Raw genomic sequence first — 243,517 nt, 5'->3', positions numbered from 1 at the left:
CCAGCTGCCGCTCCCACTTGAGGGCCGAAAAGTAGCAAGCACGAATACAGATAGCCACTGCGATTACAAAAGGTGGACGAAAACGAAGAGGACGTGAGCGCTCCATTTCGAGAACCATATTTATTATTATTCTTATAATTTTGAAATCAAAACTCTCATCCCTTTTCTGTTCATGAGGAAGAATTCACCGGTGTTGCGCTCCCACGTGCTTTTCCTTTTTATTAACTGCGTTCAGGTGAATAGCCACCCGATTCTTGGCCGATCCCCCAGTGTGGGTATGTGCCATCTTCTGATAGGCTAACAACAACAACATCGAGAACCATCTCCTTGCGGAACCTACGCCGCCCTGAAACCTGAGAACGCAGCATGCCAGCCACGTGACTTCCTGATCGTGTATAAAACACCCGCTGCAAGGGCCGCGCGCCCTTGCAGCGATATATCTGATATATACGATACCTGAATTAATATCTGCCGCGGGTCCTTGGACCCAAGAGATTAAACCTATTTTAGAAATATGGCGGAGTGCTGGGCTCTAAGCACTTTGGCACGGGTCGGCTCGGTATTGTACTGCCTCCGGGATCGGCCCGGGGCGTAATAGCGCGCGCTTTTTGTTCTATATTTGCTCTCCTATACTTTAACTCTCCTACTTTCCGCACGGGGAAGCGAGCGTGGTTCGGCTTGAGCCAGTAGGCAGACCCGTGCGCTTTCCTTTTCTTTCTTGCTATCAGCAACAACAGTACCAGTAACCGCGCGCCCTTGCACCGAGCGTGGTTAGGCTTGAGCCAATGCATTTCCTTTTCTTTCTTCCTGTCAGCAACCTTCGTTGCCATTAATTTTATTTTCGTCCAGGAAACATTTACCCGAAAAACACTCTGTGCTCCCCCATTCTTGGCCAATCCCACTATGTGGGCATATGCCATAGCATGAGGATAAGAAGAAGAAGAAGAAAAAGCCGCAGCAGCTGCGTGGGTATGTGCGATGCTTACTAAGGAGAAGAAGAAGCAGCCGCAGCAGCCGCAGCGGCTGCTGCGGCTGCTTTGGTTTGCGGCTGATTTGGTTGCTTGCTGACGTGTTCTTGCTGGTGCTTGGCTTCGAGCTCAACTGTGGTTCCCTGGTGGTGCCTACGTGGTCATCTCTGGTGAGGCCGTTCTCTGTGGGGGATTTGGCCAGGTCTCAGGTTAGGTCTGTAGGCCAGGTTAATGTGCATTTGAGGGTGCGTTTGGCTCAGGTATGTCGCTGACCTCCCCGGGTGGAGGGACGGCAACCTGGTTTGCCAGCTTGCCCACCCAAAGCTTGCCGCTAGAAAATTTTCGTAAAAATGGAATTGACATCATCCCTGTGGCTTTCGTGCCGATCGGTGAGGGAACGATCAAGATGAAAAGCCCCAAGGTCCTTCAGCAGGAGCTAAGATCTCTCACTACCCACTACCTCCAGATCTCTGAGGTGCGACCGTTCGGCCGGAGAGGCATTGTTTGCAGGTCCGCTGACATTGATTGTGTCACAGACCTGCTCCAGTGCAAAATATTTCAGTCCTTAGCGGTTAAAGCCTTCATCCCGGAACAGCTCGCATGTTCCAAAGGTATTGTTCGTGGCGTGGACCCAGCATCTTCCCCGCAGGATATACTGAAGGAGTTTCAGGATGCAGGTGTGGGGGTTCTTTCTGTCTACCGGTGCAGTAGAGAATTCAATGGTGTGCGTGTTGCGACAGAGTCAGTTATCACTACGTTTGCTGGTTCCTCCTGTCCTTCTGAACTCAAGGTTTGGCCGATAGTGTATCGTGTGGACCCTCTGCAGCCCCGTCCTCTTCAGTGCAACAACTGTTGGCGTTTCGGTCACAGTGGTAAAGCGTGTAAGTCGGCGACCCGCTGCCGGGTTTGTGGAGAAGGGCATTCAGATGACAGCTGCGCCTCTGATCAGCCCCAGTGTTGCCTATGCAAGGGCAACCACTCAGCTGATGATGTCAACTGCTCGAAACGAGCCGACGAACAAAGCCTGCTCGATATCATTCAAGCGAAACGATGTTCGAGAGCAGATGCTTATGCACTTCTGGATCGGAGGGGTAATACATATGCCAGCCGTGCGCGAAGCTCTGTTGCTGATATACCGTCAAGTTTGACTACTTCAATAGTGTCCTCAGTAGAACAGGCTCTTTCTGTGGTGGTCGAGCGAATGCTGGGCAGTTTCACCGAGGCTCTATCTCAACTTGTTGCTGGCCAATCTCTGCCTACTGAATCACATGTTTCGGCGGCTACGCCGGCATCACTCCCGAGTGCTGCTAGTAAGAATCATTCCATGTCGCCTCCTACCGTGCCCCAAGTACCGCCTGCCAACAGCGCTCCTGACAGTGTCGCTCACGTAGATCCTTGTAGTATGGACGTTGAAATGCTCACCACTTCCCAGAAGCGTCGAGCTTCTTCTTCACCCTCGAAGTCAGCTGTTCCGCAAGTCAAAGCAAAGAAAGGACCCCCCAAATTAATTCCCCAGACTGATGTGCTGAAGGAGGCTGTTGATGCCTCTTTAACCAGTCGATAATCATGGCGGGTCTAAAAGTTATGCAGTGGAATTGTCGCTCCGTACTTTCTTCTTTACCGGATCTTGAATTACTTCTTCATAAACATAATCCAGATATTGTGATTTTACAAGAAACGTGGCTCTCACCACTTAAATCATTCACATTTAAAAAATTTCGTGTTTTCAGGGTAGATCGCGTTAATGGCAGGGGTGGTGGGTTAATAACTATGATCTCTACGAAAATATGTCACCGGGCATCAATCTCGCAGACAGTTATGCGCCCTGACTGTGAGTTGTTGGCGGTTGAAATCTCCCTTCCACAGTGCGCCAAATTCACTATTGCTAACGTCTACTTCCCAATCGGTGTTCACAGGACAGACTGTTTGGACACCTTACTGAGCGGCGCAAACAGCACAGTCATCGCAGGAGATTTTAATTCGCACCACAGTGCCTGGGATAGTCGCTCTGACTCCTGCGGCCAGCTTCTGTGGTCCTGGATGTCAATGAATGCAGTGCGCTGCTGTAATTCCGGAGCAGTAACCTTTATGCGTGGAGGATCCCGTTCAATCATAGATTTAACATTAGCATCTCGTGGGGTTGGCGTATCTGCATGGTCAACTGAAGAATCAGGTACATCTAGTGACCACTTTCCAATAACCTTTTCTATTATATCCTCGCCTATCAGAAAAGGTGGTGCAACCATAAAAATTTCTAAACCACATTATGTACAAAAAATTGATATCTGCCTCACTCCCCTCCATAGTTAGCTCAGGTCGAGCACAAAGAGCTCAGCGGACAATTACCTTTCTGCAAGATGCTGCTGAGAGTTCTGTATTCTCGGTGTGCACTACTGCTCCTGCCAGACAGCCGTCTCCTTGGTGGACGGAGGAGTGCGAGAAAGCTTATCGTCGTAGAAAAGCAGCCTGGAAAAGCCTTTCCTATAATCAGAGCCCAGCTAATTGGATAAATTATAAGTTCTTCTCTGCATGTTTCAAACGAACTGTTAAAAAGGCAAAGGAGGATTATAATCAAAATTTAAACACGTATCTCTCAAAACCCCAGAATAAGAAGGCTCTCTATAGATTCATGGCGCGGAATAACAGCTCTCCGGCCTCCAATCGCATAAGGTCAATGGTAATGTCTCCGCAGGAGGCTAAGCAAAACCTTGAACGCATCGCGCAGGGGCTGGCCTTACGTTTCCAGGTACAGAAAGCAGAACCTTTGCACACTCTCACCCCCAGCTCGGACTATCCTGAGGTCGACGTGTCGGAGCTCCTGCAAATTGTTTCCTCGATGCACTCTGCTGCTCCGGGATCTGACGGGATTACTGTGGGCATGTTAAAGATTTTAGCGCACGACTTTCCAACTCACCTTCTAGATATTGTAAATGCGTCATTGGAAACCTCTTGGATTCCTCACAGTTGGAAAATTGCGAAAATAATTTTACTTTTAAAAAATGCAGACAATGGATTTCAATTAGACAATATTCGGCCGATTGCTTTAACCTCAAATTTAGTAAAGCTAATAGAAAGAGTAGTACACAGTCGCCTCACAAAGCATGTTCATCATATTAACGGCCTCAGCCCCGCACAGATTGGCTTTCGTCGCGGTTGTTCCATATGGTCCGCGCATGTGGATCTCGAGAGCCGAATACGACTCTCAATGCGCCAGAGAGAAGTTTCGGCCTTGGTGACGCTTGACGTTGCGAAGGCCTATGACAGCGTGGAGCACACAGTCCTCATTAACAAGCTTGCTCAACTACAACCACCGCATTACCTCTACGCCTGGATTTGTGAATTTCTAAAAGATAGATTTTTCTTCTGTACAGACGGATCTTTTTGTTCTAATACCTATGGTCAATCAAGAGGTGTGCCGCAAGGCTCTGTTCTTTCTCCGCTGCTTTTCAACATATTAGTTCGGGACATCCCCATTCATCCTAACGTTACAGTTTATGTATACGCAGATGATATAGCTTTTTTCGCATCAGCAAATGATATTCATGTGCTCTACGGGTATTTGCAGGCATATCTGAATGCTCTTGAAGTCTGGTTGGACCAAATCAATTTATCACTTAATGTCAGCAAATGCGGCGTGCTGGTATTTCCACCCGACGCTCCTATGTACATCTCGCTAGCCTACCGCTCCACTCCAATTCCGCAGGTGGAGTCGGTTAAATACCTAGGTGTTACTTATGACCAAAATTTGGACTGGCGACACCATATTAAGAATAATGTTATTAAAGGGGAACGTGCACTGGGCCGTTTGACCCGAGTTGGCAATAAAAAGTTTGGCATGCGTCGTGACACGCTACTGTTGCTCTATAAGGCTTATATGAGACCGATTCTGGAATTTGGTTGCCCCTTGTTCTCTGGTAGCGCGAACTACAAGCTGCAGCCATTAGCCTTACTGGAAAGACGTGCCCTACGGCTATGCCTCGGGCTCCCAAAATCAGCGTCCAACGCTGTCCTTTATCTGGAAGCGCGTATCCCCAACCTCTATTCCCGCTTCCAACTTCTAACAGTGCGTACTTTCCTCAAGTCTTTTGACCCGGCCCCAGGCGTTAGTGTTCCAATTTTTGTATCCCAACCACACCTTTTTTTGACTAATCACTGGCCACGTTATCAGCTTCCGCAAGTTAGGTTCACGCAGAATCTGTTAGCTCCGCTTCAGGTTGATCTGATCTCCTTGCAACGAGTTGCTGACACGCAGGCTGATCCCGTCTTCTATTACGACTTTATTTTCCCGTCCCATGCGAAGCATATGCCCGCACATACCCTAAATGGTCTTCTTTCTGAACACCTACAGAATTTTCCACATCATACTGTTCTCTCCACTGATGCCTCCGGCAGCTGTGAGAAGGCGGCGATTGGCATATATTCGCAGGATCTAGATTGGAGCTACTCCGTTCGTATCCCTGATTATACTCCTATATTCTTCGCAGAGTTTTTGGCCATTGGTTTGGCTCTTCTCAAAATTCCCAGACATGTCGCACGGGTTCTTATTCTCACAGACTGCCTTTCAGTTATTGTCTCTCTCCAAAATTCGGAAAAATCTTTCTTGACTCGTTCACTTAGGTTTTTTGTTCCGAGCACAGTGCGCGAGATCCGTTTGGTCTGGGTACCTGGGCATTCAGGCGTCTATTTTAACGAGGTGGCTGATTTATTGGCAAGGTCAGCTCTGAGCGCACCTGTAATATATCCCGTCCCTCACCTCATTCTGTTAGCAGCTTCACGTTTCCAGCGGTTCCAACATATTTCAGTCACTTTGAGTGATCCGTTGCTGAATACCGTGGACTTTCAACACCTAAAGTACCCATGGAATATCCGGTGGTGTAAGTCAAGGCTTTGTGAAGTGTCCATGACGCTCCTGCGATGTAGAATCCCTCACTTAAACTTGTACTTATGCAGGTGCGGGTTCGCTGCGACAAACCTTTGTGTATCATGTGGGCAAGTTGAATCAATCGATCATTTTCTCCTCTCTTGCCGGCGGTTCGCGGTTCAGAGAAAGCAATATCTGGAGGTTCCTCTTTCGAGACTTGGACTGCCTCTGTCTCTTACAGTTCTTCTATCGTTCGGTGCGAGTGCCAAGGGATTCCCGTTAAGCAGTGTATGCGGCTACCTTCACGATTACATAAGTGCAACTAATCGATTATCCTGTTAGCTATACACAAAATTCTTTCGCATGTCCAAAAAGGCTAGATTGATTCTATTCCGGATGACTCATACCTCTTGAATTCATTTTATTTTTCCCAATTTTTTTTTTCTTGATTCAGTCTTCTGACGTTTCCTTCCCCGCGCAAATGCTTCATTGGCATTCTACCCTATACCTTGGCCAATCCCCCCACGTGGGTATGTGCCATATTACTTGAGGAGAAGAAGAAGAAGAAGAAGAAGAAGCCGCAGCGAAAGCCTCTGACGAACAGCAGGAAGGAAGGCTTTGGAAGTGTTGGACGGTGCTGACGTGTTCTTGCTGGTGCTTGGCTTCGAGTTCACCTGTGGTGTCCTGGTGGTGCCTACGTGGTCATCTCTGGTGAGGCCGTTCTGTGTGGGGGATTTGGCCAGGTCTCAGGTTAGGTCTGTAGGCCAGGTTAATGTGCATTTGAGGGTGCGTTTGGCTCAGGTATGTCGCTGACCTCCCCGGGTGGAGGGACGGCAACCTGGTTTGCCAGCTTGCCCACCCAAAGCTTGCCGCTAGAAAATTTTCGTAAAAATGGAATTGACATCATCCCTGTGGCTCTCGTGCCGATCGGTGAGGGAACGATCAAGATGAAAAGCCCCAAGGTCCTTCAGCAGGAGCTAAGATCTCTCACTACCCACTACCTCCAGATCTCTGAGGTGCGACCGTTCGGCCGGAGAGGCATTGTTTGCAGGTCCGCTGACATTGATTGTGTCACAGACCTGCTCCAGTGCAAAATATTTCAGTCCTTAGCGGTTAAAGCCTTCATCCCGGAACAGCTCGCATGTTCCAAAGGTATTGTTCGTGGCGTGGACCCAGCATCTTCCCCGCAGGATATACTGGAGGAGTTTCAGGATGCAGGTGTGGGGGTTCTTTCTGTCTACCGGTGCAGTAGAGAATTCAATGGTGTGCGTGTTGCGACAGAGTCAGTTATCACTACGTTTGCTGGTTCCTCCTGTCCTTCTGAACTCAAGGTTTGGCCGATAGTGTATCGTGTGGACCCTCTGCAGCCCCGTCCTCTTCAGTGCAACAACTGTTGGCGTTTCGGTCACAGTGGTAAAGCGTGTAAGTCGGCGACCCGCTGCCGGGTTTGTGGAGAAGGGCATTCAGATGACAGCTGCGCCTCTGATCAGCCCCAGTGTTGCCTATGCAAGGGCAACCACTCAGCTGATGATGTCAACTGCTCGAAACGAGCCGACGAACAAAGCCTGCTCGATATCATTCAAGCGAAACGATGTTCGAGAGCAGATGCTTATGCACTTCTGGATCGGAGGGATAATACATATGCCAGCCGTGCGCGAAGCTATGTTGCTGATATACCGTCAAGTTTGACTACTTCAATAGTGTCTTCAGTAGAACAGGCTCTTTCTGTGGTGGTCGAGCGAATGCTGGGCAGTTTCACCGAGGCTCTATCTCAACTTGTTGCTGACCAATCTCTGCCTACTGAATCACATGTTTCGGCGGCTACGCCGGCATTACTCCCGAGTACTGCTAGTAAGAGTCATTCCATGTCGCCTCCTACCGTGCCCCAAGTACCGCCTGCCAACAGCGCTCCTGACAGTGTCGCTCACGTAGATCCTTGTAGCATGGACGTTGAAATGCTCACCACTTCCCAGAAGCGTCGAGCTTCTTCCTCACCCTCGAAGTCAGCTGTTCCGCAAGTCAAAGCAAAGAAAGGACCCCCCAAATTAATTCCCCAGACTGATGTGCTGAAGGAGGCTGTTGATGCCTCTTTAACCAGTCGATAAACATGGCGGGTCTAAAAGTTATGCAGTGGAATTGTCGCTCCGTACTTTCTTCTTTACCGGATCTTGAATTACTTGTTCATAAACATAATCCAGATATTGTGATTTTACAAGAAACGTGGCTCTCTCCACTTAAATCATTCACATTTAAAAAATTTCGTGTCTTCAGGGTAGATCGCGTTAATGGCAGGGGTGGTGGGTTAATAACTATGATCTCTACGAAAATATGTCACCGGGCATCAATCTCGCAGACAGTTATGCGCCCTGACTGTGAGTTGTTGGCGGTTGAAATCTCCCTTCCACAGTGCGCCAAAGTCACTATTGCTAACGTCTACTTCCCAATCGGTGTTCACAGGACAGACTGTTTGGACACCTTACTGAGCGGCGCAAACAGCACAGTCATCGCAGGAGATTTTAATTCGCACCACTGTGCCTGGGATAGTCGCTCTGACTCCTGCGGCCAGCTTCTGTGGTCCTGGATGTCAATGAATGCAGTGCGCTGCTGTAATTCCGGAGCAGTAACCTTTATGCGTGGAGGATCCCGTTCGGTCATAGATTTAACATTAGCATATCGTGGGGTTCGCGTATCTGCATGGTCAACTGAAGAATCAGGTACATCTAGTGACCACTTTCCAATAACCTTTTCTATTATATCCTCGCCTATCAGAAAAGGTGGTGCAACCATGAAATTTCTAAACCACATCATGTACAAAAAATTGATATCTGCCTCACTCCCCTCCAAAGTTAGCTCAGGTCGAGCACAAAGAGCTCAGCGGACAATTACCTTTCTGCAAGATGCTGCTGAGAGTTCTGTATTCTCGGTGTGCACTACTGCTCCTGCCAGACAGCCGTCTCCTTGGTGGACGGAGGAGTGTGAGAAAGCTTATCGTCGTAGAAAAGCAGCCTGGAAAAGCCTTTCCTATAATCAGAGCCCAGCTAATTGGATAAATTATAAGTTCTTCTCTGCATGTTTCAAAAGAACTGTTAAAAAGGCAAAGGAGGATTATAATCAAAATTTAAACACGTATCTCTCAAAACCCCAGAATAAGAAGGCTCTCTATAGATTCATGGCGCAGAATAACAGCTCTCCGGCCTCCAATCGCATAAGGTCAATGGTAATGTCTCCGCAGGAGGCTAAGCAAAACCTTGAACGCATCGCGCAGGGGCTGGCCTTACGTTTCCAGGTACAAAAAGCAGAACCTTTGCACACTCTCACCCCCAGCTCGGACTATCCTGAGGTCGACGTGTCGGAGCTCCTGCAAATTGTTTCCTCGATGCACTCTGCTGCTCCGGGATCTGACGGGATTACTGTGGGCATGTTAAAGATTTTAGCGCACGACTTTCCAACTCACCTTCTAGATATTGTAAATGCGTCTTTGGAAACCTCTTGGATTCCTCACAGTTGGAAAATTGCGAAAATAATTTTACTTTTAAAAAATGCAGACAATGGATTTCAATTAGACAATATTCGGCCGATTGCTTTAACCTCAAATTTAGTAAAGCTAATAGAAAGAGTAGTACACAGTCGCCTCACAAAGCATGTTCATCACATTAACGGCCTCAGCCCCGCACAGATTGGCTTTCGTCGCGGTTGTTCCATATGGTCCGCGCATGTGGATCTCGAGAGCCGAATACGACTCTCAATGCGCCAGAGAGCAGTTTCGGCCTTGGTGACGCTTGACGTTGCGAAGGCCTATGACAGCGTGGAGCACAGTCCTCATTAACAAGCTTGCTCAACTACAACCACCGCATTACCTCTACGCCTGGATTTGTGAATTTCTAAAAGATAGATTTTTCTTCTGTACAGACGGATCTTTTTGTTCTAATACCTATGGTCAATCAAGAGGTGTGCCGCAAGGCTCTGTTCTTTCTCCGCTGCTTTTCAACATATTAGTTCGGGACATCCCCATTCATCCTAACGTTACAGTTTATGTATACGCAGATGATATAGCTTTTTTCGCATCAGCAAATGATATTCATGTGCTCTACGGGTATTTGCAGGCATATCTGAATGCTCTTGAAGTCTGGTTGGACCAAATCAATTTATCACTTAATGTCAGCAAATGCGGCGTGCTGGTATTTCCACCCGACGCTCCTATGTACATCTCGCTAGCCTACCGCTCCACTCCAATTCCGCAGGTGGAGTCGGTTAAATACCTAGGTGTTACTTATGACCAAAATTTGGACTGGCGACACCATATTAAGAATAATGTTATTAAAGGGGAACGTGCACTGGGCCGTTTGACCCGAGTTGGCAATAAAAAGTTTGGCATGCGTCGTGACACGCTACTGTTGCTCTATAAGGCTTATATGAGACCGATTCTGGAATTTGGTTGCCCCTTGTTCTCTGGTAGCGCGAACTACAAGCTGCAGCCATTAGCCTTACTGGAAAGACGTGCCCTACGGCTATGCCTCGGGCTCCCAAAATCAGCTTCCAACGCTGTCCTTTATCTGGAAGCGCGTATCCCCAACCTCTATTCCCGCTTCCAACTTCTAACAGTGCGTACTTTCCTCAAGTCTTTTGACCCGGCCCCAGGCGTTAGTATTCCAATTTTTGTATCCCAACCACACCTTTTTATGACTAATCACTGGCCACGTTATCAGCTTCCGCAAGTTAGGTTCACGCAGAATCTGTTAGCTCCGCTTCAGGTTGATCTGATCTCCTTGCAACGAGTTGCTGACACGCAGGCTGATCCCGTCTTCTATTACGACTTTATTTTCCCGTCCCATGCGAAGCATATGCCCGCACATACCCTAAATGGTCTTCTTTCTGAACACCTACAGAATTTTCCACATCATACTGTTCTCTCCACTGATGCCTCCGGCAGCTGTGAGAAGGCGGCGATTGGCATATATTCGCAGGATCTAGATTGGAGCTACTCCGTTCGTATCCCTGATTATACTCCTATATTCTTCGCAGAGTTTTTGGCCATTGGTTTGGCTCTTCTCAAAATTCCCAGACATGTCGCACGGGTTCTTATTCTCACAGACTGCCTTTCAGTTATTGTCTCTCTCCAAAATTCGGAAAAATCTTTCTTGACTCGTTCACTTAGGTTTTTTGTTCCGAGCACAGTGCGCGAGATCCGTTTGGTCTGGGTACCTGGGCATTCAGGCGTCTATTTTAACGAGGTGGCTGATTTATTGGCAAGGTCAGCTCTCAGCGCACCTGTAATATATCCCGTCCCTCACCTCATTCTGTTAGCAGCTTCACGTTTCCAGCGGTTTCAACATATTTCAGCCACTTTGAGTGATCCGTTGCTGAATACCGTGGACTTTCAACACCTAAAGTACCCATGGAATATCCGGTGGTGTAAGTCAAGGCTTTGTGAAGTGTCCATGACGCTCCTGCGATGTAGAATACCTCACTTAAACTTGTACTTATGCAGGTGCGAGTTCGCTGCGACAAACCTTTGTGTATCATGTGGGCAAGTTGAATCAATCGATCATTTTCTCCTCTCTTGCCGGCGGTTCGCGGTTCAGAGAAAGCAATATCTGGAGGTTCCTCTTTCGAGACTAGGACTGCCTCTGTCTCTTACAGTTCTTCTATCGTTCGGTGCGAGTGCCAAGGGATTCCCGTTAAGCAGTGTATGCGGCTACCTTCACGATTACATAAGTGCAACTAATCGATTATCTTGTTAGCTATACACAAAATTCTTTCGCATGTCCAAAAAAGGCTAGAGTGATTCTATTCCGGATGACTCATACCTCTTGAATTCATTTTATTTTTCCCAATTTTTTTTTATCTTGATTCAGTCTTCTGACGTTTCCTTCCCCGCGCAAATGCTTCATTGGCATTCTACCCTATACCTTGGCCAATCCCCCCACGTGGGTATGTGCCATATTACTTGAGGAGAAGAAGAAGAAGAAGAAGAAGAAGCCGCAGCAGCCGCAGCAGGAAGAAGAAGAAGAAGACGTGCTGACGTGTTCTTGCTGGCCGCTGCTGTTTTCTGCATCTTCTGGTGGTTCCGGCTTGTTCATCCTTGGTGAGCCCGTACTACGTTGGGGGGTTTTGGTCAAGGCTTAGTTTAAGACGCAGTTCATGTGAACCTGAGAGCGCGTTTTGCTGAGAGACGTCGTTGACCTCCCCAGGTGGAGGGTCGGCAGCTTGGTTTGCCAGCTTGCCAGCCCAAAGCCTGCCACTTGAGTCCTTCCACAAAAATGGCATTGATGCGGTTCCCGTGGCTATCGTCCCAATCGGTGATTGTGTGATCAAAATGAAAACCCCCAAACTAATTCAACAGGAGCTAAGATCATTGACTGCCCAATACCTGCATATCTCTGATGTGCGTCCATTTGGCCGTCGAGGAATTGTGTGCAAGTCCTCGGACATCGCTTGTGTTGCAGACTTGCTTAAGTGCACAATTTTCAGCTCGCTGCCGGTGAAAGCATTCATTCCCGAACAGCTTGCATGTGTCAAGGGTATCGTAAGAGGTGTCGACCCAGCATCATCCCCGCAAGAAATTCTACAGGAATTTCAGAATGCAGGCGTTGGGGTCCTTTCAGTCTACCGCTGCAGTAGAGAGGTAAACGGCTCGCGCGTTGCTACTGAGTCGGTAATAACAACTTTTGCTGGCTCTTACTGCCCTGCTGAACTAAAAATCTGGCCGATTGTATACCGTGTGGACCCTCTAGCACACCGCCCTCTTCAATGCACCAACTGTTGGCGGTTCATGCATAGCGGCAAAGCATGCAAGTCGGAGACCCGCTGCCGTTTATGTGGACAAGGTCATTCTGCTGATAACTGCACCTCAGAGCAGCCTCATTGTTGCCTCTGCAGCAAGATTCACTCAGCGGATGATGCCAACTGCGCAAAACGTAGTGAAGAGCGTAGCTTGTTGGACATTATCAAAGAGAAGCGGTGCTCAAGAGCCGACGTTTACGCTGTTCTTAACAGGAAAAAGATTCATATGCTAGTCGTGTGCGCGTTTCTGTTGGGGACATTGAGTCCAACTTAACTGCCTCAATTGTGATCCAGAGTAGAAAAAGGTCTTAATAATGTGGTTGAGCGAATGCTAAACACTTTCTCTGAGGCATTGGCTCAGTTTGTTGCAGTTCAGTCTGCGTCATAATCAACACCCGTCCTGGCAGCAACGTCTGCATCTGTTTCAGCTTCTGCAGCTAGTGCTAGCCGCTTTACATCACCTTCTGATGCTCCCCAGGTCCCACCTCACATCTCTGTTCCTAGCAGTGAATGTAGCAGTGACATCTGCACAACTGATGTCGAAATGTCGTGCCCTACGCAGAAGCGACGTGCTTCCTCATCACCATCTAATTCTAGTTCTCCACAGATGAAAGCTAAAAAGGGACCACCCAAACTTCATCCCCATGTTTATATCCTTAAAGAGGCGGTTTCGGCCTCTTCAATTGGTCAATAATTATGGCAGGTATCCAAGTGTTACGATGGAATTGCCGTTCTGTCTTGTCTTCTCTTCCAGATCTAGACATACGTATTCACAAGCATAAGCCTGATATTGTACTTTTACAAGAAACGTGGTTGTCACCGTATAAATCATTTTCAATGAGAAACTTTCGAGTTTTCAGGTCAGATCGAAATGCTGGCAGGGGAGGTGGACTGGTAACCATGCTATCTAAAAATTTATGTCATCACGCATCTATCTCTAAGAAAATTCTTCTCCCTGTCTGTGAGCTTTTAGCGATCAAAATTTCATTTCCGCATTGTGCTGATATTACAATTGCTAATGTCTATTTTCCTTTAGGTGTACACAGGACAGACTGTTTAGACAGCTTGGTGGCTGGCACAAACAGTGCAGTCATCGCAGGATATTTTAATTCTCACCATAGTGACTGGGGAAGTCGCACTTATTCCTGCGGCCTGCTTCTCTGGTCGTGGCTGTCTGCAAATGCTGTACGCTGCTGCAATTTTTGAGAAATAACCTTCATGCGAGGGGTTGCTCGCTCAGCCATTGACTTAACATTATCAGCAGGTAGGCTAGATGTGACTGTTTGGTCGACAGAGGATTCGGGTACGTCTAGTGATCACTTTCCTATAACTTTCACTATCCGGTTATCTCCTCTTAAAACTAGTTGTGTAACCCATAAATTTGTCAACCACAAAATTTATAAAAATCTGATGTCCGCCTCACTTGCTTCTATAGTTAATACAAGCCGGGATGACAGAGCTCAGCAGGCGGTTTCATTTTTGCAAAATGCAATAGACCACTCAATATTCGCTGTGCCCGCAGCAGCCTCTAATAAACAGCCGTCTCCTTGGTGGACAGAAGAATGTGAGAAGGCCTATCGTCGCTGAAAAGCGGCCTGGAAGAGGCTGTCCTGCAACCAGAGTCCAGCTAATTAGTTAAATTACAAATTCTTCTCTGCATCTTTCAAAAGAACAATTGCAAAAGCCAAGGAGGAGTACAACCAAAATTTAAACAAATATATTTCAAATCCTCGTCATCGGAAAGCCCTGTATAGAATCATGGAACGTAACAAGAGTTCTGCCGTCCCTCTTCTCACTAGTTCAACAGTGTTATCACCACAAAAGGCTCAAGAGAGCCTGGAGTGTATTGCTCAGGGATTGGCGTTTCGCTTCCAGACGCAGAGAAACGTCCCTTTGTGCACAATTTCACCCTTTTCGGATTATACCGAGGTTGACGCATCAGAGCTCCTCTCAGTCATGGCAATGTTGCATCCTGCAGCTCCTGGACCAGATGGTGTCACTGTTGGTATGATTAAAATTTTAGCCGAGAGTTTACAAGCGCCCTCTTAGATATCGTCAATGCTTCTCTGGAAAATTCATGGATTCCAAGCATTTGGAAGGCGGCGTAAATTATTTTATTAATGAAAGATGTAGGAAAAGGATACGTCTTAGATAATATTAGGCGAATTGCGCTGACTTCAAATTTAGTCAAATTATTAGAAAGAATAGTGCACAGTCGCCTCACAAAACATGTTCATGACATCAACGGTCTCAGCTCAGCTCAGATTGGCTTTCGTCGTGGATGCTGTATATGGTCCGCGCATGTGGATCTAGAGAGCAGAATCCGGCTCTCGCTACGCAGAAGAGAAGTTTCAGCTTTGGTCAATCTTGATGTAGCAAAGGCCTATGACAGTGTAGAGCATAGTATTTTACTTAACAGACTTGCTCAGTTACATCCTCCAACCTAAATTTATGCGTGAATATCTGAATTTCTGAAGGACAGATTCTTTTACTGCGCCGAGGGAACCCTATGTTCAAATACATATTATCAAACAAGAGGTGTGCCGCAAGGATCGGTGCTATCCCCTCTGCTTTTTAATATTTTGGTCAGTGGCATCCCCATTCGTCCTGATATAACAGTTTTTATGTATGCAGATGACATAGCTTTTTTCGCCTCGGCTAGGGATATCCATTCCCTTTACCACATTCTGCAGGGATATTTGGATGCTCTTGGAGTATGGTTGCAGAGTATTAATTTATCCCTGAATGCTGACAAATGCGGAGTTTTGGTATTTCCTCCAGACAGGCCTTTGCACATTTCATTAGTCCATCGCTCTCTCCAGATTCCACAAGTGAAATCCGTAAAATATCTGGGTGTTACTTATCACCCAGCATTAGATTGGAGCCCTCATATAAGAACAATGCGTTTCAAGGAGAACGCGCTCTAAGCCGGTTGACAAGGATTTTCAATAAACAGTTTGGGATGCGCCGCGGCACATTATTGTTACTATACAAAGCTTACGTAAGACCTATACTTGAATTTGGTTGCATTCTGTTCTCTGGTAGCGCAAGCTACAAGATTCAACCCTTAATCTTACTGGAAAGGTGCGCTCTCCGCCTCTGCCATGGTCTCCCAAAATTAGTTTAAAACGCCCTGCTTTATCTGGAAGCCCGTATCCCTGATCTAACTTCCCGTTTTCAAATACTCACGGTGCGAACTTTCCTCAGTTCGATGGACCCAGTGTCTGATGTCAGTACTCCTATTTTTGTGTCTCAGCCGGCCTTATTCTTTTCTCATCATTGGCCACGGTATCAAATGCCACAAATTATGTCAACGCAGAACCTTTTAACACGATTGGTGTTGATCTCAGTTCTTTGCCGTGGATTGATGACACGCCGGCAGCAGTGGAATTCCATTCCGACCACATCTTCCCATCTCATGCGAAACACATGCCCGCAAACATTTTAAATAGCATTCTCTGGGATCACATAGAGGAACACCCCCATCATACGGTGCTTGCTACCGATGCTTCCGTCAACTGCCAAAAAGCTGCAGTTGGCATCTTTTCGCAGGATTTGGCATGGAGCTATTCTGTCCGCATCCCAGATTATATTACTATATTCTTTGCGGAATTTTTGGCTCTTGGAATGGCGCTTCACAAAATTCCATGCCATGTGTCTCATGTTATTATTCTCGCTGATTGTTTGTAGGTGTTAGTCTCCCTTGACACTTCAGAAGAAGATTTTTTGCGCCGTATCCTGCGATTTTTTGTCCCATGCACCTTGAAGGTGGTCCGTTTTGTCTGGGTCCCTGGCCATGCTGGTATTCATTCAAATGAGGTGGCTGATTACTTAGCAAGGTAGGCTCTTGATGGGTCGGTGACATATCCCGTCCCGAATTTCAGCCTGCTGGCGATTTCCAGGTTTCAGCGGTTCCTACATATATCAGCCAGGTTACGAGATCCCTTACTAAATACCACTGACTATAAGCACTTAGCATATAATTGGAACGTCCGTTCGTGTAAGTCCAGGCTGTGTGAGGTAACAATGACGCGGTTGCGGTGCAGGATTCCAAGTTTGAATTTATATCTACGCAGGTGTGGGTTGACACCGATGAACCTATGTGACGCATGTGGGAAAGTTGAATCTTTAGACCATTTTCTCCTCTACTGCCCAAAGTTCGCACTTCAGAGAAAGATTTACCTGGAGGTCCCTCTCTCCAGGTTAGGGCTCCCTTTATTTTTGCCAGTATTATTTTCGTTTCGAGCGACCGTCAAGGGATTTGCATTGGGTTCTATTTGAGGGTTTCTCCATGATTACATAATTGCAACTGGTAGTTTGATGTGCTAAATCTTTTAAAGTTTACGAGCTCTTCACCAAAATGCTGTCTGTTATTTAACTGTCTATATTGTTCTGTTGTTTTTATTCATTGATTTTTCAAAATTCACGATTGGTGCTACAATTTTGTCGTCATCTTTCATGGAAGCTTCTTTGTTTATTCTACTACACCTTGGCCAATCCCCCCGCGTGGGTACGTGCCATATACCTGGTGTGAAGAAGCAGAAGAAAAAGAAGCCATGCTTACTAAGCAGAAGAAGAAGATGAAGAAGCAGCAGCCGCGCGCCCGCAGTCAACGACGAGCGCGATCTGTAGCTTAGCTTACGCTGAACTTCAGCCGCTGACTCGGACCGGTACAAGGCTCACCCGACCGGTAAGATAACACTTAATTTCGGCATTGTGCCCAATCCGTTTTGAAGAGACATGTGTCATGCTTTACTTCTTGGCATGCGCCGTTCTTCGTTTCACTTGCTCAGTGAAATGGCTTGAATGTGCCAACGCCTGCTTTCGCCCCTTTTTTTATGCTAATGTCGGAACGAAAGGGAATATTTGCGCAGCACCTCGACTGCAACTCGGCTAAGAATGGCGTATATAACTACGTAGGATACTTGTACAGGATTTTCGGTGCTTAATGTTACTGTGCTTCGTTGTTTTGGTATAGCTGCACTGTGCTCCTTCGACTATTGTCTTCCTTACTGCGCAGTTCTGCCATCGCAACCCAGGGAGCCGGCGCCAAGACGTCCAAGGCACCGAAAGCCAAGTCGCGCTCTGCCCGTGCGGGCTTGCAATTCCCGGTGGGACGAATTCACCGGCTGCTGCGCAAGGGAAACTACGCGGAGCGGGGGGAGCCGCAGCCCCCGTCTACTTGGCCGCGGTGCTCGAGTACCTCACTGCGGAAGTGCTGGAGCTCGCCGGCAAAGCGGCGCGAGACAACAAGACTCTGGTCACGCCGCGTCACATCCAGCTAGCCGTGCGCACCGACAAGGAGCTGTGGAAGCTGCTGTCCGGTGTCACCATATCTGAGGGCGGCGTGCTGCCCCACATACCGGCAGAGCTTCTCCCGAAGGAGTCCGGTGGCTCCGGACTACGCGGAGCGGGTGGGAGCCGCAGCCCCCGTCTGCATGGCCGCGGTGCTCGAGTACCTCACTGCGGAAGTGCTGGAGCTCGCCGGCAAAGCGGCGCGAGACAACAAGACTCGGGTCACGCCGCGTCACATCCAGCTAGCCGTGCGCACCGACAAGGAGCTGAGGAAGCTGCTTTCCAGTGTCACCATATCTGAGGGCGGCGTGCTGCCCCACATACCGGCAGAGCTTCTCCCGAAGGAGTCCGGTGGCTCCGGACTACGCGGAGCGGGTGGGAGCCGCAGCCCCCGTCTGCATGGCCGCGGTGCTCGAGTACCTCACTGCGGAAGTGCTGGAGCTCGCCGGCAAAGCGGCGCGAGACAACAAGACTCGGGTCACGCCGCGTCACATCCAGCTAGCCGTGCGCACCGACAAGGAGCTGAGGAAGCTGCTCTCCAGTGTCACCATATCTGAGGGCGGCGTGTTGCCCCACATACCGGCAGAGCTTCTCCCGAAGGAGTCCGGTGGCTCCGGACTACGCTGAGCGGGTGGGAGCCGCAGCCCCCGTCTGCATGGCCGCGGTGCTCGAGTACCTCACTGCGGAAGTGCTGGAGCTTGCCGGCAAAGCGGCGCGAGACAACAAGACTCGGGTCACGCCGCGTCACATCCAGCTAGCCGTGCGCACCGACAAGGAGCTGAGGAAGCTGCTCTCCAGTGTCACAATATCTGAGGGCGGCGTGCTGCCCCACATACCGGCAGAGCTTCTCCCGAAGGAGTCCGGTGGCTCCGGACTACGCTGAGCGGGTGGGAGCCGCAGCCCCCGTCTGCATGGCCGCGGTGCTCGAGTACCTCACTGCGGAAGTGCTGGAGCTCGCCGGCAAAGCGGCGCGAGACAACAACAAGACTCGGGTCACGCCGCGTCACATCCAGCTAGCCGTGCGCACCGACAAGGAGCTGTGGAAGCTGCTCTCCGGTGTCACCATATCTGAGGGCGGCGTGCTGCCCCACATACCGGCAGAGCTTCTCCCGAAGGAGTCCGGTGGCTCCGGACTACGCTGAGCGGGTGGGAGCCGCAGCCCCCGTCTGCATGGCCGCGGTGCTCGAGTACCTCACTGCGGAAGTGCTGGAGCTCGCCGGCAAAGCGGCGCGAGACAACAACAAGATTCGGGTCACGCCGCGTCACATCCAGCTAGCCGTGCGCACTGACAAGGAGCTGAGGAAGCTGCTCTCCAGTGTCACCATATCTGAGGGCGGCGTGCTGCCCTACATACCGGCAGAGCTTCTCCCGAAGGAGTCCGGTGGCTCCGGACTACGCGGAGCGGGTGGGAGCCGCAGCCCCCGTCTGCATGGCCGCGGTGCTCGAGTACCTCACTGCGGAAGTGCTGGAGCTCGCCGGCAAAGCGGCGCGAGACAACAACAAGACTCGGGTCACGCCGCGTCACATCCAGCTAGCCGTGCGCACCGACAAGGAGCTGTGGAAGCTGCTCTCCGGTGTCACCATATCTGAGGGCGGCGTGCTGCCCCACATACCGGCAGAGCTTCTCCCGAAGGAGTCCGGTGGCTCCGGACTACGCGGAGCGGGTGGGAGCCGCAGCCCCCGTCTGCATGGCCGCGGTGCTCGAGTACCTCACTGCGGAAGTGCTGGAGCTCGCCGTTAAAGCGGCGCGAGACAACAAGACTCGGGTCACGCCGCGTCACATCCAGCTAGCCGTGCGCACCGACAAGGAGCTGAGGAAGCTGCTCTCCGGTGTCACCATATCTGAGGGCGGCGTGCTGCCCCACATACCGGCAGAGCTTCTCCCGAAGGAGTCCGGTGGCTCCGGACTACGCTGAGCGGGTGGGAGCCGCAGCCCCCGTCTGCATGGCCGCGGTGCTCGAGTACCTCACTGCGGAAGTGCTGGAGCTCGCCGTTAAAGCGGCGCGAGACAACAAGACTCGGGTCACGCCGCGTCACATCCAGCTAGCCGTGCGCACCGACAAGGAGCTGAGGAAGCTGCTCTCCAGTGTCACCATATCTGAGGGCGGCGTGCTGCCCCACATACCGGCAGAGCTTCTCCCGAAGGAGTCCGGTGGCTCCGGACTACGCGGAGCGGGTGGGAGCCGCAGCCCCCGTCTGCATGGCCGCGGTGCTCGAGTACCTCACTGCGGAAGTGCTGGAGCTCGCCGGCAAAGCGGCGCGAGACAACAACAAGACTCGGGTCACGCCGCGTCACATCCAGCTAGCCGTGCGCACCGACAAGGAGCTGAGGAAGCTGCTCTCCAGTGTCACCATATCTGAGGGCGGCGTGCTGCCCCACATACCGGCAGAGCTTCTCCCGAAGGAGTCCGGTGGCTCCGGACTACGCTGAGGGGGTGGGAGCCGCAGCCCCCGTCTGCATGGCCGCGGTGCTCGAGTACCTCACTGCGGAAGTGCTGGAGCTCGCCGGCAAAGCGGCGTGAGACAACAACAAGACTCTGGTCACGCCGCGTCACATCCAGCTAGCCGTGCGCACCGACAAGGAGCTGTGGAAGCTGCTGTCCGGTGTCACCATATCTGAGGGCGGCGTGCTGCCCCACATACCGGCAGAGCTTCTCCCGAAGGAGTCCGGTGGCTCCGGACTGCGCTGAGCGGGTGGGAGCCGCAGCCCCCGTCTGCATGGCCGCGGTGCTCGAGTACCTCACTGCGGAAGTGCTGGAGCTCGCCGGCAAAGCGGCGCGAGACAACAAGACTCGGGTCACGCCGCGTCACATCCAGCTAGCCGTGCGCACCGACAAGGAGCTGTGGAAGCTGCTGTCCGGTGTCACCATATCTGAGGGCGGCGTGCTGCCCCACATACCGGCAGAGCTTCTCCCGAAGGAGTCCGGTGGCTCCGGACTACGCTGAGCGGGTGGGAGCCGCAGCCCCCGTCTGCATGGCCGCGGTGCTCGAGTACCTCACTGCGGAAGTGCTGGAGCTCGCCGGCAAAGCGGTGGGAGACAACAAGACTCGGGTCACGCCGCGTCACATCCAGCTAGCCGTGCGCACCGACAAGGAGCTGAGGAAGCTGCTCTCCAGTGTCACCATATCTGAGGGCGGCGTGCTGCCCCACATACCGGCAGAGCTTCTCCCGAAGGAGTCCGGTGGCTCCGGACTACGCGGAGCGGGTGGGAGCCGCAGCCCCCGTCTGCATGGCCGCGGTGCTCGAGTACCTCACTGCGGAAGTGCTGGAGCTCGCCGGCAAAGCGGCGCGAGACAACAACAAGACTCGGGTCACGCCGCGTCACATCCAGCTAGCCGTGCGCACCGACAAGGAGCTGAGGAAGCTGCTCTCCAGTGTCACCATATCTGAGGGCGGCGTGCTGCCCCACATACCGGCAGAGCTTCTCCCGAAGGAGTCCGGTGGCTCCTGACTACGCGGAGCTGGAGGGAGCCGCAGCCCCCGTCTGCATGGCCGCGGTGCTCGAGTACCTCACTGCGGAAGTGCTGGAGCTCGCCGGCAAAGCGGCGCGAGACAACAACAAGACTCGGGTCACGCCCCGTCACATCCAGCTAGCCGTGCGCACCGACAAGGAGCTGAGTAAGCTGCTCTCCAGTGTCACCATATCTGAGGGCGGCGTGCTGCCCCACATACCGGCAGAGCTTCTCCCGAAGGAGTCCGGTGGCTCCGGACTACGCGGAGCGGGTGGGAGCCGCAGCCCCCGTCTGCATGGCCGCGGTGCTCGAGTACCTCACTGCGGAAGTGCTGGAGCTCGCCGGCAAAGCGGCGCGAGACAACAACAAGACTCTGGTCACGCCGCGTCACATCCAGCTAGCCGTGCGCACCGACAAGGAGCTGTGGAAGCTGCTGTCTGGTGTCACCATATCTGAGGGCGGCGTGCTGCCCCACATACCGGCAGAGCTTCTCCCGAAGGAGTCCGGTGGCTCCGGACTACGCTGAGCGGGTGGGAGCCGCAGCCCCCGTCTGCATGGCCGCAGTGCTCGAGTACCTCACTGCGGAAGTGCTGGAGCTCGCCGGCAAAGCGGCGCGAGACAACAAGACTCGAGTCACGCCGCGTCACATCCAGCTAGCCGAGCGCACCGACAAGGAGCTGAAGAAGCTGCTCTCCAGTGTCACCATATCTGAGGGCGGCGTGCTGCCCCACATACCGGCAGAGCTTCTCCCGAAGGAGTCCGGTGGCTCCGGACTACGCTGAGGGGGTGGGAGCCGCAGCCCCCGTCTGCATGGCCGCGGTGCTCGAGTACCTCACTGCGGAAGTGCTGGAGCTCGCCGGCAAAGCGGCGCGAGACAACAACAAGACTCTGGTCACGCCGCGTCACATCCAGCTAGCCGTGCGCACCGACAAGGAGCTGTGGAAGCTGCTGTCCGGTGTCACCATATCTGAGGGCGGCGTGCTGCCCCACATACCGGCAGAGCTTCTCCCGAAGGAGTCCGGTGGCTCCGGACTACGCTGAGCGGGTGGGAGCCGCAGCCCCCGTCTGCATGGCCGCGGTGCTCGAGTACCTCACTGCGGAAGTGCTGGAGCTCGCCGGCAAAGCGGCGCGAGACAACAAGACTCGGGTCACGCCGCGTCACATCCAGCTAGCCGTGCGCACCGACAAGGAGCTGTGGAAGCTGCTGTCCGGTGTCACCATATCTGAGGGCGGCGTGCTGCCCCACATACCGGCAGAGCTTCTCCCGAAGGAGTCCGGTGGCTCCGGACTACGCTGAGCGAGTGGGAGCCGCAGCCCCCGTCTGCATTGCCGCGGTGCTCGAGTACCTCACTGCGGAAGTGCTGGAGCTCGCCGGCAAAGCGGTGGGAGACAACAAGACTCGGGTCACGCCGCGTCACATCCAGCTAGCCGTGCGCACCGACAAGGAGCTGAGGAAGCTGCTCTCCAGTGTCACCATATCTGAGGGCGGCGTGCTGCCCCACATACCGGCAGAGCTTCTCCCGAAGGAGTCCGGTGGCTCCGGACTACGCGGAGCGGGTGGGAGCCGCAGCCCCCGTCTGCATGGCCGCGGTGCTCGAGTACCTCACTGCGGAAGTGCTGGAGCTCGCCGGCAAAGCGGCGCGAGACAACAACAAGACTCTGGTCACGCCGCGTCACATCCAGCTAGCCGTGCGCACCGACAAGGAGCTGTGGAAGCTGCTGTCTGGTGTCACCATATCTGAGGGCGGCGTGCTGCCCCACATACCGGCAGAGCTTCTCCCGAAGGAGTCCGGTGGCTCCGGACTACGCTGAGCGGGTGGGAGCCGCAGCCCCCGTCTGCATGGCCGCGGTGCTCGAGTACCTCACTGCGGAAGTGCTGGAGCTCGCCGGCAAAGCGGCGCGAGACAACAAGACTCGGGTCACGCCGCGTCACATCCAGCTAGCCGTGCGCACCGACAAGGAGCTGAAGAAGCTGCTCTCCAGTGTCACCATATCTGAGGGCGGCGTGCTGCCCCACATACCGGCAGAGCTTCTCCCGAAGGAGTCCGGTGGCTCCGGACTACGCTGAGGGGGTGGGAGCCGCAGCCCCCGTCTGCATGGCCGCGGTGCTCGAGTACCTCACTGCGGAAGTGCTGGAGCTCGCCGGCAAAGCGGCGCGAGACAACAACAAGACTCTGGTCACGCCGCGTCACATCCAGCTAGCCGTGCGCACCGACAAGGAGCTGTGGAAGCTGCTGTCCGGTGTCACCATAACTGAGGGCGGCGTGCTGCCCCACATACCGGCAGAGCTTCTCCCGAAGGAGTCCGGTGGCTCCGGACTACGCTGAGCGGGTGGGAGCCGCAGCCCCCGTCTGCATGGCCGCGGTGCTCGAGTACCTCACTGCGGAAGTGCTGGAGCTCGCCGGCAAAGCGGTGCGAGACAACAAGACTCGGGTCACGCCGCGTCACATCCAGCTAGCCGTGCGCACCGACAAGGAGCTGAGGAAGCTGCTCTCCAGTGTCACCATATCTGAGGGCGGCGTGCTGCCCCACATACCGGCAGAGCTTCTCCCGAAGGATTCCGGTGGCTCCGGACTACGCGGAGCGGGTGGGAGCCGCAGCCCCCGTCTGCATGGCCGCGGTGCTCGAGTACCTCACTGCGGAAGTGATGGAGCTCGCCGGCAAAGCGGCGCGAGACAACAACAAGACTCGGGTCACGCCGCGTCACATCCAGCTAGCCGTGCGCACCGACAAGGAGCTGAGGAAGCTGCTCTCCAGTGTCACCATATCTGAGGGCGGCGTGCTGCCCCACATACCGGCAGAGCTTCTCCCGAAGGAGTCCGGTGGCTCCGGACTACGCGGAGCTGGAGGGAGCCGCAGCCCCCGTCTGCATGGCCGCGGTGCTCGAGTACTTCACTGCGGAAGTGCTGGAGCTCGCCGGCAAAGCGGCGCGAGACAACAACAAGACTCTGGTCACGCCGCGTCACATCCAGCTAGCCGTGCGCACCGACAAGGAGCTGTGGAAGCTGCTGTCTGGTGTCACCATATCTGAGGGCGGCGTGCTGCCCCACATACCGGCAGAGCTTCTCCCGAAAGAGTCCGGTGGCCCCGGACTACGCTGAGCGGGTGGGAGCCGCAGCCCCCGTCTGCATGGCCGCGGTGCTCGAGTACCTCACTGCGGAAGTGCTGGAGCTCGCCGGCAAAGCGGCGCGAGACAACAAGACTCGGGTCACGCCGCGTCAAATCCAGCTAGCCGTGCGCACCGACAAGGAGCTGAAGAAGCTGCTCTCCAGTGTCACCATATCTGAGGGCGGCGTGCTGCCCCACATACCGGCAGAGCTTCTCCCGAAGGAGTCCGGTGGCTCCGGACTACGCTGAGGGGGTGGGAGCCGCAGCCCCCGTCTGCATGGCCGCGGTGCTCGAGTACCTCACTGCGGAAGTGCTGGAGCTCGCCGGCAAAGCGGCGCGAGACAACAACAAGACTCTGGTCACGCCGCGTCACATCCAGCTAGCCGTGCGCACCGACAAGGAGCTGTGGAAGCTGCTGTCCGGTGTCACCATATCTGAGGGCGGCGTGCTGCCCCACATACCGGCAGAGCTTCTCCCGAAGGAGTCCGGTGGCTCCGGACTACGCTGAGCGGGTGGGAGCCGCAGCCCCCGTCTGCATGGCCGCGGTGCTCGAGTACCTCACTGCGGAAGTGCTGGAGCTCGCCGGCAAAGCGGCGCGAGACAACAAGACTCGGGTCACGCCGCGTCACATCCAGCTAGCCGTGCGCACCGACAAGGAGCTGTGGAAGCTGCTGTCCGGTGTCACCATATCTGAGGGCGGCGTGCTGCCCCACATACCGGCAGAGCTTCTCCCGAAGGAGTCCGGTGGCTCCGGACTACGCTGAGCGGGTGGGAGCCGCAGCCCCCGTCTGCATGGCCGCGGTGCTCGAGTACCTCACTGCGGAAGTGCTGGAGCTCGCCGGCAAAGCGGCGCGAGACAACAACAAGACTCTGGTCACGCCGCGTCACATCCAGCTAGCCGTGCGCACCGACAAGGAGCTGAGGAAGCTGCTCTCCAGTGTCACCATATCTGAGGGCGGCGTGCTGCCCCACATACCGGCAGAGCTTCTCCCGAAGGATTCCGGTGGCTCCGGACTACGCGGAGCGGGTGGGAGCCGCAGCCCCCGTCTGCATGGCCGCGGTGCTCGAGTACCTCACTGCGGAAGTGCTGGAGCTCGCCGGCAAAGCGGCGCGAGACAACAACAAGACTCTGGTCACGCCGCGTCACATCCAGCTAGCCGTGCGCACCGACAAGGAGCTGTGGAAGCTGCTGTCCGGTGTCACCATATCTGAGGGCGGCGTGCTGCCCCACATACCGGCAGAGCTTCTCCCGAAGGAGTCCGGTGGCTCCGGACTACGCTGAGCGGGTGGGAGCCGCAGCCCCGTCTGCATGGCCGCGGTGCTCGAGTACCTCACAGCGGAAGTGCTGGAGCTCGCCGGCAAAGCGGCGCGAGACAACAAGACTCGGGTCACGCCGCGTCACATCCAGCTAGCCGTGCGCACCGACAAGGAGCTGTGGAAGCTGCTGTCCGGTGTCACCATATCTGAGGGCGGCGTGCTGCCCCACATACCGGCAGAGCTTCTCCCGAAGGAGTCCGGTGGCTCCGGACTACGCTGAGCGGGTGGGAGCCGCAGCCCCCGTCTGCATGGCCGCGGTGCTCGAGTACCTCACTGCGGAAGTGCTGGAGCTCGCCGGCAAAGCGGTGCGAGACAACAAGACTCGGGTCACGCCGCGTCACATCCAGCTAGCCGTGCGCACCGACAAGGAGCTGAGGAAGCTGCTCTCCAGTGTCACCATATCTGAGGGCGGCGTGCTGCCCCACATACCGGCAGAGCTTCTCCCGAAGGAGTCCGGTGGCTCCGGACTACGCGGAGCGGGTGGGAGCCGCAGCCCCCGTCTGCATGGCCGCGGTGCTCGAGTACCTCACTGCGGAAGTGATGGAGCTCGCCGGCAAAGCGGTGCGAGACAACAACAAGACTCGGGTCACGCCGCGTCACATCCAGCTAGCCGTGCGCACCGACAAGGAGATGAGGAAGCTGCTCTCCAGTGTCACCATATCTGAGGGCGGCGTGCTGCCCCACATACCGGCAGAGCTTCTCCCGAAGGAGTCCGGTGGCTCCGGACTACGCGGAGCTGGAGGGAGCCGCAGCCCCCGTCTGCATGGCCGCGGTGCTCGAGTACCTCACTGCGGAAGTGCTGGAGCTCGCCGGCAAAGCGGCGCGAGACAACAACAAGACTCTGGTCACGCCGCGTCACATCCAGCTAGCCGTGCGCACCGACAAGGAGCTGTGGAAGCTGCTGTCTGGTGTCACCATATCTGAGGGCGGCGTGCTGCCCCACATACCGGCAGAGCTTCTCCCGAAGGAGTCCGGTGGCTCCGGACTACGCTGAGCGGGTGGGAGCCGCAGCCCCCGTCTGCATGGCCGCGGTGCTCGAGTACCTCACTGCGGAAGTGCTGGAGCTCGCCGGCAAAGCGGCGCGAGACAACAAGACTCGGGTCACGCCGCGTCACATCCAGCTAGCCGTGCGCACCGACAAGGAGCTGAAGAAGCTGCTCTCCAGTGTCACCATATCTGAGGGCGGCGTGCTGCCCCACATACCGGCAGAGCTTCTCCCGAAGGAGTCCGGTGGCTCCAGACTACGCTGAGGGGGTGGGAGCCGCAGCCCCCGTCTGCATGGCCGCGGTGCTCGAGTACCTCACTGCGGAAGTGCTGGAGCTCGCCGGCAAAGCGGCGCGAGACAACAACAAGACTCTGGTCACGCCGCGTCACATCCAGCTAGCCGTGCGCACCGACAAGGAGCTGTGGGAGCTGCTGTCCGGTGTCACCATATCTGAGGGCGGCGTGCTGCCCCACATACCGGCAGAGCTTCTCCCGAAGGAGTCCGGTGGCTCCGGACTACGCTGAGCGGGTGGGAGCCGCAGCCCCCGTCTGCATGGCCGCGGTGCTCGAGTACCTCACTGCGGAAGTGCTGGAGCTCGCCGGCAAAGCGGCGCGAGACAACAAGACTCGGGTCACGCCGCGTCACATCCAGCTAGCCGTGCGCACCGACAAGGAGCTGTGGAAGCTGCTGTCCGGTGTCACCATATCTGAGGGCGGCGTGCTGCCCCACATACCGGCAGAGCTTCTCCCGAAGGAGTCCGGTGGCTCCGGACTACGCGGAGCGGGTGGGAGCCGCAGCCCCCGTCTGCATGGCCGCGGTGCTCGAGTACCTCACTGCGGAAGTGCTGGAGCTCGCCGGCAAAGCGGCGTGAGACAACAACAAGACTCGGGTCACGCCGCGTCACATCCAGCTAGCCGTGCGCACCGACAAGGAGCTGAGGAAGCTGCTCTCCAGTGTCACCATATCTGAGGGCGGCGTGCTGCCCCACATACCGGCAGAGCTTCTCCCGAAGGAGTCCGGTGGCTCCGGACTACGCGGAGCGGGTGGGAGCCGCAGCCCCCGTCTGCATGGCCGCGGTGCTCGAGTACCTCACTGCGGAAGTGCTGGAGCTCGCCGGCAAAGCGGCGTGAGACAACAACAAGACTCGGGTCACGCCGCGTCACATCCAGCTAGCCGTGCGCACCGACAAGGAGCTGAGGAAGCTGCTCTCCAGTGTCACCATATCTGAGGGCGGCGTGCTGCCCCACATACCGGCAGAGCTTCTCCCGAAGGAGTCCGGTGGCTCCGGACTACGCGGAGCTGGAGGGAGCCGCAGCCCCCGTCTGCATGGCCGCGGTGCTCGAGTACCTCACTGCGGAAGTGCTGGAGCTCGCCGGCAAAGCGGCGCGAGACAACAACAAGACTCGGGTCACGCCCCGTCACATCCAGCTAGCCGTGCGCACCGACAAGGAGCTGAGGAAGCTGCTCTCCAGTGTCACCATATCTGAGGGCGGCGTGCTGCCCCACATACCGGCAGAGCTTCTCCCGAAGGAGTCCGGTGGCTCCGGACTACGCTGAGCGGGTGGGAGCCGCAGCCCCCGGCTGCATGGCCGCGGTGCTCGAGTACCTCACTGCGGAAGTGCTGGAGCTCGCCGGCAAAGCGGCGCGAGACAACAAGACTCGGGTCACGCCGCGTCACATCCAGCTAGCCGTGCGCACCGACAAGGAGCTGAGGAAGCTGCGGTCCGGTGTCACCATATCTGAGGGCGGCGTGCTGCCCCACATACCGGCAGAGCTTCTCCCGAAGGAGTCCGGTGGCTCCAGACTACGCTGAGCGGGTGGGAGCCGCAGCCCCCGTCTGCATGGCCGCGGTGCTCGAGTACCTCACTGCGGATGTGCTGGAGGTCGCCGGCAAAGCGGCGCGAGACAACAAGACTCGGGTCACGCCGCGTCACATCCAGCTAGCCGTGCGCACCGACAAGGAGCTGTGGAAGCTGCTGTCCGGTGTCACCATATCTGAGGGCGGCGTGCTGCCCCACATACCGGCAGAGCTTCTCCCGAAGGAGTCCGGTGGCTCCGGACTACGCTGAGCGGGTGGGAGCCGCAGCCCCCGTCTGCATGGCCGCGGTGCTCGAGTACCTCACTGCGGAAGTGCTGGAGCTCGCCGGCAAAGCGGCGCGAGACAACAAGACTCGGGTCACGCCGCGTCACATCCAGCTAGCCGTGCGCACCGACAAGGAGCTGTGGAAGCTGCTGTCCGGTGTCACCATATCTGAGGGCGGCGTGCTGCCCCACATACCGGCAGAGCTTCTCCCGAAGGAGTCCGGTGGCTCCGGACTACGCTGAGCGGATGGGAGCCGCAGACCCCGTCTGCATGGCCGCGGTGCTCGAGTACCTCACTGCGGAAGTGCTGGAGCTCGCCGGCAAAGCGGTGGGAGACAACAAGACTCGGGTCACGCCGCGTCACATCCAGCTAGCCGTGCGCACCGACAAGGAGCTGAGGAAGCTGCTCTCCAGTGTCACCATATCTGAGGGCGGCGTGCTGCCCCACATACCGGCAGAGCTTCTCCCGAAGGAGTCCGGTGGCTCCGGACTACGCGGAGCGGGAGGGAGCCGCAGCCCCCGTCTGCATGGCCGCGGTGCTCGAGTACCTCACTGCGGAAGTGCTGAAGCTCGCCGGCAAAGCGGCGTGAGACAACAACAAGACTCGGGTCACGCCGCGTCACATCCAGCTAGCCGTGCGCACCGACAAGGAGCTGAGGAAGCTGCTCTCCAGTGTCACCATATCTGAGGGCGGCGTGCTGCCCCACATACCGGCAGAGCTTCTCCCGAAGGAGTCCGGTGGCTCCGGACTACGCGGAGCTGGAGGGAGCCGCAGCCCCCGTCTGCATGGCCGCGGTGCTCGAGTACCTCACTGCGGAAGTGCTGGAGCTCGCCGGCAAAGCGGCGCGAGACAACAACAAGACTCGGGTCACGCCCCGTCACATCCAGCTAGCCGTGCGCACCGACAAGGAGCTGAGGAAGCTGCTCTCCAGTGTCACCATATCTGAGGGCGGCGTGCTGCCCCACATACCGGCAGAGCTTCTCCCGAAGGAGTCCGGTGGCTCCGGACTACGCTGAGCGGGTGGGAGCCGCAGCCCCCGGCTGCATGGCCGCGGTGCTCGAGTACCTCACTGCGGAAGTGCTGGAGCTCGCCGGCAAAGCGGCGCGAGACAACAAGACTCGGGTCACGCCGCGTCACATCCAGCTAGCCGTGCGCACCGACAAGGAGCTGAGGAAGCTGCTGTCCGGTGTCACCATATCTGAGGGCGGCGTGCTGCCCCACATACCGGCAGAGCTTCTCCCGAAGGAGTCCGGTGGCTCCAGACTACGCTGAGCGGGTGGGAGCCGCAGCCCCCGTCTGCATGGCCGCGGTGCTCGAGTACCTCACTGCGGAAGTGCTGGAGCTCGCCGGCAAAGCGGCGCGAGACAACAACAAGACTCGGGTCACGCCGCGTCACATCCAGCTAGCCGTGCGCACCGACAAGGAGCTGAGGAAGCTGCTCTCCAGTGTCACCATATCTGAGGGCGGCGTGCTGCCCCACATACCGGCAGAGCTTCTCCCGAAGGAGTCAGGTGGCTCCGGACTACGCTGAGCGGGTGGGAGCCGCAACCCCCGTCTGCATGGCCGCGGTGCTCGAGTACCTCACTGCGGAAGTGCTGGAGCTCGCCGGCAAAGCGGCGCGAGACAACAAGCCTCGGGTCACGCCGCGTCACATCCAGCTAGCCGTGCGCACCGACAAGGAGATGAGGAAGCTGCTCTCCAGTGTCACCATATCTGAGGGCGGCGTGCTGCCCCACATACCGGCAGAGCTTCTCCCGAAGGAGTCCGGTGGCTCCGGACTACGCGGAGCGGGTGGGAGCCGCAGCCCCCGTCTGCATGGCCGCGGTGCACGAGTACCTCACTGCGGAAGTGCTGGAGCTCGCCGGCAAAGCGGCGCGAGACAACAAGACTCGGGTCACGCCGCGTCACATCCAGCTAGCCGTGCGCACCGACAAGGAGCTGAGGAAGCTGCTGTCCGGTGTCACCATATCTGAGGGCGGCGTGCTGCCCCACATACCGGCAGAGCTTCTCCCGAAGGAGTCCGGTGGCTCCAGACTACGCTGAGCGGGTGGGAGCCGCAGCCCCCGTCTGCATGGCCGCGGTGCTCGAGTACCTCACTGCGGAAGTGCTGGAGCTCGCCGGCAAAGCGGCGCGAGACAACAACAAGACTCGGGTCACGCCGCGTCACATCCAGCTAGCCGTGCGCACCGACAAGGAGCTGAGGAAGCTGCTCTCCAGTGTCACCATATCTGAGGGCGGCGTGCTGCCCCACATACCGGCAGAGCTTCTCCCGAAGGAGTCAGGTGGCTCCGGACTACGCTGAGCGGGTGGGAGCCGCAACCCCCGTCTGCATGGCCGCGGTGCTCGAGTACCTCACTGCGGAAGTGCTGGAGCTCGCCGGCAAAGCGGCGCGAGACAACAAGCCTCGGGTCACGCCGCGTCACATCCAGCTAGCCGTGCGCACCGACAAGGAGATGAGGAAGCTGCTCTCCAGTGTCACCATATCTGAGGGCGGCGTGCTGCCCCACATACCGGCAGAGCTTCTCCCGAAGGAGTCCGGTGGCTCCGGACTACGCGGAGCGGGTGGGAGCCGCAGCCCCCGTCTGCATGGCCGCGGTGCACGAGTACCTCACTGCGGAAGTGCTGGAGCTCGCCGGCAAAGCGGCGCGAGACAACAACAAGACTCGGGTCACGCCGCGTCACATCCAGCTAGCCGTGCGCACCGACAAGGAGCTGAGGAAGCTGCTCTCCAGTGTCACCATATCTGAGGGCGGCGTGCTGCCCCACATACCGGCAGAGCTTCTCCCGAAGGAGTCCGGCGGCTCCGGACTACGCTGTGCAGGTGGGAGCCGCAGCCCCCGTCTGCATGGCCGCGGTGCTCGAGTACCTCACTGCGGAAGTGCTGGAGCTCGCCGGCAAAGCGGCGCGAGACAACAAGCCTCGGGTCACGCCGCGTCACATCCAGCTAGCCGTGCGCACCGACAAGGAGATGAGGAAGCTGCTCTCCAGTGTCACCATATCTGAGGGCGGCGTGCTGCCCCACATACCGGCAGAGCTTCTCCCGAAGGAGTCAGGTGGCTCCGGACTACGCTGAGCGGGTGGGAGCCGCAGCCCCCGTCTGCATGGCCGCGGTGCTCGAGTACCTCACTGCGGAAGTGCTGGAGCTCGCCGGCAAAGCGGCGCGAGACAACAACAAGACTCGGGTCACGCCGCGTCACATCCAGCTAGCCGTGCGCACCGACAAGGAGCTGAGGAAGCTGCTCTCCAGTGTCACCATATCTGAGGGCGGCATGCTGCCCCACATACCGGCAGAGCTTCTCCCGAAGGAGTCAGGTGGCTCCGGACTACGCTGAGCGGGTGGGAGCCGCAGCCCCCGTCTGCATGGCCGCGTGCTCGAGTACCTCACTGCGGAAGTGCTGGAGCTCGCCGGCAAAGCGGCGCGAGACAACAACAAGACTCTGGTCACGCCGCGTCACATCCAGCTAGCCGTGCGCACCGACAAGGAGCTGTGGAAGCTGCTGTCTGGTGTCACCATATCTGAGGGCGGCGTGCTGCCCCACATATCGGCAGAGCTTCTCCCGAAGGAGTCCGGTGGCTCCGGACTACGCTGAGCGGGTGGGAGCCGCAGCCCCCGTCTGCATGGCCGCGGTGCTCGAGTACCTCACTGCGGAAGTGCTGGAGCTCGCCGGCAAAGCGGCGCGAGACAACAAGACTCGGGTCACGCCGCGTCACATCCAGCTAGCCGTGCGCACCGACAAGGAGCTGAAGAAGCTGCTCTCCAGTGTCACCATATCTGAGGGCGGCGTGCTGCCCCACATACCGGCAGAGCTTCTCCCGAAGGAGTCCGGTGGCTCCGGACTACGCTGAGGGGGTGGGAGCCGCAGCCCCCGTCTGCATGGCCGCGGTGCTCGAGTACCTCACTGCGGAAGTGCTGGAGCTCGCCGGCAAAGCGGCGCGAGACAACAACAAGACTCTGGTCACGCCGCGTCACATCCAGCTAGCCGTGCGCACCGACAAGGAGCTGTGGAAGCTGCTGTCCGGTGTCACCATATCTGAGGGCGGCGTGCTGCCCCACATACCGGCAGAGCTTCTCCCGAAGGAGTCCGGTGGCTCCGGACTACGCGGAGCGGGTGGGAGCCGCAGCCCCCGTCTGCATGGCCGCGGTGCTCGAGTACCTCACTGCGGAAGTGCTGGAGCTCGCCGGCAAAGCGGCGCGAGACAACAACAAGACTCGGGTCACGCCGCGTCACATCCAGCTAGCCGTGCGCACCGACAAGGAGCTGAGGAAGCTGCTCTCCAGTGTCACCATATCTGAGGGCGGCGTGCTGCCCCACATACCGGCAGAGCTTCTCCCGAAGGAGTCCGGCGGCTCCGGACTACGCTGAGCAGGTGGGAGCCGCAGCCCCCGTCTGCATGGCCGCGGTGCGCGAGTACCTCACTGCGGAAGTGCTGGAGCTCGCCGGCAAAGCGGCGCGAGACAACAAGCCTCGGGTCACGCCGCGTCACATCCAGCTAGCCGTGCGCACCGACAAGGAGATGAGGAAGCTGCTCTCCAGTGTCACCATATCTGAGGGCGGCGTGCTGCCCCACATACCGGCAGAGCTTCTCCCGAAGGAGTCAGGTGGATCCGGACTACGCTTAGCGGGTGGGAGCCGCAGCCCCCGTCTGCATGGCCGCGGTGCTCGAGTACCTCACTGCGGAAGTGCTGGAGCTCGCCGGCAAAGCGGCGCGAGACAACAACAAGACTCGGGTCACGCCGCGCCACATCCAGCTAGCCGTGCGCACCGACAAGGAGCTGAGGAAGCTGCTCTCCAGTGTCACCATATCTGAGGGCGGCGTGCTGCCCCACATACCGGCAGAGCTTCTCCCGAAGGTGTCCGGTGGCTCCGGACTACGCTGAGCGGGTGGGAGCCGCAGCCCCCGTCTGCATGGCCGCGGTGCTCGAGTACCTCACTGCGGAAGTGCTGGAGCTCGCCGGCAAAGCGGCGCGAGACAACAAGACTCGGGTCACGCCGCGTCACATCCAGCTAGCCGTGCGCACCGACAAGGAGCTGTGGAAGCTGCTGTCCGGTGTAACCATATCTGAGGGCGGCGTGCTGCCCCACATACCGGCAGAGCTTCTCCCGAAGGAGTCCGGTGGCTCCGGACTACGCTGAGCGGGTGGGAGCCGCAGCCCCCGTCTGCATGGCCGCGGTGCTCGAGTACCTCACTGCGGAAGTGCTGGAGCTCGCCGGCAAAGCGGCGCGAGACAACAAGACTCGGGTCACGCCGCGTCACATCCAGCTAGCCGTGCGCACCGACAAGGAGCTGAGGAAGCTGCTCTCCAGTGTCACCATATCTGAGGGCGGCGTGCTGCCCCACATACCGGCAGAGCTTCTCCCGAAGGGGTCCGGTGGCTCCGGACTGCGCTGAGCGGGTGGGAGCCGCAGCCCCCGTCTGCATGGCCGCGGTGCTCGAGTACCTCACTGCGGAAGTGCTGGAGCTCGCCGGCAAAGCGGCGCGAGACAACAAGACTCTGGTCACGCCGCGTCACATCCAGCTAGCCGTGCGCACCGACAAGGAGCTGTGGAAGCTGCTGTCCGGTGTCACCATATCTGAGGGCGGCGTGCTGCCCCACATACCGGCAGAGCTTCTCCCGAAGGAGTCCGGTGGCTCCGGATTACGCTGAGCGGTTGGGAGCCGCAGCCCCCGTCTGCATGGCCGCGGTGCTCGAGTACCTCAATGCGGAAGTGCTGGAGCTCGCCGGCAAAGCGGCGCGAGACAACAAGACTCGGGTCACGCCGCGTCACATCCAGCTAGCCGTGCGCACCGACAAGGAGCTGAGGAAGCTGCTCTCCAGTGTCACCATATCTGAGGGCGGCGTGCTGCCCCACATACCGGCAGAGCTTCTCCCGAAGGAGTCCGGTGGCTCCGGACTACGCGGAGCGGGTGGGAGCCGCAGCCCCCGTCTGCATGGCCGCGGTGCTCGAGTACCTCACTGCGGAAGTGCTGGAGCTCGCCGGCAAAGCGGCGCGAGACAACAACAAGACTCGGGTCACGCCGCGTCACATCCAGCTAGCCGTGCGCACCGACAAGGAGCTGAGGAAGCTGCTCTCCAGTGTCACCATATCTGAGGGCGGCGTGCTGCCCCACATACCGGCAGAGCTTCTCCCGAAGGAGTCCGGCGGCTCCGGACTACGCTGAGCAGGTGGGAGCCGCAGCCCCCGTCTGCATGGCCGCGGTGCTCGAGTACCTCACTGCGGAAGTGCTGGAGCTCGCCGGCAAAGCGGCGCGAGACAACAAGCCTCGGGTCACGCCGCGTCACATCCAGCTAGCCGTGCGCACCGACAAGGAGATGAGGAAGCTGCTCTCCAGTGTCACCATATCTGAGGGCGGCGTGCTGCCCCACATACCGGCAGAGCTTCTCCCGAAGGAGTCAGGTGGCTCCGGACTACGCTGAGCGGGTGGGAGCCGCAGCCCCCGTCTGCATGGCCGCGGTGCTCGAGTACATCACTGCGGAAGTGCTGGAGCTCGCCGGCAAAGCGGCGCGAGACAACAACAAGACTCGGGTCACGCCGCGTCACATCCAGCTAGCCGTGCGCACCGACAAGGAGCTGAGGAAGCTGCTCTCCATTTTCACCATATCTGAGGGCGGCGTGCTGCCCCACATACCGGCAGAGCTTCTCCCGAAGGAGTCCGGCGGCTCCGGACTACGCTGAGCAGGTGGGAGCCGCAGCCCCCGTCTGCATGGCCGCGGTGCTCGAGTACCTCACTGCGGAAGTGCTGGAGCTCGCCGGCAAAGCGGCGCGAGACAACAAGCCTCGGGTCACGCCGCGTCACATCCAGCTAGCCGTGCGCACCGACAAGGAGATGAGGAAGCTGCTCTCCAGTGTCACCATATCTGAGGGCGGCGTGCTGCCCCACATACCGGCAGAGCTTCTCCCGAAGGAGTCAGGTGGCTCCGGACTACGCTGAGCGGGTGGGAGCCGCAGCCCCCGTCTGCATGGCCGCGGTGCTCGAGTACCTCACTGCGGAAGTGCTGGAGCTCGCCGGCAAAGCGGCGCGAGACAACAACAAGACTCGGGTCACGCCGCGCCACATCCAGCTAGCCGTGCGCACCGACAAGGAGCTGAGGAAGCTGCTCTCCAGTGTCACCATATCTGAGGGCGGCGTGCTGCCCCACATACCGGCAGAGCTTCTCCCGAAGGTGTCCGGTGGCTCCGGACTACGCTGAGCGGGTGGGAGCCGCAGCCCCCGTCTGCATGGCCGCGGTGCTCGAGTACCTCACTGCGGAAGTGCTGGAGCTCGCCGGCAAAGCGGCGCGAGACAACAAGACTCGGGTCACGCCGCGTCACATCCAGCTAGCCGTGCGCACCGACAAGGAGCTGTGGAAGCTGCTGTCCGGTGTAACCATATCTGAGGGCGGCGTGCTGCCCCACATACCGGCAGAGCTTCTCCCGAAGGAGTCCGGTGGCTCCGGACTACGCTGAGCGGGTGGGAGCCGCAGCCCCCGTCTGCATGGCCGCGGTGCTCGAGTACCTCACTGCGGAAGTGCTGGAGCTCGCCGGCAAAGCGGCGCGAGACAACAACAAGACTCGGGTCACGCCGCGTCACATCCAGCTAGCCGTGCGCACCGACAAGGAGCTGAGGAAGCTGCTCTCCAGTGTCACCATATCTGAGGGCGGCGTGCTGCCCCACATACCGGCAGAGCTTCTCCCGAAGGAGTCCGGTGGCTCCGGACTACGCGGAGCAGGTGGGAGCCGCAGCCCCCGTCTGCATGGCCGCGGTGCTCGAGTACCTCACTGCGGAAGTGCTGGAGCTCGCCGGCAAAGCGGCGCGAGACAACAACAAGACTCGGGTCACGCCGCGTCACATCCAGCTAGCCGTGCGCACCGACAAGGAGCTGAGGAAGCTGCTCTCCAGTGTCACCATATCTGAGGGCGGCGTGCTGCCCCACATACCGGCAGAGCTTCTCCCGAAGGAGTCAGGTGGCTCCGGACTACGCTGAGCGGGTGGGAGCCGCAGCCCCCGTCTGCATGGCCGCGGTGCTCGAGTACCTCACTGCGGAAGTGCTGGAGCTCGCCGGCAAAGCGGCGCGAGACAACAAGCCTCGGGTCACGCCGCGTCACATCCAGCTAGCCGTGCGCACCGACAAGGAGATGAGGAAGCTGCTCTCCAGTGTCACCATATCTGAGGGCGGCGTGCTGCCCCACATACCGGCAGAGCTTCTCCCGAAGGAGTCAGGTGGCTCCGGACTACGCTGAGCGGGTGGGAGCCGCAGCCCCCGTATGCATGGCCGCGGTGCTCGAGTACCTCACTGCGGAAGTGCTGGAGCTCGCCGGCAAAGCGGCGCGAGACAACAACAAGACTCGGGTCACGCCGCGTCACATCCAGCTAGCCGTGCGCACCGACAAGGAGCTGTGGAAGCTGCTGTCCGGTGTAACCATATCTGAGGGCGGCGTGCTGCCCCACATACCGGCAGAGCTTCTCCCGAAGGAGTCCGGTGGCTCCGGACTACGCTGAGCGGGTGGGAGCCGCAGCCCCCGTCTGCATGGCCGCGGTGCTCGAGTACCTCACTGCGGAAGTGCTGGAGCTCGCCGGCAAAGCGGCGCGAGACAACAAGACTCGGGTCACGCCGCGTCACATCCAGCTAGCCGTGCGCACCGACAAGGAGCTGAGGAAGCTGCTCTCCAGTGTCACCATATCTGAGGGCGGCATGCTGCCCCACATACCGGCAGAGCTTCTCCCGAAGGGGTCCGGTGGCTCCGGACTACGCTGAGCGGGTGGGAGCCGCAGCCCCCGTCTGCATGGCCGCGGTGCTCGAGTACCTCACTGCGGAAGTGCTGGAGCTCGCCGGCAAAGCGGCGCGAGACAACAAGACTCTGGTCACGCCGCGTCACATCCAGCTAGCCGTGCGCACCGACAAGGAGCTGAGGAAGCTGCTCTCCAGTGTCACCATATCTGAGGGCGGCGTGCTGCCCCACATACCGGCAGAGCTTCTCCCGAAGGAGTCCGGTGGCTCCGGACTACGCGGAGCGGGTGGGAGCCGCAGCCCCCGTCTGCATGGCCGCGGTGCTCGAGTACCTCACTGCGGAAGTGCTGGAGCTCGCCGGCAAAGCGGCGCGAGACAACAACAAGACTCGGGTCACGCCGCGTCACATCCAGCTAGCCGTGCGCACAGACAAGGAGCTGAGGAAGCTGCTCTCCAGTGTCACCATATCTGAGGGCGGCGTGCTGCCCCACATACCGGCAGAGCTTCTCCCGAAGGAGTCCGGTGGCTCCGGATTACGCTGAGCGGGTGGGAGCCGCAGCCCCCGTCTGCATGGCCGCGGTGCTCGAGTACCTCACTGCGGAAGTGCTGGAGCTCGCCGGCAAAGCGGCGCGAGACAACAAGACTCGGGTCACGCCGCGTCACATCCAGCTAGCCGTGCGCACCGACAAGGAGCTGAGGAAGCTGCTCTCCAGTGTCACCATATCTGAGGGCGGCGTGCTGCCCCACATACCGGCAGAGCTTCTCCCGAAGGAGTCCGGTGGCTCCGGACTACGCTGAGCGGGTGGGAGCCGCAGCCCCCGTCTGCATGGCCGCGGTGCTCGAGTACCTCACTGCGGAAGTGCTGGAGCTCGCCGGCAAAGCGGCGCGAGACAACAACAAGATTCGGGTCACGCCACGTCACATCCAGCTAGCCGTGCGCACCGACAAGGAGCTGAGGAAGCTGCTCTCCAGTGTCACCATATCTGAGGACGGCGTGCTGCCCCACATACCGGCAGAGCTTCTCCCGAAGGAGTCCGGTGGCTCCGGACTACGCGGAGCGGGTGGGAGCCGCAGCCCCCGTCTGCATGGCCGCGGTGCTCGAGTACCTCACTGCGGAAGTGCTGGAGCTCGCCGGCAAAGCGGCGCGAGACAACAACAAGACTCTGGTCACGCCGCGTCATATCCAGCTAGCCGTGCGCACCGACAAGGAGCTGTGGAAGCTGCTGTCCGGTGTCACCATATCTGAGGGCGGCGTGCGGCCCCACATACCGGCAGAGCTTCTCCCGAAGGAGTCCGGTGGCTCCGGACTACGCTGAGCGGGTGGGAGCCGCAGCCCCCGTCTGCATGGCCGCGGTGCTCGAGTACCTCACTGCGGAAGTGCTGGAGCTCGCCGGCAAAGCGGCGCGAGACAACAAGACTCGGGTCACGCCGCGTTACATCCAGCTAGCCGTGAGCACCGACAAGGAGCTGAGGAAGCTGCTCTCCAGTGTCACCATATCTGAGGGCGGCGTGCTGCCCCACATACCGGCAGAGCTTCTCCCGAAGGAGTCCGGTGGCTCCGAACTACGCTGAGCGGGTGGGAGCCGCAGCCCCCGTCTGCATGGCCGCGGTGCTCGAGTACCTCTCTGCGGAAGTGCTGGAGCTCGCCGGCAAAGCGGCGCGAGACAACAACAAGACTCTGGTCACGCCGCGTCACATCCAGCTAGCCGTGCGCACCGACAAGGAGCTGTGGAAGCTGCTGTCCGGTGTCACCATATCTGAGGGCGGCGTGCTGCCCCACATACCGGCAGAGCTTCTCCCGAAGGAGTCCGGTGGCTCCGGACTACGCTGAGCGGGTGGGAGCCGCAGCCCCCGTCTGCATGGCCGCGGTGCTCGAGTACCTCACTGCGGAAGTGCTGGAGCTCGCCGGCAAAGCGGCGCGAGACAACAACAAGACTCTGGTCACGCCGCGTCACATCCAGCTAGCCGTGCGCACCGACAAGGAGCTGTGGAAGCTGCTGTCCGGTGTCACCATATCTGAGGGCGGCGTGCTGCCCCACATACCGGCAGAGCTTCTCCCGAAGGAGTCCGGTGGCTCCGGATTACGCTGAGCGGGTGGGAGCCGCAGCCCCCGTCTGCATGGCCGCGGTGCTCGAGTACCTCTCTGCGGAAGTGCTGGAGCTCGCCGGCAAAGCGGCGCGAGACAACAACAAGACTCTGGTCACGCCGCGTCACATCCAGCTAGCCGTGCGCACCGACAAGGAGCTGTGGAAGCTGCTGTCCGGTGTCACCATATCTGAGGGCGGCGTGCTGCCCCACATACCGGCAGAGCTTCTCCCGAAGGAGTCCGGTGGCTCCGGACTACGCTGAGCGGGTGGGAGCCGCAGCCCCCGTCTGCATGGCCGCGGTGCTCGAGTACCTCACTGCGGAAGTGCTGGAGCTCGCCGGCAAAGCGGCGTGAGACAACAAGACTCGGGTAACGCCGCGTCACATCCAGCTAGCCGTGCGCACCGACAAGGAGCTGCTGAAGCTGCTGTCCGGTGTCACCATATCTGAGGGCGGCGTGCTGCCCCACATACCGGCAGAGCTTCTCCCGAAGGAGTCCGGTGGCTCCGGACTACGCTGAGCGGGTGGGAGCCGCAGCCCCCGTCTGCATGGCCGCGGTGCTCGAGTACCTCACTGCGGAAGTGCTGGAGCTCGCCGGCAAAGCGGCGCGAGACAACAAGACTCGGGTCACGCCGCGTCACATCCAGCTAGCCGTGCGCACCGACAAGGAACTGAGGAAGCTGCTCTCCAGTGTCACCATATCTGTGGGCGGCGTGCTGCCCCACATACCGGCAGATCTTCTCCCGAAGGAGTCCGGTGGCTCCGGACTACGCTGAGCGGGTGGGAGCCGCAGCCCCCGTCTGCATGGCCGCGGTGCTCGAGTACCTCACTGCGGAAGTGCTGGAGCTCGCCGGTAAAGCGGCGCGAGACAACAACAAGACGCGGGTCACGCCGCGTCACATCCAGCTAGCCGTGCGCACCTACAGGGAGCTGAGGAGGCTGCTCTCCTGTGTCACCATATCTGAGGGCGGCGTGCTGCCCCACATACCGGCAGAGCTTCTCCCGAAGGAGTCCGGTGGCTCCGGACTACGCTGAGCGGGTGGGAGCCGCAGCCCCCGTCTGCATGGCCGCGGTGCTCGAGTACCTCACTGCGGAAGTGCTGGAGCTCGCCGGCAAAGCGGCGCGAGACAACAACAAGACTCGGGTCACGCCGCGTCACATCCAGCTAGCCGTGCGCACCGACAAGGAGCTGTGGAAGCTGCTCTCCGGTGTCACCATATCTGAGGGCGGCGTGCTGCCCCACATACCGGCAGAGCTTCTCCCGAAGGAGTCCGGTGGCTCCGGACTACGCTGAGCGGGTGGGAGCCGCAGCCCCCGTCTGCATGGCCGCGGTGCTCGAGTACCTCACTGCGGAAGTGCTGGAGCTCGCCGGCAAAGCGGCGCGAGACAACAAGACTCGGGTCATCCCGCGTCACATCCAGCTAGCCGTGCGCACCAACAAGGAGCTGAGGAAGCTGCTCTCCAGTGTCACCATATCTGAGGGCGGCGTGCTGCCCCACATACCGGCGGAGCTTCTCCCGAAGGAGTCCGGTGGCTCCGGACTACGCGGAGCGGGTGGGAGCCGCAGCTCCCGTCTGCATGGCCGCGGTGCTCGAGTACCTCACTGCGGAAGTGCTGGAGCTCGCCGGCAAAGCGGCGCGAGACAACAAGACTCGGGTCACGCCGCGTCACATCCAGCTAGCCGTGCGCACCAACAAGGAGCTGTGGAAGCTGCTGTCCGGTGTCACCATATCTGAGGGTGGCGTGCTGCCCCACATGCCGGCAGAGCTTCTCCCTAAGGAGTCCGGTGGCTCCGGACTACGCGGAGCGGGTGGGAGCAGGAGCCCCCGTCGGCATGGCCGCGGTGCTCAAGTACCTGACTGCGGGAGTGCTGGAGTTCGCCTGCAAAGCGGCGCGAGACAACAAGACTCGCGTCACGCCACGTCACATCCAGCTAGCCGTGCGCACCGACAAGGAGCTGTGGAAGCTGCTCTCCGGTGTCACCATATCTGAGGGCTGCCCCACATACCGGCAGAGCTCCTCCCGAAGAAGTCCGGTGGCTCCGGACTACGCGGAGCGGGAGGGAGCCGCAGCCCCCGTCTGCATGGCCGCGGTGCTCGAGTACCTCACTGCGGAAGTGCTGGAGCTCGCCGGCAAAGCGGCGCGAGACAACAAGACTCGGGTCACGCCGCGTCACATCCAGCTAGCCGTGCGCACCAACAAGGAGCTGTGGAAGCTGCTGTCCGGTGTCACCATATCTGAGGGTGGCGTGCTGCCCCACATACCGGCAGAGCTTCTCCCTAAGGAGTCCGGTGGCTCCGGACTACGCGGAGCGGGTGGGAGCAGGAGCCCCCGTCGGCATGGCCGCGGTGCTCAAGTACCTGACTGCGGGAGTGCTGGAGTTCGCCTGCAAAGCGGCGCGAGACAACAAGACTCGCGTCACGCCGCGTCACATCCAGCTAGCCGTGCGCACCGACAAGGAGCTGTGGAAGCTGCTCTCCGGGGTCACCATATCTGAGGGCTGCCCCACATACCGGCAGAGCTCCTCCCGAAGAAGTCCGGTGGCTCCGGACTACGCGGAGCGGGAGGGAGCCGCAGCCCCCGTCTGCATGGCCGCGGTGCTCGAGTACCTCACTGCGGAAATGGTGGAGCTCACCGGCAAAGCGGCGCGAGACAACAACAAGACTCGGGTCACGCCGCGTCACATCCAGCTAGCCGTGCGCACCGACAAGGAGCTGAGGAAGCTGCTCTCCGGTGTCACCATATCTGAGGGCGGCGTGCTGCCCCACATACCGACAGAGCTTCTCCCAAAGAAGCCCGGTGGCTCCGGACTACGCGGAGCGGGTGGGAGCCGCAGCCCCCGTCTGCATGGCCGCGGTGCTCGAGTACCTGACTGCGGGAGTGCTGGAGCTCGCCGGCAAAGCGGCGCGAGACAATAAGACTCGGGTCACGCCGCGTCACATCCAGCTAGCCGTGCGCACCGACAAGGAGCTGTGGAAGCTGCTCTCCGGTGTCACCATATCTGAGGGCGGCGTGCTGCCCCACGTACCGGCAGAGCTCCTCCCGAAGAAGTCCGTTGGCTCCGGACTACGCGGAGCGGGAGGGAGCCGCAGCCCCCGTCTGCATGGCCGCGGTGCTCGAGTACCTCACTGCGGAAATGCTGGAGCTCACCGGCAAAGCGGCGCGAGACAACAACAAGACTCGGGTCACGCCGCGTCACATCCAGCTAGCCGTGCGCACCAACAAGGAGCTGTGGAAGCTGCTGTCCGGTGTCACCATATCTGAGGGTGGCGTGCTGCCCCACATACCGGCAGAGCTTCTCCCTAAGGAGTCCGGTGGCTCCGGACTACGCGGAGCGGGTGGGAGCAGGAGCCCCCGTCGGCATGGCCGCGGTGCTCAAGTACCTGACTGCGGGAGTGCTGGAGTTCGCCTGCAAAGCGGCGCGAGACAACAAGACTCGCGTCACGCCGCGTCACATCCAGCTAGCCGTGCGCACCGACAAGGAGCTGTGGAAGCTGCTCTCCGGTGTCACCATATCTGAGGGCTGCCCCACATACCGGCAGAGCTCCTCCCGAAGAAGTCCGGTGGCTCCGGACTACGCGGAGCGGGAGGGAGCCGCAGCCCCCGTCTGCATGGCCGCGGTGCTCGAGTACCTCACTGCGGAAATGCTGGAGCTCACCGGCAAAGCGGCGCGAGACAACAACAAGACTCGGGTCACGCCGCGTCACATCCAGCTAGCCGTGCGCACCGACAAGGAGCTGAGGAAGCTGCTCTCCGGTGTCACCATATCTGAGGGCGGCGTGCTGCCCCACATACCGACAGAGCTTCTCCCAAAGAAGCCCGGTGGCTCCGGACTACGCGGAGCGGGTGGGAGCCGCAGCCCCCGTCTGCATGGCCGCGGTGCTCGAGTACCTGACTGCAGGAGTGCTGGAGCTCGCCGGCAAAGCGGCGCGAGACAATAAGACTCGGGTCACGCCGCGTCACATCCAGCTAGCCGTGCGCACCGACAAGGAGCTGTGGAAGCTGCTCTCCGGTGTCACCATATCTGAGGGCGGCGTGCTGCCCCACATACCGGCAGAGCTCCTCCCAAAGAAGCCCGGTGGCTCCGGACTACGCGGAGCGGGTGGGAGCAGGAGCCCCCGTCTGCATGGCCGCGGTGCTCGAGTACCCCACTGCGGGAGTGCTGGAGCTCGCCGGCAAAGCGGCGCGAGACAACAAGACTCGGGTCACGCCGCGTCACATCCAGCTAGCCGTGCGCACCGACAAGGAGCTGAGGAAGCTGCTATGCGGTGTCACTATATCTGAGGGCGGCGTGCTGCCCCACATACCGGCAGAGCTTCTCCCGAAGAAGTCCGGTGGCTCTGAACCCTCGCAGGGTGGCCGCGAAGGTGAACCAAGAGCCGGGAGCCAAGACTACCGATTTATTTGAGCACATTTTTCAGTCTAACGGCTCTCAATAAAGTAACTTGGTTGTTGTCACATGTAATAGGGAGTCTGAAATAAAACTATGAAGGAAATAGGTTTGAAGAAGACAAAGAGGATAGGGATAAGGCTGACGTGGATTAACCGGAGACTAAAGAAGATGAAGAGGAAGCATTCGGTGAGGTGGAGAGATGATTGATGGAGAAGAGAAGAACAAGAGGAAAACGACAAGGCTTACGTGGACTAGCGTCAATGCTATTAAAAGGGCGAGGGAGAGCGAGGCACGGGGAACAACGGAGAAGCGGATGCTCCGGTGGGTCAGGGCCGCTTCGGCTGGGAGAGCGATGCCGGCTACTGCTCAAGTGAGCTCGCGTTCTACGGCTTCGCATTGTGGACTACGTATTAATGGAGGCAAAACGCTAAGGCGCCCCTTGTGCTGTGCGATGTCAGTGGAGGTTAAAGATCCCCAGGTGGTCGAAATTATTCGGGATCCCTCCACTGCGGCACCTCTTTCTTGCTTTCTTCTTTCACTCCCTCCTTTATCCCTTCCCTTACGGCGCGGTTCAGGTGTGAGCCGACGTGTGAGACAGATACTGCGCCATTTCTTTTCCCCAAAAAACCAATTAATATTATTAGGCTATCATTTATCATCATCATTTATCATCACGGGTTTAACCGTAGGATTTATAACCCGACGGTTTAAATATTTCGAACCCGTTGCGATACCAGGTTTCGGTTATCATAACAACATCTAAATTTGATCCGAGAGATTTTAGGAACACATAGATTTCATTATCTTTATTTTGAGCCGATTTTGCGTTAATCTGTACTATGAAACAGAAGTTTTTTTTGTTTAATAAAGCTGCAAATTCATGGGGCGATAAGGAACAGTTTTTTATCCTGCTTTTAGGCCACGCACCGGTTTTGTGGCCGTGTATGCTACTGCATCTTAGCAAAGTCACTTGGTCCTCGAACGTGAAGTGCCCCCCATGATTCGTCCTTTTTCGCAAATGTCTTTCCATCTCTGACTGAAGCGAACTTCCACTTCATCTCACGTTTTTTGGCGATTGTTGTACCGAGCAGTCTTTTCGTGCTGGACAAATGATGCTCAATTATATATATCGGCTGAGGATCTTCGTTGCCTAGGTCAGCAATGAAAACACGTTTCTTTCGAGCCTTTTCAAGAAGGGCGTTGCGCTTTGAGCGACTTTAGAATTGAACAACAATGTTGTAGCATTAATTATCTGTTGTGGCAACCGTGTGGCAGATTTCCACTTCATTTTGGCAAGCTGGCTCACTTACGGCGTCTCCTATTGTAGCAAGAATCTGTGGTAGGCTTTCGCCCGGCAAACTTGGAATCCCTTTGATTTCAACATTTCGGTTTCTTGAACACTCTTCGAGCATTGTGATTCTTTGCTCATTTTCGCAAGCCTGCTTCTTTAGCAGCGCGCATTCTGGCGAGAGAGAGTTATTTGTTTCCTTCAGCTCAGCATTTTCTTCCTCTACTTGCTTGAAACTAGAAGTCATCTCTACAAAATTCTTCTTCAAGAAATCAAGAGTTCTTTTCATTTTGCGGTGCTCTTTACGAAGCATTCTCTCAAGAGAATGGCGTATCTCGGCTAAGTCTTGCCGTAAACCCCTTGTCAACGTTTCCACATCCGTACGAGAAATAAACATTGTAAATTGCCTCTGGTGAACTAACAATGAAAAAACAATCGCAGCATGAAAACAGAGGGAACATTAAACAACAAATGTGGCAGCAGCAGCAATGTAAAAGGTTGCTAAGAATTTCTCTAAAGTAATGCAGAAGTGAAAGCGAACCTGCAAGTAGTAGACAGGTAGGCGCTAGCCGTGAGTTCGCCTGCCGGTGCTGCTTCCAAGGGGTCACCGCAGTGGTGAACGGCCTTTTAAAGCGTTGTTCCTGGTGGGGAGTGTTTTTCCTTGAGGTGACGTCACGATGAAGTGCCGGTACGCAGTCGATGAGCCGTGTCAGTGACGCAGCTCGAAAGTAGGCGCGCATGTACACAGTCGGTGTGATCTGCAAGTAGTAGACAGGTAGGCGTTAGCCGTGCGTTCACCTGCCGCTGCTGCTGCCAAGTCAACTATGTTGACCCCGTGTACTGTATGATGTCAGTGCACGTTAAAGAACCCACGTGGTGAAAATTTCCGAAGCCCTTCACTACAGCCTCCCTCATAGCCTGTGTCGCTTTGGCACGTTAAACCCCGTAATACCAAACCACACCAATCAACTACTTTTACACATTCGTGCTCTAGTGACCGGCAGGTATAGTCCTTGTCAAAAATATACAGCACAAGTGGTTTGCTTCCAAGCCGTGTCGCGGAGATCTGTAGCACATTTGACAGTGCTAATTTAGGGAGGGTTGAGGACGCAAGGTCCTCCTGTCTTCATGAGATTTTGGTCCCTGACTATGTAAGAGAAGCCACGTTGCAGGGCTCAGAGGCAGACCCCTTGGGCTGCATGCTTTTGGCAAAGACTGTGAATCACTTCTGTTGCAATATTTTCTTTAAATAGAAGGCTTCTCTCAATGTTCGACGCTGTTTATGCGTTTGGGTGTTTAGGGATCGTTAGGGTATGGTAGTGCGAGAGCGAACATCGATACCATACGGTAAGGGGAGAGAGTGCGTCCGTCATCAGCGGCGCCACTGATGCCACGCTCCCCAATTTCCTGGCTTTTCCACCTCACTGCATACAATCGAAGAGGGAGCCGCTGTAATTTACCCAGCTAGATTTTGGTTCTACTTCAGGTCCTGCAAACTGCGAGAGACAGGTGGTGCCCCGATTCTGGTGTTGTTGTAGCGATAGCTACATTACGATAGCATTACGAGCCTTCGGCTTGGCGGCGCCTTAGCGGTGGCGGCGCCGCCACGCTGTCACATGGTTGGTCACGTGGTGCGGAGCAGCTGCCGGCGGCGCGGCGCCGTGGCTGATCACTTGTTTCGTAACGTGGTTGGTCACGTGACCAAGTTTCATTTGGGCAGTCGTACCTATCGCGTCACTCCAGGTTTAATCAGAGCTAAACCACCGCCAATTTTGTGCTTCTACGCCTTATCATGCCCGTGCCTGATTGACTGAGCCGCTGAGAAATTGATTTGCGTAGCCAAATTGCTTTTTAAATCACGAACAAAGTCGCACTCCTATTGACTTGTGGGGATGGAAATTTTTATGAGGCGTTTGAAATATAATTAAGGAGGACAGGACTGGAAAATAACCTTCATGACGACGTAACTTACGATGTGATAACACGAAAGCAGTGAAGGTACGCTAGCCATCTTATTCTACATGTTTCTTTGTGACTGCTCGCCGGTTTCTACGCGGTGCAGTGTACGGGAACCAGTGATCCTTATCTTCCGCCAGTGAAGATAAGCGCACGCCTGCAATCGATTGCAAGACAACTACATTAGCTTGTCCATTGCTCTACCTGTACGCTAATTATTAAGTGGAAAAACATATTAAATATATCATTAAAGTCTTCAATTGCAAATCTCTGCCCTTCCCAACCCGCAGTGGAACTCTAGATACAAGAAAACATGAGCCATCGGCTTAACTTGATATGTGTCTGTGAGGCCAGAATGTTTGACATGTGTAGCGCACCAAATATTCGGCGCCATGTTAAGGTCTCTGTTTGTACCCTTCCCCTTAAAATCATTTTAGCGCAGTCACACTATTTAAATCTTTCCTTTCGGTCATAAAACTCCAAATCACTACCTGCTTGTTACGGTTTTGTTTTTTGTCGGTTCAGTCTAAATTTTCTACTCTATTACAGGGGGAGTTAGCGCGTAGTATTTGTGCGACAATGAATCTTACCTGCAGCACCGAACACAGAGCACAGCTGCTGAGGCTTGCCATCTACTTAAACTGCTATTCTCAGCAGGCACGGGGTCTGTTTAAATGACAATTTAGCTAGCCCTTCTTCAGTGGTGAAGTTCTATTGATAGGTCTATTCTACTGAATAGTCGAAATTGCCGAAGCCCTTCACTACAGCGTCCTTCATAGCCTCAGTCGCTTTGTTATGTTAAAGCCCATAAACTAAAAATTATTACCCAAAGAAATGAAAAATGAAGACTGAAAACAGGGGGGTTCGAAGGGGTCAAAATGCTCAGAATGAAAAGCCAATGATTGATGATGCTAACAAAGAAATTAAATATCGGTAATTGATCGATTAGTTTTTTGAAGCAATTCAAAAAATGAAAAATGCGTTCAAAGGTGTTAAACTGCTCCGAATGCAAAGCCTAACCCAGCAAGCTTTCGCGTCTTAAATGTCCTCTCCAATTTTTTTTTCGTCCTTTCATTTCTCTCTCCTCGGCGGACCCCCTCAATTTCCTTCCACTTTATTCTTTCTTTCTTCGCCGTTTAGATCGATGACACAAAGCTGCAACCAGCTTCATTTACACGACTAGGTACGGCGGTCTCCCCAATCGAGACCAACAACCGAGCGTCCTTGCTTTTCATATACCCGTGTATGACAAGAACGTTCAGGTATAATGGTTTTTTATGCTCACGTACGGTGCAGTGGCGTGAGCGCAATCTGCTTCGAATGCAGACGCACTGCTTCGGCCAGCCACTGTCCACAACGAAGTAATCCATAATCGGCTGACATGTTTTTCCACACCATCTAAGAACGAAATGCTTTGTCTTGGCGCACCTGCGGTACATGCATCGCAAGTCCTCCTCACCGGCATGGTTAAAAAAAAAGTCACGAAGTACGCTTCGGCAACTACGAAGATAATGTTGAATCTCGACTTTCAGTGCGATATCTATCTTGCAACGGTGTCGAAAATCGGTTGAAAGGAACACAGTATCCCCGCTGCACCTGAGTCCAGAACAATACCTCTTCCCTTTTGCATAAATAGTAGAAAGGCAGCGAAAACCAGCGCAGCCCTTCTGCGAGTTCAGAAGCAGCCTCAGGGCAACGCACTGTCTTGACGATGCGCAACCACGCTTTCATCGTAGTATTCTTCGTTATTGTGGCTGCGGCCCCATACGTAGCTGGTAAGTACCGCTAATATACCGAGTGTTTCAGCTAAGATGCCCTGCAGCTTTTAAAAACTAGCTGTTTAAGCTATAAGAGTGCTTTTTTCGGCAAAGCATTGTCAGTGGTGTAAACGGTCAGAATGCAGCTAAGACGTGCTAACTTTTGGAAGGTTAGGTAACATTGAAGTTTTAACTTTTTAACAATTGTAGTCAGTTTTCTTATTTATATAGAGGCGTGTGGAGCACCGTCATTAATATCGATATCGGAGTTTAGAATTTTAAAAACGAAGATACCCTCGGCGCTGTGGCCCAACAAATTTTAGCTATTTCGACGAGTTTTGGGGCACTGGAGGAATTGGTTTGCCTGCAAGCTTTTTTAAAGCCCATCTATTTTGGCGCGATGTAGCCAGAATTTGTTGGGCCCCAGCAATGAGGAACTGAGCTCTCGAAATTCTTGATTGTACTAAACTTGCGCTACACGCCTCTCAGTAACTAAGGGGTTAACAGAAATAGTTTGAATCTTACTTACGCAGTCTACTAGTTAGCACATCTTAGAAATATTCTGACGCGCTACACAACTGACAGTAATATGCCGAAAAAAGCTCTCTTCTGACTCGAAAAGACCTTTTTCAAAAATTGCAGATCTTACTCGAGACACCCGGTATATCTGGCCTCTTTTTAAATTTTCCAGTCTGAATATCCCATAAATGTTTAATGAAAGCCAATTCGTTTACCAAGGTGAAGCACGAAGCGTTAATTCCCTTTGTGGAAACGGAAAAATTTTATAAAAATCAATACAACCTTTCTTTACCGCAGCATTGAAGCACGACAATCTTTCAAAACAGGACTCTAGAAACCGCAGTCACATATATTCTTTGTATAAAGTGTACGTGGAGTTACTAAGCGAGAGCGAAGTGATATTAGTCATGGTGACAACATTTTTCTTCCTAGCTACGTCGAAGTTCATGAAGTTAGGTATATTATTTTGTGCAATTTTATTTTAAGGGTTCGCTAGCTAGCATAAAAAGCAATCGATCCTAGTTCCAATATTATGAATATGAAAATCTTCTCAAAACAAACAAAATGCATATGACTTTTGCACACTCTTAATAAAAGTTCGTATTTGCCATGCGCATAATTTTCTCCATGAAGTCTGAAAGTGTCATGTGCAAATGAAGTAGCGGTTTCCAGCTGGAAACAAGTTCTATTCAAGAAGCTAATTTCTTCCTTGAATCTCTTACTCCCGAAAGGTAACCTGTAGGGGTCCCGGAACGTTTTCGTGAGACTGCTAGGCTACGATTTCCTTACATGTTTCTTTGCAGGAAGGCGCCCGACCTGTCATGACAACGAGGTTATGGTCAAAGGCGGAAGGTTAAGCTACGACCAATTCTGTAAGCCATGGATGACACTTCTGTGGCATCTCCACAAGCCTCGCATGTGTCTTTGCAAACAAGGATTTGTACGGAACGCTTGGGGAGAATGCATTAGGAAAGAAGACTGCCTCAAGTGTCTGCGTCATCCGAATGCCGACTACAACCCTTGCTCTTCGGCCTGCCCCGTGACTTGCGGCAAGCCAGTCCCACAGGTCTGCACGTTACAGTGTGCAGTGGGCTGCGCATGCGCTCCAGGTTTCGTGCGGTGAGTGTATGCAGTGCACTATCCTTAATTAAAACTCGCTTAACTCGAACTTCCGGCTTATACGAATAGACTCTACAGTCGTGTGGACATGCATTTTATTCAAAATGCTCTCGTAAACTGTCTTCGGCTTCCTCCGAGAATTGAACATTGAAACTCGACTTACTAGCCCCGCCGCGGTGGCTCAGTGGTTAGGGCGCTCGGCTACTGATCCGGAGTTCCCGGGTTCGAACCCGACCGCAGCGGCTGCGTTTTAATGGAGGCAAAACGCTAAGGCGCCCGAGTGCTGTGCGATGTCAGTGCACGTTAAAGATCCCCAGGAGGCCGAAATTATTACGGAGCCCTCCACTACGGCACCTCTCTCTTCCTTTACTCTTTTACTCCCTCCTTTATCCCTTCCCTTACGGTGCGGTTCAGGTGTCCAATTATATATGAGACAGATACTGCGCCAATTCCTTTCCCCAAAAACCAATTATAATTATATAAACTCGACTTACTGATATACCAGTTGCATGGACACTTTCAGCTGTTCGTGACTCGTATGCGTGAACAGAAAGTCCGTCAGCATCGATTAAACCGGACCTTGCCTGAAGCTGAGTTGCCTCTCAATCACACAGTCGAATCCAAAAACTGAATGGATCTATAGTTATATTTTCTATGGTTCAATTTTAAGCGGACATTTCATGTTAAATCGATATCATTAGATGCCCCATGAGGCCAAAATGCAGCGTCTGCCATAAATTTGATCTATTGGCTGGAGGGAATATGATGTCACCATACAGAGCACTCCCAATGACTGGAGAGCAGTGACGTCACACGGCCGGAAGTCACGCCCTTTCCGGTGAAGGCATCAACCGCAGCTAATGCTATCGCAGTGCCCACACAATGAAATTAGGCGTCTCTGCGAGCTTTATTTTTACTGAATTGCAAGCTGGACACTGCACAGGGTCAAGGTACTCTGGCAAGGCCTAGCCATGAATTCTCCAGTGGCGAACCGCGTATTTGAGCATCTACGTGCATTCGTTAAGTGCAGCTAGTAATACTGGTTGATAATAGCCAAGAGAGAAATCTTTCCCACGATTTCGTAACGTTTAAAAACGAAACAACTTGCTAAACGTGAACACAGAGATCAGCACATTCTCAAGTCACCTGTCGACCTGGAACCGCCTACTCAGTTTAACTGAAATCCCTATAGGAGTCCATGAAGAGCTTCGAATGGGCCTAGTTGGTTTGTAATCTTCGACATTGTTATTGCGCTACTCAAGTTATTGCGCCCTGTCTGTATGTGTCGTTGTTGACTGTGTAAATCTCGACTAGCGCAATAACAATCTCAAAGGTTCCTATAGGAGGTCACCGGCATTTGTCACTGTCATGCACTAACCAATAGTAAACGTTGGTCTCAACAGTTGTTGAAGTAAAGCGCCGCCTAAAACACGAGTGTAACCGAAAGGTTACTAGCACGCCATGCCTAAGCTCGAGCTATGGCACTATGGCAATTTCATAACATTCGGCATTAGGACATGTCTTGAATACCCTTAGCAAGCAAGCCCCTCTTGGCGGGCTTTTATAAAGACAGGTGCATAAAAAAGGCTTATTCCTTAGAGTTTCGTGTTTTTGACCTCAGTAACCAAAAGCTGTTTGGTGTCATGGCACCAGGTTTCATCACGTGGACAACGAAAATCGATTTCCGTCCCGCAAATCAGCGGTTCCTGTGTGACGTAATAACAACGCGTAATGGCGTCATGTGGCCAATGTACAGCAAAGCAACAACTGCCGTTACTTTATGAGCAATTAAATTGTTTTGCATCTGCGCTACCGTACAGTACGGCTACAATTTCGCAAAATCTTTTCAAATCCTCTACGCGAGACTCCCGCCATGGTATTTGTTAGAAGTGCCCAAGAAAGTGCGCGAAAATTAAAGTTAGAAGCCGAGACAATCGAGACAAACAAACAAATAAACGAGAAAAGTGAAACAAAATGCTTCTATAATACAACGCGGTTATCAAAAGCATTGAGACCAACGCAACGAGTGATCAGTGATTTTAATAGCGATAAGCGAATGCGGCTCAGCTAGGGCTATACAGCGAGTTTCACCTATGACGTTACACAATCTGTAAAAATTGGCTTTTTAGTTATAAGAGCGCTTTCCTCGGCATAGCATTGCAAGCGGTGTGGTACAACTTTGTACGTCAAAATACAGCTAAGATGTGCTACCTAGCAGGCTGCTTAACTAATATCAAATAGTTAACTTTTTAACTATTACTGTCAGGAGCTTTAATTATTGAGAGGCGTGTAGCCCACCGTAAGTAATATCCAGATCTGTTTTTAACTTTTCTAAAACGCGGTTACCGTCGGCGCTGTGGCCCAGCAAATTTTGGCTACATCAGGCCAAAATACACGCGCTTTCGAGAAGCTCCCAACCAAAGCAACCTCTCTAGTGCACTTAAGTCGTAGAGATATTCAAAATTCTTTGCACCACAGTGCCGAGAGCAATCGCGTTTTCTAAATTCTGCACGTAACTCGTCGACATAGAAAACATTTGTTGGGCCACAATGGTGAGGGCAACCGCGTTTTCAAAATTCTAAAAACGAATATGGATATAAATTTCGGTGGGCTACACGCCTGTCAGTTATTAACGAGCCTAACAGTAATAGTTTGAAATGTTAACTATTCTATAATAGTTAACCAGCCTGCTAGTTAGCACGTATTAGCTCTATTCTGATGTACTACACCGCTGACATGCTATTCCGAGAAAAGCACTGTTCTAACTCAATGAGGGTGTATTTTAAAATATTGTTGTAAAATCTTAGTTGAAACACCCTGCAAATAGCAGCCTATGATGTGCTTTATTGCCATCATCTTCTTCTTAATATAGGTTCGCCCATGGCCGGAAAAATGATTCTTTCCTCCGTTAACATGTCACTACCGCCCCCTGATTCGTATTGCCTCTCCTTGGGTCATCTCGGTTGCCATGTGTTTTATGCCCTTTTTTTCAGTTATGTTAGAGGCTTGTTGTACTAGATTAGTTACTTGTTTTGGTTCTGTTTTACTCTTGCTATTTGTTGTTTTTCATTTAAAATGCTCACCAACTAAATGTATCTTTTTCAGTTATTTATAGTGACCTTGTAATGCCCTATTGCAACAATCCCAGATGAAATTAGCACCATGCATAAATAAGTAAATAAGCAAATAAGCAGACTAGATAGTTTTGGGCTTTATACGCTGCTTGCACACGATCAGCCCATTTTCTGCTTTCGGTTTGAGCTTAAGTAAAATCGACTCATTTTTCTTCAATAATCCACTTTGCTCTTTATTCCTTTCGTTTTCTTTTACTCAAAGAACTTTCCTCTCCACAAGTCTAAATATTTAATTTAGTGCAAGATTCTGTGTTTTCCTCAGCCTCCAGCTTTGAGCCCGGACGAACATCCCTTATCTGCATCAGCGCCCTTGAAACGCTCCCCCATACAGCATCCCCTCTTCAGCACCTTTAGGTTTTGTGGCCAGCCCCAAGGAGAAAAAAAAAGAGAGTAGATCAAAAATACTATCTCTTTTCGAAGAAAAGAAGTTGTGTATTTAAAATCGCGTCCCTTATTCCAGAAGAAAGTTATTTTATGATCTTCGTACTATTTGTCAGTGTAGGTAGGCAGCGCGCAAAGTATGATATGGTCAATCGTGACTCATCTCTCTTCCTTTCCTCTCATTAAATTCCTCTCTCTCTCTCTCTGTGACTCTCGCTATTCTTTCAGCAATCCATACAGCCGCAAGCTGTCGTGCATCCCTGCCAGCTACTGTGCCCCGCGGTGCCCCCGCTACTCAAGCTTCAGAGTGTGTACCTCCAGCTGTAATCCGGAATGCCACAAGCGGAGGCCCAGCCACTGCGAGACGCGCTGCTCAAACGGAGAGTGCGTGTGCTGGCCCGGATTCGCTAAGACATTCTACAAAGGCAATGAATATTGCATACCGATTAATCAATGCCCAAGGAGAGCGGAATGAACCTGAAATAAATATTATTTTCATCGTGCTTAACCTTTTCGTCGCCGAAACAAAACAGCTTCATTACACTGACACCTGTGCTTGCTGAAGTAAAAGCTTCGGATTTGAAGGTAATGTATGGAGTAGAATTGAAGTAATGCAACCAAGTTGTCTCTAAATGCGATTTTACAAATCATCGAAGCTCTACGTTGCCAATGCTTAGGGCTCAATTCGTCAAGTTCTGGAATGACACGAAAAACTCCCCAGTTAGTGGCTGTTCGCCCAAATGGGCAGACCCCCAGGGGATTACTATAGTTCCCTTCCCGGCGTCGACAGAATGAAGGACGATAAATCTATAGCTGCCTGTGACGTGCACTGCACGGGGTGACATAACAACGGCTATTATCTCTGACTCCCTCCCTACGGAGTGACCCTGTCTTGGCCTAATATCAACATTCAACAATTAGAGGTTGAAACATCCGCGGTCCGCTTTGTCGCACGAAATGAGACGTTTATACAAGACGCAGTTAGAAAAATCTGCAGTAACTCCTATAAAGTGACAACGAAAAAGCCTGATAAAGTCACCCAGCTGCGCACCATCAATGACTCTGGGATAAGGTGCGGCTGCAATCTCCACAGCAGTCGTCGGGACAAATGTGCGAGGCGCCCAAATTGGAAATTGGAGAACTAGTACTGCAAGGGCGCTTGCCTCAGTAGGAAAAAGTTCAGCAATGTCGCTCTCCCGGAGAGGAGAATGGTTTGACATAAAGCCTATGTTCATTATAAGAAAGGGAGAAACTTCACTTTGTTAACGAAAACAGATTAACTCTTAAAAATAACCGCTGCTTGGAACCCCAAGACTAGATGGCCTGCTGGTTCAGCTAACAATTGCTAGGAACTCCAAAGGGTAGGCAGGAGATTTCACAATAAAGGCGCGGTACCGTCATGCACTGTGACAGTTTACGGGTTGGTGCAGAGTCACTAGAGGTGCAGCATAGCGGGAGGAAGAATTAGTTTTAATCAGTGTAAAGATGCACCGGTATGTCACAAGTTTAGGACTGGGGTAAAGGAATATGGGCTCGTGATGAAGATGGCAAGCCGTCTGACCGGTGACCCAGAGCAGCCGCACCTACCCAAACAGCACAGGTAATTAGCCCAATATTAAAAAAATGATTGTTTCACATTGGTTAATTGTAGGACCAACATTTCGCAATTAATTTGCAATGTTGGGCCGATTATCTGTGCTGCTTGGGTAGTGTTCGCCGCCCCTACTTCAAGCTTTCGTTGTGTGCCTTGTACTGTCTCAGCGCACACTTTAAAGTTTTTACGAGGATTCTATTAGGTCACCTACATCGGCAACAGCTGTGTATCGAGGCACATATCCATAATGCACGTGGACGAAATTTTGGTTTCGAAGACAAAGCAGCCAATGTTTCATTTTCCAGCGAACGGAAAAAATTTATTTAGATGCCTTAATATTATGGAGGTTTCTCATAAAGTAGATCCCAGTTCAATCGCAACAATAAATTATGCAGGTAGATATCTTCCTCCGGCCTGCGTGAACAGGTCGTCTAAGTCTAATGGCTTACCGTTCCTAAGGTGGTCCGCATTTTGTCATGCTTGAGGAATTTATGCTAAACACTTGTCAATACTTTCCAAAGCCTCTTGAAAGGAAATTTTAAAATGTTCGCTTGTGAAGTGGCGGAACCAACGCCTGTCAAGCGGGAAGGGTTGGCATTTTTAAAACGGTATTTACTGCCTCAGGGCGTAAAAGGGGATCATCATATGAATGAAATTGATTTTCAGGTCTTAAGGAGTTCAAAGGAGACCGATGATACGGCCCCAGCGCCTAAACAGCATTGGACGGAGTACTGTACGGATGGACGCACGCTTAGACAAGTTATGTATTCTCGTCGGTCTCGACGCAGGGCGACTCACAGCAGGTGGTGAGAGAGATAGAGAGAAACAGAAGAAACTAAAAGCGGGGAGGTTAACTATGCCACACCCATTATGCTACCTACACGAGGTGATAGGTACAAACGGAGAGAAAGCAAAGGAAACGGAAAATTTATCAGTTTCTACGTGGTCACAGGCCATTGCTATGAGTGTACACATGGCGCAGGCTGAAAGTTTACAGCCTTGAACTCAACCCTCGAGTGCTTTAAGAAATTCAATAGCGCGTTCACACCCTCCCTCTGAGAGGAAGGTTTAATCCAAGACGCTAGAATCGGGACTTGGGTACGGGGACCAGTGCACAAGCGGTGGAGTGTTGCAGCGAGAAGGACACGTTCGCGCTCATACCAAGGGCAGTCACTAAGTAGATGCCCCCAGTCATCTCATCGCACACGCCATTCTCACGCCCTTGACAGTCTGCCATTGGGATTAGGTGGCACTAGAAACTTTGTAAACGCCATACCCAACCGCAGGAGACACAACAGTGCAGCATCGCACCGGGAGAGACCGGAGAGTACAGTCAACTGGTGGTGAATGTTGGCTGGGACTTTCAGAATAGGTACACATGACACAAGGAGCGGAGAAACAAGTGCCGTAAAGGAGGCCCGTGCCGAATGAAGCCCAGAGTGAGGGCAACTACGAACCAGGTACTCTGAACGGCAGCATCCTCTGAAAAAGCTAAGACCTTAGGAAAGGGATGCGGCTCACTTAGGCACTAGAGCAACTTTGTGATACCGCACACTGGCGGCCATGTGCACTGCGAAGCCTGCTGTAACCGCTACGTATGGAGGACGGTAACAGTGTTGCGTACCACGAAGCGTTCGAAGATTTTGCTGAGAACTGCTCTCACCACGCATTGATATGCGTTTTATTAAGTCGCGTTCGATCTGCGTGCCTTAGCAGTGAGATCGTTTATTGTTGAATGTGCCTGTGAAGAAACAGCACGCCGTGAAGCTGCCTGCTCCATAACGACGACAACAAAGTGACCTCATAGCAATAAGGCCTATTCTGTTTTTATTGCGACTGTATGCCTGCTGGCATAAAGTATTACTGGCAAATGTAGATACACACTGGACTCTCGAATAAAGTCTAGTAACATCCACTGGTGGGGCCCAAAAATCTATTCTTCTACATCCGGTGGACGACCTAGGCGCGGTTCGCACAAGGGCAACTGTTTCTGCCGGTTAGCACGCAAAGAGGGGCCAGTACAAAACAAGCGGTTAGTGTTCGCCTCGCAGACAGGAGCGGGACAGAAGGGGCAGGAGTCCCCGAAAGAGGCATGATACTGTGCCAGCCATGACCAAGTTATCGCTGCGGTGAAGGCAACACGGAGGCGTAACCTTCGAAGCAAGAGCTCTTCCCAGCGCGCAAGGATGCCAGGGAGGTCCGTACCACACGGTGGGAGAACTGCTCGCCCGGTGCGCTGGAGGTTTACTTTTTCTTGAAGGAGCATTGTCTCCGGGGAGGTTGGCCGGGCCGCTTGAAGGGGCCGTGGAGGAGCTGATTCGTCACTTACTCCACCCACCAAAGCTTGTTTCGGGTGGGCATCTCCACGAATCCCCGTACACAAAACGTAAGGAAGAATTTTTCAGTTATATCTTGAATTAGCTGCGCCAATAAGCCGGTGCTTAAAACACGCCGTAGACTACGAATGGCGCCTGAGGAGTGTGTGAGGATGTCAAGGTTGCTTCTAGATGGCGAGAGTGGACAGAAGGTGCTTAATGCTTCCCGATTGGCCAACAGCTCTTCCTGTATCTATGACCAGGTAGTGCAGCAAGCGTATCACCATGTTGCAATTTGTGGTAGTAATTCAGGGGTGGAAACAGCCGGGGTCAAGTCATCTGCACTCACACTAGCGTCGATATATACTACGTGTCGCCATAGTCAGGTTTCAATCGTATACAAGACGCTATCTGTCTCCATACTAGACTCACCCAGGTGGCCAACGGATCGCGAGTGTAGGCGAGTCATAGGCCGATTATCTGTAACTAGCTGGCAAACCTACGGTGGTGGTGACAGGTTGGAAACGAAAGGCAACACGGAGCCGTCATTCATATACTTTGCGAGAGCTGCGGTTTCAGGGATATGGCGGCTTTTTGTGCACCGTGCTTGGCGACAACGGTGCATCAGTTCTTCAAGAGTGTTTATTTGCGCCTCGGCCCAGAGAGTGTGAATTTGACTAATTTGTGGGAGGCCCGTGATAACATGCATTGCTGCTCGATTGATAGATTCCAAACGATCCCACTCGATCTGCACGTGTCATGTGCTGGAATTGGGCTTGGTAAATCAATCTTGCGTGTAGCACGAATGGCTGATGGGATTGAATAAGGTGACGACTAGAATTCTATTTCTGTTCAGATAAAGGCTGATAAGGGGGGGGGGGCTGCTAAACGCATGAGGGCCACGTGCGTTCGCGATGGGAAGTAGAGCCGGCTTTCGGAGCGACAACGTGAGTCATGCAAAAGAACAACGCCACTGATCTGTAATTGTCAGTGCAAGTTGTATACATGTGGCCTGAGTTTGGAGACATGGATGGACAGACCAGACTGTAATGTCATCCGCAGAAATGAGTGCGTGTAGATCAGCAATGTCGCTCAAGCGACATGCCAAGGGTTGCAGACAAATGTTGAAAATTAATAATGTGGGGAAGTCAGTGATCTGTGAAGATGTAGAAAAGAGTGTAGCCTACGGAAGTAGAACAAACATATGCTCAATGAGCTGGCTCTAACCTAGAATGGCAGCTACAAATGGCAGAAATCAAGCCTCACGGGGCAGAGACGCTAAGAAAGCATTCGCACACACTCATACACATGCGTAATCAAAAAGATTCGCAGGATATAGCTGACATCAGCTTCAAGAAGCAACGAAAGAAATGCCTTCGTCACCTGCGATCTAAAGCTGGAACTCTTCAAAGAAGCAAGGACATTGGTGAAATCGAGGCATGAATTGTTCCACAATTTGGGCGTAATCTTCTATGCCTCCTGTGTTGTATAAAATGGGGAATAGGCCACCTAACATAATATGTAAAAAATTTTGACTTTGGCCGATATTACACAATGTCGTGCTGCCCAGCCAAAATGAGGTTAGCGCTTCACGCGTCATTCTGCAGTGAATGTTATAACTGAACGCCGAGCTTGCATATGTTTTCTATGCGTCTGGGCGCTCCGAAAGAGAGGCTCGGCCGTCTGCAGCTGCATTCGGCTGCACGCTATTGTTGAAGCAATCGGTCGTTGTGTAACAAAGAGCTGTTCCAAGGAAGCCTACCGTCTGTTGGTTCATTGTAAGCCGCCGGTCCCCATTGTTCCCGAATGTGACTCAGAATACATTCGAAATCTTCGAAAAAACTAAGCCTGTCTTCAGTGCTAGGGAACAACTCTTTCGTGCTGAGCAGAAAAAAAAGAATTAATGTTGTTTGCCTGATTTGGCTAACCGCAGGATTTCTTTTGATGTCGGCGATATCAGATCAAGTCGAAAGTTTTTTGACAGAATTGAAGCCGGTGGGATGCGCTGCAGTGTGCTAGCTCTCGCTGTCATCTGCGTTGCCATCGTGAGCGCCAAAAGAACACGTAAGTGCAGACCGTTTCCACCTTTCTTTAAAATTCATTGTTACAGGATGTCGTAATGATTTTCAATTTCTTAGTAAGATTCGCTTCATCTCTCAAGTGACTGCGCCTAAAAAGAGAAGCACGACAGCAGTGGAAACATTAAAGAAAAACAAATTCGACCTGCTGTCCTCTGCGGGTAGCCAATGAAAACGAGAACGTTTCGGTATTTGCTGCGGAACGGGAAGGAAGTGAATGTCACAGTGCCACGACTATGGGGCTCCAGAATTTAATTTGCATATTAAAAAATAGATACGTCAACTTCAGTCTTGGAAGTGCATGGCTAATACTCTACTTCAAAAAAAAGAGATAAGAGCGCTGGTAGCCATGTGGTCCAAGAGGTTTGCATAATTTTATAAGGCGAATGCGCAGGGAACTCTTCTGGAAGTATCAGTCGCTATTTATTGTTTATTTGCCTTGAGCCATGCTAGAAAAACTCCGGGCTCTGTCACTGTTTCTAAACAACCTTGTAATCAAGCTTAGACTACACACATTTGAAAAACCATTTCGTGCAGATTGTAAGGCTCGTTAAAATTATTCTGGAGTGAGATGGTGACGTTTTTTCATGTGAAAAAACTTCTAAAAAACATCCGAGAGCTTGTGGGGGCAAAACATCCACTGAACTCGCGAGTGGATGATTTACGCAAGCATGTTCACTACTCCTGGTAAGCAGGGTTTGTCGACAATATTATATGGCGGTTTCATTTTGATTCTATATCGTTTTTCTTTTCATCGCACTCCGTGGTTGGCTGAAGGAAAGCCACGTCCTGCGCGTCTTCATTGTGATTGGCTTAAGCCCCCCCAATAGCGCTGCGTGATGATGCTGTAATAAACCATAGAGAGCGAAGCAAAAGAAAAAAAAAGACAAAGCACTCGAAACAGGTTTCTTGTTTTGAGTGTCCCATTGAAGACTTTCAAAAATTATAAAATAACGCAGGCTGCAAAAAGAAAATCTTTTCACAAGCTACGAAATTGAAAATATTAATTAATCTTCTAACTAGCACATCGTCGTGGTTACAGCCAATGGAAAGTTTGAAGCCGCAGACAGGGCGATGCCATATCAAATTATGCATCAAAGCAAAATCATGCACTCTTCATTTCCTTCGTTGGTTTTAGAAAAACGGTCCCTCAGTCAGTCGCGACGATTCTTTTTCTTGAAGTGAATGAAGTGATGAATAGAAAAAAAGAAGTGAATGTGACGTACATTAACGCTGGTAGTTTGAAATGGGCGTTGTGAGCACTGTAAACACGTAGCCATCAGACGTTGCGTTTGCGCCGAACCACAACAAGACTCAGGGGCTCAGTGTCCGTTTGTGCAAGAAAAAAAAATAAAACACCGGTGGTGGGGCTTTAGAGAATGATTTTCTTCCTCTTCTGAAACTGACCTGGCATCGGCTTGTCTTTCACTACGGACTCGGCATTGCAACTAACCACGAAATGTTTAAATAAACGGTTCTTGATTGGTGCCCCATCATTGCCCTAGAAAAACACACAGGCGCACGAATATGCATCAAGAACACTTCCCGATACAAGCCGCCGCGGTGGCTCAGTGGTTATGGCGCTCGGCTGCTGACCCGAAAGACGCGGGATCGATGCCGGCCGCGGTGGTCGAATTTCGATGGAGGCGAAAGGCTAGAGGCACGTGTACTGTGCGATATCAGTGCACGTTAAAGAACCCCAGGTGGTCGAAATTTCCGGAGACCTTAACTACGACGTCTCTCATAGCCTGAGTCGTTTTGGGACGTTAAAACCCACATAAACTAAACTAAACTTCCCGATACAAATGTAAAGTGTGTATTAGGATGCTGCTCAGACAACTACAAGGTAAGCTGTTCAAATGATTGTATAGGTCAAGTTTCAAATTTTCCAAATAGATTGGCGTTGACGTTAACCCTGTGTTCCGGTGTTCCTGTGTAAAAAGAGCAAGCTGGGCTAGCCGGTACGGTTCCATGACCTAAGAAATACACAGCACTGCAAACAACGAAGTTCTGCGGATGTCGATGTACAGACTGCGCTGTCTAGGTCACATCTACTTCCTTCGTTCTATTTTGGGTGGTTTATTTGTTTTTATATTTATGCTGTTTTCTGCCATTGTTGCTTTTAGCGCCATAAATAATTTAAACAAGTGAAACTTACAGTTCCTTCTCACAGAGAAACTTGGGAATCAAGCCATGCTGTTTCGCAGTTCGTAGTCGTATTCGCTGTTGGCTGCACCGATACTCGCAGTTATGAAAAACTTGTGCTTGGTATCCAAAAGCAACTTTCATGTGGGAAGATAAGATCACTTAGCTTACCGATCGTAATACGTGAATTTCGCCACATTGGTCAATTTCGCATGATGAGATAATTTATACATGACACGTACAACACCTCATTACCCTGACTTACAAGGCGCAGCCAAAAGCAATGAAACCGATTATTATTGCCGCTTTATCATGTGCAATAAAAGCACTCAGGGACCGTCCAGCCATGCTTACAAGCTGTTGTTCTCGCCAAATGAAGAAAAAGAGAAAAAGCTTGCCTCGCTGCTCAGGCTTTTCATGATCTGGCCGAGCAAATATTTTCGCTAAAATTGCATAATTTCACCTGTATTAGCCGAACTTTAATTGTAGAAACCATCGAAGAGTAGTTCTGCAGGTTTCTGTCATGCTCACTGCTCCTTTAAACATGCTCAGAGCCGATAGTCATCAGCGCACTGCCGCTGTGCAGAGCATTGAAGCTTGATATGCCACTCATTGTGAAGACGATGCCCGAAAACTTCAATAAACGCTGAAGTAGGAACACTCTTGATCTATCAGACGCTGAAACCTTCGATAGCAAGGATATTGCTTAAGAAAACATTAGTGAACGTGGTGATTTCCTGCAATCGCGGACATGTCATAGCAGCGAGTGTCTGAAAATTAAACAGTTTTGACTTCAAAATTAACATTGTTGGAAGCATATATGAGAGTATAATCAACGTTCTCACATATAAAATGAGGGTAATACAAAATTATGGTTATTTCGTGCGTGATAGTGAAATTGGCGGATTGGGTTATACGTATACGTTCGTCTGATGAGCACAGAAATGATCCAGGATGGCCAGACAAGCGACCCATGCTGTTGGTTGAGCTGACTGATTGTATTAAATTAAGTATAATCGAGAACATAACCTTAATTGCTTGTAAAATACATTAATTCGTGACGTAAAAAGAAGAACTGAAAGCCCAAAAAATGAAAGTGCCGTCATTGCGTAAGTATTTATCCTTAACTATGCATTTGGTCCACTATAGGTGTGTATTTACGAAGCCTTCTGCTCGATCGCAGGTAAGCCCGTAAACTGCGGTCTCTGGGAAGAAGCCGTGAGGGGGAAACTCAGGAAGGACCGTTTCTGCAAGCCACATCTCACACGGCCATCGCTGGTGAAGCAGCTCCGGCGATGCGTTTGCAAGCCTGGCTTTGTTCGCAACGCCTGGAATGGGTGCATCTTGCAGAGGGACTGCGACAGGTGCAAGCGTCACCGACACATGGACTACAATGCGTGCGAGTCTGCTTGCCCTCTGACGTGCGGCAAACCAGTCGCGACGTTTTGCACTGCGCAGTGCGTCAGCATTTGCACCTGCCCTCCTGGATACGTGGCGTGAGTAGAACCTACTTAAAAAGGGGTTGTAAAACTGGTTGGTACATTGCTTGAGAGGAGTCAGAGAAAAACACATGAAGGACGAGCACAACGCTGACGCTATAAATAACTTTATTGACGGGAAAGACAACATATATAGGGACGACATTACAATTTCTTTGTGTTCTTATTTTGATCTTCATTCTTATCGTACATAATTTAGTGCTCTTAGAACCTATAGCCTCACTTACATCAACCCCAAAGCGGCGGGTCGAGTCAGGGGATCAAGTTGAACAAGATCAGAACACAGCCGACGACTGCGTGTTTATATGAAATCGTTTTAACGAGTCGAGACCGGTTCAACTGCAGCGACACCAAGCGTCGAGCAGGTAACGGGAGATGGCAGTGGGAGCCCCAGGATCTCGGAACGACACCGCTGTCTCCTGAAAAGGAGGTTCGCATTTATCATCCCCCTTCTTACTAACCCTACTCTTCGACTCGATCCGGTCTACATGCCGTCTGCTGTTGGGGTAGATCGAGTAAACGTCGGCCTGCAGCGGAGTTAACTGGACCCGCTCCCTCGACTCCCGGACCCGACTCTGCGGTGTTTACATGAACCCAGTAACCAGTTTTGAACTCCTAAACTCAACCCCGTCATGTACCTGCGGTTTTTCCGGAAGTGAATTTTTTTCTCGACACCAGAAGTTGTAGATGTGGAAGTCCGTAACACAAGGCTATGCATGTAAGGCACAAGTCGCAGGTTCTTAGGAATATGACATGGTATGATTTATGGCTTATGGGGGTTTAACGTCCCAAAGCGACTCACACCATGATAGACGCCGTAGTGAAGGGCTCTGGAAATTTCGACCACCTGCGGTTGTTCAACGTGCACTGACATCGCACAGTACACGGGCCTGTAGAATTTCGTCTCCATCGAAATTCGACAACCGCGGCCGAGATCGAACCCGTGTCTTTCGGGTCAGCAGCCGAGTGCCATAACCACTGATCCACCGCGGCGGCTTTATGACATGGTATGATAACATGTATGGTACGGTACGATACGGTACGGAACGTGAGATTTAACGGCGTTCCAAGGTGACACATGCATTCCTATCAAGAGGGAAGGCTCTGAATTTTACTGCTGTCGGAAGGCGGCCGTAGCTGCCGGGATACATTCCAGCAACCTTTTGGGATCAACTCAAGGAATACGGTTGAAAAGCAAGTTGCTGCTAACGTTCACTTCCGAGCGACATCTCTTACAGTAAAACCTCTGCGTAGTTATGATGTGGCATTAACAGCGCTGTACAATGCGGTGACCTAGCATTCCTTCGTTCATCCGGTGGACAGTGAAATAAGTATCTCCTTGGTCCGGGGGGACATAAATGCTATGCGGAATGATGAGAAGCTCGTCTTGTGGAGGTAAAGCATGTGGTCACTGTACCAGAGTACTAAAGTGACCTAAGTGACCTCGGTAAAAGACAAGATCGCGTGCCATGCGGGACAATTGTTCGCACCTCTCCCTGGCTCGGATACGTGCAAAAACTTACCAAGGATTTTGGTACAGAACAGAGAAGCCGTAGTTGAAGCACACCTGTTTTACAAACTTGAGAACCTTCCTTGAAATGAAGTAATGGGCTGCCAGAAACTACCGGCGTGAATAGATCATTATATGCGCATAATGACGTATTCACTATCCTGCACTTGGGAGCCCACCAAGCAGCATGCGAGTGATTGCAGACGTTTATAACCGGCTGGTGTTCCCTGTGCCTGCAACTCGGATAAAACAAGCGTTCATTTTATGTGCTCTGCACAAAACTGGTGCCGGAAAACTGGACTTCGAAGTGACAAAATTTCGAATGACGGACTGCAGTTTGCCGCTGCGTTGCCTTCGGGTGCCCAGTGAGCGCTATGGTAGAAATAAAGTGCGCCACTAGCTCACAAGTTGCTCTTAAGAGCGAGATGGTAGAACTCAACCTGTACCTGATTTCCTGACACTGCAGTTGTAGCTTACGCTTGGGTTTTAGGCGATTGTGAGGCATCGCCAGTCCTGCAGCACATTACGCAAGATATCGCGGAACGTAGAAAGATTAGTTTCCGCTATTCGCTTGTACATTCATATCCTGCATTGTCTGTCCTCACATAACGACAAAGGGTTGGTAACCTACAGAAAGGCTTGATGACAAGTTGCGGACAACACAGCGACCTAGAGAAAGGAATATGTTAAACGAAGGGTGAACAGAATGCACGAGAGCAGGTTGCATTAGGGAACAAACGCGAGTCAATAAAAAAAATTGCAATGGCTTAGCTCCGCTATGCCAGGATATACGTGGCGGGAGGTACGTTTTCCTGGCTGAGCTTGTTGTTGGCACTGTATGTTTAACAATGACAGACATGTCCGCTTTAAATGTCCGCGTCACAGATGCACTTTCGGAAACTCGAATGGTGTGATCAGTCACACGAAGGGTCTTCACATCCTCTTCCGTTGCTTGCCGTTGACTGACGCCTTCCATAGACTCATCTCGGCGGCTATGTGGCGTCTATTACGCTCGGCAGTCTGGCGTCTCCATTTGGCAAGGCACTCCTCTTTCTGTTCGGGCGTCTCCATTGCCCCCTTCGCTTTCTGACGCTCATTGTCTCTTTGTTGAGTAGCCAACCGCCAGGCGACAACCTCAGGATCGGAAGAGATAATGTTATCTTGCCTATACCGCTGTTTAGCAGCGGCTGGACTCTCATTCTGTGCATCCATATCAAGCGTTGCGATACAGCAGCTGATTACATCTCCGCTTTTTATACGCAATGCTTCGTATGCGACGACGCGCGGTTCGGGTGATGAACGCGGTGTGACGTCATACCAAACGGCGGCGGCGGCGAGCCGTGCGGTGTGACATCTTGCTAGATGGCGCCGCGAGCGCACAAAGCACAGTAACCGTCTCACATATCTCGGTGGACACCCGAACCGTGCCGCAAGGGAAAGGATAAAGGAGGGAGGGAAACGACAAATCGCGCGGCGCACCCACTCCTCCTCGCCGGTTGCCATGGCAACGGCGCATGCGCACAACTCATGGTAGCGCATGCGCACAACTGGCGTCTCGCCTGTACCGCGGAATGCTCGACTGGTAGCCTAGCGTAGCTCCCGCTACAAATTCGCAGCAGAAATGAAGGTCAAGTTATGCGGAGAAAAGATAACCAGCCATGGTCCCTTAGAGCAACGGAGTGGATTCCAAGGAAACGCAAATGTTGCAAGAGGTGCCAGAGTATCAGACAGGCAGATAATATTAGGAAGTGGGTGAGATAAGGTGCAATAAGAAATGGTGGCCGGAAATCTCTGAATTGTCCATACCCAACAATAGTAGACTAAAGCATTTTTGAGCACGGAATAGTTAACGCAATGTGTCCTGTATTGCAGGATTTCACTATAAAAATCATTAGAGGCCCGTGTACTGTGCGATGTCACTGCACGTAAAGAGCCCCAGGTGGTCGTAATTTCCGGAGCCCTTCACTACGGCGTCCCTCATAGCCTGAGTTGCTTTGGGACGTTAAACCCCCATAAACCTATAAAAATCATTATATTCGCAGACATCCCATCGGCAGGCTTACACTTTGTTGTTATTAACGTTTTTCCTATCGTCAAAAGTGTTCCCCTCTGATTTTATATGGCTTTCTTAACTGCACGATGCGAGCGATTGAAAAACTTCAAAAGATCTTGCTACGCACCGGAAGAATGAACAATTACGTTCAATATTTCTGTAAAGGTACCTCATAATTTTCTCATATTCAAAATTTCTGTCCAAGAACGATCGACATCTGCGTGCTCACGGTCGTAGGTGTGAAGGTTTTTCTGGGGCTCACAAACACTGTTTATATTCATTTTCTTTGCAGCCATCCAAAGCGGAAGGACACGTGCGTAGCAGCCCGCAAGTGTCCTCCGAAGTGTCCCCGCCACTCCCGCTTTCAGCTCTGCGTCTCCAACTGTCAGCACTGGTGTGGGATGCGCCGGCCGAAAAAGTGTTCCACAGAGTGCCACAGTGGTGACTGCGTCTGCAACCGTAAATACGCCAAGACGATGCAGAACGGCCAAGTTGTGTGTGTTCCTGAGAAGAAATGCCCCAAGCCGACTCAAGTGACGCAGAAGTAACAATAAAGCTGTCCTCGGGGCACTCCTTAAACTGCCTTTACTTAAAATGCGTATTAAACTGTCTTCGTTCTCCGCGAATTTCGTTGTGAATAATAATAATAATTGGTTTTGGGGGGAAAGGAAATGGCGCAGTATCTGTCTCATATATCGTTGGACACCTGAACCGCGCCGTAAGGGAAGGATAAAGGAGGGAGTGAAAGAAGAAAGGAAGAGAGAGGTGCCGTAGTGGAGGGCTCCTGAATAATTTCGACCACCTGGGGGTCTTAAACGTGCACAGACATCGCACAGCACACGGGCGCCTTAGCGTTTTTGCTCCTTAAAAACGCAGCCGCCGCGGTCGGGTTCGAACCAGGGAACTCCGGATCAGTAGTCGAGCGCCCTAACCACTGAGCCACCGCGGCGGGGCAATTTCGTTGTGCCATGAAGAACTTTTCCCCCTCCATCGAAAGGATCACCATAGTACCCCATATAAAAATGGTCTATAGACAGTCTACAGACTTGTTATGGACTCTATTGCCTTCTTATAAATATTTCTTTTTGACTAGTCCACAGACCTTTTATATACAAAAGTCTACTAAAAGTGTATGGCACTAAATTTATAGATTGTCTATAGACTGTTTATACAATTTGTATTGCCGATAGACTATTCATGGTCCGTAGACAAGTCTACTAAAAGTGCATGGCTACAAATCTATTGATTGTCTATAGACTGTCTATAGAATTTGTACTGCCTGTAGACTGCTCACTAGGGTTGGTCTGTATAGAGTCTATAGACTTTATAGACCGAAGTTTATGTACAGTCTATGGGCTGTAATAATAATTGGGTTTTGGTGGAAACAAATTTTTGTAAGGGCCGGTTCGCTGGTTTGTGAGTTCTACGAAATGGGTGGATATATACTGCGACGTGCTTGAAATAAGTGACGCGTGATTATGAAGAAAATTAAAACAAATCGTGTGTACCGGTATTGGTCCGTGCATTTTTCACCATCCACACTCTGAACAGAAAGGAGTAGATAGGGAGTAAGCTGTCCTCTAGCGCAGACCCTTTCATAAAAGCGTGCGTGCTAGCTGACAGCGTACTCCCTTATTACTCCCACACAGGCGTGTTCCTATGCCTCACTAACTAAGCGTCATAAACGCTACAATTTTCAGGTACTAAGCAACAAAAAAAAAACTTGTCGAACCGCTGACTAGAAGTACATATAAGTGTTTATTTGTGTTCATAACAGTCTCATTGAAACATGACTTTTGATGTGCGTTAAAAATAATGACGTGCTGGTTTTGCTCTAGGAAATGTGCGATCTACTTTTGTTGCAATGGCCTTTGACCATTTAGCGATTCTCTTCGGTCACACAGAGTTTATGGATTATGTAAGTTCTATTTCGAACTATATAGAGAGTTTGAAATAAGGAACACATGACAAGATGAGTCACAACGTTCGCGCATGGTTGGCCGAGAATCATTCATTCATTTTGACCTGGAATCAAGGGCCGTACTGAGCGGTTTTCTTTGTTCTTTGTGTCTAACTTCTTCCAGCCAGCCTCATATCCCCAGTACATTATCCGTACGTGGTCGGCAGCCATTCCGGACTGCATCAGTTGAATGAAATGTGGGAGAGCGGCCTCCAGAAACGTTGCGAGTTTGATGAAACTACTATAATTTTCTTCTAGTTATCATCAAATCGCCTACAATTTAAATGTGCATGTTATAATTTTCCTGCTCTAATGAAGAACTGGCATCCTTTGTCCGTTTTTTTTTTATGATTCTGGGCTGCTTGCGTGTGTACTTGTCTGAAACACTCCTTTCCTTGCCAATTGTTTCTTTCAACTCGCACAATTCACCACCAGGAGCACTCAAGGACGTAAACCAAAAAGTATCAAAATGAACCAAGTACATATGCACCAAACACACACATATATATATATATATATATATATATATATATATATATATATATATATATAGCAGACAAGGTAAAGGAAATGAGGGGTCCGTTTGACAAACTTACGAAGGGAGCCAACAGTCACCGAAACCAGGGTGCATATGAGAACATTATTTTTTTATTTTTTTTTTATGTGTTGTGCTTATCACTGTGATAATATTACTTAGATTAATAAATCGCTTAAAGAAAATTACTTATAAAGCAGCAGAAAAAACAACCATGCCGCTGGTGGGATCCGAACCGAGGTCCGGATCCGAGGTCGTGGGTGACTCCTGGAGTGGACTGTGTGGATTGATTGTGTGCATAGATGCTGACTGTGGGAGAGAATGTGTGCTATTACAAGAGACTGTGCACATAGCGGGGTTGATGCGACAGGCTTTAGGACAATATTAATATCGAAGGGACGCTACGGTGGAGCAACTGCCGGCAGATAAACCAAGGCTAACCCCACCTGTAGCATTCAACACCACAACTCAACTAGGGGCCTCCCACATCGGTGGAAAATAAACTTCTTTTTCTTCTTCCCCTGAGTCGGAGCCAAGATGGGGTCGCCCAGGCGCAGAGCACTCTCTCAGCCAGGCGTCACCTATTCAGCGCGTGGCAGCGTGCTTGGCTTCGCTGGGTGCAAAATGTGCCAGCACACCGTATGGACATCTCACGCGCCCGACATGTTATTGTGCATATAAAATACTTGTATATAATACCTCCCTCCCTTTATTCTTTTTGCCTGTCCCCTCACCTCTTTCATTTCATTTCTCCAGTGTGCCTGCTATCCCTTTATTTCCGCTGCCACAGCTCAGGTGGTGGCGGTGTAAAATATTTATTTCTACTGTTTACAAGCCTGGACACATTTCTTATTGTGTAAACAGTTTGTATATATTACTTCTCCCCCTATCCTCTCTTCCTGTCCGCTCAACTCTTTCAATTCATTTCTCCATTCTGCCTGCTATTCTTTATTTCCGATGCCCCAGCTCAAGTGCTTCAGTAACGATGGCAGATGCCGGGGCTAGCAAAAATCTTTTCCTTCCTTTTTACTACTATTTAAATAAAAAACCACTACCACTACCACTGTTTATAAGAGAGGTATTGCTTGGACCGGGCCTGAAGGGCCCGACCCTCACAACCACTAGGAGGGGTCCCTTTTCTGGGACCCCTGTTGCGTCCATGGTGGCTTGGGCTCTTGTCAGCAGGGCTGGTTGGTCCCGGAGAGTTGAGCAGCCGAGCAGGGAAGCCTACCAGTCCTCTCGGGTGGGGTGGGGTGGGGTGGGAAAGCACGATTGGCAGGGCATGCCCACACCATGAGGTATGTGTCCGCAAACACTTCTCCACAGTGTGGACACTCGCCCGAAAAGGCCGAATTGAAATGTTTAAGCACTGCCAGGCACAGTACTTTGCTGGTGAAGAGACGAAGAAACAAGGTGCTTCCCGAAGCTATGGCAGATGCCAGGGCTGGAGAAATCTTTTCCTTCATTTTTAAAGTTATTTTAATTATTTCAGTAAACTATTATTACTACTACTACTCCTACTCCTACTATTACTACAGCTGCTGCGGCCGCTACTACTACTACTACTACCACTACTACTACCACTACCACCACCACTACCACCACCACTACTACTCTACAACTACTAGTACTCCTACTACTACTACTACCCCTACTACTACTACTATATTTACTACTACTACTAGCACTGCTACTACTACCACTACTACTACCACTAACACCACCACTACCACCACTACCACCACCACTACTACTCTACTACTACTAGTACTCCTACTACTACTACTACCCCTACTACTACTACTACTATTACTACTACTACTACTAGTACTACTACTACTACCACTACAACCATCACTACCACCGCTACCACTACAACTACTACTAGTACTCCTACTGCTACTACTACAACCCCTACTACTACTACTACTATTATTATTACTACTACTACTAGTACTACTACTACTACCACTACTACTACCACTACCACCATCACTACCACCACTACCACCACTACTACTACTACTACTCTTCCTACTACTACTACTGCTATTACTACTACTACTACTACCACTACCACCATCACTATCTTCACTACCACTACCACTACTACTACTACTACGAATACTACTACTCCTACTACTACTACTACTACTACTCCTACTACTACTACTACTAATGCTATTACTACTACTACTACTACTACTGCTACTGCTACTAGCACACCGGCTGTTGCCATCTCAATGAAAGAGCACAACTATCTGCTTTCGCATAATCGCTGTACCGACAAAATGTCGTCATTCTCTGAGTGATATAGTTGATCGACTTGTCACCATGTTTTCTGTTTTTTTCTGCCATTCTGGAGCATGTATGGCTGTAGCGTACTGAATGAACTTCTGTTGTCAATTGAGCGCAGTGTTTGTTCCTTCGTCTGCTCTTGGCCTTGTGCGGGGCGCTGCTTCACTTGACACTTGACGGCTCATTGTCGCGGCTATGCCCGGAAGCGACGCCATTTGTCCCTCCTGTAGCGCGCTTCACCTTGACTACAGTCACAGTGCGCAGCTCCAATTTGAGAATGTGTGCCGGTTTTCGTTCACAACAAACCACGCAGACGAACTGTCTTGTAGGGAAAACTATTGGAAGGCAACTCAGCCGCGCAAAAACTAATGCTTCCGCATTCCCGCAAAGTAAGCAGTCTTAAGTGTCTACCGAACTTGTGTATTTGGCTGGCTCATCACAAGCGTAAAATGTCGATAAACATGCTTTTACAAATGCTAGCGTTCTTTTCCCTCTCAACCGCAATGTCTACGTCACGTGTTGCTGTTAGAAAGTAAATGAAATTAAAATACTTGTGCCGAGATGTCGTGAACCGGAGATGATTTAAGCAAGCATACGTGCTACCCTACTTCGCTGCTGCCACGTGATTGCTTACAAGTAGCGCTTACAAACAGCGTACCGAAATAAATGCGTGAGTTTTTCATTTCATCCCGAACGTGCCACGAATAACCGCAGATACCACCAGGGCGTGCTAGGAATCTAAACGGATACCACCGCGTCACACACAAGAAAAGATACTGAGTGTGCAAATAACCATGTGCATAAAAACAACTTTAAACATTTGAAAACAGTCGTCTCACTGCCTCAGTGCGCTTCGCTGCGCTACTCGCAGACTGTTATAATGCAAAAGTACGAAAATTCCGCGCTGTCCTTGACAAATTACGCATATTTGGGGCAAGTCCTGCCCTGCCTACAAGGTGCGCAAAGGACGAAAATACCTCTCCCCCTATCCTCTCTTCCTGACCCCTCACCTTTTTCATTTAATTTCTCCATTCTGCCTGCTATCCTTTATTTCCGCTGCCACAGCTCAGGTGCTTCAGTACCGATGGCAGATGCCGGGGCAAGCAAAAATCTTTTCCTTCCTTTTTACTATCACTTTAATAAAAAAAACCACTACCATGGGAATTTTTATGCGTTGCATATTGCAATCACTCAGTTCAGCCCTTGGGCGCGGCCGGGCAGCCACCATTGACCTTTAGCGCAACCACGTGACGTGACGTCACGAAAGCCGGAGGAAAAGCTGGGCCCCAACTCGCGCGGTCGCGCGCGGCCGCAGCCACCACCTGACACCCGCTCCTCCCGCTAGGGGCGCTGCGCCGGCGCGTGACGTCACGGAGGAAAAGCTGGGCCACAACTCGCGCGGACGCGCGCGGCCGCAGCCACCACCAGACTCCCGCTCCTCCCGCTAGGGGCGCTGCGCCGGCGCGTGACGTCACGGAGGAAAAGCTGAGCCCCAACTGGCGCGGTCGCGCGCGGCCGCAGCCACCACCGGACTCCCGCTCCTCCCGCTAGGGGCGCTGCGCTATGATTGACGTCACGGCATATGAATAAAAGGGCTGCGCTCCTTCGCCGGGACAGTCTTATACTCCAGTCACACGGGCATTTCGAGGGCCCTCGAACCGATAGTCTATCGACTCAAAGGCGATCGAGCGCTGCTACACGGGCAGTTTCAATGGCGATCGAGTCAATAGCCTATCGAGTCAACGGAGCAGCACGGAACTCCATCGAGATATGCAACGCATTCTTGGCTTAACCAAGCTAAGCCTGGCCATTTTTTTTACGCGCCGCGGTGTCTTTGTGGTTAGAGCGCTCGGATACTGATACGGAGTATCCAGGTTCGAACCCTACCGCGGCTTAATAATAATAATAATTGGTTTTGGGGGATAGGATATAGCGCAGTAACTGTCCCATATATCGGCGGACACCTGAACCGCGCCGTAAGGAAAGGGATAAAGGAGGGAGTGAAAGAAGAAAGGAAGAAGTGCCGTAGTGGAGGGCTCCGGAACAATTTCGACCACCTGGGGATTTTTAAGGTGCACTGGCATAGCACAGCACACGGGCGCCTTAGCGTTTTCCTCCTAAAAAACGCAGCCGCCGCGGTCGGGTTCGAACCCGGGAACTCCGGATCAGTAGCCGAGCACTGAGCCACCGCGGCGGGTAATCCTACCGCGGCTTCAGCGTTTCAATTATGCGAAACCCAAAGCGCCCGGGTGCTGTGGCATGTCAGTACAGTAGAAAGGTCCCGGGGTGGTCGAAATTATACCGGAGCCCCCCACTACGGCACCTCTTTCTTCCTTTCTTTCACTCCTTCCTTTACCCCTTCCCTTATGGCGCGGTTCAGGTGTGGCCGAGATGTGAGACAAATACTACGCAATTTCCTTTCCCCTAAAACCAATTTAAACTATTAAGGACATGCTCAGTGGCTGTCGCACTTCTCAGTAGACACCCGAAACGTGCCGCTTTGGATTGAAGCAATAAGTGAGAGAAAAAAAATATGCTGCGGTTAGACTACTGCTTAACCTCATTAGAGAGCGAAAGCTGTGGCCGCCGCGGTGGCTGAGTGGTTATGGCGCTTGGCTGCTGGTCCGAAAGACGCGGGCTCGATCCCGGCCGCGGCGGTCGAATTTCAGTGGAGGCGAAATTCTAGAGGCCCGTGTACTGTGCGACGTCTGTGCACGTTAAAGAACCCCAGGTGGTCGAAATTTCCGGAGCCCTTCACTACGGCGTCTCTAATAGCCCGAGTCGTTTTGGGACGTTACACCCCCTTAAACCAAACCAAACCAAACCGAAAGCTGTGGTATATCGGGCAAGTAGACGCGGCTTGGCGTCTGTAACGTTGAGTGCGTTCTGCACACTGGATAGGCAACACGCTTGCGCTGCCAGGTGGCGGTTAAATTAATGGTTGATCGCGAGAGGTTGGTAACCAAATGAACGCTGCGGCTTATTGCTGCAGAGCCGCGTGTCTGCCACAAGGTTGTCAGCGCTAATCCATGCAAGCCACATCTCTCTCTCTCGCTCACCACAGTTAAAGTGTACTAGTGCACTTTAGCACTTTATCGATTCTCGAAGCTCGATTGAGGAGTCCACTGATCCAGGGAGCAAGTTATGCGCCCTTCCTTTCCTGAAAAATAATCGAATTCTTGAACGAAGGCCGTCGCCCTACAGAAAGAGGGGAAAATATAAGAAAAACTGGTTTTTTTGGAAAGGAAATGGCTCAGTATCTGTCTCACATCGCGGCGGACACCTGAATTGTCCAGTAAAAGAAGGGATTGTGCAGGAAGTAAAAGAAGATAGGAAGAAAGGGGCCGTAGTGGAGGGCTCTGGAATAATTTCGACCACCTGGGGATCTTTAATGTGTACTGACATCGCACAGCACACGGGCGCCTTAATATTTACTAATAATATTAATTTGTTTTTTGGGGAAAAATGGCGCAGTATCTGTCTCATATCGTTGGACACCTGAACCACGCCGTCAGGGAAGGGATAAAGGAGGGAGTGAAAGAAGAGAGGAAGAAAGAGGTGCCGTAGTGGAGGACTCCGCAATAATTTTCACCACCTGGGGATCTTTAACGTGCACTGACATCGCACAGCACACGGGCGCCTTAGCGTTTTGCCTCCATACAAACGCAGCTGCCACGGTCGAGTTCGAACCCGGGAACTACCCGCCGCGGTGGCTCAGTGGTTAGGGCGCTCGACAACTGATCCGGAGTTCCCGGGTTCGAACCCGACCGCGGAGGCTCGTTTTTATAGAGGAAAAACGCTAAGCGCCCGTGTGCTGTGCGATGTCAGTGCACGTTAAAGATCCCCAGGTGGTCGAAATTATTCCGGAGCCCTCCACTACATCACCTATTTATTCCTTTCTTCTTTCACTCCCTCCTTTATCTCTTCCCGTACGGCGCGGTTCAGGTGTACAACGATATATGAGACAGATACTGCGCCATTTCCTTTCCCCAAAAAACCAATAATTATTTAACCCGGGAACTCCGGATCAGTAGCCAAGCACCTAACCACTGAGCCACCACGGCGGGTCCCTTTACATTTCGCCTCCATCGAAATGCCGCCGAGCGCTCTGTTTCGGTGGCGGCGGCTGAGTGACGTCATAGCTGCCACGTGGTTTCTCCTCGGTTCAAGGTCAAGAAGGTCAAATAGAGCGCCATTTCTTGGCGTAGTGAACTTCCACTTCAAAAATGTTTCGCGCTTTAGCATTCCGAAGCTTGAAATAATGTACGAAAGCATGCTTCAAAAGGGAAAGCTTTTACTTTCGTCAGAGCGATTTCGCCGTCGCCGCACGTTTGACCTTGAACGTCCTTGCTGCGCCGCTGCCATTCCAACGCATCACGTGACTTAGCCGCACCGCCGAGCGGAGTCTACGCCGTCGCTGCACCGGGGCTCCACAGCCGCACAGGGGATGCTTCCTGACCACGTGATCTAGCCGAGTTTCAGCTGGATAAAAAAAAAATTACGTGCAGTTTAACTACTGCTGAACCTGGTTAGAGAGCGAAATCTGTGGTGTATTGGGCAAGTAGACGCCCTCTGGCGTCTGTAACGTTGAGTGCATTCCGCACACTGGATAAGCAGCGCGCCCACCCTGGCAGGTGGCAGTTATTGGCTAATCGCGAGAGGTAGGCGCATTCCTGGCTAACTTTGTAGGTAGACACTTGAACCGCGCTGTGAGAAAAACGTGTTACGCGTAACGTACTACACCTGCCACGTTACAGGGCTGCTGTTGTATACCCTCTAAATGGCTTGTGCATAGCTATTACAGCTTGCGCTGGAAGAAAATGGCCCTAGTGCAGGGCTCAGGAATAATTTTCGATACCCTGGGGATGTTAACGCCCGTTAACATGGCACAGCAAACGTACGAGTTTTGCGTATCGCCTACATTGAAACAAGAGTGCCAGGGCTGGGATAAAACCCTTGTTTTGGACTGAGTAGCCAACTTCCCTAAAGGCTTAGCCAGTTCGAAAAGGCGTCGCCACGAAAAACATGATGGTTTATTTTTTATGAGGTTTAACGTCCCAGAGCGACTCAGGTTATCGGGACCACACAGTGAAGGGCACGAGAAATTTCGACCACCTAGCGTTTTTTAATGTGCATGGACTTCGCTCACTACACGGGACTCTGGAAATTCGCCTTCATCGAAATTCGACTGCCGCGGCCTGTATCGAACTCTCGTCTGCCGGCTTAGTAGCTAACCGCCATTCAGCCGAAAGACGCGTGTTCGATCCCGGCCGCGGCAGTCGAATTTCAATGGAGGCGAAATTCGAGAGGCCCGTGCAGTGTGCGATGTCAGTGCACATTAAGGAACCCCATGTGGTCGAAATTATTCCCAGAGCCCCATTTTAAGGAACATGCAAATAGAATAAGCATAAGCAGCAAGAAATAATTGTACAGGCCAAACAAGAGAACACAGATTGAGCATATCGTGCTTCAGCAGCAAATGCACGGAGAAGCATAGAAACATGCAGGCCACTACTGTGCGTATATCTTCTGAAGTTTCGCATGCTTCTAGCCATTGTATTCCAGTCAATTTTCCGCAGCTTATACAGCTCTGGGCAAGTGAAAGCTCGCCCGGCGATGACAAGGCCTCGAGTGACATGTGTTTGTTTGGAACTGGAGTGACTCACAGATGTACAATGCTTTCCCCTGTAAAGCTTTGCACAGGTATGAGCGAAGACCACAACGCAAGAAGGGAGATGCATCGCACTGCGATTTTGCTGACTGCTGTCTGCGTTGTGGTAACATGCGGCCAAAAACCACGTAAGTACACCATTAATTTTTTAGCAAACGCCATCTTGTGAGGTACCCTAAGCTAATATACACTGTTGAGTTTTTTAGCGACATAGACCATGTTTATTCAAAAGAGCACTAATGCGCCTTTCATTCACCAAGTAGTTGAAAAATATGGCTGATTTGGTTTTAAGTGCTTAACGTTCCACACTGGCTCAGGCTTTGAGGGACGCCGCGGAGGAGGGCTCGGGCTCGGGAGGGCTCGGGTACACTTCGCCTCCATCAAAATGCTGCCGCCGCGGTCGTGATCGGGCCCGCGTCTTCAGGCTCAGCAGCCCGGCATCATAACCACTGAGCCACCGCGGCGGCTTATGAAAAAAAGGACAGATCTGCCAGTGTCTCAAGCTTCCACCAGGCACATAGATGTTATAAAAGTTTTCGCAAAATGCCAGCAGCTACATGCAAGAACGTTCTGTAAAGGTAATGTAAGGACCAAAGGTCTTGCAGACGACCTAAGGTAGCAGGTATGATATTGAAATTAAGTCCACCGTGCACTTTAGTCACATCGTCAGCGGAGACAGAACTTACGCTACAAAGTTTTCTCATAGAAATATATCTTTATCTTCTGGAAAACATTCCAGAAATGGGCACCAAGGGAGTAGTAGTCAGGAGTGCAAGGCACCGTATTTATACGTTCTCACTTAACGTGCACAAGTTGTTGCTACTTGAATGTTGCAAAGCAGAATACCAAACGAAGCTTCAACTCAGGCCCCAACGCATCTGAAACTTATTTCCTTCTTTCAAATTTTTTACCGCAGAATTCCTACTCGAAGAGTAATCATTTGCACATAGTGAGGCGTGAGGACGCCAATCACAGAGGCCCAATATATTTCTTACATGCAGTGTTTAATAAACTCGTATCTTGCCTGCCAGTTACTGGACAAGATCAACGAAGCCCTGGCATAATTTAGAGCTGAAAATATAGCTGCCAAGTGTTGCGTTTGTTTTTTCTCCTTCTTTATTTATCGGTGCCTGCACGCACCCTTATCGCTGCCCTTGAGGCTCGAGACAATGTGAGGTCGCTGAAAACGTCTTGATCAAGGGCGGCTTTTACCACAGTGTTCTCATCATCGTCACCAGCCTGACTACACCCACGGCAGGAAACAGGCCTCCCCCATAACTCTCCAATTAACCCTGTCATGTGCCTGCTGCAGCCACCCTATCTCCGCAGACTACTTAATCTCATGCACCCAGCTAACTTTTTCCATTCCCTCTTACTCTCGCCTTTTCTTGGAATCCAGACCGTTACCCTTAACGACCATCGGTTATCTTGCCTTCGCTTCACATGCCCCGCCGAAGCCCATTTCTTCCTCTTGATTTCTACCAGGATGTCCTTGAACTGCCTGTGTTCCTTTACCCACTCTGCTCTTTTGTCCCTTAACGTTACACCTTTCATTTTTCTTTCCATAGCTCGCTGCGTTGTCTTCAACGTCGACCTCCCGGTGTTCTACGTGGCTGTAAATGTTTCAGGCGTTTTACCTCGAAAGTTGCCTATTGTTTTTAACACTTTCCATACAAATGAAATGTGTTAAATGGTATTGGAAGAAAAATTGCTCCTAGTCTCTCATATGGAACACACTTCGATAGCGAACATGTAAAACTTAGCATTAATCATCCCATGTACGCGGACCGGGACGATAGCCCTGACGCTTCTCCCCGACGAGCAGACGCCACACCTGTCCACAAAGCTAGCCGTCGCCTGCGAGGCCTGCAACCCGAATTTGAGCCACTCACGATTCCTGCTCGGGCCATGACTTCCGCCACTGGCAGCCAGACAGGTCAGTCCTTCGGCAGTGCCCCGCCGTTCGTCTTTCTTGCACCTCGGTCGCCACCATCCTTCCACGGCGACCGGTTCGAGGATGTAGAAGATTGGTTGGCCGGTTTTGACCGTGTGGCCGCGTTCAACCAATGGGACGACGAGCGAAAGCTGCTGAACGTGTACTTCGCACTGCAAGACTCGGCGAAAACGTGGTTCGAGAACCACGAGGCGTCCTTCTCTAACTGGGCAGCTTTTCGCCGCGAGGTGCTCGCCACGTTCAGTTCGAGCGAGCGAAAGGAGAATGCCGAGCTTGCCCTTCGCTCCAGGTCACAGCAGTCCAACGAGAGCGTGGCCATGTTTATTGAGGACATGACCCGCCTCTTCAATCGGGCCGACCCAGCCATGCCCGAAGCTACAAAGGTGAGGCACCTTATGCGTGGGGTAAAGGAGCAGCTGTTCGCTGGCCTCATGCGCGACCCTCCGAGAACTGTCGCCGCCTTTGCCAAGGAAGCGACGACCATAGAACGTTCCTTGCAGGAACGGAGTGCCCAATACGGCCGTCAGGCAAATGTAGCGGCCGCTCAGTACTGCACGTCCTTGCCAGGCCCCGGGGATGAGGCGCTGCGAGCGCTTGTGCGGAGCATTGTCCGCGAAGAACTGCGACACCTCCACTTGAGTGCTCCGTCAGAAAGCGTACCTTCGACAGGCGATGTTCTCCGTGACGAAATCCGGCGAGCGGTGCAGCCACCCCCAGCACCCCTTTCGGAGCCGCACGTAATGTCCTACAGCGATGCCCTGCGCCGACCTGCCCCGGCGCCGCAAGCGTTTCGCCCCGTTGCCGAACCACCACCACCCCATCGTTACGTGCGTCCCATCGAGCAGCAGCAGGACCCGTGCCCTCCATTCCGCAAAGCGTACGTGTGGCGAACGTCCAACGATCGTCCGCTCTGCTACCACTGCGGGGAGCCCGGCCATGTTCTGCGGAATTGCCCGTACCGGCGGATGGGTCTGAGAAGATTCCCACCGGACGCGCCTCGACCACGCTATGGTGAAAGACCGCGGGACATAGAGGAGTACCTGAACTCTCAAGTGCCGCCCCCGACCTCACAGCGGCGACAGTCGCGATCGCCATCCCCGAGGCGCTTTGCTACGCCCAGTCGGCCCTCAACCTCCGGTCAGTTCGGAGGCACGTCCCCTCGGCGGGAAAACTGAAGACGGCGTCCTCCGGGGGTAGGGCCGCCGCCGCTGCACGAAGTCAACAGCCTCCACCCGACGATTGGACACGACGGCCCGAGCGTCAACGACCCGATCCGACGACCCCACCGACGTGCTGCGAACGATTAGTTTCCGCTGAAATTTTAGTAACCGTCGACAGTTATGAACTGACCGCACTCGTCGATACCGGCGCTGATTTTTCTGTGATGAGCAGGGAGCTAGCCATGACACTCCGTAAGGTTCTGACGCCTTGGTGTGGACCCGTAATCCGCACTGCCGGTGGCCATGTCATGACACCAATCGGCGTCTGCACTTGCCGCATCCAAATCCGTGGTCTTACTTTCACCGGCTCCTTTGCCGTGTTAGCTGACTGTTCAAAGGACCTCATACTGGGCATGGATTTCCTTCACGAGTATGGTGCGATCATAAACCTTCAGGAACTCATGGTATCTTTTTCCGCCCAGCGAGCCGTTAACACAACCACCGAGCCCTGTAATGTTGCGCATATGTGACGACCACATAACAATCCCTCCGCGAGCCAGCAAGTTCGTCACAGTCGAGTGTACTGACAGCACCGGCGCTCTTGGCATTGCTGAAGCGAACATGTCCCTGCTACTCGCTCGGCAAGTTTGTGTCGCCCGAGGCCTAGTAGACCTTGCCAATGGTCGTACCGAAATCTTAGTCACGAACTTTACTCGTGAACCGCAACATTTGACGAAGTCAGAAGTCGTCGCTTATTTTGACGAGCTTGGAGAGTGTACGAGGCAGTGCTCTTTATCCACCACGTCAGACCTCGCCGACGCGACGGCTACAGCCATTCCGACTGACGTGTACCCAGCACCTCCACCAAAAATGTCACCGGCGAAAATACAGAGAACCAAACTGTTCACTCGGGCGAGGTTTGCCAACACCGCCGCGCTCGTTCTGGACAAAGAAGACGTTCGGCCACGCGCTCGGGAACACAGTTCGACCTCCAGGTGGCGCCGGCAGAAAGTCAGCAGCGTGGCAATATTATTCATAGGCAAGTTGTTTTTACTTGATATTTAATATGCACATTAGTTTTCTGGTTCCTTCAAACTGGGGAACATGAAAAAAACGGTCCTTGCGCCACACACAAAAATTTATTATTCCTCGTATGTACACTAATCACGGAAAAAAAAACTCGCATATTTTATATACCTTCAGAACTTCAAAAAATTTGAAATCGATAAAACACTCATCTTTGTTCGAAAAATCAAACAATTCACACAGGCATTTGTACAGTCAAATGAATGAAACCGAGTGCTTTTCCTTTGCTTTCCAATATATAAAATAATCACCGGTAAAGTTTCGTTTCATGTGTAGTGTTGAAGAGATAGCTTATCTGTAGAAGTTCCTTCTCCCGTTTTTTATGTATAATGTAAAGGTATAATCTTGTTCATATATTCCGTGTAGCTGTTTCTTAATACATTGTTTCGAGCCTCGCTGCTTCGCGACATGGAAATGTTCTACTTCATAATCTGCATTTCTGTTTTGAGTGTTGTGTGCTTCTAATATTATGTTTATTTTGCGCACGGCCAGCCCTGATTCAATAATGTCGGAAGCAAAGAAAACCGATGCTTGGCGGCGCTGCAGGCGGCCAGGAGAGTTTCGGTTTGTTATCGCGCTTCGCACCTATGAACTTTACGTGCCCCGTGGTCTTGTTTTTGACGCACCTCGATTTACCAGCGCCGAACAGCAGAGGAACTCCAACTGCCGCCTCAAGTGCTAGTTAACCTTTGAAAGAGCCTATTAAGGCTAGTCAGGTTATCGCTACAGTCGATGAAAAGCTATGATGGCACGATGGTCGGTGATCGTACAAGGCAGCATTTGTGTCCTCGCATGCTCGCCCGGCGAAACGTTCCTGGTTGTGCCAGTCAACTTCAAACTACTTAACGGAAATCGTTTATTAAGGACGAGAGACAAGATACAAGGCAGTTAAGAAAAAGAGATTTGGAACCTGCCGAGACCCTGACTGCGCTCTCCTTCAACTCGTTTGTTTGCGGCTCCATTCAATAGCTTCGGCAATTGGGCGGAGCTGTTCTATTCGAGCTCTCAGCTAATTTAATCCATTCACAGTACACATCTGAAGGTACATGCCAGTGAGCGAGAGAGCCCGATCCGGTGGACCCCGTTCCTACGGAAACGCGAGGAACCCGTTGAAGCGTCGTGCGTCGGCTTTACTTTCAAGACCCAACTTAAAACGCGAGCGCCCTTGAGTGCTTATTTGTTTTGTCTTGTTTGTTTTTTTGTGGCAAAAAAAGTTGCCCTTGCAACCGTGGGAAACCTCCTCGACGCCGCCTGCTGCACTGTGCCACGGCGCCGTTCAAGGAATCACAATCCATTGGCCCAAAGCCTCGGACAGCCTCCGATGAGCGCGACGCGCCGACCGTGTCATCGCCCCTCGCGACTCCCCGAACTTGGTTTAGGGATATTTATTTAGCAACGACTGCTCACGGCGGAATATAGAAACGACCCGCCGGCGCCTAACCTAACCGTGCTCCTCAAAAGCATCGCACGCTCTGTGGAGCTGAGGTCACTGAAATGCAGGCCGGAGTTTTTGCGAGAAATTCGTTGTCGAGATCACGGGTTCGGGATGAATCGTAACGCTGGGAAGACACCGGTGCAAACTTAAGCTAAGCGACGGTATAGCGACCCCCGATAGATGCCTTTAACGTGCGGTGGCGGTAGCTTTCATTTCGGCTGCTGCTAGACCGCACAGCTAGCCACCAGAAATCAGGGAGTCTGCGTTTACGTCACGTTTCACGTTACTCCGTCCTGTGACGTCATAAGAGAACACTGTGACGTCATAAGAGGGCGCCGAGTTTCAATCGGAGCGACGGGAAAACTTTGTCATCTTCGAATCCAAATTTCTTTGAAATAAATGCATCTTTCGCTCCTGGACCAGCGGCAACAAAGCCATGAAATGTCGTACTACCTGATTTTACTAAGAAAAAAGAATTGATAGAGTTCTCCTCACTCTCCGTTTAATGCTTAAGCGGGCTGCTTATTATCATGTACACTTGCCTGCAAATAAATCGCTATTTATTTTACTGTGACTCTTACTTCCTGTATCACGTGGGATACAGGAAGTAAGATATGAATAATGTTCATTTTTTATTGCGGAACTACCTAAAGTGTTCTGATAATTCCAGAAGCGGCCTTTTTCGAGATTACTCTCTACGCAAGAACAAAGTGTCCGCTGCTAGGAATACAGGAGGCCTGCTGAAAGATAAATCATTTAAACATAAAGCCCATTGGCGAAATAGCCAGAAACTTCTTCGTCCTTAATGCTGAATTGCAGCTAACGGAGGAGGTATGAATGTTGAATTTGATTTACAGCATCTGTCTTGGAATTTGAGGGAAGCTTTGTCGTCTTTGGACATCCATAACTCATCGCAACTAGCGGAATTTAGCTCATTTGTAATCACACTTCCTTTAGTAAATCACCTACCTTTATACATATCTGTAATGTGGAGATGATTAGTGATGAAATACTGCAAGCTCATATGTATTACTTGAAATTTTCGATGCCTGCGCATTACAGGGTTAAACTGACGGCAGCCGAAAGGGACAGTTATTTCGAACTTTGGCGACCCCTGAGTATATTTGCTGCCATCCTCAACGCCGTGTTGCATAGACTTCCACGCAGATATTCCCCATCAGCAGATCAACTCCAGCTTTTTTCCTGTCATTTGCGTCGGTGTCTGTGCTGTCAGGCCACACACATGACAAAGTTTATTTGCAGGTGTCATAAGACCGATGATCATATTTGCTTTATAGTTTTGCTGCTGCAAACTTAAAGTGCACTAGGAAATTTGATCTCCTCTACTGAAATATTCTATATGACGAGTTCCATAATTCCATACGTTTCCATGAGAAATTTTATGCAGTAAGTAGAGCATATGGAGTCGTTATGGAGCCATTAGTAAGCACGTATTAGGACTTACGAAAACCATATGACGTTACGTACACTGTATGAAAGTCGTATGGAAATTATATGGAACGGTTATGGACAACGTAAAGACAAGATATAGATTTCCATATATTTCTCCATACCTTACCGACTCCATATTTCCCCAGTTCTATAGGAGCGGATTATATAGAACGTTTCACTAGGGTCAATAGTCAAATTTACTGTCTGCATGCGCATAATTTCATATCAAGGAGACGTTCCGCAAGCATGTGGCAATTGAGTCAGTATAGGTTTTAGTAACTAATTTTAATCATGCAGCCGTCTTGACGAATGTCATCAGCCGTGCAATCATAGTGCGTGAAGTGTTTCAAGGGGGCCAGGGGAGGTGGGCAACAGGTGTGCAACTTGAATGCATTTATTTCCAACAATGATCTATTTCAACGGAGAAGCACAGCGCCAATGGGGACGATGGACGAAGAGCGCAGGACGAAAGCTCGAAATTGTGGAAGCGTTTTTCGTCCGAAATGAAACTCGCATGTGTGCCAGCCAGCAGTCCACTACAGTGTCCGATACGGAGATTGGTTTCACTGATAACTCCTCATGTGTAACATGTCGGAGAAAAGAACATTCTGGGTGATTCTTGTATCTTATGTTGATTGCCTCGTATGCTTGCCGGATATTGCTGGAATTTGAGGTAATATAAAATATGCGCTGCTTTCTCCAGAACAAAATCTTACTTCTGAGACAGCGCTTATAGTTTGTAGTTCGCCTACAGAACACACGCCTAACCGCTACAACACATACAGAATCAAGCCATACGCAATATTACATTCAGTAACTATTTATGCAATGCTGCACCTTACTGCAGGCCCATAACATCCTAGGAGTCTGATCCATTGTTCATAATTACATTGGCATTCTCATCTTTAAGTTTGCGAAAGATTCACTTACTATTCCGAAAATTAATAGTATCTAGTTTCCTCCACAGTTTCACTCACTGCTCATGCCAAAACAATTTCCTACCACCGAAGCCTAAATCTAACAACGGTAATTTCACAGCAAATTTCTCTGCCCAATTTTCTTGTATTCCTTGCCACTTTGTAATCACCTAGCAATTATACTTTCAAGCGTAGTTCTCGTAGTTTTCTTCAATCACGGTAAACATTCTTTTTTAATTGTTAGAGCATACAGAGCACTCACTAGCGCTGTTTTCGATGTGTGCGTGCGTGCGTATGTGTGTGTATGTGTGTGTGTATGTATGTATGTATGTATGTATGTATGTATGTATGTATGTATGTATGTATGTATGTATGTATGTATGTATGTATGTATGTATGTATGTATGTATGTATGTATGTATGTATGTATGTATGTATGTATGTATGTATGTATGTATGTATGTATGTATGTGTATGTATGTATGTATGTATGTATGTATGTATGTATGTATGTATGTATGTATGTATGTATGTATGTATGTATGTATGTATGTATGTATGTATGTATGTATGTACGTGTACGTGTGTGTGTGTGCGCGTGTGTGTGTGTGTGTGTGCGTGTGTGTGTGTGTGTGTGTGTGTGTGTGTGTGTGTGTGTGTGTGTGTGTGTGTGTGTGTGTGTGTGTGTGTGTGTGTGTGTGTGTGTGTGTGTGTGTGTGTGTGTGTGTGTGTGTGTGTGTGTGTGTGTGTGTGTGTGTGTGTTCATTTGCCCATATTATGCTCACTTTATATTTGCATTTCTGCATGTTTTAATAATTACTTTATGTAATAAGTTTCAGTTTTATACGTTGTTTTTGTATGTAACCATTTTTGCACATTTTTAATGTGTAAGCCCTGATTGTTCGTTTAAAATTAACTCTTTCTGATTCTGATTTTATTTTCTTTCTTCGTGCAACATGTGATCGCGCTGTTTTTCCTTCGAAATGAACCTTATCCAAACAGCCCATCTATCTATTCTTACTTATAGCAATTTGGATTATTTGATAGAATGATACTCATAGAGTGGGTACCAAAAGAAACCGTAAGAGAAGGTGGCCACCAGTTAGTGATCGTGCCGAACTCAGGAAATTTACAGAGGATCGCAACTATGGATTTTGCATAGATCGACTAATTGAGCTGTTCGGGCAATACTTCTGCCCATTAATAAAATAACCTCAACTGTAGCGGGTTTCGCACTAGACGTGCTGATTTCGTTGACACCTATCATTTGCTTGCAGGCCTGTCATCAAAATGCAATGGCTGGGAGATTCGTGTCCGTGGATCGCCGCGACCCGATAACTTTTGCAAACCTCGTCTGACTCCCCGTTCGGAGCTGGAAAAGCGTCGTTCGTGCGTTTGCAAGTCAGGCCACATCCGCAATGCCTGGGGCCAGTGCATCACCGTGCAGCAGTGCAACCAGTGCAAGCGCCGCACGAATCAAGACTTCAACTACTGCGATTCGGCATGTCCGTGGACCTGCAACAGACCGATCCCCACAGCTTGCACTCGTCAGTGCGTCGTTGGATGCGCCTGCCCTCCAGGCTACGTGAGGTGAGAGCAGAAGGCTATAGTGCAGAACAGTCTGTGCACTACCTCGCAGGCACTGCGTGAGGCTCTGCATTTTGGATAAGTCAGCATCATAACCATCATAATCATCGCTAGCCTAACTAGGTGCATTACTGCAGAGAGGCCCGTCACACTGAACCCGCAGGAGTGGGAGTTAAAGGTGAAATTAAAGATATCCGGGAGTCCGCATAGTTCGCAGGACCGCGGGGAAAAGAACAAGACAGGGTATAATTTAATGCCTATCTTCTCCCTATGTCAGTTCCTCTGGACACTGGGCACATGAAATTGAAGGCCACATCTTGACCCGCCAAAGCGCACCAAGTATGGAATGGGTTAGACCGCATTAACATCGACCGAAGCACCTATCCTGGTCTACGGTCCTCATACTAATGTTTAACAGCGGCAGTTGTTAAGCGCCTATTCGTGGGTTTCTCGTAGTAGTAGTAGTAGTAGTAGTAGTAGTAGTAGTAGTAGTAGTAGTAGTAGTAGTAGTAGTAGTAGTTGTTGTTGTTGTTGTAGTATAGTAGTAGTAGCAGTAGCAGCAGTTGTCGCTGTAACTAGTGCGTGCGTAGCCATGGGAAGCACTCAGTAGATGGTTGCCGTGGAATCAGGAGGAGGGTTACCATGGAAGTAGGAGGGTACGGAGACGGCGTAGGAAGGTGTGATTGAAGAGTTGATTGATTGACTGACTGATTGATTGATTGATTGAAACGACTTTAATTTCCATTAGAAAAAGGTGCTTCCCCCCCTCCCCCGGCACGCAGGCCTGGGATTGTTGACCGGAGGGTGGTTAGCACGGGAACCGTCCGGAAGGATGTTACCATGGAACAAGGAGATTGTGTCAAGAGCGGAGTAATCCCCAACCGTACAAGTTTCCGGAGACGGCACATGGCATAAAGACAGCATAGAAAATCTTAACGAGGGGGTGGTTACCTTGAAAGGAGGAATTTGTGGAGAGAGTGTAAGGGGTAAGTGGGTAGTGCTTGCCATGAGAACCGCCTGGAGGGTAGGTACTCTGTAATGAGAACGAGGAAGGAAGAGGGTATGGCGAGAGCGTACGTATTCCTAACCGGAGGGCTGTTACCACGGGAACCACCCGGAAAGGTTTTGCCGTAGGACTACGGAGAGTATGATGAGAACGGAGTATTGATACTGTGAAACGCTTCGCCCGAGGAAAGGATCCCCGGGGGTGCTGCACGCCTACAACAGCGGACTGGAGAGGACAGCCAGACGATAAACAATATGCGTGGACAACTACAAAGACAGCATTAGAACTATACAGATGTGAAGTTGCTATCATATTCACTACCTCACCATATTGCAACATTCAAGTACCTAACAGCTGCCTCTGAATTCCGCGCTAGCTTTGGTAACTATCCTGTCAGTTTTTGATGCCCAAATATGCCAATCGCCTTGATCCGTCTGTATGCTGTCGGCCTTAGTTCCTTCGAAGATGTGCTGCAACTGCTGGCGAATCCCTCGCCCAGTGCACAGGTAAATGCACCATGTTTTTTCCTTCACGACAAAAGCTAACGCAACACACACAGACGAAGAAACAGAAAAGGGACGGGAATACGCTTAGAATCGGCAGTTGGTTTTGAGAGTGTGTTCCAGCCTATTCTCGGCGTGTGCAGCGCTATTTTTGTTCTTAAACTATAAACTATGAAAAAGCTCCACTTTCTGCTTTGAATGCAACGACTACAATCGGAATGGCCTAAGTTCTATCTTGGATAAATTACAGGCAACCTTTTATGCGTTGCATATTACAATAACTCAGTTCAGCCCTTGGGCGCGGCCGGGCAGCCACCATTGACCTTTAGCGCAACCACGTAGCGTGACGTCACGACAGCCGGAGGAAAAGCTGGGCCCCAACTCGCGCGGTCGCGCGCGGCCGCAGCCACCACCTGACTCCCGCTCCTCCCGCTAGGGGCGCTGCGCCGGCGCGTGACGTCACGGAGGAAAAGCTGGGCCCCAACTGGCGCGGTCGCGCGCGGCCGCAGCCACCACCTGACTCCCGCTCCTCCTGCTAGGGGCGCTGCGCCGGCGCGTGACGTCACGGAGGAAAAGCTGGGCCCCAACTGGCGCGGTCGCGCGCGGCCGCAGCCACCACCTGACTCCCGCTCCTCCCGCTAGGGGCGCTGCGCCGGCGCGTGACGTCACGGAGGAAAAGCTGGGCCCCAACTGGCGCGGTCGCGCGCGGCCGCAGCCACCACCTGACTCCCGCTCCTCCTGCTAGGGGCGCTGCGCTATGATTGACGTCACGGCATATGTATAAAAGAGCTGCGGTCCTTCGCCGGGACAGTCTTATACCCCTGTCACACGGGCATTTCGAGGGCCCTCGAACCGATAGTCTATCGACTCAAAGGCGATCGAGCGCTGCTACACGGGCAGTTTCTATGGCGATCGAGTCAATAGCCTATCGTATCAACGGAGCAGCAAGGAACTCCATCGACATATGCAACGCATTCTTGGCTTAACCAAGCTAAGCCTGGCCATTTTTTTCTTCTTTGTTACGCGATGAATCATGATGAACCGCTTTCAGACGAAATTCAGCTAAGGCTGTGCTTGTCGAATTCTCCATGAAGTATATTATTACTTCGTACGTAACGCGCTCAGATTAGTCTGTTGCGTATGTAAAGAGTGGCCTGCGTTGTCGCCGCCCTTTGAATGCCTTTGTAGGTTTGAAAAGTTTCCCGGTAATTCTCCATAATTTCCGGTGTTTTATTCCGGCAATGATGCGTCTATGTGTGGAAAAGAAATTTTAAGTGGCTTAACTTGGCTAATCCTGGATTTCAGCGAAAAGCAAGGACGCTTGTTAAGCGTCTGAGGCTCGTCCATGGCAGCTCCGCTACACGCTCGCGGCAGCCATTCTATATATACCAACACGAACACGTGGCTATGACGTGTGTCAAATGATTTTACCACACTCCCATCGGGTGTCATCATGTGGCTTCACATCACCCCACCAGATGTTCTTAAGGTCAAAGGTCAACCCAAAGGTCACCCAACGACAGAGGTCAACTAAAAGCAATAGGTCACTCAGGGGTCAAGGGTTCGACATCATAATTGTACCATATAAGGTTACACAATGCGAACGTGGTTGGGCTGAAGGTCGTTCAAGGTCATTCTCCGTTCTACACCATGACTGCTTTACCTGCGTAGTGAGGCTTTTCGCTTCAAAAACCGGAAATTTGTGGCTGAAGTAGATTTCTCTCTTGCCGCGAGGTTTCGTATGTAAGTGAGGATTACCTAAAGTCACTTCCCAGACAATGCAGCGGAGACTGTGAGACCATTCCGTCGATAGCATGCACTGTTGGAAGAGCGGTGGACAGTAGAGGTTATCTTACTGCGGACATCCACTGGTCGCTTGTTCAAATCCGGCTCAGCGGAGTTCTTGTTTTCTTAGTTACGGAATATGTCTACGTTTCAATTTTCGCCATTCTACTGCCAAAAAATATGCGAAATTGTCGTATATCGCTCGGTGGCCAAGAGTTGCTCTGAATACTTGGAGAAATCGGAGAGATTGGTTTTGAAGATAGGAAATGGCGCAGGAGTTGTCTGACATCTCGGTGGACACCTGAACAGAATATCGCGCTCCGTGGACACTCGGGCAGCCCTGAAACACGCTGTCGCGAAGCACAAATGGCAGCCTGAAGGCCGCCTGCAATGATGCTGCGTAATTTTATTTTAGGCTTTCGTATCAAGAAAAATTTTCACCACGACCACCACTCTTAAAGGTGAAGCTTAAGCGTGCTGCAATTTTTAAGAGCGTTAGCTCTTACTTATCACGCTTCTCGATTTTGCGGGGTCTGCTACCACCTCCCTTCGGCGTGAAATTTTCTGTCCGAGGAATTCAAGATGGCGGCCCCATAGTAAATCGATATAGCAATCTGATTGGTGACATCATTAGTATATGGAATTGGTGATTGATTGGTGACATCACTGATATATTCAAGATGGCCGCCAATTGACGACGTCACCGATAAATCGAAGATGGCGGTTGCCATAGGTTAAGCTCATTCATATCCTAGTAAACCAAACAGCTAACGCTCGTTTCATCACCTTCTTCCGGACGGTGGCGGCATATTTTTTTTTTCTTAAAAATATCATTTGCCTCCCGGCTGCCTTCTCCACAAATAATGCGATCCTCGTAAGGGGATTGTACGAACACTCAGCACTCTTCGGCTACAAAATTCTGAACGTTGATAAAGGCGACGCACGGTAAATTGGGATGCCATGTTGTGCTTTCAGGCGTTCATCAAAGCGCAGGTTTAGTGCCGAACTTGGCGTTGGTATTGCCGGTTTGTTGAAGCGAAGTTAGAAAAGGCCTCCTGCCCGGACCTCATTAATGGGATGGCACAAGATTTTTATTTCGGCTTTTTGAGATAAAGCACCGTGGTGAAGATTTCAAATCGCGTTCACGGTATTCTTGCTTTCACGGTATTCTTGCTCAGGAGTTTTCACTAATAATAATAATAATTGGTTTTGGGGGAAAGGAAATGGCGCAGTATCTGTCTCATATATCGTTGGACACCTGAACCGCGCCATAAGGGAAGGGATAAAGGAGGGAGTGAAAGAAGAAAGAAAGAAGAGGTGCCGTAGTGGAGGGCTCGGGAATAATTTCAACCACCTGGGGATCTTTAACGTGCACTGACATCGCACAGCACACGGGCGCCTTAGCGTTTTTCCTCCATTAAAACGCAGCCGCCGCGGTCGGGTTCGAACCCGGGAACTCCGGATCAGTAGTCGAGCGCCCTAACCACTGAGCCACCACGGAGTTTTCACTAGTGTTGAAAACGGGCAACGCTTATGGGTGAACCCACCGCGGTGGTTCAGTGGTTAGAGCGTTCGGCTACTGATCCGGAGTTCCCTGGTTCCAACCCGACCGCGGCGGCTGCGTTTCGATAGAGGCAAAAAAAAGTAGTGGTGGTAATACTTGTAGTAATAGTATTAGTCAGTAGTAGTATTTGCATTTCTCTCTTAGCCGCAAACAACGAGGTGCTTTTTTTTCCTGGAATGGCGCAATGCTCTCCTCTCACCCGTTCGCGAGGCTGACAAGAGACCACAACCTCTTCACGAGTTGTTTAGTGCATGAGAACCCAAGAGACCTTTTCTGCTTACAATATATAAGAAAGTCCGTAACCAGCTATGTTTGAACTCTGTAGTTCAAAACCGTCAGCTAACTGGCGAAGCCCTCCTCAAGACGTCTCATGAAATTGATGGCCCTCTTTGCGGTACATATCATTGTTTGCACGACGTTCTGCACTCACTTCTAGACAGGAATTACAACGATCAAACACCGCTATTTGTTCGCTGGAACATTATTTCTATACCAATTCAAAGTAGAAAAAAATTGTGTAGGTAACATTGGTCGCCTAGGGGCCAGACAAAAAAAACGGTCTCAGTATCGGCCCCCTGCCCACTCCCTATAGACACGACTCAAAATCCCTGTATGTACTTGGAACACTTAATTATCAATTTTAAAGAATAGCATTATCATGAAACTACGTTGCTAATACAGCGGTAACACAAAAAGAAAACATAAATACCGCCAGATACACACATTTATAAATAATGACTTCTATTGAATTAGCAAAATACAGAAAACAAAATTACCAATATAAAAGACAAATTCATAAAGAGCATTAAGTTGTGCCTGTAATTAGCACACCCAAAAAATTTACCGAAGTTCCGTTGACAGATGCGGTCTATGTTTGTCTTAAATAGTTGCACTGAACCATTTTTTTTATATAATGATGTTCATGACGTCATCGACATTGTGGCTTTTGTTTCTTCTTTCTCTTCATCAAGGGACCCTAGGCGCAGGGGCGAGACGTGCATATCGGCCAAGAAGTGTCCTCCGAAATGCCCGGCGAACTCTCGCTTCGACCTCTGCGTCTCCACGTGCGCACCGAAGTGCGGTAGACCGAAGCCTAAGAGATGCGTTACCCGTTGCTACAGAGGGCGCTGCGTTTGCAGAAAAGGCTTCGCCGAACTCGAGCGCAACGGCAGGACGATCTGCGTGCCCAGGAAGATGTGTCCGAAACCGCGTTAATCGCTGTCGTTAAAGCTTTAATAACACAAAATGGCTGATTGCAAACACGTTGCGAAGCTAAAACGTACAGTCGGGGTCAAAAGTCTGTAGACCACGAGTTCCTGAATCGAAGCCGATAGATAGACCTGTTATTAGCCAGTGGTTGGAGACCACACTCGCGGAGATGAAAGTCAAAAATTTTGTTCTTTCATCTCCATAAGTCTGGCCTCCAGCCACAGGACAATTATAGAGCTATCGGCTTCGCTAGAGAAACACGTGGTCCACAGACTTTTGTTCCTGACAGTACCTGCCGTTACCGAGCTGTATCGACGACTTACAAAGTACGTCTACGAACTTGGTCCTTACTAGTCTGCCTAGGAATCGAAACCGAATAACACAAGTCTTCGCAGTTGATTGAGCACACGGAGGCAACATTGAAACGTTGGAAACACGGCAAAGACCTCCCATATTTAGGGGAAAGCGGGGAAAAACGAGCAGTGTTACCTTTTCATCAGCACCAGCATAAGCCTGACTATGCCCACTGCAGGGAAAAGGCCTCGCCCATTCCTCTCCAATTCATCTCTAAACATCTCGTTAGATTATTTCAACTCGTACCATTCCCTCACATAATCTTCACTTCACTTTATTACTTTAGTGACCCTCGTTAGAGGGTGTTACATAAGGGGTGGGGCATGCAGAAATAAAACACAGAATACAGAAATTTTTTAAGCAAGTTATAAAAAGAAAAGACTATCATTGTGTAAGTGCATCAGAAATTTGTTCAAGAAGCACAGACGGGCAGGTTATGAAACCAAGGCAGTTTCATAACAATACCCACATTGTGGGAAATAAATTCAGAACAAGCATCTTCAGCAAGAAATAACTGTACAGACCAACTGCAAAAAATACGGCGAGTAGCAACCAGCAGCAACTCAGCAACGAATGCAAGGGAACCATAGAAAAGCGCATGCCCCTATTGTGTCGACATCCTGACCCTTGGCATACTTCGAGCCATTGTATTCTGAAAATACTTCAGCAGCTTCTCTTGCTCTGTAGCCAAAGCAAGCTTACTCGGAGGTCTACAATGCTTTCTTTTGCAAGGTGTTGCACTGGCGTGAGTGATCGGTCAGCACAGTTCTTATGGCGACCACACCGCTGGAACAAAAATGGATCGCATTGCAATTTTTTTTGGCTTTATTCTGCGTTGTGGTTGCATCCGGACAAAAAGGACATGAGTGCTGCTTTCACTTTTTGCGTTATTCCATGTTCTGAAGTACGCCGACAATGTATTTGGTGACACACCGTATTTGTCTTTGTTAACAATGCATATGTTTTTATTTCATTAACCAAGTGGTTGACCGAAGGAAAATGTTTCAGTGTAGAACTGGATCCCCCTCCAGGCGCATGTTAAAAAAGATGCCTCAAAATTGGAACTCTACTAAAGGAACTGCTTCAGAATCAGCACAAAGTGTGTGACAAAACACGAAAAAGTGGAACAAATCTTCGATAAGAGAGCAGTGAACCTAAATTACACAAAGCACTTAGATTTCATGTGAAACCGCGCTTTACTCGACAGGTACACCACCAGTCATTTTTTTTTTTAGAAATCAGCTTAAGGCTGATTTTATCATAAAAAAGGGCCTTGGAGTGAATGTGTTTAGCCAGTGCAGACAGCTATAGCCTCCGTATGAAAATTGGTGTGAATTTTTTTAAGAGGTTGTTTTCAGTGAATAGCTAATGGCTTTAGTCCACTACAACTTTCTTATGTATTGTTCAGCTTAGTCTCAGAATAGGTACGAAAAGGGTGTTATGAAAGTGAGAAACAAGAACCCAGTAAATAATCAAGCATAGCTACAGGCATTGACCGCTGCTTTAACGAAATCAGTGTACTCATGAAGCGCTCATCACGCTACCGTCGCCCTGCTCCAAGACTGGTGACAGCGCCCAGTGACAGCGCATCGAGGCTTTGCGCGCGTTCGAACCACGTTGGCCGAAGGGTACACCCTTTAGCAGGCTGCGGGGTCGTTCGAAACTGGGCTTGTCCAGCCAGGGGCGCCGCGTGGTTTACAGACCTTTTCCCAAGTGAGCACCCCTAAAGAAAGCCGGGCGCCGGGCCGGGGGACGCTTGTACTCATTTTTACCGATGGGTGTCCGGCGGTGGGTTTCGAACCAACCACCTCCATAGCCGAGACGGGCGCCCAACCCACTGGGCCACGGCTGTGAACATAACGATTTCTATGTAGAAATCATACATTGTATGAAAAAACGGTGCTCGCAAACTCTTTCCCTTTAAGAAACGCTTTTGTCCAGAATTGTAAGGTATGAACATTTCATTTTGCTGAATTGCCAAACATTTTTTAGCGCAATCTGTCTTTCCGGAGAGTTTGTGGGAGTAATGAGCGATAAACAGAACACATCTGCACCACGAAAACGGACTAATCATCAGTTATTTTTCTGAAAAAAAGTAAAAACCCACATGTTCAATATTTTACTGCCTAAAATAATAATTGCCCCAATTTCAATTGAAAAGGCTCAATCTTCACCTCTTCACACGGATTAAAAAAACAACTCACAGACGATCAAATCGGTTCATGAGTGCAGGCTCTAAGCAACACGTGGACGTCGTGTGCACATAATCTCTACGCGCTTCGGATCGAAATTAATGATCCGGAGTTCCCGGGTTCGAACCCGACCGCGGCGGCTGCGTTTTTATGGAGGCAAAACGCTAAGACGCCCGTGTGCTGTGCGATGTCAGTGCACGTTAAAGATCCCCAGGTGGTCGAAATTGTTCCGGAGCCCTCCACTATGGCACCTCTTTCTTCCTTTCTTGTATCAGTCTCTCATTTATCACTTCCCTTACAGCGCGGTTCAGGTGTCCAACGATATATGAGACGGATACTGCGCCATTTCCTTTCCCCAAAAAACCCAATTATTATCAATATTTGTTTTTTTGGGGGGAAATGAACTGGCGTAGTATCTGTCTCATATATCGTTGGGCACCTGAGCCGTGCCGTAAGGGAAGGGATAAAGGAGGGAGTGAAAGAAGAAAGGAAGGAAGATGCCCTAGTGGTGGGCTCCGGGATAATTTCGGCCATCTGGGGAAACCCGCCGCGGTGGCTCAGTGGTTAGAGTGCTCGACTACTAATCCGGAGTTCCCGGGTTCGAACCCGACCGCGGCGGCTGCGTTTTTATGGAGGAAAAACGCTAAGGCGCCCGTGTGCTGTGTGATGTCAGTACACGTTAAAGATCCCCAGGTGGTCGAAATTATTCCGGAGCCCTCTACTACGGCACCTTTCTTCCTTTCTTCTTTCACTCCCTCCTTTATCCCTTCCGTTACGGCGCGGTTCAGGTGTCCAACGATATATGAGACAGATACTGCGCCATTTCCGTTCCCCCAAAACCAATTATTATTATTATTATTATCATCTGGGGATCTTTAACGTGATCTGACATCGCACAGCACACGGGCGCTTTAGCGTTTCGCCTCCATCGAAACGCTGCCGCCTCTTCAAACCGACGCAAGACCTGTGCAGTGGCGGTGTCTCGAAGTGTTTATTTGGAGTTGTTTGTTTTTGTTGCAAGCGTTTTGTAATTTCTGCTGCGAGTTATTTTCCTGTGCGTGCGCAAGTTTCACAGCATAGCGACAAGTGTCTGCGCTGTGAAAGTGATTATGGTCGGTGCTAGTTCTTTCCCGTCAAGTCAGCGATAAGTTAACCTGCGAAAAACTCGCGACGCACGCCGTTTTCCGAATACTGAAATAAACTTGGAACTGTCCAGCTGGTCGCGTCCGTTGCGATGGCTGCAGTGATCGCGACCGAGGCGAGCCGACGGCATTGTTTCTGCTACATAGCAAACTGCTGTGTGTGCGACTTGACACGATTTTGGCTTCACGGCCGTCGTAGGGTTTTCTGTTGCGACAATAGCAGCAAGATTGTGTGTTTGTTTTTGTCTTTTTTTTGTTTGTGGGATAGAGTGTTTTGGTAATACTGAAAAGGCTGCCGGGAGTCGCAACCCATCGGACCAATGGTTTTGCGCCGCCTTTTTGAGACAATGGGTTCGTGAAGTCAATTTGATCTTCATTTTTGTTTTGTTTACTTTAGGGAGCGGGTTATATACCTTACGGAAATAGGAGGGAGGTCCATACACTTGTTAACTAATCATGTTAATAGTTTAACATGATTGGACGCTATCGCATGTGGGCCGGGCCTTTAGGTCGGTAAAACCAGGGCCCGGAGCCCTAGAAGGTTGTTCTGGGCTACGGTCTGATGTAATGCATCTTCAGCTATGCCGAGTAGGGGCCACCCCTAATGTAAGCCAGCTGCACCTTTTTGTTGTTTAACTTTTCTGCCGCTTAATTTGTCTCTTGTGCATCAACTTGTGTGCAATCTAAATATTTGTATGTAGAACAGTCAAGTCATACTCCCTTTATACCTGCATCTTAATTCGCCGAAAATCTTCTCTGACGAGCACGCTTGGTTCGAAGAAGCCTTCAGTCAGTCAAACAATCAAAACCGTCTCTGGCGGTGGGCGCCACCGGTGCGAAGAAGATAAAGAACCAAGTAGGCCTGCAGGACGCGACACCTTTACTAGGCATGATAGTGACCCATTTTTTGACATTCCTTGCGATCCCTATAGCCCATTTATTTGGTTCATTGAAGTATAACACTGCTTTGATTCGATAGACAGTTTTATTAGTACTCTAGCTAACGTATACTTAAATAGTCTACAATATGTGATGATTTTACGGTAACCCATTTAAAGAAATAGTTTTATGTTAGCGTTATTCATTGTTTCTGCCGCACTTAATGTCGCAAGACATTAACTGTGTAATCTTGCAAACTCTTCCAGTCCATCACTCAAAAAATGTGTGTCTGATTCAGACTTGGCTTTTTTTTAATTTTTCTCTTGTATTCCTCTCAAAAGTTTCATGAATGTGCGCTCTTTAGATAATTATTTGCTTGTTTTATCCTCAAGCCACTAGGCATTAAAGAAGGGAGTAGAGGTGGTGAATTTAACAATAAAAGCAACAGACACATAAAAGCGCAATACATAAAAGGCAGTCATATAGTAAAACAGTGATGACTAATGCTGCTCAAAAATGATGGGTGCCTTCAATGCCAGCAGTCAATGCGGTGTGGTGGTTCCAATCCTTAGAGGTTCCGGGAATGAAGTCACCGCATGTGCTTTGCCTTAACGGCGCGATTCCAAATAATTTTGTGTGGTCCAGTTGTGGTGATATGTACAAAGATGGTGGAATGAGCACGGTACAAATTATAGGGCACTAATCAAAGATTGGATGTAACAAAAAAGACGATCCGCAAAAATTTTGACGATTAGCCAATGAAGGTATAGGCTTAACATGCGTTCCACTTATGATGTGCTAAGATTACGATTAGAGTTATGCAAAATGAATTGGAGTTACTCTCAAGAACTTCGACAGCGTAAGTTAGGTCAGCACAGTTGAGCTACTACATGGCTGCATCAGCTTCTGCTTTAACGTTTACAAGTTTCATGTGCAAGATGAGATTAGCTGTGCTAAGGGCAGTAGAAAAATTACGAAGAGAATAACCGAGCGTGCTATTAACATTGAAAATTATGTTACTAATGTGAAGGAACCAAGTAAGACAAGAAGAGGTATCAACGCCGAGATAGAGTAGGAAGCTATAGATCGAATAGCTCTTTTGTTAAGGTCTACAGGCTGGGACTGGGAGAACGTCTAACGACACGTAACACTTTCCATTTAGAGCACATTTCTTGGCGCCACTATATCAGAGACATTTTCCATGATTACTAGCACTGGTACAAGCATTTATAAAGGATTCCTTACGACTTTAGCTGCCTTGTCCTAAACGTTACTGAGATTGCTGTGCCTGTCTCTTAATGCGCTGATCTGTTTTCTCCCGTGTTTCGTCCCTTCTATAAAGAAATCACACTTGTCGAGCTTCGTAATGTTATGTATGCTTACGTCACTCGCTTAACTGATTCTAAATTCGAGATTCTTCTCATGTTTGCTCATCGGGATTTTCATTCCATGAAAAACTTTGAAGTCTGGCTGTTTAGCTTCCTTACATGCTGCTTCAATTTCGCACTTAGTGGCTAAATTCTTACGGTTATCTTCCATTGACTTTACTCTTGAAGTGTACTCCTGTAGATCCTGAAGTGCAGCAAAATTTACCGCACTCCAAACTCTTTTTTGGTATGATTTCTCAGTACTAATGTACCGCACTACGTGCTAAACTGGAATAGAGTTTCAGATCTCGCAATCTTGTGCTCGCCACGTTTCATCTTCGTGGAGAGGCACACGTTCAGCACGAGTCCTCACAGGTTGCACATTTCATATATGCGACTGCGTGTTCTTCTTCAGAACCTTGCTCTTGCTACTGTCTTCTTTTTCGCTCACTTTTGTCCCCTCCCCACGTGCTAGGGTCGCAACCGGCCATTGCCGGCTTAACATCCGGCCTTCCCTTCCTTGATTCAATCTCTCTCGCTTTTGGACTCCCCCTTGTAGTCCTATAACTCTTTGCACATAACGGCTATTGCATAGTTTCGGTGCAGCCATTCTCACAGTTTTCATCTATGATTGCCGTGGTCTGACCCATAGTTTCTTACTGCCTTCATTTTCGTACATTTCCACTAAACATTGAAATCGTTGATCAGCACGTCACGTCATTCACTTGTCACGCAGTGCTCACGAGAATACTTTGTCTCATCACAGTGGCTTGTGTCGATGCATGCGGCCAATAACTTCTCTTTATGTCTGCCAGTAAAGTTGGTTAGAAGGTAAAAACGAAACGCGACTGGTTTTCACACTCCAAATGCCTCGTCAGTGATTCTAGGCTGGCAAAGCTCTATTTCCACCTGGAATGTGGTAGCTAACAAAATAGTACTGCTATGCTGGAATCATTAAAATAGGCTATGGTATTAGGATTTGCCAGGTTAATTTGCCGATCAGGATCTGCCCGGATTTAGACTGCGTACACCGTTGCATGCACCTGACATGTGGTTGCAGCTTTAGTTAGTTCCTGCACTGCCACTTGTGAATAAGAATTTAAGGTCAAGTGATAAGCATGAAGGAAGTGGTGAAGATGTACTGCACAAGTGCAGCCAACTATTGCACGACGACAGTGCTATGTTTTAAACAGAATTCCAACAGTCCTTCTTCCCTCAGTGGTTATTTTTACGTAGTGACCGCTAAACTATTGCACCCTCACTTCTCTGCGTCTTCATTCTCTGGGCTGAAGCAGTGCAGTAGGCCTGTTTTGTTTCTGATTTTATAAAGTATCATTTTTGTCACCATGCGGTGAATAACTTCAGCACAAGTGGCATTCAAGCGCATGCGCATTTACTTTTATCTCTACAGCATGGATGGCACTGATTTGTTACAGCTCACGGCAGTAAATTGAAATGCTTTATTGAGTGTAACGTGATTGTTATCGGGTCACGTTTCAAAATTCGCATACTCACAATTACTCATGTTCGCATAAGTACATAAAGGCACTGCACGAAGTCAAAGACCACAACGCATTCAATAGGTCCCTTTTTATTGAGTTCAAAATAATGAGCCTTCGTAGTGTGGTGCAGGGGTATGGCGGCCTGGTGCTTTGTGGCGTAAGCATGCTAAGATTATTTCCATGCAATGCAGAAAAAAAAGAGCCTTTGAAGTGTGATTTAAGCCTGCTCGCCTAGCAATCTGAAAGACCTAGGTTCGATTTCCCGAATCTCCGCAAATTTTTTTATTGTGTTACAACGCCGACGACAACGCGAACAACGCCGACGCCGAATTTTCTGCGACACGAGCTCCCTCACTTTGTCGCGTTAAAACAGTAAGGAACTTTAAGAAGATTCGACTAGTGGAGGCTTGTATTTAGTCGTCATGGCCATGTCGCCGTACCTTTAGATGGCCTTATTTTTAATTAGCATACATTAATAAGAATTTTAGTGTTTACTTTGAAGCAAAATGTTCGTAGAAAACATTGCACAGTATGAAAAGAAACTTTGATGTGTTGTTGCTGCGGTCCTCAATATAAAGACACATGCACACAAAGGGGATTGGCTATGACCAGGCCGTGATCATTTCGGTCGTTTTCGCCAATAGAACTTTTTTCGTTGCTTTTTGAGCTTAAGATAAAGATGACAAAATATAAAAATCCTTCCGCGTGAGCTTCCCTGAGAAAGAGTTGTCCTGTTTAGGAAAGATGTTATTTGTACTGTCTAACGTTGTCCCGTATTAGCTGTAGGATCATTTGTCAAGCAAATAGATGAGGCAAAGCTTTTTTGTGTAACGACAGCAGTTGTCGGTGGCCCCTTCGTAGATTACGACTTTGATTAACTTAGTTCCTTCGTTTGGGGCTGATTTACGGATACTAACGAAGAAAAAGGGAAGCCTGCAGTAATGTGACAGTAATAGACCTCGCATGCCTATTTAGAGCTTAATATGCGGAGCGTACTTAATACTTTAAGAAATTGGACTTATGTCATCGTTTGTAAAACTGTCCTACAGCTCTTACACGGAACATATTCCGTCATGTGAAGGGTAAAAAATATTGCATATTTTTATCTGTAACAAACGAGTGAGTCATGTTTATGCAAGATGTCCAGGTGGTGATGGCGACTGCCTACAGCCCCGCAATAGTCGAATCATCGTATATCAGGCAGGCTTCTTTAACGTCTTGATGTAACATAGTTGCGACTCTCTCATTATATGTGTTCTGACTTCCTGTCTTTCACGGTGTAATCAATTTAAGACAGAGTTTATTCAGCCACATCGTACGAGTAGGCGATGGGCGTTATTTGCACGTGCTGCAGTCCGACATAACTCAAGAACAAAGCAACGGATGACGCTCAGAAGAGGCCCTCCAACTAAAGGCTGTCGATTGGTTGTCGTGACGTCGCTTTTAATTCACTTGAACCATAGTTAACCATCTTCCATCTCAAAGCCTTTGTGGCGCCATGCTTGTAGGTGCAAGGGCGTTAAGTAGAAGGCGATGACAGTAGGTGGACGCCATTGTCTGGTGGGAATCGTTTAAGGCCATCATTCAACGCCTAGTTTTTAAGTTGTATCCGACTATACATTTCAGCAGGCACTATAGATGTTAATTTTTCCTTGGGATGAATCTCAGCTTGTATTTAGCCTTATTGGGCAGACGGTCTATTGCATCTCCGGGATCTATAGTGACGCCTTCTTCTGGCAGCACTAGGAAGTGCTGGAGTATGCAGGTGATATACAGAAACAAAACCATGATGGCCTGCGTCTCAGCTGGACACTTCCGTTTTCCTGAAAGAATAAGAAGAGAACCTCAATACAAAACTTATTACTAGTATACTCGCGAAGACCGCTACACACAAAACTTCCATTCCTAAAGAAATGGTTGTCACCCCTATAACTATTGTGCGTAATAACTGTTTACTACATCTGTTTCTATCCAAAAGACAATTCATGGGTTGCAAGATATCACCTCTAGTTGACAACGCCAGGAACTTCTCTTAGCAGCATTCACTACCTCTAGGAACGTGAACAGAAACTACCCTCAGACACATCTACTATGTAGCCTAAAATTTTTAAAGGGTGGTGACAGTCTTGTCTATTTTGGGACAAAATTATCTGCCGTAAACGTTTCGTCTCTTTCAGTAATAAATGCATATAGTTTAACAGCTCGTCTCCTAGAAAAGGAAGTACAAATTTGGACGCAGCAGTAGCCTTAAAAATAGTTTATACCGAGAGCGATTTATATCGATAACACTCGGCACGTACGTACATTGGAGGAAAGAGTAGACAAATGAGCGGGCTTGAATATACCAAAATTCTAAACTCCAGAGCCAAGCTCGTATGAAACAAAGCCGCCTCAGCACATGATCACAGCGAATTAAATACATCCTTGTGTAGAAAACATAGAAGTTCCTCCCGGATTGTCGCATTTTCCTCAAAAATATCGTCATTTTATATACAAGCTACGGTAATCATTGACACCTAAGCACGTCGCTCTAAATCAAATTTTAATAAGCGGACGAGTCCTCGATACTTTCCAAAACCGAATAAAACAATAGTATAACGTATATTTACATCACATATATGGCGCGAAGAGGAGTAATGATAATCTGAACAGATTTGATTCAACGCAACTGCTATCTGATTAAGATTACAAAAGTTTTTCTGAGCATAATATTTTACGTGTACCAGAAATGAGAAATAATTATAGAAAACACGCGCTTTATTCTCCGTCGTGTCATTATAGAATTGGTTTTATACTTTCTTTAATTCTCTACGTTCTATAATTTTACAAATATTTAACTGTGACTCCTGATTCTGCGGAACATTGATTTATGCCTCCCAAATAATATATCTTGGTATGCTTTTGATTGTGATTTATCTTCTAATTCTCGCCTTAACCACGTCTGTCAGAAATTAAGTGTTGTTTTCTGTATGCTGTTCAATATTAGGTACTACACGTCATTTCCTGCGTGAAAAACGATCATACACTCCTTGGGTTACGGTGTTTTCAAAAATGGTATAACAGTTATAATGTGTAACGATATAGCAGATATGGTACAATGGGCACAGTGCACTTCGATGGCCAAAAAGATTCAACATCATCTTGCGCTCAATCTTTAAAACAGCACTTATGATTTACAACTTTCAAAAGAGTGTGCTGTTTTTAGTTTCGTAAGGCTCCCAGACTTTAATCATCTCCAATTCGAAGCAGTACTGCTAGAATATTTTTGTTCAATTGTGTATAAAGTTGAGTATATAAAGTTGAGTATATAGCTGAAAGATAAGTATATAATTCCGCGCAGTTTCACTAGTTATTGTTAAAGAACTGGTGCTGTCTATGTGCCATTATTCTTAAAAGCGCTCCGGTCAAATGCATTCTTTCCAAATACAAATTATAAACCAAAGAAACAGTAGCGTTCATCTGTTTTCACCTTGGCTTTCAATTGTGTGCTTGAAATTTCTGCTATGCAGCAATTCCTCGCCTCTGTCGTCTCGTCGGCCCTTTAATGGCCACTTTTTCTTGTGATTTTAACCCCTACAGGTGTTCACATACTGCTGGTGTTCTTGTGGTTTCATGCATCCTGCTCTTTCCTAACTGACTGTTAACACTGCTAGCATATTTTTGTGTTTCTGATACCCGCCGCGGTGGCGTAGTTAGGGCGCTCGGCTACTGATCTGGAGTTACTGGGTAGGAACCCGACCGCGACGGCTGCGTTTTTATGGAGGAAAAACGCTAAGGCGTCCGTGTGCTGTGCGATGTCAGTGCACTTTGAAGATCCCCAGATGGTCGAAATTATTCCAGAGCCCTCCACTACGGCCCCTCTTTCTTCCTATCTTCTATCGCTCCATCCTTTATCCCTTCCCTTACGGCGCGGTTCAGGTGTCCAACGATATATGAGAGAGATACTGCGCCATTTCTTTTCCCCCAAAACCAATTATCATTATTATGACCTAATTTTTTGCACTCTTTTCTCATTTAATTATTTCTCCTTCGTTATATAAACAGAGAGCTGCACGTGAATTTTCGCAATCTGCAGGCGCTGCCCCAGTAACCCCAATAATGGTAAGGCTGGTTTGAACTTGTAAACTGTTTTCCTTGGTTCAAAATAAACTGAATGACTGGTGGATTGTCCGCAGTTATCAAACCTTCTCATACTCAGACGTTCTTTCAGCAGTGTTTGAAAAATCCACCGTTGCATTTAACTAAAAGTTAAGAATTCTCTATTTTATTTTCTTCGTAATATTTTCTTTTAGTTTGCTCCTAAATTTTTTTCGCGTTCCCTTAATTTTCAGGCACCTTGACTCATGTATTTCTTTCATTTGTTTTTCCTTTTGTTATGACTGCCCTTTCCCATTTATGTCCTAGGCACAGATCTTGGCATACAACTGCAATGCACCGATGTGTTTATGAAATACAATTCCCATAGTCTTGTAGATTTTATATGTCAAGCTTTGTTATTTTCTGTGCTTTAACTATATCTTTATGACGATGCATAATGTATGAAATTATTCCTGTCAGCTTCGGAACTGGGGGTCCTTCTGACAGCCTGGCTTCAGAACCTCGTGCTGTACTGTTTATTTGCTGTGTAATCTATAACGAACTGTAAAAAAACTTCTAACCTCTACATGAAATTGGTGGCCAGGATTTTGTGGAAGGGTCCAACATTGATGTTATCTTGGTTTTGTGCGCATCAGCCGCATCAGCTTGCCGTAACTGGCACACGCATATTACTACATGTACAGGATGATCCACTCCTGGAGTGAACGCGCAAATGTGCGGCCGCGCTCTTCGGAGCGCACACGCATTCGACACGGCTGCACATCGAGGCCAAGCGGGACAGGCACATAAGAACACGGAGGTAGTGCTTCGCGTGATCTGTCACTTCGCTTTTACGCATGGCCAGAACCGACACACTGGTGCTCCAAAGAGCCTAGCCACTTACCGGCGTGTTCACCTTAAGAGTTAATCACCTTCTACAAAACAAGTGCATGAAATCAAGCAGAAATGATATGTACAGTACTGCGGGTGTTATTACTCATTATGCTTCTGAGACACCTTAGCGTAAAAACGTACACATTTACTACTTTTGTTCCTTGCCAGCTAGTAACGTGGTAGTTTCACGGCAGTAACGGCAAGGAAGAAGTAGCAACAGAACAAGGTTACATGTATTGCCCCTTTTTTTCTCCTAAAGCGTATAACACAATTTTGAGTGCTAAAAATTGGCATATGGTAGGAAACGATTTGGAGCTCTACTACAACGTGTTTCACGCCACACAGGTTTCTTCTCTCTGGAAACGAATCGTGAGATAAAAAAATTACGGAAAGCAATGCAACAATAACTACAGAAATAATTCCAGTAACAACCTGATCGTTTCTGTCAATGAGGTAGCAGTTATATCAACATCATCATCATCACGCCTAAACTGAGCAACTAGCAGTCACATTTTAGAGGCAGCCAAATGGTTAAAAAGTTGTGTACCTAAATTTCGGTGCGAGTTTGTGACGCTCAGGTGATCGACATCGTAGCCAAAAGTAACAGGCCAAGGCCTCTCGTGTTTCGAAGCTTGCCGCTCTGCATGGGGGCGCCAGCTTATTAGGTGGCGCCCCAATTCAGAGCGGCACCATTTGGTACATAAAAGGAAGGGTCTTGACAGCTATAGCTTCATAGCTGGCTAGCTATCAGTATATCTCCTGCTACTTTGAAAAATATGCTCACCCCAGACAATATTTTTTAAACACAGGTTTTTCGAGTCAGATGAACTTTTCTTCAGTGCAGTATTGTCACCAGAAATGGCCATCAGAAAACACTTTCGACGTGTTAATTTTCAAGGTAACTAAACAAGCTTAATATCTTTTTAATTAACAGTTATGGTCATCATTTACTGGAGACCTTTAGTTCGGCATTAGTGACATCCATGCCAATTTGCAGATTTTCCGAAAGGCAAATCTCCTCGGAGCTGCACAGCAAAGCATTAGCCTGTTTTCGTGCACCCAACCGAAACTCATGAAGAAAGGACAGCGTGCAGCCACACCTACCGTCGTACGTATCCCCACGATAGGCGTCTCACGTGCTCTTTCTCGTAACAGGGGCCACACCATACCCAATCCGGCCGTGTACCGTCAGCTGGAGGGTGCACGTCAAACGCGCTGGTAGGTATGACCACATTTGCTCATACTATCTTTGGTTTCCCTTCGGCGTGGGGAAAAACGTCACATTCACTGCTCTAGCTCCGTCGAAAATCGCGTTTTTCGAAAATCTTGGAACTAGTACGAGTTAGAACAATGCGAAGTAATGAGAGCTTTGATAATAGAGGCTCCTAAACTAAGCTATAAGGTTTCATATAACTATAAGGTTTCATATAGTAACTTAGTAATTAACATTTTTATGCTTTTTTATGGTCGCATTACGTGACAAAACTTCGCTGAAAAAATGCTCTTAAAATTAAAAAACCTGTTGACGCATAAGCTTCGCCTTTACGAGAACGCGATAGCATTACTGGGTCCCGTTCGCATTGCCTACACAACACTCATACAACGACCTCAGTCCTTTCTAGCACAGTGATAATTAGAGATAAACACATCAATGTATCGCTCCAGAACAGTTAACTAAGACAAAAGCCCAAAACGCAACCATTGGATCCACGTGTGATCCACATTGAACCGAGGAGCTTTCGAAGCGTACGGATAGCGTGCCCGTCTGGCATCCCGAAGGACCTGTCTTTCGATTCTCACAGGCAGTCATATTCGCACAATTTCATTTTCAGTTCAGTTACTTTCCTTTGATGACAGGAGGCTTCCTGACAAATTTTGCATCAAACCTAACTTTGTTTGACCGATTCCTGAATTTTGTGAGTTATTTGCTTCCACGGGGATTTTTAGCTCATGCCCAACTACGCCGACCACTACGGCAGCTTTTAGGAACCGTTAACGCTACCGAGTAAAAAGTCTGTTCTTAAAGTTACTAAGAGTCTTATGTGAATAACTCTGCATTTTTTCTTCTCAACTGCTTTATTTGTTTTATCAGTAATTAGTGGCGCCAAAAAACACACAACGCAAGAGAAGACAGCGGAACAAAATGCGTGCCTACGCGGGAGGGGCTTTTTAAAAATTCTGCCTTTATTAGCTCCTTTATATATTTGCAGTCGACATCTACCAACTCGCCCAACAAGGAGTTCTCTTATGCGCTCTCCGAGTTTTTCCAGGTCATCCCATTCAGTCGCACAATGCAACTTCTCGCAGCTGCGCATTCTAAGGGGCACAGTCTTAAAGATCAAGTTCGCTACCTTTACACCCTCTCGATAACCCCCCCCCCCCCCCACTCTCTCCACCCCCTGCTCGTATTCCTTGCTGCTGAGCTGGCGTATTCCTCATCACAGCTTTGCCGGTCGACGCGTTGATCTATTTAGTAACCTTCTTGCCTACAGAAGATTTTAATCTTCAGGCACCGCATCCTAACACCCTTCCCACATCCTACCTCTCTCCCCTTAACCAGGGGTTGATCCATGGAGTCATAGCTCTATTTTCATTGTGCGCTTAGCGATATGCTCTATTTAACCTTCTTCAATGACGACCGCTTTTCCCGGACGAAGACAAAACATCTTGACTAAATGTTGGCAAATTACCCAGAGGTTTCGCCTTCCCGTGTTCACCTTGTGTTGTATATTTGCAAGAGAGTTGGCGGCGTGGATTAAAATAGACGATAGCTAAAACGCCGTCATGTGCTGACAGTTATAGCACAGGATGCAAATGTCACGGGGTCAACAGGTGGAAATTATCACTCAGCGCTTTCTTCGTTCAAGTACGTACCCAAAGAAAACGGTATAAGGCGCTTGGGTTTCTCGAGAATTGCTGAGCCGTCGTCGTTGATGAATCGGCTGGGGTCGAATTTTTCAGGATTTGGCCACACGTTGGGATCATTGTGAACTGCCCAGTTGTTTGCCATGACTGTGATTCCAGCAGGAAAGAAGAAGCCGTCGCACACAAAATCCACTTCGGCCCTGCACGAGAAGAAAGCGAGGAATTTTAGGCAGATTCCGTTTAATGCGAAAGAAAGCTAAGAATTAAGGACCACCAATAGAACCGTGCTTCAAACTTCATTTTGGACTCTTGTGACTATATCTGCACATGAGAACCAGAAGTGCGCGTCATTTGTCGACAATGTATATTTTTTAAGTTACACGTGCTATTGAAGAGGAGAATGCTATATCATTGCACAAAACTGATAGAAATACGTGCTTTGTTAGGGCGTTACATTCGCGTTATACAACGTCTGCGAGTCGCTCATGGAAGTTGAAGTACTATTTATGCGATTTCGTGGAGAATTAAACCACCATTACCTCAAACAAGTTCCCAAACTAAAAATGTGCTGAATATGAAATGAAACAAAACAAAATAAAAGATTTCTATTATATAATTTAATAAATGTTTTGGGGGAGTCAAGAATTCATATTCTGGCTTAATTTTATTGGTATAGTGACACCTTTGGAGAAACACGGGTTGCCTATTGTTTTGCACGGACTCCGCTACTGACCCATCTACTCTGAACTCAAGAGATATATCTTCTCAGAGTTCACAAGGCTGCCAATGACCAAATGGCTGAAGCCGTCTGCGATTTTATTACGCGGATAGCTGTGGAACGAATTCCGCATCGATTAATTTTGATAATAAATATATTTCATTAAATAAATGCGGTACTTCATCATCCTATTCATAAGTTAGAAGTCAGCTTCTTTATTCATTTTATAAAACATTCAAGCCATCCGCATCAAGAATAACGTCAGTCGATTTATGTAAACAATAATTTGGGCACACAGCTTCGTGTTAAAAATACATTTTAGGATCTTTTCCTCACTAAATCTACCCACCAGCTCGCGACAGTGTTTTGTGCGAGCGATCACTTCTTTGGATAAGCGTAATTTTCACATAAACTTCTGTCTGTTGCGCACTTCCGGAAACAAAATTAAAGCTTCAGAAAGATCACAAAGAAGTTATTCTGTCATTTCTAAAGGTTGAGGATCTTAACTGCTAATTTAATTTCGTAGAGATGCATCCTTACACTGTATGTCTGAATCCACTTGCCTCGATCTTGCTCCAAAATGTATTATATTTCTGGCTTAAACGGATTTAAATAACTTATAATAAGGCACAACAAGGGTTGCCTATTTTAAGAACCCTTAGTTTGTAGTTGCGCAGCACACCAATACTTTTCTATAAAAACTAATCACAGCGACCTTCAAGTACACAGCTACACTGTATACTGAAGTGCAATAGATAGGGAGGTGTAGCGCTATACGAAGTCTAACGCGTACGTCTAAAGTATACGTTCTAATGTATATGACGTAAACAATAGCGTAAACAGTCTAACACATACAAAGCCTTAAAACTAAAACTAAGCTTAATTATTTTAGAAGGAAGCCATTTGTTTTAACACACTTGTTACAATCTACATGCTCCGATCTTGTTCCTAAATGGACTATACGTCTCATTTAAACATATCTGAGTCAAGTATAACAAGACAAAACAAATGTTACCTATTTTAAGCACCCTTCCTCTATAGTGCCGCCACACACCAAAATACTAATCTCTCAAAATTTAATTATAGTGATCTTCAAGTACAGCTGCACTGTGCTGAAGCGCTATAAATATTCTATTGTATACGAAGCTTCGCAACTACAATAAGTTAGTCCAGAATGTATTTCGTTTTTAAGGTCACCTTAAATCTGGAACAGTTGATCTTGTCAAGAAAAAATTTCTTTATGCCTCAGCTCTTCAAATTGTTTGAACATACTGTGGCCAAAGTGGCTAACGCAATAGGGGCATAACCATACCTAAAAATTACAGTGAAAAAAATGATTAAAGCTGCCGTTTCCGAAGGAGTAAGTAATCCGAGAGCACGCAAACTTTTTAGCCTATTCAAATTGTTAGAACTCAACTGGTGAGTTATTAAAATCAGAAATTTAGAGCAGAAGCTTTCAACGGAAGTCTCACTTGCTAAATCAGTAATAAAAAAATTACCACTGGTGATCTGGCTACCACTGGTTAACAAGAGGTTCGGCGAGAGGTCTAAAGCTATTTGTACTTCACGATACATTGTGGTAAAGAAGATGAGAGTCAGTTTTCCACACAGGGCTTTTTCGTCTAGGTCTGCTCTCCAGTCCGCCGGTCTTGAGTGCAGCGACGCCATGATCTTATCCTGGGTCGGTGCGTTGCGCAGAAACTGTCGCAGATGAACCGTGTACCATTTCTCCCCTTTCGCCATACCTTTCCTCCTCCTTGCACGTTAAGAGCGCTTCGGATGGTTGCCGTGGTACGCCTTTTAGAATCTTGCCTTTACCTCCTCCTCTCGCCGTGCCCTCCATTCACGGAAACAATCCTTCTCCTTCTAGGGCATTTGTATACCATCCGCTTGGTTCACATGGCAACCACGTACCAGTTGTACCTTCTCTTGCTCTCGGCTTACCGTCCTTCTACGGTAATGACCCTCTGGTTGGGAAATTCTCCCCTCTCGCCACGCAGTCCTCCGTTCATGGTAACCGCATTCCGGACGGTTACCATTGTTACTATCCTCTGGCTACGTCTTCCTAGACTCTCGCGATAAAGCCTCCTTCTACGGTAACCCTTCTCGTCCTTCAGGGTCATTACCTTCCGTATGGTTTCCGTGGCAACCGCCTACCGGTTGCACCTTCTTAGGCTCTCGCCATGCCCTGCCCCTTCTAGAGGTAACCCTCCTCCGGTTGGGGATTTTTCCGCACCCCCGACACCCAATTCTTTCTATGGTAAGCACTCTTCGGATGATTCTTGTGGTGACCATGATCGCATGCGCCTTGTTTTTTTTTCCCCTTTGCTCTATACAAGTTTTATTACAGCGCTTTCATTCCCGTATGCGTGTATAACAGTATGTCTGCAGATATATAAATCACTGTGCTTACAATACTGCAATGTCATACCTAGGCCACTGAATGCATCCTTACTGGTGTTTAACTCCCTTATATAAAAGGCTTGGGGTTTCGGTTAAAACCGAATAAAAAAAAAGCTGTTCCGGATTTCGTTTTCGAAATTCGGTTTTAACCGGAAACGCTGAGCATTCTCGGCGCGGTAGGCATAGCTAGCTAACTGTTGAATAAAAGTGACATCCAAAGTAGAAAACAGTAATTAGGGAAGCCAGGGCCGTGAGCAAATGGCGGTATTGCTGGGTTAGCATCGTCCGTTTTGAGGTAATGCTCAGCTTTCTTACATACCTCTGGAGACTAGGAAGCACCGCCTGCCCGGCGACTGCAAGCTAAGTACACTGTTTGTTCACTATCGTCACCTGCTTAGAGCAGTGAGTCAAGTTGGTTTTACTGCAGCATGTAGGACACTGATTAGAAACTGGCCATGGGCACCACGAAAAAGTATCTTGTTCTGGCTAACGCGACGATTCAGCCGTATTTCCATCGCTGCCATAAACACGTAGACATCGGGCTGCCTCGCGCTTTCCTTCAACTCGGCGCGACAACACAATGATTATATGACAACCTAGTCATCACAACTCAACCTCCACACGCGCTCTTTGGTTGCTCACTGTTTATTTAAGTTTTGTTACTTTTTGATGACAATAGCAATTCCATCTAAAAGCACGGCTTCCAGTACTACGATGTCTATGTCATTTACTGGTAGATAAACTTCGCGCTGTCAAAAACGACAAAATAGACTAAGTGGCTTGGCCACACAGAATTGGCACAATAAATCACAGAAAAAGTCCGTTACTCATTCATCGAACCTAACATTCACCAAAACAAAATGGTACTTGTGTTCTACAATACACGCCGAAAAATATCCACCGAATCTAAAAAAAAAAAACGAAAAGTCACACTTGTTCTTATATTGCACTATATACTGACACTTACCTTTTCAAGGTAAATAGAAGCTTTTTGCGCTTAGTAATGCCAGTGTCGGCGGACGTAAAGAAAAAATTTTAAAAACGGGCGAATCATGTCGACTATTAAAGCGATTATTTTTATTTATTTATTGATACTGTCAGCTCTGTATGGGGCTTTTACAGGAGTGGAAAATAACAAAAGTGAATAACAAGTAGCGCATCCTAATGCGTTTATTTGTAATAATAATAAAACAGGCAGTTAACGACACTTGTGGTTAGAAACGAAATATTTGCAGTTGGCACATAATAAATTAAAATATTACACAGCAGGTATACAAAGCTGAATGAACTTGCAAATGAAAGAAACTCATTGGCTGGAAAAAAAAACGAGAGTGCCTGTGATGCTTGTCGTGAATTTTCAACACTCCTGCATTGTACAACACTGTCAGGTAGAGAATTCTACGCAATAATCCCTCTTGGAAAAAAACTGTGCTTAAAACCATTGGTGTGAAAAGATGGGGCTGGAATAAACATAAATCGGGGATGCCGTGATGTCTCGATATAACGAATTTCTAGAAATTCCAATCTGTCCATACTAATTTGGTTATGGATAATTTGTTACAAGTATTTTAGCCTATCAAGCTTTGTACGCGACTCTAACGTATGAAGACCAGCTTGTTGAGCAGAGATCGAAGGTGAGTTGAAGTTGCCGATAACCATTTTCGAGAACCGTGCTGGACACAAGATAATCAATTATATTTCTGAAGGTATGGTTGCAAGTGGTTAGATAATATGTGCTCTAGTAACTTCGAGCACGTACTTATGAGTTATATGGGACGGTAATTGGCTACATCTGCTGTAATGCCATTTTTAATTATCGGGATAACTTATTCCAGCTTCCACCTCGCAGGAAACGAATTATTACTGACTGAAGACTGAAAAATAAGAACAAGGTATTTTGAGTTTTATTCTGCGTATCGGTAGAGAAATACATTTGGGATACCATCTGCCACTGGGCTTTTCTTTATCTTAATGTTAAGCAGCAGCTTCAGTACACCTTGTTCGGTGATTACTACATTATTAATGGCTGGCCGACCTTCAGGAGACGTGAAATTCGGAGCGAGATGATCATTGCTAGTGTAAACTGTAGAAAAATGTGTGTTAAATGCCCGAGCAGATGGTTGGTTGTTTCCTCCCCATACACTCTGGTAGTTAACTTTTTAACTATTGCAGATAGGCATTTAGTTACAGTTAGAGATTTGTAGCGGGTCGTTAATAATAACCAAATCAGTTTTTAGATTTGAGAAAATGCTACTAGACTTGGCGCTGTGGCTCGACGCTGTGGTTATTTGCAGTAGTTTCTTACACTGGAGGTGTCGCTTTGCCTGCATGCTTCTAGAAACCGCAAGCATTTTCTCACGACGCAGACAGATTTAGTTCAACCGTGCGGTGAGAGTAATCGAGTTTTAGAAAATCTGAAAACTGATATGGCTATTACAAATGGTTAGCTACAAATCTATAATTGTAATGAGGTGCCTATCGGTAATAGTTAATAATAATTGGTTTTGGGGGGAGGGAAATGACGCAGTATCTGTCTCATATATCGTTGGACACCTGAACCGCGCCGTAAGGGGAGGGATAAAGGAGGGAGTGAAAGAAGAAGGGAAGAGAGAGGTGCCGTATTGGAGGCCTCCGGAATAATTTCGACCAACTGGGGATCTTTAACGTGCACTCTACTACTGAAATCGCACAGCACACATTAAAGATCCCCAGGTGGTCGAAATTATTCCGGAGCCCTCCCCTATGGCAGCTCACTCTTCTTTTCTTCTTTCACTCCCTCCTTTATCCCTTAAAAAGTGAAGTATTGTAATTTAGTTAATCACTTTACTAATCCGCGTGATCGGCCTGTTTTTGGTTGTCCACCAACACTTGTATTACTATGCGGCAGAAAGCTTCTGAAAACCTAGAAAACGCATTTTTTTTTAATTAGGACCTTCTAAAAAACGCCCGCAATACACAATGCACGTCATTAGCGAAGTCAGCAGTCCGTAAACAAATCCTGCGCATTGGCACTCGAATATTCCAGATCTGCTTTCCATTACCTCCTCGGAGCGCTGAGGGGTGTGATGCTCTTCCAGCGCAGCATCTCCCACAAAACGCCCATCGTGAGCGGCATCTTGCGCCGGTCTTCCCAGACGGGGCGCCTGTCCGGACCAATCACGAGGTCGATCTCGGCCTGCACCTCGGCCTGGAGGGTGTCCGCATGCAGGGCAAAGTGGAGCATGTGCCAGTGCATGAACGTCGGAACGCCCGCCGACCCGGCCTGGAAGAAGCCTATTGCGGTGCTCATCAGGTTTTCCACTGCGTGGAAAAGAAGCGAGACGGCTTTGATCAAAGCGATCGCTTTCACGAGAAAATTGAAATATTGCTTAAAGCGGCTTGTCACAAAGTTTATAAATTAGGAAAGAAAGTTGACGCGTCTGAAGTTTAAGGCGGCATTATGGCAGCTCAGTACTGGGCAAGGCGACGTTATAACTCGCCCGTATTCGGCTGATATGGACACAAAGCTCTTCCTGGAATAACGATCATTAAGGAGCCAAAGCGCGTACACATTTACGAGTGGAACAATTAGCTACAAGGCAAAAAAAAAGTATCTCCTTTACCAGAGTCGATAGTGCATAAATTGCCGCATGAGTCGCTTGGGCGGTTGATAATCCCATCAGTCTGAAAGTCTGAAAGGTGTTCGGAATTTTATGCAATCTCGGGCCGCGATATCGCCAAAATAAATTGAGAATAAGCGTTGAGAGCGATTCATTTTTCTAGTTTTCCGGTTTACATGGTTTATTACGGATAAGTGAAACGAGAATTTATGTGAATATAATGAGACAGATACACCGGTTGATCAATAGCATTGTTTTACCGGGTAATCGTCAGTTTCTGCTGAAGCAACATGCTCTAGGGATAGCAATTTTTTTTATTATTATAATTTTGTGCTGAATGCTACAACATTACTCTCAAGCATGTGAGATGTCTCTGAGATTAGTTCTTTTATTTCGGCCAGAATAACGCTCATAGGTATGTCAGCGTTGCCAACCAAGTTTTCTTATGCCGCCCACTTCAATATACAGTAATCGCGATTGGAGTCAACGTTCTAGCTACTCAATCACGATCCGCGTATGTCATAGAGGTGAATTCCGCAATTAAAGCGTGTATGCTTCCATTTCTTAAGGCCGCTGTATTTTTACGTGAATATCTTCATGCTTAAGTGTCTTAGAGAGATTCGGTTTGTAGCCAACAACTGTGTGTGATTGGGGGGGGGGGGGGCAGAAATAGCGTGCAGTAGAATATTTCCCGCAGCCAGTCTGCTGCCTATGCGAGTGAGCTCTCTTGACCATTAGTCGTCGATGCGGGATATAAACATCCCAGCTTAGCTTAATCGCTACGCGATAGTACAGACAACAAAGATCGTTAGGGTTTAAGGCACACTAGGCCTTAAGATTTCGTAACGTAGTACGAAGCGAGAACTTTCCACATCTACTCTTGAGGCCAGTTGTTCTGACCTCATTTTCAGATACTGAGCTAACTGTTGGACTTACCATCCGTTTCACGCCAAGGCAAAACCGTAAATGGAGCGAGCTGCCATGGGAAAATGGCATTCCTACCCGGCAACCTGCTCTCTTTGAGCGGCCACATGCTCTCTTCCTCTCCTGGCTCTTGTCCGGCGTTCGCGAGGGATCTTGCAATTGTTCTTGGATGACTACTTCAACGAACTGGTTTAAGCTCTACACGAAAGGCAGGTAATGCTCATAGATAACCTGTGTCCGCATTTAATCACCACATACATATGCTGCAATCCTCCAACTGCGTGTGATTGCTAGTGAAATAATTAAAACTGCGTGGGTGGACCAGCAGTAGCCTCTGTTAAAACGTCTGCATGGTATACTGAATAAACCCACATACAATTTGATGCGGTGGGGCAGGCATATGCAACGAGTTCTGCGGGTTCTGGTGGGGCTTACCCCTCTTTTTCAAAAGCAATGGCAGGCGTACATTTGTTGTGTTCTGCGCAGAACAGCGTCCGGGCATGATGGGAGAGACAGGTGCGTGAGCAAAATTTGCACCCAAACTAGTTAATACCAAGTGCGCTTCTAGCTGCCTGGATGCAACGGTCAGCCCTCAGCAAGGAAGACCACACTCCGTATGGAGAATAAAGGAGACTGGAGCGTGGGGAGGGAAGAACGAGGGCTAAATGACTCAAAATGACTGTCATATCAAACACTCATTTAAAAACGGCATTGACAGCAACAATTACCGCCATGTCATACAATATTCTCCTCCCCAAAGCTGTGAAACACGTGAGAGAAGGATCAATTCGCAGAAGTTTTCAGAAAAAGTAGCAGTATAGTCACAAACAGTTTCAACCATAAAAAGCTGACCTCATTTTATAGAGAAAGCTGCTATAGCTTTTGTACAGCGATGTAGACCTGCATTATGCCGTGGAATCTACAGCTTAAGTTGTAAGACCTAGTTACTTAATATTTCATTCATTTATTTCATTAGGGTATTTCAATTAGTAAAATTCAATTTTAAGCCGGCAGTCGCAGGCAGGTGGCGACCAGATGCCTCGGCTGAAGGATGGCAAAATGGAGATGGGGAATTTTTCTCTCGACGTTTAGATGAGAAGAGGATGAGGACAAGTGTCAGAGGGAAGAAAAAGAGGGGTGCATTTGATTTGTGGCCAGATCATATTTAGATGATTCGCATGAGCATGGCTAGGCTTTGTCTTACGACTGACGATATGCACTCCAGGGCAAAGTAGAGGTCCAAGTGGCTCATTCAAAGCAGTAACAACTTTCGCTGATTAATGCGCTAAGCCAGTAAACGTAGCTGTGCAAATTTGGTAATGAAATATAAACTGTCTATTTTCGCTATCCATGAAAAACGTTTAAGGCCGCAAAATTTCAAGCAGTTCACAATACTGGACTGATATTGTGTGACCAAGCTTGCAGTTCTGCGCGCGGTATACATTCATAGCCGCATCTAAATCATATATAATTTTATTTTAACACTTGTTTCGGTTCAAAACCTTGATTCAGATATAAATGAAGGTGCAGTGCACACTTTCTCTCTTTTGAAAAACACATGCATAGATCCGGTACTTGAAAAAAAACGCACCGCTCTAATAGCTACCCCCGAGGAGATCCGCTCAATGGCAAAATTCATGACACAAAATCAATCACTCACCAGTGAAATGTGAATTGGGGTCATTTTTATGCGCGGCCATTTCTTCAAGGTAGGCGTCAATAAGAGTTCTCGACGTTTTGGTGCCAAAAGATTCCCGATCAAAGATTTCGTTTCTGTGAAGACAAAATGAGAGAAATAATATTTTAGCAATGCTTGCTTGGAAAGCGACCATAATGTTAAAACTTGTAGGAGGTGTAATTTTTAAGGCTAAAGCCTTTATGGCTCATTGTCCGTCCGTCCGTGAAGTCTGTCACACTATAGCTGTCACTGATTAAGAAAAAAATCCTTGTGCACGGTGGGATGCAAACCACCATCCTTCCGTTCCACAGCCGAGCGTGCTAACCACTACGCTACTTCCACACATCAGTGACACAAGCAGCAAAACCGGGCTAAAGGCTGTCGCCTCACAGCACTTCAGGTTAACAAAGTGCCGCCCTGTATTTTTTCCTCGTACTTTTTTCTTCGATTAAGATTGTATTATCTTATGTTTCGGTACATCATTTTCTAAAATTATTGAATCCTTACAAAATAACTCGTCATTAGAAACTACTTTTCGCTCAGAGAGGAAATTTCATAAATAGAACCAATGCCTATTGTATCATTCCTTTTTGTTGGGCCAAAAATGATTTTTGCTACAGCTGTTGGGGGCTGTGGGTGGCCTGACGCCTCAACGGAAGTAGAACACGGAGCAAAACCGAAACGATATTTGGCGAAATTTTCAGTCGGCTCCCTGGTGCCTATGTGCTGCTCTGCCACCAGGGCACCTCATGCGCCAGAACAGCGTCTTCCTTGTCGCGTGGTGGGCGTAGCGAACGCCGGTGCGAAAAAGCCTACCCTCTGCCCTGCGAAACAAGCGGTGAGTACATATTTCTAGTTGGACTTGAGGAGCGAGGCGACAGAGCAGCGTTAGTTTCCGTCATTACGCAACGCACTCCAACAAGCAACAAATCGTGAACCCAAAAGCACAGGCCGCGTTTCACCATCCATGAGCACAGCCATTAACCAGGGGCCGTATTCAATTGCCTGTCAGTTTTCTAATTTCCATTTGGTCCCTTGTCCATTGCTCACTAAGATATAGGCATGGCTTTCAGTGGCCTGTGGGAAGCGAGCCGCCTACTGGGTGGTTGGCAACCGAATATCACCACTGGCTGCCACTGGCCGCATATGGTGCACCGCAGCGCTCTGCAAACGGCAGGCGACCTGACCTGACCTAGGCTCTCACTGCCTGCGATATCAGCCAATCGTGAGGGCCGGTATCCAAATAACCAATGGCCGGATCGCTTCCCACAGGCGATAGGAAGCCGCGGGTATATCTGAGTGATCAATGACAGAGGAGCAAATGGATGCGAAAGAATAAATATTAAAAAACGGACAGCTTATAGAATACGACCCTAAGTCTCATTTACTCTATCTATCAGCGCTGGACGGTCTCCAGCTGTACCAGCTGACGAGATAGATGTACGGAGTTAAGGTTAGGTTTACATTAGAAAGCTTTCAGGCCGGTGTCGGGTCACGGGCGCGTACGCTTCTGCATCGTTTCTGCATTTGAATGATGTCGCCGTCCGAACTGCTTAAGCTGGAAATTGAGCCAGATCACAGGAAAACTATGCGAAGCGTCTAGTCGAATGAGATCGCTTTTCGGGTTACATGCTAGACTAGAAGGCCGCTTGACTGCATGGACAACGCCAGGAAAATGCGGCTGCTGAAGAACATTGCAAGGCTTCCGGAGAAGGCGAGCGCCTAGCTAAAGGACGCAGAAAAGAAGGCGATTGCTTTGGTGTTGCAAGAGGGAAAGACCATTATGCCTGCATTTACTCTTGATTGGGGCAGAAGTTGTTGTTGTTAGCCTATCAAAAGAAAAACATCGTTATCTGTATCGTCATCGTTTCTTGCGTCTAAATGTGTAAAATGCAATAAACAACAGTGAATCCGATGAACATAAAATATGCGCAAAATATAGCAGAAAGCAGTTTTCATGTATAAAGCAGCAAAGACAAGAAACAAAGACATTTGTGAAGCTCGGCAGCAGGAGGAAGAGTAACGGGCACATTGAAGCAGATGAACCACAAGAACGGCAAGGGAAATGCTTATAGGTAGTAAATATCGGAGAACTGTTTTCAGGGACACCATTAATTTCGACCACGTAGGGCTCTTTTTACCACGCACTGCTATTACACAGTACTCAGACGTCTTTTGTTTCGCCTCCATCAAAAACATGGCAACCGCTGCCAGGATTGAACCCGCGTCCTCAATCTCAGCAGCTGTCCGCCCTGAACCCTGAGCTACCCCAGCGGAGGGAATGCAAACATGCAAACGGTAGATCGAACATTGATTGAAAGTAAAGAGACGGGGAATTAGTTACGTGTCTATAAGATCTCCAAAAATACTCTTTTTTTATACGTGGTAGGCACGTAGAATACTTTCGTATTTAAAGCGGTTGACTGGCCTCAGAGTGTTTCTTGTTTTCCTCATTCAGTTTTGTTTTATCGGCGTGCTTGTTTTGCGCAATTCCTCCGCACATCAGTAATCATAAATGGAGCGGATAGTAGCCAAGGACGATGGGCAATGATTTTCAGTATGCCTCAGCTTGTATACTTGTTCCACGCGCCAGAACACTTCTGAATATTCTGCTACATCGGCACACTCTCCCTCATCATTTATTCTCTTATCCACGATATCGCCACGAATCTTTTAACGGCTTGTTCGCACTCAAAGCCACCGGCACTGGGCTTTATCATTTTGATTGTGACGCGAGAGGCGACCAGACTTATCTAGAATGATCGCAGCCTGGCGGGACTCCTGCCGCTTTGTTCAAGATTGTTGCAGTTTCTTTGGCGCGTTATCTCGATGGTTCCTTGCTAGTTTTAAACTGAATGCGGTCCAGAGCGGCGGCCACTCAGTTCGACGTTAGGACTGACGCTTGGGCGAGTTGGTATGCCATGTTCACGAAGAGCAGTGCGAATTAGACAAATCAATGTGTGCCTTCCTTCAGTCCTTGTCAAATTAGCGTTGTTCTTCTAGTGAATCTGTTCGACGACCACACAGCGCGCTTGTTACGAACGCCGCAGCCGAGTCATTTAGTTCTTTGTGGGCACGCGTCTGCCAATAAATTGTCTATTTTTGAAGCTCATTTCACTGCTTGCCTGACTGGCGGACTACCGGACTGCCGCCACCACTACGTGACAATATCTTTCCGAAGGCCACTACCGAGATTTGAGGAAGCTAGTTTGAAATGAACTCACCTCGTAAAGTCGCCCAATGCCCGGAAGTACTTCTGGATGTTTTGCCTTCCGGGGAAAGCTATGCTGCTCAGCAATGGCCCTTTCAAGAAACTGACGGGTGTGATTCGCTGGGTCTTGTTGACGGCGACTGAGAGATTCCGCAGAGTGTCGTCCAGCCACTTGCGCTTCGGGTGGTCGAAAGGATAACTCTCGCCAAAGACTGGTGCGACAGTGTTGTTTGAAACACTAGGCAAGATAAGCTTCTCAACGGCAATCGGTTGGCCTGCTGACTCAGATATGCGGGCGATTAGCCGGTGACATTCATCCTGGATCGAATGAAGAGAAAAACCACGTTAAACATCAGCTGTCTCGGCATCTCCGCCTAAAATTTCATCATCATCATCATCATCATCATCAGCCTTACAACACCCACTGCAGGGCATAGGCCTCTCCCATGTCTCTTCAATTAACCTTGTCCTTTGCCAGCTGCATCCGCCGTTTGCCTGCAAACTTCTTTATATCATCCGCCCACCTAACCTTCTGCCGCCCCCTGCTACGCTTACTTTCTCTTGGAATCCACTCGGTTACCCTTAAGGACCAGCGGTTATCTTGCCTTCGCATTACATGCCCTGCCCAAGCCCATTTCTTTCTCTTGATTTCGACTAGGATGTCATTAACCCGTGTTTGATCCCCCACCAACTCTGCCCGCTTCCGGTCTCTTAACGTTACACCTATCATTATCTTTCCATGGCTCGCTGCGTTGTCCTTAACTTAAGCTGAACTCTTTTCGTTACTAAAATTTACGAAACACTAATGCTATTTACTTAAGTGACTTTTTTTGCAAGCTTGCGTGAAGGCATTTTGCACGAGCCTCGTACGATGTGGTATCGAGTAAACCATGTTTGTCGGCAGTGTTTCAGGGCGCGCACGGTAATTTACCCGCGACGCTAATCAAAAGCAATACGTCAGAAATAAAAAGCGCACTATCGCTGCACTGCAGGTAAAACATTACAGCGGATTTGAACGAAGCAAAGAATAGATGCAGTTTTATATGAAAATTAGAAGATCTCCGCCTCAATACGCACATATATCCGACACGGCTTCCAGAATATTGGGAGGTTAGTTTAAACAAGACGAACTACGGTGACTCCTTGTTGCGTTATTTACTTCCGGAAACACTAAATAACTTCCACGAAATGGGTGCTGATGTGGTAACCTTCTCGGAAGAGAGATTCATAAACTTTTTGTGCGTGTAAAATGTAGACGGAAATAGTTTAAAAGATTTTTGTTATTTTCTCTCCTCACTTTTTTGCCAGTGCAGGCTTTTACAAATTAATGTAATCAGTGTTTGCGGCTCGCAAGTGTTTTTGTTTTCTCTCATTCAGTTATCGGCGTCCACAAAAATGTGAAAATCTATTATTGCATAAATCTAAGCCGTTTTTTCATATAATACTTTTCATTTTGTATTTTTCTGTCCTTGTATTTGATGGGGGATGGGAACTCGTCAAGCTCCTTAGAACAGCGGCTTTTTTTCTCATCCCACCATGTTCATGGCGAGCATGAGATAAATATTTGATTTGAAATGCGAAGTTTGGGCACTAGCAAGTCGAGTCTCATTTCGCTTTTGGCGCAAGCCTTGGATTCCTAGGTAGTAACAATCATCATCAGCCAACTACGCCCACTCCAAGACAAAAGCTTCTCCCATTTCTCTAAATTAACCCTCTCCTGTCCTAGCTGAGGCCACCCTATCCCCGCAAACTACTTAAACTCACCCGCCCACCTAACTTCTGCCGCCCTCTGCTATGTTTCCCTTGCCCTGAAATCCAGTCTGTCGCATGCCCTAAAGGACCATCTGCTATGCTGCCTTCACATTGCATGCCCTACCCAGGTCCATTTCTTCCTCTTCACTTCGACCAGGATGTCGTTAACCCGTCTTCAATGCCTGACCCACTCTGCGCCCTTGCTGTCTCTTAACGTTACACCTATCATTTTTCTTTCCATACCTCACTGTGCTGTCCTTGAGCCTGCGTTGTTCATGGTCAGGCGGCAGTGAAAGATCGGCGAAATCGGTGCTTGGGCACCTTACTAGTAGCGCACTATGTGCTCTGTGTGTTCCAGGCGTGTTGACTACATGCTCTAGGTGTGTTCGGGATCCATTGCGCACGGATGGAGGCTGATGAAGACGACGCCATGCGATGCACGGCGCAAGTTAGTGGCAATTAAACACGAAGGGTAATTGGTTGCTGGTGCTGCTGTAACCATTTCTTTTACCATGAAGAGAGAATAAGTGGCGGTAGCCCAGTGCTCTCGTACAGTGGCCAGCGGAGCTGATCTGTTCGCGCCGCCGCGTGTTTAGATCTAAACTCAGGCGAGGCGCAGTCGTGGTCATATTTAAATTTTTGCTTATTTTATTTCTGCAGGTGCAGCTGGCCTCAGACAACTAGAAATCGGATTTTTTTCGATATTAGAAGGGTTTGTGCTAGAGTTCTAAACTTTTCGGTTGAGAAGTGTGGAGAGTGTCGTGAGATAGTGCTCCGGTGGCAATGGCAGCATTATTCCTGCAGTGTTTTCGGGAGTGAGGACGAAGCGTTTTTAGTCCATAATATGTGCAACAGGAATTTAATAATAATAATAATTGGTTTTGGGGGAAATGAAATGGCGCAGTATCTGTCTCATATATCGGCGGACACCTGAACCGCGCCGTAAGGGAAAGAATAAAGGAGGGAGTGACAGAAGATAGGAAGAAAGAGGTGCCGTAGTGGAGGGCTCCGAAATAATTTCGACCACCTGGGGATCTTTGGGCAACAGGAATTTCTGTTCATGAATTCCAATGATGTCTCTTATCCCCAGCTCTCTAATGGTGTGACGAACTCAAGTGCTCGCAATCAGCATCGACCAGAGAACGCGCCAGAAACCGCCACGCTGCTGACCGCAGTATTGCTTGTTTCTTTCGTGCAAACAACTTGGAGGCGTTAGATGCTCAAATTTGTTTCAAGAAGTTCTCGTCAGATTGGCCGGGAAACTGAGGTTGTGTGTTCCTTTAATTTCATTCTCCGGGCAATAAGATGCTATCTTTTATTTGCTGCTTGCATAAACGTGATAACGTCCTCGAGTTTCGCAAGTTATAAATGGGTCAAAAATAACGGCTTTTATACCCACGTTTCTCAGCACCGTAGTCATCGTCTCACACATAAAAAAAACTAGCACCATTCTCGAACAGTATCCTGTCAGGATAGCATAGGTGCTCATTGCGTTGAAATTTCCTTCTAATGTGTCTTTACTTTCCTCTCCCTTGCCCCGCCCCCCTCCCCATGAAAAATTACGAATTTCGAATCGTGGCTCGGAAGTTAATCAAACAAAAATATCAGCAGGGCTGCCTGAGCAACATTGGGTGGATCTTCTTCAGCGCTTGGTGTCGGACTTGCTCATTAAATACGGCCTATGAGTACGGCAACACAAGGGACAGCACCCGGAGCATCCAATGGCGTTTCCTTACCACAATGTCTCCATCGATGGACGGCTTTGCGAAGCCGATGTCTCGGAGCGCTCGGATGCAGAATCGTCGATTCTGGACCCACGCGTCACCTTCCAGGGACATGGGATCTGCGCGAGTTGCGAACAACACGCCGTGCACAAAATGTGGCTACAATACGCGAATATCTTGTCCGTAGTAGTGCACAGAATGTGGCGCCAATACGCGAATATCTTGTCAGTAGTAGTGCACAGAATGTGGCTCCAATACGCGAATATCTTGTCCGTAGTAGCGCTACAGGCCGGGATAACTATGAAAATCAAGCTGGCTTTGTGGGTTCACTGCGGAATTTGCTTTCTTGCAAAGAGAAGGGCGATTAGGGACCTTAGTTCCAAGAACATTACTTGTATTACGTGGTGTACAGCCAACAGAAATATGTGAGGATTATAAACAGCAAAGAAACGTTCAGTGCGCTCTCTGTGTCTTCATCACGCGTTGTTGTCGTCCCTTAGTGAAAACTAATACGCTTGGAATATACTTCGGGATATTTATAATGTATTTTAACATAATTTGTATTCGTGAATGCAATAAATATATGCCTGAAATATGTTCCTGAAATTTTATGCTTGGTATCCTAAATATATATTTTTGAAATATACCAAAAATAAGTTACTTAGAGCATGCTTCAATGACGTTTCAAATACGTGAAAAAATATAAATGCTGTTTTAGCATCTTGTAAGTATATTAAACGTGTACTTTCGTAAACATGAAATTAATTCGTCTGAATTATACTCCGAATTAAACAAACGGGCAGTCCTTTTAATCCTATCTGAAGCGCACTTTTAGCTGCCGTGGAAAAATCTAGTACTCCAAATCTAGTACTCCAAATGACCTTTGCATGCTGACTATGTATTGCAAGTGTCCTAGTACACTTCAATTCTAACGAATGAGCTGTCCGCGTATACGTATTTGCAGCACACTTAAAGCTGCTGTTGAACAGTTAGTGCTCGAAATCGCGTTTCGGGAAATGACATGTTGGCAATGCATTTAAACTCTACTTTCGTAAATACGAAATTAATTTTTGCAAAGTATACTCAATTCTAACACACTTGCAGCACATTTGCAGCACACTTCAAGCTGCTGTGGAAAAACCTAGCCCTGGAAATCACGTTTCCGGAACAGTGTAAACTCTCCGCTTTCTTTCGTCCATTTATTTATGTTAACTTCTAGCAGAAAGGCAATCACCAGTTATTTAATTTACGTGTGTACAGCGTAGAAGCATTATACTGGAAATGACGCTATGCGCGCCTGCGGGCCCGAACACGCCAGCGAAAAGGACCCCGGCTGGCAAGGCCGACCGGCTCCCATTAGCGCCCATGTATTTGTTGGTTGACAGTTCGACTCCTGACCAATGCCTGACGCAAGTTACGACTAAGAATTCGGTTCTAGATAGACCGGAGATTCGAACGCGACCACTCCGACGTTTGTGCGACAATTTGGGGGCTCAAAGTCTTTGCGCAAATAGCGCCTCACCGCGCAAGATAATGTGTCTCCTGTAAAGGGGTATGTATAAGCCAAGCCAAGAATCACAGTTGTCGGAGCAGTTCCCGTTTGATGATGTCACTTTCCGTCGGCATTTCCTTGCGTGGCGTCATCATTCCCGTTCAGGTCCCGTCACGTGACCTTCCATTGTCATAGACTTCTTGATGACAACGCGTTTCCTCTGAGATTGTCTGTCTCCTTATGCTTATAGCCAGTTCAGTCATTACTTCGGATGCTGACAACATTGATCAGTATGATCAGGTGAATACGACTAGTATACGTTTTTTCAGCCAAGCCATAGTTATTATTTTAATTCATTAATTGTATATTTTAGTCTATATTTCTTGTAATGCAATTTATTTTATGTATATTTTAGTGTATTTTAAATGTTTTTATTGTATATATTAATATACTTGTAATGTAGTAATTGTATACTTTAGTATATTTTTAATGCAGATTAAATATACTACGCGAACAGAAAATGTATTTTTGATGCATTTCTTAGAGTGATCAAAGTATTACTCCTAGCGTACTTAGGAAGCATTCGTAATGCAATTTAAGCATAGAAACAAAAAAGGCTAAATAAATATGGAATTAATAATTGCGTTCGAAATGCGTTTTTAGCACACCCGTTTTTTACTAAAGGATTACTGTTTTCCGCGCATTCTCAAGCCTATAAATTAACTGGTTTATAAGAAATTTGTTCAACTGCAGGAAGGTTTGCTTTTCTTCATGTCCGTGCAGTGATGTGCTTTAAAAGTAGCCGCGGCCTACAGAGTGCTGTAACGCCGCCATAATAATTAAGCCCTGCCCGTAATTTCACCTGCCGGTGTACGCTGTATTTCTGCGCTCATGTAGCCAAAATCAGGACAGACCTCAAACTGGCGTCAAAAAACCTTGGCAAATCTGGACCTTCCCCGTCATGGCATTGCCCTGCTAAAATGTTCTATTAAGGCACGGGCATCTTGTTCAAAACAACTGATCTAAGGCTCACTCAGACTGATGGCTAAGTACAAAAACAACTCTGCTGTCAGCAACTGCAAAAACCACGAGTTTCGTCTCTCTTGTTATTATGATGGTAGTAATTGGGGGGGGGGGGGGGGGGGGGGTATAATCCACAAACATAGAATAGCGTGCAAGAAAATTAAATAAGCAGATATTGTAATTTCCGCGCAAGCTTAGGATTAATTATAAAATTTATTCTTTATACTAATAAGATTGGGTTGAAAAAAGACTCATTACGGTAGCCTGTGTCCTATTGGCTTAAATTTACAATTTATCAACGACGTTGGTGTGGTGATTCTCAGCATACCCAAAATTTTGTACAAAACATTTTTGAACGGGGAAGAATTCATAAGGGCAGTTTTTTCATATATTGTAATATTTCACTATAACCATCAATATATCCGCATATCTCCCATCATCAGGACTGCATTTTTGAGCCATTAACGTTTTTGCTATCGCCAAAAGCGTTCCCCACTGGTTTTCTACGGAGTCTTAACTGCTCGATGGGAGCGATGGAAAAAAAATTTTAAGAAATATTTTGGCATTTATGCAAAAACAATGGACCATCATGTTATATATTTATGTACCAGAACTTTATTTTTCCGATTTTCAAAATTTTTGCCCATGAATATTGGCCAAGTTTTCAATTCACCACAGTATTTCAATTTCTGCTCACGCATATTTGTCACTATTTAGGAATATCTGCAATGTGTATTGTTCCTTAGCATGCAGATTTCAGTTTCATTGTTTCAATAGCAAGGAAAGTGACCTACATTTACAGTGAGGTTCATTAGATTTCCAATACTGAACAAATAAAGCTAAACACAAAAAAAGTTTTTAACTATATAGCAAGACTCTAATGCTGATTAACGATAACTAATGGGCAGTCATGATCCTCCTTCTCAACCACGAGCTAAGGCTTCTTTACAAGCTGATTGTGCACGTGAGTATTTGGTAGCCTCCAATAATACAGAGGGATGCACATAGTCCCGCCTAAATTTCCATGCTCTCAGGGTACTTGGGCACTTGGTATCAGTAGCCATCTTAAATCCGGCATACACTGTTTTGACCAGCAGTGACGTGAGGTCTTTACACAGGTACTGCAGGAGGAATTTCAGTCTTGAAGTATGAATTACTTACAGCCGACAGAGAGTCCATAGAGACGCCAAGCTTTCGAACGGTACAGCAGCTCATCTCTCGAAAACAGCCTCTCTATGGCATCGTAGTCGTTTACAATAACGAGCTCTGTGAATCCCACTTTGACCCTGCAATGAAAAATAGGTGAAGTTGCCTCTTTATATGCTCTTTTCTAATAATTTCGCTTGTTTTGCATCAAACATGCGGATGACAGCATTTGCATTCGCGTCTACATTTCTTCCTGAGCTTTAACGAATGTTCCCCTTCCGTACACTCGTACGTGTAAAGGCATATCTAATTTAGTGTGCGTTTGAAATTATGTGGCTGATGCTCAAAAAAGCAGCGAAAACTACATTGTAACTGCGGCTGATAAGGAGAGAATGGGCGGCCCTTTGGCGAGATGAGATCAGGAAAGCATTATGCAGTAAAAGGAGCGAGGCGCTGGTTCATGTAGGTTGGTTGAAACTGAGTATTGAGCGCAGTACGATGTTGACCCAACAGGTGGGTGTCGTTGGCCACCCGAAGCGGTGATAATTGCAAGCGGACAGGAGGAAAAGCCCAGCTCTACCAGAAAAGAAGCATATAATGGAGAGGAGTTTTATTAAATAAAATATGCTTTAAACTCAGTGTCATTCATTGCCGATTCATTTTCTATATTGCATTGTATTTTCTTTCATGTAATAGTCATATTAGGAGCGTCTGAGGAGTACAAAAATAAACTACTGTCCTCGGTCCCCTACCTGTTTAATATAAATAAATGACATCACTTCAAACACATAATAACACACATAATAAATTCTAGTGCACAACACGGTTAATTTGTTTGAATTTGTTTGTTTGAATGAGCAAAAAGCGTGGCTTATTTCATTTCATCACCGACATAGTTCCCCATAGCTTGACCGTAAGCAATTGGCGCCGTAATTCGTCCCTTACCGGCAGACAGGATTTCTACGACACATTTGTCAGACTCAGGTGAAAGCTGAACACTTTCCGAGGTTCAGATGTGCCTTTAGAAAGCAGGAAGAGGTTTTTTAGACCGGAGATCTACGTCCAGCACACCTGATCCTTAGAATCCTTAATATTCGAATATCCATGGTGCTGTTGGTCTGCAATTCATGAACCCTTGCTGCAATCAAAAATAACGAGAACGGTATGTACTTACCTTATCATTTTTATGGCATTGAAACCTTCCCAGCATACAAAATGTTATCAAGATGGCTTAAAATTATATCTCCAAGGATCGGTGTTTTCGATTATTTGCGCCAGCAGCGTTTTGAAATGCTGCGGCCGGTCCGAGTCTGTCCATGCGCTCATCCACATACCCACTGTTTTGGCGCCAGACAATAGTACAAATATTTTATGTCAAACGGACAGTTTGCATGTTTTTCTCAACTCTAGCTTTCAAGAATTACAAAACTTCTCCCGAAATTTTTTTTTTTAGAAATTTTAAATCTACGAGTGAAGTGTTTCGCTAATCTGTTGACAGCTGATCCGGATCATGAGAGGTATATAACTGGAAGGATAAGAATCGGGTGGAGCGCATATGGCAGGTTCTCAGGTCATGAATAGCTGGTTACCACTATCCCTCAAGAGAAACGTGTACAACAGCTGTATCTTACCGGTACTTACGTACGGGGCAGAAACGTGGAGGCTAGCGAAAAGAGTTCAGCTTATGTTAAGGACAACTTAGCGAGCCATTGAAAGAAAAATGATAGGTGTACCGTTAAGAGACCGGAAGTGGGCAGAGTTGAGGGAACAAACGCGTGTTAATGACGTCCTAGTCGAAATCAAGAGGAAGAAGTGGGTTTGGGCAGGGCATGTACTGCGAAGGCAAGATAACCGCTGGTCCTTAAGGGCAACGGAGTGGATTCCATGAGAAGGCAAGCGTAACCGGGGGCGGCAGAAGATTAGGTGGACGGATGACATTAGGACGTTTGCGGGCATATGGTGGGCGCAGCTTGCACAGGACAGGGTTAATTGGAAAGACATGGGAGAGGCCTTTGCCCTGCAGTGGGTGTAGTCAGGCTGATGACGATGATGATGAAATCCCAGCGGCTAACCACATATCTCAAAGCACCGGTCGTCTACTTGAAATTGCCCTCCCACCGTCGCATGCAGTGCTACATTTCCTGGTTCCTTTTTTTTCGAGAAGCTGCAAACTGGAACGGCCTACCCTGTGACATCGTGGGCATTGCTTAAATCGATTTAAACGCTTAACCGATATTTCTTAATGCTAAATATTTATTGAGACTTTTCCTTAATAAGTGCAAACCCTAACCCTTATGTAGTGTCTAATCAAATAGGACGCCTTTAATAAAGCAAAAGTGAACTAATCTTGAGTGCATTGTATGGGATGTGATATTGTTATGTGTAATTAGCGTGGCACATACCGATTCCCAGCGCCGCGCGAGGAACGAAGTTAGATGAAGTTTTTCGTTATTATTGCGCTCCATAAATATGCAGCTGCAGAGCTTATTGTGACAAGCGCTCCTTCAGGAATCCTGACGTGCGTTTGCTTGAACGGCCACGCACCTTTGTGTTGTAGAGATAGTCCACCTCTTTTTTACAGCGGTTGCTCTGAAGCGTTTGATGTGCATCTTTAAGGCTCTTGATGTGTACCACGTTGCTTGTGTTTGTGATGCAAGTAAAAATATCACGCACGTTTCTGTTTCCTGTATTGCTGGGAGTTATTACGAATGAATAAGCAATGCTGAGAAGGCTTACAATATATCTGTACACATGATGAGTATAAAATGAGGCAAGCATTGTAGTGATGTTTTACCGCATTGTGTCCTAGGTGGGACCTGTTAGGAGAATAAACGAAGTTCTCTGGGCACTGTCGACTTTTGCACCGTTAGCTTTTTTTTCTAGTTATGAGGTTTGCGAGACCTCCTGCTACAGAATTATTTCCTCACCTGAACGTATGACCGTAGCTTTTGGCCCATTCCATTGCCGTGGTAGCGAAAAAATGTTGGTGGTGGTATTCGGTATGGCCAATCAGAGGAGTAGCTGGCGGAACAGGCGGTAGCTTGGCATCCTTTGGAATGCGCTTTTTTCTGAGCTGAGACAAGCGGATGACGTATAGTACCAAGATAAGCACGGCTGTCAACGTCAGGCTGAGCCAGTCCATTTCTGAAAATAAGGAAGAGCGCAAAAATTTAAAAGACAATGTTAACAAATTTTCGTCCCAAAACAGCTAGTGCAAACATAGCAGTTCGTTTTGCTTTCTACTGCATGTATGCGAGTTCCTAAAAGTGTGTTTTGAGTTTCTGACTAATAAAGTTGCCAGAATCAAGATCAGTAGAAGTGCATGAAAAGGGCTAATACTTTAATATGTCATAAATAACACTCTCTACATTTCAAACTTCAAAAAGCTAAATTCTGCATAGGAAGTGTCCGAATAGCTGCAGTGTGACCGTTGCCCTAAGAGTTGAAGTGTGACCTTGGAGGCAGAAGTATGGAGGCTAACGAAAATGGTTCAACTTAAATTGAGGACAACAAAGCGAGCTGTGGCGAGGAAAATGATAGGTGTAACGTTAAGAGTCAGGGAGAGAGCAAAATGTTTCAGGGAAAAAATAGGTTAATGATGTTCTAGGCGAAATCAAGGAGACGGATTGGGTTTGCGCAGGGCATGTAGAGTGGAGTCAAGGCAACCGATGGTCGTTAAGGGCAATGGTCCGGATCCTAAAAGAAGTTAGGCGTATCAAGAGGTGGGAGCGAGTGCTGAGAGGATCAAATTAATAAGTTTGGAGGGGGATAAGGTGGCTGTGGCTGCCACAGGACAAGGTCATTTGGAGAGACATTGGAGAGGCCTTCAGAGGGGCTCAGTAGGGCACAGTCGGGTGACCTCTACGATCCGGTTAAGCCCTCTCCATCGGTACAAATTACTATGAAAAACTATAACATCAGTTCTTGCTGGGGAGTGACAAGTTGCACAACGAAGTTGCATATTTTCTGTCCTAATGTGGACCTCTATTCTCCTTCCCATTTGACTTTATTTTTCTTGTTCTGCTTTCTTTGTTTTCGTCTCAAGCCTTGACGCTCGAGCAATGCGACACTAATCAGAGTGTCGCTCGGTGATTAAAGTATCACAGAAGCCTCTCTCGTCTAACTGTCGCAGCAATACCTTTTGAAACACTATATACGTATTAATGCGAAAACATTATACTGGTCATCGGCAACGAAACCCGATAACCAGAACAGGTCAAGTCCCAAAACACAAACCAAACTCAAATAAAAATCTCACGTGAAAGAGAGGGAAATAGAACACAGGACATTCAGACCGCTGGGCGAATACGCCACAGGGCCACAGGGGCTTTGGCTTCTTGGCGACCAAAGCAGAACCTAGTATATGCGTTGCTTAACAACTCTATTCTAATGAGTAGGCGTATAAATAGGAATGAGCGAAGCAAATAAAATAAACTTTCCCTCCGTAATTTTTAAGTTTCGCAGGTTGAAATTTAGGCGGTTGACATTCCTCACGTAGTACATAATATTAAAAACACCTTTCGTCTTTTGTCTCACTATGATAAAGGGAAACAATACTGGTTCCTTTTAAGAGCGTTAGCTCTTACTATTTACGTTAGTCAAGGACGCGTCTGTCTGCAATGAAGGTCAAATTGACGAAAACAGTTACCACATGACCACACCATATTATATAGCAACAGTGGGCCCGTAACGCCTCAACTGATACCTACACCTTCGATCCGCTAAACGGGGTCTCCCAGCAAAATTTAGCCAGGGTTTAAAAATATGCCGCGGCACTCTAAGACGACGCGCCCAGATGCATCCTGTTGGCTGTTGTGTGGAGCAAGTCATATGTTTTTTATTGTGCTTAATTGCATGGTTAATTGAAAATAATTTGCCGAATTCGCAAGCAATGAAGATAGGCGAAAAATTCCAATGCGAAAGTTGCAAAACGGCCCGCAAAATGTCCGATGGAACAGCTTTTAACTTTCAATCTTTTACGTATTAACTTTTATTTTCGCTCACTGCAGATGCCCTTGAAATGCAAACAAAAATATCACGTGGTATGCCCGCTTGAGCGCCGCGATTACCGTGCTCTCAAACGTTCCGCGTAGAACCGAACAGATGATTTTTCCCGGTATGCTGCCACTGAACCTGTGACAGGGCTGTGAGGCAGGCACTGGCTGTGCGATTTACCCCAGCGCACGTGATGAGGGCTGCGTCTGCTTACCCCTATCGTTAAACGCCGTGGGGGAAGCATACCGCTGGCGTATCTGCACAGCCAGCTGCTGCGTCGCTTCCCTGTCGGTTTTTAAGCAGCAGCACCAGGGAATAAATGATCTGTTCGTTCCTACGCCAAACGTTTGAGAGCACTGCAATCGCGGCTCGCAAGCTGGCATGTCACGTGGTATCTTTTTGCATTTCGCAGGCATCTGCAGCCAGAGAAAAAGGCTAATACGTAATAGATTAAATGTTAGAAACCGTTCAATCGGACGTACTGTCGACCGTTATACGACTTTCTGACTTGAATTATGCAGCTATCTTTCATTGCTTGCGAAGTTGGTTAATTAATCTCGACTAATTATGCGATTAACCACAATAAAAACATATTGACTTGTTCCATACAATAGCAAGTAAGATACATCTTATCGGGTCCTCTTAGAGTGCCGTGTCATATTTTTAAACATTTACTAAGTTTAGCTGGGACGTCATGTCTATGTGCCAGTAAAGCGGGCGTCGAAGCGGGACCACACCGGGACCACCATCTGCATAAAATTTCAGGGCCACCCGTTTTACGCAGAATGTTCAAACTAGTGTCAAATGACTTGACAGGTTACTTAGAATAAATTTAGTAATTTAGATGAAGCTCAAAGAATGTGTGGGATTCGCACCGATGACCTTTCGGCCACAAACCGTGCATTCGGAGGACATTCATACGGCCATCACGGCCGAACCGTTTTGTCTCAGCGGGCTCCGGATTGCATCAAAGATTTCGTTGTGGTGTGATACACACGTTCAAAAAAATTATTGCCTGATATAACGAGGAAATATACCGCATATAGCGAAGGTGGCTGTAAATCGTAATAGTACTACAAACTCCATTACGTAGATGGTGCTGATTGTGGCATAGAAGGAATGTTTCCGAAAAAGAAACATCCGTGGATGTTTGGGTTTGGTCTTTCCCACGTTTACTGAGCACACCTAGGTAAACATTTGAAGCTCCCATGGCTAACGTTCTTAAATCGAGCTAAGGGTAGACAGCTGGGCTAGTTGGTTTGCATTATTATGGAACATGTTACCAGCGCAAGAAACAAGGACGAAGGGAGAAGAAAGACAACACGAACACCGGACTTCAACTGATATTTATTGCCACCTTGCGGGACTTTTATATGCAGAGAAGCACCACTACCGCCACCGACCGTTCACAGCTATCAACACACGTCGGTCCACAAATGACGAAAGCATCTAAACTAAACAAAGGCAAATCAACCAACTGCGTACAAAAGCACATCGCAGGCTTTTTTGTTTTCTTTTTTCCTCATTTACCTGCCTGAACCTACAATAACATTTGCCTGCAAATAATCAATTAACTTTTTTCCGAGCGCGACAGATGGGGAACTGACACACTTATCTTTTTCATTCAATATACATAGGGCTTCGAAAATTTCCCGGCTTCGCTGCGTGCCGAACCAGCGCAGAACACGTGTAACCCTCAAAAACGCTTTGCATGCCAGCTTGTGCAAGCAACGATGAATGTGGGCAGCTAAATGGCCCCCGCCACTTACCGAATCGATATTCCGACGATGCTCCAGCAAGCGCTCGTTAAGACAGCGCCCTGTTTGGCCGATGTAACTTCTCCCGCAGGCGAGGGGAATTCTGTATACCACGCCAACCTCACATTTAACAAGTGCTTTGGTGTACTTTATTCTGCACGCTGGCCTCCTCTTGTCGTCATTTACGCGGCGTTCTCCCCCTGTCCTCTATTCCTGTCCCCTCACCTCTTTCATTTCATTTCTCCATTCTGCCTGCTGTCTTTTATTTCCGCTGCCCCAGCTCAGGTGCTTCAGTATCGATGGCAGATGCCGGGGCTAGCAAAAATCTTTTCCTTCCTTTTTACTATTATTTTTAATAAAACCACTACCACCACCACATCCGCCCCAGTTTTTACGGGGCCGAAAACACCACACGTGCTCCGCACTTGTCGCCGACCTTTTTCATACGATGAGAGAACTGATGCCAGTATGGCGCCACAATAGGCCGCTGTTGGGGGCGTGACTTTTCTTCCAGCCTGCGCTGACCACCAGACATTAGCTCATGAATCAGCCTTTCGACTACAGAGGCTACCATTCCTTTCGGGAAATCGGCCTTCTCCAGAAGCCTTAACTGGGCACCAACGCTGTCACGAACTTGATGTTCGCAAGACTTGTTCAGAGCAGAGCGGATGTAGTTTTTTGCAATAGCTCTTTTTACGAGCTTGGAATGGGCCGAATGATAGTTGTGTTTTTTCGACCGTGGATTATACTGCCAGCACACGTGCGTTTCACGAAAAATAAGGCACACATCAACGTATTGGGTGCTACTATACTGCGGGAGTTCGTGCGTAAACCTCAGGCCAAAGGCGTTGCTGACAAAAACGTCAAGGATTTTGCCCACCCCGATCCATATATCCTGAGCCTGAGAAGCGTCCATTACCACGAGGTGGTCATCAACGTACCTAAATACTTTCCGCACGCAGGCGTTGTAATGGGACGCCTCAATGCGCTTGTCAAAAGTATATAAAAATGTCACTTAAAAGAGGTGCGGGGCAAGAGCCTATGCACAGTCCTTCTTTTTGAATTAATTGATGATTGTTAAAAGTAACGATGGTGGATGAAAGGTAAAACCGTAAAAGCTCTAAAAAAATTGTCGGTAGACAACCCCGTGATGTTCTGGAAGCCTACAGCCCCTGCGTCTTCAATAAAATCTCTAACAGCGCGGAAAAGCTCAGGATGAGGTACTGAGTAGAACAAATCCTCCACATCAATTGAAAAAGCATAGCTTGTTTGACATGACGTTTCAGACATAGCGAAATAATCAATGACACCATTCGAGTTCTTTACACGAAAAGGATCCTGTACAGGAAGAGCACTAAGGTGCTTCTGCCGGAATTGAGACAACGCGCCCAGCCAGGAGCCCTTCTCAGTGACAATAGTTCTGAACGGCATAGATTCTTTGTGGGTCTTGGCAGTGAAGAATGCGCTCAGTGAATCTACGTCAGCAGCGTCGATGCTTTTTCTCAATTTAACCAGGTTTAGCTCCTGACATAATAATAATAATAATTGGTTTTTGAAGAAAGAAAATGGCGCAGTATCTTTCTCATATATCGTTGGACACCTGAACCGCGCCTTAAGGGAAGGGATAAGAGAGGGAGTGAAAGAAGAAAGGAAGAATTAGGTGCCGTAGTGGAGGGCTCCGGAATAATTTCGACCACCTGGGGATCTTTAACGTGCACTGACATCGCACAGCACACGGGCGCCTTAGCGTTTTTCCTCCATAAAAACGCAGCAGCCGCGGTCGGGTTCGAACCCGGGAACTCCGGATCAGTAGTCGAGCGCCCTAACCACTGAGTCACCGCGGCGGGTTCCTCACATAAGGCGATAGCCTTTTTCTTCACCTTGCCTAGGGACAGAGACTTCGGTACAAAGTTTTTTGTCATAGCCGCGCTTGCCTTCTGTCGGAAGATGGCTTCAGCCATCACGGCGAAACAGCCCCCCTTATCTCCCACTAATAGTGAAAGATCCTTGCTCTTCAGGTAATTTGCAGTGGAAATAATTTCAAATTTGGGGGCCAAAAGCCCGCCGCTTTTCCGAAGGCACTCAACGGCTTCAGCGATACAGCGTTCCTGGTCCTCTGGGCTGGCTGCAGCCGCCACATCACTGACTATCGAGAGCATTTGTACAGGTTCTTCTTTAAGCTGAACGCAAATCTTTAGACCGCAGCTTAGCACAGCTTTCACGTTTTCAGGAAAATTGCACTCACCAATACAGGTCACTTGGTTTGGCGCAGTGTGCTGACGTCGCGCATGCACTTTCTTCAAGGCACTATCTACCACTTCAAGACGTTATCTACCGACAATTTTTTAGAGCTTTTACGGTTTTACCTTTCATCCACCATCGTTACTTTTAACAATCGCCAATTCATTAAAAAAAAAGGAGTTTGCATAGGCTCTTGCCTCGCACCTCTTTTAAGTGACATATTTTCATCTGCTTTTGAGAGGCGCATTGAGGTGTCCCTTTACAACGCCTGCGTGCAGAAAGTTTTTAGGTACGTTGGCGACTACCTTGCCCGGAGGTAGAGATATCGGGCTAAGAGGTGCGCCGCCTCGTTGCCTGGAACTCACGTGTGAGCTGGTTCCCATATGAGGCTAATTTTCCTATGCATTTTCCTACCAACTAGTATTCGCACCGCTTCTGGTGCTACTCTGCCCCTTCCATAATTGTAGATGGCTGTTTTGCTGTCGCTTATTATGTAACTTGCCTTGGTGCCTACGCAAGCAAGCGCTATTGCTACTTCTTCCGCTACCTCTGAATTGCGGCTGCGTATTGTTGCTGACGAGATTGCTTTGCCTTGGCCATCTACTACCGAGGCTACTGCTGCTGCCAGTTTGCCGCTCACCGCATCTGTGTACGCCACTGTCTCGCTGTTTACTTCGCTGAAGCGTTTGAGTAGTGCTTCAGCTCTTTTTTCCCTCCTTTCCTTATTGAAGGTGGGATGCATGTTCTTGGGAAGCGGTTCAACCCTCAGCTGTTCCCTGATTTTTCTTGGAATATCCTGTTTCTTTTGCATGCCTCTGTCCGTCTGCAGTCCCACCATGCTTAGAATGGCCGTGCCTGTGTATGTTTGGCTGAGTCTTTCCTGCTGGGCGGTCCTTACTGCTTCGGCTATTTCTTTCCATGTAATATGGATTTCCATTGCTAGGAGTCTTTCGGTGGAGGTGCTTATGGGTATTCCGAGTGCTCGTTTGTAGCATCTCCTGATTATTGAGTCCAATTTATCTCTTTCTGAGGCCCGGATGTTTAGATATGGTGTAGCGTAGCTGAGTCGGCTGATGACGTACGCTTGTACCAGCTTAACTAGGCTCCTTTCCTTTAGCCCTCTTCCCTTGAGGGCAATTCTTCTGAATATCCCAGTCATCTGTGCTGCGTAGCCTTCCAATTTCTTTACGGTTTCGTCGTTGTATCCGTTACTTTGAATATAAAGACCTAATATTCTTATTTTGTCTACTTTGGGTACTGGTTGGTTTCCGACCATGATGTTGAGATCGCTGTCTTTTTTCAGCCTTAATGATTGGGGGTTGTACATTGAGAGTTCTGATTTTTCTGGTGAGCAGGCAAGCCCCCTAGCTGCAACGTACTCTACCACTGTATCTGCAGCCGTTTGCAGCTTGTTCTCTATTTCTGCGTCACTACCTTGGTTTATCCAGACGTTTATGTCGTCAACATACATGCTGAAATTTAGGTTTTTTATTCTCCCAAAGTTAGCTGAGAGACCCCTCATTGCCATATCGAAGAGGAGTGGGGAGAGTAACGATCTTTGTGGGGCACCTCTGTTTCCTAGCTCTTTTTCTTCCGATTCCAAATCTTGGTATCTTATCTTTGCCGTCCTGTCTGTCAGGAAGTTCTTTATATTAGAGAAGCCTGGGAGACCCTTCTACAAAGCGCGGACCCCGCCATGCAGAGGAAAGCCATCCATCTGGCGGTAGAGGCCGCGAAGAGCCAGCAACTCTTTGCCTGCATCTAGTCGCGGAGGCCCCGACCCCTGCCCCTAGGCCTGCGCGCCAGGGGTAGGGAGTAGGGGGTCTCCATTTCTGATGGAAATAAACGTTTTTGGAATGGAATGGAATGGTAACGTTCTGACGCCGCTGCTGCTACTCACGCACCTGGGGCGCACGCAACCTGTGAGCAAGAGTTTAAGAGAAACTTCTCTGAGTCACGTTTCGGGCCCCGAGACGCGCTTGTAGTCTTCTGAACTTGACAATTTATTTGGCAATACGCAGCACGGGTCATAGACGCTGTAGAATTTTTTATTTCAGTAAGGTCATGACAGAGGCTCATGGTTTGCGGCGACTAGGTGTTGTGAGGTGAGAAAGTAGGTGTCAATTTTTTATGAAGAACGGACTTTAACTTGGCAATAATTTATAAATTGTCGACTCTCGACAAAGCAGACAGCGGAATAAGAAGAGGTGCTCGTTATGACATAAATAACGGAAGAAAAACAGTCACCAAACCAAGGAGCATACATGATGTCTTACTTTAAACCTTGTGTTTTTTGTAAATGGGAGAATAATAAAAGCAGAAGAAAAAACAACGATCTGCCGCCAGTGGGATCCGAACCAACGGCCTCTAAGTTTCGCGTCCGGTGCTCTACCAACAGAGCTACGGCGACGGCTGTGCAATCTTCTTCTTTCGGGACTATTTCGTGTGTAGTGTAAGCGAACTCTGAGATTGTTCACCATCGCCGCCCTAGTTCAAAACAAACAGCGCTGTTCGAGAGCTCTAGGCAAGTGTGTGGATTGCTGTACTCTTAGTGGCGGTAGGTTAGGCGTTACGCGATATTGACGGAAAGAGCACTGTCCCTATCTGCGAATAGATACAGATAGACTTTTGAGAGCGTTAGCTCTTAATCATCACGTTATTCGATTTCCTGGGGTCTGCAACCACCCCCCTTCGGCGTGGAATTTTCTGTCTAAGTCTTTTCTAAGTATTTTCTAAGTTAGAATTAAATTCTAACATTGAATTCAAGATGGCGGCCCAATTGTAAATCGATATAGCAACCCAATTGGTGATCGATTGGTGACGTCATTAGCATATCGAATTGTAGATTTATTGGCGACGTCACTTATAAATCCAAGATGACAAATTCGTATTTCTATTGGTGTACCTAACTTTAATCTCATTCATATCAATTCCAGTAAACCAAACAGGTAACGCTCGTTACTTCAACGTCTTCCAGATGATGAGTAATCGTGTCGTGGTATTTTGCGACACCAGAGAAATAGTTTTTTGCGTTTCTATCTTGGCCGCTGAAAAGACCTATTTCCTGTCCTATAAGCTCACTTGACGATTAAAAATTATAAAATGTCTTTTTTATGGCGCATGTCTCTCGCAAGGCTACCATCCGGACCCGTAGCCATCTTTTCGTTCCCAAATTAATGCTCAAATTCACAATAATGCGCGATGCAGAGTGTATCCCCTGCTGGCATCGTAGCTTCAAGGAATCGTTACCGTAGCTACAATTACTATCTCTGCATAGTCATCTGCTCCTGTAGAAGGTTCATAAAGTATAGCGACAACCCCGAGATCGCACAATTCGCGAGAGAGAAGAAAATTAGATGCTTACCCGCGCCTGTACGGCTGCTAAAGCACTTCCTGTATACAGGAAGCTACCAAAGCGAGGAAAAAGCGTACAAGCGCGGCTGGCAACTGCAAGTGCACTTATGTCCGGTCCCGTGGCCTTCAGAACATTTGAAAACATCCGCTGCAATGAGTCCGCTCAGTGGTTAGCAAAAGCACATTGAAATATGTAGTTTGGAAGGAAGAGTGAAAATGGAACACAGCTGGCCCTAACAAAAGAGGAAATCTTTTTCCTCATAGCATTTATTTACCCATGATGACTTATCAGAATTAATCACAACTGCAACGTCAGGTGTACTGTTAATAAGAACGATTCATAAAGTGATGAGTTTATTTATCAAGTTTTCTCATGAACGAAAGCATAGTTTTTGAGCAAAACTCATAATGTATGATGACATCAAAGCAGCATTTTTTACATGCGCCCCATAGATATATATTTTATTTCCTCATGCTGTTGTGATTAATGACCTACCCAAGTGCATGTCCTGTAATGTCCGTCTTTTTGCCAATGATTGCATTATGTACAGTGCCACATATAACCCTGCTGGCAATGAAGAGCTCCACAGCGATCTGTCGAAAAACGAGGAGTGGTGCGGAAATCGTGGAATCTTGGAATGAGTATTAATGTCAACAAAAAGTCTTGCTTACCTTCCACACACGCCAGTATTATCCTTCGTACAACGGCTTTCTGAACAGGATGGTGATCTATTTGGCATCCTGTTTATAATATTTAGGTATACGCATCTCCAGCGATTGTAAATGGTTACCTCACATTACAAATGTTACTAAGTAGGCTAACCCCATCCCTGGCTTCCTTCGACGTTACCTACGTTATCCGCATTCTCACGTAAAACAACCTGCATACGCAGTCCTAGTCAGGTCCAAACTGCAGTACGCCTCCGCTTTATGGGAACTGCGTCATCATAACCCAATCGCCAATACTCAAAACAGTGCACTTAGATTTTTCTTCTAGGAATATTCTCATGAACGAAGCGTAAAATCTAAAAGTTAAAACCGACCTTCCACTCTTACAAGAGCGCGCCGCAAAATATCTAAACTCTGTTTCATTAATTCTAATATGAGTTATCACGTAGTGCAGCAACCATAACTTCAACTCACAGGCCCTATAGCCACTTCAGCTGAACCACGGCCGTTTATCCGCCATATGCTAGAACGATCCATCTTAAGTCGTTTTGTCTAAGAACAGCAATCAATTGGAGAAATCTGCCCGCAGACGTCATCCATCAATATAATCCAGTCAGTATACAACAGCCATCGACCATCTTTTCTGTTAACCTTGTTTTATCCACCCCTTTGTAAAATTCCGCACCCCTGTCGTCTTTGAGGTAATCAAAATAAAGAAATGAATCAGAAACACGAGGGCAAATTTTCATCAGTGATACATCAGAACCTCCGCTCTGAGCTCATCTGAAATGCCTGAATCTTGTGATGCTAAAATAAATGACTATAAATCAGAAAATATTTACACATTTTTGTAAGTTGCAACCCTTTCCATTTTTTGGCTTTAGCGCGTTAACGTTTTTTTCAACGACCTAGCGTACCTGTTGCGCCGTCAACTTAAAGAGGACAGCGGCAAAGTCTTCGAGAAAGCCTTTCAAAACTAAGGGTGCATTGCATTGCAATGGGACGACACTAGCACACGACAGAACGTCGCTACACATCGAACGTACGGAGCTTCGTCTGCTCAGCTCTCTCTCGTCCCGTTGCGGCAGCGTCGCCAACTATGCTCTTTATTATGACGCACGTAACCGCGCTCTAAGCCCAAGTTATACGTTGGGGGGGAGCGTAAGGAACAGTGGAAGTCTTCACCAGGCTGTCGACTTTGCAGTGACCACTTTACCGAATTATGTTTCGACGGAACCGGAGCGAGGGCGGGTCTACAACCTCCTGAGGTGTCGACGGTGTTTTTCTGGCTCACATTAGAGCCTCCAAAGAGTATAGTACTGCGTTTTCCACGGAGTGTATCACTAGTAGTTTCTTACTCTACCAAAATTATGGTTCAATGGGCCTTTATTCATGATGTGTGGTGCAATTGATTTCTAACACCGCTTGCCACTCGCGCTGCATCACTCGTCTTTCTTGTCAGTCGTTTCTCTTGCCTGTGCAGCTAAAACGTGGCTTTGCTCTGGAGTTAGCTATTTTAAACACGTCTGGAAGTTAAACACCCTAAACTGATAAATACCACCATGAGTTCTATAACGAGCGGCTCGTCGAGTGTCAGATTTCCGCGCCAGCTTACGCCTTTTCTTTCCCACACGAAAATTCGGTTTCAAGGTGACCTAGCCTTAATCATTCCACTCCTGCTCCTTTACGCTCCGAAAAGACGAACTAGTTAAGAACGTAGCGTTTTATACACGTACCCTTTTGCCGCTGCAGTGTGAGATCTGCAAGCCTGCTCTCTTCGGTTTCTCTGAAATTATACGGTTCTCCAAACAGTGCTCACATTTCTCGTGTTCAGCTTGCTTATCCCTTTGATATAACAGCTGACATTACACAAGAATAACGGGAAAAACTGAGAATGAAAGGGCGAAAGACGCGAAATTTTGCCTTGAAATACGCAGCAGACGCCAAACGTTTCGGACAGGCCGTCCAACTTCCGGTCGCTTCACTAGCGCCCGCTTCCGAAAGGAAGAGAGCGGCATCCAACCACCTTTAAAGCGGTTGGATACGCGAAGTTTTCACGGGTAAGCGGATACCAGCCACGAAGATGTGGGTCGAGAAGCTGAAATTCTACGAAAGTTGCCAGAGGCGCTCGGCCTTACGACAAGGAGGGGATGGCAGGATACGGTCCCGATGAGATGCAAGATGGAAGTCATCAACAGGCAGATGCGGAAGAAAAGCATGCCCTGGATCCAACTTCGCTTCAGTGAATTGGGGCGCATTCCAAGAATGGGCTGCGAAAAGCCAGCACAGGCAGCTGTTGGGCCGGAAGGATGACATCGAGCATTGGAAGATGAGCCCAGGCCAAGGTAAAGGCTTTGCAAGACCCGCAGCACTGGAAAGAGAAGGTGTCGTGGCAGTTAACAAACGAAGAAGCGGTTTGGACTTGGGAAAATGCAGATATAGCGTATGGAAAGTAGCAGCGGCCGTTGCATCAGCCACTGGCCGGCCGGACATAAAAACTGAGATCAAAGTCAGGCTAAGTTTGGCGCAGGATATCATTGTTGTAGGTTCACTGAATATAGAAGCGGCTCGCCAAATTCTCGGAGTACAAGCGGTAATGTTAGACAGGTGCAAATATCATACCTGCGCGTACGTCAAAGCCCCAGAGGACGCGTGCAATGAAGCACTGAGGCGCATTATTCCAGAGGAAAGTGAAGAAGACATCCGATGAAATATCAGAGTATAAGGGAAGCAAATCCGGTCTCTAAGGAAATTTGGAAAAATGGCCGAAGTGGCGGTCACTTTCTCGGGAAGTGGAGTTCTATTTTATGTCTTCTACAAAGGAGGGGAAATGTCCTGCTACGGTTTCAAGAAAACGGCCCGGCCTGCTACGGGTGTGGAGAGGTGGGTCACAGGGACGACGTTTGCCCCAAGCCGAATATAACGATATGTGAACTGTGCGGGACACGGAATCCTGTGGAGGGACATTAACGTGTGGTGCGCTGTTTAGTGTGTAATGGTGAACACAAGACAGACTCGAAGCTTTTCGAGCAGGAATTCAAGACTCCATACATTATTAAGAAGAGTGAGGCGGAGAAAATGCGTGACCTCGGAGTTGCAAAGGACATGAAGTCAAGGCCCATGACAAGGTTCGAGGCAGGCGCAGCCGGCGGCCTAAGATCAAGCAGCCGCTTACGGTCGGTATGCTAGGCGTCAACCGAAAGAAGCACAGGCGAATCGATGGAGCGATGCAAGGAGAAGACCACCGAAAAAAGAGCGGAAAAGGTGAGCTGGGCAGCGCGAGTTGCTTCGGGTCCTCAGTTATTTGGAAACAATACTGAATGTACAGAAGTGAAAAAAGAGCCGGAAGAGCTTAGGATAGAAAATCGGAAACTTAAGGAGGAAATGAAAAATTTAAAAAGAACTGTGAAAATCGATAATGCGGGGCCTCTCCCCGAAAGCTTCGAACGCAAAAAAAACCGGGGTTCCCGAAAATAGCCTCAAATAAATAAAGGATATGATCATGAAAATGAAACCAGAGTTTAGAAAGGAACGTTTACAGATGCGTTCTAGCCTGGAGGAAATGCAACTCACCATGCACCAGTTCAATCTCAACCAAAATCAGCTCCAAGAGGCGGAAGGCATGGAGCAAAATGAAATATCGGTCCTTAAGAATATGATGCACCGGAAAAATAAGGAAACAACAACGTTGGGCAAAAGGACATCGGTAAAGAATTAGACTGCCAATAGAATATAGGCGATCATGACGATCAGTGTCCCGAAACAGATGGACAGACATAATCAAAAGAACAAATTAATAATTCGGCAAAGGAAATACACATGATTTAAAAAGAACAGGCCACACTACAGGAATATGCAAATAGCGTTGATGTCAAACCGCGCTAATAGCTCTGCACGGGACCAATGCGCACGCAAAGCTAATTGAATACAAGACCTTTCATGTTCACCCAAGCACGTGGTGCAAAAAATACACGGCCTAAACTGTTGATCTGGAAGTGGAGGGGGTAAAATATACTTGCGTACAAGTGTTACCCCTTCGCAGAGAAAAAAAGAGAACTTGGATCGCAAATATCTACAGCAGGCCGAAGGTTACAAGGGGAAGGTTAGAGAAATTTACTAGAAACGCCAAAATTGCGGCTAATGGAGGTCCACTGCTAATTGAAGGGGACTTAAACGCCGCAAGCTGCCAATGGGGCGACATGTATGAGATTGCGAAGTGAAAACACTTAGCAGATGCAATCACGAATGAGGCGCCAACGATTTTAACGGACCAAGCGAACCTACTAGAGTGGGCAATAGTTTTTTAAGGACCCTACTCCTGATTTAAATCTAGGTACCAATCCAGGACATGCAGCCTGGGAGAATTTGAAGGAGAACATAGGATAATATTAATAATGATAATTTGTTTTTGGGCAAAGGAAATGGCGCAGTATATGTCTCATATATCGTTGGACACCTGAACCGCGCCGTAAGAGAACGGATAAAGGGGGAGTGAAAGAAGAAAGGAAGAAAGAGGTGCCGTAGTGGAGGGCTCCGGAATAATTTCGACCACCTGGGGATCTTGGGCACTGACACCGCACAGCACATGGGCGCCTTTGCGTTTCGTCAGTGCACTTTAAAGATACCCAGGTGGTCGATATTATTCCGGCGCCCTCTACTACGGCACCTCTTTCTCTCTTGCATTTTGATAAAGGCGAAATGCTTGAGGCTCGTGTACTGTGCGTTGTCACTAAGGAACCCCAAGAGGTCGAAATCTCAGAAGCCCTTCTCTACGGCGTCCTCACAGCAAGTCCCTTTTGCTCGTTAAACCGACATAAATCAACCATAAACAAATCTTGCTTCTTTCACCCACACACTCCTCCTTTCTCTTACGGCGCCGTTCGGGTGCCCACCGAGATGCGAGACAATAACTGCAACATTTCCTTCCCTCAAAAATCAATTTCAATTTTTTCCAGTGCGCGCCATCGTAAACTTGTCGCCATAAAAACGTCCTCTATATTACAACCTTAACGCGTTCACTGCTGCCGTTGTACCTTTCGAATTGCTTCTTCTAAACTTCTTGTGCAAGGCTATTAATCATTTCGCTGTAAGCACAACACCACAGAACATGGACAACCATTGAAAGAAAGGTTTATGCTGACTACTGTCTTACAAAGAAAAACTGCAATGAATAGGGGGTAAAACAACTTGTGGCAAAGGAGCTATGCTTTTATCATTTTCAAGTGCGTTCGGTATCACCCGTATGCACCCGCACTAACATTATAGAGGTCTAGGCCTAGACAAGCCACGTGTGCGGCCCTTCGCGCATGCAGTCTTCAACCAGGGACGTTTCAAGAAAGTTGAACGGTGTTTTCGCTCATGCGGCTACGAGTATTGCAATGCCGCTTCCGCGACTGCCCAATTGGGCCAAGGCTACAGCAGCAAAGAAAACTGCCGTGAAAAAATATACAGAAAAGTCTGTATGCATGCGCCGTTGCATGCGCCTGACGTGTGGTCGTAGCTTTAGTTAGTTCCTGCACTGCCACTTGTGAATAAGAATTTAAGGTTAAGTGATAAGCATGAAGTAACTGGTGAAGATGTACTGCACGAGGGCAGCCAGCTATTGCTCAACGACAGGGCCATGTTCTAAACAGAATTCCATCATTCCTTCTTCCCGCTGTGGTTATTTTTATGTGGTGACCGCTAAACTACTGCACCCTCACTTCTCGGCGTCTTCATTCTCTGGGCTGAAGCAGTGCAGTAGGCATGTTTTGTTTTTGATTTTATAAAGTATCATTTTTGTCACCATGCGGTGAATAACCTCAGCACAAGTGGTATTCGGGCTAAGTGCTTTTCTCACCCGGGGTGAATGTTCTACATCCACACCAACGGTTTGTCCTCAAGATGTAGAATACAGAGTACAGGTAACGAAGATAACCACATCAAATTACGCAAGTGAAAAGTGAAAGCACAGCCAGTTTAATTGAAGCAAACAAGTGCATTCTACGCTGGTGCGAATGTGACACAAAAGGTGTAAATGTTTGGTTCGGATTATGGAAGTTTAACGTCCCAAAGGGACTTGGGCTATGAAGGACGCAGTAGTGAAGGGCTCCGGAAATTTCGACTACCTGGAGTTCTTTGACGTGCACTGACATCGCATTGTACACGGGCCTCTAGAATTACGCCTACATCTAAAATCGCCCCCCGCGACTGGGATTGAACCCACGTCTTTCGGGTCAGCAGTCGAGCGCCATAACCGCTGTGTCACTGCGGTGGCGTCCAAAAAAGTAGCAGATGTCATGCTCTTTTCACTTATTAGCCATCTAATGAGTAGATGTGTGGAACAACGTGCTCTCCTGGAAATGTTTACATGCGACCTACCAACAAAATTAGTGCGGAGTAAGTATCTAAGCACACTTTTTGTTGTACAAGATGCCGAAGCCTTCTTGGCACTGAACACACATAAAAAAAAACTGGAGTATGCTTAAGCTTCGCCTTTAAGAGTGGAACGCGACAGCGTGTTGCAGCGCTGCCAGGGAGTCCACGAAACGTCACCTCCAGTTCGGCGTGACGCCTTGCTCATTGGACAAATCGCTCGGAGTCTGTATGAGGTCTCTCAGAACAGCCCATCCGCCGCCCGAAGAGATCACGATCGGGCTGCAGTGACGCTTCTCCCTGAATAGGCCGTTGTGGGTCTGCGTTGTGATTATGAATTAAAAGGATGAGAAAGGCGCAGTAACTGTCTCACATATCTGTGGACACCTCAACCACGGTGTGAGGGAAAGGAGTAAGCTTGGACAGAAAGAAAAGACAGAGAGGCCGTTATGGAGGTCTGCGTCTCCGTTGGCGTCGCATTCGTAGAACACAACAGCACACAGACGCGTAGATAAATCACAGGCGCTCGGGCAGTACGGGTTACATGACATCGCAATAGTTGACACCCGCACAAAACATGACGCACACAGGTCCGCTCGCTGCTACCTGTCCGTCTGAAGCACGAGGAGGTCGCGAAGGGTTGCACCCAGGCTGTAGTCCGCAGGGGCGAAACCGTCTTTTTATCACCGGGCTCCGCATTCGGACCAGTTGATGTCTTCAAAGGTTTCCTCTGCTAGTCCTCCAAATTCAAATCCACAAGCGCTGTGCGGTGCCAGTGCACGTTAAAAACCCCAGGTCACCGAAATGACCGAAGTCCTCCATTACGGCGTCCCTCATAGCCTGAGTTGCTTTGGATCGTACAACTCCGTAAACACTAAGTCAAACTGAACACGGTCATAACACCACCTATCGTACCTCAGCGCAAGCAATGCGCATTTACATTATCTCTACAGCATTGATGACACTGATTTGCTACAGCTAATGGCAGTGAATTGAAATGCTTTATTGAGTATAACGTGATTGTTATCAGGTCACGTTTCAAAATTCGCATACTCATAATTACTCATGTTCGCATAAGTACATAAAGAAACTTCCCGAAGTGAAATACCACAACGCATTCAATAGGTGTCCTTTTATTGAGTTCGAAATAATGAGCCTTCGTAGTGTGGTGCAGCGGTATGGAGGCCTGGTGCTTTGTGGCGTAATCATGCTAAGATTAATTTCATGCAATGCAGAAAACAAAGAGCCTTCGAAGTGTGATTTGCGCCTGCTCGCCTAGCAATCTGAAAGACCTAGGTTCAATCTCCCGTATCTCCGCAAGTTTTTTTTTTATTGTGTTACAACGCCGACGACAACGCGAATAACGCCGACGCCGATTTTTTTGCGTCACGAGCTTCCTTACTCTGTCGCCTTTAAATGGCAAGAGGCTTTAGGAAGATTCGACTAGTGGAGGTTTGTATTTAGTCGTCTTGGCCACGTCGCCGTATCTTTAAATGACCTTATTTGTAATTAGCGTACAATAATAAGCGTTTTAGTGTTTACTTTGAAGCAAAATGTTCGTAGAAAACATTGCACAGTATGAAAAAACAACAACTTTGATTTGTTGTTGGTGCAGTCCTCAATTTAAAGACACAAGCCCACAAGGAGGATTGGCTATGACCACGCCGTGATCATTTCAATCGTTTTCGTTGCTTTCTGAGCTTAAAACAAAGATAACAAGATACAAAAATTCTTCCGCTTGAGCTTCCCTCAGAAAGAGTTGTCCTGTTTAGGAAATATGTTATTTTTACAGTCTAACGTTGTCCCGCCTTATCTGTAGCACCAGTTGTCAAGCAAATAGATGAGGCAAAGCTTTTTTGTGTAACGACAACATTTGTCAGTGACCCCTTCGTAAATTACGGCTTTGCGTAGCTTAGTTCCATCGTTTGGGGTTGATTTAGGGATACTAACGAAGAAAAGGGGAAACCTGCAGCAATGTGACAATTATAGACCTCCACATGCCTATTTAAAGCTTAATATGAGAGGGCGTACTTATTACTTTAAGAAATTGGACTTCTCTCATCGTTTGTCAAATTGTCCTACAGCTCTTACACGAAACATTTTCGGTCACGTGAAGGGTAAAAAATATTGCATATTTTTCTTTGTAACTACCCAGTGAGTCATGTTTATGCAAGATGTCCAGTTGGTGATAGCGACTGCCTACAGCCCTGCAATGGTCGAATCTTCGTAGATCAGGCAGGCTTCTTTAACGTCTTGTTGTAACATAGTTGAAACTCTCATTATATGTGTTCTGACTTCCTGTCTTTCCGGGTGTGATCAATTCAAGACTGAGTTTATTCAGCCACATCGTACGATTAGGCGATGGGCGTTATTTGCACGTGCTGCAGTCCGACATAACTCAAGAACAAAGCAACGGATGACGCTCAGAACAGGCCCTCCAACCAATGGCTGTCGACTGGTTGTCGTGACGTCACTTTTAATTCACTTGAACCGTAGTTGATCATCTTCCATCTCAAAGCCTTTGTGGCGCCATGCTCGTAGGTTCAAGGGCGTTTAGTACAAGGTGATGACAGTAGGTGGACGCCATTGTCTGGTGTGAATCGTTTAAGGGCCATTCAACGCCTGATTCTTAAGTTTTATCCGACTATATTTAAGTGATGCATTACTGACATTTCAGAAGCTACTATAGATGTTAATTTTTCCTTGGGATGAATCTCAGCTTGTATTTAGCCTTATTGGGCAGACGGTCTATTGCATCTCCGGGATCTATAGTGACGCCTTCTTCTGGCAGCACTCGGAAGTGCTGGAGTATGCAGGTAATATACAGAAACAAAACCATGATGGCCTGCGTCTCAGCTGGACACTTCCGTTTTCCTGAAAGAATAAGAAGATAACCTCAATACAAAACTTATTACTAGTATATTCGCGAAGACTGCTACACACAAAACTTCCATTCCTAAAGAAATGGTTGTCACCCCTATAACTATTGTGCCTAGTAACTGTTTACTTCATCTGTTTCTATCCAAAAGACAATTCCTATGTTGCAAGATATCACCTCTAGTTGGCAACGCCAGGAACTTCCCTTTGCATCATTCACTACCTCTAGGAACGTGCAACAGAAACTACCTTCAGACACATCTACTATGCCGCCTAAAATTTTTTAAAGGGTGGTGATAGTCTTGTCTATTTGGGGACACAATTGTCTGCCGTAAACGTTTCGTCTCTTTCAAAAATACAAGCATATGGTTTAACAGCTCGTCCCCTATCAAAAGAAGTACAAATTTGGACGCAGCAGTAGCCGTAAAAATAGTTCATACCGAGACTGATTTATATCGATAATACTTGACACGTACGTACATTGGAGGAAAGAGTAGAGAAATTAGCGGGCTTGAATATACCAAAATTCGAAACAACAGAGCCAAGCCCGTATGAAACAAAGCCGCCTCAGCACATGATCCCAGCTAATTAAATACATCATTGTGTAGAAAACATAGAAGTTACTCACGGATTGTCGCATTTTCCACAAAAATATCGTCATTTTGTATACAAGCTACGGTAATCACTAACACCTAAACACGTCGCTCTAAATCAAATTTTTAGAAGCGGACGAGTCTCCGGTACTTTCCAAAACCAAATTAAACAATGGTATAACGTATATTTATATCCCATATATGGCGCGAAGAGGAGTAATGATAATCTGAACAGATTTGATTCAACGCAACTGCTATCCAATCAAGATTACAAAAGTTTTTCGGAGCATAATAGTTTGCTTGTACCAGAAATGAGCAATAATTATAGAAAACACGCACATTATTCTCCGTCATGTAATTATAGAATTGGTTTTATACTTTCTATAATTCTCTACGTTCTATATTTTACAAATATCTAACGGTGACCCTTGATTCTGCGGAACATTTAACGGTGGCCCCTGATTCTGCAGAACAGTTAACTAAGAAAGAGGCCACAACGCAACCATTGGGTCCACGTCTCACAGGCAGTCATATTCGCGCAATTTATTTTTAAGTTCAGTGACTTTCCTTTGATGACAGGAGGCTTCCTGGCAAATTTTGCATCAAACCTAACTTTGTTTGACCGATTCCTGAATTTTATGAATTATTTGCTTCCACGGGGATTTTTAGCTCATGCCCAACTACGCCGACCACTACGGCAGCTTTTCGGGACCGTTAACGCTACCGAGTAAAAAGGCTGTTCTTAAAGTTACTAAAAGTATTACGTGAATGTCTCTGTATTTTTTCTGCTCAACTGCTTTATTTGTCTTATCAGTATTTAATGGCGCCGAAAAACACACAACGCAAGAGAAGACAGCGGAACAAAACACGTGCCTACGCGGGAGGGGCTTTTTAAAAATCCTGCCTTTATTACCCCCTTTATATATTTGCAGTTGACATCTACCAACTCGCCCAACAAGGAGTTCTCTTATGCGCTTTCCGAGTTTTTCCAGGTCAAGCCATCCAGTCGTACCATGCAACTTTTCGCAGCTGCGCCGCCTCAGGGGCACAGTCTTAAAGATCAAGTTCGCTACCTTTACACCCTCCCGACAACCCCACACCACCCCCTGCTCGTATTCCTTGCTGCTGAGCTGGCGTATTCCTCATCACAGCTTTGCCGGTCGACGCGTTGATCTATTTAGTAACCTTCTTGCCTACAGAAGATTTTCATCTTCAGGCACCGCATCCTAACACCCTTCCCACATCCTACCTCTCTCCCCTTAACCGGGGTTGATCCATGGAGTCATAGCTCTATTTTCGTTGCGCGCTTAGCGATATGCTCTATTTAACCTCCTTCAATGATGAACGCTTTTCCCGGGCGAAGACAAAACATCTTGACTAAATGGTGGCAAAGTACCCAGAGGTTTCCCCTTCCCGTGTTCACTTTGTGTTGTATATTTCCAAGAGAGTTCACGGCCTGAATTAAAATAGAGGATACCTAAAATGCTGTCATGTGCTGACAGTTATATCGCAGGATGCAAATGTCACGGGGTCAACAGCTGGAAATTATCACTCAGCGCTTTCTTCGTTCAAGTACCTACCCAAAGAAAACGGTATAAGACGCTTGGGTTTCTCGAGAATTGCTGAGCCGTCGTCGTTGATGAATCGGCTGGGGTCGAATTTTTCAGGATTTGGCCACACCTTGGGATCATTGTGAACTGCCCAGTAGTTTGCCATGACTGTGATTCCAGCAGGAAAGAAGAATCCGTCGCACACAAAATCCACTTCAGCCCTGCAAGAGAAGAAAGCGAGGCATTTTAGGCAGATTCCGTTTAATGCGAAAGAAAGCTAAGAATTAAGGACTGCCAATAGAACCGTGCTTCAAACTTCATTTTGGACTCTTGTGACTATATCTGCACATGAGAACAAGAAGTGCGCGTCACTTGTCGACAATGTATATTTTTTAAGTTACACGTGCTATTGAAGAAGAGAATGCTATATCTTTGCACGAAACTGATACAAATACGTGTTTTGTTAGGGCGTTGCATTCGCGTTCTCCAACGTCTGTGAGTCGCGCATAGAAGTGGAAGTGCTATTTATACGATTTCGTGGAGAATTAAGCCACCGTTACCTCAAACATGTTCCCAAACTAAAAATGTGCTGAATATAAAATGGGACAAAATAAAATAAAAGGTTTTTAATATTTAACTTAAAAAATGTTTTGGGAGAGTCAAGAACTCAAATTCTTGCTTAATTTTCTTGGTATAATGACACCTTTGGAGAAAGATGGGTTGTCTATTGTTTTGCGCGGCCTCCGCTACTGTCCCTTCTACTCTGAACTCAAGAGATAATCTTCTCAAAGTTCATAAGGCTGCCAGTGCCCAAATGGCTGAAGTCGTCTACGATCTTGTTAAGTGGAGAGCTGTGGAACGAATTCCGCATCGATTAATTTTGATATTATATATTTTCACTAAATAAGTGCGGTACTACTTCATCCTATTCCTAAGTTAGAAGTCAGCTTCTTTATTCATTTTATAAAATATTCAAGCCATCCGCATCAAGAATAACGTAAGTCGATTTATGTACACAATAAATTGGGCGAACAGCTTCGTGTTAAATGTACATTTTAGGCTCTTTTCCTGACAAAATCAACCCACCAGCTCGCGACAGTGTTTTGTGCGAGCGATCACTTCTTTGGATAAGCGCAATTTTCACATGAACTTCTGTCTGTTGCGCACATCCGGAAACAAAATTAAACACTCAGAAAGATCAGAAAGAGGTTATTCTGTCATCTATAAAGGTTAAGGATCTTAACTGGTAATTTGATTTCATAGAGATGCGTCCTTACACGGCATGTCGGAATCCACTTGCCCCGATCTTGCTCCGAAATGTATTATATTTCTTGGTTAAAAAGATTTAAATAACTAATATTAAGGTACGTATAACAAGGGTTGCCTATTTTAAGCACCCCTAGTCTGTAGTTCCACAGCACACCATGATAATTTTTTATAAAATTAATCACAGCGACCTTTAAGTATACAGCTGCACTGTATACTGAAGTGCTATAAACAGGGAGGTATAGCGCTTTACGAAGTCTAACATGTACGTCTAACATATACGTTCTAACGTATACGTTCTAAAGTGTATGACGTAAACAGTCTAACACATCGGAAGGCTTACAACAAAACTTAATTATTCCAGAAGGAAGCGATTCGTTTTAACCCACTTGTCCCGATCTACTTGCTCCGATTTTGTTCCTAAATGTAGTGTATGTCTCATTTAAACATATTTTGAGTTAAGTATAACAAGTCAGAACAAATGTTGCCTATTTTAAGCACCCTTCATCTGTAGTGCCGCCGCACACCAAAGTACTAATCTCTGAAAATTTAATTATAGCGATCTTCAAGTACAGCTGCACTGTACAGAAGTGCTGTAAAAATTCTAATGTATACGAATTTTCGCAACTGCAATAAGTTAGTCTAGAATGTCGTTCGTTTTTGAGATCACCCTAAATCTGGAACAGTTGATCATGTTAAGAACAAATTTATTGATGCCTCAGCTCTTTTAATTGTATGAATATACTGTGGCCAAAGTGGCTAACGCAATAGGGGCATAACCGTACCCAAAAATTAGAGTGAAAAAAATGATTAAAGCTGCCGTTCCCGGAGGAGTAAGTAATCCGAGAGCACGCACACTTTTTAGCCTATTCAAGTTGTTAGAACTCAACTGATGAGTTATTAAAATCATTAATTTAGAGCAGAAGCTTTCAACGGAAGTCCCACTTGCGAAATCAGTAATAAAAAAATTACCACTGGCAATCTGGCTACCACTGGTTAACAAGATGTTCGGGGAGAGCTCTAAAGCTATTTGTACTTCACGATACATTGTGGTAAAGAAGATGAGAGTCAGTCTTCCACACATGGGGCTTTTTCGTCTAGGTCTGCTCTCCAGTCACCGGTCTTGAGTGAAGCGACGCCCACGATCTTGTCCTGGGTCGGCGCGTTGCGCAGCAACTGTCGCAGATGAACTGTGTTCCATTTTTAAAGAACGCTTCGATGGTTGCCGTGGTACGCCTTTTAGAGTCTTGCCTTTACCTCCTCCTCTCGCCGTGCCCTCCATTCACGGAAACAATCCTTCTCCTTCTAGGGCATTTGTATACCATCCGCTTGGTTCACATGGCAACCACGTACCAGTTGTACCTTCTCTTGCTCTCGGCTTACCGTCCTTCTACGGTAATGACCCTCTGGTTGGGAAATTCTCCCCTCTCGCCACGCAGTCCTCCGTTCATGGTAACCGCATTCCGGACGGTTACCGTTGTTACTATCCTCTGGCTGCGTCTTCCTAGACTCTCGCGATAAAGCCTCCTTCTACGGTAACCCTTCTCGTCCTTCAGGGTCATTACCTTCCGGATGCTTTCCGTGGCAACCGCCTACCGGTGCGCCTTCTTACACTCTCGCCATGCCCTGCTCCTTCTAGAGTAACCCTCCTCCGGTTGGGGATTTTTACGCACCCCTCATACCCAATTTTTTCCATGGTAAGCACTCTTCGCGTGGCTCTTGTGGTGACCATGATCGCATACGCCTTGTTTTTTTTTTTTTGCTCTGCTCTATACAAGTTTTATTACAGCGCTTTCATTCCCGTATGCGTGTATAACAGTACGTCTGCAGATTATAAAGCACTGTGCTTACAATACTACAATGTTATAGCTAGGCCACTGAATGCACATTACTGGTGTTTAACTCCCTTATATAAAAGGCTTGGGTTTTCGGTTAAAACCGAATAAAAAAATAAAGGTGTTCCGAATTCCGTTTTCGGAATTCGGTTTTAACCGAAAACGCTGAGCATTCTCGGCGCGGTAGGCACAGCTAGCTAACTGTTGAATAAAAGTGACATCCAAAGTAAAAAAACAGCAATTAGGGAAGCCAGGGTCATGATCAAATGGCGGTATTGCTGGGTTAGCATCGTCCGTTTTGAGGTAATGCTCAGCTTCCATGCATACCTCTGGAGACTAGGAAGCACCGCCTGCCCGGCGACTGCAAGCTAAGTGCACTGTTTTTTCACTATCATCACCTGCTTAGAGCAGTGAGTCAAGTTGTTTTTGCTGCAGCATGTAGGACACTGATTAGAAACTGGCCATGGGTGTCACTAAAAAGTATCTTGTTCTGGCTACCGCGACGATTCAGCCGTAATTCCATCGCTGCCATAAACACGTAGACCTCGGGCTGCCCCGCGCTTTCCTTCAACCCAGCGCGACAACACAATGATTACATGACAACGTAGTCATCACAAGTCAACTTCCACACGCGTTCTTTGTTTGCTCACTGTTTATTTAACTTTTGTTACTTTTTGATGACAATAGTAAATCCATCTAAAAGCACGGCTTCCAGTACTACGATGTCTAAGCCAATTACTGGTAGATAAACTTCGCGCTGTCAAAAACGACAAGATAGACTAAGTGACGTGGCCACACAACATTGACATAATAAATCACCGAAAAAGTCAGTTACTTATTCATCGAACCTAACATTCAACAAAACACAATGGTACTTGCGTTCATACATACCCGCCGAAAAATGTCCACCGAATCTAAAAAAAACGAAAAGTCACACTTGTTCTTACATTGCACTGTATACTGACCCCTACCTTTTCAAGGTAAATAGAAGCTTTTTGTGGCTTAGTAATGCCAGTGTCGGTGGGCGTCGAAAAAAATTTTAAAAAACGGGGCGAATCATGTTGACTATTAAAGCGATTATTTTTATTTATTTATTGATACTGTCAGCTCTGTACGGGGATTTTACAGGAGTGCAATAAATAATAAAAGTGAATAACAAGTAGCACGTCCTAATGCATTTATTTGCAATAATAATAAAGCAGGCAGTTTACAACACTTGTGGTTAGAAACGAAATATTTGCAATTGGCACATAATAAATTAAAATATTACATAGCAGGTATACAACGCTGAATGAACTTGCAAATGAAAGAAATTCATTGGGTGGAAAAAAAACAAGAGTGTCTGTGATGCTTGTCGTGAATTTTTGACAGACGTGCATTGTACAACAGTATCACGTAGAGAATTCCACGCAAGAAGCCCTCTTGGAAAAAAACTGCACTTAAAACAACCGGTGTGAAAAGATGGGGCTGGAAAAAACATAGAACGAGGATGCCGTGATGTCTCGTAAGAACGAATTTTTAAAAACTGCGATCTGTCGATACTAATTTGGTTATGAATAATCTGTTACAAGTATTTTAGCCTATCAAGCTTTGTACGCGACTCTAACTTATGAAGACCAGCTTGTGAGCAGTGATCGAAGGTAAGGTAAGAAGCCGGTATTCCTTAAATATGAACCTGACAGCAAGATGCTGGACCTTGTCAATCTTTGAGCAAATATTTTTCGTGTATGTGTCCCAGGCAAGCTTCTCCTTTTTCTATGACTGGTCTCATCAATGTTTTATATCCCAGACATTTAAGGGATAGCATGGTGTATGTTTCGCTTAAGGCTCCAGATTGCATTTCGAGCACACAAAATCTATGTGAGTGTTAAACCGAAGATTGGGGGGGGGGGGGGGGGTAACTATGGGACCTAAGTACATATGCTGCGTTGTGTCTTGAATTACTTCATTGTCTATGTTGTAGGAAAAACTCGATGCACTTTTTTTCAGTTATTGTCATTAAGAGTGCCTCCTTCGCCGAAGGTTTAGGGCCATTTGCCATTCAACGCACTATTTTTCTTTTTGCAAATTTGAGTTTTTTTTTTACCTGGTCGCTTTGCGTTTTGATAAGGTTATAAATTATGCGGTCATCTCCAAAAAGCCTTATTGGTACATCAATATTTTCAGAGAGATCATTAAGAAAAATAAGAAATAACAGTGGGAACAGAACACTTCTGTGTGCTACTCCTGAGGCAATGCCTGAAAGGGTAGATTTGCTTTTTCCTATTTGAACATACTGCTCACGACAATGTCAATATGAGATGAACCAATTTGTGATGGACTCGTTCCTAAATGTTTCCTTCATTTTTGTTCATAATTTAGGGTGTGACACCTTCTCAAAGGCTTTTGCTAAATCCATAATATTAATATCGGTCTGGCCACATGAATCAATTATTTTAGAAAGGTCAAGTACTAATTCAATCAGCAGAGAAGTCGCCGATAACCATATTCGAAAATCGTGCTCGACACTAGATAATAAATTATATTTCTGAAGGTGTTTTGATAATATGTGCTCTAGTGACTTCGAGCACGTACTTATGAGTGATAGGGGACGGTAATTAGCTACATCAGTTGTAATGTCATTTTTAAATATCGGGATAACTTATTCTAGCTCGCACTCCGCAGGAAACGAATTATTACTGACCGAAGACTGAAAAATAAGAATAAGGTTTTTTGAGTTCCATTCTGCATATCAGAAATACAGTTGGAATACCATCTGCCACTCTTCTTTTCTTTATCGTAATGTTAAGTAGGAGCTTCAGTACACCTTGTTCGGTGATTACTACATTATTTATGGCTGGTCGATCTTCAGGAGACGTGAAATTCGGAGCGAGACCATCATCGCTAGTGTAGACTGTAGAAAAATGTGCAATAAATGCTCGAGCAGATGGTTGGTTGTTCCCTCCCGATACACTCTGGTAGTTAACTTATCAACTATTACCGATAGGAATTTAGTTACAGTTAGAGATTTCTAGCGGGTCGTTAATGATAGCCAAATTAGTTGTTAGAATTTCTAAAATGCTACTAGACTTGGCGCTGTGGCTCGACGCTGTGGTTATTTGCAGTAGTTTCTTACACTGGGAGGTGTCGCTTTGCCTGCATGCGTTTCGAAATCGCAAGCATATCCTCACGACGCAGACAAATTTAGTTCAACCGTGCGGTGAGAGTAATCGAGTTTTAGAAATTCTGAAAACTGATATGGCTATTACAAATGGTTAGCTACAAATCTGTAGTTGTAATGAGGTGCCTATCGGTAATAGTTAATAATAATTGGTCTTGGGGGGAGGGAAATGACGCAGTATCTGTCTCATATATTGTTGGACACCGGAACCGCGCCGTAAGGGAAGGGATAAACGAGGGAGTGAAAGAAGAAGGGAAGAGAGAGGTGCCGTAGTCGAGGGCTCCGGAATAATTTCGACCACCTGGGGATCTTTAACGTGCACTGACATCCCACAGCACATGCTAAAGATCCCCAGGTGGTCGAAATTATTCCGGAGCCCTCCACTACAGCAGCTCTCTCTTCCTTTCTTCTTGCATTCCCTCCTTTATTCCTTAAAAAGTGAAGTATTGTAATTTAGTTAATCACTTTACTAATCCGCGTGATCGGGTTGTTTTTGGGTGTCCACCAACACTTGTATTACTGTGCGGCAGAAAGCTTCTGAAAACCTAGAAAACTCATTTTTTTAATTAGGACCTTCTAAAAAAACGCCCGAAATACATAATGCACGTGATTAGCGAAGTCAGCAATCCATAAAACAAATCCTGCGCATTGGCACTCGAATATTCAAGATCTGCTTTCCATTACCTCCTCGGAACGCTGAGGGGTGTGATGCTCTTCCAGCGCAGCATCTCCCACAGAACGCCCATCGTGAGCGGCATCTTGCGCCGGTCTTCCCAGACGGGGCGCCTGTCCGGACCAATCACGCGGTCGATCTCGGCCTGCACCTCGGCCTGGAGGGTGTCCGCATGCAGGGCAAAGTGGAGCATGTGCCAGTGCATGAACGTCGGAACGCCCGCCGACCCGGCCTGGAAGAAGCCTATTGCGGTGCTCATCAGGTTTTCCACTGCGTGGAAAAGAAGCGAGACGGCTTTGATCAAAGCGATCGCTTTCACGAGAAAAATGAAATATTGCTTAAAGCGGCTTGTCACAAAGTTTATAAATTAGGAAAGAAAGTTGACGCGGCTGGAGTTCGAGGCGGCATTATGGCAGCTCAGTACTGGGCAAGGCGACGTTATAAATGGCCCGTATTCAGCTGATATGGCCACATAGCTCGTCCGAGAATAACGATCATTGAGGAGCCAGGGCGCGTACACCTTTACGAGTGGAATAATGAGCGTAGTAAAGGCAAAAAAAATAAGTATCTCGTTTACCAGAGTCGATACCGCATAATTTGCCGCATGAGTCGCTTGGGTGGTTGACAATCCTATCAGTCTGAAAGGTTTGCGGGTTTTTATGCATTTTTGGGCCGCGATATAGCCGAAATGAAGTGAGAATAAGCATTGCAAGCGATTCATTTTTCTAGTCTTCCGGTTTACATGGTTTATTAGCGGTAAAGTTAAACGAGAATTTATGCGAATATAATGAGACAGATAACCGGTTGATCAATATCATTGTTTTACCGTGTTATCGTCAGTTTCTGCGGTTCTCATAGGTGTGTGCTCTAGGGATCGCAATTTTTTATCAATATAATTTTGTGCTGAATGCTACAACATTACTCTCATGGCATGTGAGATGTGTCTCTGAGATTAGTTCGTTCATTTGGGCCGGGGTAACGCTCATAGGTGTGTCAGCATTGCCAACCAAGTTTTCTTCTGCCGCCCACTTCAATATACTGTAATCGCGATTGGAGTCAACGTTCTAGCTACTCAATCACGATCCGAGTATGTCATAGAGGTAAATTCCGCAATTCAAGAGTGTACGCTTCCATTTCTTAAGGCCGCTGTATTTTTACGTGAATATCCTCATGCCTAAGTATTCTAGAGGGATTCCGTTTGTAGCCAACAACTGGGGGGGGGGGGGGGGGGGGGCAGAAATAGCGTGCAGTAGAATATATCAGGCAGCCAGTCTGCTGCCTGTGCGAGTGAGCTCTCTTATCCATTAGTCGTCGATGCGGGAAATAAACATCCCAGCTTAGCTTAATCGCTATGTGATAATACAGACAACAAACATCGTTAGGGTTTAAGGCACACTAGGCCTTAGAATTTCGTAACATAGTACGAAGAGAGAACTTTCCACAGCGACTCTTGAGACCAGTTGTTCTGTCCTCATTTTCAGATACTGAGCTAACTGTTTGACTTACCATCAGTTTCACGCCGAGGCAAAACCGTGAATGAAGCAAGCCGCCGTGGGAAAATGACATTCTACCCGGCCACCTGGTCTGTTTGAGCAGCCACTTGCTTTCTTCCCCTCCTGGCTCTTGTCCGGAGTTTGCGAGGGACTTTGCAATTGTTTTTGGACGACTACTTCAACGAACTAGTTTAAGCTCTACACGAAAGGCAGTTAATGCTCACAGATAACCTGTGTCCACATTTAATCACCACATACATATGCTGCTATCCTCTAACTGCGTGTGATCGATTGCTAGCGAAATAATTAAAAACTGCGTGGGTGGACCAGCTGTAGCCTCTGTTAAAACGTCTGCATGGTTTACTGGATAAATCCACAATTTGATGCGGTGGGGAAGGCATATGTAACGAGTTCTGCGGGTTCTGGTGGAGCTTAACCCTCTATTTGAAAGCTATGAGAGGCTTACATTTTTTGTGTTCTGCGCAAAACAGCGTCCGGGCATCATAGGAGACACAGGTGCGCGAGCAAAATTTGCACCCTAACTAGTTAATACCAAGTGCTCTTCTAGCTACCTGGATGCAATGGTCAGCCTTCAGCATGGAAGACCACACTCCATATGGAGAAGAAAGGAGACTGGAGCGCGGGAAGGGAAGAACGAGGGCTAAATGACTCCAATTGACTGTCATGTCAAGAACTCATTAAAAACGGCATTGGCAGCAATAATTACCGCATATGTCATACAATATTCTCCTCCCCAAAGCTGTGAAACAGGTGAGAGAGAGATTAATTCGCAGAAGTTTTTAGAAAAGATAACGCAACGTCACTAGTAGTCAGAAACAGTTTCAACCATAAAGAGCTGACCTCATTTTATAGCGAAAGCTTCTATAGCCTTCGTATAGCGATGTAGACCTGCATTGTACCGTGGAATCTACAGCGTCAGTCGTAAGACCTAGTTACTTAATTATTCATTCATTTATTTAATTAGGGTATTTCAATTAGCAAATTTCAATTTCCAACTGGAAGTCGCGGGCAGGTGGCGACCAGATGCCTCGGCTGGCGGATGGCAAAATGGAGATGGGGAATTATTGTCTTGACGTTTAGGTGAGAAGAAGATGAGGACAAGTGTGAGAGGGAAGAAAAAGAGGGCTGGATATGATTGGTGGCCAGATGAGATTTAGATGATTCGCATGAGCACGGCTAGGCTTTGTCGTACGGCTGACGATATGCACTCCAGGGCAAAGTAGAGGTCCAAGTGGCTCAATCAAAGCAATGACAGCTTTCGCTGTTTAATGCGCTAAGCCAGTAAACCTAGCGGTACAAATTTGGTAATGAAATAAAAACTGTCTATTTTCGCTATTTATGAAAAACGTTTAAGGCCGCAAAATTTCAAGCAGTTCACAATACTGGACAGATATTGTGTGACCAAGTTTGCAGTTATGCGCGCGGTATATATTCATATCCGCATCTAAATCATATATAATTTTATTTTAACACTTGTTTCTGTTCAAAATCTTGATTCAGGTATAAATGAAGGCGCAGTGCACACTTTCTCTCGTTTGAAAAACACATGCATAGATCCAGTGCTTGAAAAAAAAACGCACCGCTCTAATAGCTGCCCCTGAGGAGATCCACACAATGGCGAAATTCATGACACAAAAGCAATCACTCACCAGTGAAATGTGAATTGGGGTCATTTTTATGCGCGGCCATTTCTTCAAGGTAGGCGTCAATAAGAGTTCTCGACGTTTTCGTGCCACAAGATTCCCGATCAAATATTTCGTTTCTGTGAAGACAAATTGAGCGAAATCATTTTTTAGCACTGCTCGCTTGGAGTGTGACCAAAATGTTAAAACTTGTAGTAGGGGCAATTTTTAAGGCTAACGCCTTTATGGCTCATTGTCCGTCCGTCCGTCTGCGAAGTCTGTCACACTATAGCTCTTACTGCTTAGGAAAAAAATTCTTGTGCGCGTTGGGATGCAAACCACCATCCTTCCGTTCCGCAGCCGAGCGTGCTAACCACTACGCTACTTCCACACATCAGTGACGCAAGCAGCAAAACCGCGCTAAAGGCTGTCGCCTCACAGCACTTTAGGTTAACAAAGTGCCGCCCTGTATTTTTTCCTCGTACTTTTTTCTTCGATTAAGATTCTATTCTCTTATGTTTCGGTACATCATTTTCTAAAATTATTGAATTCTTACAAAATAACTAGTCATTAGAAACTACTTTTCGCTCAGAGAGGAAATTTCATAAATAGAACCAATGCCTATTGTATCATTCCTTTTTGTAGGGCCAAAAATGATTTTTGCTACAGCTGTTGGGGGCTGTGGGTGGCCTGACGCCTCAACAGAAGGAGAACACGGAGCAAAGCCGAAACGATATTTGGCGAAATTTTCTGTCGGCCCCCTGGTGCCTATGTGCTACTCTGCCACCAGGGCACCTCTTGCGCCAGAACAGCGTCTTCCTTGTCGCGTGGTGGGCGTAGCCAACGCGCGGTGCAAAAAAGCCAACCCTCTGCCCTATGAAAGGAGCGGCGAGTCCATATTTATAGTTGGACTTGATGAGCCAGGCGACAGAGCAGCGTTAGTTTCCGTCATTACGCAACGCACTCCAACAAGCAACAAATCGTGAACCCAAAATCACAGGCCGCGTTTCACCATCCATGAGCACGGCCATTAACCAGGGGCCGTATTCAATTGCCTGTCCGTTTTCTATTTTCCATTTGGTTCCCTGTTCATCGCTCACTCAGATATATGCATGGCTTTCAGTGGTTTGTGGGAAGCGAGCCGCCTATTGGGTGGTTGGCGACCGGATATCACCACTGGCTGCCACTGGCCGCATTTGGTGCACCGCAGCACTCTGCAAACGGCAGGCGACCTGACCTGACCATTAGGCTCTCACTGCCTGCGATATCAGCCAATCGTGAGGGCCGGTATCCAACCAACCAATGGCCGGATCACTTCCCACAGGCGATAGAAAGCCGCGGGTATATCTGAGTGATCAATGACAGAGGACCAAATGGATGCGAAAGAATAAATATTAAAAAATGGACAGCTTATAGAATACGACCCTAGGTCTAATAGCATACGACCCTAGGTCTAGGTCTAATAGCTGACGAGATCGATGTACTGAGTAAAGGTTACGTTTAGATTAGAAAGCTTTAAGGCTGGTGTCGTGTCACGGGCGCGTACGCTTCTGCATCGTTTCTGCAGTTGAATGAGGTCGCCGTCAGAACTGCTTAAGCTGGCAATGGAGCCAGATCACAGGAGAGCTATTGGAAGCGTCTAGTCGAATTAGATCGCTTTGCGGGTTATATGAACGACTAGAAGGCCGCTTGACTGCACAGACAACTCCAGGATAATGCGGCTGCTGATGAAGATTGCAAGGCTTTCGCAGAAGGCGAGCGCCTAGCTAAAGGACCTAGAAAAGAAGGCGACTGCTTTGGTGCTGCAAGAAGGAAAAACCATTTCATGCCTGCATTTACTCTTGATTGGGGCAGAAGTTGTTGTTGTTAGCCTATCAAAAGAAAAACATCGTTATCTGTATCGTCATCGTTTCTTGCGTCTAAATGTGTAAAATGCAATACACAACAGTGAATCCGATGAACATAAAATATGCGCAAAAGATAGCAGAAAGCAGTTTTCATTTATAAAGCAGCAAAGACAAGAAACAAAGACATTTGTGAAGCTCGGCAGCAGGAGGAAGAGTAACGGGTACATTGCAGCAGATGAACCACAAGAACGGCAAGGGAAATGCTTATAGGTAGTAAATATCGGAGAATGGTTTTCAGGGAGACCATAAATTTCGACCACCTAGGGCTCTTTTTACCACGCATTGCCATTACACAATATTCAGACGTCTTTTGTTTCGCCTCCATCAAAAACATGGCAACCGCAGCCAGGATTGAACCCGCGTCCTCAATCTCAGCAGCTGTCCGCCCTGAACCCTGAGCTACCCCAGCGGAGGGGATGCAAACATGCGAACAGTAGACCGAACATTGATTGAAAGAAAGTAAAGAGACGGGGAATTAGTTACGTGTCTATAAGATCTTCAAGAATACTTTTTTTTATGCGTGGTAGGCACGTAGAATACTTTATTTAAAGCGATTGACTGGCCTCTGAGTGTTTCTTGTTTTCCTCATTCAGTTTTGTTTTATCGGCGTGCTTGTTTTGAGCAATTCCTTCGCACATCAGTAATCATAAATGGAGCGGATAGTAGCCAAGGACGATGGGCAATGATTTTCAGTATGCCTCAGCTTGTATACTTGTTCCACGCGCCAGAACACTTCTGAATATTCTGCTGCATCGGCACACTCTCCCTCACCATTTATTCTCTTATCCACGATATCGCCACGAATCTTTTAACGGCTTGTTCGCACTCAAAGCTACCGGCACTAGGCTTTATCATTTTGATTGTGACGCGAGAGGCGACCAGACTTATCTAGAGTGATCGCAGTCTGGCAGGACTCCTGCCACTTTGTTCAAGATTGTTGCAGTTTCTTTGGAGCCTTATCTCGATGGTTCCTTGCTAGTTTTAAACTGAACGCGGTCCAGAGCGGCGGCCACTCAGTTCGACGTTAGGACTGACGCTTGGGCGAGTTGGTATGCCATGTTCACGAAGAGCAGTGCGAATTAGACAAATCAATGTGTGCCTTCCTTCAGTCCTTGTCAAATTAGCGTTGTTCTTCTAGTGAATCTGTTCGACGACCACACAGCGCGCTTGTTACTAACACCGCAGCCGAGTCATTCAGTTCTTTGTGGGCACGCGTCTGCCAATAAACTGTCTATTTTTGAAGCTCATTTCACTGCTTGCCTGACTGGCGGAATACCGGACTGCCGCCACCACTATGTGACAATATCTTTCCGAAGGCCACTACCGAGATTTGAGGAAGCTATTTTGAAATGAACTCACCTCGTAAAGTCGCCCAATGCCCGGAAGTACTTCTGGATGTTTTGCCTTCCGGGGAAAGCTATGCTGCTCAGCAATGGCCCTTTCAAGAAACTGACGGGTGTGATTCGCCGGGTCATGTTGACGGCGACTGAGAGATTCCGCAGAGTGTCGTCCAGCCACTTGCGCTTCGGGTGGTCGAAGGGATAACTCTCGCCAAAGACTGGTGCGACAGTGTTGTTTGAAACACTAGGCAAGATAAGCTTCTCAACGGCAATCGGTTGGCCTGCTGACTCAGATATGCGGGCGATTAGCCGGTGACATTCATCCTGGATCGAATGAAGAGAAAAACCACGTTAAACATCAGCTGTCTCGGCATCTCCGCCTAAAATTTCATCATCATCATCATCATCATCACCATCATCATCAGCCTTACTACACCCACTGCAGGGCATAGGCCTCTCCCATGTCTCTCCAATTAACCTTGTCCTTTGCCAGCTGCATCCGCCGTTTGCCTGCAAACTTCTTTATATCATCCGCCCACCTAACCTTCTGCCGCCCCCTGCTACGCTTACTTTCTCTTGGAATCCACTCGGTTACCCTTAAGGACCAGCGGTTATCTTGCCTTCGCATTACATGCCCTGCCCAAGCCCATTTCTTTCTCTTGATTCCGACTAGGATGTCATTCACCCGTGTTTGATCCCCCACCAACTCTGCCCGCTTCCGGACTCTTAACGTTACACCTATCATTATCTTTCCATGGCTCGCTGCGTTGTCCTTAACTTAAGCTGAACTCTTTTCGTTACTAAAATTTACGAAACACTAATGCTATTTACTTAAGTGACTTTTTTTGCAAGCTTGCGTGAAGGCATTTTGCACGAGCCTCGTACGATGTGGTATCGAGTAAACCATGTTTGTCGGCAGTGTTTCAGGGCGCGCACGGTAATTTACCCGCGACGCTAATCAAAAGCAATACGTCAGAAATAAAAAGCGCACTATCGCTGCACTGCAGGTAAAACATTACAGCGGATTTGAACGAAGCAAAGAATAGATGCAGTTTTATATGAAAATTAGAAGAGCTCCGCCTCAATACGCACATATATCCGACACGGCTTCCAGAAAATTGGAAGGTTAGTTTAAACAAGACGAACTACGGTGACTCCTCGTTGCGTTATTTACTTCCGGAAACACTAAATAACTTCCACGAAATGGGTGCTGATGTGGTAACCCTCTCGGAAGAGAGATTCACAAGCTTTTTGTGCGTGTAAAATGTTGACGGAAATAGTTTAAAAGATTTTTGTTATTTTCTCTCCTCGCTTTTTTGCCAGTGCAGGCTTTTACAAATTAATGTAATCAGTGTTTGCGGCTGGCAAGTGTTTTTGTTTTCTCTCATTCAGTTATCGGCGTCCACAAAAATGTGAAAATCTATTATTACATAAATCTAAGCCGTTTTTTCATATAATACTTTTCATTTTGTATTTTTCTGTCCTTGTATTTGATGGGGGATGGGAACTCGTCAAGCTCCTTAGAACAGCGGCTTTTTTTCTCATCCCACCATGTTCATGGTGAGCATGAGATAAAGATTTGATTTGAAATGCGAAGTTTGGGCACTAGCAAGTCGAGTCTCATTTCGCTTTGGGCGCAAGCCTTGGATTCCTAGGTAGTAACAATCATCATCAGCCAACTACGCCCACTCCAAGACAAAAGCTTCTCCCATTTCTCTAAATTAACCCTCTCCTGTCCTAGCTGCAGCCACCCTATCCCCGCAAACTACTTAAACTCACCCGCCCACCTAACTTCTGCCGCCCTCTGCTATGTTTCCCTTGCCCTCAAATCCAGTCTGTCGCATGCCCTCAAGGACCATCTGCTATTCTGCCTTCACATTACATGCCCTACCCTGGTCCATTTCTCTCTCTTCATTTCGACCAGGATGTCGTTAACCCGTCTTTAATAGTTTAGTTTATGGGGTTTAACGTACCAAAGCGACTCAGGCTATGAGAGACGCCGTAGTTAAGGGCTCCGGAAATTTCGACCACCTGGGGTTCTTTAACGTGCACTGACATCGCACAGCACACGGGCCTCTAGAATTTCGCCTCCATCAAAATTCGACCGTCTTCAATGCCTGACCCACTCTGCGCCCTTCCTGTCTCTTAATGTCGCACCTATCATTTTTCTTTCCATGCCTCGCTGCGCTGTCCTTGAGCCTGCGCTGTCCACGCTCAGGCGCCAGTCAAAGATCGGCGAAATCGGTGCTTGGGCACCTTACTGGTGGTGCACTATGTGTTCTGTGTGTTCCAGGCGTGTTGCCTACATGCTCTAGGTGTGTTCGGGACTCATTTCGCACGGATGGAGGCTGATGAAGACGACGACATGCGATGCACGGCGCAAGATAGTGGCAATTAAACACGAAGGGTAATTGGTTGCTGGTGCTGCTGTAACCATTTCTTTTACCATGAAGAGAGAATAAGTGGCGGCAGCACAGCGCTCTCGTACAATGGCCAGCGGAGCTGATCTGTTCGCGCCGCCGCGTGTTCTAAACTCAGGCGAGGCGCAGTCGTGGCCAGATTTATATTTTTGATTATTTTATTTCTGCGGGTCCAGCTTGCTTCAGACACCAGAAATCGGATTTTTTTTTTCGAGATTAGAAGGCTTTGTGCTAGAGTTCTAAACTTTTCCGATGAGAAGTGTGTGGAGTGTAGTGAGATAGTGTTCAGGTGGCAATGGCAGCATTATTCCTGCAGTGTTTACAGGAGTGAGGACGAAGCATTTTGAATCTATAATCTGTGCAGCAAGAATTTCTGGCTCATGAATTCCGATGATGTCTCTTATCCCCAGCTCTCTAACGGTGTAACGAACTCAAGTGCTCGCAATCAGCATCGACCAGAGAACGCGCCAGAAACCGCCACTTTGGTGACCGCAGTAGTGCTTGTTTCTTTCGTGCAAACAGCTTGGAGGCGTTAGATGCTCAAATTTGTTTCAAGAGGTTCTCGTCAGATTGGCCGGGAAACTGAGGTTGTGTGTTCCTTTAATTTCATTCTCCGGGCAATAAGATGTTATCTTTTAATTGCTGCTTGCATAAACGTGATAAATATTTACTCATTGGTCCCCGAGTTTCGCAAGTTATAAATGGGTCAAAAATAACGGCTTTTATGCCCACGTTTCTCAGCACCGTAGTCACCGTCTCACACATAAAAAAAAAAGCTAGCGCCATTGTCGAACAGTATTCTGTCAGGCTAGCATAGGTGCTCATTGCGTTGCAATTTCCTTCTATTGTGTCTTCACCTTCCTCTCTCTTGTCCCGCCCCTCCCCCCCCCCCTCCCCGTGTAAAGTTACGAATTTCAAATCGGGGCTCGGAAGTTAATCAAACAAAAATATCAGCAGGGCTGCCTGAGCAACATTGGGTGGATCTTCTTCAGCGCTTGGTGTCGGACGTGCTCATTAAATACGTCCTATGAGTATGACAACCCAAGGAACAGCACCCGGAGCATCCAGTGGCGTTTCCTTACCACAATGTCTCCATCGATGGACGGCTTTGCGAAGCCGATGTCTCGGAGCGCTCGGATGCAGAATCGTCGATTCTGGACCCACGCGTCACCTTCCAGGGACATGGGATCTGCGCGAGTGGCGAACAACACGCCGTGCACAGAATGTGGCTCCAATACACGAATATATTGTCCGTAGTAGCGCTACAGGCAGGGATAACTATGAAAATCAAGCTGGCTTTGTGGATTCACTGCGGAATTTGCTTTCTTGCAAAGAGAAGGGCGATTAGAGACCTTAGTTCCTAGAACATTACTTATATTAAGCTGTGTACAGCCAACAGAAATATATGAGGAATATGAACAGCAAGGAAACGTTCAGTGCGCTCTCTGTGTCTTCATCACGCGTTGTTGTCATCCCTTAGTGAAAACTAATACGCTTGGAATATACTTCGGGATATTTATAATGTATTTTAACCATAATTTGTATTCGTGAATGAACTAAAAATATACCTGAAATAGGTTCCTGAAGTTTTATGCTTGGTATCCTAAATATATATTTTTAAAATTTTCCAAAAATACGTCACTTAAAGCATTATTCAATGACGTTTCAAATACGTGGAAAAATATGAATGCCGTTTTAGCATCTTGTAAGTATATTAAAAGTGTACTTTCGTAAACATGAAATTAATTCGTCTGAAGTAAACGTCGCCTAAAGCATGTGTCGAGCACGTTTCAAAAACCTGAAGAAGATATGAACGCGGTTTTAGCACCTTTTCAGTGTATTAAATGTGTACTTTCGTAAATATGAAATTAATTTGTCTGAATTATACTCCAATTTGAACAAACGGGCAGTCCTTTTAATCCTATCTGAAGCACACTTTTAGCTGCCATGGAAAAAACCTAGTACTCGAAATCTCGTTTCGGGCAATGACCTTTGCATGCTCACTATGTATTGAAAGTGTCCAAAGTACACTTCAATTCTAACGAATGAGCTTTCCGCGTAAACGTATTTGCAGCACACTTCAAGCTGCTGTTGAACAGTTAGTGCTGGAAATTGCGTTTCGGGAAATGACATGTTGGCAATGCATTTAAAGTGTACTTTCGTAAGTACGAAATTAATTCTTGCATAGTCTACTTCAATTCTAACAAATGAGTAGTCAGCGTCAGCATATTTGCAGCACAGTTCAAGCTGCCATGAAACAACCTAGTCCTCGAAATCACGTTTCCGGGAACAGTGCAAACTCTTCGTTTTCTGTCGTCCATTTATTTATGTTAACTTCTAGCAGAAATGCAATCACCACTTATTTAAATTACGTGTGGACAGCGTGATAGCATTATACCGGCAAAGACGCCATGCGCGCCTCCGGGCCCGAACACGCCAGCGAAAAAGACCCCGACTGGCAAGGCCGACCGGCTCCCATTAGCGCCCGTGTATTTGTTGGTTGACAGTTCGACTCCTGACCAATGCCTGACGCAAGTTACGACTACGAATTACAATTTGGGGGCTCAAAGTCTTTGCGCAAATAGCGCCTCACCGCGCAAGATAATGTGTCTCCTGTAAAGGGGTATGTATAAGCCAAGCCAAGAATAACAGTTGTCGGAGCAGCTCCTGTTTGATGATGTCACTTTCCGTCGGCATTTCCTTGCGTGGCGTCATCATTCCCGTTCAGGGACCGTCACGTGACCTTCCATTGTCATAGACTTCTTGATGACGTGTTTTCTGTGAGATTGTCTGTCTCCTTATGCTTATAGCCAGTTCAGTCATTACTTCGGATGCTGACAACATTGATCAGTATGATCCGGTGAATCCGACTAGTATACGTTTTTTCAGCCAAGCCATAGTTATTATTTTAATTCATTAATTGTATATTTTAGTCTATATTTCTTGTAATGTAATTTATTTGATGTATATTTTTAGTGTATTTTAAATGCATTTATTTAATATATTAATATACTTGTAATTTATTAATTGTATACTTTAATATATTTTTAATGCAGATTAAATATACTACGCGAACAGAAAATGTATTTTTGATGCATTTCTTAGAGTGATCAAAGTATTACTCCTAGCATACTTAGCAAGCATTCGTAATGCAATTTTAGCATAGGAACAAAAACTGCTAAATAAATATGGAATTAATAATTGCGTTCGAAATGCGTTTTTAGCACACCCGTTTTTTACTAAGGAATTACTGTTTTCCGCGCATTCTCAAGTCCATAAATTAAATGATTTTTAAGAAATTTGTTCAACTGCAGGCAGGTTTGCTTTTCTGCATGTCCGTGCAGTGATGTGCTTTAAAGGTAGCCGTGGCCTACAGAGTGCTGTAACGCCGCCATAATAATTAAGCCCTGCCCGTGGTTTCACCTGCCAGTGTACGCTGTATTTGTGCGCTCATGTAGCCAAAATCAGGGCAGACCTCAAACTGGCGTCAAAAAACCTTGGCAAATCTGGACCTTCCCCGTCATGGCATTGCCCTGCTAAAATGTTCTATTAAGGCACGGGCATCTTGTTCAAAACAACTGATCTAAGGCTCACTCAGACTGATGGCTAAGTACAAAAACACTCAATTTTGCTGTCAGCAACTGCAAAGTGCAATAAGTTCCAGTGATTATCTTTCCATGTTTTGCCACTCTGCAGATACGTTGCATTTGTAGGATACAGTGATGTAATCGACGCCGAAAAACCAAAAGTTTCGTCTCTCTTGTCTATATATGATGATAGAATTAGGGGGGGGGGGTGTATAATCCACGAACATAGAATACTGTGCAAGAAAATTAAATAAGCAGGTATTGTAATTTCTGCGCAAGCTTTGAATTAATTATAAAATTTATTCCTTATACTAATAAGACTGGGTTAAAAAAGACTCATTACGGTAGCCTGTGTCCTATTAGCTTTAATTTAAAATTTATCAACGACTTCGGTGTGGTGATTCTCAGCATACTCAAAATTCTGGACAAAAACATTTTTGAACGGGGAAGAATTTATGAGGGCAGTTTTCTCATATATTGTAATATTTCACTATAAGCATTACTATATCCGCATATCTCCCGTCGTCAGGCTTGCATTTTTCAGCTATTAACGTTTTTGCTATCGCCAAAAGCGTTCCCCACTGGTTTTCCATGGGAGTCTTAACTGCTTGATAGGAGCGATGGAAATGGAAAAAAATTTAAAAGAAATATTTTGGCACTTATAGAAAAAATGCACCGTCATGTTCAATATTTATGTACCAGTATGTTAGTTTTCCTATTTTCAAAATTTTTGTTCAAGAATATTGGCCATGTTTCGAATTCACCACAGTATTTCAATTTCTGCTTACGCACATTTGTCACTATTAATTAATATCTGCAATGTGTATTGTTTCTTAGCATGCAGATTTCAACTTCTTTGTTCCAATAGCAAGGAAAGTGACCTACATTTAGAGTGAGGTTCATTACAATTCAAATACTAAAGATATAAAGCAAATACAAAAAAGGACTTAACTATATAGCAAGACACTAATGCTGGTTAAAAATAACTAATGGAATTCATGATCCTGCTTCTCAACCACGAGCTCAGGTTTCTTTACAATAGGATTGTGCACGTGAGTATTTGGTAGCCTCCAATAATACAGAGGGATGCACATAGTCTCGCCTAAATTTCCACGCCCTCATGGTACTTGGAACTTCATAGCAGTAGGCATCTTAAATCCGGCATACACTGTTTTGACCAGCAGTGACGTGAGGTCTTTACACAGGTACTGCAGGAGGGATTTCAGTTTTGAAGTATGAATTACTTACAGCCGACAGAGAGTCCATAGAGACGCCAAGCTTTCGAACGGTACAGCAGCTCATCTCTCGCAAACAGCCTCTCTATGGCATCGTAGTCGTTTACAATAACGAGCTCTGTGAATCCCACTTTGACCCTGCAATAAAAAATAGGTGAAGTTGCCTCTTTATATGCTCTTTTCTAATAATTTCGCTTGTTTTGCATCAAACATGCGATGACAGCATTTGCATTCGCGTCTACATTTCTTCCTGAGCTTTAAAGAATGTTCCCCTTCCGTACACTCGTACGTGTAAAGGCACATCTAATTTAGTGTGCGTTTAAAATTATGTGGCTGATGCTCAAAAAAGCAGCGAAAACTACATTGTAACTGCGGCTGATAAGGATAGAATGGGCGGCCCTTTGGCGAGATGAGATCAGGAAAGCATTATGCAGTAAAAGGAGCGAGGCGCTGGTTCATGTAGGTTGGTTGAAACTGAGTATTGAGCGCAGTACGATGTTGACCCAACAGGTGGGTGTCGTTGGCCACCCGAAGCGGTGATAATTGCAAGCGGACAGGAGGAAAAGCCCAGCTCTACCAGAAAAGAAGCATATAATGGAGAGGAGTTTTATTAAATAAAATATGCTTTAAACTCAGTGTCATTCATTGCCGATTCATTTTCTATATTGCATTGTATTTTCTTTCATGTAATAGTCATATTAGGAGCGTCTGAGGAGTACAAAAATAAACTACTGTCCTCGGTCCCCTACCTGTTTAATATAAATAAATGACATCACTTCAAACACATAATAACACACATAATAAATTCTAGTGCACAACACGGTTAATTTGTTTGAATTTGTTTGTTTGAATGAGCAAAAAGCGTGGCTTATTTCATTTCATCACCGACATAGTTCCCCATAGCTTGACCGTAAGCAATTGGCGCCGTAATTCGTCCCTTACCGGCAGACAGGATTTCTACGACACATTTGTCAGACTCAGGTGAAAGCTGAACACTTTCCGAGGTTCAGATGTGCCTTTAGAAAGCAGGAAGAGGTTTTTTAGACCGGAGATCTACGTCCAGCACACCTGATCCTTAGAATCCTTAATATTCGAATATCCATGGTGCTGTTGGTCTGCAATTCATGAACCCTTGCTGCAATCAAAAATAACGAGAACGGTATGTACTTACCTTATCATTTTTATGGCATTGAAACCTTCCCAGCATACAAAATGTTATCAAGATGGCTTAAAATTATATCTCCAAGGATCGGTGTTTTCGATTATTTGCGCCAGCAGCGTTTTGAAATGCTGCGGCCGGTCCGAGTCTGTCCATGCGCTCATCCACATACCCACTGTTTTGGCGCCAGACAATAGTACAAATATTTTATGTCAAACGGACAGTTTGCATGTTTTTCTCAACTCTAGCTTTCAAGAATTACAAAACTTCTCCCGAAATTTTTTTTTTTAGAAATTTTAAATCTACGAGTGAAGTGTTTCGCTAATCTGTTGACAGCTGATCCGGATCATGAGAGGTATATAACTGGAAGGATAAGAATCGGGTGGAGCGCATATGGCAGGTTCTCAGGTCATGAATAGCTGGTTACCACTATCCCTCAAGAGAAACGTGTACAACAGCTGTATCTTACCGGTACTTACGTACGGGGCAGAAACGTGGAGGCTAGCGAAAAGAGTTCAGCTTATGTTAAGGACAACTTAGCGAGCCATTGAAAGAAAAATGATAGGTGTACCGTTAAGAGACCGGAAGTGGGCAGAGTTGAGGGAACAAACGCGTGTTAATGACGTCCTAGTCGAAATCAAGAGGAAGAAGTGGGTTTGGGCAGGGCATGTACTGCGAAGGCAAGATAACCGCTGGTCCTTAAGGGCAACGGAGTGGATTCCATGAGAAGGCAAGCGTAACCGGGGGCGGCAGAAGATTAGGTGGACGGATGACATTAGGACGTTTGCGGGCATATGGTGGGCGCAGCTTGCACAGGACAGGGTTAATTGGAAAGACATGGGAGAGGCCTTTGCCCTGCAGTGGGTGTAGTCAGGCTGATGACGATGATGATGAAATCCCAGCGGCTAACCACATATCTCAAAGCACCGGTCGTCTACTTGAAATTGCCCTCCCACCGTCGCATGCAGTGCTACATTTCCTGGTTCCTTTTTTTTCGAGAAGCTGCAAACTGGAACGGCCTACCCTGTGACATCGTGGGCATTGCTTAAATCGATTTAAACGCTTAACCGATATTTCTTAATGCTAAATATTTATTGAGACTTTTCCTTAATAAGTGCAAACCCTAACCCTTATGTAGTGTCTAATCAAATAGGACGCCTTTAATAAAGCAAAAGTGAACTAATCTTGAGTGCATTGTATGGGATGTGATATTGTTATGTGTAATTAGCGTGGCACATACCGATTCCCAGCGCCGCGCGAGGAACGAAGTTAGATGAAGTTTTTCGTTATTATTGCGCTCCATAAATATGCAGCTGCAGAGCTTATTGTGACAAGCGCTCCTTCAGGAATCCTGACGTGCGTTTGCTTGAACGGCCACGCACCTTTGTGTTGTAGAGATAGTCCACCTCTTTTTTACAGCGGTTGCTCTGAAGCGTTTGATGTGCATCTTTAAGGCTCTTGATGTGTACCACGTTGCTTGTGTTTGTGATGCAAGTAAAAATATCACGCACGTTTCTGTTTCCTGTATTGCTGGGAGTTATTACGAATGAATAAGCAATGCTGAGAAGGCTTACAATATATCTGTACACATGATGAGTATAAAATGAGGCAAGCATTGTAGTGATGTTTTACCGCATTGTGTCCTAGGTGGGACCTGTTAGGAGAATAAACGAAGTTCTCTGGGCACTGTCGACTTTTGCACCGTTAGCTTTTTTTTCTAGTTATGAGGTTTGCGAGACCTCCTGCTACAGAATTATTTCCTCACCTGAACGTATGACCGTAGCTTTTGGCCCATTCCATTGCCGTGGTAGCGAAAAAATGTTGGTGGTGGTATTCGGTATGGCCAATCAGAGGAGTAGCTGGCGGAACAGGCGGTAGCTTGGCATCCTTTGGAATGCGCTTTTTTCTGAGCTGAGACAAGCGGATGACGTATAGTACCAAGATAAGCACGGCTGTCAACGTCAGGCTGAGCCAGTCCATTTCTGAAAATAAGGAAGAGCGCAAAAATTTAAAAGACAATGTTAACAAATTTTCGTCCCAAAACAGCTAGTGCAAACATAGCAGTTCGTTTTGCTTTCTACTGCATGTATGCGAGTTCCTAAAAGTGTGTTTTGAGTTTCTGACTAATAAAGTTGCCAGAATCAAGATCAGTAGAAGTGCATGAAAAGGGCTAATACTTTAATATGTCATAAATAACACTCTCTACATTTCAAACTTCAAAAAGCTAAATTCTGCATAGGAAGTGTCCGAATAGCTGCAGTGTGACCGTTGCCCTAAGAGTTGAAGTGTGACCTTGGAGGCAGAAGTATGGAGGCTAACGAAAATGGTTCAACTTAAATTGAGGACAACAAAGCGAGCTGTGGCGAGGAAAATGATAGGTGTAACGTTAAGAGTCAGGGAGAGAGCAAAATGTTTCAGGGAAAAAATAGGTTAATGATGTTCTAGGCGAAATCAAGGAGACGGATTGGGTTTGCGCAGGGCATGTAGAGTGGAGTCAAGGCAACCGATGGTCGTTAAGGGCAATGGTCCGGATCCTAAAAGAAGTTAGGCGTATCAAGAGGTGGGAGCGAGTGCTGAGAGGATCAAATTAATAAGTTTGGAGGGGGATAAGGTGGCTGTGGCTGCCACAGGACAAGGTCATTTGGAGAGACATTGGAGAGGCCTTCAGAGGGGCTCAGTAGGGCACAGTCGGGTGACCTCTACGATCCGGTTAAGCCCTCTCCATCGGTACAAATTACTATGAAAAACTATAACATCAGTTCTTGCTGGGGAGTGACAAGTTGCACAACGAAGTTGCATATTTTCTGTCCTAATGTGGACCTCTATTCTCCTTCCCATTTGACTTTATTTTTCTTGTTCTGCTTTCTTTGTTTTCGTCTCAAGCCTTGACGCTCGAGCAATGCGACACTAATCAGAGTGTCGCTCGGTGATTAAAGTATCACAGAAGCCTCTCTCGTCTAACTGTCGCAGCAATACCTTTTGAAACACTATATACGTATTAATGCGAAAACATTATACTGGTCATCGGCAACGAAACCCGATAACCAGAACAGGTCAAGTCCCAAAACACAAACCAAACTCAAATAAAAATCTCACGTGAAAGAGAGGGAAATAGAACACAGGACATTCAGACCGCTGGGCGAATACGCCACAGGGCCACAGGGGCTTTGGCTTCTTGGCGACCAAAGCAGAACCTAGTATATGCGTTGCTTAACAACTCTATTCTAATGAGTAGGCGTATAAATAGGAATGAGCGAAGCAAATAAAATAAACTTTCCCTCCGTAATTTTTAAGTTTCGCAGGTTGAAATTTAGGCGGTTGACATTCCTCACGTAGTACATAATATTAAAAACACCTTTCGTCTTTTGTCTCACTATGATAAAGGGAAACAATACTGGTTCCTTTTAAGAGCGTTAGCTCTTACTATTTACGTTAGTCAAGGACGCGTCTGTCTGCAATGAAGGTCAAATTGACGAAAACAGTTACCACATGACCACACCATATTATATAGCAACAGTGGGCCCGTAACGCCTCAACTGATACCTACACCTTCGATCCGCTAAACGGGGTCTCCCAGCAAAATTTAGCCAGGGTTTAAAAATATGCCGCGGCACTCTAAGACGACGCGCCCAGATGCATCCTGTTGGCTGTTGTGTGGAGCAAGTCATATGTTTTTTATTGTGCTTAATTGCATGGTTAATTGAAAATAATTTGCCGAATTCGCAAGCAATGAAGATAGGCGAAAAATTCCAATGCGAAAGTTGCAAAACGGCCCGCAAAATGTCCGATGGAACAGCTTTTAACTTTCAATCTTTTACGTATTAACTTTTATTTTCGCTCACTGCAGATGCCCTTGAAATGCAAACAAAAATATCACGTGGTATGCCCGCTTGAGCGCCGCGATTACCGTGCTCTCAAACGTTCCGCGTAGAACCGAACAGATGATTTTTCCCGGTATGCTGCCACTGAACCTGTGACAGGGCTGTGAGGCAGGCACTGGCTGTGCGATTTACCCCAGCGCACGTGATGAGGGCTGCGTCTGCTTACCCCTATCGTTAAACGCCGTGGGGGAAGCATACCGCTGGCGTATCTGCACAGCCAGCTGCTGCGTCGCTTCCCTGTCGGTTTTTAAGCAGCAGCACCAGGGAATAAATGATCTGTTCGTTCCTACGCCAAACGTTTGAGAGCACTGCAATCGCGGCTCGCAAGCTGGCATGTCACGTGGTATCTTTTTGCATTTCGCAGGCATCTGCAGCCAGAGAAAAAGGCTAATACGTAATAGATTAAATGTTAGAAACCGTTCAATCGGACGTACTGTCGACCGTTATACGACTTTCTGACTTGAATTATGCAGCTATCTTTCATTGCTTGCGAAGTTGGTTAATTAATCTCGACTAATTATGCGATTAACCACAATAAAAACATATTGACTTGTTCCATACAATAGCAAGTAAGATACATCTTATCGGGTCCTCTTAGAGTGCCGTGTCATATTTTTAAACATTTACTAAGTTTAGCTGGGACGTCATGTCTATGTGCCAGTAAAGCGGGCGTCGAAGCGGGACCACACCGGGACCACCATCTGCATAAAATTTCAGGGCCACCCGTTTTACGCAGAATGTTCAAACTAGTGTCAAATGACTTGACAGGTTACTTAGAATAAATTTAGTAATTTAGATGAAGCTCAAAGAATGTGTGGGATTCGCACCGATGACCTTTCGGCCACAAACCGTGCATTCGGAGGACATTCATACGGCCATCACGGCCGAACCGTTTTGTCTCAGCGGGCTCCGGATTGCATCAAAGATTTCGTTGTGGTGTGATACACACGTTCAAAAAAATTATTGCCTGATATAACGAGGAAATATACCGCATATAGCGAAGGTGGCTGTAAATCGTAATAGTACTACAAACTCCATTACGTAGATGGTGCTGATTGTGGCATAGAAGGAATGTTTCCGAAAAAGAAACATCCGTGGATGTTTGGGTTTGGTCTTTCCCACGTTTACTGAGCACACCTAGGTAAACATTTGAAGCTCCCATGGCTAACGTTCTTAAATCGAGCTAAGGGTAGACAGCTGGGCTAGTTGGTTTGCATTATTATGGAACATGTTACCAGCGCAAGAAACAAGGACGAAGGGAGAAGAAAGACAACACGAACACCGGACTTCAACTGATATTTATTGCCACCTTGCGGGACTTTTATATGCAGAGAAGCACCACTACCGCCACCGACCGTTCACAGCTATCAACACACGTCGGTCCACAAATGACGAAAGCATCTAAACTAAACAAAGGCAAATCAACCAACTGCGTACAAAAGCACATCGCAGGCTTTTTTGTTTTCTTTTTTCCTCATTTACCTGCCTGAACCTACAATAACATTTGCCTGCAAATAATCAATTAACTTTTTTCCGAGCGCGACAGATGGGGAACTGACACACTTATCTTTTTCATTCAATATACATAGGGCTTCGAAAATTTCCCGGCTTCGCTGCGTGCCGAACCAGCGCAGAACACGTGTAACCCTCAAAAACGCTTTGCATGCCAGCTTGTGCAAGCAACGATGAATGTGGGCAGCTAAATGGCCCCCGCCACTTACCGAATCGATATTCCGACGATGCTCCAGCAAGCGCTCGTTAAGACAGCGCCCTGTTTGGCCGATGTAACTTCTCCCGCAGGCGAGGGGAATTCTGTATACCACGCCAACCTCACATTTAACAAGTGCTTTGGTGTACTTTATTCTGCACGCTGGCCTCCTCTTGTCGTCATTTACGCGGCGTTCTCCCCCTGTCCTCTATTCCTGTCCCCTCACCTCTTTCATTTCATTTCTCCATTCTGCCTGCTGTCTTTTATTTCCGCTGCCCCAGCTCAGGTGCTTCAGTATCGATGGCAGATGCCGGGGCTAGCAAAAATCTTTTCCTTCCTTTTTACTATTATTTTTAATAAAACCACTACCACCACCACATCCGCCCCAGTTTTTACGGGGCCGAAAACACCACACGTGCTCCGCACTTGTCGCCGACCTTTTTCATACGATGAGAGAACTGATGCCAGTATGGCGCCACAATAGGCCGCTGTTGGGGGCGTGACTTTTCTTCCAGCCTGCGCTGACCACCAGACATTAGCTCATGAATCAGCCTTTCGACTACAGAGGCTACCATTCCTTTCGGGAAATCGGCCTTCTCCAGAAGCCTTAACTGGGCACCAACGCTGTCACGAACTTGATGTTCGCAAGACTTGTTCAGAGCAGAGCGGATGTAGTTTTTTGCAATAGCTCTTTTTACGAGCTTGGAATGGGCCGAATGATAGTTGTGTTTTTTCGACCGTGGATTATACTGCCAGCACACGTGCGTTTCACGAAAAATAAGGCACACATCAACGTATTGGGTGCTACTATACTGCGGGAGTTCGTGCGTAAACCTCAGGCCAAAGGCGTTGCTGACAAAAACGTCAAGGATTTTGCCCACCCCGATCCATATATCCTGAGCCTGAGAAGCGTCCATTACCACGAGGTGGTCATCAACGTACCTAAATACTTTCCGCACGCAGGCGTTGTAATGGGACGCCTCAATGCGCTTGTCAAAAGTATATAAAAATGTCACTTAAAAGAGGTGCGGGGCAAGAGCCTATGCACAGTCCTTCTTTTTGAATTAATTGATGATTGTTAAAAGTAACGATGGTGGATGAAAGGTAAAACCGTAAAAGCTCTAAAAAAATTGTCGGTAGACAACCCCGTGATGTTCTGGAAGCCTACAGCCCCTGCGTCTTCAATAAAATCTCTAACAGCGCGGAAAAGCTCAGGATGAGGTACTGAGTAGAACAAATCCTCCACATCAATTGAAAAAGCATAGCTTGTTTGACATGACGTTTCAGACATAGCGAAATAATCAATGACACCATTCGAGTTCTTTACACGAAAAGGATCCTGTACAGGAAGAGCACTAAGGTGCTTCTGCCGGAATTGAGACAACGCGCCCAGCCAGGAGCCCTTCTCAGTGACAATAGTTCTGAACGGCATAGATTCTTTGTGGGTCTTGGCAGTGAAGAATGCGCTCAGTGAATCTACGTCAGCAGCGTCGATGCTTTTTCTCAATTTAACCAGGTTTAGCTCCTGACATAATAATAATAATAATTGGTTTTTGAAGAAAGAAAATGGCGCAGTATCTTTCTCATATATCGTTGGACACCTGAACCGCGCCTTAAGGGAAGGGATAAGAGAGGGAGTGAAAGAAGAAAGGAAGAATTAGGTGCCGTAGTGGAGGGCTCCGGAATAATTTCGACCACCTGGGGATCTTTAACGTGCACTGACATCGCACAGCACACGGGCGCCTTAGCGTTTTTCCTCCATAAAAACGCAGCAGCCGCGGTCGGGTTCGAACCCGGGAACTCCGGATCAGTAGTCGAGCGCCCTAACCACTGAGTCACCGCGGCGGGTTCCTCACATAAGGCGATAGCCTTTTTCTTCACCTTGCCTAGGGACAGAGACTTCGGTACAAAGTTTTTTGTCATAGCCGCGCTTGCCTTCTGTCGGAAGATGGCTTCAGCCATCACGGCGAAACAGCCCCCCTTATCTCCCACTAATAGTGAAAGATCCTTGCTCTTCAGGTAATTTGCAGTGGAAATAATTTCAAATTTGGGGGCCAAAAGCCCGCCGCTTTTCCGAAGGCACTCAACGGCTTCAGCGATACAGCGTTCCTGGTCCTCTGGGCTGGCTGCAGCCGCCACATCACTGACTATCGAGAGCATTTGTACAGGTTCTTCTTTAAGCTGAACGCAAATCTTTAGACCGCAGCTTAGCACAGCTTTCACGTTTTCAGGAAAATTGCACTCACCAATACAGGTCACTTGGTTTGGCGCAGTGTGCTGACGTCGCGCATGCACTTTCTTCAAGGCACTATCTACCACTTCAAGACGTTATCTACCGACAATTTTTTAGAGCTTTTACGGTTTTACCTTTCATCCACCATCGTTACTTTTAACAATCGCCAATTCATTAAAAAAAAAGGAGTTTGCATAGGCTCTTGCCTCGCACCTCTTTTAAGTGACATATTTTCATCTGCTTTTGAGAGGCGCATTGAGGTGTCCCTTTACAACGCCTGCGTGCAGAAAGTTTTTAGGTACGTTGGCGACTACCTTGCCCGGAGGTAGAGATATCGGGCTAAGAGGTGCGCCGCCTCGTTGCCTGGAACTCACGTGTGAGCTGGTTCCCATATGAGGCTAATTTTCCTATGCATTTTCCTACCAACTAGTATTCGCACCGCTTCTGGTGCTACTCTGCCCCTTCCATAATTGTAGATGGCTGTTTTGCTGTCGCTTATTATGTAACTTGCCTTGGTGCCTACGCAAGCAAGCGCTATTGCTACTTCTTCCGCTACCTCTGAATTGCGGCTGCGTATTGTTGCTGACGAGATTGCTTTGCCTTGGCCATCTACTACCGAGGCTACTGCTGCTGCCAGTTTGCCGCTCACCGCATCTGTGTACGCCACTGTCTCGCTGTTTACTTCGCTGAAGCGTTTGAGTAGTGCTTCAGCTCTTTTTTCCCTCCTTTCCTTATTGAAGGTGGGATGCATGTTCTTGGGAAGCGGTTCAACCCTCAGCTGTTCCCTGATTTTTCTTGGAATATCCTGTTTCTTTTGCATGCCTCTGTCCGTCTGCAGTCCCACCATGCTTAGAATGGCCGTGCCTGTGTATGTTTGGCTGAGTCTTTCCTGCTGGGCGGTCCTTACTGCTTCGGCTATTTCTTTCCATGTAATATGGATTTCCATTGCTAGGAGTCTTTCGGTGGAGGTGCTTATGGGTATTCCGAGTGCTCGTTTGTAGCATCTCCTGATTATTGAGTCCAATTTATCTCTTTCTGAGGCCCGGATGTTTAGATATGGTGTAGCGTAGCTGAGTCGGCTGATGACGTACGCTTGTACCAGCTTAACTAGGCTCCTTTCCTTTAGCCCTCTTCCCTTGAGGGCAATTCTTCTGAATATCCCAGTCATCTGTGCTGCGTAGCCTTCCAATTTCTTTACGGTTTCGTCGTTGTATCCGTTACTTTGAATATAAAGACCTAATATTCTTATTTTGTCTACTTTGGGTACTGGTTGGTTTCCGACCATGATGTTGAGATCGCTGTCTTTTTTCAGCCTTAATGATTGGGGGTTGTACATTGAGAGTTCTGATTTTTCTGGTGAGCAGGCAAGCCCCCTAGCTGCAACGTACTCTACCACTGTATCTGCAGCCGTTTGCAGCTTGTTCTCTATTTCTGCGTCACTACCTTGGTTTATCCAGACGTTTATGTCGTCAACATACATGCTGAAATTTAGGTTTTTTATTCTCCCAAAGTTAGCTGAGAGACCCCTCATTGCCATATCGAAGAGGAGTGGGGAGAGTAACGATCTTTGTGGGGCACCTCTGTTTCCTAGCTCTTTTTCTTCCGATTCCAAATCTTGGTATCTTATCTTTGCCGTCCTGTCTGTCAGGAAGTTCTTTATATTAGAGAAGCCTGGGAGACCCTTCTACAAAGCGCGGACCCCGCCATGCAGAGGAAAGCCATCCATCTGGCGGTAGAGGCCGCGAAGAGCCAGCAACTCTTTGCCTGCATCTAGTCGCGGAGGCCCCGACCCCTGCCCCTAGGCCTGCGCGCCAGGGGTAGGGAGTAGGGGGTCTCCATTTCTGATGGAAATAAACGTTTTTGGAATGGAATGGAATGGTAACGTTCTGACGCCGCTGCTGCTACTCACGCACCTGGGGCGCACGCAACCTGTGAGCAAGAGTTTAAGAGAAACTTCTCTGAGTCACGTTTCGGGCCCCGAGACGCGCTTGTAGTCTTCTGAACTTGACAATTTATTTGGCAATACGCAGCACGGGTCATAGACGCTGTAGAATTTTTTATTTCAGTAAGGTCATGACAGAGGCTCATGGTTTGCGGCGACTAGGTGTTGTGAGGTGAGAAAGTAGGTGTCAATTTTTTATGAAGAACGGACTTTAACTTGGCAATAATTTATAAATTGTCGACTCTCGACAAAGCAGACAGCGGAATAAGAAGAGGTGCTCGTTATGACATAAATAACGGAAGAAAAACAGTCACCAAACCAAGGAGCATACATGATGTCTTACTTTAAACCTTGTGTTTTTTGTAAATGGGAGAATAATAAAAGCAGAAGAAAAAACAACGATCTGCCGCCAGTGGGATCCGAACCAACGGCCTCTAAGTTTCGCGTCCGGTGCTCTACCAACAGAGCTACGGCGACGGCTGTGCAATCTTCTTCTTTCGGGACTATTTCGTGTGTAGTGTAAGCGAACTCTGAGATTGTTCACCATCGCCGCCCTAGTTCAAAACAAACAGCGCTGTTCGAGAGCTCTAGGCAAGTGTGTGGATTGCTGTACTCTTAGTGGCGGTAGGTTAGGCGTTACGCGATATTGACGGAAAGAGCACTGTCCCTATCTGCGAATAGATACAGATAGACTTTTGAGAGCGTTAGCTCTTAATCATCACGTTATTCGATTTCCTGGGGTCTGCAACCACCCCCCTTCGGCGTGGAATTTTCTGTCTAAGTCTTTTCTAAGTATTTTCTAAGTTAGAATTAAATTCTAACATTGAATTCAAGATGGCGGCCCAATTGTAAATCGATATAGCAACCCAATTGGTGATCGATTGGTGACGTCATTAGCATATCGAATTGTAGATTTATTGGCGACGTCACTTATAAATCCAAGATGACAAATTCGTATTTCTATTGGTGTACCTAACTTTAATCTCATTCATATCAATTCCAGTAAACCAAACAGGTAACGCTCGTTACTTCAACGTCTTCCAGATGATGAGTAATCGTGTCGTGGTATTTTGCGACACCAGAGAAATAGTTTTTTGCGTTTCTATCTTGGCCGCTGAAAAGACCTATTTCCTGTCCTATAAGCTCACTTGACGATTAAAAATTATAAAATGTCTTTTTTATGGCGCATGTCTCTCGCAAGGCTACCATCCGGACCCGTAGCCATCTTTTCGTTCCCAAATTAATGCTCAAATTCACAATAATGCGCGATGCAGAGTGTATCCCCTGCTGGCATCGTAGCTTCAAGGAATCGTTACCGTAGCTACAATTACTATCTCTGCATAGTCATCTGCTCCTGTAGAAGGTTCATAAAGTATAGCGACAACCCCGAGATCGCACAATTCGCGAGAGAGAAGAAAATTAGATGCTTACCCGCGCCTGTACGGCTGCTAAAGCACTTCCTGTATACAGGAAGCTACCAAAGCGAGGAAAAAGCGTACAAGCGCGGCTGGCAACTGCAAGTGCACTTATGTCCGGTCCCGTGGCCTTCAGAACATTTGAAAACATCCGCTGCAATGAGTCCGCTCAGTGGTTAGCAAAAGCACATTGAAATATGTAGTTTGGAAGGAAGAGTGAAAATGGAACACAGCTGGCCCTAACAAAAGAGGAAATCTTTTTCCTCATAGCATTTATTTACCCATGATGACTTATCAGAATTAATCACAACTGCAACGTCAGGTGTACTGTTAATAAGAACGATTCATAAAGTGATGAGTTTATTTATCAAGTTTTCTCATGAACGAAAGCATAGTTTTTGAGCAAAACTCATAATGTATGATGACATCAAAGCAGCATTTTTTACATGCGCCCCATAGATATATATTTTATTTCCTCATGCTGTTGTGATTAATGACCTACCCAAGTGCATGTCCTGTAATGTCCGTCTTTTTGCCAATGATTGCATTATGTACAGTGCCACATATAACCCTGCTGGCAATGAAGAGCTCCACAGCGATCTGTCGAAAAACGAGGAGTGGTGCGGAAATCGTGGAATCTTGGAATGAGTATTAATGTCAACAAAAAGTCTTGCTTACCTTCCACACACGCCAGTATTATCCTTCGTACAACGGCTTTCTGAACAGGATGGTGATCTATTTGGCATCCTGTTTATAATATTTAGGTATACGCATCTCCAGCGATTGTAAATGGTTACCTCACATTACAAATGTTACTAAGTAGGCTAACCCCATCCCTGGCTTCCTTCGACGTTACCTACGTTATCCGCATTCTCACGTAAAACAACCTGCATACGCAGTCCTAGTCAGGTCCAAACTGCAGTACGCCTCCGCTTTATGGGAACTGCGTCATCATAACCCAATCGCCAATACTCAAAACAGTGCACTTAGATTTTTCTTCTAGGAATATTCTCATGAACGAAGCGTAAAATCTAAAAGTTAAAACCGACCTTCCACTCTTACAAGAGCGCGCCGCAAAATATCTAAACTCTGTTTCATTAATTCTAATATGAGTTATCACGTAGTGCAGCAACCATAACTTCAACTCACAGGCCCTATAGCCACTTCAGCTGAACCACGGCCGTTTATCCGCCATATGCTAGAACGATCCATCTTAAGTCGTTTTGTCTAAGAACAGCAATCAATTGGAGAAATCTGCCCGCAGACGTCATCCATCAATATAATCCAGTCAGTATACAACAGCCATCGACCATCTTTTCTGTTAACCTTGTTTTATCCACCCCTTTGTAAAATTCCGCACCCCTGTCGTCTTTGAGGTAATCAAAATAAAGAAATGAATCAGAAACACGAGGGCAAATTTTCATCAGTGATACATCAGAACCTCCGCTCTGAGCTCATCTGAAATGCCTGAATCTTGTGATGCTAAAATAAATGACTATAAATCAGAAAATATTTACACATTTTTGTAAGTTGCAACCCTTTCCATTTTTTGGCTTTAGCGCGTTAACGTTTTTTTCAACGACCTAGCGTACCTGTTGCGCCGTCAACTTAAAGAGGACAGCGGCAAAGTCTTCGAGAAAGCCTTTCAAAACTAAGGGTGCATTGCATTGCAATGGGACGACACTAGCACACGACAGAACGTCGCTACACATCGAACGTACGGAGCTTCGTCTGCTCAGCTCTCTCTCGTCCCGTTGCGGCAGCGTCGCCAACTATGCTCTTTATTATGACGCACGTAACCGCGCTCTAAGCCCAAGTTATACGTTGGGGGGGAGCGTAAGGAACAGTGGAAGTCTTCACCAGGCTGTCGACTTTGCAGTGACCACTTTACCGAATTATGTTTCGACGGAACCGGAGCGAGGGCGGGTCTACAACCTCCTGAGGTGTCGACGGTGTTTTTCTGGCTCACATTAGAGCCTCCAAAGAGTATAGTACTGCGTTTTCCACGGAGTGTATCACTAGTAGTTTCTTACTCTACCAAAATTATGGTTCAATGGGCCTTTATTCATGATGTGTGGTGCAATTGATTTCTAACACCGCTTGCCACTCGCGCTGCATCACTCGTCTTTCTTGTCAGTCGTTTCTCTTGCCTGTGCAGCTAAAACGTGGCTTTGCTCTGGAGTTAGCTATTTTAAACACGTCTGGAAGTTAAACACCCTAAACTGATAAATACCACCATGAGTTCTATAACGAGCGGCTCGTCGAGTGTCAGATTTCCGCGCCAGCTTACGCCTTTTCTTTCCCACACGAAAATTCGGTTTCAAGGTGACCTAGCCTTAATCATTCCACTCCTGCTCCTTTACGCTCCGAAAAGACGAACTAGTTAAGAACGTAGCGTTTTATACACGTACCCTTTTGCCGCTGCAGTGTGAGATCTGCAAGCCTGCTCTCTTCGGTTTCTCTGAAATTATACGGTTCTCCAAACAGTGCTCACATTTCTCGTGTTCAGCTTGCTTATCCCTTTGATATAACAGCTGACATTACACAAGAATAACGGGAAAAACTGAGAATGAAAGGGCGAAAGACGCGAAATTTTGCCTTGAAATACGCAGCAGACGCCAAACGTTTCGGACAGGCCGTCCAACTTCCGGTCGCTTCACTAGCGCCCGCTTCCGAAAGGAAGAGAGCGGCATCCAACCACCTTTAAAGCGGTTGGATACGCGAAGTTTTCACGGGTAAGCGGATACCAGCCACGAAGATGTGGGTCGAGAAGCTGAAATTCTACGAAAGTTGCCAGAGGCGCTCGGCCTTACGACAAGGAGGGGATGGCAGGATACGGTCCCGATGAGATGCAAGATGGAAGTCATCAACAGGCAGATGCGGAAGAAAAGCATGCCCTGGATCCAACTTCGCTTCAGTGAATTGGGGCGCATTCCAAGAATGGGCTGCGAAAAGCCAGCACAGGCAGCTGTTGGGCCGGAAGGATGACATCGAGCATTGGAAGATGAGCCCAGGCCAAGGTAAAGGCTTTGCAAGACCCGCAGCACTGGAAAGAGAAGGTGTCGTGGCAGTTAACAAACGAAGAAGCGGTTTGGACTTGGGAAAATGCAGATATAGCGTATGGAAAGTAGCAGCGGCCGTTGCATCAGCCACTGGCCGGCCGGACATAAAAACTGAGATCAAAGTCAGGCTAAGTTTGGCGCAGGATATCATTGTTGTAGGTTCACTGAATATAGAAGCGGCTCGCCAAATTCTCGGAGTACAAGCGGTAATGTTAGACAGGTGCAAATATCATACCTGCGCGTACGTCAAAGCCCCAGAGGACGCGTGCAATGAAGCACTGAGGCGCATTATTCCAGAGGAAAGTGAAGAAGACATCCGATGAAATATCAGAGTATAAGGGAAGCAAATCCGGTCTCTAAGGAAATTTGGAAAAATGGCCGAAGTGGCGGTCACTTTCTCGGGAAGTGGAGTTCTATTTTATGTCTTCTACAAAGGAGGGGAAATGTCCTGCTACGGTTTCAAGAAAACGGCCCGGCCTGCTACGGGTGTGGAGAGGTGGGTCACAGGGACGACGTTTGCCCCAAGCCGAATATAACGATATGTGAACTGTGCGGGACACGGAATCCTGTGGAGGGACATTAACGTGTGGTGCGCTGTTTAGTGTGTAATGGTGAACACAAGACAGACTCGAAGCTTTTCGAGCAGGAATTCAAGACTCCATACATTATTAAGAAGAGTGAGGCGGAGAAAATGCGTGACCTCGGAGTTGCAAAGGACATGAAGTCAAGGCCCATGACAAGGTTCGAGGCAGGCGCAGCCGGCGGCCTAAGATCAAGCAGCCGCTTACGGTCGGTATGCTAGGCGTCAACCGAAAGAAGCACAGGCGAATCGATGGAGCGATGCAAGGAGAAGACCACCGAAAAAAGAGCGGAAAAGGTGAGCTGGGCAGCGCGAGTTGCTTCGGGTCCTCAGTTATTTGGAAACAATACTGAATGTACAGAAGTGAAAAAAGAGCCGGAAGAGCTTAGGATAGAAAATCGGAAACTTAAGGAGGAAATGAAAAATTTAAAAAGAACTGTGAAAATCGATAATGCGGGGCCTCTCCCCGAAAGCTTCGAACGCAAAAAAAACCGGGGTTCCCGAAAATAGCCTCAAATAAATAAAGGATATGATCATGAAAATGAAACCAGAGTTTAGAAAGGAACGTTTACAGATGCGTTCTAGCCTGGAGGAAATGCAACTCACCATGCACCAGTTCAATCTCAACCAAAATCAGCTCCAAGAGGCGGAAGGCATGGAGCAAAATGAAATATCGGTCCTTAAGAATATGATGCACCGGAAAAATAAGGAAACAACAACGTTGGGCAAAAGGACATCGGTAAAGAATTAGACTGCCAATAGAATATAGGCGATCATGACGATCAGTGTCCCGAAACAGATGGACAGACATAATCAAAAGAACAAATTAATAATTCGGCAAAGGAAATACACATGATTTAAAAAGAACAGGCCACACTACAGGAATATGCAAATAGCGTTGATGTCAAACCGCGCTAATAGCTCTGCACGGGACCAATGCGCACGCAAAGCTAATTGAATACAAGACCTTTCATGTTCACCCAAGCACGTGGTGCAAAAAATACACGGCCTAAACTGTTGATCTGGAAGTGGAGGGGGTAAAATATACTTGCGTACAAGTGTTACCCCTTCGCAGAGAAAAAAAGAGAACTTGGATCGCAAATATCTACAGCAGGCCGAAGGTTACAAGGGGAAGGTTAGAGAAATTTACTAGAAACGCCAAAATTGCGGCTAATGGAGGTCCACTGCTAATTGAAGGGGACTTAAACGCCGCAAGCTGCCAATGGGGCGACATGTATGAGATTGCGAAGTGAAAACACTTAGCAGATGCAATCACGAATGAGGCGCCAACGATTTTAACGGACCAAGCGAACCTACTAGAGTGGGCAATAGTTTTTTAAGGACCCTACTCCTGATTTAAATCTAGGTACCAATCCAGGACATGCAGCCTGGGAGAATTTGAAGGAGAACATAGGATAATATTAATAATGATAATTTGTTTTTGGGCAAAGGAAATGGCGCAGTATATGTCTCATATATCGTTGGACACCTGAACCGCGCCGTAAGAGAACGGATAAAGGGGGAGTGAAAGAAGAAAGGAAGAAAGAGGTGCCGTAGTGGAGGGCTCCGGAATAATTTCGACCACCTGGGGATCTTGGGCACTGACACCGCACAGCACATGGGCGCCTTTGCGTTTCGTCAGTGCACTTTAAAGATACCCAGGTGGTCGATATTATTCCGGCGCCCTCTACTACGGCACCTCTTTCTCTCTTGCATTTTGATAAAGGCGAAATGCTTGAGGCTCGTGTACTGTGCGTTGTCACTAAGGAACCCCAAGAGGTCGAAATCTCAGAAGCCCTTCTCTACGGCGTCCTCACAGCAAGTCCCTTTTGCTCGTTAAACCGACATAAATCAACCATAAACAAATCTTGCTTCTTTCACCCACACACTCCTCCTTTCTCTTACGGCGCCGTTCGGGTGCCCACCGAGATGCGAGACAATAACTGCAACATTTCCTTCCCTCAAAAATCAATTTCAATTTTTTCCAGTGCGCGCCATCGTAAACTTGTCGCCATAAAAACGTCCTCTATATTACAACCTTAACGCGTTCACTGCTGCCGTTGTACCTTTCGAATTGCTTCTTCTAAACTTCTTGTGCAAGGCTATTAATCATTTCGCTGTAAGCACAACACCACAGAACATGGACAACCATTGAAAGAAAGGTTTATGCTGACTACTGTCTTACAAAGAAAAACTGCAATGAATAGGGGGTAAAACAACTTGTGGCAAAGGAGCTATGCTTTTATCATTTTCAAGTGCGTTCGGTATCACCCGTATGCACCCGCACTAACATTATAGAGGTCTAGGCCTAGACAAGCCACGTGTGCGGCCCTTCGCGCATGCAGTCTTCAACCAGGGACGTTTCAAGAAAGTTGAACGGTGTTTTCGCTCATGCGGCTACGAGTATTGCAATGCCGCTTCCGCGACTGCCCAATTGGGCCAAGGCTACAGCAGCAAAGAAAACTGCCGTGAAAAAATATACAGAAAAGTCTGTATGCATGCGCCGTTGCATGCGCCTGACGTGTGGTCGTAGCTTTAGTTAGTTCCTGCACTGCCACTTGTGAATAAGAATTTAAGGTTAAGTGATAAGCATGAAGTAACTGGTGAAGATGTACTGCACGAGGGCAGCCAGCTATTGCTCAACGACAGGGCCATGTTCTAAACAGAATTCCATCATTCCTTCTTCCCGCTGTGGTTATTTTTATGTGGTGACCGCTAAACTACTGCACCCTCACTTCTCGGCGTCTTCATTCTCTGGGCTGAAGCAGTGCAGTAGGCATGTTTTGTTTTTGATTTTATAAAGTATCATTTTTGTCACCATGCGGTGAATAACCTCAGCACAAGTGGTATTCGGGCTAAGTGCTTTTCTCACCCGGGGTGAATGTTCTACATCCACACCAACGGTTTGTCCTCAAGATGTAGAATACAGAGTACAGGTAACGAAGATAACCACATCAAATTACGCAAGTGAAAAGTGAAAGCACAGCCAGTTTAATTGAAGCAAACAAGTGCATTCTACGCTGGTGCGAATGTGACACAAAAGGTGTAAATGTTTGGTTCGGATTATGGAAGTTTAACGTCCCAAAGGGACTTGGGCTATGAAGGACGCAGTAGTGAAGGGCTCCGGAAATTTCGACTACCTGGAGTTCTTTGACGTGCACTGACATCGCATTGTACACGGGCCTCTAGAATTACGCCTACATCTAAAATCGCCCCCCGCGACTGGGATTGAACCCACGTCTTTCGGGTCAGCAGTCGAGCGCCATAACCGCTGTGTCACTGCGGTGGCGTCCAAAAAAGTAGCAGATGTCATGCTCTTTTCACTTATTAGCCATCTAATGAGTAGATGTGTGGAACAACGTGCTCTCCTGGAAATGTTTACATGCGACCTACCAACAAAATTAGTGCGGAGTAAGTATCTAAGCACACTTTTTGTTGTACAAGATGCCGAAGCCTTCTTGGCACTGAACACACATAAAAAAAAACTGGAGTATGCTTAAGCTTCGCCTTTAAGAGTGGAACGCGACAGCGTGTTGCAGCGCTGCCAGGGAGTCCACGAAACGTCACCTCCAGTTCGGCGTGACGCCTTGCTCATTGGACAAATCGCTCGGAGTCTGTATGAGGTCTCTCAGAACAGCCCATCCGCCGCCCGAAGAGATCACGATCGGGCTGCAGTGACGCTTCTCCCTGAATAGGCCGTTGTGGGTCTGCGTTGTGATTATGAATTAAAAGGATGAGAAAGGCGCAGTAACTGTCTCACATATCTGTGGACACCTCAACCACGGTGTGAGGGAAAGGAGTAAGCTTGGACAGAAAGAAAAGACAGAGAGGCCGTTATGGAGGTCTGCGTCTCCGTTGGCGTCGCATTCGTAGAACACAACAGCACACAGACGCGTAGATAAATCACAGGCGCTCGGGCAGTACGGGTTACATGACATCGCAATAGTTGACACCCGCACAAAACATGACGCACACAGGTCCGCTCGCTGCTACCTGTCCGTCTGAAGCACGAGGAGGTCGCGAAGGGTTGCACCCAGGCTGTAGTCCGCAGGGGCGAAACCGTCTTTTTATCACCGGGCTCCGCATTCGGACCAGTTGATGTCTTCAAAGGTTTCCTCTGCTAGTCCTCCAAATTCAAATCCACAAGCGCTGTGCGGTGCCAGTGCACGTTAAAAACCCCAGGTCACCGAAATGACCGAAGTCCTCCATTACGGCGTCCCTCATAGCCTGAGTTGCTTTGGATCGTACAACTCCGTAAACACTAAGTCAAACTGAACACGGTCATAACACCACCTATCGTACCTCAGCGCAAGCAATGCGCATTTACATTATCTCTACAGCATTGATGACACTGATTTGCTACAGCTAATGGCAGTGAATTGAAATGCTTTATTGAGTATAACGTGATTGTTATCAGGTCACGTTTCAAAATTCGCATACTCATAATTACTCATGTTCGCATAAGTACATAAAGAAACTTCCCGAAGTGAAATACCACAACGCATTCAATAGGTGTCCTTTTATTGAGTTCGAAATAATGAGCCTTCGTAGTGTGGTGCAGCGGTATGGAGGCCTGGTGCTTTGTGGCGTAATCATGCTAAGATTAATTTCATGCAATGCAGAAAACAAAGAGCCTTCGAAGTGTGATTTGCGCCTGCTCGCCTAGCAATCTGAAAGACCTAGGTTCAATCTCCCGTATCTCCGCAAGTTTTTTTTTTATTGTGTTACAACGCCGACGACAACGCGAATAACGCCGACGCCGATTTTTTTGCGTCACGAGCTTCCTTACTCTGTCGCCTTTAAATGGCAAGAGGCTTTAGGAAGATTCGACTAGTGGAGGTTTGTATTTAGTCGTCTTGGCCACGTCGCCGTATCTTTAAATGACCTTATTTGTAATTAGCGTACAATAATAAGCGTTTTAGTGTTTACTTTGAAGCAAAATGTTCGTAGAAAACATTGCACAGTATGAAAAAACAACAACTTTGATTTGTTGTTGGTGCAGTCCTCAATTTAAAGACACAAGCCCACAAGGAGGATTGGCTATGACCACGCCGTGATCATTTCAATCGTTTTCGTTGCTTTCTGAGCTTAAAACAAAGATAACAAGATACAAAAATTCTTCCGCTTGAGCTTCCCTCAGAAAGAGTTGTCCTGTTTAGGAAATATGTTATTTTTACAGTCTAACGTTGTCCCGCCTTATCTGTAGCACCAGTTGTCAAGCAAATAGATGAGGCAAAGCTTTTTTGTGTAACGACAACATTTGTCAGTGACCCCTTCGTAAATTACGGCTTTGCGTAGCTTAGTTCCATCGTTTGGGGTTGATTTAGGGATACTAACGAAGAAAAGGGGAAACCTGCAGCAATGTGACAATTATAGACCTCCACATGCCTATTTAAAGCTTAATATGAGAGGGCGTACTTATTACTTTAAGAAATTGGACTTCTCTCATCGTTTGTCAAATTGTCCTACAGCTCTTACACGAAACATTTTCGGTCACGTGAAGGGTAAAAAATATTGCATATTTTTCTTTGTAACTACCCAGTGAGTCATGTTTATGCAAGATGTCCAGTTGGTGATAGCGACTGCCTACAGCCCTGCAATGGTCGAATCTTCGTAGATCAGGCAGGCTTCTTTAACGTCTTGTTGTAACATAGTTGAAACTCTCATTATATGTGTTCTGACTTCCTGTCTTTCCGGGTGTGATCAATTCAAGACTGAGTTTATTCAGCCACATCGTACGATTAGGCGATGGGCGTTATTTGCACGTGCTGCAGTCCGACATAACTCAAGAACAAAGCAACGGATGACGCTCAGAACAGGCCCTCCAACCAATGGCTGTCGACTGGTTGTCGTGACGTCACTTTTAATTCACTTGAACCGTAGTTGATCATCTTCCATCTCAAAGCCTTTGTGGCGCCATGCTCGTAGGTTCAAGGGCGTTTAGTACAAGGTGATGACAGTAGGTGGACGCCATTGTCTGGTGTGAATCGTTTAAGGGCCATTCAACGCCTGATTCTTAAGTTTTATCCGACTATATTTAAGTGATGCATTACTGACATTTCAGAAGCTACTATAGATGTTAATTTTTCCTTGGGATGAATCTCAGCTTGTATTTAGCCTTATTGGGCAGACGGTCTATTGCATCTCCGGGATCTATAGTGACGCCTTCTTCTGGCAGCACTCGGAAGTGCTGGAGTATGCAGGTAATATACAGAAACAAAACCATGATGGCCTGCGTCTCAGCTGGACACTTCCGTTTTCCTGAAAGAATAAGAAGATAACCTCAATACAAAACTTATTACTAGTATATTCGCGAAGACTGCTACACACAAAACTTCCATTCCTAAAGAAATGGTTGTCACCCCTATAACTATTGTGCCTAGTAACTGTTTACTTCATCTGTTTCTATCCAAAAGACAATTCCTATGTTGCAAGATATCACCTCTAGTTGGCAACGCCAGGAACTTCCCTTTGCATCATTCACTACCTCTAGGAACGTGCAACAGAAACTACCTTCAGACACATCTACTATGCCGCCTAAAATTTTTTAAAGGGTGGTGATAGTCTTGTCTATTTGGGGACACAATTGTCTGCCGTAAACGTTTCGTCTCTTTCAAAAATACAAGCATATGGTTTAACAGCTCGTCCCCTATCAAAAGAAGTACAAATTTGGACGCAGCAGTAGCCGTAAAAATAGTTCATACCGAGACTGATTTATATCGATAATACTTGACACGTACGTACATTGGAGGAAAGAGTAGAGAAATTAGCGGGCTTGAATATACCAAAATTCGAAACAACAGAGCCAAGCCCGTATGAAACAAAGCCGCCTCAGCACATGATCCCAGCTAATTAAATACATCATTGTGTAGAAAACATAGAAGTTACTCACGGATTGTCGCATTTTCCACAAAAATATCGTCATTTTGTATACAAGCTACGGTAATCACTAACACCTAAACACGTCGCTCTAAATCAAATTTTTAGAAGCGGACGAGTCTCCGGTACTTTCCAAAACCAAATTAAACAATGGTATAACGTATATTTATATCCCATATATGGCGCGAAGAGGAGTAATGATAATCTGAACAGATTTGATTCAACGCAACTGCTATCCAATCAAGATTACAAAAGTTTTTCGGAGCATAATAGTTTGCTTGTACCAGAAATGAGCAATAATTATAGAAAACACGCACATTATTCTCCGTCATGTAATTATAGAATTGGTTTTATACTTTCTATAATTCTCTACGTTCTATATTTTACAAATATCTAACGGTGACCCTTGATTCTGCGGAACATTTAACGGTGGCCCCTGATTCTGCAGAACAGTTAACTAAGAAAGAGGCCACAACGCAACCATTGGGTCCACGTCTCACAGGCAGTCATATTCGCGCAATTTATTTTTAAGTTCAGTGACTTTCCTTTGATGACAGGAGGCTTCCTGGCAAATTTTGCATCAAACCTAACTTTGTTTGACCGATTCCTGAATTTTATGAATTATTTGCTTCCACGGGGATTTTTAGCTCATGCCCAACTACGCCGACCACTACGGCAGCTTTTCGGGACCGTTAACGCTACCGAGTAAAAAGGCTGTTCTTAAAGTTACTAAAAGTATTACGTGAATGTCTCTGTATTTTTTCTGCTCAACTGCTTTATTTGTCTTATCAGTATTTAATGGCGCCGAAAAACACACAACGCAAGAGAAGACAGCGGAACAAAACACGTGCCTACGCGGGAGGGGCTTTTTAAAAATCCTGCCTTTATTACCCCCTTTATATATTTGCAGTTGACATCTACCAACTCGCCCAACAAGGAGTTCTCTTATGCGCTTTCCGAGTTTTTCCAGGTCAAGCCATCCAGTCGTACCATGCAACTTTTCGCAGCTGCGCCGCCTCAGGGGCACAGTCTTAAAGATCAAGTTCGCTACCTTTACACCCTCCCGACAACCCCACACCACCCCCTGCTCGTATTCCTTGCTGCTGAGCTGGCGTATTCCTCATCACAGCTTTGCCGGTCGACGCGTTGATCTATTTAGTAACCTTCTTGCCTACAGAAGATTTTCATCTTCAGGCACCGCATCCTAACACCCTTCCCACATCCTACCTCTCTCCCCTTAACCGGGGTTGATCCATGGAGTCATAGCTCTATTTTCGTTGCGCGCTTAGCGATATGCTCTATTTAACCTCCTTCAATGATGAACGCTTTTCCCGGGCGAAGACAAAACATCTTGACTAAATGGTGGCAAAGTACCCAGAGGTTTCCCCTTCCCGTGTTCACTTTGTGTTGTATATTTCCAAGAGAGTTCACGGCCTGAATTAAAATAGAGGATACCTAAAATGCTGTCATGTGCTGACAGTTATATCGCAGGATGCAAATGTCACGGGGTCAACAGCTGGAAATTATCACTCAGCGCTTTCTTCGTTCAAGTACCTACCCAAAGAAAACGGTATAAGACGCTTGGGTTTCTCGAGAATTGCTGAGCCGTCGTCGTTGATGAATCGGCTGGGGTCGAATTTTTCAGGATTTGGCCACACCTTGGGATCATTGTGAACTGCCCAGTAGTTTGCCATGACTGTGATTCCAGCAGGAAAGAAGAATCCGTCGCACACAAAATCCACTTCAGCCCTGCAAGAGAAGAAAGCGAGGCATTTTAGGCAGATTCCGTTTAATGCGAAAGAAAGCTAAGAATTAAGGACTGCCAATAGAACCGTGCTTCAAACTTCATTTTGGACTCTTGTGACTATATCTGCACATGAGAACAAGAAGTGCGCGTCACTTGTCGACAATGTATATTTTTTAAGTTACACGTGCTATTGAAGAAGAGAATGCTATATCTTTGCACGAAACTGATACAAATACGTGTTTTGTTAGGGCGTTGCATTCGCGTTCTCCAACGTCTGTGAGTCGCGCATAGAAGTGGAAGTGCTATTTATACGATTTCGTGGAGAATTAAGCCACCGTTACCTCAAACATGTTCCCAAACTAAAAATGTGCTGAATATAAAATGGGACAAAATAAAATAAAAGGTTTTTAATATTTAACTTAAAAAATGTTTTGGGAGAGTCAAGAACTCAAATTCTTGCTTAATTTTCTTGGTATAATGACACCTTTGGAGAAAGATGGGTTGTCTATTGTTTTGCGCGGCCTCCGCTACTGTCCCTTCTACTCTGAACTCAAGAGATAATCTTCTCAAAGTTCATAAGGCTGCCAGTGCCCAAATGGCTGAAGTCGTCTACGATCTTGTTAAGTGGAGAGCTGTGGAACGAATTCCGCATCGATTAATTTTGATATTATATATTTTCACTAAATAAGTGCGGTACTACTTCATCCTATTCCTAAGTTAGAAGTCAGCTTCTTTATTCATTTTATAAAATATTCAAGCCATCCGCATCAAGAATAACGTAAGTCGATTTATGTACACAATAAATTGGGCGAACAGCTTCGTGTTAAATGTACATTTTAGGCTCTTTTCCTGACAAAATCAACCCACCAGCTCGCGACAGTGTTTTGTGCGAGCGATCACTTCTTTGGATAAGCGCAATTTTCACATGAACTTCTGTCTGTTGCGCACATCCGGAAACAAAATTAAACACTCAGAAAGATCAGAAAGAGGTTATTCTGTCATCTATAAAGGTTAAGGATCTTAACTGGTAATTTGATTTCATAGAGATGCGTCCTTACACGGCATGTCGGAATCCACTTGCCCCGATCTTGCTCCGAAATGTATTATATTTCTTGGTTAAAAAGATTTAAATAACTAATATTAAGGTACGTATAACAAGGGTTGCCTATTTTAAGCACCCCTAGTCTGTAGTTCCACAGCACACCATGATAATTTTTTATAAAATTAATCACAGCGACCTTTAAGTATACAGCTGCACTGTATACTGAAGTGCTATAAACAGGGAGGTATAGCGCTTTACGAAGTCTAACATGTACGTCTAACATATACGTTCTAACGTATACGTTCTAAAGTGTATGACGTAAACAGTCTAACACATCGGAAGGCTTACAACAAAACTTAATTATTCCAGAAGGAAGCGATTCGTTTTAACCCACTTGTCCCGATCTACTTGCTCCGATTTTGTTCCTAAATGTAGTGTATGTCTCATTTAAACATATTTTGAGTTAAGTATAACAAGTCAGAACAAATGTTGCCTATTTTAAGCACCCTTCATCTGTAGTGCCGCCGCACACCAAAGTACTAATCTCTGAAAATTTAATTATAGCGATCTTCAAGTACAGCTGCACTGTACAGAAGTGCTGTAAAAATTCTAATGTATACGAATTTTCGCAACTGCAATAAGTTAGTCTAGAATGTCGTTCGTTTTTGAGATCACCCTAAATCTGGAACAGTTGATCATGTTAAGAACAAATTTATTGATGCCTCAGCTCTTTTAATTGTATGAATATACTGTGGCCAAAGTGGCTAACGCAATAGGGGCATAACCGTACCCAAAAATTAGAGTGAAAAAAATGATTAAAGCTGCCGTTCCCGGAGGAGTAAGTAATCCGAGAGCACGCACACTTTTTAGCCTATTCAAGTTGTTAGAACTCAACTGATGAGTTATTAAAATCATTAATTTAGAGCAGAAGCTTTCAACGGAAGTCCCACTTGCGAAATCAGTAATAAAAAAATTACCACTGGCAATCTGGCTACCACTGGTTAACAAGATGTTCGGGGAGAGCTCTAAAGCTATTTGTACTTCACGATACATTGTGGTAAAGAAGATGAGAGTCAGTCTTCCACACATGGGGCTTTTTCGTCTAGGTCTGCTCTCCAGTCACCGGTCTTGAGTGAAGCGACGCCCACGATCTTGTCCTGGGTCGGCGCGTTGCGCAGCAACTGTCGCAGATGAACTGTGTTCCATTTTTAAAGAACGCTTCGATGGTTGCCGTGGTACGCCTTTTAGAGTCTTGCCTTTACCTCCTCCTCTCGCCGTGCCCTCCATTCACGGAAACAATCCTTCTCCTTCTAGGGCATTTGTATACCATCCGCTTGGTTCACATGGCAACCACGTACCAGTTGTACCTTCTCTTGCTCTCGGCTTACCGTCCTTCTACGGTAATGACCCTCTGGTTGGGAAATTCTCCCCTCTCGCCACGCAGTCCTCCGTTCATGGTAACCGCATTCCGGACGGTTACCGTTGTTACTATCCTCTGGCTGCGTCTTCCTAGACTCTCGCGATAAAGCCTCCTTCTACGGTAACCCTTCTCGTCCTTCAGGGTCATTACCTTCCGGATGCTTTCCGTGGCAACCGCCTACCGGTGCGCCTTCTTACACTCTCGCCATGCCCTGCTCCTTCTAGAGTAACCCTCCTCCGGTTGGGGATTTTTACGCACCCCTCATACCCAATTTTTTCCATGGTAAGCACTCTTCGCGTGGCTCTTGTGGTGACCATGATCGCATACGCCTTGTTTTTTTTTTTTTGCTCTGCTCTATACAAGTTTTATTACAGCGCTTTCATTCCCGTATGCGTGTATAACAGTACGTCTGCAGATTATAAAGCACTGTGCTTACAATACTACAATGTTATAGCTAGGCCACTGAATGCACATTACTGGTGTTTAACTCCCTTATATAAAAGGCTTGGGTTTTCGGTTAAAACCGAATAAAAAAATAAAGGTGTTCCGAATTCCGTTTTCGGAATTCGGTTTTAACCGAAAACGCTGAGCATTCTCGGCGCGGTAGGCACAGCTAGCTAACTGTTGAATAAAAGTGACATCCAAAGTAAAAAAACAGCAATTAGGGAAGCCAGGGTCATGATCAAATGGCGGTATTGCTGGGTTAGCATCGTCCGTTTTGAGGTAATGCTCAGCTTCCATGCATACCTCTGGAGACTAGGAAGCACCGCCTGCCCGGCGACTGCAAGCTAAGTGCACTGTTTTTTCACTATCATCACCTGCTTAGAGCAGTGAGTCAAGTTGTTTTTGCTGCAGCATGTAGGACACTGATTAGAAACTGGCCATGGGTGTCACTAAAAAGTATCTTGTTCTGGCTACCGCGACGATTCAGCCGTAATTCCATCGCTGCCATAAACACGTAGACCTCGGGCTGCCCCGCGCTTTCCTTCAACCCAGCGCGACAACACAATGATTACATGACAACGTAGTCATCACAAGTCAACTTCCACACGCGTTCTTTGTTTGCTCACTGTTTATTTAACTTTTGTTACTTTTTGATGACAATAGTAAATCCATCTAAAAGCACGGCTTCCAGTACTACGATGTCTAAGCCAATTACTGGTAGATAAACTTCGCGCTGTCAAAAACGACAAGATAGACTAAGTGACGTGGCCACACAACATTGACATAATAAATCACCGAAAAAGTCAGTTACTTATTCATCGAACCTAACATTCAACAAAACACAATGGTACTTGCGTTCATACATACCCGCCGAAAAATGTCCACCGAATCTAAAAAAAACGAAAAGTCACACTTGTTCTTACATTGCACTGTATACTGACCCCTACCTTTTCAAGGTAAATAGAAGCTTTTTGTGGCTTAGTAATGCCAGTGTCGGTGGGCGTCGAAAAAAATTTTAAAAAACGGGGCGAATCATGTTGACTATTAAAGCGATTATTTTTATTTATTTATTGATACTGTCAGCTCTGTACGGGGATTTTACAGGAGTGCAATAAATAATAAAAGTGAATAACAAGTAGCACGTCCTAATGCATTTATTTGCAATAATAATAAAGCAGGCAGTTTACAACACTTGTGGTTAGAAACGAAATATTTGCAATTGGCACATAATAAATTAAAATATTACATAGCAGGTATACAACGCTGAATGAACTTGCAAATGAAAGAAATTCATTGGGTGGAAAAAAAACAAGAGTGTCTGTGATGCTTGTCGTGAATTTTTGACAGACGTGCATTGTACAACAGTATCACGTAGAGAATTCCACGCAAGAAGCCCTCTTGGAAAAAAACTGCACTTAAAACAACCGGTGTGAAAAGATGGGGCTGGAAAAAACATAGAACGAGGATGCCGTGATGTCTCGTAAGAACGAATTTTTAAAAACTGCGATCTGTCGATACTAATTTGGTTATGAATAATCTGTTACAAGTATTTTAGCCTATCAAGCTTTGTACGCGACTCTAACTTATGAAGACCAGCTTGTGAGCAGTGATCGAAGGTAAGGTAAGAAGCCGGTATTCCTTAAATATGAACCTGACAGCAAGATGCTGGACCTTGTCAATCTTTGAGCAAATATTTTTCGTGTATGTGTCCCAGGCAAGCTTCTCCTTTTTCTATGACTGGTCTCATCAATGTTTTATATCCCAGACATTTAAGGGATAGCATGGTGTATGTTTCGCTTAAGGCTCCAGATTGCATTTCGAGCACACAAAATCTATGTGAGTGTTAAACCGAAGATTGGGGGGGGGGGGGGGGGTAACTATGGGACCTAAGTACATATGCTGCGTTGTGTCTTGAATTACTTCATTGTCTATGTTGTAGGAAAAACTCGATGCACTTTTTTTCAGTTATTGTCATTAAGAGTGCCTCCTTCGCCGAAGGTTTAGGGCCATTTGCCATTCAACGCACTATTTTTCTTTTTGCAAATTTGAGTTTTTTTTTTACCTGGTCGCTTTGCGTTTTGATAAGGTTATAAATTATGCGGTCATCTCCAAAAAGCCTTATTGGTACATCAATATTTTCAGAGAGATCATTAAGAAAAATAAGAAATAACAGTGGGAACAGAACACTTCTGTGTGCTACTCCTGAGGCAATGCCTGAAAGGGTAGATTTGCTTTTTCCTATTTGAACATACTGCTCACGACAATGTCAATATGAGATGAACCAATTTGTGATGGACTCGTTCCTAAATGTTTCCTTCATTTTTGTTCATAATTTAGGGTGTGACACCTTCTCAAAGGCTTTTGCTAAATCCATAATATTAATATCGGTCTGGCCACATGAATCAATTATTTTAGAAAGGTCAAGTACTAATTCAATCAGCAGAGAAGTCGCCGATAACCATATTCGAAAATCGTGCTCGACACTAGATAATAAATTATATTTCTGAAGGTGTTTTGATAATATGTGCTCTAGTGACTTCGAGCACGTACTTATGAGTGATAGGGGACGGTAATTAGCTACATCAGTTGTAATGTCATTTTTAAATATCGGGATAACTTATTCTAGCTCGCACTCCGCAGGAAACGAATTATTACTGACCGAAGACTGAAAAATAAGAATAAGGTTTTTTGAGTTCCATTCTGCATATCAGAAATACAGTTGGAATACCATCTGCCACTCTTCTTTTCTTTATCGTAATGTTAAGTAGGAGCTTCAGTACACCTTGTTCGGTGATTACTACATTATTTATGGCTGGTCGATCTTCAGGAGACGTGAAATTCGGAGCGAGACCATCATCGCTAGTGTAGACTGTAGAAAAATGTGCAATAAATGCTCGAGCAGATGGTTGGTTGTTCCCTCCCGATACACTCTGGTAGTTAACTTATCAACTATTACCGATAGGAATTTAGTTACAGTTAGAGATTTCTAGCGGGTCGTTAATGATAGCCAAATTAGTTGTTAGAATTTCTAAAATGCTACTAGACTTGGCGCTGTGGCTCGACGCTGTGGTTATTTGCAGTAGTTTCTTACACTGGGAGGTGTCGCTTTGCCTGCATGCGTTTCGAAATCGCAAGCATATCCTCACGACGCAGACAAATTTAGTTCAACCGTGCGGTGAGAGTAATCGAGTTTTAGAAATTCTGAAAACTGATATGGCTATTACAAATGGTTAGCTACAAATCTGTAGTTGTAATGAGGTGCCTATCGGTAATAGTTAATAATAATTGGTCTTGGGGGGAGGGAAATGACGCAGTATCTGTCTCATATATTGTTGGACACCGGAACCGCGCCGTAAGGGAAGGGATAAACGAGGGAGTGAAAGAAGAAGGGAAGAGAGAGGTGCCGTAGTCGAGGGCTCCGGAATAATTTCGACCACCTGGGGATCTTTAACGTGCACTGACATCCCACAGCACATGCTAAAGATCCCCAGGTGGTCGAAATTATTCCGGAGCCCTCCACTACAGCAGCTCTCTCTTCCTTTCTTCTTGCATTCCCTCCTTTATTCCTTAAAAAGTGAAGTATTGTAATTTAGTTAATCACTTTACTAATCCGCGTGATCGGGTTGTTTTTGGGTGTCCACCAACACTTGTATTACTGTGCGGCAGAAAGCTTCTGAAAACCTAGAAAACTCATTTTTTTAATTAGGACCTTCTAAAAAAACGCCCGAAATACATAATGCACGTGATTAGCGAAGTCAGCAATCCATAAAACAAATCCTGCGCATTGGCACTCGAATATTCAAGATCTGCTTTCCATTACCTCCTCGGAACGCTGAGGGGTGTGATGCTCTTCCAGCGCAGCATCTCCCACAGAACGCCCATCGTGAGCGGCATCTTGCGCCGGTCTTCCCAGACGGGGCGCCTGTCCGGACCAATCACGCGGTCGATCTCGGCCTGCACCTCGGCCTGGAGGGTGTCCGCATGCAGGGCAAAGTGGAGCATGTGCCAGTGCATGAACGTCGGAACGCCCGCCGACCCGGCCTGGAAGAAGCCTATTGCGGTGCTCATCAGGTTTTCCACTGCGTGGAAAAGAAGCGAGACGGCTTTGATCAAAGCGATCGCTTTCACGAGAAAAATGAAATATTGCTTAAAGCGGCTTGTCACAAAGTTTATAAATTAGGAAAGAAAGTTGACGCGGCTGGAGTTCGAGGCGGCATTATGGCAGCTCAGTACTGGGCAAGGCGACGTTATAAATGGCCCGTATTCAGCTGATATGGCCACATAGCTCGTCCGAGAATAACGATCATTGAGGAGCCAGGGCGCGTACACCTTTACGAGTGGAATAATGAGCGTAGTAAAGGCAAAAAAAATAAGTATCTCGTTTACCAGAGTCGATACCGCATAATTTGCCGCATGAGTCGCTTGGGTGGTTGACAATCCTATCAGTCTGAAAGGTTTGCGGGTTTTTATGCATTTTTGGGCCGCGATATAGCCGAAATGAAGTGAGAATAAGCATTGCAAGCGATTCATTTTTCTAGTCTTCCGGTTTACATGGTTTATTAGCGGTAAAGTTAAACGAGAATTTATGCGAATATAATGAGACAGATAACCGGTTGATCAATATCATTGTTTTACCGTGTTATCGTCAGTTTCTGCGGTTCTCATAGGTGTGTGCTCTAGGGATCGCAATTTTTTATCAATATAATTTTGTGCTGAATGCTACAACATTACTCTCATGGCATGTGAGATGTGTCTCTGAGATTAGTTCGTTCATTTGGGCCGGGGTAACGCTCATAGGTGTGTCAGCATTGCCAACCAAGTTTTCTTCTGCCGCCCACTTCAATATACTGTAATCGCGATTGGAGTCAACGTTCTAGCTACTCAATCACGATCCGAGTATGTCATAGAGGTAAATTCCGCAATTCAAGAGTGTACGCTTCCATTTCTTAAGGCCGCTGTATTTTTACGTGAATATCCTCATGCCTAAGTATTCTAGAGGGATTCCGTTTGTAGCCAACAACTGGGGGGGGGGGGGGGGGGGGGCAGAAATAGCGTGCAGTAGAATATATCAGGCAGCCAGTCTGCTGCCTGTGCGAGTGAGCTCTCTTATCCATTAGTCGTCGATGCGGGAAATAAACATCCCAGCTTAGCTTAATCGCTATGTGATAATACAGACAACAAACATCGTTAGGGTTTAAGGCACACTAGGCCTTAGAATTTCGTAACATAGTACGAAGAGAGAACTTTCCACAGCGACTCTTGAGACCAGTTGTTCTGTCCTCATTTTCAGATACTGAGCTAACTGTTTGACTTACCATCAGTTTCACGCCGAGGCAAAACCGTGAATGAAGCAAGCCGCCGTGGGAAAATGACATTCTACCCGGCCACCTGGTCTGTTTGAGCAGCCACTTGCTTTCTTCCCCTCCTGGCTCTTGTCCGGAGTTTGCGAGGGACTTTGCAATTGTTTTTGGACGACTACTTCAACGAACTAGTTTAAGCTCTACACGAAAGGCAGTTAATGCTCACAGATAACCTGTGTCCACATTTAATCACCACATACATATGCTGCTATCCTCTAACTGCGTGTGATCGATTGCTAGCGAAATAATTAAAAACTGCGTGGGTGGACCAGCTGTAGCCTCTGTTAAAACGTCTGCATGGTTTACTGGATAAATCCACAATTTGATGCGGTGGGGAAGGCATATGTAACGAGTTCTGCGGGTTCTGGTGGAGCTTAACCCTCTATTTGAAAGCTATGAGAGGCTTACATTTTTTGTGTTCTGCGCAAAACAGCGTCCGGGCATCATAGGAGACACAGGTGCGCGAGCAAAATTTGCACCCTAACTAGTTAATACCAAGTGCTCTTCTAGCTACCTGGATGCAATGGTCAGCCTTCAGCATGGAAGACCACACTCCATATGGAGAAGAAAGGAGACTGGAGCGCGGGAAGGGAAGAACGAGGGCTAAATGACTCCAATTGACTGTCATGTCAAGAACTCATTAAAAACGGCATTGGCAGCAATAATTACCGCATATGTCATACAATATTCTCCTCCCCAAAGCTGTGAAACAGGTGAGAGAGAGATTAATTCGCAGAAGTTTTTAGAAAAGATAACGCAACGTCACTAGTAGTCAGAAACAGTTTCAACCATAAAGAGCTGACCTCATTTTATAGCGAAAGCTTCTATAGCCTTCGTATAGCGATGTAGACCTGCATTGTACCGTGGAATCTACAGCGTCAGTCGTAAGACCTAGTTACTTAATTATTCATTCATTTATTTAATTAGGGTATTTCAATTAGCAAATTTCAATTTCCAACTGGAAGTCGCGGGCAGGTGGCGACCAGATGCCTCGGCTGGCGGATGGCAAAATGGAGATGGGGAATTATTGTCTTGACGTTTAGGTGAGAAGAAGATGAGGACAAGTGTGAGAGGGAAGAAAAAGAGGGCTGGATATGATTGGTGGCCAGATGAGATTTAGATGATTCGCATGAGCACGGCTAGGCTTTGTCGTACGGCTGACGATATGCACTCCAGGGCAAAGTAGAGGTCCAAGTGGCTCAATCAAAGCAATGACAGCTTTCGCTGTTTAATGCGCTAAGCCAGTAAACCTAGCGGTACAAATTTGGTAATGAAATAAAAACTGTCTATTTTCGCTATTTATGAAAAACGTTTAAGGCCGCAAAATTTCAAGCAGTTCACAATACTGGACAGATATTGTGTGACCAAGTTTGCAGTTATGCGCGCGGTATATATTCATATCCGCATCTAAATCATATATAATTTTATTTTAACACTTGTTTCTGTTCAAAATCTTGATTCAGGTATAAATGAAGGCGCAGTGCACACTTTCTCTCGTTTGAAAAACACATGCATAGATCCAGTGCTTGAAAAAAAAACGCACCGCTCTAATAGCTGCCCCTGAGGAGATCCACACAATGGCGAAATTCATGACACAAAAGCAATCACTCACCAGTGAAATGTGAATTGGGGTCATTTTTATGCGCGGCCATTTCTTCAAGGTAGGCGTCAATAAGAGTTCTCGACGTTTTCGTGCCACAAGATTCCCGATCAAATATTTCGTTTCTGTGAAGACAAATTGAGCGAAATCATTTTTTAGCACTGCTCGCTTGGAGTGTGACCAAAATGTTAAAACTTGTAGTAGGGGCAATTTTTAAGGCTAACGCCTTTATGGCTCATTGTCCGTCCGTCCGTCTGCGAAGTCTGTCACACTATAGCTCTTACTGCTTAGGAAAAAAATTCTTGTGCGCGTTGGGATGCAAACCACCATCCTTCCGTTCCGCAGCCGAGCGTGCTAACCACTACGCTACTTCCACACATCAGTGACGCAAGCAGCAAAACCGCGCTAAAGGCTGTCGCCTCACAGCACTTTAGGTTAACAAAGTGCCGCCCTGTATTTTTTCCTCGTACTTTTTTCTTCGATTAAGATTCTATTCTCTTATGTTTCGGTACATCATTTTCTAAAATTATTGAATTCTTACAAAATAACTAGTCATTAGAAACTACTTTTCGCTCAGAGAGGAAATTTCATAAATAGAACCAATGCCTATTGTATCATTCCTTTTTGTAGGGCCAAAAATGATTTTTGCTACAGCTGTTGGGGGCTGTGGGTGGCCTGACGCCTCAACAGAAGGAGAACACGGAGCAAAGCCGAAACGATATTTGGCGAAATTTTCTGTCGGCCCCCTGGTGCCTATGTGCTACTCTGCCACCAGGGCACCTCTTGCGCCAGAACAGCGTCTTCCTTGTCGCGTGGTGGGCGTAGCCAACGCGCGGTGCAAAAAAGCCAACCCTCTGCCCTATGAAAGGAGCGGCGAGTCCATATTTATAGTTGGACTTGATGAGCCAGGCGACAGAGCAGCGTTAGTTTCCGTCATTACGCAACGCACTCCAACAAGCAACAAATCGTGAACCCAAAATCACAGGCCGCGTTTCACCATCCATGAGCACGGCCATTAACCAGGGGCCGTATTCAATTGCCTGTCCGTTTTCTATTTTCCATTTGGTTCCCTGTTCATCGCTCACTCAGATATATGCATGGCTTTCAGTGGTTTGTGGGAAGCGAGCCGCCTATTGGGTGGTTGGCGACCGGATATCACCACTGGCTGCCACTGGCCGCATTTGGTGCACCGCAGCACTCTGCAAACGGCAGGCGACCTGACCTGACCATTAGGCTCTCACTGCCTGCGATATCAGCCAATCGTGAGGGCCGGTATCCAACCAACCAATGGCCGGATCACTTCCCACAGGCGATAGAAAGCCGCGGGTATATCTGAGTGATCAATGACAGAGGACCAAATGGATGCGAAAGAATAAATATTAAAAAATGGACAGCTTATAGAATACGACCCTAGGTCTAATAGCATACGACCCTAGGTCTAGGTCTAATAGCTGACGAGATCGATGTACTGAGTAAAGGTTACGTTTAGATTAGAAAGCTTTAAGGCTGGTGTCGTGTCACGGGCGCGTACGCTTCTGCATCGTTTCTGCAGTTGAATGAGGTCGCCGTCAGAACTGCTTAAGCTGGCAATGGAGCCAGATCACAGGAGAGCTATTGGAAGCGTCTAGTCGAATTAGATCGCTTTGCGGGTTATATGAACGACTAGAAGGCCGCTTGACTGCACAGACAACTCCAGGATAATGCGGCTGCTGATGAAGATTGCAAGGCTTTCGCAGAAGGCGAGCGCCTAGCTAAAGGACCTAGAAAAGAAGGCGACTGCTTTGGTGCTGCAAGAAGGAAAAACCATTTCATGCCTGCATTTACTCTTGATTGGGGCAGAAGTTGTTGTTGTTAGCCTATCAAAAGAAAAACATCGTTATCTGTATCGTCATCGTTTCTTGCGTCTAAATGTGTAAAATGCAATACACAACAGTGAATCCGATGAACATAAAATATGCGCAAAAGATAGCAGAAAGCAGTTTTCATTTATAAAGCAGCAAAGACAAGAAACAAAGACATTTGTGAAGCTCGGCAGCAGGAGGAAGAGTAACGGGTACATTGCAGCAGATGAACCACAAGAACGGCAAGGGAAATGCTTATAGGTAGTAAATATCGGAGAATGGTTTTCAGGGAGACCATAAATTTCGACCACCTAGGGCTCTTTTTACCACGCATTGCCATTACACAATATTCAGACGTCTTTTGTTTCGCCTCCATCAAAAACATGGCAACCGCAGCCAGGATTGAACCCGCGTCCTCAATCTCAGCAGCTGTCCGCCCTGAACCCTGAGCTACCCCAGCGGAGGGGATGCAAACATGCGAACAGTAGACCGAACATTGATTGAAAGAAAGTAAAGAGACGGGGAATTAGTTACGTGTCTATAAGATCTTCAAGAATACTTTTTTTTATGCGTGGTAGGCACGTAGAATACTTTATTTAAAGCGATTGACTGGCCTCTGAGTGTTTCTTGTTTTCCTCATTCAGTTTTGTTTTATCGGCGTGCTTGTTTTGAGCAATTCCTTCGCACATCAGTAATCATAAATGGAGCGGATAGTAGCCAAGGACGATGGGCAATGATTTTCAGTATGCCTCAGCTTGTATACTTGTTCCACGCGCCAGAACACTTCTGAATATTCTGCTGCATCGGCACACTCTCCCTCACCATTTATTCTCTTATCCACGATATCGCCACGAATCTTTTAACGGCTTGTTCGCACTCAAAGCTACCGGCACTAGGCTTTATCATTTTGATTGTGACGCGAGAGGCGACCAGACTTATCTAGAGTGATCGCAGTCTGGCAGGACTCCTGCCACTTTGTTCAAGATTGTTGCAGTTTCTTTGGAGCCTTATCTCGATGGTTCCTTGCTAGTTTTAAACTGAACGCGGTCCAGAGCGGCGGCCACTCAGTTCGACGTTAGGACTGACGCTTGGGCGAGTTGGTATGCCATGTTCACGAAGAGCAGTGCGAATTAGACAAATCAATGTGTGCCTTCCTTCAGTCCTTGTCAAATTAGCGTTGTTCTTCTAGTGAATCTGTTCGACGACCACACAGCGCGCTTGTTACTAACACCGCAGCCGAGTCATTCAGTTCTTTGTGGGCACGCGTCTGCCAATAAACTGTCTATTTTTGAAGCTCATTTCACTGCTTGCCTGACTGGCGGAATACCGGACTGCCGCCACCACTATGTGACAATATCTTTCCGAAGGCCACTACCGAGATTTGAGGAAGCTATTTTGAAATGAACTCACCTCGTAAAGTCGCCCAATGCCCGGAAGTACTTCTGGATGTTTTGCCTTCCGGGGAAAGCTATGCTGCTCAGCAATGGCCCTTTCAAGAAACTGACGGGTGTGATTCGCCGGGTCATGTTGACGGCGACTGAGAGATTCCGCAGAGTGTCGTCCAGCCACTTGCGCTTCGGGTGGTCGAAGGGATAACTCTCGCCAAAGACTGGTGCGACAGTGTTGTTTGAAACACTAGGCAAGATAAGCTTCTCAACGGCAATCGGTTGGCCTGCTGACTCAGATATGCGGGCGATTAGCCGGTGACATTCATCCTGGATCGAATGAAGAGAAAAACCACGTTAAACATCAGCTGTCTCGGCATCTCCGCCTAAAATTTCATCATCATCATCATCATCATCACCATCATCATCAGCCTTACTACACCCACTGCAGGGCATAGGCCTCTCCCATGTCTCTCCAATTAACCTTGTCCTTTGCCAGCTGCATCCGCCGTTTGCCTGCAAACTTCTTTATATCATCCGCCCACCTAACCTTCTGCCGCCCCCTGCTACGCTTACTTTCTCTTGGAATCCACTCGGTTACCCTTAAGGACCAGCGGTTATCTTGCCTTCGCATTACATGCCCTGCCCAAGCCCATTTCTTTCTCTTGATTCCGACTAGGATGTCATTCACCCGTGTTTGATCCCCCACCAACTCTGCCCGCTTCCGGACTCTTAACGTTACACCTATCATTATCTTTCCATGGCTCGCTGCGTTGTCCTTAACTTAAGCTGAACTCTTTTCGTTACTAAAATTTACGAAACACTAATGCTATTTACTTAAGTGACTTTTTTTGCAAGCTTGCGTGAAGGCATTTTGCACGAGCCTCGTACGATGTGGTATCGAGTAAACCATGTTTGTCGGCAGTGTTTCAGGGCGCGCACGGTAATTTACCCGCGACGCTAATCAAAAGCAATACGTCAGAAATAAAAAGCGCACTATCGCTGCACTGCAGGTAAAACATTACAGCGGATTTGAACGAAGCAAAGAATAGATGCAGTTTTATATGAAAATTAGAAGAGCTCCGCCTCAATACGCACATATATCCGACACGGCTTCCAGAAAATTGGAAGGTTAGTTTAAACAAGACGAACTACGGTGACTCCTCGTTGCGTTATTTACTTCCGGAAACACTAAATAACTTCCACGAAATGGGTGCTGATGTGGTAACCCTCTCGGAAGAGAGATTCACAAGCTTTTTGTGCGTGTAAAATGTTGACGGAAATAGTTTAAAAGATTTTTGTTATTTTCTCTCCTCGCTTTTTTGCCAGTGCAGGCTTTTACAAATTAATGTAATCAGTGTTTGCGGCTGGCAAGTGTTTTTGTTTTCTCTCATTCAGTTATCGGCGTCCACAAAAATGTGAAAATCTATTATTACATAAATCTAAGCCGTTTTTTCATATAATACTTTTCATTTTGTATTTTTCTGTCCTTGTATTTGATGGGGGATGGGAACTCGTCAAGCTCCTTAGAACAGCGGCTTTTTTTCTCATCCCACCATGTTCATGGTGAGCATGAGATAAAGATTTGATTTGAAATGCGAAGTTTGGGCACTAGCAAGTCGAGTCTCATTTCGCTTTGGGCGCAAGCCTTGGATTCCTAGGTAGTAACAATCATCATCAGCCAACTACGCCCACTCCAAGACAAAAGCTTCTCCCATTTCTCTAAATTAACCCTCTCCTGTCCTAGCTGCAGCCACCCTATCCCCGCAAACTACTTAAACTCACCCGCCCACCTAACTTCTGCCGCCCTCTGCTATGTTTCCCTTGCCCTCAAATCCAGTCTGTCGCATGCCCTCAAGGACCATCTGCTATTCTGCCTTCACATTACATGCCCTACCCTGGTCCATTTCTCTCTCTTCATTTCGACCAGGATGTCGTTAACCCGTCTTTAATAGTTTAGTTTATGGGGTTTAACGTACCAAAGCGACTCAGGCTATGAGAGACGCCGTAGTTAAGGGCTCCGGAAATTTCGACCACCTGGGGTTCTTTAACGTGCACTGACATCGCACAGCACACGGGCCTCTAGAATTTCGCCTCCATCAAAATTCGACCGTCTTCAATGCCTGACCCACTCTGCGCCCTTCCTGTCTCTTAATGTCGCACCTATCATTTTTCTTTCCATGCCTCGCTGCGCTGTCCTTGAGCCTGCGCTGTCCACGCTCAGGCGCCAGTCAAAGATCGGCGAAATCGGTGCTTGGGCACCTTACTGGTGGTGCACTATGTGTTCTGTGTGTTCCAGGCGTGTTGCCTACATGCTCTAGGTGTGTTCGGGACTCATTTCGCACGGATGGAGGCTGATGAAGACGACGACATGCGATGCACGGCGCAAGATAGTGGCAATTAAACACGAAGGGTAATTGGTTGCTGGTGCTGCTGTAACCATTTCTTTTACCATGAAGAGAGAATAAGTGGCGGCAGCACAGCGCTCTCGTACAATGGCCAGCGGAGCTGATCTGTTCGCGCCGCCGCGTGTTCTAAACTCAGGCGAGGCGCAGTCGTGGCCAGATTTATATTTTTGATTATTTTATTTCTGCGGGTCCAGCTTGCTTCAGACACCAGAAATCGGATTTTTTTTTTCGAGATTAGAAGGCTTTGTGCTAGAGTTCTAAACTTTTCCGATGAGAAGTGTGTGGAGTGTAGTGAGATAGTGTTCAGGTGGCAATGGCAGCATTATTCCTGCAGTGTTTACAGGAGTGAGGACGAAGCATTTTGAATCTATAATCTGTGCAGCAAGAATTTCTGGCTCATGAATTCCGATGATGTCTCTTATCCCCAGCTCTCTAACGGTGTAACGAACTCAAGTGCTCGCAATCAGCATCGACCAGAGAACGCGCCAGAAACCGCCACTTTGGTGACCGCAGTAGTGCTTGTTTCTTTCGTGCAAACAGCTTGGAGGCGTTAGATGCTCAAATTTGTTTCAAGAGGTTCTCGTCAGATTGGCCGGGAAACTGAGGTTGTGTGTTCCTTTAATTTCATTCTCCGGGCAATAAGATGTTATCTTTTAATTGCTGCTTGCATAAACGTGATAAATATTTACTCATTGGTCCCCGAGTTTCGCAAGTTATAAATGGGTCAAAAATAACGGCTTTTATGCCCACGTTTCTCAGCACCGTAGTCACCGTCTCACACATAAAAAAAAAAGCTAGCGCCATTGTCGAACAGTATTCTGTCAGGCTAGCATAGGTGCTCATTGCGTTGCAATTTCCTTCTATTGTGTCTTCACCTTCCTCTCTCTTGTCCCGCCCCTCCCCCCCCCCCTCCCCGTGTAAAGTTACGAATTTCAAATCGGGGCTCGGAAGTTAATCAAACAAAAATATCAGCAGGGCTGCCTGAGCAACATTGGGTGGATCTTCTTCAGCGCTTGGTGTCGGACGTGCTCATTAAATACGTCCTATGAGTATGACAACCCAAGGAACAGCACCCGGAGCATCCAGTGGCGTTTCCTTACCACAATGTCTCCATCGATGGACGGCTTTGCGAAGCCGATGTCTCGGAGCGCTCGGATGCAGAATCGTCGATTCTGGACCCACGCGTCACCTTCCAGGGACATGGGATCTGCGCGAGTGGCGAACAACACGCCGTGCACAGAATGTGGCTCCAATACACGAATATATTGTCCGTAGTAGCGCTACAGGCAGGGATAACTATGAAAATCAAGCTGGCTTTGTGGATTCACTGCGGAATTTGCTTTCTTGCAAAGAGAAGGGCGATTAGAGACCTTAGTTCCTAGAACATTACTTATATTAAGCTGTGTACAGCCAACAGAAATATATGAGGAATATGAACAGCAAGGAAACGTTCAGTGCGCTCTCTGTGTCTTCATCACGCGTTGTTGTCATCCCTTAGTGAAAACTAATACGCTTGGAATATACTTCGGGATATTTATAATGTATTTTAACCATAATTTGTATTCGTGAATGAACTAAAAATATACCTGAAATAGGTTCCTGAAGTTTTATGCTTGGTATCCTAAATATATATTTTTAAAATTTTCCAAAAATACGTCACTTAAAGCATTATTCAATGACGTTTCAAATACGTGGAAAAATATGAATGCCGTTTTAGCATCTTGTAAGTATATTAAAAGTGTACTTTCGTAAACATGAAATTAATTCGTCTGAAGTAAACGTCGCCTAAAGCATGTGTCGAGCACGTTTCAAAAACCTGAAGAAGATATGAACGCGGTTTTAGCACCTTTTCAGTGTATTAAATGTGTACTTTCGTAAATATGAAATTAATTTGTCTGAATTATACTCCAATTTGAACAAACGGGCAGTCCTTTTAATCCTATCTGAAGCACACTTTTAGCTGCCATGGAAAAAACCTAGTACTCGAAATCTCGTTTCGGGCAATGACCTTTGCATGCTCACTATGTATTGAAAGTGTCCAAAGTACACTTCAATTCTAACGAATGAGCTTTCCGCGTAAACGTATTTGCAGCACACTTCAAGCTGCTGTTGAACAGTTAGTGCTGGAAATTGCGTTTCGGGAAATGACATGTTGGCAATGCATTTAAAGTGTACTTTCGTAAGTACGAAATTAATTCTTGCATAGTCTACTTCAATTCTAACAAATGAGTAGTCAGCGTCAGCATATTTGCAGCACAGTTCAAGCTGCCATGAAACAACCTAGTCCTCGAAATCACGTTTCCGGGAACAGTGCAAACTCTTCGTTTTCTGTCGTCCATTTATTTATGTTAACTTCTAGCAGAAATGCAATCACCACTTATTTAAATTACGTGTGGACAGCGTGATAGCATTATACCGGCAAAGACGCCATGCGCGCCTCCGGGCCCGAACACGCCAGCGAAAAAGACCCCGACTGGCAAGGCCGACCGGCTCCCATTAGCGCCCGTGTATTTGTTGGTTGACAGTTCGACTCCTGACCAATGCCTGACGCAAGTTACGACTACGAATTACAATTTGGGGGCTCAAAGTCTTTGCGCAAATAGCGCCTCACCGCGCAAGATAATGTGTCTCCTGTAAAGGGGTATGTATAAGCCAAGCCAAGAATAACAGTTGTCGGAGCAGCTCCTGTTTGATGATGTCACTTTCCGTCGGCATTTCCTTGCGTGGCGTCATCATTCCCGTTCAGGGACCGTCACGTGACCTTCCATTGTCATAGACTTCTTGATGACGTGTTTTCTGTGAGATTGTCTGTCTCCTTATGCTTATAGCCAGTTCAGTCATTACTTCGGATGCTGACAACATTGATCAGTATGATCCGGTGAATCCGACTAGTATACGTTTTTTCAGCCAAGCCATAGTTATTATTTTAATTCATTAATTGTATATTTTAGTCTATATTTCTTGTAATGTAATTTATTTGATGTATATTTTTAGTGTATTTTAAATGCATTTATTTAATATATTAATATACTTGTAATTTATTAATTGTATACTTTAATATATTTTTAATGCAGATTAAATATACTACGCGAACAGAAAATGTATTTTTGATGCATTTCTTAGAGTGATCAAAGTATTACTCCTAGCATACTTAGCAAGCATTCGTAATGCAATTTTAGCATAGGAACAAAAACTGCTAAATAAATATGGAATTAATAATTGCGTTCGAAATGCGTTTTTAGCACACCCGTTTTTTACTAAGGAATTACTGTTTTCCGCGCATTCTCAAGTCCATAAATTAAATGATTTTTAAGAAATTTGTTCAACTGCAGGCAGGTTTGCTTTTCTGCATGTCCGTGCAGTGATGTGCTTTAAAGGTAGCCGTGGCCTACAGAGTGCTGTAACGCCGCCATAATAATTAAGCCCTGCCCGTGGTTTCACCTGCCAGTGTACGCTGTATTTGTGCGCTCATGTAGCCAAAATCAGGGCAGACCTCAAACTGGCGTCAAAAAACCTTGGCAAATCTGGACCTTCCCCGTCATGGCATTGCCCTGCTAAAATGTTCTATTAAGGCACGGGCATCTTGTTCAAAACAACTGATCTAAGGCTCACTCAGACTGATGGCTAAGTACAAAAACACTCAATTTTGCTGTCAGCAACTGCAAAGTGCAATAAGTTCCAGTGATTATCTTTCCATGTTTTGCCACTCTGCAGATACGTTGCATTTGTAGGATACAGTGATGTAATCGACGCCGAAAAACCAAAAGTTTCGTCTCTCTTGTCTATATATGATGATAGAATTAGGGGGGGGGGGGTGTATAATCCACGAACATAGAATACTGTGCAAGAAAATTAAATAAGCAGGTATTGTAATTTCTGCGCAAGCTTTGAATTAATTATAAAATTTATTCCTTATACTAATAAGACTGGGTTAAAAAAGACTCATTACGGTAGCCTGTGTCCTATTAGCTTTAATTTAAAATTTATCAACGACTTCGGTGTGGTGATTCTCAGCATACTCAAAATTCTGGACAAAAACATTTTTGAACGGGGAAGAATTTATGAGGGCAGTTTTCTCATATATTGTAATATTTCACTATAAGCATTACTATATCCGCATATCTCCCGTCGTCAGGCTTGCATTTTTCAGCTATTAACGTTTTTGCTATCGCCAAAAGCGTTCCCCACTGGTTTTCCATGGGAGTCTTAACTGCTTGATAGGAGCGATGGAAATGGAAAAAAATTTAAAAGAAATATTTTGGCACTTATAGAAAAAATGCACCGTCATGTTCAATATTTATGTACCAGTATGTTAGTTTTCCTATTTTCAAAATTTTTGTTCAAGAATATTGGCCATGTTTCGAATTCACCACAGTATTTCAATTTCTGCTTACGCACATTTGTCACTATTAATTAATATCTGCAATGTGTATTGTTTCTTAGCATGCAGATTTCAACTTCTTTGTTCCAATAGCAAGGAAAGTGACCTACATTTAGAGTGAGGTTCATTACAATTCAAATACTAAAGATATAAAGCAAATACAAAAAAGGACTTAACTATATAGCAAGACACTAATGCTGGTTAAAAATAACTAATGGAATTCATGATCCTGCTTCTCAACCACGAGCTCAGGTTTCTTTACAATAGGATTGTGCACGTGAGTATTTGGTAGCCTCCAATAATACAGAGGGATGCACATAGTCTCGCCTAAATTTCCACGCCCTCATGGTACTTGGAACTTCATAGCAGTAGGCATCTTAAATCCGGCATACACTGTTTTGACCAGCAGTGACGTGAGGTCTTTACACAGGTACTGCAGGAGGGATTTCAGTTTTGAAGTATGAATTACTTACAGCCGACAGAGAGTCCATAGAGACGCCAAGCTTTCGAACGGTACAGCAGCTCATCTCTCGCAAACAGCCTCTCTATGGCATCGTAGTCGTTTACAATAACGAGCTCTGTGAATCCCACTTTGACCCTGCAATAAAAAATAGGTGAAGTTGCCTCTTTATATGCTCTTTTCTAATAATTTCGCTTGTTTTGCATCAAACATGCGATGACAGCATTTGCATTCGCGTCTACATTTCTTCCTGAGCTTTAAAGAATGTTCCCCTTCCGTACACTCGTACGTGTAAAGGCACATCTAATTTAGTGTGCGTTTAAAATTATGTGGCTGATGCTCAAAAAAGCAGCGAAAACTACATTGTAACTGCGGCTGATAAGGATAGAATGGGCGGCATTTTGGCGAGAGGAGATCAGGAAAGCATTATGCAGTAAAAGGAGCGAGGCGCTGGTTCATGTCGGTCGGTTGAAACTGAGTATTGAGCGCAGTACGATGTTGACCCAACAGGTGGGTGTCGTTGGCCACCAGAAGCGGTGATAATTGCAAACAGACAGGAGGAAAAGCCCAGCTCTACCAGAAAAGAGGCATATAATGGAGTTGAGGTTATTAAAATATGCTTTAAACTCAGTGTCATTCATTGCCGGTTCATTTTCTATATTGCATTGTATTTTCTTTCATGTAATATTCGTATTAGGGGCATATGAGGTGTAGAAAAATAAACTACTGTCCTCGGTCCCCTACTTTATTAATATAAATAAATAACATCAGTTCAAACACATAATAACACACATAATAAATTCTAGTGCACAACACTGTTAATTTCTTTGAATAAGCAAAAGCATGGCTAATTTCATTTCATCACCGACATAGTTCCCGAGAGCCTGACCGTAAGCAATTTGGCGCCGTAATTCGTCCCTTACCGGCAGACGTGATTTCTACAACACATTTGTCAGACTCAGGTGACAGCTGAACACTTCCCAAGGTTCAGTTGTACCTTGCAGAAAACAGGAAGATGTTTTTTTTACACCGGGAATCATTTGTCCAGGAGACTTGGTGCTTTGAATCCTTAATATTCAAATCTATGAAATCCATGGTGCTGTTGGTCTGCAATTCATGAACCCTTGCTGCAATCAACCTTCCCAGCATATAAAATGTTATCAAGACCGCCTAAATTTATATCTCGAAGGGTCGGTGTTCTTGAGTACTTGCGCCAACAGCGTTTTGAAATGCCGCGGCCGGTCCGAGTCTGTCCATGCGCTCATCCACATACCCACTGTTTTGGCGCCAGACAATAGTAAAGATATTTTATTTCAACCGGACAGTTTGCATGTTTTTCTCAACTCAAGCTTGCAAGATGATTACTAAACTTCTCCCGAATTTTTTTTTAGAAATTGTAAATCTACGAGTTAACTGTTTCGATATTCTGTTGACAGCTGATCCGGATCATGAGAGGGAAATAACTAGAAGGATAAGAATCGGGTGGAGCGCATATGGCAGGCTCTATCAGGTTATGAATAGCAGGTTACCAACATCCCTCAAGAGAAAAGTGTACAACGGCTGTATTTTACCGGTACTCACCTACGGGGCAGAAACGTGGAGGCTAACAAAAAGGGTTCAGCTTGAGTTAAGGACAACTTAGCGAGCCATGGAAAGAAAAATGATAGGTTTAACGCTAAGAGACCGGAAGCGGGCACAGTGGGTGAGGGAACAAACGCGTGTTCTTGACATCCTAGTCGAAATCTAGAGGAAGAAATGGGCTTGGGCAGGGCATGCACTGCGAAAGCAAGATACCCCTGGTCCTTAAGGGTAACGGAGTAGGTTTCAAGGGAAGGCAAGCGTAGCAGGAGGCGGCAGAAGGTTAGGTGGTCGGATGAGGTTAAGATTGCAGGCGTAGGGGAGGCGCAGCTGGCAAAGGACAGGGTTAATTGGAGAGTTATGTGAGAGGTCTTTGCCCTGCAGTGGGTGTAGTCAGGATGATGATGATGATGATGATGATGATGTTGATGATGATGATGATGATGATGTTGAAATCACAGCGGCTAACCGCATATCTCAAAGCACCAGCCGTCTACTTGAAATTTCCCTTCTACCGTCGTATGCAGTGCTACCTTTCCTGCTTCTTTTTTTTTTCGACAAGCTGCAAACTGGAGCGGCCTACCCTGTGACATCATCAGCATTGCTTCATCCGATTTAAACGCTTAACCGATATTTCTTAATGTTGAATATTTATTGAGATTTTTTCTTATTAAGTGCAACCCTAACTCTTATGTAATGTCTAATGAAATAGGGCGCCTTTCATAAAACAAAAGTGGACTACCTTATCGTGAGTGCATTGTATGGGATGTGATATTGTTATGTGTAATTAGCAGGACACATACCGATTCCCAGCGACACGCGAGGAACGAAGTTAGATGAAGCTTTTCGTTAATATTGAGTTCCATAAATATACAGTTGCAGACCTTATTGTGACAAGCGCTCCTTCAGGAATCCTGACGTGCGTTTGCTTGAACGGCCACGCACATTTGTGTTGTACAGGTAGTCTACCTCTTTTTTACAACGGTTGCTCCGAAGCGTTTCATGTGCATCTTTAAGGCTCTTGAAGTGTATGTACCATGTTGCTTGTGTTTGTGATGCAAGTAGAAATATTATGCACGTTTCTGTTTTTCGTATTGCTGAGAGTTATTACGAATGAATAAGCAATGCTGAGAAGGCTTACGATATATCTGTACACATGATGAGTATAAAATGAGGCAAGCATTGTAGTGATGTTTTACCGCATTGTGTCCTAGGTGGGAACTGTTAGGAGAATAAACGAAGTTTCTCTGGGCACTGTCGACTTTTGCACCGTTAGCTTTTTTTTTTCTAGTTATGAGGCTTGCGAGGCCTCCAGCTACAGAGATCTTTCCTCACCTGAACGTATGACCGTAGCTTTTGGCCCATTCCATTGCCGTGGTAGCGAAAAAATGTTGGCGGTGGTATTCGGTGTGGCCAATCAGTGGAGTAGCTGGCGGAACAGGCGGTAGCTTGGCATCCTTTGGAATGCGCTTTTTTCTGAGCTGATACAAGCGGATGACGTATAGTACCAAGATAAGCACGGATGTCAACGTCAGGCTGAGCCAGTCCATTTCTGAAAATAAGGAAGAGCGCAAAAATTTAAAGGACAATGTTAACAAATTTACGTCTCAAAACAGCTAGTGCAAACATAGCAGTTCGTTTTCCTTTCTACTGCATGTGTGCGAGTTCCTAAAATAATAATAATAATAATTGGTTTTGGGGGAAAAGAAATGGCGCAGTATCTGTCTCATATATCGTTGGACACCTGAACCGCGCCGTAAGGGAAGGGATAAGGGAGGGAGTGAAAGAAGAAAGCAAGAAAGGGGTGCCGTAGTGGAGGGCTCCGGAATAATTTCGACCACCTGGGGATCTTTAACGTGCACTGACATCGCACAGCACACGGGCGCCTTAGCGTTTTTCCTCTATAAAAACGCAGCCGCCGCGGTCGGGTTCGAACCCGGGAACTCCGGATCAGTTCCTAAAAGTGTGTTTTGAGTTTCTGACTAATAAAATTACCAGCATCAAGATCAGTAGAATTGCATGAAAAGGGCTAATACTTTAATATGTCATAAATAACACTCTATATATTTAAAACTTCAAAAAGCTAAATTCTGCATAGGAAGTGTCCGAATAGCTGTAGTGTGACCGTTGCCCTAAGAGTTTAAGTGTGACCTTTTAGGCAGAAGTATGCAGGCTAACGAAAATGGTTCAACCTAAATTGAGGACAACAAAGCGAGCTGTCGCGAGGAAAATGATAGGTGTAACGTTAAGAGTCAGGGAGTGAGCAGAGTGGTTGAGGAAAAAATAGGTTAATGTCCTAGGCGAAATCAAGGAGACGGATTGGGTTTGCGCAGGGCAAGTAGAGTGGAGTCAAGGCAACCGATGGTCGTTAAGGGCAATGGTCCGGATCCTAAAAAAAGTTAGGCGTATCAAGAAGTGGGAGCGAGTGCTAAGAGGATCAAATTAAGAAGTATGAAGGGGCATAAGGTGGCCGTGGCTGCCAAAGGACAGGGTTAATTGGAGAGGCATGGGAGAGGCCTTCAGTGGGGCTCAGGAGGGCACAGTCGGGTGACCTCTACGATACGGTTAAGCCCTCTTTATCGGTACAAATTACTATGCAAAACTATAACATCAGTTCTTCTTTCTGAGGAGCGACTAGTTACACAATGAAGTTGCATATTTTCTGTCTTAATGCGGACCTTTATGCTCCTTCCCGTTTGAAATTATTTTTCTCTTTCTGCTTTCTTTGTCTCCGTCTCAAGCCTTGACGCTCGAGCAATGCAACACTGATCAGAGTGTCGCTCGGTGATTAAAGTATCACAGAAGCCTCTCTCGTCTAACGGTCGCAGCAACACCTTTTGAAACACAATATACGTATGAATGCGAAAACATTATACTGGTCATCGGCAACGAAACCCAATAACCAGAACAGGTCAAGTCCCAAAACACAAACCAAACTCAAATAAAAATCTCAGGTGAAAGAGAGGGAAATAGAACACAGGACATTCAGACCACTGGGCGAATACGCCAAAGGGCCACAGGGGCCTTGGCTTCTTGGTGACCAAAGCAGTACCTAGTATATGCGTTGCTTAACAACTCTATTCTAATGAGTAGGCGTATAAATAGGAATGAACGAAGGAAATAAAATGAGCTTTCCCTCCGTAATTTTTAAGTTTCGCAGGTTGAAATTTAGGCGGTTGACATTCCTCACGTAGTACATAATATTAAAAACACCTTTCGTTATTTCTCTCACTATGATAAAGGGAAACAATAATGGTTCCTTTTAAGAGCGTTAGCTCTTACTATTTACGTTAGTCAAGGACGCGTCTGTCTGCAATGAAGGTCAAATTGACGAAAACAGTTACCACGTGACCAAACCATATTATATAGCAACAGTGGGCCCGTAACGCCTCAACTGATACTTACACCTTCGATCCGCTAAACGGCGTCTCCCAGCTAAATTTAGCCAGGGTTTAAAAATATGCCGCGGCACTCTAAGACGACGCGCCCTGATGCATCCTGTTGGCTGTTGTGTGGAGCAAGTCATATGCTTTTTTAATGTGCCTAATTGCATGGTTAATTGAAAATAATTAGCCGAATTCGCAAGCAATGAAGATAGGCGAAAAATTCCAATGCGAAAGTTGCAAAACGGTCCGCAAAATGTCCGATGGAACAGCTTTTAACTTTCAATCTTTTACGTATTAACTTTTATTTTCGCTCACTGCAGATGCCCTTGAAATGCAAGAAAAATATCACGTGGTATGCCCGCTTGTGCGCCGCGATTACCGTGCTCTCAAACGTTCCGCGTAGAACCGAACAGATGATTTTTCCCGGTATGCTGCCACTGAACCTGTGACACGGCTGTGAGGCAGGCACTGGCTGTGCGATTTACCCCAGCGCACGTGATGAGGGCTGCGTCTGCTGACCCCTATCGTTAAACGCCGCGGGGGAAGCATACCGCTAGCGTATCTGGCACAGCCAGCTGCTGCGTCGCTTCCCTCGCAGTTTTTAAGCAGCAGCACCAGGGAATAAAGGATCTGATCGTTCCTACACCAAACGTTTGAGAGCACTGCAATCGAGGCTCGCAAGCTGGCATGTCACGTGGTATCTTTTTGCATTTCGCAGGCATCTGCAGCCAGAGAAAAAGGCTAATACGTAATAGATTAAATGTTAGAAACAGTTCAATCGGACGTACTGTCGACCGTTATACGACTTTCTGACTGGAATTATGCAGCTATCTTTCATTGCTTGCGAAGTTGGTTAATTAATCTCGACTAATTATGCGATTAACCACAATAAAAAAAACATATTGACTTGTTCCATACAATAGCAAGCTAGATACATCTTATCGGGTCCTCTTAGAGTGTCGTGTCATATTTTTAAACATTTACTAAGTTTAGCTGGGACGCCATGTCTGTGTCAGTAAAGCGGGCGTCGAAGTGGGACCACACCGGAACCACCATCTGCATAAAATTTCAGGGCCACCCGTTTTACGCAGAATGTTCAAACTGGTGTCAAATGACTTGACAGGTTACTTAGAATAAATTTAGTAATTTAGATGAAGCTCAAAGTATGTGTGGGATTCGCACCGATGACCTTTCCGCCACAAACCGTGCATTCGGAGGACATTCATACGGCCATTACGGCCGAACCGTTTTGTCTCAGAGGGCTTCGGATTGTATCAAAGAATTCGTTGTGTTGTGATACACACGTTCAAAAAAATTATTGCCTGCTATAACGAGGAAATATACCGCATATAGCGAGGGTGGCTGTAAATCGCAATAGTACTACAAACTCCATTACGTAGATGGTGCTGATTGTGGCATAGAAGGAATGTTTGCGAAAAAGAGACATCCGTGGATGTTTGGGTTTGGTCTTCCCCACGTTTACTGAGCACACCTAGGTAAAAATTTGAAGCTCTCATGGCTAACGTTCTTAAATCGAACTAAAGGTAGACAGCTGGGCTAGTTGGTTTGCATTATTATGGAACATGTTACCAGCGCAAGAAACAAGGACGAAGGGAGAACAAAGACAACACGAACACCGGACTTCAACTGAGATTTATTGCCACCTTGCGGGACTTTTATATGCAGAGAAGCACCCCTACCGCCACCAACCGTTCACAGCTATCAACACACGCCGGTCCACAAATGACGAAAGCATCTAAACTAAACAACGGCAAATCAACCTACTGCGTACAAAAGCACATCACAGACTTTTTTGTTTTCTTTTTTCCTGATTTACCTGCCTGAACCTACAATGACATTTGCCTGCAAATAAACAATTAACTTTTTTCCGAGCGCGACAGATGGGGAACTGACAAACTTATCTTTTTCATTCAATATACATAGGGCTTCGAAAATTTCCTGGCTTCGCTGCGTGCCGAACCAGCGCAGAACACGTGTAACCCTCAAAAACGCTTTGCATGCCAGCTTGTGCAAGTAACGATGAATGTGGGCAGCTAAATGGCCCCCGCCACTTACCGAATCGATATTCCGACGATGCTCCAGCAAGCGCTCGTTAAGACAGCGCCCTGTTTGGCCGATGTAACTTCTCCCGCAGGCGAGGGGAATTCTGTATACCACGCCTACCTCACATTTAACAAGTGCTTTGGTGTACTTTATTCTGCAGGCTGGCCTCCTCTTGTCGTCATTTACGCGGCGTTCTCCCCCTGTCCTCTATTCCTGTCCCCTCAACTCTTTCATTTCATTTCTCCATTCTGCCTGCTGCCCTTTATTTCCGCTGCCCCAGCTCAGGTGCTTCAGTATCGATGGCAGATGCCGGGGCTAGCAAAAATCTTTTCTTTCCTTTTTACTATTATTTTTAATAAAACCACTACCACCACCACATCCGCCCCGGTTTTTACGGGGCCGAAAACACCACACGTGCTCCGCACTTGTCGCCGACCTTTTTCATACGATGAGAGAACTGATGCCAGTATGGCGCCACAATAGGCCGCTGTTGGGGGCGTGACTTTTCTTCCAGCCTGCGCTGACCACCAGACATTAGCTCATGAATCAGCCTTTCGACTACAGAGGCTACCATTCCTTTCGGGAAATCGGCCTTCTCCAGAAGCCTTAACTGGGCACCAACGCTGTCACGAACTTGATGTTCGCAAGACTTGTCCAGAGCAGAGCGGATGTAGTTTTTTGCAATAGCTCTTTTTACGAGCTTGGAATGGGCCGAATGATAGTTAAGTGTTTTTTCGACCGTGGATTATACTGCCAGCACACGTGCGTTTCACAAAAAATAAGGCACACATCAACGTATTGGGTGCTACTATCCTGCGGGAGTTCGTGCGTAAACCTCAGGCCAAAGGCGTTGCTGACAAAAACGTCCAGGATGTTGCCCACCCCGATGCATATATCCTGAGCCTGAGAAGCGTTCATTACCACGAGGTGGTCATCAACGTACCTAAAAACTTTCCGCACGCAGGCGTTGTAAAGGGACGCCTCAATGCGCTTGTCAAAAGTAGATAAAAATGTCACTTAAAAGAGGTGCGAGGCAAGAGCCTATGCACAGTCCTTCTTTTCGAATTAATTGATGATTGTTAAAAGTAACGATGGTGGATGAAAGGTAAAACCGTAAAAGCTCTAAATAAATTGTCGGTAGATAACCCCGTGATGTTCTGGAAGCCTACAGCCCCTGCGTCTTCAATAAAATCTCTAACAGCGCGGAAAAGCTCAGGATGAGGTACTGAGTAGAACAAATCCTCCACATCAATTGAAAAAGCATAGCTTGTTTGACATGACGTTTCAGACATAGCGAAATAATAATAATAATAATTGTTTTTTGGGGGAAAGGAAATGGCGCGGTATCTGTCTCATATATCGTTGGACACCTGAACCGCGCAGTAAGGGAAGGGATAAGAGAGGGAGTGAAAGAAGAAAGGAAGAATTAGGTGCCGTAGTGGAGGGCTCCGGAATAATGTCGACCACCTGGGGATCTTTAACGTGCACTGACATCGCACAGCACACGGGCGCCTTAGCGTTTTTCCTCCATAAAAACGCAGCCGCCGCGGTCGGGTTCGAACCCGGGAACTCCGGATCAGTAGTCGAGCGCCCTAACCACTGAGTCACCGCGGCGGGTTCCTCACATAAGGCGATAGCCTTTTTCTTCACCTTGCCTAGGGACAGAGACTTCGGTACAAAGTTTTTTTGTCATAGCCTCGCTTGCCTTCTGTCGGAAGATGGCTTCAGTCATCACGGCGAAACAGCCCCCCTTATCTCCCACTAATAGTGAAAGATCCTTGCTCTGCAGGTAATTTACAGTGGAAATAATTTCAAATTTGGGGGCCAAAGGGGCACTCCTTATCCGCAGGCACTCAACGCCTTCAGCGATACAGCGTTCCTGGTCCTCTGGGCTGGCTGCAGCCGCCACATCACTGACTATCGAGAGCATTTGTACAGGTTCTTCTTTAAGCTGAACGCAAAACTTTAGACCGCAGCTTAGCACAGCTTTCACGTTTTCAGGAAAATTGCACTCACCAATACAGGTCACTTGGTTCGGCGCAGTGTGCTGAAGTCGCGCATGCACTTTCTTCAAGGCACTATCTACCACTTCAAGGCGTTATCTACCGACAATTTTTTAGAGCTTTTACGGTTTTACCTTTCATCCACCATCGTTACTTTTAACAATCGCCAATTCATTAAAAAAAAGGAGTTTGCATAGGCTCTTGGCTCGCACCTCTTTTCAGTGACATATTTTTATCTGCTTTTGAGAGGCGCATTGAGGCGTCCCTTTACAACGCCTGCGTGCAGAAAGTTTTTAGGTACGTTGACGACTACCTCGTGGTAATGAACGCTTCTCAGACTCAGGATAGAGGTATCTATGTGGGCAGCATCCTGGACGCTTTTGTCAGCAACGCCTTTGGCCTGAGGTTACGCATGAACTCCCGCAGGATGGTAGCATCCAATACCCTGATGTGTGCCTTATTTTTCATGAAATGCGTGTGTGCTGGCAGTATAAGCCACGGTCGAAAAAACAAATTCTTAACTATCATTCGGCCCATTCCAAGCTCGTAAAAAGAGCTATTGCAATAAACTGCATCCGCTGTGCTCTGGACAAGTCTTGCGAACATCAAGTTCGTGACAGCGTTGGTGCCCAGTTAAGGCGTCTGGAGAAGGCCGATTTCCCGAAAGAAATTGTAGCCTCTGTAGCCGAAAGGCTGATTCATGAGGTAAAGTCTGGTGGGCAGTGCAGGCTGGAAGAAAAGTCACGCTCCCAACAGCGGCCTGTCGTGGTGCCATACTGGCATCAGTTCTCTTCGTATGAAAAAGGCCGGCGACAAGTGCGGAGCACGTGTGGCGTTTCCGGCACCGAAAAAACTGGGCCGGATGAGCCGCCGTGTAAATGACGACAAGAGGAGGCCAGCCTGCAGAATAAAGCACACCAAAGCATTTGTTAAATGTGAGGTTGGCGTGGTATACAGAATTTCCCTCGCCTGCGGGAGAAGTTACATCGGCCAAACTGGGCGCTGTCTTAACGAGCGCTTGCTAGAGCATCGCCGGAATATCGATTCGGTAAGTGGCGGGGCCATTTAGCTGCCCACATTCGTCGTTGCTTGCACAAGCCGGCATGCAAAGCGTTTCTGAGGGATGCACGTGTTCTGCGCAGGTTCTATACGAAAAAAACAAGGCCAGCCCAGATGGGGCTGCCGATGCAATACCACAGTGGAATCTTAATGGGTCATAGAGGGTCTGAACACACGGACGTTCCTCCATCCTATCCTGCACGCTGTATTTTTTAATATCTAATGTTTATTATGCGTGACCATAAGTTTTGAACATCATCATAATCATCACCAGCCTGACTACATCTACTCCAGTGTAAAGCCCTTTCCCATGTCTCTCCAATTAACACTGTCATTTTCCAGCTGTGCCCACCCTATGCCTGCACACTTCCTATTCTCCTTCGTCCACTTCCTTCTGCCGACCTCTGCTACGCTTACCTTCTCTTGAAATATACTCCGTTACCCTTAAGGACCAGCGGTTATCTTGTCTTCGCATTGCGTGTCCTGCCCTAGCCCATTTTTTCCTCTTGATTTCGACTAGGATGTCATTCATCCGCATTTGTTCCCTCACACACACCACACTGCCCGCTACCGGTCTCTGAACGTAACGCCTATGATTTTTCTTTCCATAGCTCGCTGCGTTGTAATTAACTTAAGCTTTCAATAAACCCCCTCTCTGTACCTTAACTAACGCTGAACCCTTTTCTTTAGCCTCCACATTTCTGCCCCATAGGTGAGTACCGGTAAAATACAGCTGTTGTACACGTTTCTCTTGAGGGATATCGGTACTGTCATTTATGATCGGAGAGGACCTGCCATGTGTGGTTCACCCAATTCTAATCCTTCTTGTTATTTCCCTCTCATCATCCGGATCAGCTGTCACTACCTGCCCTAAGCAGACGTATTCCTTTCACTGCCAGCACCTCGCTGCCAGTCGTGAACTGTTGGTCCCTTGCTAGATTGTGAAACATTACGTTGGTTTTCTGCAAGTTAATTTTTAGAAACACCGTTCTGCTCTGCCTGTAAAACTCTGGTCCTTATTTGGACTCCGCCTCCTGATTGACTCAGCAAGGCAATGTCATCAGCGAATCGCTGATTATTTAGGTATTCTCCAAGTTAAGCTATTACATAATAATTTTGAGCACATTCTTTAATTACTAAAGATAGCATGTTTTTGACTCTCTAAATTACGTAAATATGCAAAATGACGCGCCGATACGCAGGAACAACTCTGCCTGCTTACAGAGATGTGCTGGACTACCCCTACAGCTTTTCCTCTCACCTACCCGAGATATCTGGGAGGCTGGCCTGCTCGGCTGCTCTTACATAGCCCTCGTCGCTATGGCCCGAGCTGCCGCAGAAGCCACCGGGGTCCAGGACAAGGAACCTCTTCTGTTATTTATAAGGGGCTGGCCCTTAATACCAGCTCCAAATCTCTCTTGTAAATAATAATAAATAAATGTTTTTCACCCCTGCCACCATCCCCACATTTCGTTGCATTTCGAACTGCCACATCGCCCGTTCGTACTGTCCCCCCCCCCCAAAAAAAAAATTCTTAGGACACTTCAGTATGCTTAGGGGGAGGAATGCGAAAGCATGGTGTTTTGAGGAAAGTAAAGCACGCAGTCGCCTCCTGTCGCAAGCTAGCCTAAAACTTCACATCTAAACATCTCGGTGGTCACCTCGACCGCACTTATGGAAGAATTTAGTTTCAGAAAACATGCAATTGAAGGTGGTGCACATGTGATTGGTCCGAACTCCTATCGCGAGCAAGCGTACGAGTAGACTGAAATATGTAAGCTTTGTGCAAAGGTAACTGCTATGACCCCACCCAAAATGCTATACGACGAACGATTAATGAAAAATTTTGGTGAATTCATTTGGGAATACTGTCGCCACACTGAGGTCATCCAGTGATGATATCGCTGGTTTGTCGTCTGCTCCTGCGATATCTGTTGCACAAACCAGTGTCGTCGCTTCGGCGGAGGCGGTTTTGCCACCGCGCGTCCCTGTCTATCATTCTTCCTCTCGCCTGTCGGCAATTGGCAGCTATTGTGACTGAGCACGGGTGTGACGTCGTCACACTACATTTTTCGTCGCCCTGTCACGTCACTTTGACGTCACGTCATCACTAAAAGTTTTGCTTCATTCAAGAGACGCAAAGCCAAGCCCAGTCTTGAAAGGAGAATTCTCCACAAGGGAAAGAGCAAGAAAACGCTCTTGGCATAAAGGCTGAGCCGGAAACTGCCAATTATTATGCACAGGCAAGGTCTTCTGCAGCGACAGCACCTCTGCCATCTATGGTGTGCCGCGCGGCATGCTCCACATGGCGACATGAAGGATCGTTAGCGGCAGGACGTGGCACAAATGCGCAGCTGTTGGTACCCGCGAGAAACAGCTTTCTGCACGTGTAGGCGCTGTACGTGGTGATTTAGGGGCCAAGGCTGCCAGCCTCCAATATGTGTGCCCGCGAATTCAACCTCCCCTTGAAGTCATGTCATACAAAAAGGCGAATTGCCTGCTGGTGAAGTAGGACCAATTTCTAGTTTTTCATGCGCAGTCGGATTTTATAACAGGGCCTGCTGCGAACAGTGCAACTGGTAGCGTACGATGGAACCCTAGGTGGAAGCCACAATTTGCAGCCGAAACTTCGAATGGTCAAGTGATGAACACGTCGCATGCAACCTATCCATTTCCTTAAGTTCCTACTTCTTAGTGCTCCACCCAATGCGATAGGGTAAACGACGGGTAGATTAGTTAAGAAAAATATGATTGATACACAAGTAAAATTATAGAAATATGGCACTTTCTTAGTGCGTAAGAAGGCGAAAACTTTACAGAAATAGCCAGTGTATACAATCCGCTCAATAAAAATCTGAGTTCAGAATTGGGCCATTATATGAGTAGGAACCAGTCGACCCAGGGTAGTTTTGGGCTGTTTCGCAGATAAGTTTAGCTTGCGCAACAAATTATGTTCCAACGAGCCTTCTGCATCTCTGGCGGGCGGCACTTTCATCTTGCACAAGAGAATTATGGCACTTGCCTAGAGTGTAAAACGGCTAAAGATTTGTTGAAATAGCTGGGGCGTATAATGCATCCATAAACAAATGAATCCTGAACAGTGTCATTATCTGGCTATGCAGCAGTACTGCCAGAGTAGTTTTAAATGTTTCGGGGAAATATTAGCTTTCGCAATGATTTATGTTCAAACGATTCTGACCCTCTATACAAAAAGAAGTCCTGAATGAGCTTTATGCAGTAACGTGAGTAACTCATTTATATCCGTGAGTATGAATAAAAATATATTAATAATTTAGAGCATTAGCTCTACTGGTAGCATTTAGAGCCTCCGAATTATGCTGATTTCACGGAGATAATTGAAGATGGCGCACTTTAAGTGGTTGCCGCGGTAAACAACGTGGTTGCATAACGGAAGGAACTAATAACAGGGGGTAGCGTGACGCCGGGGCGCCAAAACTAGAAAGCTTACTATGTCCATCCGGCATATATATCCCGGTCTCGCAGGCGTAAAAGTCGGAATATTTCGTCCCGAGATTCGTGTAATTTTTGTGGGCCAACCGTGTGCCGCAGAATGTTCCTGAAGGCGTCATACGATTCAGCGTTTCGTGCAGCACACACTTAATAGTAAAGTTACAGTCTAGCCAGCGGCAGGGATTCCAACTGGTGACCATGTCAAATGTGTTAACGAGCGATACTCGATCACTGTCTCAGCATCGGCTCATTTTTATAGTCGTTATCGCACATGATGCCTCAGCAACCATGGTGTCACGTTTGCAGCAGCTTTTTATAAAGGTGTTTGTGCTCACTTGTAATGGCGCTCAGCTGCTGAACCGAAAGACGCAGGCTCGATCGCGTGGCCGCGGCGGTCACATTCTGATGGAGGCTAAATTCTAGAGGCCCCTGTACTGTGCGATGTCAGTGAATGTTAAAGAACCACAGGTGGTCGAAATTTCCGGAGCCCTTCACTGCGGTTTCCCTCATAGCCTAAGTCGCTCTGGGACGTTATGCGCCCTATAAACCAAACCTAAAGGTGTTTTGTAATTAAAAAAACACCAGTAATATACCGCTTTGGAAACGTAATTCGGACTATTTACTAGAAAACTCTCATTACATTTCGGAAACAAACGACACGCAGCTGGGAATAACGTGAAAGAAGGCCTAATGAACAATGTGCAGTCCTCCAAGATTTAGAATCTCCTCTTCGTCGTGGGTCCCATGAACAACTGGTCGCGTAAATCCGAGAACTCCACCACACCGCCATCAACAAAGAGCACGATATTGTTTGCCAAGACACAGCGGCATCGCAGGCAACCACTGCGCGGACTAGGCCGCGCGAACTGGTCACCATGAAGGCGAATGTGTGTTCATCCCATCTCGAGAGCCGACGCAGCTGGTAGGCTTAGACCACTGGCGCGCGACATCACGCTTGCCGCGTGGAATAATAATAATAATAATAATAATAATAATAATAATAATAATAATAATAATAATAATAATAATAATAATAATAATAATAATAATAATAATAATAATAATAATAATATTAATTGGTCTTTGGGGAAAGTAAATGGCGCAGTATCTGTCTCATATATCGGTGGACACCTGAACCACGCCGTAAGGGAAGGGATAAAGGAGGGAGTGAAAGAAGAAAGGAAGAAGAGGTGCTGTAGTGGAGGACTCCGGAATAATTTCGACCACCTGGATATCTTTAACGTGCACTGACATCGCACAGCACACGGGCGCCTTGGCGTTTTTCACCCAGAAAAACGCAGCCGTGGCGGTCGGGTGGAATTCAGGTCAATTTTCGAATTCGTATTTACAAATCTCGGACCCAGATCTGAAGCTCCGGCTTCCATCTGGCCTACCACAAAGTGAAGGAACTTTGCTGTGTCGCCTATGGCTTGGTGTAGCTTTCATCAAGCATTATTGTTTCTTAATCGGTAGGGCTGATAGCGATGCATGGGCCATCTGCGGCGTGCCGAGGCTATAGCCCACGTTTTTTGTGAACGCCCTGCCTACAGCACCGAAAGGCAGTCTCTCTGCCATGCACTGCAGCATCTGGATCCGCGCCCACTGACGGAAATGAAGATTCTCGGCCACTGGCCGCGCCGATCGTCGGCGGTGAAGGCCTCACTGCTCCGCTCCTTCAAAACTTCCGGCCGGCACGATAGGCTGTGATTTTGCCCAACGCAATCACTTTGCATTGCGACAGCAACTTCCCGCTACTCTCTTTTCTCCTTCCTCTTTCATCCCCCCAACCCTTTCCCCCGTGCATGGTAGCACACCCGTTATTCTTCCGGCTAACCTCCCTTCATTTCCTCCTCCTCCTCCTGCAGAGAAAAATTCTAAAAAGGCGCTGAATACATAGGAAGTTTAGGGCCTGCCCTAAGCTCTTTAAGTCGACTGGCCATGCCCATGTCCGTTGTTGTACCTGCCTGAATCGAACTGTTAGCACTGCGCAGATACAGCTCGTGGTGTGTGTTCAGTGCCCGGCCGTAAGAGGACGCTATGTCAATCGAAGAAGAAGGACTGTTGGCATTTTAGAACGCCGGAGAAACGATCGTGAGTGGTGCGGTCTTAGAGGCAACTGCCTCTCATACGCGAGGTCATGAGGCCTTCCTGGTAACGTTCTGACGCCGCTGCTGCTACTCACGCACCTGGGGCGTACGCAACCTGTGAGCAAGAGTTTAAGAAAACTTCTCTGGGTCACGTTTCGGAACCCGAGACGCGCTTGTAGTCTTCTGAACTTGACAATTTATTTGGATATACGCAGCACGGGTCATAGACGCTGGAGAATTTTTTTATTTCAGTAAGGTCATGAAAGAGGCCCATGATTTGGTGCGACTAGGTGCTCCGAGGTGAGAAATTAGGTGTCATTTTTTTTTAAGAGCGGACTTTAATTTCGCAATAATTTACAAATTATCCACTCTCTACAAAGCAGACAACTGAATGGAGAGAGGAGCTCGTTATGACATAAATAACTCAAGAAAAACAGTCACCAAACCAAGGAGCATAAGTGATGTCTCACTTTAAACCTTGTGTTATTTTATAGATGGGAGAATAATAAAAGCAGAAGAAAAACAACGATATGCCGCCAGTGGGATCCGAACCCACGACCTCGTGGGTTCGGAAGTTTCGCGTCCGGTGCTCTACCAAATGAGCTACAGCGACGGCTGTGCAATCTTCTTCTTTCGGGACTATTTCGTGTGTAGTGTAAGCGAACGCTGAGATTGTTCACCATCGCCGCCCTCGTTCAAAACAAACAGCGCCGTTCGAGAGCTCTAGGCAAGTGTGTGTATCGCTGTACTCTTAGAGGCGGTACGTTAAGCGTTACGCGGTATTGAAGGAAAGAGCACTATCTGGATCTGCGAATAGATACAGAAAGATAACTTCAAGCTTCTGAAAATCCATTACCGGCCTTGCATCATACTGTTAAGATGGAGCTTAAGTATTCTCTCATTTTTTCACTACAAGAGCGTTAGCTCTTAATCATCACGTTGTTCGATTTCTTGGGGTCTGCTACCACCTTCCTTCGGCGTGGAATTTTCTAAGTCTACGGCCCGCATTCTAAAACGCTCCTTACCTTACTAAGGGCGCCTCACGCGCCGTAAGGCGACGTTACGCCAAGTCTGAAATGTCCCTTACTAAGGAGACCTAAATTAGGGTCTCCTTGGTGCTTCCCCACGCTAAGGGAGCCGGCATGCTACCTTCATGCTTCCTAACCCCGCTCCTTTACCTGAAGGGTTGCTTTCCCACAAGGGTGTCCACACAGTACCGCCCGCAGCAGCTCTGCGCGCGCGTAGCGAAGGCGGCCGTCGAGCCAGCCGAGCAGTCGCGAAGTGCCCGCCCCGTCGTCTTTCTTCCTGTAGCGCATGATTCTTCCTGTGGCGCAGGGACATAAGTGAGTGACAATGCTCTCACGCACGTATGTCCCTGACGACGGCATTTTTGAAGAATACCGAAGGTTTTTACGCCACCCAGCTGGAGTTCTGCACGGCGATGTTTACAGACCTCCGGTGTCGCCTCGGCTGCGGAATCTCGCAGATCGCCTCAACCCGTTGGAGCTCTACAACGACCACGAGTTTTCAGCACGCTACCGCTTCTCCAAAGAAACTGTGCTAGCCTTACTTGCGGCGCTGCAAACTTGGGACAAGGCAGACAACAGAGGAGCTTCGCTGCAACCCGCACTGAAGCTGCTCATCGCACTCCGCTTTTATGGGACCGGTGCCATGCAGACTGTTGTGGGGGACCTCGTGAATGTGTCGCAGCCCGCAGTCTGCAGAAGCATTTGGGAAAGTCTGTTCGCCAAGTATGTGAACGTGCCGAGCCCAACGGAAGCAAGGGCAGTTTTATGAGGTCGAAGGACGAAGTTTTATGAGGTCGGTGCGTTTCCCGGAGTCACAGGGTACATTGACTGCACCCATGTGCCCATCAAAAGCCCCGGTAGAGACGACCCTGAAGTCTAAAGGAATAGAAAAGGTATCTCTTCCCGTACACTCTTTTGAATCATGTTTGTCTATGTTTACTCACTGTAATAGTTACTAATAGTTACTCACTGTAATAGTCTTTTCTAAGTCTTTTCTAAGTTAGAATTGAATTCTAACATTGAATTCAAGATGGCGGCCCGATTTTAAATCAATATAGCAACCCAATTGGTGATCGATTGGTGACGTCATTAGTATATCGAATTGGAGATTTATTGGTGACGTCACTTATAAATACAAGATGTCAAATTCGTATTTCTATTGGTGTACCTAGCTTTAATCTAATTCATATCAATTCTAGTAAACCAAACAGGTAACTCTCGTTACTTTAACGTCTTGTAGATGATGAATAATTGTGTCGTGGTATTTTGCGACACCAGAGAAATAGTTTTTTGCGCTTCTGACTTGGCCGCTGAAGAGACCTATTTCCTGCCCTATAAGCACACTTGGAGTTTTAAATTTAGAAAATCTCTTTTTTGTGGCGCATGTCTCCCGCAAGGCTACCATCCAGCCCCGTAGCCATCTTTTCGTTCCCAAATTAATGCTCAAGTTCACAATAAAGCGGGATGAAGAGCGTATCCCCTGCTGGCATCGTAGCTTCAAGGAATCGTTACCGTAGCTACAATTACTATCTCTGCATATTGATCTGCTCCCGTAGAAGGTTCATAAAATACAGCGAAAACCCTTAGATCGCACAATTCGCGAGAGCGACGAAAATTGGATGCTTACCCGCGCCTGTACGGCTGCTGAAGCACCCCTGTGTGCAGGAAGCTACCAAGGCGAGGAAAAAAGCGTACAAGCGCGGCTGCTAGCTGCAAGTGCACTTATTTCCGGTCCCGTGGCCTTCAGAACATTTGAAAACAGTTGCGGAAATGAGTCCGCTCAATGGCGAGCAAAAGCACATTGAAGGAAGGCCTCAGCAAGCCCAAACATGTAGATTGGGAGCAAGAGTGAAAGTGGAAGGCAGCTTCCCCTAACAAAAAAGGAAATTTGATTCCTCATAGCATTTATTTACCCATGATGACTTATCAGAATTAATCACAACTGCAACGTCAGGTGTACTGTTAATAAGAACGATTCATAAAGTGATGAGTTCATTTATCAAGTTTTCTCATGAACGAAAGCAAAGTTTTTGAGCAAAACTCATAATGTATGACGACATCAAAGCAGCATTTTTTACATGCGCCCCATAGATATATATTTTATTTCCTCATGCAGTTTTGATTAGCATTCATTATCAAAACTTTGCAGTTATATCTCATGATATATGTGTCAGATATTGCATGCATGAAGACAAATTGCTTTTATAAACCACTGCTTATAAATTAATCCCACATAACACCTGTTTGCCGGCGATTTATTCCCAGTTTATAGCATGAACACGTGATTTAGAGCAGTTCAGTTGAGGTGAGTGTATCGGGTGTAATATATTTCGACTGCTTTGTAGACCTTAATGTTTTTAATTCTTTCTTACTTGCTTATTCCGGAGTGCAGATGGGCGTGGTTTCCTCTAATAACTGGCCGCTGTGGTCATCGACTACTCCACGTTTCAGAGAAAGTTGCACATAAATGTTCTTCGCGGATATTTAGAGTATGATTAACGTAGCGCAATTGCCTAGCCTTTCCATGCATCGTTAGCAAAAAGCTTTGCAGACATTTTAGTGCATTTTTACCAGAACACTAGTTTGTGTACATCGCAAACCAAGCAGAATTCAACCATGAAGTGAGAATGTATACTTCTCATATTATTGAGAATCGCTACAACAAACCAATCTGGTCTGCAAATAAGATTCATGACCGCACTTAATTTCTGTAGTTTACGTCAGTTCCTAAGCAGTTAAAAAAAATAAACGACAATTCACTAAGGCTAAACTCACAAACGGCTTACACGCATGAAAGAGGTAGCGCTCTCCATCAAAACTTTCTGATTTCTTATCATAAAATTTTTACGTTTATTTTCCTTTTCATTACTGCCATCAATAACTCGTAACAGCGCCAAACAGATCTGGACGAATATTAGTTCTAAACGTTGGAGAGCACCTGGTGAGGCATTTTTCTGAGAACACTGTCGTTGAGGCCCTTTACAATAGTTTCAGTGCAGTGTTTACTGAGACAACCGATGATAACCTCTGTCTAAACACAATTCTTGTCGTACAAACATGACAGAACTCTCATTTACACCTACCGGCATGGCGCAAATTATCGAATCGCTGAACCTCACGTCGTCAGCAGGCATTAACAACATCATTTCAATGGTTTTGAAAAACACGAAGCCAGTAACTTCCAAAGATTCTAGCGCACTTCTTTTTCCTGTCTCTCTCTACGAACCACCATGGCCCTTCTGGACTACCGAGTGGGCAAGATCGTTCCAGTTCCTAAGGAAAGCTCTGGTAACTTCATATTGTCCTATTTCTCTCCTAAGTGTAAGTGAGAAATCGTAGAACATGTTATTTGTTTCCATGTCATCAGCTTCCTAAGTTCCAACAGAATTTCTAACCCTAAAAAGCACGATTTCAGAAAGCTCCCTATTGTGACACCCGAAGCCCACTCTCTCAAAACGACGTTAGCTGTCGCTTAGACATAAATGTTCGCAGTGATGCACTCTGCTGGGATTTCAGAAACATTGTGGCAACGTTCGCCACAAGCGACTCTTAATACAACGATTGTGAAATTAAACACTTCTCATTTGCTTTGGATGAAAGACTTTTCTCATTAACCACATGCAGTTTGCTTATGCTAACTAGTACTTTTCCAATTTCGCCCCTGCCCTTTCCTGTCTACCTAAAAATACTGTCCTTGGCCATATTCTTCTACTATACATTAATGACCTACCCAAGTGCATGTCCTGTGATGTCCGTCTTTTTGCCAATGATTTTATTATGTACAGGGCCATATAAAACCCTACTGGCAATGAAGAGCTCCACAGCGATCTGTCGAAAAACGAGGAGTGGTGAGGAAATCGTGGAATCTTGGAATGAGCAATAATGTTAACAAAAAGTACTGCTTACCTTCCACAAACCCCAGTATTATCATTCGTACAACGGCGTTATGAACACGACAGTGATCCCTTTGGCCTCCTGTATAAAATATTTGGGTATACGCATTTCCAGCGATTGTAAACGCTTACCTCACTTACAAATGTTACTAAGTAGGCTAACCCCATCCCTGGCTTCCTTCAACGTTACCTCTGTCATCCGCATTCTCACGTAAAACAACCTGCATACGCAGTCCTAGTCAGGTGCAAACTGCAGTACGCCTCCGCTTTATGGGAACTGCGTCATCATAACCCAATCGCCAGAGTTGAATATACTCATAACAATGCACTTAGATTTTTCGTCTAGGAATATTCTCATGAACGAAGCGTTAAATCGAAAAGTTAAAGCAGGTGTTCCAATCTTACACGAGCGTGCCCCAAAGTATCTAGACTCTATTTGATTAATTCTATCATGACTTATCACGTAGTGCCGCCATCATAACTTCAACTCACAGGCCCTATAGTTACATCAGCTGAGCCACGGCCGTTTATCCGCCATATGCTAGAACAATGATCCATCTTAAGTGGTTTTGTCTAAGAACAGCAATCGATTGGAGAAATGTGCCCGCAGACGTCATCCATCACTATAATCCAGTCAATATAAAACAGCAATCGAGCATCTTTTCTGTTAACATTGTCTTCTCCACCCATTTGTAAAATTCCGCACCCCTGTCGTGTTTGAGGTACTCAAAATAAAGAAATGAATCAGAAACGCCAGGGCAAATTTTTATCAGTGATACATCAGAAACTCCGCTCTGAGCTCATCTGAAACGCCTGAATCTTGTGATGCTAAAATAAATGACTATAAATCAGAAAATATTTACACATTTTTGTAAGTTGCAACCCTTTCCATTTTTTGGCTTTAGCGCGTTAACGTTTTTTTCAACGACTTAGCCTACCTGTTGCGCAGTCAACTTAAAGAGGACAGCAGCAAAGTCTTCGAGAAAGCCTTTCAAAACTAAGGGTGCATTGCATTGCAATGGGACGACACTAGCACATGACAGAACGTCGCTACACATCGAACGTACGAAGCTTCGTCTGCCGAGCTCTATTTCTTCCCGTTGCGCTAGCGTCGCCAACTCTGCTCTTTATTGTGATTCACGTAACCGCGCTCTAAGCCAAAGTTATATGTTAAGGGGAGGGGGGGGGGGGGCTTAAAGAATAGTGGAAGCCTTCACCAGGCTGCCGACTTTGCAGTGACCACTTTACCGAATTATGTTTCGACGAAACCGGAGCGTGATCTGGTGAGGTGACAATCTGGTGAGGTGATGATGATGATGATGAATTTTTATGGCGCAAGGGCAGCTATGGCCAAAGAGCGCCATGTCACAAGGTATTTTGCTTTTTCTCAAGGTGGGGTCTAAGACCCATTTTCCAAGCATTTCACCCTAAATAAGCCGAGCACCAGACCACGGGAAAGCTTGTACCCATTGTATCACCGGTGGGTACCAGGCGGCACTCGGGATCGAACCCCGCACCTCCCGCATACGAGGCGGATGCTCAACCACTTGGCCACCGCTGCTCACATTAGAGCCCTCCAAAGAGTATAGCACTGCGTTTTCTGCGGAGTGTATCAAGTAGTTTAGTACTCTACCAAAATTATGGTTGAATGGGCTTTTGTTCGTGATGTGTGGTGCAATTGACTTCTAACAGCGCTTTCCACTCGCGCGGCATCATTCGTCTTTCTTGTCTGTCGTTTCTCTTGCCTGTGCAGCTAAAACGTGGCTTTGCTCCAGATTTAGCTATTTTAAACACGTCTGGAAATTAAATGACACCGTAAAGCGATAAATATCACCATGAGTTCGATAACGAGCGGCTCTTCGAGTGTCACATTTACGCGCCAGAGTAAACCTTTTCTTTCCCACACGAAAATTCGGTTTCAAGGTGGCATGGCCTTAATCATTCCACTCCTGCTCCTTTACGCTCGGAAAAGACGAACTAGTTATGAACGTGGCGTTTTATGCACCTACCCCTTTGCCGCGGCAGTGTGAGACCTGCAAGCCTGCTCTCCTCGGTTTCTCTGAAATTACCGTGTTCTCCAAACACTGCCCACATTTCTCGTGTTCAGCTTGCTTGTCCCTTTGATATAACAGCTGACATTACACAAGAATAACGAAAAAACTGAGAACGAAAGGGCGAAAGACGCGAAATTTTGCATTAAAATGCGCAGCAGACGCCGAACGTTTCGCACAGGCCGTCCAACTTCCGGTGCCTTCACTAGCGCCCGCTTCAAGAAGGGAGAGAGCGGCATCCAACCACCTTTAAAGCGGTTGGATAGGCGAAGTTTTCACGGGTAAGCGGATACCAGCAACGAAGATGTGGGCCGAGAAGCTGAAATTCTACGAAAGTTGCCAGAGGCGCTCGGCCTTACGACAAGGAGGGGATGGCAGGATACGGTCCCGATGTGATGCAAGATGGAAGTCATCAACAGGCCGATGCGGAAGAAAAGCATGCCCTGGATCCAACTTCGCTTCAGTGAATTGAGGCACATTCCAAGAATGGGCTGCGAAAAGTCAAGCGGTACAGGCAGCTGTTGGGCCGGAAGGATGACATCGAGCATTGGAAGGTGAGCCCGGGCCAAGGTAAAGGCATTGCGAGACCCCCAGCACTGGAAAGGGAAGGTGTCGTAGCAGTTAACAAACGAAGAAGCGTTTTGGACTTAGAAAAATGCAGATATAGCGTATGGAAAGTAGCAGCGGCCGTTGCATCAGCCACTGGCCGGCCGGACATAAAAACTGAGATCAAAGACAGGCTCAGTTTGGCGCAGGATATCATTGTTGTAAGTTCACTGAATATAGAAGCGGCTCGCCAAATTCTCTGAGTACAAGCGGTAATGTTAGACAGGTGCAAATATCAGACCTCCGCGTAAGTCAAAGCCCCAGAGGACGCGTGCAATGAAGCACTGAGGCGCATTATTCCAGAGGAAAGTGAAGAAGACATCCGATGAAATATCAGAGTATAAGGGAAGAAAATCCTGTCGCTAAGGAAATATGAAAAAATGGCCAAAGTGGTGGTCACTTTCTCGAGAAGTGGAGTTCTATTTTATGTCTTCTACAACGGAGGGGAAATGCCCTGCTACCTTTTCAAGAAAACGGCCCCGGCCTGCTACGGGTGTGGAGAGGTGGGGCCACAGGGACGACGTTTGCCCCAAGCCGAATTTAACGAGATGTGAACTGTGCGGGACACGGAATCCTGTGGAGGCACATTAACGTGTGGTGCGCTGTTTAGTGTGTAACGGCGAACACAAGAGAGATTCGAAGCTTTTTGAGCACAAATTCAAGACTCCATACATTATTAAGAAGAGTGAGGCGGAGAAAATGCGTGACCTCGGAGTTGCAAAGGACATGAAGTCAAGGCCCATGACAAGGTTCGAGGCAGGCGCAGCCGGCGGCCAAAGATCAAGCAGCCGCTTACGGTCGGTATGCTGGGCGTCAACCGGAAGAAGCACAGGCGAATCGATGGAGCGATGCAAGGAGAAGACCACCGAAAAAAGAGCGGAAAAGGTGAGCTGGGCAGCGCGAGTTGCTTCGGGTCCTCAGTTATTTGGAAACAGTACTGAATGTACAGAAGTGAAAAAAGAGCTGGAAGAGCTTAGGATAGAAAATCGTAAACTTAAGGAGGAAATGAAAAATTTAAAAAGAAGTGTGAAAATCAATAATGCGGGGCCTCTCCCCGAAAGCTTCGAACGCAAACAAACCGGGGTTCCCGAAAATAGCCTCAAATAAATAAAGGATATGATCATGAAGATGAAACCAGAATTTCGAGAGGAACGTTTAAAGATGCGTTCTAGCCTGGAGGAAATGCAACTCACCATCCACCAGTTCGATCTCCACCAAAATCAGCTCCAAGAGCCGGAAGGCATGGAGGAAAATGAAATAGCCTTTAAGATTATGATGCACCGGAAAAATTCGGAAACAACAACGTTGGGCAAAAGGACATCGGTAAAGAGTTGGACCGCCAATAGAATATAGGCGATCATGACGATAAGTGTCCCGAAACAGATGGACAGTCATAATCAAAAGAACAAATTAATAATTCGGCAATGGAGCTGCACATGATTTAGAAAAAAACAGGCCACACTACAGGAATATGCAAATAGCACTGATGTCAAACCACGGTAATAGCGCTGCAGGGGACCAAAGCGCACGCAAAGCTAATTGAATACAAGACCTTTCACCTTCACCCAAGCACGTGGTGCAAAAATACACGGCCTAAACTGTTGATCTGGAAGTGGAGCGGTAAAATATACTTGCGTACAAGTGTTACCCCTGAGCAGAGAAAAAAAAAGAGAACTTGGATAGCAAATATCTACAGCAGGCCGAACGCTACAAGGGGCAGGTTAGAGAAATTTATTATAAACGCCAAAATTGCGGCTAATGGAGGTCTACTGCTAATTGAAGGGGACTTCAACGCCGCAAGCTGCCTATGAGGCGACAGGAATGAGATTGCGAAGTGAAAACACTTAGCAGATGCAATCACGAATCAGGCGCTAACGATCCTAGCAGACCCAAGCGAACCTACAAGAGTGGGTAATAGTTTCTGTAAGGACACTGGTCCTGA

General features: G+C 47.3%; 5 protein-coding genes and 1 long non-coding RNA gene across 9 annotated transcripts; 3 read left to right on the top strand and 3 right to left on the bottom strand.

The window, feature by feature from the left end:
- Nucleotides 1–48,922: 48,922 nt before the first annotated feature.
- On the top strand, nt 48,923–54,703 carry LOC144104192 (uncharacterized). Its single transcript, XR_013308454.1, has 3 exons — nt 48,923–49,060; nt 50,365–50,680; nt 54,424–54,703. It is a non-coding gene; the product is annotated as an uncharacterized LOC144104192 (long non-coding RNA).
- Nucleotides 54,704–59,862: 5,159 nt separating this feature from the next.
- On the top strand, nt 59,863–93,562 carry LOC144105118 (zonadhesin-like). Its single transcript, XM_077638296.1, has 6 exons — nt 59,863–60,168; nt 63,511–63,823; nt 67,682–67,933; nt 77,734–77,981; nt 87,135–87,447; nt 93,274–93,562. The coding sequence occupies exons 1-6, from the start codon at nt 60,105–60,107 to the stop codon at nt 93,515–93,517; spliced, it is 1,434 nt and encodes a 477-aa protein (XP_077494422.1). The 5' UTR covers nt 59,863–60,104; the 3' UTR covers nt 93,518–93,562.
- A 7,458-nt stretch (nt 93,563–101,020) lies between these two features.
- Nucleotides 101,021–140,939, bottom strand: LOC144105412 (vitamin D 25-hydroxylase-like). 2 transcript variants are annotated; one of them, XM_077638529.1, is made up of 9 exons: nt 140,811–140,939; nt 131,381–131,597; nt 128,469–128,593; nt 124,805–124,911; nt 121,330–121,634; nt 118,088–118,200; nt 114,946–115,204; nt 108,793–108,983; nt 101,021–102,770 (listed from the first exon to the last, which is right to left on the bottom strand). In XM_077638529.1, the coding sequence occupies exons 2-9, from the start codon at nt 131,593–131,595 to the stop codon at nt 102,589–102,591; spliced, it is 1,497 nt and encodes a 498-aa protein (XP_077494655.1). In that variant the 5' UTR covers nt 131,596–131,597; nt 140,811–140,939; the 3' UTR covers nt 101,021–102,588. The 2 variants fall into 2 exon arrangements, with proteins under 2 accessions (XP_077494655.1, XP_077494656.1); XM_077638530.1 differs by lacking the exon at nt 140,811–140,939 and adding an exon at nt 135,218–135,702.
- A 7,724-nt stretch (nt 140,940–148,663) lies between these two features.
- LOC144104190 (vitamin D 25-hydroxylase-like) lies at nt 148,664–185,885 on the bottom strand. Of its 2 annotated transcripts, none has more exons than XM_077637062.1 (9): nt 185,757–185,885; nt 176,327–176,543; nt 173,416–173,540; nt 169,663–169,769; nt 166,180–166,484; nt 162,941–163,053; nt 159,789–160,047; nt 152,874–153,064; nt 148,664–150,697 (listed from the first exon to the last, which is right to left on the bottom strand). In XM_077637062.1, the coding sequence occupies exons 2-9, from the start codon at nt 176,539–176,541 to the stop codon at nt 150,516–150,518; spliced, it is 1,497 nt and encodes a 498-aa protein (XP_077493188.1). In that variant the 5' UTR covers nt 176,542–176,543; nt 185,757–185,885; the 3' UTR covers nt 148,664–150,515. The 2 variants fall into 2 exon arrangements, with proteins under 2 accessions (XP_077493188.1, XP_077493189.1); XM_077637063.1 differs by lacking the exon at nt 185,757–185,885 and adding an exon at nt 180,164–180,642.
- A 7,727-nt stretch (nt 185,886–193,612) lies between these two features.
- LOC144104193 (vitamin D 25-hydroxylase-like) lies at nt 193,613–236,727 on the bottom strand. Of its 2 annotated transcripts, none has more exons than XM_077637064.1 (9): nt 236,653–236,727; nt 221,263–221,479; nt 218,363–218,487; nt 214,609–214,715; nt 211,126–211,430; nt 207,887–207,999; nt 204,735–204,993; nt 197,820–198,010; nt 193,613–195,643 (listed from the first exon to the last, which is right to left on the bottom strand). In XM_077637064.1, exons 2-9 carry the CDS (start codon nt 221,475–221,477, stop codon nt 195,462–195,464), a joined length of 1,497 nt encoding a protein of 498 aa, XP_077493190.1. In that variant the 5' UTR covers nt 221,478–221,479; nt 236,653–236,727; the 3' UTR covers nt 193,613–195,461. The 2 variants fall into 2 exon arrangements, with proteins under 2 accessions (XP_077493190.1, XP_077493191.1); XM_077637065.1 differs by lacking the exon at nt 236,653–236,727 and adding an exon at nt 225,390–225,553 and having other exon boundaries at nt 193,614–195,643.
- Nucleotides 235,351–235,794, top strand: LOC144103613 (uncharacterized). Its single transcript, XM_077636284.1, has one exon. It carries the CDS (start codon nt 235,351–235,353, stop codon nt 235,792–235,794), a length of 444 nt encoding a protein of 147 aa, XP_077492410.1.
- Nucleotides 236,728–243,517: the final 6,790 nt, after the last annotated feature.

Source organism: Amblyomma americanum, chromosome 9 (assembly GCF_052857255.1).
Source record: "Amblyomma americanum isolate KBUSLIRL-KWMA chromosome 9, ASM5285725v1, whole genome shotgun sequence".
Classification (NCBI taxonomy): domain Eukaryota; kingdom Metazoa; phylum Arthropoda; class Arachnida; order Ixodida; family Ixodidae; genus Amblyomma; species Amblyomma americanum.
This window is presented reverse-complemented; position numbering and strand designations above follow the sequence as displayed.

What these genes read in the sequence shown, in the direction of transcription:
- LOC144103613 (XM_077636284.1), top strand. Translation starts at nt 235,351, where the DNA reads ATGCTCTCACGCACGTATGTCCCTGACGACGGCATTTTTGAAGAATAC.
- LOC144105412 (XM_077638529.1), bottom strand. Translation starts at nt 131,595, where the DNA reads ATGGACTGGCTCAGCCTGACGTTGACAGCCGTGCTTATCTTGGTACTA. An exon ending in CCATCGATGGAGACATTGTG is followed by an intron (nt 121,635 to 124,804) that starts GTAAGGAAACGC and finishes CATTCGATCCAG; the next exon opens with GATGAATGTCACCGGCTAAT. An exon ending in CCCCTCAGCGCTCCGAGGAG is followed by an intron (nt 108,984 to 114,945) that starts GTAATGGAAAGC and finishes CTTCTCGTGCAG; the next exon opens with GGCCGAAGTGGATTTTGTGT.
- LOC144104190 (XM_077637062.1), bottom strand. Translation starts at nt 176,541, where the DNA reads ATGGACTGGCTCAGCCTGACGTTGACAGCCGTGCTTATCTTGGTACTA. An exon ending in CTATGGACTCTCTGTCGGCT is followed by an intron (nt 169,770 to 173,415) that starts GTAAGTAATTCA and finishes CCACTCGCGCAG; the next exon opens with ATCCCATGTCCCTGGAAGGT. An exon ending in TCTTATACCGTTTTCTTTGG is followed by an intron (nt 150,698 to 152,873) that starts GTAGGTACTTGA and finishes TTATTCTTTCAG; the next exon opens with GAAAACGGAAGTGTCCAGCT.
- LOC144105118 (XM_077638296.1), top strand. Translation starts at nt 60,105, where the DNA reads ATGCGCTGCAGTGTGCTAGCTCTCGCTGTCATCTGCGTTGCCATCGTG. An exon ending in CGTGAGCGCCAAAAGAACAC is followed by an intron (nt 60,169 to 63,510) that starts GTAAGTGCAGAC and finishes GCTCGATCGCAG; the next exon opens with GTAAGCCCGTAAACTGCGGT. An exon ending in TGCCCTCCTGGATACGTGGC is followed by an intron (nt 63,824 to 67,681) that starts GTGAGTAGAACC and finishes TTTTCTTTGCAG; the next exon opens with CCATCCAAAGCGGAAGGACA.
- LOC144104193 (XM_077637064.1), bottom strand. Translation starts at nt 221,477, where the DNA reads ATGGACTGGCTCAGCCTGACGTTGACATCCGTGCTTATCTTGGTACTA. An exon ending in CCCCAATTCACATTTCACTG is followed by an intron (nt 204,994 to 207,886) that starts GTGAGTGATTGC and finishes TTTTCCACGCAG; the next exon opens with TGGAAAACCTGATGAGCACC. An exon ending in CCCCTCAGCGTTCCGAGGAG is followed by an intron (nt 198,011 to 204,734) that starts GTAATGGAAAGC and finishes CTTCTCTTGCAG; the next exon opens with GGCTGAAGTGGATTTTGTGT.